This window comes from Neodiprion pinetum, chromosome 2 (assembly GCF_021155775.2).
Source record: "Neodiprion pinetum isolate iyNeoPine1 chromosome 2, iyNeoPine1.2, whole genome shotgun sequence".
NCBI lineage: Eukaryota > Metazoa > Arthropoda > Insecta > Hymenoptera > Diprionidae > Neodiprion > Neodiprion pinetum.
The window spans coordinates 27,428,010-27,716,367 of NC_060233.1; the positions used below are offsets into that span (position 1 = coordinate 27,428,010).

Here is a 288,358-nt window from a genome sequence, read left to right on the forward strand (position 1 = left end):
TTTTAAAAAAAAAAGTTTTCTTGCCTATTTCGATTCTTTATTTTTATAATTATGTTTTTCATTGGGTTTTCAAAAGACTAACGCGATACTGAATTCAAATTGCTGCTCGTTTCACCGAATTTGAAAATTTAACGTCGTTTGCGAGACATGGTTCGTCGAAATTTTGATTAATCCGATAAGAACTACGTATTTTGCTAATTTTTAAACAACACATCCGTATCTCTGAATTGGAATGAATTTTTCGCGCCTGTATCTCTGCCGGAAATCGACCAGAAATGCGAAACCGGAACAAATCTTTATAGTTTATTTGTCAAGCGTTTTTTCGCACATACTATTGTACCACATTCAGATAACAAAAAGTGTATAATTTGTAAATTGTAAAATACTCGTGCATACATTCTTTAAACCATATCATCACAACTGTACAGTTTACATTGTAAATATATGTTTGTCTATATCTACATTATATTGTCATTGGACACATTCTTAGAGCGTATAGAGTGTAATAAAAACTTGAATAATTATAACTACGCAACAATGTGAAAACTTGATAAAAGGGGAATTTCAATCGGTTGGAGTAGACCAATTTTTATCTCATTGCCAGTTTAAAAATTCATTGACATACGACTGCATCGCAGGTTTGCAATATTTTCGATAAATGTCATGGAGCGAGAAATTCCAGGATATTAATCGAATAAGCTGTACTTATTTATACCTCATCAAATTGTCAGGACAAGAAGTGTAAATATTAGGGTGACTCGAAAAAAACGGTTTTTTTTTTATCGTTTACCACCAGCTCAAACTCAAGTTTACGACCCCAAACAACACCATGCATCGTTTCTGACCCGGAAAGAAAATGCTAAGAGGTCGCAAAATTGAGTTTGAGCTAGTTGGAGAAAAAACGTTTTTTTCGAGTTACTATAGTAAATATATTTATTTCATGACTCGTCTTACTTAGAAACCTGCTGTCAGATGTTTCATAGATATAAAAAAGTTTAAAGGCACTTTGACGGATATTCCCGTATTACGTGAAAAGTGTATTTGTACACTTGATATGCCGTTTTCATGCAACTCCGCAATTACTTTACAGGGAAACAATATTGACCAACCGGAAATTCGGCAATCTCATACTCGTTTATTAACAGATCTCGGAATTCAGACACGATACACTTTAGTAATTACGCACGCATGACCCTCGTCACCTTAGCTCGTATGACTCTTTTTTTTTTTTTTAAATGAGATTTAACATTTCACAACCTTAGTTACAGCGACATATACGAATACGTACATGTACATTACATATTATATTATCTGCATCTGAGCTACTTTTGTTACTTGTTGCGTTAAAGGGTCCTATGCTGGTAATTACCATAATTTTCAAAACGGCCAGTAAAAAAGAATCCAATTCTATGTGATTTGCAAGTTCTCTTAAACCAACGTTCAATTTTTTTCCTTCACTCCTTCGCAATCAGAATTTTACACGAATTTGTGTAATTCAAAATTACGATTTTTACTCTTTCTCAAAGTCTCGCAAGATTTTTAAAAATTTAGTAAACAGTTTGAGAACGAAGTTTTTTTTTTCGTTTTTTTCCGAGAAAAAAAAACTCAACGCCTCCAGACATTTCAAATTTTTATGCTTCGGATTGGAGATTATTATTTATCATTAAAATATCGCAAAGTAACATGATATTCCCAATAAACATTACTCAGCTATACGATCCCTTAACTCCAACTTTGCAACAACACATCAATTACCATCGCGAACCTTCTGCAAACTTCGCTACGGGATAGATGCGTTTAGAATTATTGTTGCTGTGCACATTGTACTACACAATATTACAATATTTACAAAATACGAAAAAAAAAGAAAAAAAATAATAACAATAACATAACATCCATATATTTGTACAATGGAAAAATTGATTGTGTCATTATATGCATATCTACATTGTAGCACGTATTTTTTGTTAATATTATGATTATTGTATCATTATTGTTACTGTTACTGTTAATATTATTGTTATTATTATTATTGTTATCATTATTACTAACCCAATTGAGTATTTTAGGTAACAAAGAGTCACGGTTTGAGTCTCCGAAGGTGCAGGATCCAAAAGGTAAGTGTTATATTACAAAATGAAATACCTAAATACCTTATACTATTTGTATAATACCGTAAGCAGAATGAGATAAAATATAAGATAAATTAAAATAGACGGATTCCTCGTTTTTTCGCTTCTTGTTTTGTTTTTTTCTTACTTTCGTCCAAAGTATAATAATATATTGAACATAGTATAACAATTACCAGGTCCTCGTTCGTACTTTTGCAGAATGAACATTATACGCATAAATCTTTGTACGAAATACATACATGCGGATGGAACACTCTATTCTATGTACTCTGATTAACCCGTGGCATTGATTTCATTAATTTTCTCTGCTTTACAATAGATGAAATGGCACTTGTGCAAACGAGAGATTTTAGATACGAAATTTGTCAACGTCTTCACCAACTTTTTCCAACCGAATGGCTTTTGTACGACTTTGTACGACGATTGTCACCGATGTTTTTTTGGAAGACATAAAAATACGTCAGCTTGGCATGAGCAAATCCAAAATTTGAGCTTCTTTTTTATTTTCTATTATGATTCTTGACGTGATCTTTCATAATTATTTTGACAACAATGATGAATCGTTATTTCGAATTCATCATCCATCTATCAAATTATTGAAGTTTGACTTTGACCGAAAAAGGTACGAACGCCATATGAATGAGTATATCTTTCGACTTTTCCTACTTTTACTTGTCGCCACTTTCCGAGGTATTTGAGGTGAAAAGAAATTTAAATCTCACGTAAGTTTTGCACAACTTGAATGACAGAAAAATATCCTAATTTTTTCATTCTTTGATGCTGATTTCGGTCATTTCTTTACTATTGAAAATTAGTTGTAAGGAAAATATAGAAAATTAGCATAAATAGATATAAGTGGTCAAGTGAATTCCACTAGAGTGCCCAACGCATGTATATAGGTGCGTATATTTACGCATTTTATATGCTGTAGTATCGACGAACACGCATTTCCCTGTTTTCAGTATAGCAGCCTTAATTTGTAAGAACGTAACTTAACCGACCGTAACAACGTATCTTTCGTATATTAATTTTCTGTACTTTGCATTTTCTTTTTCATGTTTTGTGTACTCGTTTTCTTACAGCAATATATCATTTTAAACGCTGTACGATTTACCAAACTATATATCTACATTTTGAAGTTTTCTCATGATCTAGAGACAAAGAGAGCTAAAGAGAAGAGAGATATAGAAAGACGATTTTGCTATCTTTCGATTTCCTTAGTCATCAGATCTGATAAATATTTGAACAATGTCATCTAGTATTCAAAATTTCGAACTGTCAAGCATTGATTTGTAATTTCAGGGACAAATAGTACCCGACGAAAGTATACTCACTGTGAATTTTTAAATCCACCCGTTTTCCGGTACAATTAACGATATTCTTTTCTAAATTTCGTGTTTTAATGGAATTCTTTGGACCCCTTCGAGTTATTTGCAAAATTTCGTGTGTATCAATTTTTGTCCAAAAAAAATTTCAGCTTTTTAAAAAGAACATTATTTATGCCTGATATACTCTCATCGGGCACGACATATCCCTGGAGTTATAAATCAAACGTTAACCATGAGTTACAATCTCGTGTCACCATTCCAAGTTTCGGCTCATATATATTACATTTATCTTATATTATGTTACATGTAAATAATATAATATTGTATACGACATATATGTATACAGGTATTCCACTATAGTACAGTGAAGATATTTTTCTCTTTTTCTCTCCATAAAACACGAGTCACGATTATCTACGCTGAGTTCTTTTTTTGTTTTTTTTTTTTTTTGTTTTTTTACTATAACAGCAATATTACCTCTATTTGTCACATTTCAATAAAATTTCGAAAATTTTTTGCTTTGTATTTACTCTCTTATCTCTTCATCGCCTAGCCGTCTGAGCTCGAATCTACTCGTTTCCATTATACAGAATCTGCTATATATAGAACTATTTGATGTCATTGGAACACGAAACAATTTTTCCCCTTGGACGGGGTAATAAACAATGATAATGTACGCAGTCAATAAAGATCGTTATAAAAAAAAAAATTCCGATCAATGTCTTTTCCACTAAGCACAAAAATCTCGGGAAAATATAAACGTATACGTATATAGGTCATTCCATGCTAAATCGCCGAGTTTTGTTGTCCTTTCAAAACGCCCCCGGTTTTTTTTTTTCAATTGTAAAACATTTCTCCGACTTGAAGTACGTGAAAAGTGGGAGTTTTAAAAACTTCGGGTTTTTCAATTTCTAAATAAATGAACTTCTTAATTTATTTTTGGTATTAAAACTTTCTTCGCGATGCTTGAAAGCCTGTCAAATTTTTCTAGAATTTTCAAAAATTCAAATCGATGTGTTTTTTTTTTAAACCGTTTTCTCAACGTGCCAAAGATGCCGCGACAGATAAAGACCCGCATTTGCACGGGATGCAAGGAAAACTGCAGAAGACGTTGTTTTTTTTTTTAGAATCGTTCAATGGTTTGAAAAAATAAAATCCAAATCATCAACAGGTGTGAATATTCGGAACTCTAAGACAATCGTACGTGAAAATAAAAAACCAGTAGTCTTTTGACAGTGCTATTATCACCTGATGAAGTTTTATCCAAATTGAAGGTGACGTTCGAAACACGGCGATTTGGCACAAAATGCTTCATATATAAATCATCCAATTAAAAAGTAAAAAAAAAACTTCGTCGCCTTGAAAACTACGTTTCATAAAAAAGTTTCATGATTTTAAGGGGATATATTATGGCATCGTTGGCCAGCCAACAAATTTTTTTTTTTTTTTTTTTCTGAGAAAGAAGTAATTGGCGTTTCCCTTTTGTAAAAACTGTAACACACATCGGGAGAAGATCAAACTTTAATTTTTTTAACAATGTCTCAAAGACTGGAGTGACGGGATGACGCGTTTTAAGTTTTCTGATTCAAGGTAAACATGGAACAATAATCTTTTGCCCCTTTTAAAACCATAGAACTTTGATCTGTCTTGTTTTTGTAACCCGCTTATTTTTTGTGATACTCGACATGTTTGATTAAAATGGCACACCCTGTATATTTGTGTGTGCGCACGCCTGTATTTGTATGTGAATTAGCATATCAAGACTTATTCTCATATAGATTTTACCTCACCATTTACACCTCTTACTCTATTATAATATACCTATACACATACTTACATGTATAGATAGACTTAATACTAATTTTTAGTATAATTTTTTAGCGATTAATACATAATTACAGATTGTTGTATATATGTACAAACGTACAGTCCCCTCCACGAGACGGCATTGTCATTATTAGAGAAACGAAAATCAAAAATAACAAGGAATATCATGATATTAATCATAATATAAAATAATATAATATTAATCGTATCGAAGAAACCATAATTACCCAAAATAGAGTGTTGTAAAATAGTTGTTATTCTATATAGGATTTGTGTACCTATATTACGGTCGGAATATTGCCTAGGAATGTCTAAATTCGATTGTAAAAATATTGTATAATTATTTATGTATATTTGTATATTATAATAATTGGCAATAGCCGTTAAAAAGACGGAAAATAAGAACAAAAGAGAAAAAAAAAATAATTGTGGCCTAACTTATTGCTACAAATCACAAAGTGTCGTGTGACTTTAAATATAGCAACACATATTACCTATTATTGAAAAATAAAATCGAATATATTAAAATACTACATAATATTATACACGGGTCAAATTTTTTTTAAAGTGAGCTGTAACCCGCGCATAATCCACATACCAACGACTGTTTCATTTTATGTTTAAAAAATTTCATATCTACAATTAAAATGTTTCAAGAAAGTATTTACATTCGAATCAAAGCAAATTTAGGGACAAAAATTTGAACAAGTGAATTCAAACAGAGAACTTTCATCGAACTGTAAAAAAGTATAGCAGAGCCTATTGTGAAAACTAGGCTTCCATGCATTTGAAAGACAATTTTTCACCACAGAAACGAAACAAAATAATAATAATAATAACAATGACAAAAATTAAATAACATTTAACAGGTGATGGCGCGACATGAGTATTCTTTGTAACAATCAGAATTATATCAGAAAAAAGAAAGATTATTTTTTTTTCAAACTTTCTTCTTTAGCAAAATTTAGTCGCACCATATATACCGAAAAAAACTTATTTCAACAACCCAAATTATATTTGTCGATTGTAAATGAATATGTAGTAGCAATTTCAAAATAAAAGTTTAGCTGCATATCATTGAAATTGTATAAATAATACTAATACCGATAATAATATTAATAATGATAAAAACATACGGACGCAATGATAACTGATAAAGAGAGACAAGAAAAATTGTAGCGACGATAGTAATAATAATGACAATAATAATAGTCATATGGACTTTGTGTAAAATTTATAATTAATTTGGCGCATGGCTATTCCTGCGTCTCAAAAACGCTCTCCCATTAACAGGATGAACACGTGCCAATAAAATGAGAGAACTACCCAGAGCAAGTTTAACGGGTGCCTGTCGTCCTCCAGGTAGGCGAATAAAAACAGTCGCGACAGCGGCAACCCCGTCGTCTGTAGGTTCAACAGCGACAGGTCTGACGTCACTGTGAAAGTTCATCTGTTTACTACGCCGTCCTTTCCTAAGAGGAGAGCTGGGACTAAGACCGCTGCAGCCGTCCCTGTCATATAAAATAGTGGCGGAAGCAAACGGGCGTTTAGCCATGTGCAGCATCTCGACCACGTGTCGTCTCCGAGCGCGCCTGATATCTGCTGCCTGCTTTGTCTTCCAAGCAACTACACACGCTGCTAGGAAAAGGAAGAAACAGGAGAAAAATACCGAGAAAAATACAAAAAGGTCGATATGAAGCTGGTCCTGCCTGAAGAAAATCATGCCGTAAGCGGCTCTGCCGTTTATTTCTGGGCTCGGAGCGTCTATGGCACGAAGTGCTATATGGAATTTTGTCTGGCCAAGCTCGTGCCTGTCCTGTGGCAATGTGAGAACCAGTCTGTTCGTCAGGTTTCTTATCACTAGGAAAGTGTTACGCTGTTCTACCGTCACAAAGGTTGCCAGACCCTCTGCGTAACGTTCCATTACAATGTACTGAGCCGCTGAGTTCCAGTTACTTTCCGTTGTTGTTGTACCGTTCGACTGAGAAGACGAAGATTCTTGAGGGTGGAATTCAACCCTCCGCATCCTGTTGTAAGGGTGATTATCTAACCAGTCGTCGTGATAGTCATTGCGTACTTTGAACCGACTATCCAGCTCGACCTGAGCAAAAAAAAATTATCAAGCCTGTTATTTGATTGGTTTATTCCTGTTTCAACCATAATGTTCACTTATTTCACATGACAAGTGGGCCACAAGTGGCATATTATTTCCTTTGTAGCGCTTGTCATTTTGAAGCTTTCACAAAAAATTTAAACAAGTTTCTAATTTTTTTCGTTACAGTAAAAAAAGTAAATATCAATTGATTAATTATTATATGAATTGTTGATGTTGCTAATATAGAATGAATGTGAAACAATTATTTTTATTGTACTTCCTTGAATTTAGAAATTTTCTTTTATTTTTAAAAAGTATATTATTGGCGAACGGACAGCTTCTCCCCCACAGCCCTAAACCCGCGCCCACGCTCTGACTCCCGCCGACCTACATCCATAAACTTGTATGCGTTTTTTAGATTTTCTCTTTACTTTTTTTCAAGTCAGTAATGTTGGCCAAAGTTGAGTCGGAAATAGAGTCCTACACGTAAAACAGGAATAAAAGTCGATTGTTCCCTTAGGTGATTACTGCCTTCCCAACCCACCTGCGAGAATAATCTTTGACTTTGTTCCATTGTTACATAATATACTATTTATACGCACTTGTGTGAAGATAGGGCCGTACAATTTAATGGACTTGACCGGTCGTGATAGTTAATCTGGTTAATTAGTCAATGGCTTAACCAATTCACTGGTCAAAATCAGTTAACCATCTATGTTGGTCTAAAGATTTAATTGCCTGAAAATTGATCTATATGGACATCAATTAACCGGTTAACTGATCTAGGCATTGACTAATTAAACAGGTTAACTGCCTTGGCTGGTTAAACTGGTTAAACTACATCGCCTATTGAAACCTCAGATAACCAAAGTGATTCAATAAAATGATTCAAAGCCCCTGTGAGGCTGTGTAATAGTTTTATAGAATCCTCGTGATTTGCCTGTATGAATACTTTCGCGATACTTGGATATGTTTGTAAAAATCAGTATATGAATATATGAACTCAGAAAACTGCTTCAGTAACAAGATGAAGTAATAAATGTCGAAGTTTTGTGTTATTGACAGGTAGATATACTGAATGAATTATCTTACACTTGACTCAAATTTGATCAGAGTTGTAAAAAGCATTCATTGTCTCATAGTTGAACTTGATCTTAGAAATAAATCTTCTGTCAATATTATTTTGCAAGCGTTTAAACAACGTATAGTTTCAAGTTTTATCTTAAGTAACTACTGCAGATGACTGTACAGATGTTGTAAATTTTCGTACATAATTATTTGTTAGAAATAGTATTTTGAAAAATATCGACATTATACCAATTTCATATTTCGAAGTGTTGATCAAACTTCATGAGTCGATATTTTAAGTTATACTGTAATCTTGAAAACCTCCTAAGTCTATGCTCATTTTTCTGCGCTCATTTTTCATATTTCTAGATATGTTATGTCTGAATAAAACTTACGTCCTGATATCCCGTAGAGCTGTTCAAACTGACAACAAAAGAGTCGTCTCTGGGACTAAGAAAGAGGTCTAGTGCACCTTGAGTGACATCAACCATAACTCGGATATCAACATTCATGAACCTTGGCTGAACCATGTAGAATACAGTTTGTCCTGGGTTCAGCGGTTTGGGTTTGACTTTGCACTCATCTGAAATAATGGCAAAAAGTTTTAGCAGAAATGCTTGCCGCTTTTTTAATCGATTTTCAGTCATATTCATATATTATTATGTACTTCAATGTCACTATGTGGAGGAATATTTGAATTAACGGAGACATAACGTAATAAGAGGAGTACAAACAGTCGTACAAACCATGTGATCCTCCGGACATAAAAGCATGGTGCAAGTCAACAAGAATAATCATTTATGAAAATATATACCACCGCTAAATGTAATTCACTGATCCAACGATCACGCTTATCTTTCAAAACTTAGATTCAGAAATGTAGTCCGCAAAATTTCGAAAAGTCAGAGATATTTATTAATATTTCCATGATCGTTGATATTCAGTGAAAACAATACTGCATTAATTCGTGGTAGAAATCAATCGTTACATATTTTTTAAAAGTTGTAACAACCTGATATCATCACAAAAACACAACGCAGTCCAAAATATTTCTTTGATGCAAAATTCACGCTATGCAACTCACCTATTAATTTCGAATCGAAGCACATCTTGTTGTCGACAGTAACGGTCTTGTAACATTGGTGACCCATCGTCGGTGTTCCAGCATAATTTTCCCGACACTTACTGCACTGAACCATCCAGCAGGGGGTGGCTCCAGTATTAGCTGCTTTTATCGGACCACTCGCGCAGTTCTGCTCACTCTCTGTATTGTTGCCACAATTACATTTCTCACCTGTCACTGCATCGCACGTATCTCCATGACCGTGACACTCACAGCTATGGGAAAAAAAAGCAAAATTTTAGGAATCTTGTATGAATGAATCAAATAATTCCGTCTAGTTAATTCAAGTCTAGAAGAGAACGCCACAAAAATACAAAGATTTGGCTAGAATATACTTAAAAAGTGAATTTGAAAGAGAGTCATAGATTAAACAAGAGCTATACAATTAGTATGGTATTATACAATTGAGAGTCTAACAAACATAATATTTGTATAAATGAAACCATATTTGCTTCAACTTACGGTCTGCAAACGTCTCTAAGGTCTTCGGTACCCCTAAAATTCCCACTGATGCATTCCGCACACTTATCTCCTTTTGTGTTATTCTTGCACTCGACACATCTCGCATTAGCTATCGGTCCCTCAACTAATTTCTCCATCAACATTTCCGGAGACATTTTTTCTACCTCACTCGGATCCTGAATGAAAGGAAAACGCTATGTAACTCTACTAGTTTCATCAGAGAACAGAAATTTTCGAATGAGTAAATGCACGGCTGTGGACAAACATTACTTACGGTTACAATCATGCTTTCGTTGATACAGACGTGAGTATGCCCACTGCAGTAATCCAAGCAGGGTACACACTGCCCATTGTCCGCCGGATTGCCGACAAACAGTGGTAAGCATTTCTCGCACTGGGGACCCATTGTGTTGTTGTGGCACTCCAGACACACATCCAGTTTATCGGGTCCAGCACAGTTGCTGTGACCGTTGCACTGACACTGAATAGAACAGTTTGCACCCACATAGCCAAAATCGCAACGACAGACATCGGGCTCAATGCACGTGCCTCGGACACAACCTTGCGAACAAACAGGAACGCAGATACTCCTAAAAGAAAGTTACAAGAATGAAATGTGTGAGACTTTTTGGCAAATTAAGAAATTTACTTGTAGGTAATTTGATTGACGAAAAATAGTGTGTTTTTTAAATTATCAAGTAGTTCACAAACCTTCCAAACTCATTGACAGCTGTGGTGCTGCAAAGAAGACAAATAATAATAAATGTTATGATGTTCTCAAATTCACATGATTATAAACTCAGGGATAAAATTGAGAAAACATTAGGGTGGTCCTTATGTGGAGCTTGGAATTTTTTTTTTTTTTTTTTACGAAGTCCCTCAAAACTGTTTGAAATCATTAAAAAAAAATCTGTGTAAAATTTCAAGCCGCTACACCTATGGGAAAACATATAAAACTTTACACAGATTTTTTTTCAATAATATAGAACAGATTTGGGGGACATCATAAAGAAAAATTTTCCGACTCCCAAATAAGAATCACTTTAAAAACATGACTGAGTTTTGCAGGATGTACAATAAGTAAGCAAGTGAAAATTTCCTAGAGTTTCAAAAGAAAAGTTTTTCAATTTTCAGTCAAGTTTATCTTGAACCACATTTGCATAGTTGATGAAAAAGTCAACTGGGCACCAGCAAGTGTACGGAGAGAGTAAAATTCAGCGATTGAAAGGTGTTGATCCTAACAGGATTAGTACCAGATAATGATATTCCCGATTGTATAAATATACTTTAATTCAAACAAGTGAACTCGTACTTTTCAGACTTGTATCCAGAACCACAGATGCATTTGAATCCCTCTTCCATATCGACGCACTGTTCGCTTCGTGGTGAGCAGGTGTGATGACCATTGTTGCACTCGTTTTCTGGAGGGCAGCTCACATAGTGCCATGAAAATTTCGGAGGAATAACTATGGCTGGTATAGGCATTGTTGCATTGTCTTTTTCTTCAGTAGAATCAGATAGTTGCGGTACAGAAGCTGGTGTAGTAGCTACAAATGAATCACAAAATCAAAACAAGAAGAAAAATAAACCAAATCTCTTAATTTCAAATGCTATATCATGCCTGCCAGATGTTTTAAAAAAATTTCTTGACCCTCAAGTCAAAGATAAGTAAGTCCAATTTTTCTCAAAGGGGTATATACGAGTAAACGAGTGACAAAGTGGGTGAATATTGAGAATTCATACCTCGACAAGCAATTATTCTATTCAAAAGTATGTAGATCAAATTTCATTCACATATTTTTCGAATTAGAATCAATTCATAGGAAACATTGTTATTGAGAATAATGTCAATCATTTTGGACGGTGATCGCCATACTTTTGAACAGACCAAACCCCTGTGGAATTGAATAATTGATTTTGAGGATATAAACTCCCAAAATTCATCCACTTTTTCAACGTCTACTTGTTTTACACCCCTCTTAACCAGATCCAATTTGCAAACACTTATAAATCGTGGTATATCCATCACACGCGTGAGTGCATTGAAAAATTTCAAGATGTACAAGAAAATAATGTTTACGCACGTGTCTCCGGCGTTGCATATAACTGGTCGTATAACATCTCACAGGTTCCACCAGCTGGATGTTCCGCAGGGGCTTCAAGGGATCCCTCGGTACATATTCCTTGCCCTGTTATGTTTTGGGAATCAAGTGAGCACCATCCGCAGTGCGCATGTTTCAAACAGGTACTGCATTGCTTAAAAGTTTCACACGGCTCGGGACAGTGATCAGAATCTGCCCCTCGAAGCACCAAACCGCACACACCTCCAGCACAATAAAGAGGTTGATACGAAGGCGAGATGCACTAGGAGAAGGGAAAGAATTGTTCTCGCAAATTAGGTGTATAAAATAATAAATAGGTACCTATATCTTTTTTCAGAGTCTGCATCACAATGCAATATCCATTATCATATACTCGATTAATTATACGTGGATACAAAACTCGAATCATAATCACTATATCTTTACCTCGTTTAGCTGTGTTGACCATCGACATTCGCTCCATCCACCTTCAGCTCCTGTGCCCTTAAGACAGTTCTTACAATCCTTATGATCACTGCATCGGCTGTCACACTGATCCTGCGGAGTATTTTTCATTTTTATGCTGGATCTGTTGAATATATCTTCAGCGACGCAATTCCAGTCATACACAGGTTCTGCGGACACTTTGATGCCGAGCTCAACTGTGAAAGCAAATAAAATATGTCAATAGAAGGACGTTGAAGAAGTTTGTAAATCGAAGAACTCGAGATTTTTGAAACTGCTTACAAGTTTTTAATACTTGTCTGGTCCAGACACAGTTCCCAAGGCTTTTACACTTCTCACAATCACTAGCCGGACATTGCCTCTCTCCGCATTGATTGACATCGCTTACGGAGAGATTACACTTTTTCTGATCATTGCATTCCTTTTCTGCTGGTATGCACTTTCCATGTGGACAATTTTTACACCATTTACAGACAGGCTCATCTCCTTTGAAATAAGGCCACTGCGCCAAACACTCGGTACAAGTTTTAAAATTCGCACACGTCCTTGACGCCATCCAGTCCGCGTTACAGAATAATCCATTAGACCGCTGTGCCTGTGTGACGTTAACGTCGCACCTAAGAAGAAATAATAGAGATCGTTACTCTATTTCTAATCTATTTATCACATTTAACCATATGAAAAGGCATAAGAAAGCCCTTAAATCACATTCCATTTAATTATACTAACTTGTCTTCTTTATTGTCAAGATTTTCATTAGAGAAACAGTAAGTCGCATTTGTCCCTGATAGAGTGGTGACGGCGCAGAATGAGCATCCAAAATATTTTCGACAGGTTGGTTTATCTGTCCAAAGACTGCAAAGATCTTCAGGTATGTTTATCAGCGTTACGTGACTTTTAATTCCACCGTCAAATCCTCCTACGACGTAGATAGCGTTAGTTTCTGGGTCTGCATGCGTCATTGCGTGAGCATAAGCAGGAGGTGGTGGTGTTCCTATGATCTCCATGTCTGTAGTTATCAAGCGTATCCATAGATTGCACGAATATTTGTAGGCTATTAACGAATCTGTCGTATTACGTGGATACTGACGACCTCCAAAAATTACCATATACTCATCCGTTGTAACCGCAGAGTGAAGAAAACGAGCTTGTGGCTGAAAAGTTAGAAATACAGACATCACATACTTCGTTTTCAGATATCCCCAATTTAGTCAAGATTTTATAGTTCTTCATTAGAATTAGCTGTAAAATTCAGTGGCTCAATTTCTCACGATTCACCAATTCTCTGCAATGCAATTAATGAACTGTCTGTGAATAATAATTGCATATTCTACTGTTCGAAAGACATTATTCTGCAAGCGAAAATAAGAATTTTAATATACTGAAACAATCACGGAAAATGTTGCCCGCAAAATAAACTGTTATTTACTAATTGCAAAATCCCAGTAGAATTTTTGAGTATATCTTATTCCAAAACATTGTCAAGTTAGCATGGATATTCCTTGCTTATGGTAATGCAACATTTTTTGAGTTAATTTTGACATATTTTATGAAACTTAAAATTGGTATGAATTAGTTGCAAATATATAATAGTGGAATGAAACGTTTCATAATTTGAATTTGGCGGTGCATATTACTTGGAAATTTATAACTGTGTAATGGATAAAAATGGAAAAATTCTAAAAATCATATGAAATTCCCTGTAACTTCGCTATCTTCAAATTTTCTATGACCATTGAACACCACTATTTACAGTAAACGGTGAAGTTTCTCACCGTAAATAAAGTATTAAACAAATTATGGGTGGCTTACCAAGCTACTCCCATCAGTTAGTTCATCAATGAATGGAGGAAGCACAGACCAAACCCGTGTTTTGTAATTTAACGCGTAAAGTTTGTTGGAGATGAAGGTTCTGTTTATGGAATAGGTATATCCTCCGAACACGTAAAAACTCTCGGATCTTGCATGATAAACAGTCGAATGCCCGTAAACACCCAACGGACCATTTCCAGTAGTATTAATAGTGTCCCATGTCTCAGACTCCAAATTAAACTCCCAAACGGTCTCAAGATATCCATATTTCGGGCTAAATCCACCAACAAGTATCAGACTTTCCGATTCTCCATCTCTCCTAAGGGTCAAAGTGTGTCCAGCCAATGGAGGTGGTTCTTTTTTAGAAGCATCCTGAGAAATATGACTCCATCTCTGATTTTGCAGACTAAATTTCCAAAAGTCATCTAGCGTGTTGTTAGACAACCCTTGCACACCCTCCTCCTTCACCGAAAGACCACCATAGACGTAAATCTGCTGTCTACTGTGAACTATTTCTGCGGCATGGAAGTATCGTCCTTGAGGCATCGACGCCTCGGATGTTGACTCAACGGTAACCGGCATCCAAGTATTGTTTTTCGTATCAAACAGTCTGATATCATTGAGGGGTCCGTTACTGAGAGAATAGCCACCAAACATCCAAAGGCTTCCTCTGCGATCGGCGACGAGACTATGGCCAAATCTGGGCAAAGTTTTTCGAAGATGATCAAGATTGTCAGCAAGGTATTCCGAGTTAAATAACTCCGTAAAAACCAATTGGTTTTCCTTTATTTTAACCGAACAATCGCGACCCCCATATCCAGAGGTACAGGCACAATGACCGTAGCTCTTATCGCATATGCCTTGTTTCTTCAACGCAGTACAATTGTTTGGACAGAGTTCAATGTCGCAATTTATACCAACGAATCCAGTTTTGCACAAGCAGTTACCATTTCTGCACTCTCGATTGTCAGGGCAATTGTTACAAGTCATAACGACGTAGCTTGCGTTGAAACCTTCAACGTCGTCGAGCTGCTTATAGTGCACAGTTAGAAATCCTGATTTCGCTTCAACAGTCACAGGGTAGTTGGTACTCTCTGTGCAATAAACGCCAAGGAGTTGACTTTGGTGGCTAGTTGTGGTGGACACAAAATCAGGAAGACCATCATAAACGTATACACTGTTTTCCTGGCAGCTTATATCGATATCGTCATGAAGCGTAAATTGTATAACACTTTGTATACTTGGCGTCATTGTGTCAGGAGAAAGTCCGGATGCTGGGCTCACTATCCAGAGACATTCTCTGGTCGGTGGTCCTCCTTGTTGCGTTTCCAAAAGAGCTACCTGAGAATAGGATTGCACATTGCAATACAAAATATACAGTAACAATCTCAGTCAACAAGATTTTGTTACTAGGTTTTGTATTGTATGAAAATAATTGTTTTTCCCCAAGAATTATCAACTACCTTACAAAATCAAATCTAGAACGTTATATTAATAAATAATCGTACGGTTGCCAGGTAGTGATTTTTCATATAACGTTTTAAGTATACAGTAAAGTATAACGTCATTATTAAAGACAATAGACAGCGGGGTGTCTAAGAATCAATGGCATATCAAGTTCCCTGACATTTACCGGTTCTCCAAAAATTCTCTGATGCTAGACACCCTCAATTAAAATCTATAAAATTTCCCAGATTTTTTCAGTTTATTATAAAGTTAATTCTCATACCTGCGAGTGTCTGCTTCCCAGTCCCTGTCTTCCGGCAGTTTCACCACCTAGCATACCCCTGGCCATGCAGCCGTAATAGCACATTCCTCCGTTCCTCGGATCCCCATAGTACCCCATTTCACATAATTCACAATTATTTCCTTTGGTGTTATCCCTGCAGAAGCAAATCCCAGTCTGTCGGTCGCAAACGCCACTATCCTTATCGCCATGTTCGTTGCAATTGCACTTGCTACACCCCAAGCTTGTGGTAGCATTTCCAAAGCTCCCAGCCTTGCACTCTTCGCAGTATTTTCCAGTCGTCCAATTTTGGCACTCGTCGCAAACACCAGGACCCTGAACGCAAGTGGAATGATTATAGCATCCACAGTTGGTCCTACAGTCTGGTCCAGTCCATCCCAAATTACACTCGCACTTATAATCGGGTGCTTCACTGCAGTATCCGTTAACACATTTTTCGTAACAAGTTTTGGTGCAGTTTTCCCGTCCGTCTCCATTGAAGCCTCTCTTACACTGGCAACTGAAACTCCCATGGGTGTTTGTACAGGCGGCGTTAGGGTGACAATCGTGAAGGCCGAGATCGCACTCATCGACATCCGGGCATTGGGCGTAGGCCCATCCAGCGTCCTCGGGATTTAGAGTAGAGTTTTGTCTGGCATTAATGGCTGCGCTGCAATTTACATGGGGCTGATTGAAATCACCTTGAACACAGACTCCTGTGATAGGATTTTCCAAGCTGTAGCACCAGCCACAGCTCAGGGAATGAAGACAACTCGAGCAGTTTGCGTGTCGCCCGCAGCTCTTGCACTGATCAATACCAGTCAGTGTTGAACTCGACCTTGAAGTTATTCCCATCAAGCCGGCCTGGTCCATCCACTCTCTGCAGAGACCAAACTGATACTCAGATGTATAAACTGAGAATGAAAAACACTCTTGTGTGGCCTCGCACCAAACGCATCGTCCTCTTTCATCGAGGCATTGGGTACAACTGGACCTCTGCCTACACGGTACAGGGCAGCGATCAACGCTAGCGACAGCATTAGGTAGACGGCCAATTCTTGCGCATTTAGCTTCCTCGGTCCACCACTCGCACAGATTGCTTCCAACACACGATTCACATGAAATGTAATTAGAGCAATTGGCACAGGTTGAAGGTGTTATAGTGAGGTAGTGCCATTCGCTTATTGGCTGTCCATCGTCGTCCCACTCAACGTTAGCTGCGCAGTTTTCAGTCTCGTTCGATGATCTAGACATGCACTTGTTCGTTATTTCGCACCACCCACAAGACGAATCTGTTAGACAGTGAAGACAGTTATGGTACTGATGACAGGAGCCGTTTTGGAACGGTTCGAGGTATTCAAAGGTGAACACTTTTGGATTCTCGTTGCGTTTGTTGTGCGTTATTTCCATTTTACTGGCATAAGCATAGTTCGTCGTTACCATACGTCTTGACTCAAAGTCTAGGAGATAACGACCTGGTAGCAACATCGTTGGGTTTCCGTCTGGCCAGTTTGTGGGTATGCACTGAGATGCCTCGGCAGTCAGATTAGCAACTAAAGCCTTGAGGAATAGGGAAAAAACAAAGTGTTTTACTCACAAGTTAAGGTACGAATAAAGAAGTTGGTGAAATTTTTTTAAATGATCAGTAATGTAAAAAACTATTAAGTTGTGATATTTCTTAAGAAGTGGCTTTTGATGATAACTTCCAAAAAAAATGACTAATTTTAGTAGCTTCAATGAAAAATCTCAAACTACCTCACTTTAATTTTTGTAAATTCTTAAGATATTGACATTTGCAGAGCAAAAATTTGATAATCTTCATAACAAACTCACCAACTCTCGAGCGTCGTCGCTGTGCGATACGTGAAGAGTTGCACTATTATAGCTTACGCAAATCTTTAGATGTTCGGCGGTGCTTTCCCAGACAGATTGAGGTGGTCTGAGGAAGCCAAGCAGTCTAGCGATCATTTCTCCACCAAGACCAGACTCTGTTTTGGCCCCTTGCATTGACGGTACGTTAAAGTCGACGGTAGTCGCATTGACGATAGCTACAGAATCAGGCTGGCTAAAATTAACCGGTGGTTTATACTTGAGAAATGTTAGTCCAGGACGTCGATCCAGTTCTCTGCACTCCTCGACCTTCGCAATTTCCGTCCCCTTTGAACCCCACCATCCGGGTATCTGAGATGCTGTGTCTTCCCGCAGACCGCACACACCATAATTGTCGTCCTTGTGGTGGCATCTTGCGTTCTGAACGCACCATGTACACGTACCGAGATTCAATTTGTTCGAAACTGAAGTTCCACCCCTTGCGCTTGTTCCCCAACGACCACCTGGCTGTCCATGAATTAGACACGAATGACAATCTCCCAACGCTGGACAAATGCCGGGACATCTCGTCGTTTGTAAATTTGTGGTGCAGTTACTACCAACAGTTCGACCGTAGCAAGTCTGAAAATATTTCGTTAATTTTATTGTTAATTCACAATTAGAAAAGCTTCATATAGTCCTTATATAGTTCAGTGAGCTTGATATTCAAGGTACTCTAGCTATTTCTGTTTTTTTTTCTCAATTAATAAGATTTTGTGATTTTTCTCAATTGCACAATTTCCCTGATAGCTAGACGCCACAAAATCATTCGAACTTGAACATCAGCAGCTAGATTAAAGCATTTATGAAAAATTTCTTGCATAGCGGAAAATACGATCTTGAAACGATCAAATTTTGAAACCTCAATCAAAGATTTGTGGAGTAAAAGCAAACTTTTTCGGTCAATCTAAACACACAGCTCCCACACAACTGTATACTTGAACATAAAACATTATGACAACCAACCTCGTCAGCGGAGCACCAACCACATTCAGGATTAGCCGCGCAATCTGCAAGGCGTTTATGCCTTGAGCAAATTTGTTCTGGTTCAATATAATCGCCATCTCTGGGAGCCAGCATCGGTGGCAAAGTATAAGCAAGGAGGTCTGCGTTTACATTGCCATGATAACCGCCGACAAGGAGCAACGTATTTCCATTCCTCACATCCGCGGCATGAGCGAAGACTCCCTGTTGTTTGGGATATTGAGAGTGGGGAGATGAATCTGCTGCAATGGAATAGAAAAAAAATAGGAAAGGTTAAATAGTTCAGTTTGTATAAATACAGTTGAAGAAATTAATTGATTTGCACATCAATTTCCACTTACATTTATCGCTCTGTCCTAATATGTCGTGACTAACCCAAGCGTGACAGCCAAGATGGTAAAGGTACATCTGATTGCCGTAGCAAATTTCCTCCTTGTTATGCCTATGAGAGTATCCACCAAATACGACCAGGTAATTTCCTGAAGGTTTAAATCAACAATTACTGTTTTTGAAATGTTTTCTTCTTTGAATGGCTTCGTCAATTTTTAGTCACGAGAACCAGGATACAATAAGCCAGATCCAAATTATGATCAGTATAAACTCTATTGCTAGTGTTTTATTTACGCTATTTCGTATGCTACAAGATTCACGTTATGAATTACTAGAAGCCATTTTCCTTCAGATGAGAAAAATAAAATAAAAAATTAACGTTCGAGTCGAATAAGAATTTAGAAGAATAACGAATTTTTTGATACTCTATTATCAGTGTAATATTCCCTAAAAAAAAAAAAAAGATGATTCCAGTCCTGTTACCTCAATCAAATTGTTGAACATGACTAAATTGATAAACGATTACCTATGATAGTGCTTGTGTGGAAAGCACGTTCCCGTGGCACATACGTATCCCTCAGAGGAGCTCTTGGATAATGGATCTCCGACCAGACCTTTCTGTCAAGTTGAAAAACGAACATCCTGTCGGAAAGTTTGCTGAAACGAGCCACACTCGCGACAACGCCACCGTAGATCAGAAGAGAATTTGTGGGTTGATGGTAAACTGTACTATGTGCTACAACACGAACATCCAACTCCTTGCCACCCCTGGGACGCACTTCTCTCCACCTTTCCGATGCGGTCTCGTCAGCTAAAAATGTAGGAATAGACAAGTAGAATATTTATATTGTAAATTTAAGATATTGAATCTTGTAAAATCGTTGTTACTTTGATTGCAAGTTATAAATAACTATTGTTGAATTGATTTCATTCCAATTACTTACACAAATTTAGGCTAATTTTATAAAGATTCGATGAGAATTCTCCATCAATTGTACTTCCCCCGAATAAATATATCTCATCGTTGACTAGAGTTAAGGAATGTCTTGTCAATCGAGGAGGATAAAATGGTGAGTTTTTGGCACGCAGAGTCCAAGTTCGTTTTACTACATCGTAATGCCAAAGTTCATTAGAAAGTGAACCATCTTCAACTTTACCGCCATATATGACAAAGCCACCTGAGAATAAACAAGAAAACTTCATCAGTTCAATTCGTATTGCAAACCTTAATTCTTTGCTGCTTGAATTAAAAAGTGATTACAGTTAAAAAATATTCAATAAATTACCAACCTTCGTATCTGCAAGCAGCATGACCATATCTCGAAGTGGGTTTTGGTAGCTCGTCAAGATTCTGCGTCGTACAATCTTCTTTAACTATTGTAGATTCAGTCGTGAACTTGGGCTCAATAATTTCCTGAATGTAAGGATTTTCGTCCAATGGATTACTTGCGGATATTTTATCTTCCCAATTTGACATATCATCATCAGTCTTTGGGGCAGGCTCATCTGAGTCTTCGTCGAGTTCAGCAAATCTGGTATATCTTGTCAAATGCACAAATTTTGAAATAAGATCAACATATCATAAAAAACAAATAATCAACATGCAACCAAATTCAGATGAAAATCAGTCATATTGTTTTAAAATCGAATACCGTGGTCTCGGGCGCCGTGTGAGATGCTTTCGCCTCAGTTTTTCGTTCCTTTCATTTCTCTCTCGTCTCTCCCTGAGTTCCTTTTCCCTTGCCTCCTGCTCTTTCCTCTCTCGTTCTCGATGTTCAGGGGTATTTCTTAGCTCTCTCCATCCATGTTGACCAGCCTCAACAGTTGCTCTGTGCCTCAAACTAAATGTGCTGTTATCTTTGATACTATAGAGAAGATTTCTAAAAAACGATGTCGGACGTAGGCCGAATCGCTCTTCACCACCAGGGCCGGCTTTCTCTAGCTCGCTTGTTATCAGCATTGGATCAAGATAATCAGGCGACGATGCTCCTTCTGTTGAGCAAGCAAGGTGTGTTCTCGTTTACTAAAAATGATTATTACATTTTTCGGATCTCACACTAAGTTAAAGTGTAAAATTTTAAGACTGCATAAACGACTTTAGCGGGGCAGGGCACCAGAAGGGGGCTGGAGACAATTTATTCCACACACACACCCTCTATGATGTTTGGTAAAAAGATGCTGGTCAAAAAAAATATATAATCTCTCTTTTATTCTATGTTTGAATTGAATTGTGTATGATTGAGTTTACAGCACACTTACTAAGTTCAATAATGGATTTTAGAATTGAAACAACATGAATTACAAACAATGATTGGAAAAAATGTAAAGTAAGACATAAGAAGCACTGTTATGCGATCGTCATCACTGATATAAGTTTTTTAGCGGCAAGTTTCAAGAGGAGTTCCAACTCACCAAGGACCACTCCATATTCGTCCTCCCATTGGCTGTTAGAAAACCGATATACTTCCAAATTTCCAAGTATGTGATTCAGATCATACCCCCCAAAGACGTAAAGAGCATCCGTCTCATTGACATAAACAGCAGTATGAGCTGCACGAGGAGTCATACCGCCTTCAGAATGTGACAGCCAATGCCATCTGAAATACAGATAGCAAAACAACGGTAACCAGGGGCAAAGAAATATGAGTTTCTTTCATCGATTCAAAATCTTACTAAACTCAATGAAAACTATTCTTATTTAGACCTCCTTGCAAATATATCTTGTGACCGCATTGTTGGAAGATTCAATATTGAAAATTCCCAGATCTGAAGAAGTTTTCCTGTGCAAATATGTCATTTCTAAATTATTGCAGTAATTTTTATGAACGAAATGAAATTAGTTATGCATCACGAGATGAACATGGAGTTGGGGAAATAAAACAGAGACATTACGACATGAAGATAATAAAACATACCTATTGCCGACTGCATCTCTTCTGTCCAGTGAGCAGGATTGTCCTGAGTATCCACTGTGACAGAGGCATCTTCCTCTTTTGCATACACCACCTCCACATTTGTCTGGGCAGAGAGCTCTCGAACAGTCCTTACCTCCCCATTCGCTTTCACAAACGCATGTGTTCTGTAGGCACACTCCATGGCCTGTGCAATTGTTTGGGCAATTTGTGACTGAGAATTCTGCTTGAAATCCATTGAGCACATAGTTAGTGTCGCTGTACAATAATATCAGCATCTGCAATCGAAAGGTTTTTCCTAAAATTTAGTTAAATTCATTTACTTCATTATCAATCTGAGATTTCAGTTGCTTACAATTGATTGGTTTGTTCTAAAAAGGTATGTAAAACTTGTGCAGGATTAATTACTTTCAATGTGAAAAACTCACAGCAGAATTCATTTTTGAATGAATGTTTCAGAACTTAGTCTGTTCGGTTTACCATTAGAATACTAATCGGATGTTAAACATGTATGTATGTATAGTGCGATATAAAAACCAGTTCTAAGACTAAAAAAAAAATCTCATTTTATTTCGAAGATAATCGTATTAATAGCAGAGTGAATTTTTACTAAATTGGTTTGGTATCAAATGATTACTTGCAATGGTTTGCCCATGAAAAACAAAATAATAACAGAGAGAAAACATTTATTATTAAGAATAGGCCTCAGGCAACAGAGCAAAATTTTTCCATCCATTTTCCATAAGCTCAGTATCTAATTGTATTATATTTGATAAGTTTCTCAATACATTAGCACATCATTGTCTGAAGCGACTAAAGGAGGATCTGTTAACGCTGTAAGTTCATTAAAATTTCATTCCTGTTCGATGAGACTATAATAAAAACCGATTGAAAAATAACATTACGATATCAAAGATTACACAAAATTTTCATCTGTCAACTTGAGCTGATAAGGTAGTATCTAGTAAAGTAGTCTATAACAATAGTAGTAGAGTAGCTGACGCTTTTTGAGTCACAATTATTAGCAATGATTGCAGTCATTGGTAGCATTAGTGTTATCACTATTGAATTTAATTTGTAAAAACAATGAAAAGTGTTAGGACCAAATTACTAAATGTTTAAATGTAACAACACCAGGCGAATGCTTTCCTAAAGTGTGGCAATATGTTTTTAAAAAAATTGGATTTTCTACCTATATGTCTACTTGTAGGATTTAAAAAAAATGCAGTTTCTATTCTATAGCATTCATTTTTGAGATAAAATAGTGGCGCATGATCATCGTCTGCCATTATTTTCAGATGCACATTTCCAATAGTTACAAAGTAGTCGAAATATTGGGAAAGGTGTTAGTTCTGTAACTTCGTACTGTTTTTCATTCAAACAATCTCAAGATTTCATCATCAATTTCATTTTCCCACCTGTAGATAACTTCAGATATCCGATCGGATGATACGTAATCACAGTATTTATTACTATCGTAAATCTTTCATCGTAAACTTAATCAGAACCAAGGATCACATCAAGTTTGAATAACGGTAAATTTGCATAATTAATCTAGACGAGTTTCGCACAGTTATAATCAGATACATTTAGTGAAGTAACAGAATTTTCTACATTGCAATCAAATCATGCTAGTAACTTTGTGAAATGTTTGGTTTTGCCCATTAAACTTCAACGAGTCAGGTTTTTTAGTGAAAAATAGTTTTTTCTGCATTTCTTATTTAAAACTATTTCAATAGGTAATTTAGAACAAATTCATTCTGATAACAGTATAGATAATAGTACAATACGATAAAACAAAAACTAATAGCGAGCAAAACTACAACAGTACATAATTGGGAACAGAGTGAGAAGCAAGATAATTAAGCTGAACGCAAGTAGATAAGCAAGGATTAAAAAAATGCAAAAATACAGCAGAACAGAAGCAATGACGCTGAATCTTCACATCAAAACCACCTCATTGTCAGTGCGGAATAGGGAGGTGAAATATATCAATGTACAAATGAATATAGAAAGATGTAGCAAAGTGATGATGTTTTCGAATTGAGCGGATACAAAAGAATGTATATAACAAAGTATGTATTTTTGTTTCTTTGTTTCTTCACTCAAGACGACAGACAATTTTACAAAAACAAGTTGACGTGTTTATTTATCTTGTGATTGTCAGTTTTGAAATGATCAGTTTTTAAAAAACTGACTCATTGACGTGCGAAGAAAATTATAGTAGTACTAAACGAATGGTGATTAACTTACGTAGCCAGAGGATGAAGTGACGTTTTGAGGCCCAGTTTTGCCACTGAAGCTGCCTAGTAAGGGAGACCTAAATGAATCCCCGTCATAAACAAAGACGTAATCGTAACTGCATTCTGTTTCCATTGTTCTGAAGATGAGCGTAATAAACTGGCGACTGTTGTCAGCTGCATAATAAACAGAATTAAATTAAATATGAAATGCTTATCTGTTACACATCATTTTTATCATGGTTCACAGAATACTTGCTTGGGTTTAAAAAATCACTACCAATTTAGCATATCTAATTGTACAAGGATTTGAGTATAGATGTGTATGACAAAATCCACTATACTGAATGAAAATTGAATCCCTGATTTTTTCACTTTTTCTTGAAACCACATTAAATTTCATTCTTCTCAGTACATAATGAACATACTATACAACTTATGGAAAATATTCAAGAACTTCCACTCTGAAGTCTTCCAAAGATTCTGTGATAAGAATTATTTATTGCTACATCAGTAGAAACTAGAGGACCGGTGTGGCTAAACATTGAAGCATGAAACTTTTCTTTAAATATTAACAATATTTTTATCCCTACAAATATTTTTAGACATCTGCCGAGAGAAATATGATTTAATAATTTCATGATGAGAGAAACACAAGAAATTGAGCTATAGATGACACGTGACTTACAGCGACCTCTTACAAAAAAAAGTGACCCAAATTAGGTCTAGTGAGCTTAGTGGGCGGTCAATAATTAAGCAGCATTAGTAGAGAACAAAGAATGACTCTTCGCAAGAGGACATTGATTCTTTGAGAATGTTACAAATTCTGGATGTTTTTTTGATCAGAGATCCGTCAAAATTCCCAAAATTTCAGCAATTGACCTGTGTTCTTCAACTTCTTAAGTAGCGATTACACACTATTTTTCAGCATCTTTATTACCCTTGATCAACCACTCGCAGTGCGAATCCTGTGTGTAGTTGGAGCCTGTAGGACCATCGGTAATGATGCCCCACGAGTCTGTGAAGACTTTACGAGTTTTGTCGCACGGAACTTGCTTCTTACTCGCCTGGGGTGCTAAATTGATGCCTCGAAAGAGGCAACCCCATGTCGCCAGCCATATTCCGATAACCTTAGTCCACCACATCACGGCTCATAGGTGCAGATGTCGATAGTAAAGATAATGGGCATTGTAAACTGACCAGATCTCAATCGTCGCTTTCTTCCTGTCGGAGAGGATGCAAGAGATAAAAAATAGAGAATGAGAATAATAGTAATGTCGAGAAGTAAAGCATGGGAGGAAGGAAAGCAGAAGAAGCAGAAGGTGAGAGGTAAAAGTGTAACGTATGTATGAAAGGTGATTTTCACTTGAAGTAAAGTGTAGATCACTTCGTCTGACCGTGAATATACCGCAAGTTAGGCTAGTTTTATTCCGATTGTTGCGGCAAGTTATTGCGAACGAGTTGGGAGCGTGGAATACTTACGTACCTGTGTAATTTTGTTGATACGCAGAACGTATACATAGGCGATCGGGCGTAGAAGAGGGATAGCGATTCCTCGTCCAGTTACTGGCGCCAAGGTTAACAGGTATTTCTTCCCATCTCGAGCCAGCCAAGCAAGCGAGCGAGCGGTCGAGTTGGTTCTTGGTTAATTAATACCAGTACCGTGAAATGCAATCATTATCAAGGCTCGTGGCAAACAGCTTACTCGGTTGTTTTTGGGGGGATCGAACAAGAGCAGTTTTGCCTTGGTATTTTTCCCGCTCCGCCTTGTGTTTATTTCGAAAAATTGCTCAAACCACTAGTGGTTATGAAACTCAATCGGCGAAAGTCACGATCACTTAATTCGTCGTTTGGCTACAATTTGTAACTTGTAAATACACGCTGTATAGCCTCAAGCGATGTCTCACTCCTCTTTACACAACTGACATCCACTGACACCTTGAATGTTTTTACGGGCTCTCTCTCGATTCTCACTCAGTCAATTCTCGGAGTGGGAGCATCCCACTACTTCTGTTGCTGATCTGCTGCCCCGTGGTGTATTAGGTGTATACTTATACTGACCCACGGTCTTGCAATTTCAGACTGTGGCCGCAGCTTGTTGGGGCGCTGCTGCTAATTCACAGTCATAGACTTATAGAAATAGATAGTATTCTTTTGTCCATGCTGTGCACCAAGCTGAAGCCGTAATTAGAAAGAGTGAGCAACGGCTGGAGCTGGACTTCTCACTATAATCATGACTTGGAGGGGGAAACACATGACTTATATAAGTGTACCTCCCCAGTTGCCTCGCTGCTTTCTTCGCCAAGTGGCTGCTCCCCACTCTTTCGATGGTGCAGCAGAAAGGTCCGGCTTCAGCTGTCGCTCCTCTTTCTAATTGTGGTTTCAGCTCGATGTACAGACCGCGCAGTCTATCTCTATAGTCTATGGTCCGGGGGTAATTCTATTACCCTGCACTTACCGACTCGTCTTATTGGATTCCAATTAAAATTGATACGGCGTAACAGAATACTGCAATTTCTCCTGCGCCCTTAAGCTCCCTAATCAGAATACTAGTATTTAATATTCGAAATCCAGCGTAAAAAGTATGTTATTCTTCGTTACACGTTATTTGTTAAATATTTATTTCTATTTATTCATTGCAGTATCATATTTATTATTCATTTATTAAATTAGTATAAATATTATTTGTGAAATAGTTATTCGTTATATACATTATAGTATTATGAAATAGAATTAGATAGCTTATCTTTTACGCTGGATTTTATCGGTCGATGATGCCACAAATACGTTGACTGAGGATATAGGTATAGTCAACGCAAACGCTAACGCAAGTTTCAAAGTAACACCAAATTCAAATAGACCGCACTGTTGACACGCGATGAACATACATACATACGTTAACATAATTTCGTATGCTGCTGTGCTGCTGAATAGCTGTCAATTCGAATAAAATAAAGCAGTTGATATACAGTATATGTCGGCACAAGTGATGTTTTGCTACTACTGTGTCCTCTTATACTGAGTACTGATTGATACTGTATTTAGATGTCCGTACGAGATTTCCGTAGAAACGGTATACAGTGCTAGCATTAAAGAACCGTTGATATGATCATTAATATGAATGAAAAAGTGATTGCAAATAATTAATTATTCTGGAAAAAACTGAAAAAATTGTCAAAAATCCAGTATTGCATATGGAAATATTTGATTAAACCGCCCATGATAAACTGAAGTTTTCTTCTAATTTAAAAAAAATTTCTTTCCAAGCAAGCTTGAATAAATATGAAAGTCCACTCCAGCTCAAGGCTCACAAATTTTGATATCTGGCACATGATTTTTCAGAATTGTTTCAGATTTTTTCACTGTGTCGGTCGATATAAGTTTTCAAATATTGTAGTTAATTCAAATCGATTGGAAAAATTTTGAAAAAAGTTATTGCCTTCAAGAATGAAAACAATGATGTAAAAAATCACAAGCTAAATCAGAGGTCAGATATGACATAGAGTGTTCCATATGTATAAGGTTTTGCCTAGCAGAATAATAATCGAGGAATGCTTTGTCCGCAACTTATATAAATATTCAGTTATTTTCAAGATCGTTCTGTTCATTTCAAAAATGCTTGAATGCTCGCGAATACACTTCAGTTGGAACATGTCAAATTAAACATATTAAATTGAACCTTTTTCAAACATTTTTGTAATATTTTATGTTACGTGGATAAAATCACTGGTGCATTTTTTATACCATAAATTAGGATGAAATGTTTACGACGTTAATAATGCAAACGGTATGGAATAATATACAACTTATTGTAATAAAAGGAGTGAACGTGTGTATTTAAAAATATGTCTACACTAGTTTACCATTTTTTGTTTAACGATGCTTTTCTTTACTTAAAAGGTACAGGCAAGGATACCGGAATTTAATGAGGTATTCCGAACTGTAAGGAAACATTTATAGAAATACCGAAATCTAAACGTAGTAGGCATCACAGTATGTTCACATGATTAATTAATCGCTTATTTGGTTAAAAAAATTCCCATTTCCATTACTTGAATACGTATATTTTGTCCTTTTGCAATCCTACGGATACGCCATTAGGTGAGGAGCACCTGAAAATGAGCCACAAAGCAATGCCACGCTCAAAGCTACAAGGATTAATAAATATGAATCGTTATAGGATGAAAAGGATATGCGCTTTGTGTCGCGGCACCGCCGGTACAAATGAGAGCAAATTCCTCACTACATTTAAAATTCTTACGTGAAGCATAATTATATTACATCCTTGTGGTCAGTGAGCCAAGTGAGAGTATTTGTGGGCTATATGTCCCGAATCGAATAAAGAGTATGACGTTGCAAAAATAGCAACATCCGAATAAAATGAAAAAATAATAGTAAAATAAAACACTTTTACTGTTTCGTACAATTTAACGCTCCAAATAAGATACGATACTTTTGAGGATCGCTGACATCCCGTACTCGATAATTGTATGAATGTCGTGACCACTAAAAATTAATTCATATATCCGTAAAAGTTGCGTTAAAAAAAGTTGTTAGTGAAATTTTCGCGCGTCTTCAGAGGACGGCGTTCTAACTAAGCGTGATAAAAATGACCACGCGAATGTTTTTCCAAAACAGAAGCATCAAAGACAATCCGTCGCAGCATCATCATCGCTGCAATCATTCACAGTGATATTTTTTATTGGATAAACACTGTCTCCACCAATACTATTCTTAGCAAGCGAACCCAGTGAGGTGGCTGTTGACGCAGTCACTACTAAATTCCTAGTCTTCTCCAATTCCAGGAAATAACCCTGTAAGAAATTATAAGTAGGGATTAGCTTCACTTCAAATAGACCACGGCATAAGCTTTTGTTCACGTTTTTTCTTACCTTTTCAGTAGAGTTTGGTGCAGATGCTGGTGGTAGCTGAGGCGGACCACAAGTCTGACTACAATGGGCCAATGCAATCAGTGCCTTTTCACTTTCCCTGGCATCTACCAAAAAGATGCTCTCCTTGACTTCCTTTTGGTTGTATTCGTCGATCCTGTTACAGAGTTTCAAAATTTTTTCTTATAAAAAACGGTAATGAACAGATTTACGTGATTTAGCAAGTTTTTCCCCTCTTCGATTTTGAGTTACACAAAAGTTTTGACACTTCTAAGAATTTATAAAATTTTCTAGGAAATTTCATTCAGTACTTGTTACAAGATTTTTAATTTTTTTTTTTTTCTTTGCCATCATAACGTATTTCAATACCTTTCCAAAGTGACTGAACTTAGACCTCAAATTATGCGAATAATAACTATATAAAGGTGACAGAAAAGTGTTTTGATCACGTACTTGTCGTAAATAACAGCATGTAGACCAAGTTTTTTCAGATTCAGGATGGTGTCTTTATCATTATTGTCATCACCCCAGCAGAATATAATTAGGCCAGCATCTTTGACTAGTTTAACTTGTGAAGGATCCCTTAAAATATCTTCGGTGTGTACATTTATTCCAAGTATATCCGCCGCTAGTGCATGTTTCATTGCCATGGGTATTGTTTGACACCTGAGATCGTGGTACGTTGGGTATTTCAAAGTAATTCCTTGAGTAAGAAAAACTACAGGGTACTTGTTTTGCTTCAGTCTAATCATCATGCATATGTCTGGGTTAAAACTTGAGAAAACTATCTTTCTGTTTGCACCGTACTCCAAAACCACCTTGATTATTATGTCTAGGTACAGATTCAGGTCAAATGGATGATTTAGTTCGAATGTACCATCCTGTAATAAAAAATAACAATATCGAAATGAAGAATGCGTATAAGCATATTCCGCACAGATCAATATTTTTGTCAACGAAGTAATTGGTATTTTTTTATATTGGGTTATATAATCCAAATTTCTGCTTAGCGGCTTACCTTCAACTGCATGTTCCACTTAATTTCGACATTACATCCAACATGAGGTTCTAGCTCTTGAAAAACCGTTTTCAGGGTTGGGAAAGGTTGATGGTCCTCTAGATCCTCGTCGAAAAATCTTGGGTTCTTTTCCCTTCCTTCGGCAAGATGATAAACCTGAAATATTATACTCAACGTTCAATTTTCAAATCTATGTATATCTTCTAGTACAATTCTCTGGTCTACTCCTACCTTCAAGAGGTGCAACTGTTCCAAAGTGAGATCCTTGACAGGTATCTCAAGCATATCCATCGCTTCAATCTGCTTTTTACGTTTGAGAGATATGGACACATAAAAATCATGATATATTACTGGAATGAGGTCTTTTGATAGCTGAACGTCAAATTCGACCATGTCAGCACCATGATCAGCTGCAGTTTTCAAGGACGCAATGGTGTTTTCTCTGACATTTGCACAACTATAATACATTATTAAAGATTCGTCATTTTAAACAACAATTTGAAAAATATTCAAAGCAGAACGAACAGTTGACCATTTATTGTATACTCGGATACTTACTTTTTCATTTCAAACTTAAACGAAGTACCGAGTCCTCTGTGCCCGACGTCAAGACCTGACCACCTCTGCTCCCAGTGCTTCGCGTATGAAATACTCATATCCCATGGATAATCAGGTATTGGGTTTATGCGCACATACTCAATAGTTAACTGACCTTAAATACAAATAAAACCAACGTCTTTATTCTTCATTTTGAACTTTTTGTCTCTTTAAAATTATGTAATAAATTTTTTATCCTCGTTTTCACCCTTTGGAGAATAATTTTCTCAACTGACATTTTTATTATTGGCGAATAGAGTAAATAAATTTGCATAAATACATTACGAATTTCTTCCTCTTTCTTGGTAATATTTTGAAGTGCATTCCAATTCTCAGAGATTGCTACAAAATCTAATGTTCAGAGTGGCTCAGTTAGCATGGAAAGGTGCATGTTATAGGTAAATGAAATAGTTTGTGAACAAGTCAACAATAACAAACAATGAATCTCTCGGAATAATTACCTATAGGTCTATGCTTATTGCTGGTAATTGGTACAGTGAGCAGTCCAACACTGGCTTGAACGGTGCTAGGCAAGATGTAGCTGAAACCAATGTGATTTGGTGGCTCCCCAGGGAAAATCCTTGAACTGTATGCGTAATAGTCAACAAGGTATGCCTGAAATGAGAAAAATTAAACGTATGAGTAATGCACAAGTTTATTAACCGAAATCAACAATAAATACTGGTTCCGCAAATGTTCAACTCTCCTGTAGGGTGTATTGCTTATGACACGATACGTAAGAAGACATTTCACCTGCAGTCGGGTAATCTGACACGTGCTTTTCAATATTCAGAAAAAAAAATGAATAAAAAATACCACCATATAGTAAGACGTGCAAATATTATTAAACCATTATGATTGGAACAAAATACACCTCTTTTCTAAAATACGTGTACGTATTTCATAGTTTGTATATTATTTCGTACATAAATATGTATTCAGTGGGCAGATTATTACCGCTTTACTTGATAGTCGATGTTTGCAAAAATAGAAATAATAATAATAATAATAACAACAATAATGATAATGTTAATAATAGCATAACAGTAACAGTAGTAGCAGTAGATAATTATTACAGAACGGGCAAACTTGATATATATGCAATATCTGCAATATCTGCCTGCCGGCGAACAATCTGTCATCACTGAATTTAGAAAATTTTTAAGCGATGCGCAATGATATGATATATTCCAAGTTTCATTCTGGCCACACTTTACTGGGAGATAGAAGTTGCCACGTACGTTTGGTCCGAGTTGATCACACAGCTAAAAAAACCAATTTATAACACGCTACGCGATAAGGTATAGGAGTGACGGGGCTCTCACCATTTTTCACGCGCACAGATGATTATGAGATGCGACAGCATTGATATCGTAACATTTATGGGAGACTATGGAATAGCTGCAAGAAAAACTGGCCTCCTTAAATACTGAGAATAAAAAAAAAAAAAAAAGAAAATCAAAACTACCGATACAATTATTCCTGAACAAATTTCACGCAACATTGTCACCTCATACTATAAAATTTGCATTGATTAACGTATAAGGTCATCTGGATATATGAAAGATATCCAAGGAATGTACGTACATTTCGAAAGACGAGTAACGAAATGTTAAAAACACTAATAAGACTGAAATAAACAAATTCGAAAAATGAGTTTTCCAATAATCTGTGAGCAGCTTGAGGCACCGGGTGGGACGGGAGTGAAGGATCAACTAGGAAAACGACTATCAAGACCGTCATATCTCGACGTGATGTCACATGACACAGATGCATAGTAGCTGAGCATCAGACAGCATCTTATCATCGCTGGGACCAGTTCACAGCACTATTTGATCAAACAGAAGTTCGAGTTCTTCGTGTGCCGATGAGATAGTCGAAGAAATAGAGGTCATCATCATCGTCTGCCCACCAAGGCAAGAGCTGCACTTAACAAGTTTAATTATCTTTTATAAAGCAGAGTTCTTGATGTTATAACCGATACTTTCAATGAAGCCTGGAAGAAGGCTCAAATCTCAATAGCCTGCTGAAATTTCAGACAATATGGTCAATGGTGTGTGATATCTATATTAATTAATATCGGCGTGTGAATTGCCACCATGCTGCCGGTTATAGCTGCTCTGCAGGTGAAAATGTAGCTGGGAAATCGTATTGTGGTTTAAAATACCAAAGAAACAGCAATGTTTATACATAGTAAAATGGGATAAGCATGTATGATTCTTTGCCAAACCCAACGTACGCAGAGAAGCTAAGTATAACAAAGCATGGCTTATCATCCTGTTGTCAAAGAACTCTGTTATCAACCTTCGGACATGGCTAGTTACTTACAATTGTTTCAGGATATCTGACAGCTACATTGAAGACGATGAATTCCTCATCGCGGTAAGCATGACCAAATTGATCCTGGTACTTAAAGCACACGTCCTCATCGTTCAAAACCTGTAAGCAGAAAATACGACTTGTAAACAACGCAGTTTTTCATTTCGCAGAAGCACGTGCTTCATATTTTTCAGCATTTCAAGTCTTATGTTGCCAAGGCTTTACAGGTATCCTCACGTAAAACCTAAATTGGCAAAATATGCAAACGTGATTTTCACTGTCATATGTTGTATAAAATACCTACGCAAATTTCAGTGACGCTGGTTGGCGGCTGCTCGACGATATCTTGTGTGTCCATAGAGAGACTGTCCTCAACGCAATCTCCACCCAACTGCTGAAGCTCCAACGAATTGTGTTTCATTAGGTTCACTGGAGTCATCTGAAACAGAATATTGCCTTGTATATTCATACCTTTTCACGATAAGCAATAATATAATGGCCCTTATGAATATGAAAGACATTTCATAACCTGAGCACGTGATACTGAAACTCGAAATGACTCTTAAAATTTAATCATACTGCTCTGAGTAGTCAATGGTTGAGGTCAGATAAAGATTAAGTATTTACCTTTCATAAAAATTTGATACACTGCTTGAAAAGTATGGTGACCTTGGTAGTAAAAAATAAATAAATTGTGAAGCCTAGCTTGTACGTTGTACCTTGATGTAAACCTTCTTGTTGTGTAACCGTTCTTTCCATAATTTAAGAGGACTGTTGAAGATCTTGAACTGAATAACAGTTTCATCAGTGAGCCAGCCTCTTTCAACTTTGAAATATCCATTATTGAAGCCAAATTTGTCTGGAGTAATGTTCATGTCAGCAGAAAAGTTGCTCGGTGCTGTGAGAGAAAATACGATGCTAATTAGTCTTAATTAATTGTAAAGGAGGCTGGAAAGGATCTGATTTTGAGAATTCAAAAGTTTGTATTTTTAGAAAAACTATTCTTCACAAAGATGCATGGCCTCTGTTGATAAACATTACAAATTTAAATTTGATTAATCCAACAAGTCACTAAGCTGAAATTATTTTCGCATTATTGATATAATGCTAAAAACAACGACATAACAAGAGCCTCAAAAACAACCAAAGAAATCCCTCTCAAGTTCATTCAAATAAAAATCTTTGGTAGAGCCTCACCATTCTTTTTAATCAGTCTAGGAGTCATGTGGGTTTCCCATTTCCGTATGATCAAAGTTTTAGCAGAATTCTTAGTGCCGTTTGGCTGGCATACAACGGCTATGAAGTAACGAAACTCCACATCGACGTCAGTTGGCAGACAAATGGTTTGAGAATAGACAGGAGCTTCACTGTGAATCAATTTTTTTCTCATTAAATATTTAACTTGCTGTAACACATTTATGCACAGCTCTATTGCTCATTAAAGAGGGTGTATATTGAGGAATTAATAACATCCAACAAATTTCACTATAAAACTTGGCTACGTCTCAAAAATTTTGACTTTTACAAGTTTGAATTGTTGAAAAAAATCTTATTCGGAAAAAGAAAGTTTGTGTAGTAAGAGGTGTCCAATTGTAACAGTTTTTCCGAGCAATCATAGAGCTGAGTTCAAAAGATAGATTCGTTTTAAATAGCTACGTTGCACATAGAACTCACTCGTCTCCGTTGTCAAACATGCTTCCGGCGATGCTTTCACGCTCGTCTCCGTGTTCAATGTGGTAGGAACTGTTGTTTGTATCAAACATAGCAGCGTCACCAGCCGTTAACTCTCTGGGTAATTGAATGGCTTGATTATGATTCCAGGCACCCAGTTCCGGCAGATTACCAACGACATAGACCAATTCATTTTTCTCAAGGTTCGACACCTACGGAATCATGTTGGAAAATGTCATTTTCATAATCGAGTCCCATCCCATTTTCCCGTATTACTATACAGAAAAATTTCAGCACCTGCACCCTGAAGATCCAATCTCGCTTTGCACCCTTCATCGTGATTGTTTCAAAGTCTACAGCGTCAACCTCTCGTTCACTTTCCTCGGCGCTCCTCGGCCTCCAAAGACGCCTCAGCTCCCGATCTTCTTCGCTCTCTAAAAACCACATTCGCTGCATTTTAGTGCTACTGCCGTATTTCTTATCTTTTTTTTGTTTGTTTTCTTTAAATTAATTGTATTTTTGTCAAGTCATTCGAGGTTTGCTGCCAAATGCCAGTCTATTTTTCATGGTTAAACACGTACTCTGGTTTCTTTCATTTATTTTATTGTACTACCTTTTCTTTGTCATTCTTCAATTATCAGTAATAAAAATCTAAGTCACATATTCAGATGATTCACATATTCATGAAAGATTCTACGGTTTGCAGTTATGCAAGTCATTTTTGTCGATTGTATTACGAGGATAATCAACTTTTCAGAAAACTTTCCAATATTAAAATATAATGTAAAGACGTTCTCGGTGTAGACAGTCAATAATAAAGGGCACTTAATTTGAGTTGACGTTTCGACCCTAACTGGGGAGACCCTCCTTAGAAATCTGTATATGTTAAATAATTGGTCAGTGTGGTGAAAGAATAAATTACATTCAAGAGAGTCAAACAGAGAAACCTATAACAAATGAAAATATAACCATGTAGCGAGAAAGAAATACAAGACAAGTTCAGTATAACACAAAGGACACGGAAGCCGTGGAAATAAAAAAATTTTTGCTGAGCCGAGGCTTGAAGCATCTGTGCAACATATTTACATGAAATGAAAAATTGTAATACATCTACCCGAGAAAAATAAACATATTGACAAATGTAAAAGTAACAAAACACTTTTCATTTATCATCCGACAACTAAGAGTATTCTTCACAATACTTATCAGTTCCGTACACACAATTGTAATGTATATTCATATTAATAATGTTTTACAGTTCAAGACGTACTCTTTAATCGTTCCAACATAATTCTTAGTACCTTTCTTTTATTCTGTTATCGTTCAAATTCGAATACTTTAACAAGCCATTCAGGCATTCTTATGTAAATCTTTTACATCGTAATGCAAGCAGTTGGCTTGTTTTCCTTTTTTTCTGATATTTGAATCCTTGCATAAGCCATTCTACAGTTTTCATTTTGTGAAGTCAAATATTTGCACAAGTTTTCTCGTTTATTATTTTACAATGTATCCAGTTGCTTTTTCATTTCGATGACTCTCTGCATATTTTTAACTTGATCTCTAACGACTAGAGAGGCTTCTCGAGTTCTTCTTTTTTTAAGCCGTTGTTCATCAGCTGTTTCTAATTTTGAAATCTATACTTTTGTCTATTTTTCAGCATTGTTTGATAGGCATAAAATTGAGCAACTTTTGGATTGTACAGCGAGAATAAAAACAAAGTACATGCAAACTGATACCGTAAACTACGTACAGCTCTTGATGAAATTTTAATACAAATTAAAGAGGAATATCTACAATATTGCCATCAGCCATCACAGATATGTATTTTTATCATAGCAATGCCATAACAGATCAAATACAATTGACATCTGATGAGTAAAAAGTTTGTTCATCACTTTGGTGACAGTGATGAGAAATTTGATAAGTAAGCATAAATTTTTATTACGAAATCAAGGCAGTAATCTGTTACCATGATTCATTATCAACGGATACTGGATAGCAACACACGGACCGAAAACCATAATAGTGACGGAAAAGCACTAAAGTGAACAAAAGAGAACAAATAACGCAACGATCATGTGATTCGAGTCATGTGGCCAGAATCGAACATTTTCTCACACAAAAGTAACTGACTAAAATTTGCTAAATTAGAGAGAAGATGGGATATCGAACATCGAGCGAAATTCTGGTTCTGCAATATTATGCACAAAGAACAGCACTAGTGTCTAGAACGGTAGTTTAGTTCACCATTAAATTTCTGCGTGACGTTTCGGAGACAACAAAGGAAGGCTGACGGTGAAGATTACTCATCGAATAAAAATTGGGAAGCAATTATAAACAGCGTAAACTCACTTTTTCATACAAGAGATTGATGTCGTTTCAGTTCACCTTGATTATTTAGTCGAGATCCAAGACAGCGGGTTTTCGCGTTTTCTCGAACAAGCCATCGCTCTCAGCAAGAATCAGTCACCTTCAATCGCTTTCACACAATTCGAGCTCTCACTTCCGCTTTACAACGAGCCCACGGATGGTTTTAAAACCATGAAGGAATGAATCTACTGGCGAATTCTTTGACCAATTCATCAGCACACATTCACCTGCCTCGCGTACGCTGTGGCTATGTCCTGACTACCACAGTCAACTTACAGGACTGGCAACTGCCGCAATACTACCGCATTAGATAAATAGAACCATCGCTTTGGCCGCAGTTCATTCTAACAGAACGCACAGAGCGCGCTTCGATCGTTTCGAATGATTTGAAAATTCGGTTTTACAGAACAATTGGATCCTAGGAGTGAACGGATCTACAGGGTGTTTGGAAAAAAATAATTTCACCGCTCTACCGAGTCACTTTTCAACTTGATATCGACGGATGTCCGCTCGTATTTGAAGTGGAAGTTGAAAAAAAAAATATATATATATAATTGGGTGCGCCAAATCTTGCTCGTCGAGAGAAATGAACATCTGTGAGAAAATATGGATGGGAAACAACGCGTTCTCGTCGATTAAGACCTCCGAAAATGAAAAAATTCTATTAAACCATGGATCAAACGATTAAAGAATAAACATTTGACACGTTGACAATTAGTATTTAAAGTTGGATTTGAAACAAAAATCTTTTAACATTCGAAAAAAAATTATAAACTTTAGCAGCTAAACAATCAAATATGGTTTTATATGTGGTAAGGTGTTAAATTTTGAATATGACTTATAAAACCAGACACAAGATTGGTTATTGGAACGCTATACTCGTTGGATGCTATTCTTGAACAGAGGATTAAAATCAAATTTCCTAATTCGAGCAATCAGCGATTCCCATGCCACTAAATGGGGCTCACTACTAATATTGATGAACCAATATTTGTAGACCAGAATTTAAGCTTGATTTTCATGGCAACTTCCAATGGATGATCAACTTACACTCATGCACAGGAGATTATAACGAAAGAAAACACCCTGTAATTGCTTCCGGGCATGCATTCCAAATGACGGCAGTATATTAATTGCTTCATGGGTTTTGATTTTACCCTGCTTCGTTTTACCGTAAAAAGTCTCTGTGTAGTATACTATTAATTTTCGTTTTCAAATTTTTTTCAAAAATAAATATTGGTTCGCTTGTAACGAATGGAGCATTTTAAGGATTTCATACTTGAATAAATTGTTTACTCACGCCTAAAGACTGTAATAAAGTTTTTTAATTCAATGGAAATCTAACAATCTAACGTGCGTAAATATATGTTTCAAATTTCAAATGTTTAAGGTACATAAAAATTGTTTCTAACTTCTTTTCAATCAAATAATTTTAAAATAAAGTATGTCAACTGTAGAATTACTTAAATTATTTTGCAATGATTACGGGCCGTAAATCGTTCGAGACTCTGTAACTGAATGTGAGTACAAAAACAAAGAGCGTGAGCTCCGGAGCAGAGTTCTGTTTGAATTACACACATGTATGTACGTCAACGCATGACAATACATGTCAAAAGGTACAAGGTGTTGTACTTTTTCGTAAAGCTAAATAAAAGCCTGGGAATCATGCTTACAGAATTGCCATTAATTCTTAAAGTAATTACTGTTTTGATTTGAGCGGTGTATTTTCATTGACTTGATCGTGATCAACAGTATCTTACACACTATTATCGGAGTAAAGAAAATGAAAAATAAGCGTCAATAATTCTGTCGAGAATCGTTGTATCTTGCAGCTGCGTCATAAAAGTACGCACGGTTCAAGCGTAAAATGCATTAGATATCGTTTACTGTAATTGATCTATTTTTTCGGAATAAAGTAACCATTTTCCACATTCTCTGCTCATAATACTTGCAGCTTCGTGAAAAACATTATTGAGAAGTATGAAAAACAGTTTCCTTAACGTGGAGTACGAGAAAGAGATCACCTTTATGAATTATCCTACACAAAAATACAAATTTATTTCTTTCGGGTGACAAACACTTTTTGGCATGGCAAGCTAATACAGGCCCTGGCCTTTATCTTATCTCCGATATGCAATACATTCGTATCAGTTGTCTGTAATGTTATCATGTTACGCCCGAAGTAGATTGCACTGATCCAAAAAAGAACGGACAATTAAAAAAGTTAAGAGAAAAGGTAAACACTAATAACATCGTATGCTATCCTACTTCTTTGTTCTTTGTGAAGCTACCATTGAATGTTCGGATATATATCTAACACTACTTGTTAGTAATCGTCTTCAAAATGCAAGTAATAATTGATTTCGTACCGTATGTTTTTCGGTGATTTCAAACTCATATGTTTTTGTGTTTAACGCCTAATCGCGTACCACCCGCGTCACAAGCGTGAATAAAACTGCTCATTTTTCAGGCGCAATACTTGATTGAAATTAATACCCAAGGATCGGAAGTAAGGTCATTTGCCTGCGTACAGGCGTTCTTTTGCTGCGTGTCTATAAAAACTCTTTTGCACGAGATTGATACGAGACTATTCGGAAATGGAATCTTCAATAATGCGTGAACTGAAAAAGGTACGAGCCAAGAAATCGTGACGGAAAATTACTTTTCTTGCAGTAGGTCTGCGGTATATGCGACTCCAGACGCTGAATTTTACATCGACCTTGTGACACTCTTGCCTTGACTTTTCTACCTGATCGATGGTATCAACGGCCCTAACAACCAGAATATATATACCATTTTATTACCATTACAGTTCGAAGCATGGCTTCGCATGTGTATATGAACGTCGTACGATACAAGCGTTGTAACTCATTGCACGCAGGGTTACTCGTAGGTACCGGAAGATCAGTTATGGTCAACCTTTATATACCGTGAATCCATCAACGCGTGTACGACATACACAGGGTGCGCCATAAGCAGAAAAAAAAAAAAAAAAAAAAAAACGGGACCGATTTGAAACGTGAATAAAGTTCAAACGTGTCGATCGATTTTCGAAAACTATCTTCTTTCTCAAAAGTAGAAGAACGAATAAATTGTTTCGCATTTGAAAATCCGGAAAATCTTTATCGGTTGTTGAGATACACGCTCTTGAAAAAACAAGTGCTGAAAAATTTTCTGGGAGATTGAAAATAATTATTATCAAAGAATATTCGACTCAATTTCCATCTGAAATTGTGATTCGAAGAAATCGGCCAACGCGTTCAGATTTTATTCACGTTTCAAATAGGTCCCGTTTTTGCTGTCCCACCCTGTATAAAAGTGAAAGTCCAAGGACATTCTTAACAAAAATTAGCTTCAGTAGAAAAGGTCGGAAAATTTCTCAGACAATTTCGTCGTTTGTATTTCAAGTTTTCGCTGTACCTATGAAGAAGATTTCGAAAGACGCAATGACATTATTTTTTTTAAACATCATTTAAACGATTTTCAACTGAAATTCTTACGTACTGATTCTTCTAAGAGTATCCAAGGAAAATTTTACCGGGAATTCACACGGTTCCAAGTTGTTTATTTGTAGCAAATAACTCGCACTGGTTGTAATCGTCGTAGCAGGAATCACCAGCTAGTTATATAACACACACGTCAACAAATTAATTTTCATGCGCAGATAATCGCGGTCTTGCATGCCTAGTCACATATCGTATTTCAAATTATAATCAGTACCGTAGGTTCGAATTCAACTTGCCACGACTCGATGTCGTCGATTATTTTTGCTTTCAGCTTTCCTAAATCACTTTTTCCCATATCGTGAGGCGTAAGATAAATTTTTTCATAGTCACCACGTGTCTGAAATTTACGGTAAAAGCTTCAGATTTTGCAGTAGGAATGTTTCTTTAACGTCTAAATCTGTATCTTCATCACCAATATTATAAATAACTGTGCTAAGCAGCATAAAATCGCCGCTCCAAGGGTCTGCGCGAGTTTTCTACGCCCTTCCTTGTTGCGGGTCGATTAACTCCTGACACATTATTATCAACATTATGATTACAATCGACACGAGGGTTGCAGAAACGGAAGAGGAAGATGCCAATAAACTTTCAATGTATCGGGTGGTGTGAAAGAAACAAACGTTTTATTTTCGAATCTACACGATGAATATGCGTGAAATGAAACCGTGTACCTATAATAGTTCGCGGAGCTTTTCTGAAAATTAAACTTTTACCGCAGTGCCTGAATAAAAATCGAAAATGTCGTAAAGGTTAATCTATACATTCATTACCTCGTCGGCAATACATAGAGTGCATATAAAAGTTCAGACGTGTGCTGTAACGTATTTTCCCAGCAATATTCTTTGCCATAAAGTTTATGCCTGACACACAAGCGCACGTCGTACAGCCACGTTAAAGTATGCTGCACAAGTACGGTATATATGTATACATGCAAGACAAAGTGCATTATGCACAGAGAGACAGAGATGCGACGTAGTTTTTCATCTCTCGAATACCATCTGGGTTGTTTATAATTAAAATAACCACACACGCCGTTTCTGCACACATACCGCATATACGAATAGAAATCACCCTTGGCACACACCGCTGTGAAAGTTATACCTGTATATAATTTTTAACAAGGTCACCCTTTACTTACGCGCCGTTCTTCGTATATGCATATGTTACAGTTACAAATGAACATGTATAATATATTACGATACACGTATTTCGCAACTTGTAAATTCGGGTTAATGTTTACGGTGTTTACATTGCAGTCGTGGGACTAATAAATACGCCGAATAATTAATATGCAAGGCAGTTGAAGGAGAAAAAAAAAAAAGAATTGTTCTTCAAATTTGGTAATATTTTCATACAGAATCATACATGTATTATTACTAATATTATAAACGTAGCGAAATTCCGAAATCACATTTACTAAAAATGATTTTGATATAACGTTATTAATCGAATGTAAACAGAACGAAAATGAGAAAACAAGGAACGAAACGAATGTTGGTTACATAATTTTCTTCGAATTCAGTTGGCACGATCGATTGTACAACTTGGTAAGAATATAAATAATACTCAGAGGAAAACGTGCGTGTAATATTGTGAAGAATCGACGTCGTGGTGTGTATATATTATGCACTAATACGAACGATCGATCATTCTATAAGATAATCAAGAATACGGTATACGTAGAGGTAGGTCGTATATATACATATATCTCTGGGTTCGTCGAAGTAAACAAAGAACGATTTTTGAAAGTAGAAGAGGTGGAAAGGCGAAATGTATGTAAAATGGATACGTTTTACGTACCCTGGTGAAAATGATTTCTACGAAGTTTGTAACGTTGTTTCAGTGATGCGTATTTTGAAAAGGTTGTGAATTTGCAACTTTAGGATAACTTCAAATTTAGTAAACTGACATCGACAAATTCAGATTTTGAAAATTTAACTTCTCCGGGTATTCTAAAGGCGCAAAATAGTCATTTTTGCTACAACCTTTCGATACATTAACGCTACTAACTTCAGGCTCGTGAAATTGTAACATTTTGTTTTGTACGAAAAATTGTAAGTGCGCATAGTTTCTCATAAAAACTTGTGAATTTTCATGAAAATTTGTATTTTTTCAGTAAAGAATCTACGGGACGCTACAATTTTTTAGGAAAATCAACTAATCGTCGTGAAAAACAATGCATATTTACAATTTTGTACGAAACAATACGAAATGTTCAGATTTCTGTAAAAGTTTTGTAGAAGTAGAAATTTTCACCAGGATACGATCTTTTCTCGTTAATTACCCTGATTACGGTTCTTCGTTAATTACCGATCAGTCTTGAAATAGATTTCTATCCGAGCTGCATCAATGGGTTAAGAATATCAGAATGACGAAAAGTCGAGATGCACATTTAGTTAAATTGACTCGAGTATAATTTTTATCGTTGTATCAGAATTCCAATTTCGTTTAGAAAGGATCCCACGTCTTGATACTCGTGTAGATCGTAGATTACACTTATCATCAAAGTTCACGCCAATTCTAAATGCAACACGAAATTCGCTAACATATCTATTATATTCGTAATCAGGCAGAGATAATAAATGTGCACTCGAACAAAACTTGTAAATAAAATCTCCGTATGGGACTTGGTGATTAAAGTAACTTTCTTCGTCCATGAATTTATAGAGAATTTCTTCATCCTGCTTCCCGATATTTTTTAAAGCTCTATAGACTGATGATTTCGTAAATTGAGAATTCATCAACGAGTTCAACACTCGCGCTTCATAAATATCCTAGACCGCCCAGTAAAGGTAGGAAAATCGATTTTGCAGGCCGGTTTCTGAGTAATAGTCAAAAACTGTAAACCGGTTAAACTCAGTCGGTAAAAAAGGATCTTAGCGTCTCCTTAATAACACATTTTCAACGTAACTTGTAGCGATTAAAAAAAAAATAGCAATCAAACCTCAGAACAATACTTAAAAAAATTCAAATCCTTACCTCGTTTCAGGGTGTCATAAAACCATTGAATCGAGCAAAACAATCGCGCAAAATACGGTCGTCGGATCGCAAATAAACGAATAATTCACAACGGATTAAGGAACGAGGTAAGAATCGACGCGCGAAATAACGAAAGGGATCCTTCGTCGGAAATACTTTTGGCGGGAAATGAATTGAAAAATAAGGAATAAATAAATTGACACGGCAGTAACGCTTCGCCCAAGCGTCGGTAAGCGACTGATTGTAATTGGCCAACGGAGTGCTGAGGAGTACATAGCGCCTATAGGCAATTCCGTGAAAACTACGTTCGTGGCAGTTTGCGAACCTCGTGGTTTGCTCAGCGAGCACAAAGGATCTGCGACTCGGAATCAGCTGACTTTCAGCGTTGCGCAAAGTGTTTCGGTAATGAACGGACGATGAATGTGGAAGCGTAATAGTGAACCGACACGTGTCTCCACGATTTGAGAATCGCATCGTGCCACCGAGGACGGTGAACCGTTCTGACGAATTATTTTTGAGGAACGAAAACAAGTGAGGAAAAGAAAAACGAGAATAAAATAAAAAGTATGAATGTAGTGGTATTATATATGTTTCGCGGTTCTTGGCACTGAAAAAAAAAATAAAAAATTCATTAGTCACACACGCGATTCGCTCGTGTTTGCGTAACGCAGTTACATAATGAGCGTCGTTATTTTAAAACAGATTTATTTTACTTCTCGATTTCGTTTTCGTGTGTTTTTATTAAAAATTGTATTTTTCATAGCCTCACGAAATTCTTACTATCGCATCATCATTTTCTTATATACATATTTTTCTGTTTTACAATTCAACGGACACGTTCGGTATGATATATGATTCATATTTCAGTCCATCCACGTATGTAATCTCGATACCGTAAAGTCGTGATGAGGATTATCTTTGTAGAAAAAAAAAAAAAAAAAATTAGTATCTAATCAGCTGAATTGGTTCAACTACTGTACCTATCGAATCATGGACACGCAGAGCGTTATCATGTATACGCATTTTAAAGTACAGATGTTGTAGCGTTTTTATCGTGTTACTAAAGGCATTTTTCCCTATTGTGGATGGCGGTTCAGGCTCTACTGAACGTAAATTACGTTAGAATTAAGGTAGTTGGGCAGTAATTTTGGAAGTGTTTAATTCACATGAGTTTTAATTATATAATTTTTTGAGTAATTTTAAACAATCCTGTAAAGTTTGAAGATGATTCACCGTTTAGTTATTGAGTTTCTTGATTTTAAAGTTGAGCGATTTTATATTGTGCAGATACGGACTGGGATCGAAAATGATAATTTCGAGTTGGTTGTTTCGAAATAAAATGCTTAGGACAGGGAAAAAATATCGAATAAAGTGAAATGGATATTTAGAAATAATACATAAAATTTTCGTGAATTTTTTCCGTCATTTAATCATTAAAAATATAATCTAAAAAAAAAAATTTAATTGCCATTTTGGTTAAGTTATACATTTGGCAACGTCACAAGTTTGCACATTACGCGCGATTTTCAAATGATCTATCTTCTGCCGTTTAGATATGGTATTTTGATTATTTTTTTGTGAATCTCCCCTTGAATTGTGATCGATCTGAACACTCTGATTCACAAAAATAAAGGTTGTAGCGAGAAATTCCGATGAAACTCTTTTTGATAAAGCTATTCCTCAAAGAGAGAGAGAGAGAGAGAAAGCGTTACTTTTTATTGAAATATTTAAATTCAGAAATTTTCTCAATCAAAATTCTATTGATTTTATATGTGGACAGAATTATACGAGAGCTTTTGACTCTGACGACGTGAATCAGGATTTTATTGAATTTTCATTAACCTCGAATAACTGCCAAAGTCGATTGTTGCATGAAGTTTAATTTTCGCAACACTTGCGTTACCCAGTTGTACTTGCCGTACAGTCCTAAGCTATTACCATTTTTTACTAGAACTGAAAACCAGTTACGAGTACGAACCGAAAATTAATTTCAGGGGCTGTGACGAGTAAGTCTAGTAGGTGTTATTATTTTATTCAGTTGTGGTCGATCGTACCGTATTTTTGTAATAACTATTACGATAATTTAATATCGGTGCAAGCGGTGCAACTGATGCCAAGGCCTAGTTCAATTAAAAACATTACTTATACGAGACAAGCTGATGATGAAAAACGTTGCAATATTCAGAAAATTTAGCATTGAAATCTATAATAACACTGAATAGTTTGTATCATTACAACAACGCTTAAAACGCTGTAGTAACGAAATTCATTTCACTAACTCTAAAAAAATTAAATTTTTCCAGCATAAAATATAACAAACGAAATTTTTCTCTACGTGATAATTCAGTGCGCACAAGATTGAGCAATTTGTCGCCTTTCAAAAATCGAAATTACCACTTTCAATGGCACTCAATTCTCATATTATGCATTGTTATACACAATATGCATAATAATTGGCGCAGATCGGCGACGGAGTTGCGTGCATAACAAATTTACTGATAAGGATTTGAGTAGCTTCAGGAGCGTGTCAAGTAACACGATTTATTATCTGACTGCACGTTGTCGTCGAATGTGAAACTTGGCGATGCGCTTTAAAACCGTTTTGAACGTGCGCCGGCACTTCGTTGAAGTTGGTTTCGCTTATCGTTCAGGAAGTCACTTACTCGCTCTTGTACAGGGTGGTCGGTTTCAATCGCTCGAGAGCAATATCGTCACAAACGTAATGAGATGCGAGAAAAAGTTTCGATCAAAACTTGCAGACTTTCAATGAAAAAAGATGATGCTAATCCAAGTCGGCTTTTAGATTATACTGTTTTCAAATAGAGCACGACGAATATGTAATAAAAAATATTAAAATTAAAAAAGAGAAAACTCAAGTTTCACAGAATTTTGATTCAGGTTAGGTTGGGTTAGGTTAGGTTAGGTTAGGTTAGGTTAGGTTAGGTTAGAAATAATAATAATAATAATAATAATAAAAAAAAACAATATTTGAAAAAAGTAACCATTTTTTTTTCCATATGTTTCTTCACAATTCGTTGAAATCGCTGTCAATTACTGATGCCTAGGATACCTGTTTTTAAAAGTTTGTTTTATTTAAAATTATTCATCACCTGCAGGATCTCCAAAATTTCACAACCGAAAAGTCGACCCTACAAGTTTCGCGTGAAACGCTTTTTTATGGAGCGATTAAAAATGTACCGCCCTGTATATGAATGCGTATCAATTGGTCTTCTGGACGCGGGTTTGTTCAGCTGAGATTCAAGTTCGATCGACGATGACACGTGCCGAGATATTTTCCTTACTCGTGTCATTAGTGCAGATCTGCATCGAATCCGCGTTAACGATTGTTTATTATAATTCTGCGGCCACTTCTAGACGCAATTATTCACCGAGGAGATAACGACTCCCTGACACTCAATGTTATCATTCGTAATAGTAAACAAACACTCGGTCAGTCTGTATGAGATTCATTGTTAGTAATCTTTTGTTTGTAAATCAACCGTTCAATATTAATATATTCAATATTATTGTGAGGTTATTAACAATCTGCGCATACTGCGTGTACTGTCAGAACTATAATGCAACAATCACAATCAAACAAGTTTCTAAATCTTTATTACGTGTTTTCTGAAAAGCTTTGGTAGTCATTTGTGGAAACTTCTTTTCATTTTGTATCTCGATTTATACAAGCAATAATTATAATATGGTTCATGGTCTCAGCTTATTTTTAGCAATAATTCCCGTGTTAAGCACAGTTAACCTTTTTGTACAATTAGTGCAGAATCCGCGATTATACGTATAATCATAATGTTATAATACGATAAGAAATATCGTGCGGTGTTTATGAAAACAGTAAATACAGAAATATACATTACATGTAACAAAGCGAGCCGCGATCATTCGAATGAACGACTGCCTTTATTTGAAACTTAGAAACACACATGTGAGGTTTATATACATATTAATTACAATGCAGCCTAATAAATCTATAAATAAATCTGTAAACGACAATAATTAATTCGGGATGTTATTCTTGTATAAAATATATCTAGGTACCGTATCATGAGGAGTTTATGTCTGAAAATTATGAAAACTGTCGTGATCGGGTTTTCAGTCAAATATATGATACATCTGAAGGATTTTTTATTTGTAAAATGGAACTTGATATGGTAACATTTGTAACTGCAACGCAGAAAATTGTTAGAATTAAAGTATTTTCGTTTTCAAGTCCGGATTCTGGTAATGCGGATATGACAAAAAAAAAATAATGGTGTATAACTATGTGAAAATGGATAAAGACAACGATTATAATACTAAGAAAATCGACTTGCTAGTACACCCGCATTACAAAACAGGTAGTAAATTAGTCAATCAAATGATTCTACGGTACTGTAATATGCTATGTAAGGACAGGTAGCTCGATATGGATTGGGCAAGTTTTGCACGTGTACACTTCCACTGATACCATCTACGATGATGATATCAGCTGATCAAACTTATAATTACGTGCCAGGGGATATCATGTGGCCTGGATTGCCAGTAATCCACATGACGTTATGAAGTGGGCTTGCGTAAAAAACTTAACGTTACCTTAATTATCGTAAACTCGTATCGCTGTAATATAAAATTTTTACAATACATTGTTATCTGAGGTCTTGTGAACCGTGGACCCACTTAGTTCCTGGAATCGAAGTCAAGAGAAATAAAATCTCTCTAACGTTATCAGAAAAATAGAATACATTGAAATCTAACCTGTTAGCTTGACTTGCATTTCGAGTAAGTTTAATGAAAATTAAAGCATGAAAGAATGAAGTACGCCGTGCAAGCTATTGGGTTGTTCGTTTATCACGATGATACGAACGGCCGTGAAAAATAGGATGAAAAACAACTTTTGTAACTAAATATGACGGAGTGTATTATTTGTGTTATACATTTCGCCGTCGGATGGCGTGTCCGTTAACATGAAATGGCTTGTCAACCAGACTTGTTAAATCAACTTACTTCAATATTTTAGATAGCGATGCTGATGTTACTTGAATAAACTGAATAACGTAAAAACGATTGGAATCAAGTCGCAAGCACATGCGTACAGCTTTCTAGTATACTTCAAAGCAATAGCAGCAATGCGATTGCTATATTCAGGTACATTTTTTATTCAAAGGTCTGAAGGCACTTTACTTTGCACAAGTATGTCGAAAGGCTTCCAACGCTCTTCGATACGTTCAACACGTGAAACTTGAAAAGTAGAACTGGATGGGTATACATGACCTAACTTCGCTTAATCTAAACCTGACCTTAATTTTTTCCCGATGAACTTATCTGACTCCTTACACATATCCACGCAAGTCATCGATAAATTACGAGAACATCGATTTCGTTTGCTATTCAGCGTAATCGCGTAGTCTTTCTGCCAATCGCCTTTTTTCCGCATAATGTATCAGTTCATGACAACTGTTTCAATTCCTGTGCATGTGGAACAAATATTTGAATTGCCATTAAATTTTGGTGGAATCCAATTGGTCTCCTCCCTTTCAATTCGTTATCCCGAAGACCGAGTGCAAAGCATCGTTCTTTACTTACTTCTACTTGACATTAATACCTAGTTTTCGGTCAATTAGAATTTTTTTAAATCAAGTTGACGAGTTTCGAAAGGAGAAAAGATATAAATACACTTTAAAATAATATCTGTCATTGAGAAATTCAAATCTTGAGTCTAACGGAAGTTGCTTGAGATGTTTCTAAGGCGTTGCTAGTGCAGTTTCCACATTGAACCAAACATAAACACAGTTGCGACAGCTGAATGATCAAAATCTGAACTCAAGTTTGGTTCTCAGTTTATGCGTTATCGAATCTTACTCGCTTATGATTCATTCTCAGGATATAACTTGTAATAAAACATTCACGCAACGAATAGAAAATTGAATGTCCATAATTTCACCGCGGTTTTTCCGAAACAATCACCATTATACAATTCACAAAACTGGTAGTTGTATATTCTTAAACTAGATTTGATTTACACGAAAGAATAATTTATTCGATGACGATCCGACTTCGTAATATTACTCCACTTTTTCTTTCCCAACAAGCACTTTCCTAAAACAAGGTGCGGTGTCTGAGAACCACCTCATCACCGGCATCTACATAACCCGAATAATCCGTCTTCCTGAAATTCAACGAGCCTCAGGTGTTCATCCGCGATGCGATCCAACACCTCGATGTCAAAGTGCCACCTCTAATTTCCCCTCACAGCTCGGTCGTGGCGACGCCCCAGTACTGCTGCATTCTAGTGGTATCTTGTTCGAGTGAGTCGAGTCCGCTACGTTCCTGGATAACAGCGAAGTCGTACTCCAGATTGTAGGGCATGAGCCTCTGGAGGCTGCCGAAGTAGGCAGCGTTTGGACCACCGGTCAGGAACCTTCTACCACTTCCAAACCTGACCGGCGTCCTGGGCAGTCCAGGATTGAAGGTCCTCGCGCTGCCGAATCGCTTAGAGAGGAAGGGCAGGTTCCCAGTCAAATGTGGTGTCGACCTTGACTGACCTCGACGCAGCGGCGACCGCGTCAGGGTGTCCAGCTCCTTGTCGAAGAGTAACTGGGTGTTCTGTTCCAGCATGTACTCCCAGCAACGGAACTGTTCCTCACTTAGAGCACCCGAACGTTCCGAAAGCGCGTCATCCGCCTCTGGCGAGCCGGTTCCACCCGACTTCCGGTTCTCGCCGTCCTGCCTGGTTCGCGAGACCCGCGTGGGTCCGCCGCTTCCGGTGACCCAACCACGACCCGATGGCTGCCTTGACTTGAAGGTGCTGTCGCTTGCCTGATCCGATTGACCGCTGGGTGAACTCCGGTCGTCGCCGTGTGCGGTACCACCGTCGCTTTCCGAGGTTCTGGAGGGTTTCCCTCCCCGCCCAGCCGGCTCCTGGGACTTGCTCGTTCTACTGTAACCGGAAATAAGGTTTAGGTTGAGAAGAGAGCGATGGTTCCGCACCGACGTACGCGTTGTAGGCACAGTTCGGGGCTTCTGGTGTCGACGGCATGTACAAATCTCTGCAGACATTTTCGTCCCGGTTTTTTTTTTTTTTAGAGAAAGGTAATGTAAAGGTAAAGGTAACTTTTTCCACGAAACGATTAGTCTAGTTTTGTTTAACTGGTTAGATTTCTGCACTGTACTCTTCGAAACTGCTGATAGTAGGATACAATGTTCAACTGCTTGTGTTTCCGATTAAATGTTTTTTTTTTATCATCATGATAATTGGGGTGCCTTGTTTCTAGCGAATAATCTCAGATTTTGATTAAATATTTTGACAATGTTCCGCAAAGTAGTTGTTGGAATCATTAAATTTTATTTACCAGGTATTCTCGAGAATGGGCAATACAGGGAAATTGAAAAGTCTTCATTCCTACACGTTCGATGCTACAGTAAATTATTTTATAATTGACCGAAAACGATGATTCGTAGAATCTGTAGCGACGGTATTACAAAGACCGAATTTGTTCTAAAAGTGTAAGAAATAAATAAAAAGACCGATCTCAGTGTGCGATTCAGTCATGTAGATTTGCACCATGTAGAATTGGATGGTGCGGGACTAAACCGTAGAGCACATACCATGCGATTTGAATAGTGCATGGCTCGATCATGTATAGTTCGAATTATGTGTCGAGCAATGTCGCGTAGGATTAAACGTGTAGGAATGTGGCGTCCCCGATAAATTCGACAGTTCCGTTCGCCTGTCCATAGGCAACCCGCATAACTTTTAGTTTTGCATGGATGCATAACATAGGGAGGTGAATGCGCCTAATTCCAGGCAATTTAAGTAATTTAAGGTGATCGTCATGCATTTGTTATTGATAGTAACATATTAACTAGCCTATGAATGGGCGGACTTAAACCTTATACTGCTATTTTTTGTACTGTATATTTATGGAACGATATACATTTATGACCTGGTATAATGCAATTACGTTAGGATGGATAGGAATTCTTGACTGAGATAGTGTCGGTTGTTTTTCATTTTCTATTGCATCTGAGGTGAATTTATAGATTTTCACGAGAACTGAAATGCCGTATCCTATTTGTAATTCTCGTTTTATTGTCTTCTCTGTTATTATTTGATTTCTCCTGTGAAATTAAACTCACCAGGAGCCTGTGCGCAAGGCACTTATTAAATATAAATATGAATTTTTTATATTTCTAATTGAAAAATGTGCGACTTCGTCGTACGTGTCAAGCAGCTATAATTTTGTGTTCAAAGAATAGACGTGTACTACTTCAAAAAGAAATGAGACAAAGTCTGCGATTAATGTTCTTTTGACACTTGGTTGATTCTTTGGTATTTCAAAATATTTATACCTATGTCTGAGGTGTCCAGGCCATTCCGACGTGATCATGATTTTCATCGTTCTTAATTTAATTCTCTGCTATTAGCATGCTGTAGGGTGCCATAAAAACACGATTTGCAAACTCTTAGATGTCTGTTGAAAATGGACTTTTTAGTAATCGTACGATTTGTAAAATCATAGTAAGCTAAAATCGAGTTTGATAAAACTTACGCGGCTGATATGTTTTTGAAAAAATGAAAAAGATGAGCTTACAGATATTTTGTGAGACACCAGAACATCAATTTAAGAGAAACGAAGTTTGGTTCGAAAAGTTGGAAGGGTAAGAAAAAGCTCAATAGACGAAAAAAAATCTCTCGTGTAGGGAGTCGTGGTCATGATTTAAATTCCGATGGAGGATTTCGAATTTTGCGAATTTTTTCTTACCTTTTTCTGATTTACTCTAATTTAATAATCAACGCAATTTTTTTTATAACTTTGATAGCTAACGTATGTCTGTTAGGACAGAACAAAAAATTTTTCAAATTATTGTCTTCCGTACACGCTGTAAAGTTATCACAAAATCCTGAAACTTTAGCGGACAGAAGAATTTTGTTATGGAACTCCGTTATCAGGTTCCCATCTCTCTAAATTTCCTTAGAGTAAAAACTGCGCAACTCGCATGATGGAGTGAATGTTCACTCTTCAAGAGTGAACTTAAACGCTTGGAGTGAATGAAATCGTTCTAAATTTCACTCGAGTTGGAGTTACGCAGTTTTCACTCTCACTTAGTGATTTTTCACTCCAAGATATTAAAAGAGTACGTAGATCGTAGGTTCATCGTAAAGAATACTATTCATCAAAGCTTATATCCGTAAACGTTGTATTAATTATATACGTAAGAAGGTTAATCAAATCAACGATTAACCGAATATCAACAGCTTTTTCAGTTCATTCAATGAAATGATATAAGGATGCGGGTCAAAGTTCCAACTGATCAAAACCTCAAACTGTGAAAAGTCCCAATAGTTAAAACACTGAACAGTTAAATTTCCGTACGATTAAAATTCATTATCATTAATTGACTTTCACGTACGAAGTAAAAACTTCACGGCATATTTAAAGGCTGGTAACATTTGCAGTTTCAACTATTCGGAATCTTGACCATTCGGTGTAATCGTCTGCCTGAGCTTTGACCATTCGACCGAAACTTTTGAACTGAAAAAACCCTCTATATTCGGTCAATCATTGATGTGATCGACCTTTTCCTCCGAGGAAAGAACTCTTACGAACGTGATTACTGTAACATTTTTTAGATATAAGCTATCATGGAAGACATAAATGACTGTTATGTTGATTGGGTTTGAAAAAATAAACCTTGATCTAGGTATTCATGGTCTCGGACAAAAAATCCTTCAGGTAGAGTTTCAGCACTTCAGAATGCAATTTCTCAGCATAGAGCAAGTACTGATTTCGAAAATGAATTTTTTCGCTCCGATCTTATGCCCGTCTTCTCTCCAAGCTCAAAATTTTCGTCTTTTCACGGAGAATTTCATTCAACCCCGTTATTAAAAAAGAAAAATAATAATAACAATTTGAAACCTTGCAAATTGTGTTTTTTAAAACCATTTGTGTGAAAAGGTGCCCAAAGTTGTAATGGATCATATTATGCACATTTTTGAATAACTCTGATATTTCTCGATAGAATTGGCTGCAAATTGATGCACTCACGTTTTGAGAGTCACTGAATCCAATTTTGAAAATAGAAATGAAATATTCAATATGAGGGATTCAAAATGGTGGCTTAAAATACAGGTAATTACGACTAGGCCTCAACACCCTTGTACCAAAAAGTCAAGAAGTGGAATAAGTCTGTCGAAACCTGTTACTCGGGAGTTTTTATATTATTATTGAAAAAAAAATCATAATGAAACTGAAAAATCATCCCGACTCACCCGTATTTTCACTCTCCGGGGGTGGCAGATTCAAAAAATAACTTTCGCAATGTAATCGGAGACCCCAAAAACCCCAGAGGTACAAATATCGAATTTGAATGTAACAAAAAAATTCATAATAAAACTGAAAATTTACCCCAACTCACCCTTATTTTCACCCTAAGGGGGTTGCAAATTCAAAAAATAAGTTCCGGAATTGCATCAGGGACCAAAAAAAAACCCCGGGTACTAATTTTGGTGTAATTTAGTCGGTTGTATGTGGCTGCCGGTTTTGGCACGAAAACCGGTTGAAATGTTTTACGATATATTGACAGAAAAACCGAATTCAAATTTATCAGGGTGATGGCCAAGAATAAATAATCTGGATCAGAATTTGAAAATACACGTATCTACTCCACATATAGACAGTCAAGTGTCTACTCGGCAAGAGGAGAATAATCGTAAGCTTCACCTGTTCACAATATTCTTCAGCACCCCATTGAGATAATATCCATTATTCACATGGCAGCAGCAGGGTGCGGGTGACTTGTGGAGGGCAGGGGGTTGGCAGCAGGCGCAAATGCAGCCGCCACCCTCGTTCTGGTTCCTGGTTTTCCCAACAGCGTGCCTGAGTTCCCTCATGAGCTGGTCAATGTCACCTGTCCCAGGTCCGGTCAGCCGAAGTACAATGACGCTGAGATTTTCCTCGGCGCCGTAGGCTTGGGCCAAGTCCTGAAGTCGCTTTGCCGCGAGAACGGGACTGGCTTCAGCCCTGGCCTCGCGGACGGCTTCCTGGACGCTGAGCACCTCCCAGAGTCTGCGGTTACCAACGATGACGAACTCGTCGTCGTCCTCGAGGAGGACCTCCTCCGTTACCGGGTCGGGAACTACCAGGGGAAACATCGCCGCGTTTCCAAGCTGGTTTCCAGCCTGGCTCTTCTTTGCCGGTGCCAGAACCAGCGGTCCCGCAGCCCTGCAGAGGACCGCCTTCGCATCACCGGAAGTTCCGATCTTCAGAGCGTACCTCCTCGAGGTCCGCGGGTAGCCGGGGGTCGATGGAATCCTCGTGAGGTGAACCAGCGTCGCGTCCACACCGTATTTTTGTCCCTTTTCTTTAAGCTCGCGGTGGGCAGAGAGCAACGTGTACTTGAGGTAGTCCTTCGACGTCTCTTTAATGGTTCGCTCCTCCAGAAGTAGCCTTGGGATCATCTCCTGCAAGCACACAGGCGCCTCCTGGTTCGATCCTCCGTCGAATACTCCAAAGAGACCCTCCACGTTGCAAAACGCTGGCATTCTGATTTGGGATACGAATAATCTGCGGAAGGATGGTGGTTAGAACTTACTTTATTTACGATGATCGAGCGGAGTTTTGGGTCTAATTTTGGTTAGAGTGAATTCATGAAATTTGATATTATCTTCAAAGAAATACTTCGTAACGTAACTCTTTCATCGTTTCATTCAAGTGCGTTTCTAAACGACGACTGACAGAGGAAATAATCATTTCCAAAAATGTTTGGGGAAATTGAGTTTTAAAATTCATATCCTTTCATGGATGTAAAAATATTTGGAATAGTTTGAAAATGCCACGGGATTTGAGAGAATTTTATATGTTTTCACCAAATTGTAAGCATAATTTAGAATATTATATTACAGGGAATTTTTGGACCGTCACAAAATGTCGTATGAATTTCACGGATTTGATCAAATTTCATGATATATAAGACGTCAAAGAATCGATAAGCAAGATGTTGAAAGATTAATTTAGAACATAATCAAGTTTTATCGTGAGTTTAGAAAACTTGACAGGCTTTAATAGAGTTTCGGAAAATTTCAAAGAAGTTTGACACACTCGATAGTGCTTGTAGGAATTTTGTAAAATTTCGTGAATCACTCCGTAGTTTTAGGGTTTCAAAACTTTTCAACGGGTTTCAAGTCCGGACACTAAGAATTCAATGAAGTTCCCCAAAATATCATAAAAACCCTAGCAAAAGTTTGAATTTAAAATTCGTTGATTCCTCTTGAGAATCCGATTAAAAATAGTTCAAATTTCGATGGGCGATTGATGAAATCTATTTCGACCATTCGAGTGTTGGTTCGAGTCAATGGGTGCCACAGTTACATCTCTATTGAAAAACCCATCCTCAAAGAGTAAATAACGGGTGAAATAAACTCACTTTTCGCGCCCTCCAGCTGTCTCAGAAAATCCAAGTCGCCAGGGTTGTTCCAAATTTCGTTCAGCGGTGACCATTTCCTGGTGATGGGGGTGAGAGGGTAGGCTGGATCGATTCTGACCAGAAACGTCCACCAGGGACAACGGTCTTTGAGAACGATATACTTGAAATTGTCTCGGGTCGACGTGCAGCCTGGAGTTACAGGATATGTCCAAAAACTGAAGCTGAGGTGGGACGAGGCTTTCCAAGTTGATACGGTCCAGCTGATTGTGAGCCAGATCCAACACCTGCCATTGAATGGAACGAATTGTTTTGTTCTTGATAAAAAGTTGTAAAGTAGTGTAATTTAGCAAGCGGTTCGCATTCTTACCCTGAGAGAATTGGTTTTGTTGAAGGTCGGGCAGGTTAAGAGCCGGTTTGAATGCACCCTGAGGACTCGTAGATGTCGTAAAAGTGCGACATTGTCTGGTAGATATTGTAGACGGTTTCCTGACAGTACAAGTTCTTCGAGATCGGTCCAAGCTGCGATACAACTGTAACGTCAGTGAAAATGGAGAGGATTCCATTAGTAACGACTAGGCAGAAACTCTTGGATACGTGAGTAATTATCGATTAGCGAAGAATCGAGCGAGTCGGGGTCAGAAGTAAAAAACAAAATTGTGACAGCGTAACAATCAGAACTGCGATTTCGAAGAAAGAAGTGGACCCTTATCCGGTAGAAGAATAAGTGTGATACAAGTTTGCCTACCTTTCCGGCATGGTGTCCAAGCTATTGTACGCAGCGTGAAGCACCCTTAGAGCTGGAAGCCTGGCGAGAGAATCCAAGGCTGTGTCTGTCAGACAATTACCGGTGACGTAGAGCTTCTCGAGACAATGGGTACCTTGTCCGGTCTTGGCCGAGTCTTCGACACTCGGCAATTCGGTCAAGCGATTGTTGGACAGGTTCAGAACCTTCAACCTGATAATCAGCTCGTAAGATAAATGGACTCAAATCATACCCGGATGGAGTGATTAGTGCGCTGTGCTGGCAGATTAGAAAATATTCACTCTCATCTCTCGACCCTGTAGTGAACGTACCGTGACATGGAGTTTTGTGTAATGTACCCCACCACAAAGACGCGTAACATAGTGTATGTGCCACTGTTCCTAGAGATGTAACAGTATGATCTTGTGCAAGGAACTGTGAATCGAGCGTTTTACGAGGGTGATAAGAGAGCGTTCTAACGTGAACGTCGCCGTGTATTCATGTGGTCATCACAGTGACCGAACGCTCTTACGTCACGGCAAGATTTACCGCTGTGATGTGGCACAGTGCACCGGGGTTACATCACATTTATTATATACATACCCCATTGTGAATTGACTCGGGATTTTTATCTACGTTATTTTTATTCGCATTATCCGATTTCCCCACGCAATACACCGAGCATTAAAAAAAAAAACACCTCACCTTGTCGTATTGTGGAAGAAATTCTCGGGCAGGGCTGTCAGGGTATTTCCCTGTAGCGTCAGATGCGCTAAGTTCAGAGGCCTCCTGGGGGGTGGCAGGGCTTGGAGCCTGTTGTGGGGCAGGTGAAGGACTTCCAGACGAGAGGGCTGGGACAACAGTCGATCCGGAAGAGCAGTCAAAGCATTGTTGGAAGCGAATAACGCTCGCAACAACGGAACCTCCGGTGTCCAGTCCGGCAGGCTATCCAACGAGTTACTGAAACACGGATTGCAATAAATTCGGCGCTTTAAAACCAACCAAGATCTCTTCACCTTGATTAAACTGGCCATACTTACTATGAAATATCCAGATGCTCGAGATTCGTTGGCACTGGTTCCACGGTCAGTTTTGTCAGTTCTGAAAACGTCACGTAATGCGTGACAAGCGTCTTTATAACATCAATATTATGAAGGTCAGAAGAGATAATTGCTCACTGTTATTTCCGGCGATTAGGGAGATGAGGTTCCTTCCGCAGAGGGTCAATTCCCTCAGTATATTCCGGGCGCATCGGACGCTTCTAAGTCCCTGGAGTGCGCTGATGTCCAAAGTCTCGATGTTGTTTTCACTCACGTCCAAGTGGGTCAGATTCTGAAAATCATCAATTGCAGTCATACGCGGGCGGTTTTCATCATCGAAAAGATCCGCAAAAACATTTCAAAATCATTCTCACTCCGTAATTTCCGAGGATGATGCTTCCCTTCAGCTGATTGTTCCTAAGATTGACTTTGTTCAGATTGTTCCGGTTGTTTTTCTCGTCTTTGAAATATTTGCTACCTTGATGATCGCCGCGGTGCTGAACATCCTGAAAAAGGTCAGCGAACGGAACGCGTTTATTCGGATTCGTAAGAATCGTTTACGCTTGAAATACAGCTTCATTGCGAGAAGTTTACTCACAGAAACAGCGAGAGCCCGCATTCTGAGAAAAGATGGCAAAGCTTCGAGCGAGTTACCAACGACAGAGATAATTCTCAGGTACCTCAACTCGCTCAGCTCTGATGGCAGTTCCCTCAGTCCATTTCGATCCAGAGTAAGCTCCTCGAGGCTACCAATGAAATTGAATAACGTGACCACGTGGACAATTCAATGCGAAGCACACGTCATGGCAACGTTTATCCGTGAACCGTATCCCTGAACGGGAACGATGAACAGTCTTTAAATCCCCATAATCATTCACTTTCCCGTAATGTTTAGGTGTACCTTAGCTCGCGTTTCCTTTTGGAAAGCAGACGTCTTGTGATATATAAACCATATATATATATACTTATCGCGGTGAATGATTCCCCGGCAATTGCGTCACGGATTTACTCGAGTCTTGCGTCGATGCTCAAGCATGGTATATATATAAGTAAATATATAAATCAGCGCCAAGAGCGTATCGGAAATGATTTTCTTAACAACCAATTACAATATTGTGGAACTAACGTTGCGCAAAAAGTATCGATAGTATTAAGCTGGACGAACGAAATACGGAAATGCGATTACGGGACTTGGAAGCTTCGCCTCTTCGAGAGACAATAGGGGTGTCCTCTATACGTTCGAATTCGCTAGATGCGGCTGCGGTAAGCCCAATTAAGACAATTCGGTACCATTAGTATGCTAACTAGTCAATACGTGTAACCTACATACCTACGTGCGTTGCGGTTCACTTTAACCACGCCGCAGCTCACCCGAGTCGAAACTCGGGTAATGCTCATGTTAACAATTAACGCCCCGCTATCCTGTCTGATCATTATGGGCGGCTGATACATTCACGTATCCTTCAACCCCGAACTGACGATTATCATGACAAAATTCATGCGACTAGCTAGCCAGATATTATTGTAATTGGAAAATTTCAGTATTTAATCACTGATTCGATTTCAGGTGTGATGCACCGTCTTTAGTCACTGATCAATTTGTGCCCATAATTTCAATATTCGTGTTAAAGAAACATGCACATTACCAGTTTCGTAAGTGAAACGACTAGTTATTGTTATCAATAAAATGCAGTGAAAAAAGTGGAATCAATTACCCTGTAAAATGAAGATGCTAAAACATTAAACCAGGAATATAGTTTTCCGAATTAAAAAATTCTGATCCTATTATTTAAAATCCTACATTTTCCTGTTTCGATGGTTTTACGTATTTCAATTCTCGCTACTCGATAAAACGAGTTTACGATAAATTGCTGGACTTGGCTACGCAGACTTCGTAGGAATTAAACTTCTGCTGATGCGTCTTACAATAATTTTAATTGGAAATCGATTGACGGCTACAAATTTTGGTTTCCATCTGCTGAGTAATAAATCCTTTACTTTTATTCAAATTGCTCAGACTTCGATGAAAATTCTATAATGTTGATTATATAGGTCGGACAATTCGAAAAATCTAGAATTTTCGCGTCGCAGCGTATTTTAATTCGAAAGATCTCAAGTTTCTGATAACCTAAACACAGGAATATTATTCACAATTTAAAAAATTTTAACCTCGTAGTACTAATTTCATTGGTAATAAATTTTTACATTCAGATCTCTCAGTTCCAAATTTCCAGTTCCGCAATCACCAATTTCGGTCGAGGTATAAAATAATACCAAAAGCCGAAAATTTTCGATTAGATTTATGTTCTCGGGTTACCGCATTCGGAAAACTTGGAAACGAATCCCCCAAGTTGGGGATCCCAGATATACCGTTGGTTTAAGTTCTTCAAACCGCAAAGTTGCGATTCCGGTAAGCCAAACGCGAAATATACGACCTCAGCAAAAGTTTTGCTAGCACGAAAAGAAGAGATAAAAAAAAGTAGAGAATTTCACCTCTCGACAGTTTACGTTCACGGCTAGATTCCTCGATTAAAAACTATATCCACCACACGTTCTGCCGCACATTTGACTCGCGATCTTGCACACACAATTCAACAGCACTCCTCGATACAATTACTCGTTCAACTGACCGATGACCAAGGATCGCAATAAGCCGCGCAATGGATCACGAGCAAGCCGAGAACTGACTGACAACGACTGGTCGATGGATGGCGGACCAGGATCCAAAGAGCAAGTAAAAGGCTTGTTCGCTGCTCGAAGAAGGCACGGGCCTTACTCCCGGGGCAGGACTATCAACCGGAACGTTCTCGACGCATCGCCGCAGAGGCGTGGAGAAGCCTCGAAGAACACAATAACAACCTGCGTAGCTATACGGTCATAAGAAACCCAGGGAGCAGAACTGCACCGTTTATTATTAAACCTCGGTGTCTTTGCAACGATAATTTTTACCCTGTTGAAACAAGTGTTTGTACAACGCGAGCATGTTTCAATCCTATTTTCCGTACGCAAAGTACCAGTTTCTGCGACGGTAGAGTGAGTCTGCGAATGCGCATGCGCGTATGACAGAAAAGACCACTTTTCACTCCTAGGACTTGAAAGTGGTCGTTTCTGTACCGCGCGCATGCGCTGTCGCGAACACATCTGACATTACTTACGCGACCCTAACCTCAATTTTGTGTTTCGTAAAGAAACGCGTAACATACCCTTGTTGTGTAAAGAATCGTGTGCAACAAGAAAGCAACGGTTTTTTCGCCTCACGTATTTGCAATATTCGTCTTCGGCTCACCTACGATTCGTATTGCAAGCTTACGCTCGGCCCTAAAAGACCGAATTCGCTTTCTTGTTACACAATATGCTGTTATTCGAAGATTCGACCAGGCACTACACCGAGAGAAATTTTTAGTTTTTCGTAATTCCAACAATATTCAAACAGTTTTTTAACGATACCTGTTTTACTGAATTTTCCTAGTTACTGTAAAGAATAAAATTTTTCTCAGTGTAGTTTTTGACTCTTTGAGAGCTCAACTCGGTAACATTGATCTATACAAATATACATATAAATAACGAAGAATCGTTCAAAATTTAAATCCTATTGCAAGGAACAAAGAGAAAACATCTCAATCTTGAATGAAAATTCATACACTGGATAAGTGAGAGGGTTCAATTAGAAAAGAACTGATTAATCTTGTAATATAATAAAACTATGTAATTCCAATCAGTGATCAATTATATCGTAGGTGAAAACCTATTATTGTGAATTGATCCCTGACTTGTTTTTGGGGGCTAATAAAAATATTTTGGAGAATGAAAAGACGAAATTTCGTCAGCAAAGCTGTGAAACACGAAAGCTCGTGCCTCATCTGAGTTAGGGCTTGCATGCTAGAATTGCTCAACGTTGTGCGAGCTGGATAGAGAGTTTCTTAGCACAGGTGATGGGAGTTCGTGAGACCGTAGTTCCTTCAAGTTTACCTTACTGTTTCACTCTCGCCATTTTGGTCTTCGGGCACAAGTACGTATGGGATTATAGTTCAAGCCCTGCATGTGTTTTCTGTAGGTTCTACAATTCGCGGACTTTGATCATGTATAGGAGCAAATATTTTCTTGCTAATTATGCTCTATTGGTCAAAGTTCTCCGTATCTTGCGGAGTCGCAGTAACGTTTAAACTTTGAGCATTAATAAGATATTCCGTACGAAGGCGGTTATGGAACGCAGAATAACTTATATGGGATGAACGATGAATTATGAATTATGAATTACTGGAAGGTCGTTTACACGAATTACACTGATGGATAGTTTTCGTTGTTTTTTTTTCCGTCTTTGGGCAAGTTTCATTGCAATTTTAAGTGAGACCATCAGCAGCAAATACATTAAAACAAATTCTTGGTAAACAAATAAGTAACGATACGAACAATTAATTAAAATCATCTTCCACCATCAAATTAATTGAAGCTTTGATTAAAACCTTTCTTTAAATTGACTAAAGCTGTCTTTGAAAGAAAAGTATAATTTACGGGAAATGGTCGTCGAGTTATTTGAAAAAGGTAAAATCATATTAATCCCGAAGTGCAATAAGCGAATGAAAATACAGAAAGTATTTATTTAGCGAGGGGACATTTACTCAAAGAAATCATAAATTCACAGCTGGAAATTGAATTATGAATGAAAATATCTACGATGACTGAAATATTCTCGAAAATAGCAAGGAATAAATCCAATTAACTGAAATCATTGGGAACTATTGTAATTCACTTGGAATCACACGATAGCGTTGAAGATGTCAAACAACGTATTAGCGTTAAAAATCGTGGAAATCATCAAATCGTACGCCTTTTGTCATAATAAGCGCCATACTGCTCTTAAGTCATTGAAATTCTATTCGATTCAACGTAATTCATATACTTTTATTGCTATAAAGTTTTTCAATCCGTTTCCATTGTTTCCCAATGATTTTCCATCGTTCTCAGTAATTTCCAGTGATTATCAGTAATTTGTTTCGATTTCCTACGATTCTATCAAATCCGGAAATTACTGAAAATCGTCTGGAACGCTAAAAAATCGTTGGAAATCAATGAAAATTACACGATAAGATAAAAATCAGTACAAATCACTGAAAATCAATGTTAAAGAGTCCAAATCATTATTTTGATTTCCAAACGAACAAGTCCTCGTTATTCAAAGATATGTTTTTCAACAGCGATGCGATGCGCCAGAGTAACCAAAATGCAAAGGCAATTTCCACTTCCGAGCTTGCGGCTCGAGAAGTGCGGTAACGGATGTACAGTCTGGAACACAATAACGTACGGTGCATAATTCCTAGATGCAGCATCAGGTGAGAATAGGAATTTCGACATTGCAATGTCAACCTGATGCATTGAGATGCATTTGGCTCAGAATGCAGTTAAATTTTTTCACCACAAGCGATGGTCGACAGCCTCCTGGCACGCTTCTGGATAAGGTATAGGCATGAATCTCTGCAAAATAAGACGCTCAGGTGTTGCAGAAAGATAGAAAGATAAACGCTGCAGAGCTAACGAACATCTTGGCGCAAAACGTTGACTTCTAGTAACGTAACGTCGATCCCAAGGCTAGTGTCAACGTCAACAATCTACCATACCTGAGCCAGGCTCACCTGCTCTCAGACCTCTGCTACACACATTACTTTATCTTAAAACGTTTCTGACATTTACTGAAATCATATATAATACGTTTTCCTTGTATGCGTGTGCGTGTGTGTGTTCATGTGTCGTACACAAGCTTGACGCAGGTCATAACTGAACATGACGTGAACAGTGTCTTTGTTACGATCCGTCGTCATGCCGGCACTCAGCAATGATAGCGACGTTAGACATGCCCTTTGCTCGAGGCAGCAAATATGAACGTCTGATGTGTTCTCTGCATGCTGTAATGTGAAGCGATGCTTGCGACACAATGTTATGTGATTTTGCACAAACATTATGAAACCTCTGTCATCTTGGTGAAAACTGTAGTCACTTCTCTTATTCTGTGACCATAGCAACCAAACTATTCCAAATACCTTATCTCGGGATATTACAATAACTACAATGTGTGACCCGCCTTCACCCGAAAGCTTGATCGAAGGCTCCAAGACGTCCGACAACCAGTAATTCACATGCTGGAAGCAGAAGTGATGGACGTGGCCGGCTGCACATGCGTTGTCTGGAGACGGTTCAAGCTTTGCAGCGGTCTCAGGGTCGACATCCAAATGGCAGGGACAGGAGGCGTATCGTTGGTCGTTACACTTGTTCAAATGAAGGTACGTCTCCACGAAAGTGACGAGCTTTTCCACGTCCACGAAGGTTTCCGTGCCTGGAGGTAACAATCAACCAAACACCGGCAACAAAGTGTTTACGTTGATGCGAATCCGCTCTTCATCTATCCCGGTGCGTTCGAAATTTTATTCTACTTCCAGATGCTTGCCATTTATAAATTCAATGCGCAACCGGTGAGTAGACTTCTTCCACAATTCATGCGGAGTCGATGCGTCTTCGTCATGGTTAGGCCCCAAGCCTCGTATGGAGCTTGCAGAATCTTCGGACTCCGTGAAGTTACCGAGGTAGATTATTAGGTCGACAGGTAACACCTCCTTTTTCAGAAAATACGGCAGCTCCCATGGGCCCGCTGATTTTATGTGTTCTTCTGGATTCACTGCGATTTTAGTCTCAGGAGTGAGAATCTCTGCTATCGGCTGTAGCTTTTACTCTGAAGACCGGGAAGACAGGAGACGCGCTTATACATATACTCCATTACCAGCGCGATGCTGACGCAAACAAATGAAGTAGTTACATTACGCCGTATCGGGCGCTCAGTTTTGTAAACTGATTTTCGGGGTCGTGGGCTATTATTATTCCTCAACCACATTCGCTGTGCAACTGATTAAAAGGCGAAGTATACTCCACGATATGAACAAACGTTACTAAACGATCCGAATATGGGTACATGAACGACCCTGACAATTACATTTTCCTATTAAAAGAGGCATTCTATTGCTACCGAAATTGCCAACGTTAATGACCCTTACGTACTTCACACGATACCAAGGACGGTGCATTGTCAACGAGTTCATGAGCGTTGGTTGTCATAGCGAACTGGAGCACCTCATCATGCTGTTTTACAAAAATGCACACTACCGTCACCCGAGCACGGCTGCCAAGCAACGGCAGGCAAGCTGGGTGCCGTGAATTCTGGTGAGCAGGTTCAAAATAATCAAAATATTTCAAACTCTTTATTAGAAAATACAATGCGCAGAAAAAGTCTGAGAACCATGAGGATAATACTTATCATTATACATATTCCATATCTTTTCCTCGAACAGATATGACGCCCGAGCGTTAAACATTTCATCATCGGCTAATGGAAACAACAGGATAATTTCTACGACATGATATAAACAGAAACAAGGAAAATTAAATAAGTTGCTAACCCAACCCATCGTGATATTGGGTATCGCGCGCATGCATTCATGTCACGTACGTATGAGCGTATTATCTTTACGCGTGGCGTGACAACTGAGCCTCTAAGATTTTTTCCGCCAACAAGTCATTCGCTTCGAAGTCTTGGACCGTTGCTATCGGCTATTAATCAGTCAACAAGCGTCATCATCATAAGCTATATTCCACAGAACGATGTGTCGAAATTCAGAGCACTCTCCAGCGGAGTGGCGTGGCTACCACTTTGAAAATACGGAATACGGCTAGGCGACAATTTCTATAAACACCTGTTAGTCGTGCCGAACGCTCATAAAAAATTGAACGTACGTATACGCGTTGGCAATAAGTACGCGATATTACACGTGAGGGAGGGCTTGCACGTAAATTAAAGATGATGATTATTACCATTATTAGTATTTGTTTGTTTGGCCTTATTGTGTATTGCTATTTGTTCCGAAAATATAATTATCATGCAATACTTCTTGGTATCATTGACATGGAATAAGCTGACGCGACACTGCGTCCAGTAGGCATCCCAACTCACGTATATACCTGTATGAGCTTAGGTCTCGATCGGTCCGCTAGCAGGCTGCATGTGCATTGAATGTGCATCGGACCGACGTGCAGATATAGGCGTTACGCTGCAACTCGTGCAGCAGCTACTGCACTCTGATGGGTCGAGGAGTGCACTCTGATGACGGCTTAGGAGTTAACATCGATGCATGATAGAGTTGTGTCTCCTGATATCAAAAATACCACCCCCCGCTACCCCCGAGCCCTAATTCTGAAGTTATAGCCCGTACGTTTTGGTGTAACTGACCGTATGTACCTACCTACTTTCTTTCCTATTTCTCTACCAACTACCGTACATAACGAAAGTAATTCCTTGCTGCAGCAGGCGTGCATTCTTGGCCGTGCAGCGGATTGCGCTGAATTGTTTTTGATCGTTGAAAACGGGCTTGTTACCATTCTCGGTGTAAATTTCTCTGCGAATTTTCGGTATAAATCCATGCTGCAATGTATCGGCCGACATTTATACACGCGTGTGCATGGCTAACATCCTCCGATACGACGTGCTATGTACTGCTGGGAATACATAGGTGCATTTATGTATCGCTTGGACTGCCATGCATACCGCGAGAACATAACTGGGGTCGCGTTCGTTATCGGCCCGATGCTGCTGAATACATCGAATGCTTTGAACCGAAACACGTACTGGTGAATTTGAATTTCAGAATTCTATCAGCCAGCAGGAAATGCGGAAACATTTTTCACCAATTAGCCATGAACATCCGCTGCACAGCTTTATCCGTGAAAAATAAAAGCTCCAGGCATGGCCGAAATTTGGCTAAACGGAACTCTGCATTACGGGCTCGCCGATCGTCAATTGTTTTTTTCTCGGTACAGATTTCGGGATTTAAACAAATTATGGTAAATTTTAGAGGGTTAAAAAACAATGCTTCAAGGGTGTTTAATGTTTTAGGAACAGGATTTGAGAACCTTGAATTATATCCATTCCGAAAGTGAACGGATTTGAAAACGTTTTTATGTCATTTCAACTGAGCGTAGTTCGAGAAGCGTTAACGGTGTAATTTGTGTACAAAAGGAAATTTCTGGTAATAAAAACAAAAAATAAAAAAAAAAAAAAATGTGCACTGTGTGTATGGGGCATTCCATGCTAACTTGACCTACCGCCAACCCTCATCATCTCTGATATTGCTTGAGCTTTAATATAGCATTTCGGGGGTCGGAAAAGTAACTCCTGAGTTATTTAATTTTTTTTTTTTTTTTTTTTTACCACTGGTTGAAGAGTTGTTTTATTTTTGCACTAATTTATATCCGAACATCCGTCAGTCGTACGAAAAAATCTTCGAGACGACGTGAAATGGAAAGAAAACTTTGTGCCGATTTTTTTTTACGGCGACTTGATGCATTTTTTGTTGCAAAAACAGTCTAAGATCGCGATTTTCATGCTGCTGATGTTTGATGCCACCTTCAATGTTCGTGAAAATTTCAACATAATTTCCTTATGAAAATACGAAACTTTTGATATCTTGCCGAAGATGGAGAGATCTTTGATTAAAAATGTACTATGAAATAAAAGTCAAGGTAACGAACAATATGATTGAACAAACAAATGAATAATTAATTTGATTATAATAATTTCACTTGTCAGATATAACTCAATTCCGCAGACATTTAGATCAGATAGATAATCCCATATTGTTCATTTCCTTGACATTCGTTTGATTGTAGCTTCTGAATCAAACATCTCTCCATCTTCGGCAAGCTCTCAAGAGTTTTTTTTATTTTCATAAGGAATTTATGGTGAAAATTTCATGAAAATTAAAGGTGGCCAACACCGTGAAAATCGCGGGCTTAGACTGTTTGTACGAATGAAAAAAAGATGCATCAAGTCGCCAAAAAAATAGGAAAAATATTTCCATCGATTTCACGTCATCGCGAAGATTTTTTTGGCAAATGATTTCTTCGTACGACCGGACGGATATAAATTAATGTCAAAATAAGACGACTTTTTAACCAGTGGTCAAAAGAGTTTAAAAATAAATTAGTCGTTACTTTTTCGACCCCCGACAATACTATATCAAAGTTGGCATGGAACGTACTTCATTGCCTTGTTATATACTTCAAATTTGCCTTAGATTCTGTTAAGAACATGATCTTGAAATATGGCTTGGCGTTAATTTTTTTCACGAACTCAGTTTGATCTGTTATCCAAATTGTTTGTATAATTCTTGAAATTTCTTCGACTTGTTCGCGTCACGATCTCTTTCTTTTCCGTTTCAAATTACTGATTCTATTTATACTTGCAGTATAGCATATTTTCAGTAGATGTCGATTAAATTAAGATAGAGCGACACACGCACGTTTATCTCACGTTGCGTATCGTCTTGTTTCGCCAACGAACTTGTAACGCTAAAATTTATTCACGTTCCGTACTCTGAACTGTGCGGCTTACAAAGTTCACAATTAAAAAGTATAATGCACGACGATGTGCTAAAAATAAAATGATATTCGTAAAAATACGCAGTGATATTAATCGCAACCCGAAACGCCGTCGTATGAACATTGTCGCCCAAAAAAAAAAAAAAAAAATACCAAATACCCAACACCCGAGATTAGGTAGGCAGGCATATAATACAAGCTACCTGAAATATGGGATCGATAAAAAAATTTCTTTCTCAACTTACTTTACGAGGCGGTTGATGTCGGGAGGAATCTCGGCGATGAGGTTGTCGGATAGATCGAGGGTTGTCAGCCCGTTCAATTCCAGGAGTTCCCTCGGGAAGCACTTCAGGTTGTTCCTTTGCAGGTGTACCACGGATAGCCGTGGAAACCTTTATCGAAAAATCCGAACAGCGGGAGATAAGTCAAAACGTTTATATTCCATCCTCACACATCACTTGCGCGCTTAAATTTATGCCACATACAACATGAACAACAGTGAAGAAAGAAGAAAAAAAAAAAAAAGAAGTTGGCTGGAATCGTATCAAATTTTACAATCGCGTCAATGTTACTGCGCGCAAAGATCTTTCTCAGATTGCTTTTTACACAGAGATGTCGATGATTTTTCAAATTATGCACAGCTTGCGTCTCACGGCAGCGACACGGACCGTTAATTGGGATAATAATCGGGAAAGCAATTAGTTTTTAGGCCTTCTTTACTCCAAGAGCATTTCGCGTGACGCTATAGCCTCTTATCTGTTTCAGAAAATCTATATCATTATAATAAATAGGATATTAAATATGCGTATATTTCACCACCGTTACGGGGATGCTGGCGTTCCAGTTTTCACGACTGAACTGCAGGCTAAGCAGAATGCAGGCGTCGTTCACCAATACTTGATATAACCACTTTACGTAACGGGGCTTCGACTGCTGCGAGGCAATTTATTCTCATCGATTTTTCCATTTTCTCTATTTTTCTTCTTACTAGACGTTCTCGATATTGTCCTTTAGATTACCTACCAGTCGGACTTGTTCATAGAATTACGATTTTCCATAGAATCTTGAATTTATGTTATCGGTAATGGCATATTCCGAAGTTGCAGTTTATTCGCTTTCTTTACTCATATATTTACGGAAAAGTATTTTATCATTCTCGAATCGAGGATACCGGAGCTTTTCTATGCTATACACCGACGTGCATTTTTCAATTCCATTTCACATTAACAATGTCACAAGAATTGCCCGGTTAAAAAAATTGGCCTGCAGCATCGTCGATAATTTCCAAGTTTCAAAAATGTATGTTATTTGTGTATAATAAATATTTCTCCCGATAAAAATAACTCTGACGGTGATTGCCTACAACTTATGACTCTGTACCATGTGTTTAGTTACAGTTTTCAACGTGTTTATTAATTTCAAATTAATTACATTCGAATTTTGTTTATTTATTTTTTACTGTATAGCTTGTTCAGTCTATTAATAACACGTTAAACCCGAATGACAAAAACATTAATAAGTTTCGATTATAAATTGAAGTGCTGTAATTTGGCAAGTTTATAAAATTCGCTTTGGGCACAGCTAGTGGAAGATTTTCGGACAAATGCGTAAAAAGAAACTAAGCGTTGATTCTACAACAACCAACGAATGAAACTTTATCCTACGATTGCTACGCGCGTTGTAAGAAAACGATTTCCCTATGCATACGTGGTGCGTACTTTAACCGAAAATTAATTACCTCTGCAATATTGCCAAATTGCTGTCCGGGTTCCCAAGCTGATTCTGTCCAAGGATCAGTTCCTCGATCGCTGGAAAGGCGATGGTGCTGTCCGGTATCCTGGACAGGCCGCCTTTACTGAGGTCGAGTAAACGGGGACACGAGGGATGCTGAGTGGCCTGAAAAACAAAGGAGCCACGCTTTTTATTTCCAGATTCTTTGCTCACGAGGGAGAAAGACGGATCGAGATCTCGAAAGGTTTCGTTTTCACGTGCTCAGATTTTTCTCATCGTCAGCGCAATAATGAATCACCTCAATCTCAAGTGAATCCGTTTCCAGAGTGTCCTGCTTGTCGGGGTCACGTTCCTCCATAATGGCTACCAAGTTCCCGATGTGCACCATGCCTCAGCTTCCGAATTGCATCCGGGTGCCAAGTTCTCGCTAACTAATTAATCGGCGTGTTAAGGTGAATCCGCGAATGCTGCAGCGGTAGCTGCGATGAGCTGAGGGTACAACAACAACTCTCTATCACGCGCAATGCACATTAACGCAATTACCCGTTACCCATGCTTCCTTCGATCGTTTCCGCGGAACGAAGCTCCAAGGCAAACGTGGGTAAAAAGTAAACAAAGGCCCTGATCAGCCGTAGTAAGGAGTGCGAAGAAATATTCAAAGTCGACCCAGTTAACGGACAGCCACTCGAGTTATTGGAAACTTGCAGCAATTTCCAAAGCAGCAAAGCACCTCGTCTTCTGTACCTATGCCTGTACTGTACCTACATCATCCGCACGCTGTAACCATTCGGTGGTAATTCACGTCAGCCGATATGCTAAGTTTGCTAACTAACGGAATTAGTTACACTGGAAGGTTATCGGCTATTAATTTTCTCGGAACCTGCGGAACCGTACCTTGTAAATATATGTTCCCGTGTAAACAGGACGTTATACACGTTGACACACACTTGTCTCTCATCGTGACAAAACTTCATACGCTAACCATCAACTGTGTATTAATTTTAGTAACCATAGGTCAAAAGTCGTATTGGTATCCAATTTTTACTTCCAATTGGACACGGCATTAAGATACCTGAGCATCGGTCAAGCTTAAAGTTACTAGGATCTCCAATTCGCAAGGAATTTGACAGTCAGATTAGGAAACCGGGTTGTGCACCCCGGGCTTATCAGTACTTTCCGAAGTCCTACCATACAACTCTAGACTCTCTTCTCTATGGATCGAGTCTTTCTTCTTTGTTCTTCTACGAAGAAATCTCTGGGGCAGTCTGATAGAGAGCCCAGATAACGACACGTGCACGCACTAGACCCGGTCTAGAGATCCCGGATGAAACATTAACCCACCACTCCTACAGGTGTGTGTCGACTGGTCTTCTACCCAACTTCCGCACGTTACGACGCTCGATTCAGAGCCATGATGGCGCGGGACAATTCCATGCCGAATCGATAAGCTTTCTCTGATGTTTGCAGTACTTTTTCCCCAAACTCACAGTTATAATGACAACTTTCGGGGGGTCAGAAAAGTGGTTATCGCCACGAGGCGTTCGAAGTACTTTTTGTAGCTTTCTTTCGCATGTCACTCAGAGTTTAAATGAGATGGAACGATTTTGAAAGTGCTTCATTGAGGGTTTCATTGGTACTATGGTTACAGAACATTTCGACAGTGATCAGTAGAGCGAAAGACTTAATGTGGGAATGCGATCGGTATTTGATATGTGAATCGACTTTCTCCTCTTGAGTGTATTAGGAAAATATCTAGATTATAGATTTCCGGATCTTGATTCGGTGGAGAGCGATTCGGAGCAGTGTATATCGTTGGGTAACATCTACTGCTTCACGTCACGCTGGATGGTTGGGCGCGTGCGGTTCATGTATGTGCCAATCGACGATGCAATGTAAGTTCATGCATCGACTATGCTGTGTGCAAAAATATGCACTGTTCGAGGTGCGTATGCGGGAAGTTCGTTTTGGCAACAAGTGGAAAGCTTGTGTAATTATCGACGGATAAGAAAATAATAATAATTCTCCCTGTTTATACGGCAAAGTCACCTTTTCTGGACGGTTTTCGACCTTGGCAATTGTAATCAGATCAAAGTTTGACGCGTCAATTTTTATGAAGAGCGAGTCAATTTGCTAAATATAAACAACTAACTTGTTTATTTCGATTGTGGCGACAACTGTGTCAATTTGTACGTTGGGTTTCGTATAACTTGAACCATGAGCTAAGCACTTGAAGAATTTAGTCAAGCAATCACAAAGTGGATGAATCATTATCATTCTCCAATTTGTCAAAGTCAACACGTTCTGCATGTCCCATTTGGGAAAAAATGAGACCGTTTGAGAAAATTGGAATAGTAAACTTTAATTATGGTGCTTGGAAATAGTGACTGTTACCTCTATGATGCCCCCATCCACACTATAGATATCAGAACTGTGTTCTACTTGGGATCGTCACTGCTATGCGCACGATTCTATATCCTTTAACGGCTCGATCAGAAATGAAAGTAAATAGAGTATGTAGGTACCTTTCCGAAGGCTTTCGCGAATATTATGCCTTTGGTAGAATACACATTGCTGGAAACTAACTACTGCGCAGCAGTCAGTTGAGGTAGCCGTATTGACACAGGTATGGGAATGACTGCGTCCAACTTATTTCACAAGGTGATATGCACTGCATACTCAAGTAAAACGAGGCTGAAGCTAGCAGCCAGAATTAGCAGCGAAACATCCCAATGTTCGTTCGAATGAGGTGGTGAAGTCCGAAAATGAAAGTTTTTTGTGAAATACCTTGAACCCTCAATACTTTTATATAGAATTACGAGGATAAAACTGCACTGCATTTTTCTATTTCAAAAAAGTTTAACACATTTGGCTGCTCGCTTCAGCTTGATCTCAAGTTACCGTGTGGCTTGTGTTTGTTTTTCTAATCGTCAGTTCAACCACGCTTGTCAGGATCTACCAGCAATACTGTACCAAAGTCCTCAATGAAGGAATGAAAAACTGCGTGTCTGATACGATACCGTTTTCTACATATCAAGCCTCTGAATGTATTCTCAAGCTTTCCTGTCGAATATATGACACTGAACTCTGACACCCGAATGAACAACGAACATCTATCATCGACAATGATGAAATGGATACACCCAACGAATGAACACAATAGTACCATGAAGTATTTGCTACTGGATCGTGCGTGATTTGTTGGCGTCTTTATATACACTCTCGAAAAAGGCTGCTCAGGTATTCTATGCGAGGCTCTACACTTCATCGATTTGAGGACTAGGTTATGTGACAGAACCGTCATGCGTCAAACCCGAGGTTAAATAGTCATTTTCGTGTGTGCATTGCGCGGAAATTGATTTTCTTAGTTCTTTGGTTCTTTGATAGAAAAATTAACGGTCCAAGGACTGTCAATGACATCTTTTGGTGAACCGAGGTCTAGGAAATACACGATCGACTATTCTGGTAACTGACACGTATTTAAAAAATATCTGTACGGTAGCTCAAACCTCCTACGATTCCGTTCGACAACCATGTTACAAAAATCACAAATCAGGTACGTCACTCAAGTTTGCACTCGTCACATTGCCACAATCATTTGCACTGCTTTCCGTCTGTACCCACAATTTTACCTTGTGTTTGTTTTAGCTATTTAGCCAACAATTAATTTCGTGGATTCGTATAAACATGTTTAGATGTTTAGATGTCATGGACATCTACTCTCGAATGGTTTTCCTGGGATAATAATTTTAGACCAAACTTTGCATTATAAATCAGTAGTTTGGCAGTAGTAGCAGTTTCACTCCTGTTTGTCTTCTTTCTTGCCAAAAATTATATTCCAACGTAACAAAGGACTCAAGAAGAACAAAGTTCCGCCAAGATTTTAATTCAAATGCAAAGTAACCGCTGTAAGTTAACGGGGTTCCAGATTATCCGCCACTTTTCACACACTGTGTCGCTGTTTCATACCGGTGATTCAACATTCTTCACTCTGTATAATTCATTCCACTCGAATCTGCGACTACAACCATAAGTCGACCACCAGCTTCAAGTCTGGGCGATGAACTCTGGACTCAATCAGCCGATACGTCGACGATGGTTCCACTACAGAGAACCGCCTTCCAATCAAATTACGAATGGCACTGATCAAGGTCAATTCTAACTCTGCCCGGTCTGAAGTCACTGTGGATAACTTGGAATATATTTCACCAGAGTAGAAACACACGAACTTTTACGAAAAGTACTCATTTCGCAGTTGGTTGAATACTTGGGTTGAATCTGATTCGAGTACCACAGATAGCCGGCATTGTCGTTCGGGCGAACAGAGCGAGTCGATTCGCTGGCCTCGCTCTTACTTTCGTTTCGATACCGCATGCTGGCCGCCGAGTGCGATTCGCGACACACTCTTCATCGAAAGATCGGATCTGCGCCGGGTTTCGAATTCTCAAGTGCCGCAGAAGCTTTGGCGAAGAGGAGATGTCGCGAGGGCTTCGGGAACGAATCGTTGACTGAAAAGTCAGGATTGTCGCGTGTGTTCAGAGACCCGCGTTGGCCGGAAGACACGCTCCGTGGATTCCGTTCCCCAGATAACCGTCTTATACCGCACTACCTTCCTCCTTCCAGCTCGCCTTTCTCGCCTGGTTTAATCGCCTGCAGGTTCTCATTGTCGAAGAGCGAAAGTGATCGATCCGAGGACCGAGTCGAATCGATGCTGCACACCTCGAGAGTTTCTCGCCGCGATTAGCGAAGGCTGAACTTAACCGCGAGCCATAGAGCTCAGGGTGAACGTCGACAACTGGTGCAAGGTACGCGTTTTGGAATTGTCGAATCTCCTGGTGCTCGAGTGGGAAAATTTAGATATTCCACGAGAAATCCCTCGCGTGCTTAGTTTGACCGAAAGAATTATGAATGCAGAACCGGTAACTGTAAACACGGCTTGTTGACTCCACAGGCATATTAGGACAAAGTTTAAATAATGAATTGACCGAATCACTGAACGAGGAATACCGTAAGTTTGCATCGCATTATCTTGCAGTTCGGCTTCGTTGCCAACTCTGCGATATCATCTGCCGTTAGCTAAGCTCACCTGATATAGCGATACATCCTGCAAGCGAATTAACTCCGATTATTCGATCGTTGCGGTTTCGTTGGGAAATTGTTTTCATGGACAGGTTTTTGCAACGTTTTTTCCAATACGATCGGTCGATTTTCAGATTAAACTTGCAATTCTGATTTATATCGTAATACGTGATACTGTAAGGATCATGGATTTTAGATTCACAATTGTGAATTTACTGTCTCAGGACGCAATATGGGAGAAGATAAGAAAGTTGGCGCGAATCGATCTCCAAGAGTTACAATCAAACTTGAGGTCGTGAAATATACACATATTTTAGACAGTTTCAGACAGCCTATTTTTCAGCCTTTTGCATTCAATCGCAACGAACGAATTCAAAGAAAAGTTGGATCCCAAAGAATTTTACTAAGTTCACCTTGTCCGTAATGAATTCAAAGTATAAAACAAAGGTTTATAAAGCTGACAAAAGCATCAGGCCTTCAGGGTGGAATAATTTTTAAAGTTTGTTGTTTTTTCGCCTCTTCTCTTTTATCGGCACTCTACGACAGTCTTCTCTAAAAGCCGTTTTTTTCATACATCATCCAAGACGTTGAACTTTATCTTCGAAGCAAATCTTGCAGGCTGGTTACAGAGTCGGAAAAGTGGATGAATTTTATAAATTTCAACAAAAATTCGCGTATACAGGTGTAACGCAGGGGGAAAATTCCACTTCCGAGGATGATAAAATTCCGGGTGAATTTGTCCCTCGTGTCACGGAAATATATCCTTGTAAATAAGATTTAATTAAAGCCGGAGTGGCAAAAGCGTCGAGGCGCTCTATTCTCCTACCGTAAACCTCCCCTTACGAAACCCATCCCAGGCCAATACGGGGGACAATATTATCTCTCGGCTTTCTGTTTCTCTAGCGCCTTTTTTTCTTATTCCCGAGTGTGTTAGTGAGTCTGACGGGCAGTCAGCGAGTGGAAACATGTTGCAAATCTTACGCGGAATTCTGCGAGCCTCGAGGAGAGAGGCGCAAAGCTTGTAGCTCAAGCTGCTCCGGAAGAAAGGGGATGACAAAAAGTAAATTAACTCGGGACGGCGCGGCAGCGAAATGCCGAATCATTTCTGTCCGTGAAAGCCCGGGAAATTCGAAACGGATGCGAAGCTTAATTTCGTGGCACACGTTGCGTGCCTCGTCTCGCGTGGCCTGGCAAAACTGAGTGATGATTGTTCTGGTTCGCATCAGATTCAGCTGACCACCCCGTGAGTCGCGTCCTTGAATTTTCTCCGAGGTTGGAATACGGAGGGTAGAGTATGGCAGGGAGAACTATCTCATATCGGGTTTCAACCGAAAAAGTGTCCACCAAAAAGCGACGAATAGTGGTTCGACAAGTCACCGAAATGACGCTAATACACTCAGAGAAATTTTTAGTTTCGGTTACCTCTCTCAACTATTTTCATTTTTTACCACAATCTAAAAATATAGTTCCAGGTGGAAAACGAAAATTAGTTTTGTAGCTGTTGCCGGAAAGTCTAGTATCCGTTACTATTCTTTCTCGTTGCGATCACTGTTACTAGATTTTCTTGCAACTGTTGCGAAAATTTCATGCTTGTGCAAGAATAAATTGACTTTAAAGCCTTATTTAACTAAAAAAGTTGAGTAAACCGAAGAAACTGATTTTGCGTCGCAATTACCAAAAAAGGATCGACGATAGCGCTAAATGGTTAGGCGTACCTCGTTTTTCCTAATTCCAACAGTATTCAAACAGTTTTTTTTAACGATACCTGTTTTACTGAATTTTTCTAGTTACTGTAACAAATGAAATTTTTCTCAGTGTAAGCAATCAGGGTTTAATCTGAATTTGGCGGTTATAGATGAAATGAAGCATGTCTGTAATTAAATGTGAAACTTTTGTTAGCTCGAGGTGATATCGTTGCAATCACTTGATAGAGCAGATCAGTTTGTACTTCCGTTATTCTGACTGTTTCTTCAAATTCAAAGAGCATATCTGTTCGTACTTCGGTTATTCGGACCGTTTCTTCATAACCTTTTTGCAGATAGTCGGCGCTTGTAATACGACAGTTCTCAATCCTGTTCGATTCTATAAAAAGTATTTATTTCCGAACAATTTAGGGTATACCTGGGTCTCCCTCTCTTTCTGTTGCGAGCCTCCCCTTCAATCAAGTGTACATGTAGCGATATTTCCAAAATAGATTAGGTTCGTAAATGAATGGAGAATTGTTGGACCAGAAAGAAATAGGATCTAGGTTTCATAAATCGCAGGCTGATAAATAATAAATATCAAATCTCATTCAATACAAAAGGAAATTGAGGATTTAATTATATGATCTTTTAATTTATTAGAGCCCCGGATTCTGTAATATTAAATATCTCACAATTCTGTAATTTTACCTGTGTTTCTTTGATCAAATAAACGGAGATTACATAGAAACTCCAAAGGTTGTTACCTCTAACCCAGTTCTATCATTGCAAGTATTTCTCGTATTCCATGTCGAGGAATAAGAAATTTGAATTACGCGCGGGGAAATAATTTCAAACTGCCTGAGATTCGTCTCTGCTCTCCGGTTGAAATATCTATTGCTTTTCGCAATTAGCGTCCAACCATAAAAGAAGAATAAAATCTAACCGAAGCGTCTCAAGGATATGCCTATGAAACGCGAAGAGTTAATCTTTTTTGCAGTATATTCTTAGGAGCCTATCATTTTTACAATAATTTCTGTAGATATCTTAACGATAATCAACGAGCTTAACGTAATCCTCCACATGTAAAATATTTCAGATGGTTTTGAATAATTAATTTTCACTTCTACGAAATATGCAAGTTGCGATCAGGATTCTGACGTGATTTCACTGACACTGTATAAGATTTTGTAACACGGTTCGCAATGAATTTCAAGAGATTGATAAAAAACTCAAATTAAAATGTAACAATTTCGTTAAAATGTTTCATCTGTTTTACCGATATTATATGAATTCAATGACACTCTTCCATGCCATGAGGAATTTTCAAGGAATGGAGAAAGAACATTACGATAGTAATCCAGAATTTGTTGCTTATTTCTGGTACCCCACGATTGGGGTAAATTCTTCGCAAGTCTACTGCGATTTTACTGTTTGTCTTACAACATGATCGAGATTGGCATAAAATTTCAAAAAAAAAAGTATCGTGTATCAGCTTAGGTATGCGTCAGATTTCGCAAGAGCAAAGACATCCTGGTCTACCATTATATTTTTAACAACGTGCTCGAGGGAATCACTCCCGTCGTTTTCTACGATATAAAACCAAGATTTTACGCTGATTGCTTAACCGCATTTACAAGAAACCGAGAAATAAAGTTAAAGCTATTTTAGAATTCTGATCGCGTGCCGCTGAGGACCGGATGGTTAAAGAATGAATTGTTCGGTGGACGGTCTGAATCAAAAGTCAGGAAGGGAGAAAAAACCGTCTCCGAAATCCGCACGAATGTTATTTAAACCAGTGACAGTGAATATGAATAAAAACGTCCTTTTTACGTAACAGAAATGAATATGAGTAAATATGTACAACGCAAGTTGAGATATCAAAAGTTTGAGACAACTTTTCGTAACTTGGAACATTCGAAAAAATTAAACTCTACTGTTTTTGATCCTAGTTTTGAATTTCTGGGCTCATTTTGTCCATTATAGAAACATAATTCTGAAATCAGTTCCGTGTTCAAGTATTCCTAAGCTTTGTTTTCTTTCCTCGCTCTCTGTCTTTCCTGCTTCGACAAACCGATCTTTTTTTTTTAAGCTGAAGGCTTTTTTAATCAATCTTCGTAAAGGAACGAACATATTTGCTGTTTCCTTGCACGAGTCTATTATTCGCAGTATCTTCACCCCGGGGTAATTTTGAAGGCGATAAGCGCGAGATTCAAGTGATTAAAGCAGCGGGGCATTATATAGTAGCTTCCTGGCGTTTCAACCCTTTGAATACCAGCCAGTGAAACGAAATTCCCGTCGTGTTACCCTCTTCCTTTTTCCACCGTGGATGAGAATAAGAGACGAGTCAAAGGCGAGTTCGCGTCGTCGTTTAAGAAATTGGCAAGCCCGTTCAATCAGTCGGAGGTACGAAAGCTAATCAGCGGAATCCAATTTGCCTCGTCGCGTAGCGTCGCCTTCTTCGCTCTCCCCGAGGCCGTATAACACAAACCCTGCCTTTATCTCCTCACCCCCGCATCGCCCCGCCGAAATATCCTTATCCCATTCTCGTTCCCATACCCCGCGGATCTCAGACCGGGAATCAAATATTCCGGGAAATAGTTTCAGACGAGAGGCCCTCCGGCTTGGCTTCGGGTGGCTCACGCGTTTTCCCCATTTACGGTTTATACATCCCGGAAAAAAAGCGTCATGCAAGCTCGGCCTGCCGGTGTTTCGAAAAGAAGTGAAATACGGACAGAAGTTCATGCTGGGGAATTTTCTTCGGGACAAAATACATCCACAGCCGAGGGGGTTAATCACTCATCGATTTATTGTACACCTGAATTCAAGATTACAAACATTTCAGAAATTTCAAAAGAGTTCGAGGGATTTCAAATGATTTCGCATGACTTTAGAATATTTCAGAAGATTACAAGAGACTTGGTGGGATTTTAAAAGATATCAAAAGATTTCAAAGATTACACAAGATTACAAAGATTTCACAAGATTTCATAGATTACACAAGATTTCAATGATTACAGAAGGTTTCAAAGAATACAGAAGATTTCAAGGATTACACAAGATTTCAAAAATTACACAAAATTTCAAAGATTACACAAGATTTCAAAGATTACACAAAATTTCAAAGATTACACAAGGTTTCAATGATTACAGAAGATTTCAAGATATTTCACAAGATTTCCGGAAAAGTGTACACCAGATTTCACGAGTGATTAACCCATGGTCTATTATAGCCTTTGGTAGAATGTGCAACTTGTGTATGGTGTATACGAGTATTTTGGATGCGGCGAGACATAAGGATAGGTAAACAGATGAAAATGGGTGAGGAGAGAAAGATAAGATTATGCTATTTACGCACATCCTCTCTCATCACTCGTTGAAGCGAGTTTGAGAAGGAAGGTGTAACGATAATTGAATTATTGCGATAACCAGAACAAGCCGCAAAAATTGAACAATTTTACTAATGCTGCGGAAATATTGCCTACTATACTTTACAGTGCAATGCTATGTCGACTTGAAACTCGAAAAATGGGGGAAAAGTTTTTTCGAATTTGTTTGAACCGAACGAATTTTACTTCAATATGAATCCAGTTATAGATCGTTTACTATAAACGCGTAAACAAGTTTCGTTTCATTCGATTGAAATTTAATAACCCTGAAAATCATTTTTTTTTTTTTTAATAAAAAGAAGCAAATAAGTGAAAAAAAAACGAAGGATTTAATCGAAAATTGCAATCGGCTCGAGTGTCTTCGTTATTTGAGATAAGAAACAAAATGCGTAAGCTCTGAAAGCTTGATATTACTGACGCTTCGTATCGTCCGACGCTAGGATTTGAGTTGCTTAAACTCACCGGGATTCCGCAACTTTCCGGGCAGATTAGGCAAGAGTTTTACGCGAATCGGTGATCCTCGTTGCAAAGTTGACTCCCTATGTTATAATCATACGCTTTAGGCTACGAGAATTATACTGAAATTTGCCATTTTTCGACAGACTTACTTTTCGACACGTTTCAGCTTTGTTCGATTCGAGAAATGGAATCGTTCTAATAGAGAAATCGACGAATTGTAACGAAAATTTGGTACCGAACTTTTTGTCCTTGAATAAAATTTTTCGTTTTATAAGCTTAAAACGAGACGAATTCAAAAATTTTGTGTCAAAGTGGTTGGTTTTATCCGCTCTGCAAATAATCTCTAATATCACTCTGTACCGTGACGGAGTATTCAGAGTGATGAAATAATTCTTCCAACATCCTAAGTTGCACTTAAGATTAACTCGAATACGGAATTTCGAGAGTAGCTTTCTTCTTACCATCAAGATATCGGATATCGCAGTTTGACGTGTGCGTTTACTTTGCAGTAAAATACGCCCGGTCTGATTCACATGGCAGGTAAATATTTCATCGGATATTATTGCTTTTCATAAGCGGAACAATGCTTTGATTCTTTTTGTGTATAATAATTGAAATCATTCGCAGTTTCGAAGGAGAAAATACTACCGGAATTTGGGACGATTATTGTTGGAAGTTCTCACGTATCGACAATCAGAAAATTTAATTTCTGCAAGTCTTACGAAGATTGAAAATTCTCTCAAATCGTTTTGTTCTTACTCACACAGCGGAACAGCATGACTTACATATTTCTATAATCGACATCAACAGGATTCGGAATATTCTGTTCGCTCTGATCGGAGTATCCTTCAGTTATTCCGTGACAACATTTCGATATCCGTTTCTAAACTGAATAATCCAATTTTGCAAAACATTTATTCAGACACACTTCAATAATTGTGCCTCGTTGAAACGTTGTACATTCGCTCCACGGTCAGAACTCGCAATTTTATACTCGTTTGATCTAAGCGGATATTTCATTATCAATATCTCTGCTGAACACGCAACTAATTATACTTTCATATGAATACCGCCTGAATCGAAAAAAATTTTTCCTACTGATAGTGTCGGGGACTTAGATTTGATAGCCTTACCAGTGCCTGATAATGATGCGGAATTTCGTCAGCACGCATCTTTCGGAACTGGATGCAAAACGCCCATTCATCGTCGTTTGTAGAAAAAAAACAAGCTTATAGAGTCACGCGCGTTTGATTGGAATGTTGGAAAAATGAGTAACCGTTAATGTCGCAGCAAAACGTGATGTCACATTTGTCATACGACATATTGTCAAATTTTCAGGTGTTAGATTCCTAAAATCGCCAAATACACTTCTCAAACATCAACTGTACGATGATTAATTTTTTTTTACAGTATCATTCATCATGATTTGAAAAAATGTAAAACAAGGTTGAAAATCAATTGACCGCAATCTTCCACGTAACTTGAAATGCTAATCTTTTGACAGAATATTTCTTTTGACCCAAGCAACCATTTTATGATCTGCCACGGTGTAAAATCACAAATTATTTGTTTCTGAAACATCCTAATGCAAATGTGTAGAACAGAGAGTCGAAAATTTTTACAAAACATGAAAATATTCGTTACACGTGAATGAATACGTGTCTAATTTGAATACATACGATACTTCGCGACCCACTAAAGCGCGTTTTAATCGACCAGATGTTACTCAATAGTCACTCAACTGCTGCAGGAAAAAATTGTCACGAAAAATAATCTCGCGTCTCCGTCGAGTATCAGGCGAGAAACGCGTGATGTAATGATTCATGCGAAGGCAAATAAAGGGCTTTGCAAACATGATGCGCTACCATTCTTGTGCGATACGCGGGCAACCATAGAACACCAGTACCAACGGCATACACCGTATCGGTTTTACCCTTGTGATCGAAGATGGCGCCGATGATCGCTTATACGCTGCCCGCGATGCAGCTCGTGTGTAATTTAGTCATCCCGCAAGCTCCCGACCTAACGCGTAATAATTCAGATGCGAAAACTCAAAACGCACCTGTTGTAAACGACTCACTGATTCTGGAGCTTGACGCAAGTACAACTTCGATTCCACCTGTGACTGCATCATTGCCGAAGATCGAAGCGAAGACTCTTCCGGACGGCTATAAAAGCTTCCCCGAAATTGGAGCAGCCTTCAAGTTGCATGAGGAATTAGCGACGTTTCCAGCGGCTAACAAAAAGTGCATCGAGGAGGGTGGAACCTTGGCGGTGACTGATTCTTGGACCAAGTACGACATTGTTTTGCAACTCCTACCGCCGTTCTTAGATTATCGCGTAGGCATCACTCGCATGTACGAAAGCGAGGATTGGGTTGACATCAGGACAGGTAAGCTTAGACTTTCAACGGCCGTTGATTCTTTGAAACGAAAAAAGACTGATGAAATGTAATTTAGGATCGCCGCTGTCAACCATACCTTGGAGACGAGGTGAACCCTCAGGAAGATACATGTGTTTAGACATTACGAGAAGTTTCCGTGGACTGTGGAATTTCAATTGTTCGGAAGAGATGGGCTTTGTGTGCGAGATTCAAGTTCCTCAGAGCGACGAGTGAGGAGTCCGTAAATCGGCTGTCGTGACCACTGATCGGATTCGGGCAAAACCGAGGGGTTCATCACTGACATTGTAATCTGGTGTGCACAGGCTGCTGAAATCCTATACATCCTTTGTAATCTTTGTCATCTCGGTAATTTTTAGTTCCGGTTACCGCTCAGTCCTCAACTATTTTCATTTTCAACCACAATCGAAAAATATAGTTCCAGGTAGAAAATGAAAATTAGTTTTCTAGCTGTTACCGGAAAGTCTAGTATCCGTTACTATTCTTTCTCATTACGATCGCTGTAACTATATATTCTTGTAACTGTTACGAAAATTTAATGCTTGTGCATCAATAAATTGACGTTAAAGCCTTGTTTAACCAAAAATGTAGAGTGAACCGAACAAACTGATTTTGCGTTGCAACAACCAAAAAAGGATCGACCATAGCGCAAAATGGTTGCGCGTACCTCATTTTTCATAATTCCAACAATACTCAAACAGTTTCTTAACGATACCTGTTTTACTGAATTTTTCTAGTTATTATATCAAATGAAATTTTTCCCAGTGTAATTCTTGCAATTTTTGATATTTTTTGTACCTACTCCTTGAAATCTCGGTGAACATTTTCGATCCTTTGTAACATTGCTGTGATCTTCGCAATATTTCTGTAATTCCTGCAATAATTCCAGTCGATTCGTAATCAATTTTCGATTTTTGTGACTGTAATCAGTGTACGCGGGCAAGGCTGGTCATATAGTACTAACCATAAAATATTTCTCTACTGTTATTGTCAAATAAAAATTGGTATCTGAACCGAAAAGTTTCCTCAAGAATTAAGCTGTAACACGTTATTAAAATACGTACCAATTCCACTACGATTCACTTTTCACGGTAAAATGGCAAGTATGATATTTTCTCATTCTACTTAAGTTAATCAGAATTGATATTCAGGTTCGATCACCAGACTCGATTGATCTCTACGATGTACCGACACCTCAGACATTTCGAAATTCAAATTATTATTAGCCCCTCAGTTTTGTCGCTGAGTGACCGTGAAAATGGGTTCACGGACTAAAAATCGGACATTTTGGCTAACTTGATGTGACAATAGCCGATCAGTGACTATCTCGGGATGATCATTTTTCACGTGCTATAGTTTTTTCGAGATGCGTAATGGGTATGAATTCTTGATTTTTTTTTTATGGAATTTTTTTAAATAATTCACTTCGGAAGAAAAGAAGTTGCTAGAATTAGGAAAAATTCACGATAGAATCTTTCTTTAATTTCGTCTCCACATATCATACACAATTACGTGAATGTTTTGTTGCTGTGAGCGGAATTATTCAAGCAATAAAATCATGGATAGTGTTATTGTTAATGAAATGGATCTTCGGAGTAACGGAAATTAACACGCTCCCGTGTTTTGAGCATCTTCGAAACTCACTCTCCTCTATTTCGATTTCAACTTTGATTCGCGTAGTAATGTCCGATAAAAAAAAACCCTCGTCGACGACCGAAGACTTTGAAGATTACTCTTGGCCGAGTTGCTATTTTTCGCTGTTTCCAAGGATTGGTAATATCACAATTTTCACGCTTGAAATTTCGGGATCATAAATGGAAGAATTCAAGGGAAGAAAAGTTCCGTGTGGTTACTCTTCTCAGGATAGGTAATCTTCCCCGCGCAAATGAGGAAAACGCATTATTCAATCAATAGAGTTCATCGAATTTCTCAATAGTTCGAACATCTGTCGGCTACAATGGGATTTTTCCTAAACAGACCAACATTTTGATCTCAGCATCATTCTACATTCGTTTCTACAATCGTTTCGCTTCAAAACTCTATCCGTTCGTTAAACAGATAGCATTCGCAGAGTCTGGCATGTGTATAACAGTACAATTTAACCGAATATTTTGAAACGAATTTGTAATTATATGTGATTATAGTCTCTTATCACCGGGGAATGTTACTATCTTCGTAATAATGTTTTGTTCGAGTCCGGCAGTTCTTAGAATTACCGACAGATGAACCCCCGAATCAGAAGTCTCCTCGTATTTTACATTTTGTGATCATAAATTTTATCTGAGAATTATGAAAATTTTACGATACAAATCAGTGCCGGAATTATGAGGATCGAAAAGTGATCTTGCGCTTCGTTTCATCTCCAATGAAAAATTCAGCAAAATGCCGAACTGTTTGTCTTCCATTTTTACTTTCAGACTACGAAAAAGTTACATTCGAAACTTTTCTTTGCAAGTCTAGAACTCTCTTCATTTTTTTGCTAATATCGAGAGATATTAGATTTACGAAAATTTCACAACAGATCATATTTTTTATGGCGATAAGTTTCCTTTAAAATAACCACAGCAATTTCTATTCACGATATGTAGTTTTAAAGTAATAAACAGTTTCCATAAAAAAAAAGAATTAAAATGGATACGTTTTTTTTTTTTTTTTTTTTTTGTATATATGTTGATTACTTTTGGGGGGGAGAGCGCAAAAAATTCAGACATGATCAAAATAATTAACCACTTTAGTGCACGCGATACAATCCAGTAATTTTGCCATATGGTCTTCACACGTCATCTGAACACAGAAATTTTAGAGTTTAAAATCAAGAGTATCTTTACTCGGCTGCTCAAGCTTGGAAGCGAATTCTTAAATATTCAGAACGACGACCAAAAAATGAATAAGTAAATAAATAAAATAAAAACAGCCGGACCAGCAAATTCTAAAGTGTTGGAACCAACAAGACTTTCACTGCGATAGTAAAATTTTTGCAATACAGTCAAGTGGGCTTTCAATGTAGCAGACCTGTTAAATTTACCTACCGTCTGTATACTCAAGCCAAAATTTGCTGCTCCAGCGTGTTGTTTTATTTCGCATTTGTGACGAATAAACTTTATATCTCGATCGAACGTAGAAAATATATTTCTCTCAAACCACTCAATCGCGTTGTATCAAGTCAACATTTCTCAGTATTCGGGCACGTCATTCTTGTTCTTTGTAGATAAATGATTTCCTCTCCCTTCCAGCGCTTTGAATGAGACGTATATGAGAGATAAAATGACTGGCTCGAAGCCACGTAAAGTGCGTCGAAACATCGTGACCTGCCATTGTTGTGCGGCTAGTCACGAAGCACCGTCGACCACATCACATTCTTACCGATAGTGAATTAGCTACCGTATTAATCGAAAATGGCACCGATGATCGCCTACATAATGCTGCCTGCAATGCAGCTCGTGTGTAATGTAGTAATTCCGGATATCGATTCGAGAGTCGCGCTGGGTGTGTTGAAAAATGGAAACGTATCCATCGTCGACTGTTCTCCGATCGTGCAGCATGACGCCGATCCGAATTCAAATCCAAACGAGTCTGTATTACCGCCGTACATCGAAATGCCGATGACGACTCTCCCGGATGGCTACGAAAGCTTCCCCGAAGTTGGAGCAGCTTTCAAGTATCACAGCGATGAAGCTGTGACGTGGCAAGCGGCCACAAAGAAGTGCATCGAGGAGGGTGGAAGCTTGGCTGCGATTGATTCCTGGCACAAATTCGATATCCTGAAGCTACTCGTAACGCCCCCAAGTCACATCCACGTGGGATTCACTCGCATGTACGAAAGCAAGGATTGGGTCGACGTCAGGACAGGTGAGCTCGGACTTTTAACGGCCTTTGGCTTCTTTTTTCAAACACGGACAGTCCGATAATACGCGATATTCTCGACCCTTCGTGACTCAGGATCACCCTCGCCAACCGTACCATGGGCGATAGACGAACCTTGGGGCGATTACTACTGCGTCAGAATGCATCCAACGACGCTCGGATTGTTGAGCGACACTTGTTCAGCTCGACGGCATTACGTTTGCGAGATTGAAATTCCTCGGGGTAACAACTGAAGAGGTCGTCGGGGTTGTGAACGAGACAAACGCCGATCACGTTATACCAAGACTCCGAATGTGATGTCACGGTATTTTTTAATTATGAGCATTCAATAAAAATCCGCATTCGAATCGCAAAAGCTTTCAAGTCAGTTAACCGATTCCCGATCACCCGAGTAGCGACGCTGTTCAAAAACCATTTCAAATTTCTTTTTTCACCGAATTTCATCACGACGGTGTATTTCAGGATCGACTTAATCAGCTTGACATCTGTCTGAGACATTCATGATATACGACGGTTTGGTTACGGTCAAAGTAAGGTAAAATCCACCATCAAATCCTTCGTATTATTTTCTACACATATTTAACTGACTTTTATAAACGTTTTATTGTTGTGGTCGGAATTATTCGAGTAATCGTACAGAGGTTTTGTTCGACTATCGCGCTTCGGAGAAACGGAAATGGTGATTTTGCACGCCATTCCGTATATAACGAGTTTTGGTCGACACTATCACGTGACGTAAATTTCAATATTTGAACCAATTAGACAGGCCTGCGAAATATAACTTTAAATTTCTCCGTAAGACAACAATGCTTTTTTTTCTAGGTATTTAGGTATGTTGAATTAAAATATAGGGCGAGTTTTTCTTTTCAAAGCGCGTCGAGATTTCTTTTTAAGCAAGATATGCATATTTCCAGATTTCCGAACAACTTTTATGAAAAATCGAAGTACAATGAATTTATAACCGAACGTTTAGTTATCAAATGAACAGCATTAGTTTCAGAAAAAGACTTGAGGTGGAAGGCCACTGTGACGGCTGGAAAAATAACAGCTTTTAAAGAATTTTTTTCACGGGGATAACTTATTAACAAAGGGATCTAATCCTTGGTATTTTATTCAGTCTATATTAAATTTGTTTTATACAAATTTTTAGCAAAAAATATGCAAAATCAACAAAGATGTAGGCTTCGATTTAACAAACTAATAAAAAAATGTCCCCTCCATCGTGGTACTGATATGTGGACAAAGAATTATCTGAAAATATAAAACAAAATTTTATCAACATCTACGCAAGTGTAGCAATCGTTGTTGGTGGCTGTATTCACCTTTTTTTTTACATTCGATCACGGCTTGAAAAAAAAGGGTTATGACAAAAAAAATGTTAATCTCTCGCTATTCTATAAATAATAATTAAAAAATGTAAAGAAAAACGGCACCGTACGACGATAGCTACATTTGTGTAGATTTGATAAAATTTTGTTATTCATTCTCAGATAACCTTTCACCGAGATATCGATGCCACGATGGAGGGGAAATTTTTCGTTAGTCAAAGTCCATATATTTGCTAATTATAAATATTCTCCAATGATAATTTGTATAAAACGAGTTTGATATACAATTAATAAAATACCAGCAATCCAGTCCCCTTATTAATTGATTATCCCTGTGAAAATTCTTCAAAATCGGTTATTTCTTCGTCTGTCACGGAACTACCGTCTGTTTTTCCAGAAACAACTCAAGACAATCGATACACGTATCTCTGAACATTCGTAAAATTACCGTAAACAATTAGTGAAGGTAGATGAATATTTAAATATCAAAAATATCAACGCTACCCTTACGCATAATCAACACAGAATTGGAAGTTGAGTCGAGTAGTGCTAAGAAAACAGAAGGAAAATATTTTTTTCCGAAAATTTACGTGATAAATAGATATTTAAATGTTTCTTTCATCGAATATCTACCGAAATTATGACTCGTTTTTGTCAAGGAAAAACCATCGCAGGCCTGTGTTATTAACGAACTGTTGCATTGTCGTTACAGCTGTGATAAATACTATCTCTGATTTTACCCCGGTGTGGATATTTTTGAGAAACTTAGGCAGCTCCTATTTACTTTTTACCGAAGACGTCAAATTCGCGCAACATTCTTCCGTAAGTCGAGAATTATCTGTTATTCCGACCGACTTCAAACTTCACCCTCCCCTACTTCAATACGCTTCGGATGTGCGGGACATAATTATCGTTTATAATTAAGAGGATGAGATTAAATATCTTTAGCAAACTCGTTCTGGGTTCGTACAATCCCGTCTTACTACTTTCTCCCACGCTCCTGAGGCCAGATATCAGGCCGCAAGGCTACATAAATAGCGTTCAAAGCTGATAAAATTGCATCAGTGAGTCTGGAAAGCTACAGTTGGAAGCAAAGATGGCACCGCTGATCTCTTATACGCTGCCTGCGATACAGCTCGTGTGGATTCTTGTCGTCCCGGGAGCTTTAGCCGCGAATATCGCCAATTTGGATTCAAGTCTTGCGGTGCAGTCGGAAAATCCGAACTTGTCCAACGCGGAAAACTTGGCTGTCTCGGGGCTAAACGTAACTCCGACTTCAAATCCAGCTGTGACTGAATCGTCGCCGAAGGTCGGAACCGAGACTCTACCGGTCGGTTATACGAGCTCTCCTCAAATCGGAGCAGCTTTCAAGTATCATCGTGATGAAAAGGTGACGTGGCGAAATGCTGCGCAGAAATGCGTCGAGGAGGGCGGAAACTTGGTGGTGACTGATTCCTGGCGCAAGTTCGACGTCGTTCAGTCACTCTTATCACCCGGCGATAAGATCCACGTAGGAATTCGCGAGGACGTATCCGGGAATTGGGTGGACGTCAGGACAGGTAAGTTAACGACGGAACTTTCAATGGCCTCTGATAATTTTCAAACACAGAGTCGGATAATGTATAACGTCTTCGACCATTGGTTATTTAGGATCACCCGTCCCGACTGTACCTTGGCAATCGGTTCAACCTGCCGGTCGAGGCTACTACTGTGCCGCAATGTTCAAAAATGTTCGAGGACTGGACAATCATTGGTGCCAAGGAATCGAATATTTCGTATGCGAGATTGGGATTTGAGTAAAAATTGCTGAGCGCGTAGACTCGCGAATATAACCATTAATTAGCTGATAACGGAATCCTAGATGCGTGTTACTGCGATATATTTTGTCATTTTACTCGTCGAGTAATAAAAAGTTGGTGTTTCAATTGGAAAGGTTTTCAACCACAAGTCGATCGATTTACTTTCCGTCATATTAATCAGAAATTCCGTCATCTCGAAAATCTTCCGAGACTACGGTTTCCAGTTAAGGAATTTTCAAGAAATTTTCCGACGGGATAACACACGTGCGCATTGCGATCACATGTTGCACGTTGTTCCAAAAAGTACTTGCAAATGTCGAAATGCCTGGTGAAATTTGACTCTTCTAAAAGATACTACGGCGAATTATAAAACAAATCCCAAATGTCTGGGATATGCGACGAACACCCCATATTACAAACACATTCCATCAACGGTTTGGTATTTCTATAGAAATCTCAGTTGAAAAATTTGCGAACTCTGTTCTGTTCTGTTCTGAAAATTTCCTGTGACAATCTACCGAATTCACGATCTCACTTCAAAATGCTTCAAACCCTAAAAAAAAAAATGATCCGACAGTCGAACAAATTTAGATACTGAAGTCTGACGTAATAACGATTCGCGTGTGATTGAAAAGCTTAAAACTTTCTCAATTTGTCGAAAACCTTTCCAAAATCTCATAGAATGTTTATAAATTCCACGTGGAATTTTATTCGTCCGTTTTCGCTCAAGGGCAAATACAAATCTATCCCGTTCTGTTTTCTTCCTCCATTCGTTTTTCATCGGCAATTCCGCCAATTGCAGGTGAACGATCAGCCGCAGCGGAATTCAGATCAGAGAATAATCATGTAAATAATTTTAAGACATCAAGATTCCTCAAATTTCAGAACTCCTGTAATCAGTGCTTACCGCTTGTGCAAAACTCATCGATTGGACTTTTCTATCGAATATTAGCTGTCGAATTCTCATCATTTCCAGCTATCGTGGGTAAACAAATCTGGCCCAGCTTGCGTTTTGTTCGGAAAAAGTTTGATCAAGTGTTTTCCAAGCTGTTGCCCAAACTCTGTGGATACCGGATTTCATTTCGAAAAAAATCAGATTCTTCTTATACACAAAACAAACATTTCGTCATTTTTCCGACGAAAGAAATTAGCAAAAATTTCGAGGTATTAATATTCATCGGAAAAAACGACTTGACGTGTCTTTTGTCGACGGCAAAGCCTGGAGAGTTCTAAGATCGTCAATCATATCTGAGTAAGTACGCCTGTTCAATCTTTACACGCGACGATTTTGAATCAATACCTGTAATAATGCTGAATCACCGTTACACGTTACGAGCTTCGCCTATTCAAAGTGAACGTATCCTTGACCAAGCAATAAAAAGTCATGCGTCCCTAATTCTCCCATCCCTCGATCTCCGTAACTTTCTATGGTGTAAGGTACACGGTAAGGGATTTGTATATGAAAGCTGCGAGAAAAATCGCGAATACCGCAACCAATTCTGGAAGTTTTGCGGGCTGCACTTACCGGGTGTAATTATTCCGGCTGATATCCTGCAGGCTCACTTTTACTCTCTCAGTCCCTTTGAGAGTTTGTCCCGAGCTAGGAGCGCGGTTTATTTGGAGTCAAGAGGCAGGCGACGAGACGCGGATTCTTTCCCTTTCATCTTGGAAATTGGCAGCTAAATATTAACCCCGTAATTTTGGTCGCCCGGACATTGGACTCGCCTGTTTCACTGAGAGAAATTTCTATTTTCATGCGTTAGCACGATCGAAAAATATAGTTCTGGATACGAAATGAAAATTAGTTTTCTAGTTGTTACCGTAAAGTCTAGTATCCGTTACTATTCTTTCTCACTATTGTCACTGTTGCTATATTTTTTCTTGTAACTGTTGCGAAAATTTACTGCTTGTGCAACGATAAATTGACGTTAAAGCCTTGTTCAACTAAAAAAGTAGAGTCAACCTCAGAAACTGATTTTGCGTTGCAATAAAGAAAAAAGGATCTACTGTAGCGCAAAATGGTTAGGCGTCCCTCGTTTTTCGCAATTCCAACAATATTCAAAGAGATTTTTCAACGATACATGTTTTACTAAATTTTTCTAGTCACCGTAACAAACGAAATTTTCCTCATTGTAGATGCCTTATTCGCGCGTTCAGATTTCTTGTATACCTGCAGTTAATGAGGCACTCCGCAAGCGTGATACACTCACGGAGTGCGGTGCGAGCTACGTTTGTTCGATTAATCATGTGCAAACAATACGTCAAGCTCTGTTTGCCAGCCTGGGTAGCTTTACACGATTCTTGGCAGGACGTCAAGCTCGCTTTGGCTCTCCGAACTCTCGACTCCAGCATGCTTGCCGGCATGGGGCTTTGGTCGAAATCGATTCGTTTTATCGAGTTCCAATCGTCTCACCGAAAATCAGCATTGACCATTCGGCGAAACGTTGGGTAGATGTGAAAGTTCACAGAGATTGGTGACATTCAGTCTTTGATAGTGACTTTAATGGATTTCGAGTCACGCAACTAACTGTATATTCATAAATATGAGGGTGTTTGAGAGAAAAATAATTTGTTTAAGTTTGAAGAGAGGTTGTGGCAAAATATGAGCGTTACAAGTCGCGTGGATAATCACGATCCGTTGATTTTTCACTTTTATACATCATTTTAAATTCATCAAGAATGGTGGATAAATTTTTGTTTTTATTGCTTACATCGATCATAATATCAATTTACGTCACTAAGAAATTTTGCTCAGTGCACTAAAGAATAACTTGGTCTTAAAAGATGATCACGTTACAAATGGATCCGGGTTTCTTAAAGTTCTCAAAGTCGACTAATTCCGATCCTTTTCTATCGCAAATAGAGAATCTCGTCACTGCGGATCGAAGGATGTCAGGATCGCCGTTTCTGACGCTCGTTTCCTGCCAAAATATCCGATTCCAGCCCGGAAATCACCGGCAAACGACCCGGACGCCAGGGACGAAACAATCGGAGACAAATTTCTTATCCCTCTGCAGGATTGCTCAACGTGCTTTGTGAACGAAGCCTGAAGATCCCGCTCAGCTCAAGACCAACTTCATTCATCTCGATTCATCTCACGTAAATCGTTGCGCTTCTCACACCTTTGCGGAAAATTGTACATTTGCTTAGGTGTTATGAGAGCCGGGTTGAGTTCTGTATCCGGTTTGCGATTTAAACTGGACAGTTAGGTTTGTTTGTCGTTATGTTTCATCCCGTGTCCTCAGATTCAATTTGAAAAAAAAAGTTTTTCTCTTCTCTACACGCCTGATATTTTTCTGTATCAAAACATTTGAAAGGCGGTAGTTTTGGAAAATCTAAACGAGCAGTTTCTTACAGTCTAAATGAATATACTTTTCAACGGATTTTTGCTGATTTTAGAACCGTCTTCGAAATACCCGAAAAGCTTGTCAAAATTTCTTGGTATTTTGGTATTGCGGTTCAGTTTAGTCTATATTCTCGACAGCGATTTCAAAACGTTGAGCTTCACTTTTCCGGAGGTAAATATTTATGGTCAAGTATTATTTCATAGCTTGGTAGTTTTCAATTCTCAATTTTTAAATTCTATGGTTTTCAATAGTTATTTCAGCCTTTATGTTTCCTCAATCGGTGTTTAGTTCTGAGTACCAAAATCTTAGATTTTAGTTTTCACAACTTTGATCTATATCCAGACTCTCAATCTTGCGTTATTTCGAGTTATCAGTTCGCGTAGCTTGCGGCAACGATGGTTTTGTAGATTTTGAATACGAATTGTCAACACCAGCATCCAGTTATCATTCCGAGTTATCGCTTCCAATTTTAAGCTGCACATTTCTCTTATTTACTCCTTAAATAACATTTTGCTACCAATACGTTTTTGCTCTCAATAAATGTAGTTCGCCATAACTCATTGTCAGAGTCAGTCCTTTGTAGTTTTCTCCCGCATTTTCTACCACAACCACATTCCAAATAAGTGACAAGCTTCGGTTGTATCAGTTTTGTTTATAACGCCATCGCATCAATTCTGCAAGGCTTTTCAGAATTTTTATTCATCTTTGGCTTTTCGATAATTTTCATTTGTGACAAGTTTTTCTTATATCGTAACTGTCTGTCGGCACATTTCCAATCTCCCTTGTCACCTGGTAATTTCGACTACTTAATTACACAACTCAATCGTCACTTTTGATTCGTTACATCAGTTACACAGACTTTCGCAATCCTACAATTCTCGAACTTCTCTTTCCGCCAGGTAATCACGCGACGCTAAATCATCCCACCGAAAAGCTTTGACTCGGAAATTTTCTCACGAAAAGCTTTACGATACGTACACCGTGCATGTAAATTTCGTGTCAAATATCCTGCTCTCCTTGCCAGGACTCTGACAATGGCACTCGTTGACCTCGCAATTTCATTTTGCTTCGTTTGCATCCGGCGCATCCTGCAGGATGTTGAAGCTTTGACATTCTGAAAGGAACCGACAGACACGGCATCTGCGTCCCGAGACAGGGGTGGGTGGGTTTCACCGCCACTACGAACCACGACAGTAAAATCTAGGTTTATGATTTAGGTAGACGCGTTGCTAAATATTCAAGAGACTAGCCGGTGCCGCTTTGTTTCGCAATACAATAAACCGACAGTGCCTTCATTATTAAGACCCCGTTTTGAATTATTAAGGCGGGACGATATACGCGCCATCCTTTGTGTTATATTCGCCCCGCGTTATACTTACTTGGTAAATTGTCTCGTTTCCAGTTGTTTTCTCACTGATCTTCTGCTCTCGTGGATAATAAGTCCCGCATAATTCATCTCATACGGTATCGAACAGCTAGGCGAGACTCGGAATGAAACAGGTTCGTCTGTCGGTTTTTTTTTTTTTTTCTTATTAATTACCGAACCCTGGGTAACTGACAATTTCTGAAAATCCCTAACTGATGCTGTTCAAATGCATCATGTTTCAGAGAAATTTTGAGAAATCTATGAATCATCGATCTGCAGTATTTGGATAGATTTCAACGTAACACTTTGCCATGTAATATTCCATTATTATTATCTAACACGATATTGAGCGAGAATGAGTGACGTGGAACAAAGTAAGACTGTCCGTGGATACACTGAGAGAAATTTTTAGTCCCGGTTACCGCTCAGTCCTTAACTATTTTCATTCTTTACTACAATCGAAAAATATAGTTTTAGGTAGAAAATGAAAATTAGTTTTCTAGCTGTTACCGGAAAGTCTGGTATCCGTTACTATTCCTTCTCATTACGATCGCTGTCGCTACATATTCTTGCAACTGTTGCGAAAATTTAATGCCTGTGCAACAATAAATTGACGTAAAAGCCTTGTTTAACCAAAAAAGTAGAGTAAACCTCACAAATTGATTTCGCGTTACAATTACCAAAACAGGATCAACAATAGCGGAAAATGGTTACGCGTACCTCGTTTTTCGTAATTCAAATAATATTCAAACAGTTTTTTCAACGATACCTGCTTTACTGAATTTTTCTAGTTACTGTAACAAATGAAATTTTTCTCAGTGTACCATTACCAAAGAAACATACACGTGGACGAGTATGAAGTTAGGAAAAAACGTTACTTCGCACCTTTAGGAATGTATGAAATTTAGAAAACTACGACAAGCAAAACAACCTCTTATTTTGAAAAGCCAATACTTTGAAAGTAATTCTAAAATTGGGCATTCATGATTTGTTCACCTGACGATTCGTCGCGTTAACGTTAGTAACCTCGGCCTCGTTCGCGTGGTGAGTTTAAGGACGGTAAATATCCGCCAGTTCTCGCTGAATTTTTAACAGTCGTCTGAATATTCCATACGAAGCTCCGTCTACAGCCCCTTCCAGGAAAGTTCATCTTCTCGGTCCCGTTCATAGATGATTCACAAATTTCGCTCGCGAATGCCGACGATTATCTATCTTTCGGAGTGTGTGTATAACCTACAACCTATGCGACTTTCTCCTGCGCACTGAGAAAAGTTTCATTTGTTACAGTAACTAGGAAAAATTCAGTAAAGCAGGTATCGTTAAAAAAAACTGTTTGAATATTGTTGGGATTACGAAAAACGAGGTACGCGTTACCATTTTGCGCTATTGTCGATACTTTTTTGGTAATTGCAACGCAAAATCAGTTTCTGAGGTTTACTCTACTTTTTTAGTTAAACAAGGCTTTAACGTCAATTTATTGTTGAACAAGCATTAAATTTTCGCAACAGTTGCAAGAAAATCTAGTAACAGTGATCGTAATGAGAAAGAATAGTAACGGGTAATAGACTTTTCGGTGACAGCTAGAAAACTAATTTTCATTTTCTACCTGGTACAAAATTTTTCGATTGTGGTAAAAAATGAAAATAGTTAAGGAGTGAGCCGTAACTTGGCGCGAGCATTTTTGCTGCCTTTCATCCCCCTTTCTTCCGCTTTTTATTTTTCTTTTCCTTCCTTCAGTCTTTCGCTTTTATTCCCTCAGCTTCGCCACCCGGAAAAGCTCACCGAGTGGATTGAGTTAGCCAAGTTAAACAACCGAACGCACTGCCGAGGCATAGGGTTATAGGAAATCGAGGGTCTGCAATAATTAAAGGACAAATAGCTTTTATCGATTCGTTGTTTTTCGTTTTTTCTATTCTGATATTTCATTCCCGAGAACGTAGTGACAGCATCAAAAAAAAAGAAACGCCTAATTTTCAACTCGGTGAACATGTTTTATCACTTACAGGTTATCTTTTGTTTTCTTTGAGAAACTATTTCATCGTTTCGGATAAACTTCGGCGCAGTAATCAGTTCACCGATCTGAAAACATTTTTTGGCCACAAAATAGTGGCTAAAGAAAATTTTGAAAAACTCGCCTAGTTTTGCATTAATGTTTAAAGAAGTTGATGCATAATTGGTTTCTATCAGTTTACGGCTTCTTCAATTTTTCAGAATCTCAATCCATTTATGGGAATAAGTCGAGATATTTACAAATAAATAATGCTAGTCGTATTATTGATAAAAAGTTTAGCTGTCGGACTAAAAGATTAAATAACCGTGTGAAAGAGTCGATCTATTCTGTAACAAAAAGTCTAGAATCTTCGTTACTTACTTCCGATTCAACATTTGGCGAATCTCCAACTGTTGCAAAGTAAAATTATTATAAAAAAAAAGAAAATAAAAATCGTCAGTTCACCTGCGAGAGACGTACGAGTTTGAAATTGGCAGAATAAAACGCAACGCTTTTCAGGATTTGCGAAGGATTACAAACAGCGTTTTTTCAACTTTCAATTCGTCACGTAAACAACGTTTTACGCGTCAAACGTTGTCGGCGTACTTCTCAAGTCTGGCTGGTCATCGACTCACCTTATACGTCGAAAGTTTGCTTTCAATATCGATTCTAGAACGACGGATGTGTTCGAAGTACGGTTTTTATGGTCAATTGGCAAATGGCACGCAATTGCTGAGACTGCAGATATCTTGGCACAAGATTCTTGTGTAACTTGAATTGAAAAAAAACTATTTCATTCAACTTGCAACGGAAAAAGCTGATGCAGGACTGTATAAAATCCCAGAGTATAAATCGACAGTCTAGCTTTCGGATAAACACCGAGGGTCAGTATTGGAAGGTTTTAAACCGAAAATTTTCACGGTATAAATCGACAGAAGTATTCAAAATGAACGTAGTCAACCATTCTGATTGATAAGGAGCAATGCAGAGAATAATTGAAAATCATAGAAAAAATTGATAACAACTTGGAGAGATCTCGAGACATGACAAAAAATAACTAATTATGAAATTATAAACTAAAATAATTATAAACTAATTTATAACGATATGTAGAAATCAACAATTTAATTCGGAAAAATTTAACATCCTATCAACAAAGAATTATTTTTGCGCAAGTTGTTTTGGGGTAAAATTAAAGGGTAGTTTTCCACGATTTCAGCCAAACAAGAGCTAAAATGCCCTTAGATAAATCACGGTGTTGAAAATAGCTATACATGGATGAACAAAAACAAGACGAAGTAGTGAAAAAAAAAAAAAAAATGAAACCTATAAAAAGAGAAAAGAAAAACCCACGGCGGAAAATATCCGGACAAAAAATAATTGGTAATAAAATTCCACCACCCTCCGCTCGGTTCGCGTAAAATACATATTTATAGCGGATAGTGATTGTGCGATCGCGAGCTTTTGGGGGAAACTGTTTACAGCCCGTGTCGGGTCGCGATTTATTTATGTAGTTATCAGAACAGCTCGGTGTAGGCTTTTGTCATCATTCGCGGTAATAAAAGCCGGTTATATTCTGATTCGGTCGTTACACGTTTTCAAACGCGTAAAACACTCGCGATTTTACCCCGCATGCATTGCAGATTATGATTACCCAGTCATTATTTTGCGGACATGAAATAACGTGGCTTTATTCAATAGAGTGTCAATTATGGTTCGTACGTTGAGATATCGGAGTCGCTAATTGGGAAATTGCGGAAAAAGACTAATTGTTACCAAAGAGTTCGTTAATTTTGAAAATTACTATAAAGATGGTATTAATTAGCGAAAGTATACCTACCATATTTTGCGATTGCGAAATTTACCTTATATCACATCGGTTTTGAATTTGAAAAACATATCGTTTATTGTGTAAAGAGGAATAAACAATCGTACGGGATGTCAACGAACCATGAAGAATACATCACTTATCCGTAGAAGCAAATGTTCAAATCAATCCAATTGTATATCTAATTTTAATTTTAATGAAATCATGCGAATGTAAAGTGTTGTAAACTTCAGGCTTTGTGATGCCGAATAGACACACTGAGAAAAATTTCTTTTCTTACAGTCACTAGAAAAATTCAGTAAAACGTGTATCGTTAAAAAACCTGTTTGAATATTGTTGGAATTACGAAAAACGAGGTACGCGTAACCATTTTTCGCTATTGTTGATCCTTTTTTGGTAATTGTAACGCGAAATCAGTTTGTTCGGTTAACTCTACTTTTTTAGTTAAACAAGGCTTTAACGTCAATTTATTGTTGCACAAGCAACAGTTACAAGAAAATCTAGCAACAGTGATCGTAATGAGAAAGAATAGTAACGAATACTAGAGTTTCCGGTAACAGCTAGAAAACTAATTTTCATTTTCTACCTGGAACTATATTTTTCGATTGTGGTAAAAAATAAAAATAGTCAAGGACTGAGCGGTAACCGGAACTAAAAATTTCCCTCAGTGCATTCCGAAATTTTTCTGAAATACCTGTTTTTTTCTTACTTACTGTTAGAGGCCAGGAAACGCGAATATTCTTCGAAAGTTTATAGAGTCGTTCACAACGAAAAGCAATACCTACCTTTCTTACATCACATCAGGCAATAGGAAGTAAAAAAATTCCGATCAAAAACAGGGATCAAAAAAATGGTTTACCTGCTTGAGCCAACCTCGCCAAAGGTCTCTGTCCCACGGATGATGGAAGCCAAGGTAGAGATGCCGCGTCTCGGGATGGTGAGGAGACTCTCGAGGACGAGGTCCTTGTCGGGGTGCTGTGATCCTCGGGTATCCCGTCACTCGAAGGACGAGCCTGCCCAGCCGCGATGGAGCACAGCAGACGGCGCTTCCGTTTCCTCCGAGTTCCATCCATTCCGGCGACGAGTCTGGCGACGCTGAAACGTTCGAGTGTAATATAAAATGTAACAGCGTTTTGCAAACTTTTCGAATAAAGGAAATCTCTCTTTAATCGTCATTCGTTTACACATCGATCGTTACACCTTTCAAAACTCTTATTATTTTGATTAATTGCAAACTCGTTTCCCCTCAAAAGTTAGAAGCTATATAAACTGAAATTTTCTCAAGATCGAATCATTTTTTTTTTTAATGCATTCATTTCATGCGTTTCTTTCTCACGTTTCCTCAATTTTAAGGAGTTTGGATTTCAATTTCTAATCGTTTCTCGAAACAACATCGGAAGAGTGTTCAAAAGATAGATGTGACGAAACAAACAGAGGGTAAAAAATTCTACAATCTAGACTTTTATTAGGTTCCAAAACTCATCTAAGGAAAAAAAATTTCAATTTTATGTACTATAACAGCTTTGAAAAGGCTGCCACTTAATTACGGTTTGAATATTTATAAGTTTGCCAGTATACTTTCCGGTTTACTGAATATGCATGTCAGGTTAGGGAGAGCAGAGATTAAGTTGAGTATACTGGTTAAAAGGAAAGTCTTAATTTATGCAAAATATGACATTTTTGGTAAATATATTTTTAGTTGGTCTTTATATTTGTTCGAAAAAAATTAAAAACAGAGTAAGAAAATTCGGTGTGAAGAGATTAGGCTAAAAAAAAAGGAATCAGAAGCTGTAGCGTTTCCTCGGAATGAAAAAAACAGCGATTGAAGCGTTACGTCTTTATGGTTTCAATGCTGACGTTAAAAACAGGACTGTAAGATTAATCGAGCACTTGAGTCCGCTCTCTCGCTTCGCCTATATCCTGTATCTATATACCTTATAAAACAAAAACATATGGGGCATTCCACCCTGAATCGATCAGGGTCTAACCACGAACCTCTTGGATTTGGTCGGCGATTTTTTATATTGTTGTTTCGACCATGCAAAGTACTCAGATTTATTTCACGTTTCTCCGAGTAATATTCCTTTACCTACGATTTTTGAAGATTGTTACCAATCAAGTTGAAAAATAATTAAATAGCTTCGGAAAATACTGAAGGACTTTTCAAAAATCTTAGGTCATGTATAAAAATGTTCAAGTACCAGTTCCCAATAGGCGGATTGTGCGTTCTAATTTTCTCACAATTTTCTTTCTCTAAAACTCTGAACAAAGAGTAGAATCAAAAGCCGGTCCATTCTGAATCTATGCTTAAGAATTTTTACATATGGCGATTTTTAGAATTTTTTAAAATATCTTCAAGTTGCGTTCAAAGACACGGAAGTTTTTCAAAATCATAAGCAAAACGAATTTAATCGAAAAAAAGTCTGAAAAATATATTTAAGTACTTTGTGGTTACAAAAAAAAAAATCCAGAATCTCGAACCAAATTCATGAGGTTGAGGGTCAGACTCTGGTCAATTTGGCGTGGAATGTCCCATATATAAGGATCCACCGAGTTTCGGCAAAATGCTTTTGGGGACAAGGCGCTCTGCGGCGAGATGAAAACTTTATAAACGTCAAAAGTTTTTCACCCCGTGTTCGGTGGGGAAAAAGGCGGGAATACCTACGCAGAGAAACGGTAAGCGGGCTTAGGAGAAACTTTTTGTGGGCATTGGCTTATTGGACCCAGTCCGATTCACCCCGCAAACTTCATGAGGGATGCTAGTTACACATCCTTGGTATATTTACCAACGTGTTCACCAATCTTCAACGCGGAATTCAGTTCAAAACTCAGTTTAAACTTCGGTTTAAACAGTTATCGCTGATTCGATTGACTCTGTATGTTCCGCAAGAATGGTGGAAGAAAAGTTTATCGGAAAAAGAACGTAACTTAATACGTCAATTTTTAAGTTTATTTTTTCACTGTCTGAGATTTGATATAAATTTCTACCAAGTCAAATAAGGCAACGTGATTTTGACCTTCGGTTGATAAGATTGTTGGTAAGACAGTGCAGTTTTGACCTTCGGTCGGTACAGCAGGGATCGATAGCGGTGACATCACCGCTGAAAAGGGTTTAAGTCCGGGCAGGATGTCGGTAAGGGTCGGTAGTAGGAATCTGTATTTACAACCAGCCTTGTATTGCTACTGTCAAATTGTTTTATACGATTTTTATCCTTGGCTGATGAAATGTAATTGAAAATTCCCAGAAATTGTCGATTTTGCAATTTTGCATCTACAGACGAGCGTAAAGATACGCAATCAATTTGAAATGCCTAATTGATTTTGAATACACACGTGATTGCATTACCAATATTGAATCAAATTTCAACAACATAATAGTTGTTGAATTGTTAAATTATCAAATAAAATTTCAGAAAAGTCCAATAAATCTCTCAATGAAATTTTAAAGACTGTTTCAGCACAATCACGTCATGATATTATCAAATCAATTTCATTTCATATCATCAGGTCCAACGATTACCGAATAATTTTAAATGTATTATGAACTGAAGGTCAAATTTCAAAGTGATCCTGATTGCGCCACGTCTTCGAATTTGAATCCACCAGGATTACCGAGTATAAGTTATACGTTTCGAAAAGATCAGTTGAAGCAAAATCAGGTAAGCTTGATCGTTGTGAGTTGTAAAGATATTGCAATTTTCACACAAGAAACACAATTGATAACAATTCCAGTTAAAAATCCAGCTACCAATTGTTCAAAATAATTATTTCTACCATTCCTTTGATGATGAATATAAATAGTAAACTTGACGTATCAAACGTGATTGAAATCCATTTCAAAATCTAACAAAGAGGTAATGAGATGAGGAAAAGTTCAACATTCGAAGACAAGATTTTCATTAATTGTTTACCAGCTTTAAAACCCTCACTCGACAAAGTTCGCTCGGGGTCCGATGCCTAGTGTAGCTGGTTTTTTGTGCTCTTGCGTTCGCTACGCTCGCTTACTCGTTGTCAGTGTTTTACCAGATGATACGAGATTTACCAAATACCTCACACCCTTGATGCTTGAGGATTGTTCAATGGGTAATAAATGTTAGTCAGCTCGTCCGTGAAGTCGAGTTTTATCGAGTAGCGGACCCCGAGTGCAGTAACTACGAAGCGCTAGTCCTGGAGGTCAAAATCCACAAGCTGAAGGACTTGGACAGGCAAAACTACGGAGCTCTCGTCCTGGAAGTCGAGTTTCACCAGGTAGCGGACCCGGAGCGCAGGATCCAGGAGGTAGAGAACCCGGTACTCGAAATCTGCGGAGCGCGATTCTCATACGTCCGCTTTACTGCGCGGTTGTTTCCAGACTGAGGAATTCGGCTAGCTGATTACTGTAGATCGACGACGTCAAGAGGAAAAAAATTTTGGGTGACGTCACTTTCCGAACATCCGAACATCCAAAATTTCGTTTCGAACCTTAATACTATGCACGATATGACGATTTCAGTCTTACCGTGTAAATCTGCTCGTTGTGGGTGAAAAAAATAGATCGACATACGACAGAACTAACAGGATACGAAGGTGTCATCGATCAAAAGATTACAACGATTTTATTACACGCCCACTTCCCGTGCAACAAGACCTCGTCATTTTCCACCACGCACGTGTATCCGGGCCATTGATATTCCAAAATAGTCTCTTAGCTGCGGCCTGGAGGGTTTCGTTGAGGCTCCGTCGCAAATCCGCGGAACTTTCGTACCTTATACCCGCCCACACCAAAACTCTTATAGCCCGGCACCTCGAACCCCTGCAGTGGCTCTGACTACGCGAACTGTATTATCTTTTTACGCGGAAAGTTTTGCGAAAATATTTGAATACGGCCCCGCGCTGCTCTCGAGTGTCTCAATTTAATCCCGAATTTATTCCCTTCAACCGAGAAAGAATACCAATTTATATCCCACCGCTATATCACCCCGGAAACCCGAGAACGCGCATTCCGTCTCCGTTCTCAACCTCTTTCCTCGGAGCCTTTTTTTACCTCTTCTTTTGTTTTTTTTTGGTTTTAGTCGTTGTCAATTAATTTATGATTTTAAATTTAATTTATGATCGCTTGATTTTTCTAATTTTTTTCTGTTTTTTTTTAAATATTGAATCAAACGTTTTTGCAATTGTTTTCCATCCTTTAACTCGCAGAAACGGCAATATGTGAGGCATGGTTTAAATTTCGAATTTGAAAAAATCGGAAAGTGCCAATTTTCGAATGTTCCGGTGGCGAAACCTAAAGTAAAGAAATCATACTTTGACGAAATATAAAAGTTTCAAGTGGTCCGCAACCCGATGCTCAAAGTTACGAAAAGGCGATACTCCGACAAGTCAAAGTTCCGAAAGTGCGAAAGTGAGAAGATTTGAAAATCTCATACATTGCAACTTTGAATGATCGAAGATTTTCAATTCTGTGAATTTCTGGTTTGGTGAAATTTCACCACTTTAGTGTTTCTTTGTTTTGGATTTTCGATATTTTTACGTTCGGAATCCTGGTCATTCTGATTTTTGGATTTTCTGATTTTTCACACCCACTCGTTGAGTAAACTACGCTTTGTGATTATATTTTAATTTTAGGAATCTGACTCCACCGAAACCTTGCTTTTCGGAACTTTCCTCTATCGTAACTTGTATATTTTTGTAATCACGTATTTCGGAAGTTTGAGTGAACTTTGTTGTTTCGCAAAAGTTTGATTTCTTTACTTCAAGTTTCACCACCAAATAGTTCGGAATTAAGCGCTTTCGGAAATTCAACCTCCCCCCCCCCCCCCCCCCCCCCCCTCCCCCCGATATGTCGACATTATTTATGATGTATTATTACGCACATATACGAATAATGGTTGGATATGCTTATATTAAATATCCAGCCTTAATTTATACATCTAATACGTATTATACCGTGTATACATTACTCGAGGGAGTTTGATGGAGCTTGGGATCAAATATCGCGGACAAAAGCCACCTTGTTTTGTCAGACGACCGTTTGCTCCTTTTGTCCCTTTGTTATTCACGGAGATTTACAATTTCAATCTCGCCACGCAATTTCAATCTCGTCGCTCTCTTTCCTCAGGCATCAGTCCAGAAACCCTTCGATAACTACTTATATACAATGACAATAGAAATTGCATACGCTTTGATTCGAGCGAAATTTATCCGCGAGATTCACACAGCCCCGACAATTTTTTCATCATTGGATCAAAGCAACAAAGAATTGAGAGCAAGAAAATCTGTTGTTTCATTCCATAAAATTTTACAAACCTTTTGTATACCGATGAAGTTGAAAGAATTTAGTTTTCAAATGCGTGTTCAAGACACTTTACAATTTTTCGAATTTTGTCCTGTGGAACAATAAAACTATCGAATAACAAAGAGTCATATTGATTTTTATAATTAATTTAATTATTGAGTATTGTTTGGTTCGGTAACTTCAAATTCAATTGGTCAATGTTTCTCCCCGTAATTTACTTCGCGAAGTCGAACATTTCAGGATCGTATTTCGTCAATTATATTCTTCGTCAATTATTTCAAACACGGAATCACCTGAGAATGATTTTTGCAACTGTTGTGTGTATATTGTAGACGGGATTTTCTTTCCTAGAAAGTTTACATTCATTTTCTAGGAATATTTTATCATCCAGCCGGTTACGGATCGAAGATTCAATTTGTACTCGATATTTGAAAGATGAATAAAAATCGCACAACCCACACACTGAGACTGAAAAATAAAATAGAACAAAACGGTAAAAAGAATTTCGCGAATGAAACAAAGTGTCTTGAGTTTATAATACAGGAGTAAGAATAAAAAATTTTCACATAGCGCTTCACTCGACGAAGTTTCTTTTATTTTACGATTGCGCGACGATACTTCTCATCGATCCATATGTGAAAAGAAAGGAAAAAAAATAACACTGAAATAAACTTTCTCTTTCTCTTCCAAAGTACAAGCATCGTAAAAATAAATGTTACGAAACCGGATATTTGATAGGTATGTTTGTAGCCAGATGATTCTGCGTCTTCGAGATTAGCGTTCCATTCGATCCGCATGATACGTTTAATTTTCTCGAATCAAATAAATTGAAGACGAGAAGTAAATAAAAAAAGATTCGACACAATTCAAAAAAACTGAGAACCAATCACTTTTCGAGGTGATTAACAGTGATAATATTCAGCGATCCGAAAAATTCTTGCGTATAACTAAATCTTTATGAAAAACAAAAAAAAATCAAATACACGTGACTTTTAATATTTATATTAAGGGGCCATTTACTCGTTGAAATCACAAACTCGTTTTTGATTATTACAATTGCTCGAAAATCGCTTGAAATTGTTCGAAATCGTTTGTCATTTCAATGAGAGAAATTTTTAGTTCCGTTCGTTGTGTATAGATAGGTCGGAAAAAAAATGGCAAGAAATTTTAAACCACTTGACACCTAATTCATGACGTACGGTCAAGCGTAAGCCAGGAGAGCTAGGAAAAGATCCCGGATAATCCCGAGACACGGACAAATGACACGGATTACTTCCGCTCGACTGACAAGTCGCACCAGGACCTCGACCATCCTTCTCAACTACCAACTGTCCCCGCATACTGGCTACAAAAATCACAAGCACGGATTACGGATTTTTTTTTAAGCCAATGTTCAACGTGCTAAATTACCAGGCTCAAGAAAGCAGGGACGACGATGACGATAATTAAAAGAATGAAATAAAGGTTGAAAAGAATCGGGGAAAGAGAATAAATAATTAACTTGTCATGCAAGAAACGTATTCAAGCATCGGATCGAAAATTGTGCATTCACGGATGAGATTGGAAATCCATTAACTTGGACATGATATCAGTGATGTTAATTCATTGATGTTACTGTCAAGTGATTTCCAAGTTTTTTTTTAGACAGAATCACAGGAAACAACAAAAAATCATTGGGAATCAGTGGAAATTACTTTGGGGAACATCGGTATCACAGGATAGAGAAGAGAAGTTAATGGCTTAAAACCATTTGGCTTTTACTCGACGTCGAGTCCACGATTCTGTGTTATTACAAAGAATTTTTCAGTCAAGTGCTTTGATTTACAATTTTATGTCGCCCTGTCTATGAATTTTTAAGTTCCTTGAGCGAGTGGCGTCGCAAATAAATTGTTTACGAAAAAATCAAGTCAAGAATGAAGTCGAGGTATCGTCCATTAGCAAAATTGACTTCGTCGATTGAAAATCGTCGATTCCACGATGTTTGCAGAGTTTTTCTGGTGCGATTGAATCGATCTAACTTGTACCATCAAATATGCCAATTCAATTCATCTAATCGAACTTCATCTTGTTCCGAAAGCTCTAGGAAAAATCGTCTTTAACTCAGGCCGCGAGTCGTGCATCTGATAATAAGGAAGAAAGCTTACCTGGATACAAGAAGAGTCGAGATCCGATGACGGCCAGGGGTCGCCTCTTCCACTGGGGAAAAACTAATCCCTTGAGAACGAGGACGTTGCCACATTGGCTGTAGCCGTTGAGTTCTGGGAGCGGAGCCGCAGGACCTGAAATTAATTTGATTTAAAATAACCGAGGAAAGCTTGGATTAGATTTAATAAAAAAAAGGGGGATAAATGAGGAGCGAGAAGCGGCTCATAAAACTGGCCGAAATAACAGCGACAATTTTTCACTCTTAAACCTATTATTACACGTTTGTTTTCATTTTTATCTCTATAGCTCTTCGTTCATCATCACCAACGTTATTTAATTTCTCAACGTTTATTATAATTTGAAAACCTACGCCGGGGTGAAAAAGTTAAAAGGATTTATACATCGATTATATAGAGCCTTGACAAATAATTTATTCTGTTTCAAAGATTCGTATTCGCTGTTTTCGAAAGCTTTGCATTTTTCCAAAACCTATTTTTTTTTTTTAATTACTCAAATCGTTACGTTTTCTTTTTTTTTTTGAAAATTTCACCATTACCTGGAAGACTGTCTAATTATTTCGTTTGATTTTGGTTCATTTTTCGTTTCGAGAAATCCTTCTTTTTTTTTCATCGTTTCAGAAAGAGTTGGGTCAGCCTAAAATTTACAAGACAGGCAGAGAATTTTTTTTCGCTATAGTTTTCAGTTCACAGGTTTGGACAAAAAAAAATTTCTGCAAATATAAGGAAAAAGTATCGACAATTCGATATTTCACCAGGCCTGTAACTTGCCAAATTACATCTTGCAAGATTATTTTTGGATAAATCCTCGGTCATTCCATAAATTACGAATTGGTACCCGAGATTTTTAACATTAATACAGTCAACGCGACTATAAGCGATTCAAACGAAACGTATTACGATAGATTTCTCGTTCGAATAATGATATTTATATTCCGTGCTGATATTGGTACCGCAATCGACGCCGTCAATATCAATTATTCGCGTATATTACATAAAGAAGTAAATGTTAAAATACCCGAACTACACTGAAGCAGGATCTAGTTATCAGCTGTACGCGAAATTGCAACGTTCATGCGAATTTTGCATATAATACGATCATTCAGGCGTGTATCATACGTCAGTTTACATATAATAAACATACGTGTATGTATGTGGTAAAATGAGTAAACAGAGTACTGTATCTACACGTGTATATACATATACGCTTAATTTCGAGGGACATTTCATTTCTGATAATATTTTTTTCCGCAGGATGGATAAATATGCATAGTCTGGGAATAGCGAGGTGAAGCGATTCATCGGCGATTTCGCAGGCCTAAAAACACCGTAGAAAAATACATTTTTTACTCTACGCAGAGAGGCTCAAAGCGGTAATTTTAAAGCGGATGTGAAATTGAAAAAGAAAAAAACGGAAAATGATATTGGAAAAAATTCATACACGCAATGAACACGAATAAAATAGGGCAAAATAGACCGATGGGTATAAATAAATGACGAAAAAAAAAAAAAGACCTCTTTAGATCCGGCAGAATTTTGTTCGACGAATGACGCGGGAAAAATTACCGTGAATAAAAAAAAAAAAAAATTTTGCGAGAGCGAATAAAAGGTATAAATAAATGTATAAAAATCCCGGGGAGAGCGAAATGCAATTTTTTTTTTTCCTTCCTCTTATTCGATTTATCCCGTAATATGTAACAGTGAGAAATGACCGAGAATAAGCAGAGCCGACACCTCGTTCAGAGAAATAAATAGAAGTAATAGCAGTAGGTGAACGGGCCGAGGTTGTGGACCAAGTTTTGAGCTCGTTTATAAACGTAGATTATACCTGGTTGTGGTACGAGCTCAGTGGCGTATCGGTCAGGCGCTATTCTCGCGAAAAATTTTGATGAAAATTCATCGAAGATGAATATAGTCTGTCTTGTTTTACGTTGTAAAGTGCAAAGTACACGTCGAAGGTGTATTAGAATGTTTTAGAACAGGAAAATGTATTTGTTTTTGGCTAACAACTGTCTGAAAATTGATATTTTTTTTTCAACTGAGAATCCTACACTTCTGTCTCATTTGAATAACGCGTAAAAAATTTAAGTTATATCAGTTTCTTCGCGGAATTTTAAAAAATAATCGTATTTTTATGGATACCTTTTAATTGGAAATAAGTTTCAGGTTTTGAAAGCTTGAATGCAATGTAATTTTCTTTGCAATCGGGAATATTGTCTGGTGCTCGTTAATTTGAGTACACACGGAATAGATACAACAATTTTTGGAATGTTTTGTACAATGGAAAAACCATTATTGTTAGAATCAACGGAAGAGAGGATAGAGTTATACTTCATTTCAATATGCTTGTTGAGTAAATACTGCCGATAATCGTTCTTATGTAAAAACATTGTTCATTGGTTTATAGTCTGTAAATTAGTTCAAAGTTAATTTAAAGTTATTTCTAAATTTGTGATTGGTAGAAAATAAATTCAAGTTTAATAAACAACCGCGCTTTTTTCACGGAATTGTTGTGGAAAGGGAGGAGAAGGTATTCGGTAAAAGATGTTGTAGAAATTGAAACGTTTTATGAATAATAAATAACGTTATTAACGAATTTCATATCGCTGGTATCATCAAGTGCACTGGAAAAGTTTATTTGAATTCATTATTCAGTTTAAGTCGTTCAATCTTTGTTGTAAAAGTTCATCAGAGAGATTCTGACAACTTTAGTTCATCTAAAAGAAAAAGTCTTCCAGAGAACTAAAGACCAGGATTTAATCAGCTGGAGATTTGAGGAATTCACAAAAAATTAAAAGGAAACATCTTAAACAAATCACCAATTTATCTTACGATAAATTAATAAGACTTCTCGTAACGAGCCAAATAAATAAATAATCGTAATAAGATAAAGTGGAAGACAAAAATTCGGGAGACAAACTTCCATCACAAGTTTAAATATCGTTGTGACAAAGTTTATTTGGTTACTGATCAATTCCAATATCTTGGTTGTCATGAATGTTCAATGCATCTGGAAAGCTTATTTTACATTCGGATTCTACTTCACAAGCGAATTATAATGAAGGGTGGACGTGATTAAAGACTCAAAATATAAAAAAATTAAAAAATTATTGCGAAGTCCTCGCTCAAGCAGAAAAACGAATATTGTCCTAATTTGAAACAGCCTAATGAACATATAACAAGTAAATAATGCACGACGTAAACGAACTTGTGCAAATTTTCTTCTCTCGTGTTTTCTTTTCCTTAATTTTTGCCGCCGTATTATTTTAACCCCCTTTGAGATAAAAGGTAGTTCCGTTTGACCAAAAAGCGGATAACTCGCCTGTTTCCCACGAAAGAGGGAGAAGAAACGACCTGAATGATTGCAAGGGGTGAACCGTTCTTCCCCTTTGCTGAGGATAATTATACGCTTGCTATTTTTAGTCCTTTTCTTTTCACACCGTGTTCGTTTCACTTTTTTTATTACTTAAAGTGACACGTACTAAGTCATTCGTCCCAAAATGAGAACGACGGCGATACAACCTTTTCTGCTGATTATTTATCTTTTGTCTGAACATTACGTGCTTATTTAAACACCAAGTGAAACGAATCAGGGATACGTAGAATGAGGAAAATGGAAAAATCTATGACAACTTTAGCAAAACACGATTACTGAGTTGCGTATTAATTCAGTCCATGGACTTTGATGGATACTCGAGAATTGATTTTTTTCTCCGACGAAATTTTGCAATCCACAAACATATTTCGACTCTCGATGAATACATTTTAGAACCTGGTTGAAAATATGGAAACTACTGGTAGTTAAGAAAATCCTATTTGAAGAATCATTCGAAGATTATAATTATGGGACAAAGATATTGCGAGATATTCCATTCGAGGGCAACGAATTTCACGTAACAGTTGACAATTTTGACAAAAATCGATGATCAAGTGGCCAAAAATTTGAAAAAAAATTTTTAAAACACTTACCATTCTATGAAACAGGTAAAATGTAACCATATAGCACTCATTTACACTGATATTTGCTCTCACAATGATCGTTCGAAAGCCTTAGCAATTGCCAAAGCTTAATTATGTGGATAAAGAAATGTTGAACATATAGAGGATAAGTTACTAGCTTGAGATTGTATTATGCAAATTTTATCACGTCTTCCTTCTCTCAAGTATTCGACAAGACTGACGAACTGAGCCGCTGAACAAGAATCAGTTATCCATTCGTAACAGTCACTCTGACACATAAGAGCGCAATGTAAACATAAATAATCTAGGTTCGAAATATCATCCTTGTATACAATAAAGATTAGTTTTTGTACATACACCTTTATATATACATGTATATATATGGGGTATTCCATGTCAAATTTACTCTATATATATATATAGTATTCCATGTCAAATTTACTCTATATATATATAGTATATATATATATAGAGTAAATTTGACATGGAATGCCCCATATATATATATTGATTTTTATTTTTAGATTTTTAAAAACGACCGTTTTCGAAATGGGTTTGAACAATATTCAAAAAAAAAGGTTAGCGAAAAAAATTTGAAAAAATTCAGTAGTGCCTTTTTTAGATGGTAGAATCGTACAAAAAATCGCGGAACGAATCAAAAATGGTGAGGAAAAAAAGGGGTAAATTTTACATGGAATGCCCCATATATATATATGTATATAAGAAACCAAGAGAAGATTGCCGATTTCATTCGCTTGATAAATCGCGCGGTGAAAATACATTGAATACACTCTCTGCTGAGTGTAAATTTTCATGTCGTCCCTGGCGTCGGTCACGTCGTAATCCTGAATTATCGAATGGGTTAAACGGAGTGCAGAAGCGGGTAAATCGTAGAATGCGGATTATTAGGGGGATGTAAGCTGCACGGAGAAATTATATGGAATTGTTGCACCCAGTTTGAAACACGCGGACACGAGCACACGGATATTTTCGCCTGATATACGTGCAAAATCGCGTCAGGTGAAAATGCAATTAAACAAGGGTGGCATCCCGGAGTCGGTGGGACACCCAGAGAGAAGAAGAACTTCTCGGGTTCCGCAGCGACGCGGACAACTTTTATAATTAGCGGAAAGCCTGCAGCACTATTTCTCCAAACTTCTCGATCCCGTGCCGCTCTATATTTCAGCGACCGACTACCCTTCCTACCGTTCCGCTTTTACGCTAATAAAAACAGCTTTGTCACCCACCAATGGCTCAGCTTCAAGGGTGGATTCGAATAATTCAAGTTAATGTAGCGATTCACGCTCGCCGAAGCGAAATTCGCGCGTTTTATGCAATTCGCTTTTAATCTAACGGAAGAACGATACACGGCAATATTACTTCGGTTAAGTTTTGTAAAAGGTACTTCAAAAGTGGTACCTAGGTACGGGTATTGTTTAAGAAATGTACCCAGATACAGGTTCAGGTGTTCAAAATTTATCCGTACACTGAGAAAAATTTCATTTCAAAAACCTAATGCGTCCCTCTTTTTCTGCAGTTTTTAGTAAAATCTGCTCTGTTATACCCTTCGTGCTTAAGAGTGATGTAAAGAAGTCATACACTCATATACAACACTGCAATTAGTCGTCCGATGCGTGTTATTAGCTTTCAATACTATTTTACTCAAGAAAAAGTAAACGTTCAAACATGTTATCAGATCATTTATTTCTCGTTTGAGTCAATATTTACTCTTCAGCGTTGAACGCAAGTTCCGCTGGAAAATTTTTACGCAAGTAAAGGACTCTACATTCATATCTTTCAGGTACTCCTAAAATGTTCCCAGGTATAAAAAAGGTACTTTAACCAGGTACTTCGTAACTATGTTTCTGTTGTTTTTCATTGATGAAATTGAAACTGGCGATGTTGGAAAATTGAAGAAGCAGAAAAAAAGAAATGATACCAACGTGCATGACCTACAATTGCCGGTAGGTGTACGAGCGCTCGAATAATCCATAATCCTGCACTCGACGTGCGATTATTTGGACAGGTATGCGTATAACATCGGAGGTGTGATACGTTCGCGGAAGCGTAATATGCAACGGATTAATTCACGCCGCGTTTTCGCTAAAAGGTATAAAATTAATGGACTAGGGGAGATTCCATTTCATGAAGATTAACAAACAGGATAAGACGCCTGCGAGCAGGGATCAGACGGGCAACGCTCGTTAAAATGCAACGCAAGTCAGAGTGAACTTCATTCGTTCTAAATTTGATCTCGTTTGCGGGAAAATTTTTTAATAACATCTGCAGATGAAAATGTTATTCTCATGATTACATCGAATTGCGGTTACAATATGTACCTAGTGACGTTATGTTGTGTAGTATGAAAAATAGCAAACAATATCAATTACAAGATAATGATGTTGGTAATGATATGCGTATGCGGCTGATATTAATAATAATAATAATGATGTTAACTTAAGCCTTCGCTGCTTAGGTCTAAATTCAGTTATTATACCCGTTTCTTTTATTGTCAGTATTTCGTAATTGATTAAGAGGGAAAGAATTATTTCAGGGCTTGCAGATTTCCGCGTAGAAGACTCTCTCGTAATATTGTTGAATTTGAAATTCCAATAAAAAACCTGTCAGCATCACTAGAATCGATTTAATAATTTTGAACATGCTTGTTGAATGAAACCTTGAAATCAACTTATTGTGGCGCCAAGATCAAAGTGTTGTAATAGTTAGTGATAATAAAATATAATAAAGGACAGTAACACATACTAGATTTTTCGTTTACAGTTTCGAAACTCATGTTCATTCTCTATAAGGAGAACTGTACTTTTCGGCTATGGTAAAATAATAAAAACAGTCGAGGACTGTGCACTGATAAAAATTTCATTTGTTATAGTAACTAGAAGAATTCAGTAAAACAGGTATCGTTGAAAAAACTGTTTAAGTATTGTTGGAATTAGGAAAAACGAGCTACTCGTAACCATTTTGCGCTATTGTCGATCCTTTTTCGGTAATTGCAACGAAAAATCAGTTTCTTCGGTTTACTCTACTTTTTTAGTTAGACGAAGCTTTTACGTCAATTTATTGTTGCACAAGCGTTAAATTTTCGCAGCATTTACAAGAAAATATAGTAACAGTGATCGTAATGAGAAAGAATAGTAACGGATACCAGACTTTCCGGTAACGGTTAAAAAACTAATTTTCATTTTGTACCTAGAACTATATTTTTCGATTGTGATAAAAAATGAAAATATTTAAGGACTGATCGGTAACCGTAACTAAAAATTTCTCTCAGTGTGTAGCGTAGTAACTAAAAAAAAAAAGATGAAATTTTTTCGGCGCACCGTTTTATATCACTTATATATATGTACGAATCGTTGTTCACCCCTTGGTCAAATTTTCTTTTTATCGGTGCTATGTTTGGAAAAAGACGCGGCATCATAAACTTGGGGGTAAGTGCGAGGGGTGAAGTTGTGTCAGCCGGTGCCGCAGCCCATCTTTGGAGTCGTGTTTACCGAGGCGGACTCAAGTTATTTAATATGAGAGTAATCGAGCGTGATGCTGGTGATTCGATCCGCGTGTCTCACGCGTCATTGAGCTCACGTTCTCGATACCGAGGACGTCTTCAGTACACTTGGGCACCTGCCTTTCCTTAATTTTCCCCTGTCACGGAACCGTCACGTAAAAATGGACTGATAATTGCTGGTCCCGGAAAGAACTCATGCATTGCTCCAAGAAATATTGAAAACGGAATATTGATGATGGTTGAACAGCCAGTAAAATGGTCTTTAACAACTTGTGTTATAACATTGTCAAATGGTTGATCACTCGTCAGATTTAACAATCACACGACTTCAAAAGATCCTACACGATTGCAACGATTTCAAAGAATCTGAGTGATTTCATTCGATCTCAGAGGATTTCAGATATTTCATGTAATTTTATTCCGAGATTTCACTATCAGATGATTTTACAGATTCTAGAAGATCTCATAGGATTTCAGGGATTTCGGAAGGTTTCAAAGTTTTTAAAGATTTCAAATGATTTCACAGAAATATGCAAGGTTTTAATGGTTTCCAGGATCTCAGAAGAATTCATAGGATTTTAGAGATGCGTGTGATTTCATAGACTTCATGGATTACAGATGTTTTCACAGTATTTCGTAAAATTTCACAGGGTTTCCAAGGATCTCATTTGACTTCAAGGATCTTATGCGATTTCACAGTGTCCGAAGACTTCAAATGCTTTCACAAGACTTCACAGGATTTCGTAAGGTTTTAAAGAACACCAAAGGATTTTAGAAGATTTCATAATATTTCAGAGACGTCGTACGATTTCAGACGGTTCTGTAAGATTTCATGGGATTTCAATTTCTCTGAAGAGGCTCAGAAATTTAAAAAATTTTCAAAAGATTGCATGAGTGATGTAAATTACATATTTCAAGGATGTTTGACCCTCGGGCGTGATTAATTCTTCAAATATTGATGACGGCCTATCGATATTGCTTTGAAGTATATCTGTCAAGATCTGTTCCACCAATGATCTATAAATGTACCAGCACTTGGAAAGAATATTGTTTCCGTTTGAATTTCGGCACTCTGATGTGAAAGACAAAGATGTCTGGAGCGTATTTGCTCATCAGCTTGGCTAGAGCGATAAAATTTTTTCTCTTTGTTTGAAAAGCAGAAAGCCACTGGGAGGATATTGAGCTCACAATTAGAGTAGACTGCAAGTCTTGGGATCTGTGGTTAAATGAGAACTGAGCACTAAGCACCAAGTTTGGATTGGAACTGTTTGCTAGCTCGGTTTGCTGGCAAGTTTCAATGTCTCACATGACAAAGGACAGTGTTTTCGAGGTGGAATTAGTGTCAGGATTTGGTAAATTTGCTCGGATTGATAGCTTCGGATTTGAAAGTTAGACGTGGATAGGAATTCCTAATCGTTTCTAATGCTGGTTAAAGCTCTGAATAACATCGTGTGTTAACAATGTATGATTTGACTGTGGGAAATGAGGGGCTGTTTGTTTAAGAGAATCGAGTATCCAATCGGTCGAATAAGTCGGTACGAAATCAGCAGAGAACCGACGTTGAGGATCGTTGACAATTACGTTAAAGCATTTGAAATCGATTGGAAATCATTTGGAATCGGAATGAGTCTTGGGACTTCAAACAGGGAATCAATTCAAACAGCTGTGAAGACCATTGAAAAACGCAGCCAAATAACTTGCAATCAGTTTTCGTGAAATAACAATCAGTTTAATTTTGTGCTCGACACTTGAATAACCGGCCAGCACTTGGTCATGTAATTGAGTTTAGAATTTAACATCTAGAGCCGTAATTGATCAATTCAGAAAAATATGCCTCCATTCAACACTTCGCGTAATGCTTGTTTACGTGAAGAGTCCATGTAAGGGTTAACCAGAAGGGTCCATCAGAAATTTCAAATTCTCTTCACTCATAAGGTTGATTGCGCTCAATCAAATTATTTTTCTAGTTACTACAACAAACGAAATTTTTCTCAGTGTAATGGATTCGCTGGATACGGATCTTGAAATCAGTTGTGAAAGGTGCCGAATATCACTGGTTTTCGAAAAAGGTAATTAACATTTTTTATCCTGTATCCCCACTGTTTTTTCAACCGTTTCTTAATTGATATAAATATTCACAATCGATACGAAAATTTATCTTCAATGCATTGTACTGTACATTAAAACTCGTCAATCACTTCATCGTTTTTCTTTTATCTCGTACAACTCATTTTGCAAGCTCGCTGAACCTTCTCCTGAAGCTTCCGTCGCTCTTCAGCTGTAAATTTAATGCAATTCGCCTAAACGCTTCCCATCAGGTTTCTATGTGCCTGTGCATTCACTCTCCGAACCCTTGCTATCCGAGTATGTACTTTTAACGCGTTTCAGAAGCTCAAATATGTTCAGCGCTATTCCATTCCACTCCATTCTGCTGTGGACGAACAAATATTTAAGCAGCTCATTAAGACTCGTTTTCACGATGAAACCTCAACTCGTCTATATCAACTCGCTAAAACTGTTTCCAACTAATTTACACAACGTCCAAAACTCGGACAGTCGACGTTTCATTGGAGAATTCTGTTTTATGCAGGTTTTTATGCATTCGAGCTTTTGGTCTCCTCTAGAAATCGAGAGAGGAATAAATATACAAATAATCCTTTATACCGACGGCACCGAGACGTAAGAGCGAATCGATGTCAGCAAACGGCTAGCCCTATTTACTGTCGGTGATATTTGCACGGCTGAAGTAAGCTCACCGAAACGGAAATACTGAAAACCGAGACTTGAGACTGACCTGGTCAGCCCCTCGGGCTGACTTAAGAGTTGTCAAAACCACTGAAATTACGATCATGCCTTATACCTGTTACAATTTTCCGCTTAATTTATTCGAGGCATTTCACGTGGATAATTTGAAATCGGTAGATTTATGTATTATATTATGCGATTTAGGAGAGCAGAATACGTGGATTACATAAATTTGCAAAAATACGCCTGTTCAATTTCGGTTGATCTGCAGTTGGCGATTTTTCACAATTTTTTCTAGAAACAAGGTATTTTTTAATTATAATTTAGTTGATTCATCATCAGTCTCCAAATTATCGTAAATCTCGGTTCTACACAGCATAGATAGAAGAGGTTTAAGGTCATGTGGCAGTCCTACCCTTATCGACCGAGCAAACTCTCCCTTTCCACATCGAATAAACAAATGAACGGAAAGGGTTCCAATTTTGACAGTGCATCACTCTTTAATTACGGAATTCAGGAAATTTCCTCGTATTCCGAAAATTGTAGAAAAAATGTGTGGCTTTTGACACGTGTTACTATTTCCAGATTTCCGAATCTTTTATTTACGAAATTATTTTAACTCCTAATTTTCGTTTTTCGTTTAGCGACCTCAATCATGAAAACAGCCTCACGATGTCTTCTCTTATTCCTCGTTCTTTCCAGAATTGCGGAAAGTATCTCAACTATTTACTTTTTGGCTCCTGAAATGCAGGAAAGGTGGAAATAGTAACACGTGATAAACAACCGTACATTTTTTAAACAATTTTTGAAAACGATCAACTTTCTTGAATTCTTCTACGAAAAAGCGATGCACCGTCAAACTTTGAACCCATTCCGTTCGTTTGTTCATTCAATATAGGAAGAAAGAGGGTTAGTTTGCTCGGTCGGTAAGGGTAGGACTGCTGCATGACCTTAAATGGAAAAATTGTCTGGTCGATGACATTTCAATACTAGTTTATGCACATCCGTATTTAGGGAAATATCTGAGCTACCGAAATAATCGCATCTAAAGATGGTTCTAACATTCAATCAAATGAAGTAACATTTGAAAAACGCATGGCTAATGTTTTTGGATGTACTGACAACATCACGTCTCATAGAATGAGGAAAATCGTTGAGGTACACTTCGGGAAGTTTCCATGTCAGTTGCTTGCCTGACCTAACGATAAGCTCGGAGTTAAATCCAGCAGCGTTTGCGTAGTTATAAGGGAAAGATTTGACCGAGCAGGCGTTCAGGAGTGTCCGTGATTACGTCGGATCCGAGGCGGAGTGAGGAACACGTATGCCAGAAGGCCGTTAGCCACATGGCAGTACGCAGGGAGACTTGCGGTGAGTCGTACATGGAGTCCTCCACCTTTTCCACTAGAACATTAACCCAGAAATATGAAACCCACGCCAGAGCTCAAGAGCTTAAAAGCAGACGACAAAATGAGCCCGAAATAATCTTCGCAGTTACATGCGGGACCTCTACAGCCTTACAGTTTCAAACCACTCATCTCTGTGATCCGCCGAAAACAAGAGAGGGACCACGTAGGGTTGAAAATTTTGGAAGACTTCATTGAAGAATCCCGCAGAATTCTCATAGGAATTGGCTCGAATCGGTCGAATTGGCTGGATTTTCAGTATCTTATAGTACATATCCTTTTGATGAAAAGTTCTAATGGACATAAATCCCAAAAATCAGTAGTTTCCAAGATACAGGCTTGGGAAGCAAGATGTCTATATTTTTTGATATCTATGGATTTCGTGATTTCCATGAATTGTAAAACCTCGAGGGGACTTGAAATCAAACAAATCATTCAAAAAACTGCATGGTCGATTCTTAAAGATAGGCAGGAAGTTGTGATTGATTCCATCAATGCATTGATTACATCCGTGAACTCGCTGGTTTACTGGAAGGAAGTGCAACGTCAGATTTCGCGTGAAGAACGAGATCCTCCTACTCTTGCAATAATCGAATTGTACTGTTTTCGCACTGCGAATCAGCTTTGTAATTTTTGAGTGTCATATTTGATTTCAAGTCCCCCTTGAAGCTTTGTCATTCGTAAAAATCGCGTAATCCATAGTTATCAATAAATCCGTACACTCCACTTTCGAAACCTATTTCTTGGAAATCACTGACTTTTGGGACTCGTGTCCATGAGAACTTTTGATCGCGAGGATATTTACTATAATGCACTAAAAATCCAGCCAATTCGACAGAGAGCCAATTTCCATAACGATTCTGCGGAGTCCTTTCCACAGACTTCACGACGCTTCGTGAGATGGCGAAAATAATGAGAAGATTGGAAAAGAGTTGCATGCACTAGATTTCGGTGATGGCTATTCGGCCGAGTCAGCTCAACGGTGTTCCTCTTCTATCTTAACTTTCGGTTTTTTCTTCTCCCTCCTCTCTTTTCGATCAATTTTTACGGAGGGTCGATCCGAGCGTCGAGACGTGTCATCGATGAAGAATTTCATCGTCCACCTCACGCCGGCTTGCTGCGAGGTCGGAAGTCGTGTTCTGGTGGTTTGGCGCAGGTTCTTTTCATGGCCGTGCAGAGGGTATGAGACTCATTCAGCCAGGATAAGCGAAGTGATGGTTGAGCGAGAGAGGCGATCGAATGAAGAGGTTTTTTTCCTTCCACTTGTCATAATCTCTTACCGAGATCTCGCCCTACCCTCCAGACTATTGGTCGTCGTTTCGAAGTTTGTCAACCGCCAGTCGCGGGTCGATATTTCAAACCCGTGTTATAGTCAAGGTCACCTTCGTATCGCCTCATAAGGATACCGTGACCATAAGTCAGCGTTATTGGAAACTGAAATTACTTAGAAAATTATTCTCTACCTGATGGGTTTCAGTGATTTGATTGGTCTGTGCTTTGAAAATTTAACTCCTGAAATCTGACTACATGTTTCCATCAAGTTTTAATGCCAAGTAGTATTTTTCTGCTGTACCAATAGAAAATTCCGTAGTCGGATTAACTCCAAATTTGAATCTTCATATCAGAAGAATGGCTAACAGATGACCAAGGTAGATTGTCAACTTGGATACAATTTTTGAAAGATGAATTTCACTCAATAACTCTCAAAAATAATAGATGTTTGTGGATAAGTTTTGGGAGTAATTTCAAAATCCTAACATATCGGGACCATTGGTTCAAGATTTTGAAATCTCATCTTCAAAACTTCAGTGTCAGTTCCGAGTAAGCTGATATCCAACTTTAACCAATAAAGTTCTTACGAATTTGGTTACGTGTATTTTAATTAGAACGAGCGACATCAACAAAGGATCGGGCCAACTGGAATTGATTATAATGAGTGTCGTAGAAGCGGACATAGTCCATCGATTATCTGATCCCAATAGCCATGATCTTTAAGCCTTGGATATCGAATACTCGGATAAGATTCTATGAAAGGCATGAAAGGCGTTAAAAGTGAAGAGAGTCTCGATAAGATTTTGATGAGTAGGTGTATGCATTTCTACTGGCTAACAGCGATGCCTGCAGGCTTTGCCTCGATTCTATTCATCGAGAAGGATGGCTTTTGCTGACAAGTGACACAATCGACGCAAAGCCGGGGCAAAATAATGAGGAGAGGATATATCGCTGATCGAAGATGTGAAGAAAATGGCCGAGTGCCGCGGGCAGACAACGAATATTCAATGATAACTACAGACCAAAGCCCGCGATCGATCGAGCCTAGTGGCATTCAATGTGCGAGGTCATAATGAACTCTTTGCGAGAGGGTGCGTAATTGTAGACATGACGATTGTTTATACTATGTTTGGGATGGCAACGCGGACTCGAATTCGGTGATGTTGTCGAGTCTGACATGACAATTAAGGGACTGCGTTGAAACAAAGCTCGCGAACCGGAACCCCAAATCACTGACGTTAATGCTGGAAGTTTTGGGAACGTGGAACTCTCGTTCAGAATTTTGCTGTCGATCAAACTTTAACGGTTCTAGGTATAGGCAAACGTCTTTCGGCGAATAAAGACCAAACGGCATTGTTATTTTTAATTTCCTGTGAATTGAGAATCAGAGCTGCTAAACCTGTTAGTTTAAGTTTATATATAATGAACGAAAAACATTTGAATTCAAGAATATATCAATTTAAAAGGTTCTTAACAATGGTTTATTGATCTTTGAAATATGTAGTTTTGAATGAGGATATTGATTTTACTTCCTACAGGCGGATACATATATTTAAAATCGTCGGATATCTACTTTAAAGACTGCAATCGGAGAGATTGTTTGAGGAATCTTTTTTATTGCAGATATTGAACAAAAATGAATATATTCACTTTTCGTATGTCCTAGAATAAAAATTCAAATCCTAGTTCAAACTTTCTTTCAAGCTTCTATTTTTACTTTTTATTGACGAATGATATTTGCGTTTACTTAAGGTGGCCATTGGGATTGAGAGCAGAGATGCGATTTCGAATTGTGTTAACTCAGTATCGACTCTTTGAAATGCCTCAAACAAATATTGAAAACAAATGAGAAGTGAAATCGTAACGTATAGTTCAAGGCTTAGGTTTAATCTTCTCATACCAGGTTTGACCGGTTCAAACAAACCTGAAGACCAAAAACGGACCAAAAAGCAGCCCAACCAAATATTTGAAAAACCGAGACCCTCGTCCAACATTCAAAACGAGCCCAAAGCATTTGTTCCGTTTATATTCACCTCCAGCCAATCATTTTTCGAGTAGTAAATATAACCGTTCTACATTTTATCCGTACAAGAAACGCTTCGTGAGATTTCAAATTAACAATGATAAAAAAACCAAGCAACTCGTCTCGCGGAGTACAAAGGCTAGACGGCAAGCGCACAAGTACCTACTGGCGGTAAAGCAATTGCCAGATCAAACAATTTGCATTCGCCAGTAACACTTGACCGAGACAAATAACATCGGGTTGCAGTATAGAAGTGGACGTTTCACATCCTTGACCGCACTGCAGCGTATAGCTAGCGATTTCCCATTGTGAAATAGTATCGAGCCAACAGTGTCGTATAGGGTGAGCTTCAGAGGACAGAGAATTTCCGTTCATACCGCCGGAAATGTGAAATTGTGAAAATGTTGACGTCACGAGATGAGTTGGCAAGGCGAATCCTCGGCTGTTTCTTGACCATCAAGAATTCTACTTGACTTTGAAGTTTACTTGTACATACGAATACTGATTTTCAGACTATCCATTGTTCGCCTTATGCGCCACTAACAACAAGACGATGCAGTCTCGTTTCGTCGTACACATTTCGCCGTCTTTTAAAGTGAATTGCATTCTCGGTATGCGTCCGCTAGATCCCCTGTTCGAATATCAAACAGCGTTATATTACATGCTCTCTCGATTCAAAGCTTCTCCTACACACAGGCACACACAGGGAAAATACACATACACAGTTACTTCCTGTATACCTTTCGTTATTCTGAACCAAATGCCTGCAGGAGCTGGTAGCGCGAAACGACGTAAAACCTGCCAAGTCTTGGAAGAAATTCTCCGAGGAATACCCTGATCACCATTACTGTTATTTTCCTGACGTGCCAGTATTGCGAAAACGCGTCCTTCCGCCTCGCGAAAGATGTCAGCCAACGTCAGGAGAGAAAAATTTGAATATCGCGGAGTTTCCCATACTTCGCTTTTATCAGGCGATAGTGGAAGCTCATATTTCATCCAGACTGTACACGCCGTTTTCCTGCTGGACAATAATTGATGTCTTGATATTACATTGCTGAAAGAATAATGCAGAGACCGGCATTTCGGAATATTGCACTAAAATTTCCATACCCACTCATGGAGCAGATCGAAATTTCCAATGATCAAGATTTTGGTTCACCGTGACGTAAAGTATCTTATGTTCAAACGATCGCGATCAAAATTCCGTATGACTCTAGTGATTTATGAAAAAATAGTCCGTGCAGGATCAAAATGAGAGCATAAAAAACTTTGATAATCATAGCCATATTCGTCTCTAACGGTATAAGAATTTATGCGCCATTATACGCCCTTTTACCACCAAATCCGCTGTTTTGATGCATACGCCGTGTACCGTTAGACACGCGATAAGGAGTACTGTTCGTTCAAAGTCTTGAACATTCAAGGTGCGATTCATTCCAACGGATATTGGCTCTCAGCCATTCCTTAAACCGTATAATCTGAAATTTAAAAAATACGAAGAGACTGTATGCGTACATTGGATTAACTTTCATTTCGATGAAAAGCGTGTATATACAGCGAGTAGATATTACATCAGGTGCACTATGGCAATAGATATATATATATGGCAATAGATGAAGTATGGGCACACACGTAGCATCGTGGAACCGGAAATAGGAAGTGCATTGTTTGGTGGTCCACTGTCAGCCGAGCGGCTTTCTCTCTTGCGCAAAGTAACGCATCGCTTGTGATCGATGCACAATATTATACCGAGACAGGTATTTGTTCCGGCTTAAATTTGTCAGGATGCACATTGGCTCCAAGCAACGATCAGCGGGAATCTTCCATTATTTCACGGTCGCATGATTTCCTCCTACGCCAATCATCCCCACTCGTATTATATTACGATGGATAAGGAATTTCATGGTTATATTTGATGGGTGCGGCTTCCACACGATTCAGAATAAATTGCAATCTAGGGTTTTTCTTCCTACTAAATCTGGTAAGTATTTATCGATCTTGAAATATTAAACCGTAGCAATCTTTAGACTCGTATTAAAATTTATCCACGAGCAGAGTAGGCAGGTTTGATTTCGCGAATCGGGTTGTCCTTGCACGTCGTAAAAGGGGAAGACCCTCGATTTAACGTGGTTTTTGATATTCAATCCAATGGGCCGTGCTCGCTGAGATATCATGGTTTGAAATTTTTTAATTTTCGGGCGGGCTTTGCTCGGGTTTAGAAAAGGGCCTTTTTTTGGATTTCGGTCTTCTCCGAAATTCTTGCACTTTTTCACTAAAAAACAACTCAAGAGAAAGGGCGGGACTGGAAAAAAATTTTGAATACTGCGCAACGACGTTGAAATTTCGAAAAAAGCTATTTTAGGGGATTTCAAAATCAAGGTAAATCCTGAAATCCTTCGGTGGCTATGTTCTGTACGACGAAACAAAAGTTTTTTCAATACCTGAGATGCGTGCGATTTTTTTAGTACCGATAAATCTATGTTGACATTCGTAAAAATTAATTTTTCTAACTTTCAAATATTAAAATATTTCACTGTTCTTTATTTCTCTTGTTGCTTTATAGTGAACAAGAACTCATACGAAACTGGAGGAAATTGACCCAATATTAAATACTGTCTCATGAAATTATTATTAAAAAAAAAGAGAAATATTTAAATATTTGAAAGTTAAAGAAATTAGTTTTTTCGAATTTCAACATAGATTTTTCAGTAGTAAAACAAAAAATCACACGCATCATAAGTTTAAAAAAAACTTTTGTTACATCTTACAAAACATAACTACCGAAGAATTTAAGGATATCTCAATTTTGAAATTCCCGAACACGGCCTTTTTTCGAAATTTCAATGTCTTCGAGGCAGTAGTAAAATATTTTCAGCCGAGCCCTTTCGCTTGAGCTATTTTTTAATGAAAAATGCAAGAATCTCGGAGAAGAGCGAATCTAAAAAGGGCCCTTTTCTGAACCACCCTGCTCCATATACTCCAAGCGTGAGCCTAAACCCGTCCGAAAATCCAAAAATTTCAAACCCTGATATCTCAGTAACCAAGGTCCGTTGGATTTAGAATCAAAAACCGCGTTAAATCGGGAGTTGTCACCTTGAACAGGAACAGCAAGTTTTTATAATATTAATTTTGAGTAGCCACGTCGACACTTTCGTTAATTTATTCCAATTCATAAAGAATGTTTAAACCCGAGTTACGCGAGTATGCAGGCAAAAGGAGTTTAATTACGTAAAATGCGAAGTTACGTGGATGCTGAGTATTTGCTGGAGCGTTATAACAATATCAATAATGATAATTGAGCAGTTTCAGCATAAAACTCCGAGCCACGTGTATCGGAGTATCGGTCTGCGATCGCGTATCACGCGTAGCTAATTCTCGCGAAGCAAGCTTAAGCTTTGTTTCGAATTCAGGTGGATAAAATCGCGTCGAAGCGTAAATTAAATCCACCCCTTCGGCATTCAATTCCCCTGCCTGTTCCTCGCCTGTATCCTCGATTGGTAAATCCATTCGATTTTAACGTTCAGGACATTCCAGCCCACTCAGGGGGTTCACACAGCACGCGATCAGATAAACCGATATCAAAACCGAACGGTTTTCCCGCAGAATCGCTCCGTATTATTCGTTACATCGTCCAACTACCGGGCACTCAATTATCCGTTAATTTCGCTCTTGGTTTCAACAAACGATCGCGAACAATATTCAGAATGTTCACCATGAATCATAAGTTCCTGGAGGGGAGCAATTTTTGCGAGCAATAAAGGTTGAATTATAGAATCACAATTTGAACGAAAAATTTCGAGGTCGTTGAATATGGGATGGCAAATAATTCGGGAGACATTCTCAAAAGCTAGGGAATTTTTGTAGCTTATATATCTAAATAAGTATTCGTTCGTTTAATATAAACCTGCTTTAGAAACAGTTCAAGACCTTTTCCGGATTACAATTTTAGTAGGTAGAAGAAAATCGAGACCGAATCAAAGCTTTCAGAATAAAGCTGTTTCACAATGAACTAAATTTCTATCGATATTATAATGAAAAAACGAAAGTAATACTATCAATTAAAGTGAAGAAAGTTCAGATGTAAAGTTTTCCATGTACATCAAAATCATATAAGTTGTTCAAATTCGATGTATCAATGCTTAATACGGTTGTGAATTGATCGATATCTACAGCATAAGTTCATTTATTGCAAAGCTACGATCGCTTTTCCTACACAAGTTTTTGCAATAAACTGAAAATCAGTAAAAATCGCCTACCAACAGGATCAGCTATTGCTCTGAGATTTCCGACATTCCTGCATCTTTGGGCACTTAAAATTCGTGTGGATGAAAATTTACTTCGATTTCAAGAAATGTTATTCTTATCCAATTCATTTCGGTTGTCTCCAGTTTTTTCACTCCGATTCGTTTCGCTTCACACTCTATGCACCCGTGATGGATCGTTGCAAAAGCTTCCCACCGAAAAGCAACTCGAATTTCTCTCATGGAACATAATTACGTACTTGGATGTTTCCCGGGAATAATGTCGTCATCACACACTTATTACCATTTTCGGAAGCCCTCGGGCTTTTCGTGGCGTCGAAGATTCTCTTACGCGAGGCGAGAAGACGGCCAGCATTAGGCGACAGCTCTCCCTATTCACCCTTGGAACAAATATCCTCGAATGGCACCATCTGTTTCCCAGCTTACCCGTATTTTAGCCCGCGGCGAGGTAAGATTACTCGAACAACTGAATTCATATTCATTTACTCACCGACGTGGAAGGCGACCAGATGCCTCAGCTCCGGGTCCACGCCTAGGCGAGCTCGCCTCGACGCTTCCAAGTATCCCAGTCTTTGGAGAAACGAGTCTTGGAGTTCGAGGGGCCGCTCGCTTGGTGCTAGTCGTCTTCCTGGTTCCCCACCGTACTGCAAATTCAACCCTCAAGATTATTCACGAGGTAATATTGGACTCGGACGCTTCGGGGAAACGGATCCATGAGGGCGAGATATGACAGGAGAATTTCAGACTTGAATCGATTCGACTTGGGTGGAGGTGGAAATGTAGAAGGATCAGAGAATTTCAGACTCCACGTGATTCGACTTGGATAGGGGTGAAAATGTAGAACGATCAAAGAATTTCAGACTTCACTAGACTTGACTTGCATAGGGGTGAAAATGTAGAATTATCAAAGAATTTCAGACCTCACTCGGCTTGACTTGGACAGGGGTGAAAATGTAGAACGATCAGAGAACTTCAGACAGACACTTGATTTGACTTGGGTAGGAGTGGAAATATAGATCGTTCGACAAATTTCAGAATCTACTCGATTCGATTTGGGTGGGGGTGAAAATGTATAAAGATTAAAAAATTTCAGTCTTGACTCGATTCGACCTTGGTGGGGGTGGAAATGTAGAATTATCATGGAATGTCAGATTCGACTCGATTTGACTTGGATGGGGGTGGAAATGTAAAAAGATCACAGAGTAGAAAGGTCACAAGATCAAAATTTGAATAAAGTGAAAGTCTGTTCAATCCAATTTGAAAATGTATATATTCAAAATGTAGAAAAATAAAAATGTAGAAAAGTAGAGGGGCTACTGCGTACGAATTGACGACTGAAAAACTGGGTAAATTTTGAGAACTTATATCTTGACAAGCAATTATTCAGTTTGTTTGGACTTTTTTCTTTTTACAAGTATATAGAACGAGCTTCTTTCACATATTCTTGGATTAGTATCAGTTAGTACACAGTGTCACTATCGACCACAACGTTAACCATTTCCCTATGCGACGTATTTGGCGGTGCCGATAATATCTCAAAAACGACTAAACTAATTTACTTTAAATTTTTAAACAATTTTTTGGTCATTTTATCACCTTTGACGCGATGTAACTTATTTTTTTTAATTGAGTTGACAAATCGCAAACTTTGGACGCACAATTGAATTGAAAAAACGTTGAGAAAAAAAATTTGGATAGTGGCAAAGAGGAGAAATTATCGAAAATACTGTTTTCAAATTGGACGCAGATCGGTTGAGATGCTTCTGAGATATTTATTTCAAATAACAATACTTTCTATTGATCGATTATACTGAAAAAATATGTTAATGAAGCTTGATCTACATAGCCTTGCATAAAATAAACCCAAAAACCTGAAACAGCTTTTCGCGTTTTGACAATTGGGTAATAAGACCCTTCTATTGCCTGATTCTTCTACATTTTCATCCCCAGTAATTTCAGCATTATCTGATTTGTTTATCGAAATTATGACGTAACTAAGTTTTGGAGAATTCAATTTTTAGGTGTTGATCGCTATGCTTTATTCGAATTGAGTTCACATTTCTGACATTGAAAGTGATCGATTTAAAGTCATAGATGGATAGAGATATACCGAAAATCGGAATAATTTAGTCTTTTCAGAAATTAGTTTTTAGATTCTTTTCGAATCAGTAGTGTTTACTTCAGGGTCGAAATCATGAAATCACGAATTCCAAAACGTACGTGTCTCGCCGCGAAATTTTACAATTCAAAGCGGAATATTTGCAAAACGACAACGGAGTTCGAAAAATTTGAATTCAGTATCTTTAAATTTTGCTCTCTCTTAGTCCTTGCAATGATCTTTAAATAGGGTTTTCTTGTATGAGAAATTATTTCAATACGCTACGACAACTTGTCCAAAATGGTTTAAAAATAACGCTGGGCCACGCATAATACAGTTGTGATATGAAAGGGCTGTTCAGGCGTCCAACGATGATATTCACGTATGTTTTTAAAGGATTCTAAGTCAGCCATTGTATTTGCTAAAAGCGAGCATCAGAGCTTGGGAAATTCGCAATATTTATCCAGATTTCCTCATATTTAGCAAGGTCCAATGGATTGTTTTCACAGTAGAAATGCGATGAATATAATTTGCAATTTTAAAGACGAATCCTGATAATTTTCGCTAAGCATAACAGTTGACTCGGTTAATTTAGCCGGTTAATAAATCAAGTAAGTATGAATATTTACGTACGTAATATTCACAGTAATGATTAAATTAGATACAAATTATTATTCTAAATACATTTCGCTGCGACTTGCGGAAGGAAAATCTCGTACCATCCGGTATTATTCAAACATCCTCGTCGAGGATGTGACCCCAAATTTTTAACCTCGACATTTTTTCTCACCTATCACCTTTTCCCGGAGTTACGACAATGAGCTCTCGAAACTTTCCATCTCGAGCGATCCTCGAGGAATTGTGGTGAACGTCGAAGGTATAGTCGAGTCGCAAAGGGATCGAAGGACTCTTAGGAGAATGAACTGACTCTTGTGCGCACTGTCACCTTTCCTCTCTTTCCTTTTCCTTTTTTCTTTCTTTCATTCTATTGCGATCAGGTTATCGTTATATTGCCAATTTTCATTCTCCGCAATTACAATTCACTATCTTCCGTCATTTTTTATACTCTTGGCAGTTTTAATAACCATGGAAAGGGGATATGATTAGTGGGTACTTGTTTAAAAAAATTTCGAACCCTTACGGCTGATACACTTTTCTAGCTTTTAATGAGATAAATTATGTTGTTCTGGTATTTCCCGATTTGGAAATTAGCGTCTTATGAATGGAAGAAAATGAAATGGAGAAGGTAGTGGAAAACTATTTTCTGACTTTGCGAGAGGTCAAACCGGTAAAATGAATGCCTGATTTATGCAATATAGACTTCAATTTCACGGTAACAAATTTAAGGACTAAGAAATTTTTAGAGAACAATTCGTTTCAATTTTATTGAATAACCTCACACATTCAGTGAAAACTTTTCTCTTTTTGGAAAAAATCAATTTGTACAATATTTCATCGTGGGACTAAAATACTTTGTTGTAAGTAACGAAATTATCCAAAAATGAATGTTGCAATATCCAAAAAAATTCAATTCAATAAAATGTACTTATAAAAATGAAATCTCGATTTCAATTGAATCATTTTCATGAAATAAATACGTTCTTCATGGTGCAATCGAAATATTAATCGGTCATTACGACCAAATTTTTTGGAAATGGAAATATTTCAGGTTTTCTTTTCTTCGTACCGTAATCCGCGAGTAGCGAAAGTTTCGGAAAATTATTTAGGACAACCGAAATATCAGCTGAGACTGCCTCGCAGCAATTTGTCGGACCAAAGAGGAAAGCGCAAAAAACGTTGAAACTGTACCTAAAATAATCAGTATCACGTCAAATTTCTGCAAACTTCCGTTCAACACTTCTGCTGTATATTCTGTTGATCAGATAAATTAAAATTTTGTAATTTTATCGACATCACTATCAAGATTTTGAGCCACGTTTTATCAGTGACAATAACCAATCTACTTTTACAGATGTACGGCTGAAAAATGCAGATCAACAGTAAGTTACGTGGTAAATGTAATGTCTGAAAAATGCTGTTCGAGATTATCTGCAATGATAAAAATCTTCTGTAAACGCATTTTCAGCTTATCAATTACAGAAATGTAATGTACACCGATTTTCAGAAGGATCATTCAGCTGTCGTATTATAATGGTTCCAATTTCGTCGTTGATTACGGTTCGATTGCCGAAGTCCCGAACGTGAGACAAGTGCTTGTTGAACGAACCAAAAGCACCACTGAGCACAATCCAGCTTGGACGTGCCTAATTGGAACTGCTTCACATCGACGACTACGCTTCGGTGAGCTGATGTGTTTCTCGAGATTACTCTAATAACTAAGCGGCAAAAGCACTGTTAATATTAAAAATTACCGCCAGCTTGAAAATTAATTACACCAGCCACAAAATTGAAAACGTCAATATCCAACGAAACTAGGATCGACAAAAATGTACATAATTATGTGAAATTGTATACAAAAAGCTGTGAAACTCATAAAATGTTGGATATGGTCTGTGTTGTGATTTCCGAGTTATTTGAAGATGGTTTGTAAAATAAAGGTACTTTTTTATAGTTTATTTATTAACTAGAGACACAATACGTGGAAATTGTCCGTGTTGTTTACATTTTCTGAACCACGCCAACCAGAATTACTGTATTCCATTATATTCTTTAATTGAGTCTAACCTACAAAACCCCATGAAATTTGAGTGTACGAAAAAATATAGAGCAAATGATCTAGACAGTGAAAACTGTGGAACCCGTGACCTGGACATTTAAAACTATGGAATTAATAACTTTGACTTCAAAAACTAGAAAAAGCGAATGACTCGGCATCAATAACTTTGTTACGATGATATTCCGCAGATCGAAAACTACAAAGGTGATGACACAGACACTGAAAAGTTTGAAAATGATGAGCGGGACATCGATACCATTGAATTGGATGACCTGGACTTCGAGTACTGCCAATAAAATGACCTGAATGCAAGGAACTTTGAAGCAGTTAACCCGGAAATAGACTGTCGTTTTCTGAGTTCTTAATGAACATTAACCACAATTGACAACTAGTATCTGATACCAAGTGACTGTAAGAATTACACAGTCATCATTGACACTGCTAGCCGACATTTTTCATCGATTCGATCTTATAAATGTCACACCATTTGCTTGGAACTTCGAACTGTGCTCAGAATCAATTGGGTTCGAGTCAAGGTCTCGTCGGCTTCAATTATAGAGTTTAAGTTTGCGTATCCTTCTTAGGCACGACGCGACGGCTCGCAAACGGAGAGTCTCATACCCTTACCTTCGCTGTATAAACAAGGTCTCAACGAGAGAAAATTTTGAAACCACAATGGAAAAATCCACTACAAAATAATTTACAAGTCATTTCAAAAACGGGTGCATGCGTGTGTATCTTTGTGTGTATGAACACGATACCAAAGAAATCACTTCACCGATTTTGCCAATATATGGATAAAAAATTGTCTCCATCTGCACTACGATCAAGTATCTTTTGCAGACCTTCTTCACATCCGTTTTCAAAATGGCAAACGTTCGAACTATTAGAAAATTCGGAAGTTCCACATTCTTCCAGATAATTTGTCGGACTTTAAAATTCAATTTGGTGCTATTGAAATACATTTTCAAACATTTTTCCATAACTTCCAATCTTTTAGACTGATGTACGAGTTTTTTTTTTATACGGGTAGGATTCCACACTGAGAAACATTTCATTTGTTACAGTAAGTAGAATAATTCAGTAAAACAGGTATCGTAAAAAAAATGTTGGAATTACGTAAAACGAGGTACGCGTAACCATTTTCCGCTATTGTCGATCCTTTTTTGGTAATTGCGACGCAAAATCAGTTTGTTCGGTTGACTCTACTTCTTCAGTTGAATAAGGCTTTAACATCGATTTATTGTTGCACAAGCGTTAAATTTTCGCAACAGTTACAAGAAAATATAGTAACAGTGATCGTAATGAGAAAGAATAGTAACAGCTGCAAAACTAGTTTTCATTTTCTACCTGGAACTATATTTTTCGATTATGGTAAAAAATGAAAATAGTTAAGGACTGACCGGTAACCGGAACTAAAAATTTCTCTCAGAGCATCCGTACAAACCATTGATCCTATTTTGCCAAAATCAGGATCAAAAATTAAGCCAAAAAATGATAAACGAGAATATTGCGTGCCTTTTATTATTACGGCAACAGTCTGACAGTGATTTGAAATGCATGTAATGTCAAGCGAAGGGAGTCCCTGAGGTTACCCGCAGGACGGATGTTTCATCTTAAGGCAGCGAGTGGTGTCCGCGCAATAAACATTCGGCCCTTTAGTACGCTGCTCCCTCAAACCTCCAGCGTATCGTAGGCTTCTCCATTGCCCGAGAATACCGAAGCTTGACGGCCAGAGCGAGACGATCCCCCTTATTGGTTCACCGCGGCTTTCCTGCAGAACTGAAGAGGGGCAGCCCAAGGGTGCATTTGTAAAACGGTTCAACACCCCTTGACTGGGGGGGTAAGAATTTACTGCTGAAAGCTCAGGCATGTACAGCAAAATACTGTTGAAATTTTCACTCGCTGGCTTCGTGGAAAAACTCGTGCAATAATTTACAAATATCACAAATTTTTTATGAGAATATGCATTCGTGTGCGCAAGCTTATAGAAGTTTTGAAGATTGGAGTCACGTTTGTGGAAAGAAATTCGCTTGCCACAGAGGCAAATTCGAACCAAATTGTAGATGTATGAACTTGAAACTGAAGTGAAAGATGGTGAAATGTTCTTAACGGTGAATTTCACTACGTGATAACAACAATTTCCTTTTATGTTAAATTGTAAAGAGTGAAGTCTTTCAACGTCAAAATAGCGTGATGCCTTTTTCTTCCATATACAGTGCTACCTGGGATAACACTTGCATTATTAATAAGCAACGAGACGGATATCGGCTAAGGGCTTTAGCACGTAAGCCGTCAAATAGATGCGGTAAATGTTCCTAGCGAAAAGGCTTCATCGTAAAATATTCAACGCAGATCCGACAACACGCTGGTGGAAAAGCCGTAGAAGTTGTGCAGCTAGAACATTATCAACTCCTGGATATCTGGATATTTTGGGTTGCGAACAAAGTCTCGTTCGTAATTCGATGTCAGTGCGCTTTTGCAGGATGGGCGTCATGGGTTGTAAACCTAACACCAAAACGATCTCCCTGCGAAATTGTGCTAGATTTTTTTACAGTTAAATTGGCCACTCGTCTAATTAGTCGAGTAAAAATGATCATTATTACCAGCAGTTCAGCGCAGCGGAGTTGCACGAAAATCAATACCTTGCACAGGTAGCTCTACGTTATACGAGTCGAGTGGCGGTTGACGTGGAACGCTGAAACGGGCAACTTGTACAGGTACTCAAATTCACGTTCCTGGATTTGAACACGGCTTCCTCTTTACGAGACAGTGTCGCATTTGGCGCCTATCGGATGCGTTGTGTTTGATCAGGTTTTTTCGATCACGTTCTTTTCGTTGTTTCCTCCATCAGGTTATACAGCATTGTTTCTAGAAACGTGAGTAGTGAGAACCTATACCTTATTTCGTGATTAACTGCTCTTCGACGTTGTACATAAAAAGTGTAAAAAAATGTGCCATAGTCTAAGCCAGTTGTTTGAATATTTTTCTGTTCTTTTTATTTTCTATGAATAAGTTATCACCAATCGAATTTTATCCGGTTGAAAGGCTGCTTCAATGTTCATCACGTCCAATGAAAGGATTCCATGCAAAGTAAAAGTGGGAGATTGAGCGAGATATCAGGATTTTTCACGTTCTACTTTTTCTTAAAATTCCATACGCCCGGCGATTCTCAATTTTAATCCACCAAAGTGACAAATGTACAGTAACGTGAAGTGAAAGTCTGAGAAGTCTAACCGCCTAAACATCCATGCCCCAAGTACTATGATTCCATTAATAGATTCAACTAATTTCCACAGAGTTTTTTGTCTGCTTGTTTGGTGGATCAACTGAGTTGCGGCCAGATGCTAGCTGTAAAAATTCACAAGCGTCTCGATTTGATGTCACGCTGAGAATTTGAGGTAGCCAAAATATGGTGTGTCTCCATTCAAGTCGACATAACTTTGGTAACGCTTGGGCTTGCCGCCAGGAGGACATGAAAATATGAAAGAACTAACCGATTAAGAAATTTATTCATAGCCGAGATTTTTAATCCACTAATCAATGTCTGCAAGCTCGTACGGCACGAAAGCGGATGTGAATTGATACATACCATCCAGGCGGTAGCGGAAGAAGTTTTTAATATTAAGTCTTCCCCAGAACGAGAAGTGATTAGCTTTAAATTCCGTTTAGGTGAGGGTAACCGAACGATAGACGTTAGCACAGCAGCCACCGCCACTGGTCTGTCGGTTTCGGTACCAGAGCTATAAATAAACGATTAAACCAGTTTGCTTGGGCTGGAGATTTAGTCGGGATTAGTAGTAAGCTGCCCCCTTGACTGGTTCCCCTTGACCCCCGCACGCGTCTGTACATAGAGTAATTAAATGTTAACGGTCCGGCAATTAGGAGCGATACATTTGGTACGCCCCTGCCTCTCGACTGCTACGAGTAAACGCACACCCACAGAGCATAAGGCTTACATACCACATTACGGGATCAATCTAACGCCATTTGACTGCCGTCCAACACCATTTAGCTTTAGTTCCAAAGTGGTCCAGATGCCTTCTCTCGTAGAAGAACGAAAAAAAAAAAAAACCGAAGCCGAGATAAGATCCCGGTTAGCAGATTTTATCCGCCGTAGCGCCGTAGTCGGTGGCAGGTTCGATACAGCAAAAGAATGGACTGGAACTTCCGACTCTCAGTTTTTCATCATCGAGAAAAGTTTTCCTGCTCTTTGGCCACGTCTATTTACTGTCACTTTGATTTTCAGGTTTGATGCGGGTGGCGGTGGTGCGCATTCTGTGACTTTTCACATCTCGTATCCCATAGCTATCACCATTTTGGTCAGTTCACGAGAAGCAACGAACGAACCAAAATTTTTACAGTTCTAATTGGATATCGATTTATGGTGATGATACCGGAAGACGAATAAAATGGAATCTGATTCAGAAGAAAGCGACGAAGGTTTTCTTGAAAGTACGATCACTTTATTTCGCCAGATTTTGTACAAATTCAAAATTCAATCATCACGGATAATACAAGAATGACACGTTTGCGAGTTGGAGTCAGGTGAATTCATTTCAATATAACCGTCAAAATTTGGCCTCGACATCAACTAAGTTGCATCGTTTGCTTGTTCGCTCGTAAATTAATTGCAACATCAACATCGGCAGGGTTCGGTTAACCCCGGGTGAACTCGGTCGAACCCGGGCTGGTCTCCCGGGAAGCAAAGATTCGAGGATTCGGTAAAAAAGCTCCATTAGATTTGTCTCTGGAGAAACTCGTAGGAGTTCACCGGATGTCGCTTGAAATAATTCCCAAACTTCGGGCGTATATCTTCTCCGAAAAGTTTTACTACGAGGTTGAGATCCCTTGCTTTCCTTTTCGATCACCTCCCATCACCCCCCCCCCCCCCCCCTTCTCGCGCAGTTTGCTCTTTTCCTTTTGCCTCCTGCAACCGCACGAAATCTCTCTCTCCACCCGCCACCACCACCTCTACGTTCAAGTATAGGTGCACCCTTTCCGTGGAAAAATCAGCAACGATAAACAAGCAAAAACCCTACTATGTCTTACCGCAATCCAAGGATTTCCAGAGGCTATCTTTAATCCATTACGCGGAATTCACTTTCTTAATAAAGTGATCGGAGGAACAGAACCTTATGAACCTTGTGAACCTTAATCGATTATCATATTTTCAGGGCTTGAAAAACAGTGCTGGAGCAATTTGGGTGCAAAAAAATGTCCTGACTCTTGCTAATTTTGCAGTAGCAAGGTTTCTTAGGAGCAGGTATCCGTGATTTCCCACCAACCCAAGTAACCGACTGCCGATGAGTCAACTATCTCGCTGGTCATCGCCGTCTGGAAACCAATATCGCCTCTCTGGCTTCTGCTCGACCACGAGCAGGTGCAGCTGGGCCCCAACTACAGAGAAGCTAGAGTCTAATACGTATTTCGTTACGGTTGCACCGGAAGCAGCAGGTGCAGCTGCCGCACACCGCTTGTTCAACGTCTGGAAATGATATTGAAACGGCTCCAAGGATGGCAAAGTTTATTAAAATTTTCTCAAATAACTGTTGAGGGTAGTTTTCCCGTTCCCCAACCTTTTTCCACAATCATCCAGACGGTAAATGACCTCTTTGCTGGCAGTATTTTTCCGCAAGTTGAGTGCTACGATCAAAGCAATACTGGCTGTTGACTATTGACATGTGCGCCTAGTGCTGAAAGAAAGGCTCCCGCCTGGGGAAATGAGCGTGTTTATGAGCAGGATCGAGGCGCTAAAAGTGCTCTTCAAAGATAAAGCTAATCTCTTGAATATTCAAGACGTTCCCACTCATTGACCCGGATCTGCACCTCTTATCAGATATTCAAATTCAAAGTTAACAGCTTTCTATGGCTATATAGCCGCGATTCCTTGGAAGGATCAAAAGATCGTTAGGATGAAGGGGAGAAGGAAAGAAGAGGAAAAGATGAGTTTGTCGAATCGCTAGGAGAGGTGGACTCCTTCAGGACAAACTGCAACATGTAACTCTCAACATAAACAGTAAATGGTGGTTAAACTGTGGAAGAGTTTGAGATCGGAGGTCATCCCGTACTTCGAAACCCTAATCCTGTTTGAATCACTCCCGGAACGCTACGTCGCATTTCAATGAACCAGGTAATGTGAAAACGGAAACGTCGAAGGCTTGAAATTCAAGATTCGAGATACGTAGACATTCCTAGAAAACCCGATCATTAGGATTCTTTCCAGGAAAGAAAATTGCATCCATGCTCGAGATAAAATCGAATGCTTAAGTGGTACCGACAAGTCAGATAGCATCCACGACCAACAAAATGAGCTAAAAAAAAAAAAAAAAATACCACGACAAAATAACCCCGATAAAAACGACCTGGAATAGAATAATCGTGATATAAATGACTTGGTGAAAAATAACCGCTACACATATACCCTACAAAAAGGATGAAAATGATAATGGAAATACTGTAATAATTATTAGTGAATTACGTATTTTAAATTGTGTTCATTATGTTTATTTGATAATTGAATTATTGTTACCATCGTTATTATTATCATTAGATTATTACGGTCTTATCAAAACTATCGATACCACTGCACACGAAAAATGTCAACACAATATGATAATACACAATACTTTGGGCTGCGACAGTCATCTTCCATGTTTTTCGTACGGGATGGTGTATTGTGGTTGGATACCGACAGAATAACGAATTGTTTGCAATGCGTGAATCCCACATTCCATTCTCTACTCATTAAGGTTCCTATCAGTGTGGTTAATTAGTTGGAGGTTATTTTGAAATAGATTATTTTAACTCCGGTTACTTTAACTCCAGTTATTTTAATTAGGGTTCTGTCGTTTCCAGGATATATTATCGCAGGTTATTTTGTTGCGGGTTATTTTCTGCAAGTGGTACTGACGGTTTACCAGATAGCATTGATGCATAATCAATACAGATATTTGGGACATTTCAAATACAGAAATAAACAGCTAGTTGAATTTACTGCCCTGTTGAGTGAGTGCGCTTGTAACAAACGGCTAGGTTGTAAGAATTATTGCAATGCCAATGCTGGCGGATACTGCTGTTCAATAAAGCTACCAGCACTGAAAATGTAGTAAATGTCTAACGGAAAATCATCTGTCACGTGTAAAACTCCATGGTGGAATAAGTTGAACCAGTAATTTCTCTCCCTACCGGAAACCCGGAAGCTCGAGATAAAACAGTCTTTTTACAAAATCAATTTCATCAGATACTGGCAATGCATGCCGACTGTTTAAATGCCTCCAATTGGGTATTACAGTAGAAGAGAACCGAATAAGAGAACTGTGACTGAGGAAACCATGATAACTATCATCAGTTGGCTTATTTAGCAAGGATTGTAGAAAATTTTTAAGCCAGGTTATTTACCTTGAGAATGTGGCTGGTCTGTAGAAAAGTGATAAAATCATTGTTTCAGAAAATTCGGGTTTTCGTTGTCATCTCCATTATGGAACCATTGTTCAAGCTGGTAGCCTAGGCTTGGTACATAGAAGTTAATCTCGACAGGCGAAAACTTTCAACGTTACGGAGCAACTAATCCATTCCCATTGCTTAAACGAAATTGGTTGGCACGGAGAATTCCGTGATTTTAAGAAAAGCTGCTTTTCCTGAGTGCTTTCGGTCAAAGAGCCGGTCATCTGAGCTTGCTGGCTGCTGAATCAAGAATATCAGGAATAATAACGTGGTGATAATGATAGCCTGCGACTTCATGCGGTTGGTAATATCGATTTGTCAAATGGATGTCGGAGCGTTAAAAGTTTCCTAAGTATTATCCAAGGTCTAGATATCGATAAGAGCCTTTGTTATTTTTACGCGAAAAAGACTTTGGCCCTTCCACAAGGGCGAGCAGGTTTACCAAATCTTTGTTCGGACCCGGCTGCTCGCTGCGTGTGAATCGAAAGGGAGGACAAGAGGGGGGGAGGGAAATCAATAGGCGGAAATTTTTCCCCGACCTCTTGGCAGGAGATTTGCGATATCGTTCTACCTGGAGATAATTGGAAAAATACCGGCTGCAGCTCTAGCGATGATATTGACAGGCTCCGACTGTACATCACTTGATTCTGGCGAACATGCGGTGGCTGCTCCGAACGGAAAATGGGATCCTCAAATTTATTTCTCATCTCGTTCCCGGGATCACAGGAAACAACTGGGGCAAAACCCGGGCTTCTCATCACAAAATATTCTCTTTAAAGCTCAAAGGAGTTGATTAAAAAAATCTCCCGAGCTTAGGTGAAGGGTGGTACTGATTACTGGAGAATATCACCCTTGAATCTCTTTCCGAAAGAGGAAACACGAGCCAGAGCTTTACTGTAACTTGTAATTACCGATAATTGATACTAAGTCCACCGTCATCGGCACTAAACTGCTGATTTGTTCGGTTTGAAGACAGCGGTAATTCTCTTTTCTCTCTCTCTCTGTCTTTAGAACCTTGAATTCGCAGCTGGAATACGGAGTGAAGAAATATTGCTCTTGATTTAAAGTATAACGTTTAAATTATCATTCCACGTTTTTCCATTCATTTTCTTCATTCCAGTTTTCGGGGACAAAGGAGCGAATAAATTTACGTTGAAAAATCTGAACGACGGAGGTCTGCATTGTCTGTTAAATTGAATATGAAGAATGAAAATTTCTTTTTCGAGAAACGGCGAATTTCCTGTTTTACCAGAGTGTATGTATACCCGCTGAAACTCGCACCAGATGACAAGCAAAGATCCGGGGTGGTAAAGACCGCGCGGGATGCATACGCTCCGGGAAATGACTTGCGGAGAATTCTGAGGAATTTTAACGAGCGGTGTGAGGCCGCTGGTGCGGCTAGAAAATACGCGAAACGTGCGGTGACTGGTAATTGATTACTGGTCTGCGATTCCACCGCACGTAATCAGCGACGTACATCGTATACTTATTTCTTCAAGAGGAGCAGTGGAGCTATTTTCAGAAGATCCAACGGTGTCCAAAATCGATTCATTGTTTAATCACAGTTCATTTCAGATCAACATCAAATTTTTTTCAAAACAAAATGGTGGCCAAAGGACATTTTCAAGACAATCACTCGATTTGCCCTTTTGGTGCCTTGTAAGTTAAATGCGCAAACTTCAGGTCGAACTCAGCCTGATAACGTCACTGGCGGTTCTTAAAGTCCATGCGTAGAATTAGGTTATTTTCTAATCCCCAAATTTATGAGTCGTCGCGAGGAAGCTTTTCGCACGAAATAATCCTTACGGCACACATTTTTTTCCTAGAATTCTTTTTGATGAGAAACGAATTTTGATTGCGAAACAAGTTGATTTTGGACCACTGATGTCTTTTGAAAAAATCAGTACTGGTCCCCTTAAAGTGCCGCGCCAACGCGAATGGTCGCGGATATAATAAGGCTTTTCGCTAATTTGCCAAACAGATGCTCGTTAGACAAGCGGGAATCTTCGTAACGAGATCAGGAATCTGGATGTCGAGTCGCGTCGAGATTTGCGAGGTTGGTAATCAAAAGCAAACGCTCGAGACATGAACAAAACAATGTAGAAATTTCAACTACGCGGTACAATATGCAACTACCCCAGAGTTGACGTCGTATCGGACCTATGAAATCCTGGAAAACCTTATGAATTCCAAGCTAACACCGGAAAAAAAAATTCAGAGGGTGGAGACGAAACTTTTTACATACGAATTCCTGCAGGATAGGGGCAGGACTTCGTGCTCGATTCTACCTCTGAATCTCTGAACGTTGAGTGGAGTTGTGTGAAAGTTACGTGAAATCGTTTGAAACTGTTTTCAGCCATTTTTCACTCCGTGAAGCAACGTCAAGTCAGTTAAAGTCTTTTTAAGTCACGCTGAGATTTATCTCATTTTTCGTACAACAAGAACGATTTCGAAGTTAATGAATCAGTAGTGTGCTTGTCATTTCCAAAAAAGAATTCGCTTACTTGAAAGTATAATGTGCGATCCAAGGCATTGTCATCACGTACTTGAAATAAGATGGCTTGTTTTGTAATCCTCCCCGGAATAGCTTTAATTTCTACATGACCTAGCTGTAGATTTGCAAATATCAAGATTCCAGACGTGGAAGGGATAACGTGATAAAGAAAACGGAGGCGACTCACCTGCACGAAAAGGGACAGGTCCTCCCCAAGGAGCATGTCCCTGCAAACGTCCTTGGCCGTTGTTTCCAAGGTCAGGTAAACCAGGCTACTCTCGATTCCGGTGTGAACTCTCACCCATCCGCTGCCCCCGCAAACGTCGCCACCGACACCCGAGTCCCAAGAGGAATTGAAGGGCTCGACGTGGCAGCAGCTGGAGTCGAAACTCCCGTTCTTCATTTTCGTCGATGGAGAAGAGCCACTCTCAATGGAATCCGAGCTGAAACTCTCGGTCTTCCCAGTTGAAGATTGGCTTTCCGTCACCGAGACTTGCGGCGTGTCTGTTTCAACGTCGAATTTGCTGATCGTGCGGTTCAAGTCGTCGAGGATCCTCTTTTCCAGGATAGTCTCACCATCATCTGGTCTCTCAGATATCCTTCGAATATGATCCGACATCCCGGATGAAACGTTCTCACTTTTGGTTAGCACAGGCACGCATTTTGGTTCGTGTAGCTCACCCTGACGGGCATCTTTCAAAGCAGATTCTGTGGAAAGAACAGGATTCACTTTCGGGACTGTGATCATCTTTTTCTTGTCTTTTTCCTCTTCCAAGCAAAACCTCGACCCATTGTCTTTAGAGAGCTTTTTTCTCTCAGTGTGGCTCGACACGGTGGAGTGTGGTTTTCGCGTAACCTTGAAGCTGGGCTCACAGACTTCGGGTAGATTTTGGGGTTGGTAAAAATTCGCTCTAGGAGCCATGCTGAAGTTCTCATTAACGTCACGCAACGTCTTCGGGTTTGAAGGTTGTTTCTTGGGCGGAACTGGTGCCCTTCCCTTCTTGCGATTTGTTTCGGGCTTGTCCAGCTTCGAGACGAGACGCTCGCAATAATCGCGAGAAAATGTAAACTTGCCCGTGTCAGATTTCTGTCGTTGAAAGTCCTGTGTATCTCGTGTGGGGTCAATGGTCTTCTGCCTCGTTTTAGTCACCTGAGAGTAGGCGATCAACTCTTTGGAAACTGTGCTCAAGTTTTCGGCCGGCTTTCGGCCGCTGACCTCTGAATCCCTCCTCAAACCTCTCAAGGCTTCCTTCGAGTCCTTCGAGCTCTTCGAATGCGACCTTTTCGACTTTTGCTGGAACTTTTCGTAGTTAGCAAGAATCCTTTGATTCAGTTCGTGTATCAGCTCCAACCTTTTCGATATCGAGTCGTTTGCCTTTTCGATTTTATCCTTGCTCACTTTTGATCTGCTCTTCGTCCCCGTCGTCTTTTCTCCATCCCTCGACGACCTCTGCATGGTCTTAGAGGACGAGCCTGCAGTTTCACTCTCTCGATTCCTCTGCACCTTCGTTTTCCCTGGGACTTTTCCGGACTCCTTCGGCACTCCGATCTCGTACTTCGAGTCGCTCTTTATCACGTTTTCCTGAATGACCCTGGAGTCCTTGCAGGCAGTACGGTTAACGTACCACTGCGATGAGTTCTTTCCTTCTCCTCTGAGCTCGGCCAACCTTGCAGAGTCCTTAGCGAGCTCAAAACCAGCCCTAAGATCGATCCTGGGACTGGATCCGCTACTGAGACTGATTTTTTCATTGAAATCCCATTCCTGGGACAGTCGACCACGATCCAGACTCTTTTTATCCGTGGTCCTCACGCTCATAATCGGGCAAAGTCCCAGTTTTTGATTCAGATCACGCTCTCCCAGTTCCCTTATATTCTTCGGCACCAACCCTCGCGTTGATGAGAGTCTCCTCGATCGTCGCAGTTTCGGGGACGCCTGTTGCGTCAGCGCCATCTCTTCCGTTGGCTTGAAGACGACCATGGCGTCACCTGGGGAGAGTTGAAAATGATTAGAAATTGCTGAATGTGTTGTAAGAACCGATTCCCAAATCGATCGTGCAAAATGACCAGATATATCGAGCGACAGGCTATGCAAATCTTTCATTTTCCTCGTCTTATTCTGAGGTAAGCTTTGCAGCTGGGGGCTTGGAGGGTTCCAAATTGACGTGGGAATTGTTACGGATAAGGTATACAACAGATTTATGGTGATCGAGGAGCGCGATTACCATTCCGATGGCGTAGGCGTGACGTAATACCTTCCTAGTGCGTCGCCTGTCGTCCTTGAGAATCCGGCGTCAGGTTGAAATTTATTTTCGATCAAAAACATCTACAGCCTTTTCATATCACCGCCGCCTGCTTGATACAATAAAGCCCCCCGTCTACCGCAATAAAAATTCCCAGCAACTGAGGTTGAAGAGCGGTTAGGAGAAGAGTTCATCGGAGAGGTTAAGTGGCGCCAGCGCGCAGGCGCATGCGCGATTGATGTTGATTTCACATTTCGTCCGGCGCTCGCTTCGCCCTCGACCAATCAGAGCCCTCGACAAGCGTCTAGAGTCTCGTAAATCGTCCAGATATAATATTATGTCCCAGATGGATAAACCGAAGGAAAAGACCAAGTGGATATTTCATGGTACGCGTATACGCACGGCGGGCTGACAAATGTAGCTATGCTTGACACACGGAAAGACGAGTGGCCGCGTATTTCGTTGAGGAAAAGGGAAGAACCGCGGAACACCACCGCCTCCAACGGGCATAAATTCACCGAATATGGCGATAAATTCATACCCTATGGAATGATAAATAAACGGCACGCGCGCACCCATTCACCCCTGTTTCGCTGACGGGATTTCTTCTGAAAGCTCTCGGGCTTGCGAATTTTCATGCCCACTTCGTTGTATAACTGTTGTGTGCATTGTGTGTGCCTGATGAAGGACCGTAACGACAGAGAATTAAAAAAAAAAAAAGGTGAAGTAATTGCAAGAATAAAATTAGCCAGACGTTAAAAACGGTTAATGGGGAAGAATTGTAATACCAATTTTTCGCTCTGGCAGTACGAATTGAAAAAATGAATTTGCTAAAACTCCGGTCATCTATATACCTGTTTTTAAAAGTCCTCATGGCAACTACTCCACTTATCAACCAAAACTATTTTCTAACTAATTTGAATATTGTTGCATTCGATAAAAAATATTAACGATCGTACAAATTTTTCTATTCACGCTTGAAAAGTCAGTTAATCTATTTTTGAGCATATTTGCGGTAGAATTTTCTTTGCGATGTCCTAATTTTTCGTGAAATCTGTCCTCTGGAGCGTGCACAGGTTTAAGCCAATTAAAATTGTCGAGTATTGTATGAATTTTTTTTTACACATAATTTTGCTAGCATAATTACTGTGTAAACAAAACATCCCACACAAAATCTTGCGAGCAAAGACTGTCTGAAAACATCACAATTAGTTTTTTTTTCAACTCGTCTAGACACTAAGTGCTGTAGGTATATCGCATGTCTAACGATACAGGGACGTATGTGCCAAAAATTAAAATTTGGCGGTAAAAGGGTGTACAGTTTATTGTTTGTCATATTCGCTACAAAACTACTCAAGACGCACATCTACACAAATATTGGTTAAAAAAATAAACAAAAGTAAAAGGCCTTATGTTTCGTGGATACACCTTTTCAGCAAAAAAATATACTTCTATTCATCATATTTACAAATAGTATAAGATCGCATATGCCATTTTTGTGCTTTTTTCGTAAAGATTGTAAAAAATTTTGATTTGAAAGATCTGTCGATTTCGGGAAGAACGGTTAAAGTTTTTTATTTTGTCAGAAAATAATATCGGACGTAACGGTATAAGGTCGTAGGCGGGCACATGCGACCTTACACCATTACTGAACGTGACGGTTTTCGTTTGTTCCACTTTAATTGACCCATTTTTCAATCTAAACGTTTTTGAATGTATCCTCATGTTTCTAGCATAAATACAAAGGAGAAAAATACGCCCTTTTACCCTTACGCGTGGTAAAAGGTCGTATAATAGCGCACACGTCCATATACCGTTAGACATCGTCATCCAACTTCATCAAAGACTATTTTAAACTCGTAGACAAGTTTTTCGTTCTTATCTTTGTTTTCATCGAACATCAAACTATTTCTTACGGGTACATATACGCCCTGATAATTACGCATCTTATGGAAACGATCTATGTAGTCAAGGTGCATGGTAATGTGTGGGCTGCATCCACACCGCGACGGAAACTCGCGTATGTGTAATACATGTTTATTTATACGCGGCTTTGACCGTCGAACGATCTACGGCGCGTGACCAAATCCCCCTAGCCACATAGCCAGTCACGTATCCTGTGTCGGGCGAAGGTACAAGTACGTTTCGTTGTACAACGTACGCGGCGCGATGGATTCTACACGTGAAACACGTACAAGTCCGAAACCCGGAGTGTAAATTCTTTTCATCGGTAGAATCGAGCGAAATGAAAGATTGACAGATCGCAGCTTTCACCCGCAGAAGCTTTTCAGACACAACGAATAATCATTTCAATGCAATAACTGAGACGAACGGAGAGAAAATCGAGCCGGTTCACGTCACGAGTACCAATCTCGTTAAATTTCTTCCGTACAATGATTTCATGCATCTGCGATACAGCCAATTATCCCGCATGTTCCGTGAATCGGTGCTCGTGTTTACGAGCGGAAAAATAATTGGGTGATGCACAGCTACACGGGTTATGCGTTGCGAAAAATCGTAAATGTGCGTACCAACGCAATATCCCATTCGGGTAAATCGTTCAAGCGTGTGTTAAAGGGCAGACCCGACTGTCACTTTTTTCCCTCTTTCATTTCTACAGATAATATCATTTTAATTGCCTCCAATCTCTGTCTTTTTTTTTTTAAGAATGAAACTAGACACGACTGCGCGATCAATTCGAAGTCCACCCGTGACAATGGATCCTCAAAATGACGAAGTTCGTCCCGAAAGTAACAGTGACGCGATAATGAAACTAACGCTGTGTCAGCAACAGCCCTGATCGCGACGATGTGTCGACGATATTCCGCACCGATTCTCTCCGAAAATTGATGATTAACGAGATGGAATTATAGATCAGGGACTCGGATTGTTGATTATGGGATCGTAAATCTCTATAAATGACAATGTATAGCTGCTGCTGACGTCACCATACGGCGATAGTAACACATGAAACTACAGTTGGCAATATATTTCCGCTGCAAGGGTAACAACAACTTCAACAACTGATTTAAAATTAAAATCAAATTGAAACGATAGAATCATTTTGTGACACTTACGACACATGTCAAGGATTCAACTTGTCAATGAGTCCAAGATCTGGTAACATTCTTACATTCATTGTAGTTAATGGACAGATTTGAAAGGGATTCGGAATTTCTGCAAATCAGACTGAAGATCTTGAAATCAATTTCACGTGTCGTGCCGACAACAATTAGGAAGAAAAAAGAGTCAAAAAAATAAAAATAAAAATATAGCAAGATGACAAGTTAGATAAAACATTTAGTACTGAGAAAAGTGATGCTAGTACGGGAGCGGAGCTATCGGACTTTATTTAACGTTTGGATGAGCAAGGCTTACCTCATACGAGAGGAGAACAATAGTTGATATTATACGCTGGACGGCAAGCCCTGCATTATCCTAAATTCAAGCCTGACATGTGCCCACCCACAATAGCCATGGCGTACAACTTTTACTGCGTCGTAATACGAGCGTTCACATACGTTCGCCACTTTGTTTCTCGGTAATGTTTTCGTTTTCTTCTCCTTACGTAACGAAATCTCTCTCTCTCTCTCTCTTTCTCTCTCTTTCTCTCTCTCTATCTCTCGCTATCCACGTGTCACCGAGAACGGGATGAAAACAGGGGAACAATGGTGGAAGAAAAGACCAGTAAAAAATGAGAATATGCACATCGGTCTCACCTTTCACAGTCTGCGACTGAAACCGTTGTCTGTAAGGGCGTTTTGGCGATGAAGTGAGACGTCATCAAGGATCAGACGTCGGCGCGAAATTGGCGCCAACGGAGAACATCCCACAGGAGAAAACGACGTGACATAGGAGAGGAGAGTCGGCGATGATTTCGGATAAAACCGTGTACCAAGTTGGAGAAAAACGCACGTTTATATGTTACCCACAGAGCATGACACCGCACTGTGAACACCACACGCACCTCACGCATCACAATCACCGACTGACACTACCGGCAGCATGCTGTCTTCTTTCGGATCCTCGCTGCTCACCTGTTGGCTGTTGGCTGTTGGCTGTTGGCTGTTGGCCCAGGCATCAGGATTCTCAGGTGCGCTCAGGTGCGCCCAGGTGCCCCTGATCGAAAACGCAGCCCGTGCCCTTCCCGTTCCTTCACATCGCCGTTGTGAAAACCTTTGGAAGTTGCACAGACCGATCATGATTTCGAGTCAATTTTTGGCTGGGACTTTTCTACGCAGATCGGGCTCATTGTAAAGCGTTTTTCGACCACTGGTTATCGAATGGATGATGGAGGAATATTCAGATTTTGGTTACCATCGATCAAGTCTTGAAATTTGTTGCATATGTTAGGGAAACTATTCCAGAAAAACAAATTTTCAACGAAATATCAGCACAGGAACAATTTGTTATTTATGTATGCATTTGAAAACCTTTCAGAGATATTGTTTGGTGGTAGAGAAAGTTCGATAATTTTAATCCCAGAAAGTTCGCGAAAGGGTTTGAGAATGCGTGGAGATCGAAATAAAGAGAGAGATTCGCTTTGATGATTCGCTTTATTCCGCGTTTAGAACAATACTGAGGATACAGCTGATGCTAGAGACCTGAGAAGATTAGAACATAAGAAAAGTGAACATAGAGACGATAGAAACAGAGAGAGAGAGAGAGAGAGAGACAGATATAGCAACAAGAGTGACAACGAGACTTTAAATTTTCAAACAGATGACACACAAATTAGAGACACAGATATCGGACATACACTGAGAGAAATTTTTATTCCCGGTTACCGCTCAGTCCTTAACTATTTTCATTTTTTACCACAATCAAAAAATATACTTCTAGGTAGAAGATGAAACTTAGTTTTCTAACTGTTACCAGAAAGTCTAGTATCTGTTACTATTTTTATAAAAAAGGATCGACGATAGCGCGAAATGGTTACGAGCACCTCGTTTTTCGGAATTCCAACAATATTCAAACAGTTTTTTTAACGATACCTGTTTTACTCAATTTTTCTAGTTACTGTAACTAACGAAGTTTTTTCAGTGTACCATATATGAGGCATTCGTTGAAACAGGTATATTTGTTTTGTATTTCATTAATCAACCTTGTTCAAATGATATTAAACTTAACATACCTATAATTTCGTCCGGTCTTATCGTCTGGATACTTTTGCTTACTCATCAGAAACCCATGAAGTTTCTCATTGGGATTACCAACGTGGTGTATGGATTGTTTTTACCAGTCCAGTATTCGTCGACTACACTTCATGGATGCTGTCAGACTACTTTGCATTGTAATAAAAAAAAATATGAATCGAAGAAATCTTTTATCTGCTTGTTTTGACTCATTATTCCGTAGCTTGAATACCAGTCACTACGCCAGCTTTATGCTTCTATTTTCTGACGATATTATACAAATGGGAAAAGTTTTTCAAATCTTTTTATGCACTCGTTCAACCTCTCGATTTAATTCGTCTTTCGAATCAGCGTTATATGGAAAGTCGGGATTTTTGTGACGTCGATAGATTCTCGAAGTTGGCTTTTACAATCGAAGTAAAAGCAGTTGTTGTAATGCAAGGGATTAACCGGTGATTGGATTCCGGATCGTTTATTCTCCAACTGGTTAGAAAAGACCCTTTCATCAAATGAGTTTCGAACTTTTCGATCCCTCAAAAATAGCCCCGCACGCCCGCTTCCTTTTTCTGCGAAGATATGATCAGACCGATAAATCTGAATTGCTTATAGCTCAATTTTCTCCTTACCGGTGACTATCGACTTTCCAGAGCTCATAGAGTTCAGTCCAGTTTCTTATCATCGATCCGAGACCAAAAGCTTCAGCGATGAAATCAAAGCTATAAACGTGATTTAAAATCGAATCGAGAAATGCGAGAGCCAAGGTCTCGCAAACGCCGATTTTTGCGTGATTGTTTTCTAAAAGATTGGCCATTCCCACGACGTTCTTTCCAGGAACTCCAATTTTTTACATTCACTCCGATCCCTGCACTTCACGGTTGAAAATATGGCAGGTTTAGAGAAGCGCTTGAAAAGGGGCAGCGGAAGATGACACGAGGAGGATGTAGGATCGGATTCACGAGACGGTCGACACTCCTCTCATCCCTGTTTACGAGGAATAAAGGTAGGGATCGGCTCAATGCGCGTGTAGTCCATTCGAATGAGGGTATAACACCTCGTAAAATGAGTAGCAAAATTCTAATTTCCCTAACCGTGCAGTGCGATGAGAAAAGGCGGCCTGCGGTCTCTGGACGAGAATTGATAGTCTCTCGTCTCCGCGTCGTCACCCGTAACTATTTGGCTTTCATTAACCCGGATAAAACGGCAAGTGAATGCCCGAGAAATTACCTTTCCTCAAAGCTTTTGTAACGCCATTATATGAAAGGAAATTCGTCACGGATACCGTGCCCCGCTTTTCATCGCTCAAGGTGATTCTCACAGTCAAAGAAAGAGGGGGAGTCAACTGTAAATGGTGTGGAGGTAATCGATAACGAGAAGCAAAAGGCAGGGAATGAGGCTCGGAAGCATTGTCGACATGTTGCATGTTTCCAACAATCTCTGTGTTCGATCCACGAAATCTTTGACAACCTATTATTCAAACTTTTGCTCTAAATGCACTTTAACGTCAAGATATCGAGTCGATTTTATATTTTCGAATAAAATTTGCAGTGCGCAGCTTTCGTAGAGAGGTAAAACTTGTGCAGTCAACGGATATTGACCGCACAATTTGAATTTTGCATACGGAGGTAAATTGCAGTAGTAAATAGTACTGATTTGATTGTGAGCGGTTTTCTCGCAATCAACATCACTGCTTGTATATGATATTTTTATACACGAATGCACACGGAAAGCAAAAGGAACAGTTGGAATTTCTAGAATCTTTCTGTAAGGTAGCTTTTATTCAAGCGTATAAAAGTGGATGCACGGTATATATTGCTCGTGACCCTCTAAAGAGTTGGGTGAAATAACTTTTCGAGTTCCAACCCAGGTTTCAGGGCTTTCAGACTGCAGAGAACAAAAAATGGTAAGCAGCAAAGGTATTCGCTTGAGTAATTTGAATTAGGACGAATGAAAATTTTAGAAAAGTGGTGGAATCACGAAAATTACCATCAGAACATTCCGAAGGATCAGTGAGCCAAGAGCTGTGAAGAAAGAGAGAAACGAATGTTCGAAAATGGATTGATTTCCGCCACTCCCATGGCGTCCCATAATTCCCATGGCACTTCGCAGATATCGCGATGGGAAACAGGCGCAAACGAATAAGATTATCTTTGAGGCGGGAACACGCAATGGGAGTAATACCAATTTCGCGAATGGCATTAAGGGAGGATCTTGGACGTTACCAACTCCCAAGCGAAATTCGGGGAAACGCGCCGACTTCCGGCTATGCCGAAATTCGCAATCTTCGCGACAAGAGAGGCGCCTGAAGGACAAATCCTCTTCGGCGAACGGCAGAATAATGACCGTTCAGCTCGAGCTCACGTGCTTGTGCGTCAGCCACTTTCCCACGTTCAGTTTGCCGCCTCCCGTTCCCCGTTCGCCGGAAGTCCCCCACCTCCAGCTGACTACCTGTCCGTCTCTGGCATGGGACACACACGAGCAAGTGATAATGCGATTCGTGAGGCTCCGCTCCGCGCCCTTTAGACAGTTGCAAACGACCGGTACAAGTGGGCACAGACATCCGATACCTTTCGGAAACGCTTTGAACGAGGAGACGAAAGGCTCTTAAAGAAAGATTCACGCCCTCTGCGAATCCCCGTTTCTTTCCGCGGTTAGAATTTCGGGTCAAACGCGTTCGCCGTTTTCAATCTCAACCGCTGGTCCTGCTGGTCTTGGGACTCGGATCGGGGCGTTCAAGAGCTCATGAAACTCGTCACGAGATCATCGGAATTTTCGGAGGGGATGACGGGGATGCTGGTTGAACACATTTGGCGCGATGCATCTCAGCTGGTAATTAAGAGGGTGAAGCTGATTAAACTGGGCGAGGCGAAATGTTTGGCCGGAGTTGAACGCCTCGCAAAGTTCTCTTCCATTACCTACGATTGATACAATCAACGTCCTCGTAGATCCTCAAAGACCTCTGACCTATATGTGTCCACTTTGCTTCTGAACAGGTAGTAGCTTCAGAGTTTCGTATGAACACGAGTCTTTACTCGCACTCGTCTGCGATTTAGGATTGAGATTAGGCCAGACTTTCATCATCCCCGGAATATCCGGCTCGGAGGAATCCGACGACACATTTTGATGTAGAGGATGTACAAACTACGAATAAAGATGTAAGCAGGTATTGAACGAACGCAGGATTACTTTTTGAAAATCCGAACAACATTCATTTTGTTGTAACATTGTACTTCATGTTTATGAATGCCACAGCCAAAGTGTAATCATTAGTTGTAAAGAAGCCTGCGCCTTTGCTCATATCAGAAATATTTTTTCATCCGTCTGGTAAACCGACTCCTTCGGGAAATAATTCATGGCCATGTATTTTCCCCATTTGTCAGAGTTTAGTCCTACCAGTCCTCAGGGACTTTACCAAGGACGACCCATCTTTACGCAGGAGATATTTTCTGTCGTTTGATTGTCCGCAATATCGAGATGGAACAAACATTTACTTCGTAACCCCTTGAAAGGCTTTATTCATTCCAGTTTTAATTAACAATACAGTACCTCTTACAATGTTTATTTCTCATACCATATTCTTCAAGATACGGGTGACATTCGTGCATAGCTCCAAAGAAATTGTCAGACAGTCGGTTTTGTGGATATTGTTCGAAGTAATACATACGTTGCGCAATGTAGGTTGAACTAAACCAGAGCTCGAGTGCTTCAACTTCTCAACTTTGGACGATCGTACAGTTGGCTGTTGTTTCTTGTGGGTGCCCACTCTTTGCTCTCCGGTACATTGTTTAGTTCCAGTACGGGACAAGAAGTTTATTAAACAAAGGATGTCACTTCCAAAATGGTTGTTTCATGGTAGATGCATATCGCTGGCCAAACAATTCGAAGGATTGTGTAAAACCTTCTCAAACATCTTCAAAGTGTTGACATCTCCTCGGAATATCCAAGAGTCGCAATACTAGATTCTGAATGACAAACCACGAAGTGTACATCGATCGTTGCCATGATGACCAATTTACCATTCATCAAGTATCTTGATTCAGGGATACTAGCAAGAAATACTCGCCCTTCGCAATGAAGTTTAAAGCGTAGAAAAAAAGACTCCGATTTGCACCGGAAAAGAAATAACCGATCACTTGAGAGACGGGCCAAGTTTCCCGTTTAATTAAATCTACTTCTCCCAGTCTGATTTCCAAGGGTGAAGTACGGACCACTGGCGTCTGAGGGTAGAAGTAACCTTTCGAGTTCTTCCTTTGCTTCGGGAAGTGATCCGCAAAGTCTGGTTACAGAACTCGATTCAGGGGGTGCCGTAGAATTTCAACGTAGTAGGAAAATTCTGAAACGAATGGAAGGGAGAATGAAAAACGAGGAAATTATTAATCGAGGAATCCTTTGTCTCCGATTCGCCCTTTTCTTAGCTCGACCTCCTTCGGAGGCTCGGAAAATGCTTCATAATTACCTGCCTCTGTACGTCCGCAAAGTCCCGGTCTCGGGGATACCTCCTTCCGCTCCCCTTTTTTCCCCCTCACCAGTCATAGTCTTTCATTTTATTAGACCCTTCTTCACTCGCCCCGCCGTCCGGTGCACCTCTTAAGAAAATCAGAATGGTTAATTGGGTCGTTATGCGAGCCAACGAACAAAAAGAGCGCCCACTCCTTGCCCCCCTCTTTTCGTCCTGTTCCTGCACGTGAATCTGGCCGAATTACCTCACCGTATCCTCCTCGACGGCGTCTCTGCCCTCCTTCTGCGGATACCCCGACCCTTTTCTTACCACTTCCCGGATGAGCCGACCAATTTACGCTTCCGTGCAGCGGATCATGAGGCCCTCAGGGTGGGGCGAAGATACCTAGCTCCAAACTTCCTACTGACCGCACGATTTTCACCATCGAGATTATTCCAGGCTTGTGGTAATTACCTTTTCGGATACGTCGGATACGAAGGTAAATTTTTCTTTACAAAGCCATCGCGAGTTGTCCAACAGTGGAAATAATACAAACGTTAGTAAAGTAAGTGAATTTCCAAGAGTTACGAAACTGTGAAAAAAAAAAAAAAAAATGGGAAGTAAGAGCGAAATACTGAAATCGCCCTGAAGTTATGATCTGGAGCCAAGCACGCGAAGTAACAGATTTTCCATTTTTTTCCCACCCTCTCTTTATTATTCAGTTGAATCGAGGGGTGCAGGCAACGTTGAGTTGTCGAATAAATAGACGCTTTCTTCAGAAGGTCGGATACCATTTGGAAGTATAATAAAAGTATCTAGCTTGAACTTTCAGAATTTTTTCTCTGTATACTTTTTGATCTCGCCGCGATGAAAAACGCGGAAAAGTTTCGTGTGCCTTCGAAATTTTAAGACTTTCGCACGTGGAACACTTTTTTCTGAATTGTTTACGCTTTAGGGTGGTGAACGTTAGAATGTTTCTGCTGGAACATGAATTATTAATTCAAGTAACATTCATTTGATCAAAATTATTAAAAGAAAAATTAAATAATTGACTAATTACCTTCTCTGTTCTTGACGTGTAACGTGTTAATAAAATCCTCGTGCTTCTCCCGTTCCTTCAGATTATTTTCTGCAACAGTCTCGAATTTATTTACTTACTTTTCTTCATATCAGGCACCCAGTCGGTGAAAGAAAGACGGAAGATGAAACGGGGGAGTCTATTCCCGAGCTTAAAAATATTCTTGTGCGTCTCTCGAACGTCAGGTTGGGTTCTACGCATACGTCTTATCCAGGAATACAATGTACGGCAATAAACTCGAATGTATGTATATTCTCAGCCGTCACTGTTGAATGGGAAAGGCAGACCGCATTGCGGTGCGTAGAACGCGGCGCTGAACGCTGTGTGCATAACAAAAGCCTTCCTTCTCGAGATTGACCCCCCGAGCTCGAGTTTTACGTGAACATATATCCGTACTCATGTATGGGATATTCCTTCTATGGTTAAACCCACATTCCGCCGGTGGATATGAGCAATTTGACTCCCTGACATCGTATCGTAAATGAAAATCTCTGCCATAACGTAACGCTTCGATGTTTCGTCGAAATTTTGAAGTAAAAAAAAAAAAAAAAAAAAAAGGTCAGGTTTTACCCAAGAATTGAATTATTCTGATCCAGATTTTCTACATCATTCCTTGGTAATTAGACGCTATTAATACCGTTAATATATCAGGCTCGACTGCCGAGTAAGCGGTCTTGAAATTAGTGAAGTGAACAGAATAAAATTAGTTTCACTTGAATCTATGCTTCGACATTTGCTAGATATCGATAAAGAAAATCAGAAGGAATTCAAACTTTCAAGTTTAAAATACCGAGATCGACAATTACGGTGGTAGTTAATAATTCGAAAAAAAAAAAACGTTTCATCGCGTGTCAGAATGAGAATGACGTGAGAAAGCACGGAATGCCCTATGTAAAAATTTTCGTTGTTACATCAGGGAGAGGCTGTTTTATAAAGATGTATCAGAAGGGGCATGAGCGTTATTGGTGAAGCCTGGAATTGGGGGGATGGGTGTTTTATCTCCCACAAGTTACATTTTCATCCTGCATATTTCTTTTAATCTCAGTACGTAGCTTTTCCTCGTTTATGTATCGTACGTCACTCGTGTTCCCTTTATCCACATCCTCATATCAGTCCTCCTGATACCAACGTCCTCCTCTTCGGCAACGATCTTTTGAACCTCCGACAATAAGGAATGCCGGGTGACTGGTAGATATCGTTATTATTAAATTCCATCGCGAAAAATTTCGAGCAAACGGCGGAAAAATCCTGCGGGAAGATCCGTCGTACCGACGTATTTCTACCACCCGCTCCGTAGACACCAGATGCTCACCGATTATCCGGGATAATTAAGGTAATTCATGCGACGTAGGCGCATAAATTGGGCATCGGGGACTCCCTGGGATAATTGATGGCGTCGTGGGATATCTTCCGAGGTTCCGGCCGTCAGGGATCAGCGACAGAAAGATCAGTGTGTGTCCTTACCCGGATGGGCCGAGTCGCCGATCCATCTCCCTGTTCAACGGATTGGCCGAACAGATTCTCTTTTTACTGTCCTTACACGTCGTCCGAATACGGAGGAATCTTTCCCTCGAGCATTAAGGGGGTGCGATAGTCACTCTTCACCGACCGCACTGAGAGAAATTTTTAGTTCCTGAATAGACTGAATTTTTCTAGTCACTATGAGAAATGAAATTTTTCCCATTGCGAGCAAAATGTCACTCAACTCGACTATTATCAGAGTCTTCCCTCATCTTCGCCGACCGCCTCTTGCTTCTACCTGCTAACTCTTCCACATTCCTTACAGTAACGTTACAGTCTCTATCTTGTCCTCCTATTTCCACCCAGCCTCACGCCACTCGTTATCGCCCTTAATCCGCTAATTCTATTCCCCACTATTCTAGATTCGCGCAACTTTCCTGCACTCGAACTCCTTGTCCCAAGTCACTTCTATTCCATCCTACATCAAATATACATTATTTCCAACGTTCTTATAATCCACTTCAATTCCACCTTCCAACTTCAGTTTCAGTTTCACTCTAAATATTCATTTCACCTACTCCTAGTCCGCTTCGCCTAGTTACACAATTACAACTCTTCCAAGTTCTAATAATGTATTTGTACATTTGATCATAAATCTTCCTTATGTTAATTCTTACTCCTTTCTCCGTTTCTTGACTCGGGAACAGCGGCGTTTTACTCGATCGGCAAAGACTTACTGGATAGCATCCTCTTAAGGCTGAAGGATGAGATAGAAACTGCAGAAAGGAAGAAAATCACTTGGTTTTTTAATTCAAAGGAGTGCGAAACGACGAATAACCGATGTTGACACGTGTCAAGGTCTTCCATTAATGAACCGCGATCGTATTTGACCTCTCCTTAATATCTGGGAGAAGTTTTTCAGGGTCAGAGATCTTGGCTCAACCGTGATCGGTTATAGGAATTACGTTCGACTGAACCTTGGTCAATTACTACATAATCGTTCTTTGTGCAATTGGGTCGTAACGTAATTTTGCGAGGCGCGGTATGTTGCGAAACTGGATTATGGTCAACGTCCGAAAAGACCTCTGTGGCTGAGTGGACCACGTGCCGAATTTCGAACTATCTATAATAAGATCAAAGAAGATTCGATTGCCAAAGCAGAGAAAAAAAATTTTTTTTTCTACTACTTGTAACACAGCGATTTACAGCAATGGATCCATGATTTCCAATCTGGAATTTAATTCATACGGAATTTTGACAAAACGCAGGAAAAAAAACTGATGCGAATGAGATAATTCAAATGATTTAAGGGCTTGTTTTTTCCCTGAGTAATCCGCGGGTCACCCCATTGGGACTTTTAATACTTCTCGATAACTATAAGAAACATGAAAACGCGTATTTTCGAAGATAAGAATTTCCATATCTCTGAAACTCTGTAAGATGTAAGAAAGATTCCAACTGTCAACTTGCGGTGAAATTAATCATCCGTTCAGCGGTTGAAAAGAAATCCTTGAAAACTCCCGCTCAAGGTTACCGCAGCCAGACTTTTTCCAATTGATTATAAAAACTAGAAGCATGTTTACCAGACTTGAAAATAACTGGTACATTCCGAAGGAGTCGTTGAAATTGACGTACCCATAATTACTTCGGCAAAACCGTTGTCTAAGAAATTGGAACATTTGTTTGTACTCCCGTTGCTTGGCGTTCGTTCTTTGAACTTTCTCAAAAACCGCCTGGAAAAAAAAAAAAAAAAAATCCTAAAGTGTCTGGAATCTGGGCTGAGACGAATGGCAGGGACACTGATGTTGATTTCAGGAGCAGCCGACGCACGTCGAGTTGCCGAAACAAACTCATTGTGAGGCTGAAGGTGGGCGAAGCATTCCTCTCTCCGTCTCTCTCTCCTCAGTTTTTCCCAATTTTTTTTCTCTCCACCCTGGCTTCCATTCTCCTCTTTTCCTCTTTTCCTCGGTCTTTCCAGAGGCAGCGCGGCGAGGCTCGTTTATCTTTAACAGAACCCTGTCAATCCCGGGTATTTCCCGTCCTCGGTGGAAAGCGCGGACCGAGCTTTGGAGAACGGGAAAAGGCGAGTGTGGGCTGGGCGGAAAAACAACAATCGAAACTCCGAAACGGCGCAGAAAGCCCGGCTGGGCTGCTTTTCAGACGCCCTGTTCGGTTCCAAGGAATTCCGGAGATTCTACAGCGTCCCGTTGCAGACGAACTGTGAGCATTCCACGCTGCATTTTTCGCAAGCTCTATTGCGTCGGTGGGTGGAAAATTCCACCCTTATCCTCAGATATTTTCCCCAACGAATTTTCACGCCGTATCGACACTCGCTGATAATTGACTTCGGATGCCGCAGGTCGCGATCGCTGAGATCCTGTGGGATTCTTTTTTTCCTTACCTCCAATTTGACCACTCTAGTGAAACAAGGACGGCAACTCGGAGTTTTAGAATTACTCGAAATCGTGAATAATTTGAAATTTTTTTTATTGAATTCGAATTTTTCATGTAACTAAAATATTTTTCGTCATTCGAATTTCCGTTATAGGTACTGTACTGATCCTCTCGACCAATGATGAAACGAAAATGAAAACCTGTTTGCGCTGCTTTGGTACGCTTAGCGTGAAATGGTGTTCGGTCATTTTTAAGGATCGTAAATCCTTGAACATATGAATAATTTGAATAATTCCAACTATTTGAAACATTTCAATACTGCAGTATTCGATTCGATTTGCGATAAACGTAAACAGTTCCTTCTAAGTTGTATCACAGTCTAAAATCCCCATCTAAAGTGTTTCGTTGAGTAAGACTTTGTAAGCGTGTGAAAGAGTAGAGAATATGAAACGCATATATTTTCATGCCGACTGAATGTCTCAAAATATCCTCTCAAAAGAGTTGATTATAAAAATTTTTCAGCACGTACGATGAGTTAAAATATAAAATGTATCATTCAAAATTTATCAACTACTTTCTTATTCGAAAATTGACCTTAATCTCTATTTTTCATTATAATCACAAATTCAATAAGAGATACTTCGGATAATATATTATTATTCCGTGCCCTTGTACGTAGATTGAAAAAAAGCTAGATATCAAATTGTAAAAAAAAATTTAACATCTTAAACAAAACATAGATCGCGGTCTCTTTTTGATAGTAAATATTTGGCAATATTTTGATGCTTCGTTGTTAATTTGTCAATTTTGGACGACACGATTCCGCACAAAACCTCTTCACAAAACCGTGGTAACCATAATCTTGGTTTTCTTCAACTTCACTTTCGACCTATTCAATGCCAGATTTGAACACCTATCTAACGAATATCCCGTCAATTAATTTGCCCTCGCGTTTCCATTCGAGGAATTTCAGAACTGCGTGTTATTCTAATGAAACAAACCGTCGACGAAACCGCACAGAGAAATCAACGGTTGAGTTTAGCCCCAAACAAAACCGGTTAATTATTATCAATGTTCGGCACGGCGGCGAAGCGAAGCGAAACGGGGGGCAGGAAACGGGGTACAACATATGGAAGATCGGAGATCGAAACGGCCGCTAACGGACCCCATACGAAGAAATCGGAAAGTCAATTCCCATAACGAAACGACATAAGGTGGCGCGCTTGAACTGGAACTTCGATGTTCCGCTAAGCGTGACGATGTTGACTCGACGTGGTTAAAAAGGCAACGTAGCCTTTTGTATCAACTGAACAATCTTCTTCGAATATGTTGCGGAATTTTGCTTCTTGATTCGTTCATTTTTCCGAATACCGTGAAAGCTTGAAGTTTGATTTTGTTAATTTGGTGGGTAAAAATTTGGTCGATAATTTTTTGATCAATATTTAAATGATTAGATCTACAGATTTACGAGAATGATTGACCAGAAATCCGTACTTTTTCGTAATTTTGTTACGAGATCATTGTATATTGCCTAATCGATGATTTGTTATATTTCTAAGCGGTGAAAATCTTTTTGGGTATATGAAAATAGAAAATATTGAAATTATGAACAATGACACATGTTTATCGTAATCAATATCGGTGCAATGTTGCAAAGTAAAATATTTAACGATATTAACATGGTAAAAAAAAATGAATTTCAGCCTTGATATCAAACCTTTTATTCATAATGCAGGTATTTTCTATTTTTTCATTTTGAAGTTGATCTTCATATTTTACAAAAATAACGATTTAATGAACATTTGATTAACGTTCTTAAATTTTTGTGTACAACAGATGTTTGGTTACTAATAATTTTCACCGCTTGTTGTCGTTGAAATTTGTGACGAAATAAGAAAAGCTTTTTGACATTCATCAACATCGGTAGATCAACCATTGAAATACGGTTTTCAGTACTTTTACGAGAACTAAATTTAACGTCTCGATAAATCCTTTTCTTCCTCGGCTGTTTTATGTAAATAAAAGATTCTTTTTCTTTTTAACGCTGAATCCTTTTGTTCCTTTCACAGTTTAAATGTAAAGTTTTTTCCTCTCCGAAATCCTTCTGTCAACTTCCCTTGTTTAAATTAAACGTGTTTTGCTCGTTAATCCAAATCTGTTAACTTTTTGCTTTGAAATTCAAGGTGTGGATTTGCGGTATCTGTACCAACTCAGAGAAGGAAAAAAGTTCTTTCGTAATTGTTATTCTGGAGGTGAAGTGATGAAATTAACTAAAAGAAGGTAAAAATAAGACCAAGTTAATAAAACCAGTCTTAATATCAACCACGCTTTTGATATTGCTCATCACTCAACAATCGACATTAGTTCGAAAAAAGTGTTTCGCACACGTTGGTATATTTTTCGTTCAAAAGCCGTACAAGAAAAACCGATAATGAGATGAAAATTCACGCTAACTGTAAAGATTGGAATAAAAAATTTATTCACAATTATTTCTGTGATTAAATTTTATAACCAAATGTTCGAAAAATCTCTCTAAACGTTACATCATGGTAGTGAGAAAGCTTGCTTCGTTCGTTTGAAATAAAAAAAGGGCAAAAAAAAAAAGAACTGAAAAACTTCCAACTTTCTTTCGATTATCCCTCGTCACTGTTCATCATCAGGTACGAGTTTCATGACCTTCTCACGGTTGAAATTATTTCGAATAAGACGCATCAGTGTTTAAAGCGTATAGGAATGCCATCGCTGTACATTTTGCTCCATTTCTAAGGCGATGTGGGAAGCTTTGCGGTGACTGAAATTACCCGCAAGATCTTTGCGAGATGTGGGCGTAATTTAAACGTACACGGAGCTAGCTTTGCTTCGAAAGTTGCAACCTGACGCAAAAACGATGACTGAGCCGCGCCCCGCTCGTTAGTATTAAAATTATAAACGCAATTAAAATCTGCCGCTCAAGTTTTGCTCGCTACGCAAGAAAAAAGAAAAAAAAAAAAAACAGCAACGAGCACCAAACTTAACGAGTTCGCAATTTCTAACCTAGTTCCGCACACTAGAAGGAGCGAGAGGCGAAATGGAAAACGTGCGAATAAATTATGAGGCGAATCGTTGACTCCTGAGAAACACCCGCAGTGGTGTTAGCTTTTTACGTACGGATAGATAACACATGTCTGCAACCAAAAAACCGCACACCCTTTAATATCCTTTCTTATAGATTTTGACTCACTGAATCCAGGAAAAATAATCAAGAAATTCTTTCGCGTCAGGTTTTTTCTTGAACTAGTGTTTGTAGTTATATTTAGAGTGAAAATATCGTTTGAATCGAATTCTGGTATCCTATTCTTGATTATAAAAATTCTATGCAAAAGTGATCTCTTACTTTCATTGAATACAAAGAAAAGGGTGGCAGGGCAGGTGCATTTCATGAAAAAATTGTTTGTTTAATTTTGTGAGAAATATTGTTCAGTTCATTGTAATGAAATTGTCGTTTTTTTCATTGTTGTTATGCTTTTTTCATGCAAACGCGTTGAATATTGCAAAAATACTGTACGTGATGGAGGCAAATGAAAGGCATTTTTAGATTTACAGCACACTGGAAAATTTAATATCTACTAAAAATGTTACATGCAGCTGAGATAAAAAAATTTTGTTACGACCTGTGTAATTGATGAAGAAAAAGTCTATGGGATGAATCTGCCCTTACCGAATTTCGTAGCGCCGATTTATTTGAAAGTTCCTGGTCCGAAAAAAAATTTTTTGCAAAATTACAGCCTTCTACGTCGATTCCGAGGGGTCTTTGTGCTGAAAAAACGTTTTTGTTCGACTTTTGCAGTATTTAAATACCAAGAGGTGACAGAAGAATTTGAAAAAAATTTCAAAAAATTAAAAACATCTCGACATCTCATTCATCGACATATTTTTTACAATTTCGATTGCTAAACTCTATTTTGATCCGTCGAATATTTCTCTAACAAAAAAAATTATTTCGTAATGTATACATTTTTCTCCTGTTATGAAACAAATTCACATGATTCTACTTTTCATTCTCTAAAATTCGAAAAAAAAGAGTTTCAAAATTCCAACTGCGCAGCGCTAAAAAAATCTTCGTTGAAGATCTATAAGTAAATCATTCTTTGGGTTTGATTAATGAGTGCTTATGGCTTGAGTAGTTGTAAGATATAACAAACAGATGTAAACAATAGGATTTTATCGCTGATTTTGGATATGTTCGAATTTACGATGTGATTTAAATACTAAAAACGGATTAAATGGAATTTACCTATATGAAGCTCTGGAGATACTTTTAGGGTATATCGGGGCTGCCTAAGCAAGCATTTTGACGTAAGACATCCATGGTTGGAAGCTCATCCTAACGGCTGTGGAGAGCTTTGAAGGATTTGGCACCGCGAGCTTGTTCGCAGTGTAATGAATGAGATGTGATCACTTTCGACCCAACGTTTCATCCAGCCGTAAACAACAGTGCAAGGTTCTTGTCTGAAGTCAACAAAGCGAAAAGCTTTGAAAAAACCGATAAGCAATCCGATAAATAAGAAAACAATTATTCGTAGTTCGGAATGTAGAGAATTTCACGTCTTTAAAAGGATCTTTCACTGTCGTTGCTCAAAGTGTCCGCCACCTTGAAGAACGCACCATATACAGATATTTATGGAAGGCACTCCATGGAACGTCTGGTCATTTCCTCCGGTATTCTAGCGACCTCGTTTCGAACCACGTTACTGGCAGCCACAATTTTTACCACCAAGTCCATCTTCGTAGCTATGGATCCACCGCTTTCGGGGTACGCAAGATCCTTCATTCTGCCCCAGAAATAAAAATACAAGGGATTATCTAGCAGATGTTTCGCAGGAGTATAAGATGCATAATGTACGAATCTGGACGTCGTGTATAGGTATTCACACATACACGTGTAGCGTTGGTCACGCGTGAGGCTGCGAGGACTGACGAAACAACGCCGAAATTATAGGAGTGACGACTTAAAAATTAATAAGCAATGATTAAAACACCATTGGACAGACCTCATCGAGTGTAATAAAAGTGTTTTCGATTGTGAGCAAAAATTTGAAATCAAACGAATGTGAAGCAGGCGCAAAGTTGGAGGTTCGCCTGCTCGTGAGGTGTCAGTGAAAACAGCAGCTTTGCGCCAGCCTTTGGAAATATATTTCTTTCGTCGATATTCATCATACTGCATATACACTGGTCTGCAAAAATAAATAACTTTTGATTCTCCTTATTATTATTGTATTGAAGAGTTCTCGGACAAGTATCGATACGACTTTGCGAAGCCTCGCGTTGATCAGCATTACGTGGAAGGTTCTGGATCAGCACGGGCTTCGAAGACGAACGAATTCTTGGAACTTAGGCTGACAAACGGTTATTGGAATCGTTGGATAAGTCGAGAGGTCCGCCTCGATCGGCAAGCGTTGAACTTTGCAGGGTTGATCATCGCGAAGAAGGTTTGACATCTGCCATCTGCACCGTCGGCATCGAGTTGTATGATTAGCCGCGCAAGTTCTATCATCAAGATATTGGTTGACTCGTCATTAGGGTGAGCCGAAAAAACTAACCTATCGAATCTATGATCTTGAAAGGACCTACTTACTGAGAAAATAATTCTCCCGTTTGGAAAAATTTTTAGCTTAATTTTAAAGGGTGTCGCTTGTCATTTGAAATTTCCCATTATAACCCGCAAAAAAACTTTCTTTTTTTTTTTCATTAAAAATGATGTAACTTTTGAAGCGTTTGGGATGAAAAAAAAATTCGTAAAGCCTCGCAAAATTTTTCACCCATAGAACAGGACATCTGCAATTTTATTATCCCATAAAGTTTGTTACGGAGCTCGTTCTCGATGAGATGTGATCGTACATCAATTTTACGTGTAACAAAGTTATCAAATAGAAATAAAATATACTTTGAGCTAAGTGAAAACAGAAATCACGTTTTAGTAAAAAATTGTTAACATATCGTTGACGATAACTTCATCGAAAAATGGATTTAACAATTTTTTCATACGCGTTAAACAAGCTTCGTTTAAAGAAAATCATTGTACGGATTTTACGAAATCACACATTGGCTGATAACACCGGCCCACAAAAAAGAAAGTGGTCTGTGCATTTGAACACACCCACCTACCTTTATGTATTTTAAGGACGTGAGGTCCGTTTGGTCCGTACACCCTCAAAATTTTGAGAAAAGTTCAAAAAACCGGAAAAAATGAAAAAAAAACTGCAGTCTCGGTGATAAAAAAAATTTCTAAATATAAATCATATAAGTTTTACATGCGGTTCGATCCGCTGAGTATAAATCTGAAGTTTATTTTGCCTGTAGGCCCTTAAAAATATAAATAAATTGCAAAAAATCCCTAAAAATTGCTATAAATTGTATTTGTAATAATAAAAAAATTGATCAAGCATGATTAAATTTATTTCTCACATATTGCGATGCACTAAATCCAAATAAAAAATCTGTTAATGTGAATCAGTCAGAAATTTACCAAAAATCGTTCAAAAAAGCATAGAAAGATATGGTAAGGAACGAGCTTTATTATTTTATGGGCCGGTGTAATTTTTTCAAATCTGAAAGATGGCCAGCCTCAAACATGCATTGAACTTTCACAGTTTCAACCCTTTTAGCTCTCGCATTATACGGTTCAACAGCTGAGGTGTGGCGGTAATTTTCACACCCTGATATTTCGAACCCCAAGCGACGTGATTCACGCGTAATAATTTGGTTATTCCGATCGTCGCGAGTTGAAAACGCGGAAGTCATTAGACACTCGGAGTGCGATACATAATAAATCGAAGCGGGAACTCGACGTGAAGGGGAGAATAGAAAGTGAAAAATTTCGCGAATATATTCGCAGTCGGTATACCGTGTAGCGAAAAAAACTGAAGAGGGCATCCCATTAGGGAACGTAAATCGAATAAATTCCGAGTCTAGTGCTGCCCGTGCGAATTTTTAAGCCTCTCCCTCAATCATTTCCGGTCCTTCGGGACGGAGTTCGAAAATTACACGTGGAGTGAAGCGTGAACTTGAATTCTTCTCGCAGAATAATAACGAAGTCACAGTAATTGTTGTCTTCGTTGCTTACGAGATGTTTGTTGAGTAAAAAAAAAAAAAAAAAAAAAATAGTAGAATATATCAACGATTGTTAGACTCGAAGGGGTGAATAAAGTTGAATTTTTTTATTTCAAACAATTCCGTTTATATGTAATTTATCCTGTAAAATTTTCATCCCAAACTGAGTGACTGATTAAAAAAAAAAAAAATCTGTACTTTCATCTATCGTATCACAAATTTTTTTTAGCCAAATCGATGCCTTACAAAAGAATGAGGAAAGGATTTCCGTACAAATTTTTAAATCGGTCACGTGACGCAACGCTGAACATACTTCAAGACGAAAGTTTTTTGGCACCAATGTTGAGTCGTTCGTAGAACTTTTTTCTCGTTCCTTGATTTACTTCCGGTGGATAATTGGGCGGTAAAATTTGAAGGCGAAGGTGGAGGTACCTGAAATTAAAGTCCAGACTAGACGAAACGGGCGTTTGAAAACACATTCGAAACGTCAAGTATATATACGGTGCATCCGGATCTCTGGTAGGAAGGAACTCGACCTAATTTTACGCCCCCGTAAATCTAACTTCCCGGCAGCGTCTTTATAGTCTCCGTTGATAATTCACGCAATAGGAGTTCTGGAAACGAACGGGGAAAACATCCCTTAAAACTGCGACCCTCTTCGTACCTTTCCGCGTCTTGATGTGCCCGCGTCTGCACTCCGACGTAATTAAAAAGACAGAGAATAACGAGACCGGTGGTGAGCAGACACCGAGTGCCTCGGAACCTAATGGACCTTAAATGGATCGTAAAATTTGCGGGTGTGCTACGAGGCCCAGAAACTCTGGCTATAATGCCCGGGATATTTACCCTCGGCGTTTCCAACCTGGCCGAATTAACTCCGATGCGATCCGAATCTTGTCACCCGCGACTCGCCGGGATGTTAATTTATTCAATTATTCATTCACTAACTCATTACGCCGCTAATTTGTTTATCAAATATTAAATCACGCCCCGAATCATCTCGCGAATCGGAATCGAAAACCGGAGTGAGAGTAACGCACGCAAATGCGATATCCAGACTAGCTGATTGATGAAAAAAGGGTCAAAATTTTTCAACCCTTTGAAGCATGTATTTTTCCTTGCGGTTAAATTCCTTGAAATGAGGCGAGACAAGGGTTCGCGATTTCGAAAATGGGGTCGGATTTGAAAAGTTTTCAAAATCAAAATGAGAGATCTAATATGAGCGAATCGGATCAATTTTTATATTTTCAGTCCCGCATATTGGATGTGGTAGTTTGAATTTTGACGTTTCGACGTCGGGTTCGCTCTTAGCGACACCAAAAACTCAAGATTATCAAGTTTCAATTTTCTGGTCCCTTTAACCTTCCCACAATTATATTTATTCTGTGAAAAACAGACATTTTCAACACTTTTGTTTATTTATACCGCTCACTGTATTCGCGGAATCATCATAAATATCAACATTGACGTCTTGAAAGCCCAGTTATGAAGGAAAAGAACAGCGATATGTCAAAAATTGAACATAAATCTTGAATAACCGATTCAAAATAGGTGTCCCATATACGAGACGCCGTGCAGCAAAGGGTTAAAAAGACACAAATTTTTAGTCCTCAATTGCTCAGTTGAGTCCGTTAGATATTCGACTGGAGAAGATGAGGACAAATTATTCTGCGAAAAAAATGTCGAAGTAGACAACGATGTAAAAGAATTGAAATGGATGGACATCCAAAAATAGTTTGAACAATCAAAAGAAACGTTTTGGATCGAATTATATCGAAATAAGTAACAGGGAATTATAAAAAATTAAAACCGAGCGATCGTTTACCGAATTCTAGGAATATTCGTGTAAAATTCTGATAATAAAGGTTTTGTTTGGAGCTTGGGATACTTCCATTTTGTAACCGGAAATCTGAAAATGTACAGAAAAAAAAAAATCGTATCGTATCTCCATCGAATAGTTGTTTTTTTTTTCTAAATTTCATTCGAATCGATTTGGCCGTTTGTTCAAAATTCGGTACAAGCGTAACCGGAAGTAAAAAAGGTTTCAGAAGTATCGTGACACATCTGTATCGAATACTTAACGAACATTAAAATTTCAAACAAATCAGTCAAGCCATTACTTTGTATCTTGAAATCAGAAAATAATTATTCAACAGCTGAAAAACTCGCCAGCCGACAACCGGACGCAGTAAAAAGACGAAAAGATTGATAAATCATTTCCGCCCAATGCTTAAAGTTTTCGTTCAATTCTCATCCGAATCGATGAAGCCGTTGTTTTTTTTTTTTTTTTTTTTGAATTTTCTGATTTTTTTCGCAGTAACGTTTCTCGCGATGAAAAATGCTTCGCGATCAATGATCATCGCTAATAAGATCAATAATCGAAGGGACAAATTGTTTCCTTCTTGTTTTAAATATATTTTTACAGACCAGTGTTATGCTCACGGATTATTACCTGGAAGAAATGTAGGGGGAAAGGAATAGAAGGACGAATAAAAGTGGCGCTTGAGTTTGCTAATGGATTACTGATCGCAAGCAGAAAGTTACCTGCACCGGTGCTGTCACACTTTATTGCTTTTATTGCTGTGTACGACGCTGTGTACATAAAATATTTACTCCGGCTCTTGAGGATAGAATCGAGCCCTTGGAAAAGGACCGTGTAGCTTCGCTGCAGAGGGCTCCTGGTTCCGCGTGCTACTTTCAATCTACAGGAACAACATTGACGAGCTCGGAGAACAACCTTTTCCGCAACTGGCGTAGGTAATACTTTGGTGTAATTAACTCCTTGTTGGATCCTGATGTTGAAAGTGGAAATTACTAGAACATAGAAATTGAAAGAGAATTCCTAGCGGGTGATAACGTTGATGTTAGAAATACGACTGCGCAGAAATTTTATTTTTCAATTTCCCGAGTCGACCACCATGACAATTTACAGGACTGAGGTTTTACATTGAATTATATCGCTTTTCCAATGGTATAAAGTCGTAACCGCTCTCTCACGATCTTTTGCTGTTGAAAAAGGTAAAGGGGCGTGTGATTTTTTTTTTTTTATTTTTTTTTTTGGTGAAAGCTGGGCTTAAAACATGAAAATATGGCCAGAAACCGTGAAATTGAATAAGTTTAATTAAGAGAAAAAGACCGTATGTACGACTCTTGATACGACTTTCTGCACTGAGAGAAATTTTTAGTTCCGGTTACCGCTCAGTCCTTAACTACTTTCATTTTTTACCACAATCGAAAAATATAGTTCTGGGTAGAAAATGAAAAATAGTTTTTTAGCTGTTACCGGAAAGTCTAGTATCCGTTACTATTCTTTTTCATTTCGATCACTGTTACTATATTTTCTTGCAACTGTAGCGAAAATTTAATGCTTGTGCAACAATAATTTGACGTTAAAGCCTTATTGAACTAAAAAAGTAGAGTAAACCTCAGAAACTGATTTTGCGTTGCGATTAGCAAAAAAGTATCGACGATAGCGCAAAATGGTTACGCGTACCTCGTTTTTCGTAATACCAACAATATTCAAACAGTTTTTTTTTAACGATACCTGTTTTACTGAATTTTTCTAGTTACTATAGCAATTAAAATTTGTCCCAGTGTGCAACTGATTCAACTATGAAAACCTATTTTGACTAATTGCATGAGGTTGTGTCTGCCGAAATTTTCTATTTTACATTTCTGGGGTCGTCGTGTATGATGGCAGATACTACCTGTTGATCCTAATGAAAATGAAAAACATGATCTACTATGGTAATTGCATAAGGTCGTAACGGCAAATAATTATTATTGTTATTCCCATCATTGCGATTTGGATATACTTTGGTAGGTTCCATTTTTTAATCGTTCCAGTAGTTTTCAGAGCGTTAGCCAAGAAGAGAAAAAAAAAATTGGTGCTCGCGACCTTCTGTTTTTATCTTCGAGATTTTTTTGTGGTTTCTGAATTTTCGCAGATTTCGATTTGGATGTCTACGCGTTTCAATGGTTTTAGAGCGATTGCACGATAGAAACGAAAAAATTGCGATTAGGACCTGCTTTTTGGATCTTTTATTTCACGTACTTTTTAATGAAAAAAGTTTTTATTTGCCGCACATACGATCATTGGCCTTTATATTTTTAAGCAATTGATTTCAATTGAATCATACGTTTCGATCATTTTCAGAGCGAATGGTAGAAAAATAAAAAAAATAGAAACGCGATATGTATTAATCATAAAATTCCATTTTCTTTTTTTCGTTTTAACCAATTTCCGAATGAATACATTCACATTATACGTCCGACGGAGTCTTGAAAGTGTCTGAAAGTTAAAGAATTGATTTTTGCAACAACGCCTGCAAAAATTCTGAATCGAGTTTTTGTTGGAATTACAGCTATCGTAAGGATCGTAAGGATGTCCAGAGAATTTCAAGAAACTGGCAAATGAATCTACATAATTGCCTACTTGATTACCTATTACACTTATCTACAATATTGAAAAACTGACCTGAAATCCTTCAATAATTGTATGAGAATGTTTTGAAAAAAAAAACCTTCCAATTCAAATAGGATCACAAAAACAATTCCTTTTCCAGATTAATAATTCATCCGTGATATGTAACCAATTTGGAATTTGGTAATCCATTTGAAATACCTACTATTCGCATCGTACTACAATGAAATCAGGATAACAATATCAATTTTCATTTCCATATCAGATACCAATCGACTAACATTAAATATTTTTAAGTTTACATGCGTGCACGACGGCATTTTAATTAAGCGTTTGATTAACAATCCCTTAGATTTTTAAAACTGTTGCTTATTTTTCCATTCGTTGTCCTGGGTTTATTCTTGGTGGCGAGAAAATGGTTGGAAATTGGCTACCGCAAAGCGTAACGTGTTTTCATTAGATTTCACATCGAATCGAATTCCTCCCCCCCTCCTCCCCTTCCTTCCTTCCTTCCTTCCTTCCTTTCTTCCTTCATCCAGGCAGTTCGCGGGCCCCGAGGGTGACCTCCACTTCGCCCTCGACGACCTCACTCCTTATAGACTTCAGGACATCGCCCGACCAACCTGAGCGTAAAACCTTTAATAAACTTATTGTTAACCCTCGAGGGATAGTCGAGAGACAGAGAATTTCCCGAATATGCTAGAGGAATTCATCCCCGCCACCCCAACTTTTGTCGATTAAGGCGTCAGCTGTATAAGCACTGCAGAGTCTGGAAAGCCTAAACGCTGTCGCAATTATCGTTGCCGTTTCCTTTCCTATTGCCTCGTAAAGTCACCGGTCCGTTATACATACAAGCAGTTGAGTCGCCAATACACCGACTGAATCATCTAACAATAAACAACGTTGACCGTTGTATGATCAATTTCGTTCTTGGCAATAATCTCGGATAAATTCATCTCGTCATTTATCTGGCAGACCTAATGTGAGTCAAGTTTATCTCTCGTATTCACGTATAGATCAATCTGCTGTTCAGCTTCATTTTTTCACACGGCATAAAGATACAAGATTCTTATGAAATTTTATGAAAGTAAATTATTCGATGGAAACGTTTTGATAAAAAAAAATTTTTCACACTATGTTACACTTAACATGAGAAGAAGGATTGTTTAGATCATATAAATACGTTTTTGCTAGTATGGAAAAATTAATTATTCTGTGGTTCGAACTGAAATTTATGTGATCTCACCAAACGTTCACTTGGTTAAAAAAAATTATTTCGTAGCCTCGATAAAAAATTATTTCCAAATCCCAAAGCTATCTTCTGCTGGAGCAATAATAAGTATTTTTTCTCAGCGTACTGCAAGTCTTCAATTTTTATCGTTACTAAATAACGTAATAATTACTTAACTACGTAAATATCTACTTTTTGTTATTATACAGTCCTTGATGATTTTCATCGGTCGCCGTAGCCGTTAAACATTCCTGCCCAGACAAAATATAGTATTTGTTACTATATTCTTCAATATCTTTGTCACTCGAATCATATTTTCTTGTAACTATTTTCGAAGGTTCAATTGTCATACGGTAACAAATTGTATTTTAGGCATTAATGCATGAATTTACAACCATTTGAATACATGCACGAATCTTGGCGGATGTCTGAGTCCCATGCCTGTGTGTGCGCGCGACGTATGTAATATCAGATGAAAATGGGCGAGCGCCGAGCGAGATAATGAAATTTCGAGGATGAGAATGGGCCTCTACAAACGATCACAAACTTACGAAGAGGGTTGGGGGAATGGCCGACGAAGCTTTGTTGAGAATTTACGTGAAAGCTTTTATCGAGGTAGAAGAGCGAGGTAAAAGCTATGCGTCTGTCCCTCAAGCGGAAAAAAGAAGTGGATAACAACACATAAATACATAACACGTGTGTGTAAACTCTGCAGAGAAACGTTACATCGTGTTCTCGGTCATTACGCTCGTGAATCGAGCAGTCCGTGAAACCCTTACAACTTTTCGATTTAAGTCATGTCTGACAAAAATTTGGTGACAGCGGTGGGACGAGGGACGTTACGAATGCCGTCAGCCCGAAGTACAATGTGAGAATGTTCACGGTGCAAGGATATCTGAGCGCGAATGTGCTTTCTTTCTTCACGAAATTACACGTGGAGCAAAGCTGCGCAGCTCAATGGGATTTGCTTAAGTGGATGGAGCCGTGTCGACTCAAGACACTTCCTAGTGACTACTGTCTCAGTGCTCAGGACTCGGTCGTTATCTTCAGCCTGATTTTCCCCTCTGGCAAATGATCGTTGTTACCGAAATCTGGTCGGATGTTGAACAAAATTTCGTATGAAAATGAGCTGCTTTGAGTTTCGTTTGTGTTTGCTAAAGCTAATCGAGAGCAATTTTCTCACAGTGATTTAAAAAAAAAAAACATATCTGAGTTTGTTCCGATGTAGAGCAGTGTGAATAATCAATTGACTACAGACTGTGACTATTTTCTTGTTATTTTGTATTAATCGAATCCCCGTTGTAATGTTTTTTTTTTTTTTCTTCGATTAACAAATTCATCGAAACAATTTCGTTCCTGCAATTAATTTATTTTAATCGTTCCTTCTCTAAGCTATTGGCCTTTTTCATCACTCGGTTAATCGAAGTGTATAAATCGCACAGTTTTCGTACCGCGGGCTCCAATTTTTGCACTTTTTACTCTGCACCCCTCCCAAGAAAAAAAAAAAAAACATAAAAATGAATGCATGAAGTTATCCTCTCGAACGACAATTTGAGAATGGAAATATCAGATATTCCATTTGTTTTTCTGTCTGACAATGAGATACAAGCGGCGCGGCGAGACAGAAGTAGGGAGTAATAAGATCAAAAGACGTTCAGGCGATCGGATGGATCGGTACTTAGGAAAATGGCATAGGCGTTTCCGGGCGCAAACGCTCCTGTCTTCCATCAATTTCATCCCAAGATCCCCAAGTCATTACGTCGGGCATCCAAAGCTCACTTCCGGGGTCAAGATTCCAGCCCCCTGAGAGAGGATCGCCCTTTGAGAGGAGCCGTAGCGATGATTTTGATTCCAAGGAAGGTACCCGAGGTTTACCCTATCGGTTATTTTGTAGTACATCAAAAGACATGAAGGACCTTATTTCTCACAAGCTAAAATTGCCGTTTCAAGAATCAAAAAACACCAAAAGGTTTAAGGTTGAGCCCTGAGGCTCATTTTGTCAAGATCTCTTGATAATGACGTAAGATTTTCTAATCAAACCAATTACACATTATTCACTATCACTTCGCCTATTTTTTGAGCGTAAACTCTAGGGGTAGTTTTTGCTTCTCAAACTGCGGAACTGAAACGTAGGAAAAAATACGGTTCGAATGTTTTTTCATATACGACCAACGTATCACAGAATTAAGAAAATCGGCGAGGTTCACCTTGGGTACTTTCCTTGCGAGTTCGATCTTGGTTGCGGAAAGTCGAACTCTGAATTTTTAATCTCATTTATTCATTCTATGCTTTCCCCCTTTTTTTTTTTTTTTTTTTTTTTTTTTCTTACGCGAAGCACAAAGTGCCTAATCGACATCTCCGTCGGGGGGCGAAGCGGCGATGCGATTCTCCCGTATCTTACAGCTAGTTGGTTTTTATTGGCCACCGTTCGACCCTCTTTAAACTCCGGCCGGTTCTTCGGGAAGGAAATGGGACGCGAACTTTGGGGCGCGAAGACACGTTCAGGGGCCATTTTTTCCCGCCTTATTGTCGGAACGACCCCTCGGTCTGGTGCTTGATATTTTTAATCTTGACACCCTGAGCGACCTACGCGAAAGTCCCAAGTGACGAAAAGTGATACTGAATCCTCGAAGGGTCGGAAGCTCGCGACTAATGGACACCGGTAATCGTTGCGTCGGTGGAAGGAAAAACAAAAAGAAAAAGAGGAGCGAAAAAGATAAGAAAAGTCACGGGCGAAAAATTGCGGCGCGATTTTTTATTGTTCGGTGACATAATTTCACCTTTGAAGAAAATTTCCGAGTCTCGTCTTTCAATTCCGTTTTGTAAATCACGATAAGTGTATTCACCGTGTGGAAAACCATGGTGAGCATAGAAAATAAATGATCATTTGTATTATGGTTATACATGATCTGATCAAATATTAATTATGGTCACAACTGATTTACAGGCACGATCGATTGAAATAAGATTTGGGAATAATGTCAACGATGGGATGAAGAATTCGTTCGAACGTCCATCGCATTTCGGTTAAAAGATAATGGCAGTCCAGAATTATAAATATTCGTAATTCTCATGAGGATTCTGCAGAATTTTCAACGAATTTTTCCTAGAATATGTACACAATTCTACGTTCTTGGAAACAATCTAAACAATAAGAAAAATTTTAATTCCGTTCGTTTGAGATCAAAATTGCAACCTCCAAAGTACTGTGGGACATAATTAATAACTCGATCAATTACGGTTCAAATAACTTGAGAAAATTACCAGATGCAGTTCAAATTATCAGTAGAAGAACCTCAGAGTTTGGAAAATTTCCACCCAGTTTAACCCTGTTGAAAAAATTTCAAAAAGCTACTTACTTTTCGGGCTCTCAGGATAGGTTCCACTCTACGTTACGAACATATGAGTCGTCCAATTTTCCGGAGCATCGATGTAACTTTCCGTGTGAACATTCGTTATTTTGGAAGGGAGGCAAGTTTCGCCACTTTTTTGTTTCTCCCAACAAAGTGCGGTTTTTGAGGTTGTTAATTTTTTTCGTTATTTTTCAGAGCATCGCGTGATACACGTGATTCGCAAGAGCGGCAGCAGATTAACACAGGCTTTACCGAGGCATCTGAAGAGGCAGCCAGAGGTCTTCTTCGGTTGGTTTTAATTATAAAAGGATTTCCCCAGAGGGTGGTATGCGAGGCTCACCGCGAAGCTACCCGGCTCTCACATTTCAGATTTTGCAAGTTTAAAAAATCCGCAAACTTTCCTCGTCGGTCTCTTCCAGTCGGAACAGAATTTCGAAAAAACCATGACAAATCAATTTCAAAAGCCAAGAAAAGCGGCAGAAGGAGAAAACAGTCCGTGCTTGTGAACTGCTAATCCTTTAAATATACTCGATAATATTGATAATTTTGTATAAATTAAACTTTGAGCTCGAATAACTTTTGAACCAGTGGACTTGGCAAAAAATCGTAGGAGACCTTTTTTATAGAGCGTCAAATTTCCTACAAAAATATGTAACTTCTCATTCTTGTAGGTCAATTCGTCACCAACCCACACAATTTAAAAAAACAACACATATTTTTTACATGTCATTTCCATAAGAAACTTTGGCGGGAAAGCGGACTATCTTAGAGTTAATATTAATAGCTGAAATTTTTAGAGCATGTTTTTTAATCGATTTTGAAGCGTTTGAGCCCCTGGAAGCATACAAATTCGAAATCACCCCTGTTAAGGGACACCCTAATATACATGTATTTGTCTTCGGAGAAGCGGATTACTTTGTCGAAAAGCGGGAAAAGTTGATTAGTGAAGTTCTGTTGATAAAAATTTTCAAAATTATTTCCATTCGTTGACGGTAGATGAAGTTAATGTATAGAATATTTACGGAGCTTGATTTTTTGGAATGTTATAAGTGTAAATTTATAGATTATATCAATTTTATTGGGATTTTGAGAAGAACTGTATGAAAAATAATAGAATGAGAAAGAAGATGTGGACGTATTAGGCAGCGGTAATCCACTTCTGATCAAATTCATTGTGTACTATTTTACTATACTGTACTAGTGAAAATTCCTCAAGAGATGAAATAAGAACAACTTACAAAATTATCAAAAACATCGTATCTTCGTGACATATTTTAACTTTTGTTCTTAATTTTTTTCACCGATTGTCACACATGGAAAGTTTTTATTTCCACGACTTCGTTTCGTCTTCAGAATTCAGAAGAACCGAACCTGCACCAGCGGTATATACCTAATCTTCGACCTTGGTAGAAAGATATCATCATGTTTATTTTCATAGTTTTTGAAAGGAGAGAAATGGAAGGGCCGGAAAGTAGTGAACAGTTCAACAGAAAAACGTCGACTTGAACGCAAGATCTCGATGGACAGATAAGAGCGTAAGTTCAATGGTACGAGAGAAAAATAAGAATCTTCTTGGATCACAGACAACTTAAGTATGCATTCCTGTAGAGAAGTAATGACTTCAATACCGAATTATACATCTGTGGAGAAGCTTAAATTAAATTCAATAAGTCAATAAAAAAACTGTTTCATACCTTATTGAGGACATGATTACCCCGATATAAAATCCGATACTCGAATATGGTTGCTTTACTATTAGCGTGTTCAACGGCAAGCCAAAAATCCTTTTCTAGCGCGAATAAAACCACCGGAGTGATTTCAAGCATGGTATTCATGTTTTTCTATTAACGTAGTAATCAAAAAATGCACAAAACATGAGAATTGCGTCGTTGAAGAACTTGTATCAGACCGTTGATCACTAATGATTGACAATAGTTATTTGGTTTGATTACGAGTCACTTGTTGCTTATGGTTGATTATAAGAATTCAATTTTCTGGAACGTCATTGGGAATTGAAGGAATTCAATCACTCGTTAGAATCAATCACTCGACGTGATTCTCTCATCAGAAACTGTTCATTGGACAAGAGAAACAAGAAACCAATAAAATACAAAGGACAATGAACTGACTTTGAATTTGCTACCAAGCAATTAGTGAACTTACCGTGGACATTCATATCCGGTGTCTTGCAGCGGACAGACCAAGAACACGAAGAGTCTACAGCATGCTAGGATGCACATATCGAGTTGAAAGCTTTGAATAGAGAATGCCGTCTGTTTGGTAGCCGAGAGAAGTTAGAATAATTCTGGTTTCGTAGCGATTATCGCTTTGTTTTTGAGTATTGTTCAATTGAGGATTGAGAATTGGACATTTAAGAATTTTGAGTATTGAGTTTATTTCTGAGTAGCTAGCTGAAAGCTCGATCGATTAAGGAATAGCGTAGGATATGACAAGTTTTTGTTATTTTGATTATGAATTGTATGGGGCGATTTTTGAATGACGTTGTTTTTTTTTTCTTTTTTTCTTTTCGTCGTATCGCTGCTTAACAGAATATATTAATTTATTTCACCTATGTTAAATAGCGTGTTTTTTTCGAGTGTCTCTCACTCTCTTTTAAAAATTATCCCTTCCCTCTTCACGGTACTGAGCTACCGAGTATATTAGCCAAGGTTTAGCGACGATAAAGATTTCGAGGCGTGTCGATCACGCCAGGCGTCCAAAAAAATCTTGCGATGTGTTTTCTAGAGTTCTGTATGAGTAATCGTCGCGGGTACCAATTTCGTTGTAATCACGGTAAGTTCTCGGTCACGGCTGCAGAGTATTAAAATATTTTGAAGGTTTTCGAATGTTTTCCACTGTTCCATTTTTCTCCACTATTCAATTCCTGTTTCATATACTACTAAAAAAGCGTCAAATCAAGATAGAACGTGCACGCAGCATAGTGAGAGAGACAGAGAAGCGTTTATTTATTCGCCCTGGGACAAGTCCCCTCAGGCGGCATATGTATAATCAAGAAAGGAAACAGAAAAATTAATAAATACGAAAACAACTAAATTAATTAATTACTACAAAATAAAATAAAAATAAAACACAATAACATTGATAGAAAATAAATAAAATAAATCAATAAATAGATAAATAGATATGTAAATATATAAAAATAAATAAATAAATAGAGAGAGAGAGAGAGAGAGAGAGAGCAGTGCCGCTACTTACCTAGCGCGCAGCGTGAACACGCAGCGTATCAGCTAAATAAGTGCGATAAGTGCGAATGGAACGTGCGCGCGCAGAGCCATGGTGTGTTGGGAAAAGTATTGTACTGTAGATTAGTGCATTATTGTAGAGGCGAGCTAATGGAGGGGAAAGTGAACGATGACGATTTTTCTCTGTGTTTGTTCCCCGGCGGCCGAGCATGTGTGTAGAAAATTCGATTGAAAAAAAAAAATTAGCAATTCTTGATGAAAAACTATGCATATTTACAACTTTGGAAATTAAGTCATTACAGGGTACATACTATTTAACGCTTCGTATGTAAGCCTAGGTCTTTCATGTCCGGGCCAAAACGGTTTCGGTTGATAATTTTCTGAAAAGGGCAAGAGGATCGCTGCTACCCCCCCCACCTAAAAAAATTTATTCAGGTGGAGGAACCGAGCTCCGAGCAGTGCTGCCAAACTTACGATAAGGACCTTATTTTTACGGTCATTTTGCCTCCTGTACGAAGATACGGACCAGTTGCTCGACCGTACGTTCAATGTACGGTCCTGGAAATATTGCGGAAATTTTGGTAATTTTTTTTGGCTAGCTTCTGATATTGCAAAAGAATCAAGTACGGAAGTATAAAGAAACTGTCGCAGTAATCTACGTTTCTTGTTATAATTTTTTAATTATTCATTCAAAAATGAAGAGAATAATGGTTTCTTCAAGTCTCCGGCAACTACTTCGTAAATGAACAATTCACAATCTCTATAGTTAGATTCAAATATTGTGGTATGTAAAAATGTCAATAATTTGATTGAAACCTGTCTGGTACTCGAGAAATGAAACGAAATCGCAGTAATTGTACGACCATGAAATATGAAGAACGAAAATATACTCCGTGAAATCTGTGTACGGTCCTGAGATTTCAAAATACGGTTCATTTGTGTTTTGAGTACGATTCCGTTGTCACCAGAGAGTTGGTAACGCCTCCGGGGTCAAAGATCCCAGAACCGTCTGAACAGTTGCTGAGAGCAGGTCCATTCAGGAGCGGATACGAAAAAGACCCAGGTTTGCAACCGGTGTATACGAAACACTCGGGTGAGCGAAAATTTTTTTGTTGCTTTTGCCGTGTTTTTGCATCAGGGAACCTAAAATTGTATATATTTTTCTTGAATGTTAGCGCAAAATGAAGCAGCCGACAGCGAGCTGAACAAGCGACAATCAAAATACTTTTGTTCAATCATGTCAAATTTAGTTTTCTACATAAGAATTGAAGAATAGAAGTTTTGAATTATTACGCTTGCAGAATGGCCGATAAATGAAGTGTTTTCTTGAAGCGAAACTTCAAGCGAAACTCTTGACGGAGAGGAAACCGAGATAATTCGTAAGCGTAAACTTACGATTCAGATCAAGTTCGAACAACACAAGCTAAGACATAAACAATTTGAGAAAAGGTTTTATAATTGTACCGTTCAGATTCCTGGATTTTTTCTGTTTTCCAATTCTAATATTTTTACGCTCTTGTATTGTTCACCGTAGTTGGATTTTATTTAATATTTGATATTATCGTTGCAACCATTGTGCATTATTGATTTTGTTGAGGCCTTTTTCTCCGTTAAAAGTAATTACACCTGAAGGTTTCTACGGTGTTCCGATTGATATTTGTTAAGAAAGTGATGGTTCTCGGCAAAATATTAATGAGATAGCAGTGCATGTTTTGATAATGTACGGTATAATGTGATTTATTGATAAACTTGGAATTGATTGTTACTATCTCTCTATATCTAGAAAAAGATCTTGTACGCATCAAGTTAGCTGTTTATAGCCGCTACGTTCCGTGGTCTTCAATGTCTAGATCCTGCGGTCCGGGTCGCCGGGATGATTACTATAACAAAATAATATTTGAGTGTGTATCTAGAGACTCGGTTCAAGATCGAGTGAAATATAAAAAAGGGGAGGCGTTCGGAGAGGGACTGAATTTATTCTACTTTATTTATTCCTACTTTGGTAGAATTGCCGAGAGGGACATATCGGAAATTATGGAGCTTTTAGGAAATTTTGTAGCCCGATTTCAGTCGCTACCCTGATATGAGCATCTTTGACGAAGGCTGGACATCGTCTTTGCTCAACATGAAAATTGGTGATTACGAGAAATGGTTGAAGAAATCTCTGATTGGTTGAATAAATTTTTTTGACCGTAGCTTCGAACAGTCTCTGTAAATAAGGTGATGCGTAAAAATACACAAATCAAAAATGGATCATATTGAGAGTCAACTTCAGATTGAAAATTTCATCTTTCGGTTTGACAAACATATTGCAGTAAATTTGGGTTTCTGAGAAATGTACAACGTTGATAAGTTCGGTAAACGGACACTTCGGTTTACCAAATTTCTTCTTTCATACATAAAAGTCTTTTTCTGGAAAATATTGAACAAGCATGCTTCCGTTTACTGTTCAGTTGAGCTGAAATTCGAATATCGTACAGATGTCTGCATGTGCTGAGACTGTTGTACTGAAATTATATTGCCTGATCTACGAGGAGAATTAGATACAAAGTGTTTAAAAATCTTGTAATCTATCGATTTTCAGTTATTTCAGCTATCGCAATTTTTTTTTCAACACATTTTATTGTTAAATGATGATCAGGAATTTTCTTTTCAGCTCTAAGAGTTCGATACGATGACATCGTGGCAGCAGCAGTCACCAGGAACTGGATACCATCCAGAACAAGAAGGTTTTATCCCCAAAAAATTTTCCTTTCTCCATGAAATTAGCAGTCTATATTTTCTAATGAACTGCAACTAATTAACTGCAGTACCAAAAACTGTACCGCGTATGAAAGTAATATGAGTTCAAAGTCTTTTTCCCACCTGTCTTATCACCATCGTGACTTCCCGTTTGCCTACAAGGAAAATACCGATATGCTGCCGGAAGTACCGGCTACTTAGTAACCCATTTAGTATTTTCTTTTTTATACGTGATATCTTATTCCAAACAACGTTATTTATCTCTTGTATCGTTGTCGATGTTTTTTGAGGGTATAAAAAAGTCTGCTGTATTACAGAACAAATTATAAGCATATTATTTACGTTAAAATACATGTCGAAAAACCCACAAGTACCTAAATTAGCTTGACTCTGGATGCGTGATTGTAACTAACGTAACGTGTTTAATTCCGTACCGCAAGTGCATTGGTTTGACGTTGATAATTTTTATATAACTTTATATGTTATTGAAAATACTTCACTAAGCACAGATAATAGTTCACATTTCTATTGTCCAACATTTTATGCCGACGTTCTTCTGGAATGGAATTATCCTCATGCAAAATCAGCCATATCACTTATAAATTTTAAAATACTTTACAATACATACTTTGTAAACTCAACACGCTTTGTTCGGTATTAAGGAAACAGCTGAAAAATTCTCTAAGTGAAGAAAACTTTGATAAATACTGAAAATTCCCTTAAAAATACTCAGATATTCAATGTTTCAAAATATTCTCCATTATTCGTTGTAATCAGTCTTTCTAAAAACTTGTAAAATTCAGTGAACACATTTGTGAAAACGAGATTGATTTTCGTCAAATTTTTGTTGTTTCGACAAACAAATTCCAAAAAACCATTGACATTAAACATAACATATGCAGTTTTTGTCTAATTCTATGTATGACGTGACTGATTCTGTAATGAATTGAAATTTTTGCGAGGTTCACAGTTTAATTTTAAATATCTATGGACAAATTAACGGACTTGAAATTTAAATCTCTCATCCCTCTGACTCGTTCGAATTCTATGTGTGTTTCACACAATAACCGAATTCCATTTCTTTCGCGAATAACAAAGTGCAAAAGGGTCTGTTAATAATATTGATGCGATTAGCTGATGATACATTTAATTCTAGAGCCGAATATGAGACGTCCGCCGGTAATCATAGGATATCCTGCTAATTATGTACACCCACCACCATCGCAAGGAGGCTATAATCCAGGATATCCACCCGCGTTTCCAGGAGGAAACCCATCAGGTATACTTAATAGTAATCAGTCTCCCACTCAAGTTAGTATAGACAACTATTTCCTGGAACCTTAGTAATTTAACTTCTAATTTGAAGCTCCCGATTTCATGATACCAATAAATCCACTGCAGGTCAAGTGCCACCAAATCTTGGGACACCGTATATTCCACCACTCCAGCAGGCCCCTGTATACATTATAAATATTGCCGAAGATCAAACGGAGGATGAATTCAAACGATTTGATTTCAGTGAAAAATCTGTAAGACGTGGTTTCATCAGGTTCGTCGAATAATTCTCAATTGCCAATTTCACATCACCTTTACATCATACCACAGTTAAATGAGTATAATAAGCATGAAAATTGAAAATCACTATCTGCTGTTCAACTTTTCATCGTGATCAATGTTAACTTTTACGAAGCGATGACTGCATGGATTTTGTTTTTTTTTTTTGGTTTCTTTCAGAAAAGTATACGGAATATTGATGCTCCAGCTTCTCGTCACCGTTGGATTAATCTGTCTGTTTCTTTACTACTGTCCTCTTAAGAAATTTGTCTCCTATAATTCAGATATAGTCATGAAAGTGTTCCTTATGATTATTGTTGCAATAATTATGTTATTAATTGCAATGAGTTGCTTTCCGACCTTGAGGCGCCGGGCTCCGATCAACTACATATTGCTATTTTTGACCACTGCCCTTTTGGGAATAATTGTGGCCAGTGCGGCAACCTTATTTGACTCTGAGGAGGTAAGTTAATAGCAGGCCTGACAATAACTTGGTGGAAAAATCCGTTTTCAAAACTAATTGTTCGTACTCCGTACCTCGACAGCTTTTCAAACAGTGCTAACATCTGAGCCGAACATTTTTCCTTTCCACCCTACACAAACTGTCACACTTCATTTTCGTGATTTTCAAAAGCAGCTTTCCAAATATCTTAATTTAATTTGAATAATTCTCGATACTCGGATGAATTATCATTTTATTTGTTGCAAGGTCGCTTCATTCGTTGCAGTAAAAATTTTATTCTATGCAAGTGTTTTTCCAAATGATTACAGGTATTGATAGCAGCCGGTATAACAACAGTCGTGTGTTTTGCCGTGACAGTCTTTGCTTTCCAAACAAAATGGGAGTTCACCGTGTGCAACGGAATCCTTTTCGTTTTCTTAATAGTTCTGTTACAATTTGGGATAGTGATAGCCTGCACGAACTTCGAAACCCTCAACGTAGCTTACGCCTCATTGGGCGCGCTTATTTACTCTGTGTATCTTGTTTTTGACACACAAATGATGATTGGTGGCAAACTAGGTTACAAGATTTCCCCCGAGGAATATGTTTTCGCTGCTCTGAACCTGTATCTCGACGTGATTAACATCTTTCTTTACATTCTACGTATCATAAGCTGTTCTGGTTCTTAGTTTAAAATGACATGATTTATAATATATGCGAATTCGAATTCCGACTCGAAGGAAGCTATCAATATTTTGATAATACATTGCATGTTAATGATGCTGGATGCAGATAACAAAGATTATTGACTCTCTTAAATATACGCTAACAGTTTCCTTAGCAAACCTAGGAAACCGGGATCGATTGAAATAAATAATACATACGTATACTCTGGCGATCCTTATTGTTTTACTTGTTTGTCATCGCTCTAACACGAAGATACTCTTGAAAAATAAATGCTGATTTATGTATGTATTTACATTCGGACAGCGAGAAAGAGGCGCTCATTGTGCGGTCGCAATAACTTATCTCCTATATGATGAATTTATTGAGCTGTGATTCAATTTATCGTTAATGCTTAATGTCTTGCTTAATTTCGTTCGGCCCTTTTTCAAGCAGTCACCTTAATTTCCTCGCACCTTCTTTCCTTTTGAACTAGGAAGCGATTGGAGAATTTTCTTTTCGTTTCATAGACGATTATTTATTATTACCTCTTTTTCGTTCAAAATTGAATACGTTATTCAGGCGTGAAAATAATTTTTCTATTTTTTCACTAGCTTCTCCTGGATTTAGGTTTTAATGTATGGGGTATTCCACGTCAAAGCGAACGGTCGGTTTCCCTGACCCATTTTAATCTGATTGTCCTTTCACACGGTCAAAGTACACATTGAAACGATGAACTTTGAATTTTTTCACGACAACTCATCCAATAAATTAATTTCAACAACGTTTTGATTTTTCGTGCCTACGTAGCTTAAAACCTGAACGATGTATGAAAAAAGTTCGTTGACTAAAAATTTAGGTTCTCTTGTGAACTTCTCGAGAGCATTTTTTCGGATTTTTGATACCCCGTTTCGGTGTAGTTTTGATTCAAAATGCGCTCAAATTATTCCTAACTGAAAAGTACCCTAATCGAATCGGCTACAATTTATACACAGCGTGCCTTCTTCAATGCGAAAAGTTGTCTGAAAACTTCATACTGGGCGGTGCAGTGGTTCGGAAGATATATCGACAAATATTCACACAGTGGCGAGAATTCGGTTCAAACTTCGCGGCGCGGCAAGCTATTTTCTTACCCTGCGCGTGGCGCTGCTGCGCACTGGAGGGCGATCTTCAATTGTTACGCGTTTTGTTTACAACCTCAGTCGGCGACTTTTTCTGGAGAAGTATACTTTATTTATCATTTATCGCGATTCCTGACATGATATGTGAGTTCCGTACTGCCGGACAACACTTTTGAAGCATATTCGTCCAAGGTAAGAATTCAACTATGTGTCGCGTATCGTGATACCGATTGTATAACTTTCACCGTTCCGCCGCCACATTACAGTACGTATGGATGAGAAATTTCCCAGATCCATGGACACTGCTACTTGTAACTTTTGAACTACTTTTCCGCCTACTACGAAACTTATAGACAATCTTTGGTATTGAAAAAGACGTGCTGTGTAAAAATTTCGGACAACCCGATTAGGGTACTATTTTGATACAGAAGATTTACGAAGATTGTTCACGAAAACTATTCTTCAACGGGGCACGAAAAATCGCATAAAATTATTTTTAGTTATTTCATACGAATGTGCGAAACTTTTGCCTAGGAACTTTTTCCATATGTAATCTGAATTTCAAGCTATGTTGACTTGAAAAAATGATAGATCGTCAAAAGCTGATTTTTCGACTAGCTGTGGTAAAAATATGCTTGGTCAGGAAAATTTGAAAAAATTCAGATTTGATGCTTTCAATACAAACTTCAAGCGGGTAAAAGGGCGCAAACTTTAAAAGTGGTCAGCGAAAACATCTCGTTTTTTCGTTCGATTCGACGTGAAATCCACCATATGTAATGTAAAGTTTGCGGTTTTTCCTAAAGCCACTGGCTCGTGGAAGTTTGTTCGTGTGAGTAATTCTTGATTTGAACGAATTTGAATTGATAAAAAATGAAACGTACTCCTCATTTTATAGCGTAACGAAGGCAGCTTCTCACCCTGTCTATTTGAACAACATAATGCGAGCCATTCGCATTGCGAAACAGTGAAATCGCCGCCATCTTATAAAGCCAACGACACCTGTGACGTCATATTCGTAAGTTGTCAAGTATTTTCACCATGACAACGTTGCCAACCGCGTTTCGTTTGCGTTTATTACTAAAATTGAATGAATTTATGAATTCATTGATGAAATCGTGCACAACTTTGACAAACGGTTTTCATTTTCTAATCTCCCGCGCATAAAGTAGGCTGTGGTCCTCCAAAATGACTGCCGTAGCATGCAAAGAACAGGCGGTCCTTTATCCAGTGTAGTTGTATATCATATCAGCGATCTTAGCCCTTCAAGATAAAAAAATTTACGTGGCTGCTGCGCCAACCGTTATTATTGTAAAAACAGATTTTCTCCACACGTCAACTCGAGTGTATGTATTCTTTTGAATATGCGATTCGGTCCTGTATTTTCTGTGTTTCACGTGGTTTCACTGCATTTGCCTCATTAATCGGAGGACGTCTTGTATTTTAAAATAACACAAAAGCAACAACAGGGATAAATAACTACTTCAAGTTTCACGGACACGGGCAAGGTGAATCAAGGTCCGTAGATAGACGAGTTGGTAGAGAAAAGTCTTAGCACGAGAAATTTTCCGTATATACAAAATTTGGCAACTACAATTCCAGACTATAATATAAGATCTACACACTATACACAAATTGGAACAAAAATGGCGACCATGCGAAGAGCTTCCCTTGCCTACTCATCTATCTACGGATCTTGGGTTCTACTACCGTCAGTAGCCGCATTGTCACAGATTTGGTCAGTAGAAACATCAAAGCTGCACTCTATCACTTGGTAGATAAATCACTGGGTGATAGAGTGCCGAGCCTGTCGTGCCCAAGCCGTAGTCTACGAGTTTTTATAGCTATAGACTGGGGCGTGAGCCGTGGTTGTCTATCAGATTCTGGATCCTCGGACAAATGTTATCGGACACGGATGACTCAGTGCCCCCCATGGATTCATCTGTTTCGTCATTGCTGTAACTATTCGAGTCTATTCGAGCTTCTAAAAGGCAATCAAATTTTTTTTAGATTTTTCCTGCCCCCCCGGGTGCACCTAGAGTTCCTTAAATGATGATATTTTAATAACTGTTGCGAGATTTTTTAAAATAATGAAAAAGCTCACATAAATTCAAAGCAGACATTGAAGCATAAAAACTTTTCCTTTAACGTCGTGCAAAACTGCCATTCTATTGATCATAATTCTGTCCAAATGTTCAGTTTCTTTGGATGGCTTTGCCGTATCATTTCATGCGAATAATGGTAACAGTAATAATGCGTTACCTTGGATATAATTCAATGTATAAAATATTCCGATGTTGATTGTTCTTATTATTAAAATTCGTCACTTCCCCAACACTCTACTCTCTAGGGTGAAAATTCGTCTGGGTGAGTAAGTACGATAATGGCATTCCGTTCTTATTTTTCTTTGGCGTATATACGATTCGCTAAAATATCCCTCAAGCGCGGATTCCTCGTTGTACAAATATATCCTAAGTCTACCGAACCGAAAATGTTTCTTTTTTTTTTTTAATTTCTTATTCCGTCTACTTTCTCCACTCTACACACAGAGCCTGCTGATTGATGGGTAGAATCTTTCATCGCGACTGATTCCGTTGTTGCGGGGAAGGAAATCAATCATGCGTGATCGTATAATCGTGCCGACTGACTCTCGCAGGGCTTACAGCTTTACGTAAGTTTCTCCTCTCTTCTTCTCATTCTACTTTTCACTTCCTCTCATCTTCGAATTTCAAATCTTTCAACACCTCTAAGCGATCCTGCGTATCGGTGAGGCTGAAAGTTCCGAAGTAGTACGACTGCAAGTAGTAAGAAAATTAGACAGGTGTAGAAATCTAGAAGGATCAGAAAATGATAGGTTCATTATATCGAGTTTCAAAAAACGTAACGATCCGTTTTAGAATTTCGAACTGTAGAATTCTGGCGGTTCCATATTTCGGCCATTCGCACTTTGATCTTTCTACATTTTGAAATTCTGTGAGATAAAGTTTTTGTGTCTTTGAAAAATTGATACCGTGACTCTCATATTTTCTGATTTTCCAACAGATTTTACTTCCATTAAAAAAATCAAGGATGGTGGTAAAAAGGAAATCCCGACACACTTCCATTTCTTTCATTTTGTTTATTAAGACGATGTTGTTTAACACGTATAGACAATACTTGAAATTATATGTACTGCATGTTAATATAGATACCTTATCGGGTACATTCATACGTGTACGGTCACGGACCGATTCGTTATAGCACTAAGAAATAACTATACATTCATATCGCTATATATCTTTTCATTTCTACCACACAGAATAGGGTCAACTGTTTTCCGCTGAATTGGTGGTGCAGTTTAGTAAAAAATTGGTCCAAGCAAAGTATAACAACTATCAAACACAAGCTTAGAAAGTTTAACCGAAATTTATCAAGTTCAATTTGAACGAAGTCATGTCCAGTTGATAAAAAAGATATCTATAACATAAATTGCGAACAATTTTTCTCGTCAGTTGACTTACGAAGAATTCATTATCCAACGAAACGAGCAAGAATTCATCGTAATTGGTCAGACTTCATAGGTTATACAACAGGATTCCAAAACAGACCAAGACTTCTGTCATTTATTGAAAAAACGACACTATTCTAATACGGCTATAACGATAAATAAATCTCAGCTGTTGCTAAGAGAAAAAAAAAATTTTATCGCAAATATGTACACGATATTTTCGTCGTCAAAACGAAAGATTTTTTTCATTGGGCTGAAAAATTGCGTAGGTATCCGAAAGAGTAATTTCCACTTGACTTCATCTGTGTGTTCCGAATTTTCGAAAGTCAACTCATGCGTGATCCCCTAATTAAATGCGTGGGTACGTTTCGCCAGTCCTCAGTTACACGGCCTCGTCTGGATTAAAAAGCGGCTGCTTTATGCCTAGGGAATTTTTCTTTTACCTTTTACGAAAGTGCGTATACTTAACAGTTTACAGCTTGCGTCGCATTACGGCTCGTTACTAGCTAACTGCTCGTATTCTCGGTGTTAGACTCGAACGATTTGCGCGAGTAAGAACGGGAACTGCGTGCGGAAATTTTTTCTCCAGCCAACTCCTTGACCTATTAAATTTGCCAGTTATTAAACGCGTCGCGAGTCGTCCCAACAGCTCGAGAATTCTAAGCACGATAAACGGCAAGAGAATGATCATTTTACACGTGGATTATTACCATGGGTTTATCATATATGTATGTACACAACATTCACGGATTCACTTACATGTTCGCATCATCACCGGGTCTCTTGCCTCTCTTTTTTGATTTGCAATTTTTTGCAAAAAAAAAAAAGAAAAGAAAAGAAAAAAAAACAAACTTTGACACCTGGTAATATGCAAAAATTCTAAACAATATCGACAAGTTTTTCAACCACTTATGTGCGATTATACGCGCGTACGTATCACAAGTTGACATATACGTACAGTTATTATATTTTATAATACACGCGTACGATTCAATACGAGACAGTGTATACATAGAATATAAATATAATACATATGATTATTGAATATAATCGTAGCCCTGATGAAAATTATTCCGTCAAAATCGAATTTGATCAGGAATTATTCTGAAATCTCGAAAGAATTTTCAAAATATTATTCCGACTAAACGCAAGGGTGATTAAACGCTGAAATCCAATTTTAATGTTTAGATTATATGTACAGAATTTTCCATCAGAATTTGTTCCTTTTTTTTTTTTATACATGTGAAATGACATAAATATTACTTTGATTTTTTCGTGGCATATATTTTATTTTTCCATCGAAGCCGGTTGTGAAAAAACTTTCACCGAATCGAGTGCAATTGAAAACACACACGTTACACGCATTCAAACAGTAAACCGCAGTCGTTCCCATAAATTCTAAAACACTCGATGAGTAGTTTCTTTTTTCCTCATATACGTATAATAAAGAGACTTGGTAGAGTCTCGTGCCAAGTGCATCATTCAAGGAGATTGGTTGGGTAAAGTCGTTCCTTTTTATTGATTTTATTACTAGGTATTTGTGCATTCATTATTCGTAAAATTATTGTATTCTCAAGCTACGATGATCTGGCTAGAATTACAAAAATTGTACTAAATTTTTAACGAAAACTTGGATACGTATGATCTATTCAAAATCATTTCAAAACATAAAAAAATCTAGGAAATCCGTTGTATTTCAGTCATTTTATTCGTAAGATATTTTTGCGCGAAGTCCCTGTCACGGATTTTCTTTGTTTTTACTTGTCAATTAAATATTACCCTTTGTTAGTTACAATCGATATTGATGCGATATTGTAAAATTAAATACCGAATAACGTATCCACGATAAAAAAAAAATTGCGACCGCACGTATGCAGAAAACAATATTGTTAAACAAAATGAGCTATCGTCATAGAGTGAAGTCGAACGAATTTGCGATATTACCAACGATTTTGAGGCGATTCAAAATGAAGCATCGATATCTAGGCCTTTGTTAATAATTTTATTATTTTCTAACATTCTATTTTCAAATTAATCTTCGCACCCTAAGAATATAGTAAATTGACAAACAGTCAACGTACGACCGTCCCGTAATACGATAAATAAAATGTGTCGATTTTTCGCCAACCAAACTCTTCGACATGACCGTATTCAGGTAAGCAAAGGGGCGGAGCGAAGGAGAGGACAAGGGAGAAAGGGAGAGACAGAGAGAGAGAGAGAGAGAGAGAGAGAGAGAGAGAGAAAGAGAGCTGGCGAAAGAGGCGAAGGAGCCAAGATCCGGATCCTCCGAAAATGAATCCTGCAGCTGTGCCGCGTCCTTTTTCTCGTACCTTTTCACCTCTTTATCACACCGCATCTTTTCATATTTTCCGTTCCCCTTCTTTCATCACATTCAATTTTCTCATTCTTCTTTTCATTCGTTACCCTAATATTCGCCCACTGCAAGATACATCGTATATTTATTTAGGTATGTACAATTCGAGGACCGTCAGGCTGGTTCGCCATCCTCATCGCCCAGCCGTACAAGAAGCTCGCGTCACGCCGATAATTCGCTCACACTATCTTGTCGCGACATTTGCAAGTGGCTCGGCAAAATTGACGTCTTTCGTAGCCCTGCTGCGTGTCGCTTTCGCAAAGCCAGTTCGGCCACGTCTCGTTCAACTGCCGACAATTCGCCCAGAGGTCGGCCCAAGGACACGCGTTCTTGCAGAGCTTTCCCAGACGGCAGTGATCCTTGCAAGCACTGCACGACGGCCCCTCGACGTAAGGCGTGCCGAGTCGCTCGGGATGATTTCCTCTGCGCAACAAACAATTTTTTTTTCGTCAAGTCAATTTCTCCCACGTTCTGTTACAACATTTTTACACCTGCAAAAAGAAACTTTGGCCAATAGTTGTACAGCTTCCGAACGATCATTCCGAGAGCAAAGTTATATCGGACTTTTTACTTTCTCGTACGATTATTTATTCAAGGTATTTTTTATTTTTTTTTTTCATACCGATCATGCAAACATTGATTTATAACAAATTAGTCCCTAATTTAGCGAGCCGTAAGTTTTAAACCGTGATTTTTAGAGCAATTTCTGTGGAACTGTTTTCTATTGATCGATATTCGGTTACCTATTAACACCATTGTAATTTTTTTTTTTTTTTCTTCACTCTGAAAACTGTCGTGAAATCTTGAGAAGAATTTTAACGAATTCTCTGTTTTTGGAGAAATTTGCAATACTGAATTCTGTATCTGTATTAGATTAGTGGGTGGAGCTGCAGTGATTTTGCAGGTGTAGAAATCTTGATGGTAGTATTCATCTTTTTCCAACACGATCGATGGCGATTGTTAAATAAAGAGGGAGGAACGCAACTACAATGAATAAAGGAAAATTGGGAGAAATTTGGATCTGGGAGATTGATTCATTGATTAGAGACCGTGAATCGATTGATGTGAATACATACTGTTTATAGAAATTATCACTTTGAATGGAATCGGTTTATCAGTATTTGATCAAACGTGGGAGTTTTCCGTGGGATTAATCGACGATTTTGATTGATTTCTTTTTCGATTAATCGATTAATGGCCGGTTTCGCTTGATCCGAATAACGATTAATCGAAAAACTCGAATAATCGATTAATTCAAACGGTTTAGTAAATTTGCGAACTAAATTACCCAGAATCGATAGAGACTCGGTAAATTTAGAAAAAAAGGTTAACGAATCGGGAAACCTTACTCTCATTTCAAACACGCAACGACGAGTATAATTAGCAAACTATCAGCAATAATTAGTACGTAATACATCAGTTACAAACAATCTTGAGTAATAATGAAATTAAATTCTTGAGAGATTAATATTTCATGAAACAACACCAATTTCATGTCGAAAGAAATAACAATTCAATCTGAGATGTGAAATGAAATTTTTTGATGGAATAGAATCTGATGTACTAAATACTGGTTCTATATTTTTAATTGAAAATTAAATCCAAACAAAACCGACACCACGAGCTTTGAAAATTATTAGTAAGTAACTGTTGAAAAATATTCAGTAGTTAAAACGAGTGTTATGAAAGTGTAAGAGAGCGCGAAGTGAGAAGATACGATTTCCAAAAATGTTCGTTTTCGGTCAACTTCGAGAGTTTATTCCTTATTATTTCTCATTTCATTGAATCGCCAAAAATGTAGTTGGTACGTCTGAATATAGTAGATACGTAAAAAATGACAATGGAAAACGGTAGGAAAAAGAAGAAAAACAAGCGTACTCAAATTACGGCTAATATGAGTTTTTCAGTCATAATTTATTCGCCCGGGGGACGATTTTGGATAACCTTGATCCACGTTCGAGGGGAGTCATCAAAGCACTTAGTTACGCGCTAGGAATGCGTAACAGCGCTGCGGAATGTTCAAGAAGCGTTCCAGCAATGCCGCTAATTTCCCTCGATTCGAAGGGGTTAACCGCTTTCCAAACTCCCGCACACCGGTTGTTTACAACATTTACAGGAATTTTATCCGATTTCAAAGGAGCTTATAACTGTTGTGGAATTCGGTGGAAACGTTGAATCTGGATTGTGGTCAACTGTAGTCGGGATTTCGCGAATTAAATCGCCGTCTTTTTTCGTTTTACTGGAGTTTTAAGGGAGGTTAATTAACTGGAAATTAATTCTTTGCATTAATTCTACTTCGAGATAATCCGATGTTAAGAATTTTTTAAATTGTTATATTCGTAAGCTGAAAAGATCTCTTGAAACGAAAAAAAAAGAATAAAATAAAAATAAAAATACTGGATCTACGAACAACCGAGATATCGATGATTTATTTCGAATCGCTTCTAATAGTTCGAAATTTAGTAGATTCTCGCGATTTTACTCTGCAGTGGTTCATTTTATTCAAATTCTTATTTTCTGAATATTTAATGATATGGATTCTTCTGTCAGCAGTCGATTTAACATTGTTAATTATTGAACATGGTCAATATTGGGAAAATTTATTAAAACTAAGTATCTCATGATACCTATAACGTAAAAAAAAAAAAAATCATTACATGAAATTGTAAGAAATAGTCTTCTGAATAAAATGAACTACTGTAGAATGAAATTGAAGAAATCTTCCAGATTTTAAACCGTTTTGAAGCATTTTGAAACAAAGCATCGATATTTGAGCCATCATTTATAATTGCAGTACCTTTTATTTATTATTTTGTTAAATTACTTATTATTAAAAAAAAAATAATTACACAGCTCACGAATATAACAATTTGATGAATATTCGATGTATTACTATTTCGTAATGAAATTAATAAAAAATATCGATTTGTGATTTTTGGTGATTTTTTCGAAGAGCTATTCTCGATGTGATTGTAATCTGGATTACAACTACGCGTCACTTTTTAATTTTTTTGAATGACTTCTAAAAATTTCTATGCGATTTTATAGATTTCGGTGATTATATTTTGTTGGATTGCTAACATTGACTACGAATAAAAAAAAAATACGATCTAACGAAAGATCAGACATTGTTGTAAATTTTGTAAAACGACAAACTCGATTGTTCTTCTTGTGATAGCTAAATTCACAGGAATTGAAAAAAAATTAATCATTGTAGCACGAAAGGAATTTACGGACTTGTGCGATTAAAAAATTAGTTCAAAAATCGAGAGCCAAGAAAATTGAAAATCTTATTTCATTCTTGCCAAAGACATCGCCAAACACTGAGAGAAATTTTTAGTTCCGGTTACCGCTCAGTCCTTGACTATTTTCATTTTCAAAATGGTTGCGCTTACCTCGTTCTTCCTAATTCCAACAATATTCAAACAGTTTTTTTAACGATACATTTTTTACTGAATTTTTCTAGTTACGGTAAGAAATGAAATTTTTCACAATGAATATTCCGCAGCTTGAATAATAACTCGGTTACAAAATTTCGCGGACACAAATAGGGTATAAAAATTCTTCGACCTCGACGAATTCCAATCACGGAATTGAATAAATTTAGCATGGTGCAGCTCAGATGTGACATCGATTCCCGAAAGTGGTTAACTCCCCACTTTCACGATACATTGGATCCTGATTCCATTTCGCAATTATATAACCAATCCCTGCGCTGGCGCAGGATAATATGAAAGGGGGAAACGAGATGGGGCGAAACTCACGCCGGACAGTAGTTGCAGACGTAGCTGAAATAGGGTCGTCCACCGGGCCCCGTTTTTCCGGTACATTTGGCCCACCCGCAGCCCACTCGATGAGTCGGTGCCCAGACCATCTGGGTGTAGTGGCCTATCTGGCTGAGGTCGTTCTGGGCCTCGGTGCCGTATTTGAACAGCTGCTTCTCCAGGTACCACGTCTTGATCGCGAAGAACCTACGGAAACGAAACCAATGGAGGATATTTCGTCTCGGTTAAAATTTCAAGTCGAGCTTTTGGTGATTCGATGACCGAGTCTTCACGGACCAAAATTTCTTTCAAGATCTTGCGAAGGGTGTGCGAAATTTTTCGGAGGACACGCGAGACGATCTTAAGGACGAATGGAATCACGGCCCGGATTCTGAGTGAGGAAACTTGAGAAAACCCATTTAAAAAATCTACAACGATGTAATTATCGGCGTTAACGGCGGTGAACACGATTAGAACAACCTGTTTATTATCTGATCGTAATCGGTCCCAAAAGATTTGATTCTTTCTCTTTTCCTGAGGACTGATTAAAAATGTGTGCCCCGTTAGTCGCTGGGACTGAAAAATATTCACTGTGACAAATCTGCGGGATAAACTTCCCAGAGCATCTAAATGATTATCGTATAAAAAACATGACCATTCATGAGGTAGTGAATTTGTTTACGAAATTTTTAATGAGTTTGCACGCAAAGAGTTATCACTTTTTTTCATTTACTTAGAAAATTGTTTTCGTATTTTAAAAAGAAATTTTATCAGCAGCAGTGTTTACCTTTATAGTGTAACAGGCAAAAATACAGATTAACTCAAAGTATTTTGATGGTAATTAGATATTGTACCTATAATGAGTAGTACGAAATAATTAGAAAGAATTCGTTCGACTAACAATAATACAATTTTTAGTAAACCCCAAAAAGTCTCTATTATTTCGACGGATAAATGACAAGTTAGGATTAGGCAAGATTTAAAAATATATTTGCCATAGTCACTCATCGAAGGTGTGATAAAGTTAATTGGTGAGAAAAGAAGTGAAAAACTCGGTGACAGATTTCAAGAAATGCGTATAAATTCGAACAATGCAGCATAAAATAAGAGTGGAGTACCTCATTTGATTGACAATAATTGGATCTTAGAGTGAATTATCGATTTTCAATATCTCGTTTAAATTTCGTCGTTTTATTTGTTTACTTTTTTTGTTACACCTCTTGCGATCCCTTGATATTGATTAGGAAATACAAAGCGACATGGAGAAAGAAATATACAGAAGTGAGAAACGGACGACAGAAGAGCCATAATTGCGAGGGCGTTGTTGATTGTTATAATCAATATATTACCGTTATTATTATCATTGTCGTTGTCATTATTGCTAGTTTAATTAGCACGTACTCGGGCGATTAATCTTCTCCACCCTTTCTGCAAGCCTGTACCGACGACCTGCGTAAACGGGTTTGTTTTTCTTTTTGAGAATAAAAAATTACCAACACGTTGTTCGCGTCTCCGAAGACCTAATTATCTGATATTAATAATTCTCCGATTAATTAAAGTGTTACGAATTTACGTGAGCTGCTGCCGCATCACTGATACCTCGAGGTATCGAAACTTTGCTAAAGTATAAACAGCCTCTTTGATTCTGGAAGATTGTAATTAAGGAAAATATTGACTTGCAGTGTTGACAAAATAATACGATCATCCTGCTAATTAATAGTTGTATTTACCGGAATTTAAAATGGATACGATACGTGACTCAACTTTGTTTTTAGTAAATGTAACACGAGGAAAGTAGAATGTGCTTTTTCAAATTAAACCATGAGATAAAGGATTTCCAGTCTTCGTCTCGTTTTCGAGATTTACTGTAAACGTAATGTCTGAATTTCAACTTGATTTCTCTAATGGAAGCGCAAACTTGAAATTTTTATTTCAACAATTTTATTTAGTAATCATACGAATACCAGATTATGAATCCATTTTTAATACAGAGATTAAGTACTGTTGAACTTAATTGGGAAGGATATTTCTACTCGTCGTTATTTTATATTATAAAATACAAATGATCGTGAATTTTGCCATCCGTTTTATGAAAACAGACGACACTTTGGTCACTTATGACAATTTGATAAATGATGACACTGATAAATTTTTTTTCACCATTGTTGGTATATTTCGTAACAGATCATTAGTTGCAAGTCCAGAAATATTTTTAAAAATATTTTCGAAGGAAACCAAACTGTGAAGCGGTAGAAAATGAAAGGATCGTAACATTGAGTTTCTAAAAACGCAAAGATCTGTTTGTCGTAGTGTTTGAAAATTTTGAAAGTCAAAGCATAGAAACCGGAGTGGAAAAAGAAGGTCTAAATGTGTGTAAGAATCCAAAATATAGACTCGTGAAAATTCTGATGAAATTCTCTGTATTCTATATTTGTACGTTTCGACTTCTTGCATTATAAAATTCTATTAAACCTTTTTTCGCGATGTTGCAAAATCGGTATTGTAATCTTGTTACTTTCTAATCTTCCTTCATTTCCACCAACACTATATACGAGTTCACGTTTGGCTTCACATACTTGGCTACGTTTTAACCTTCTAAATATCGAAATTCTGTTAAATTAAATTCTTGGCTCTTTGAAAATTCGATATTTTTGCCCTTTCGTAATACGGCTACTCCACTCCCTGACCCTTGCCCATTTTATTCCAAGGAGCGAAGGCTTCGCGTCCTCTTTCATAAATCCCAAATTAAACGTAGTCGGGCGGATCAGCCTGAGAGACTAGGACGAGGAATGACAAGGTCTTCGTACAGCCCCCGTCAACAGGTGGCTTTGCCCGGGGATTTGGAACAACAATACGACGAATTATCCCCCTCTGTATCTACCTGACAAATCGCGGTTTATATAGCACATAACCAAGCCAGGATCACAAGCTAGTCCTTACACTCTCGGTTCAGAATTTGCAGGACTTCGTCGCGTGCTTAAAAGACCCTGGAATTACATCAGCTCTAATATTATTTTCTGGATTTCCCGGACTCTTTGCGGGAAAAACAAAACCCGCAAAGTACATTTGGAAACGGGCTGGTAGACACTTTTCACTCAACTTGAAAGGTTTTCAGCGGAAGAATCTAGAAATCTGATATACCGGACAAAATTCTCGGTGCTGATTCGATTTTCATACAATTTACGTAACATTGTTTTTTACCATGTCAGGATTTTTCAGAATTTATTGCCGATTATGTGACTCTTGCACTTGAACCTTGCGATCTTTTAAATACTGATCATCCGATTTCACTACGTAGAATCAAACTCTAGACGAAGCAAAAAGTTTGACTCTCTAATTGTCTGTAATCCATCTTTAGTGTTTAGTTGAATTTTTTACAGGAACTTAAAAAATTATCAACTCATAAGAAATGAAGGAACGTTTTGATTCCTTCTCATCTCATACTATGTACAAAAAATTTGTAAATACTCAGTAATCCAATCGTCACATTTATTTTTACAAACTACATCACGATCATCTGTACTTGAAATGTTGAAATTCGATGAAGTTAGGCAAAAATTTGAGCTTTATAGAATTGTTGACTCCTACAATCTCTTGTGAAAATTGAAAATTGGATCAAACTGAAGGATAGAAAGAAAATGTTTATGAAAATCAAAATTTTTCTCACGGAAATATTCAAATGATTTGCGATTAATTATTTCCATTTTCTAAACGGTGTTTGCCAAACTTTTTTCAATACAGAATATTATGTTAAACCAATAATAAATATTAAATCGACGTAGGAGGTTAAAATTTTAAAGTTAAATATTTTCGAACAATCTTGAACAACTTGTGTCGATTACACGATGAAAATTCCTCCGAACCGAAATTAAGAATTCACCCTGAAAGGGACACGTGCTACGAATATGGTATAGAATTCCCGGGTAGTGGGACTAAATAATACGAAAATGAAAACCCAAGCAGAAACAGTTCACGACAAAAGTAACACATTTGAAATTTAATTCAACTTACTTCGATATAGTAATTCAATGTTTTGTCAATTTTTTTCATGGGTTATTAATGACAGGTTATTTTTGTATGGGTTATTTTTGTCACGATTCATTTTTGCCTTCGGTTATTTTTACTAGCGTCGTTATTAACCGCAAGTTATTTTTGTTTGGGTTGTTTATGACAGGTTATTTTTGTATAGGTTATGGTCGTCATGGGTTATCTTCGTATCGATTATTTTTATATGGGTTATGTTTGTCATGGGTTATTTTTTCCTTGGGTTATCAATGGTTTCGGTTGTTTGCAACAACTTATCCTTGTAAGGGTTATCGTTACGGTAGTCATTAAAGGTCGGTCACCGAATTTTTCCGACATCTCCGCAGCTTGATTCCTAAGCATTCCATTAGCGGACAATACTCGTGCACCTTACCATGGGACTTGCGCAGTCGAGATGAAGATGTTTTGTCCACAGGTACCGAAAGCGTCGATGTGAAGCCCGGTTGCGTTGTCATGGGTCAGGGCTAGGCAGCTTTCAGCCCATCGTTGAGCAGCCCTCGCGGCTCCCCTGTGCCATTTCTGCAACAAAGAGAACAAAGGAATAGGAAGTGAAAAAAAATTGCTCGTCATTTTTTCCCGATATTATAGTTCATTATTTTCTTATCTCTATTATAATTTATCATATTATCATCGCGCTCACCGCGATCCAACACGCCATGCGCCAGTTAATTATACGTAACGAGGCTTTCCCAGGAGACGAGAGATTCCATGGGAGCCTAAAAATATCTATAAACGATTCCTATCGAAGTTCTAGAGCTTTCGAAACTCTGAACGCGTTCAAATACTCGACATTGCGTTCTTCTATGGGGATTCCATGGGAATTCGATCATCGTTATCGGAATCCCACGGGATTTAAAGAACTTTTCATGGAATCCCCTGGAATTTTTATAAATTTACATACATATTTTGTAGAAAGTTCAACGGGTATTAGAAATTTGATGAGATCTTTGTTCGTTGTCGCGTTGATAATAATCAAGAAAAAAAATAAAATTTCCACCTGATTCATGCATGACCGTAAATTTAGGGGGGAAAAAAAAAAACCTCTCGAAAAAAGACGTTACGAAACCTACAACATATGCGAAAAGATAATTCATGCGCGAGCTGACTCGCCGGTTTTTAATGGGATATATCGAGTTGGGAATTTTGTCGGAGGGAAAAGCACCGCGTATTATACGCAAAGAAACGCGCACACTTCGGTATCATGTGCGCGAAATTTTCCGGTTGAGCCGAAGGGAATTTCGCGGTATTATATATGGCGAGTGAGCAGCTCAGTCGTTCGTATGGGGCTTCGATTCACCCCGTTGCCCACGGCCATCAAAGACCTTCGAAGGGCAGTTTACCAGAGTCCTGAGCCGCGAACGGGCAAGCCGAAGCCCGCGGAATGATCGCTGGGGATTTTAGAGAGATTTAAAACGAGTATAAACGATTTTCAAAACTTTTTTCAACCATTCCCCCGGCTTTAAAAGTCCTTTGGCTGAATTATTTCAACGAAATGCCGCAAAAGTTTCGGAGACACGGATCAAGCAGAATTAGATATTATACGGAAACAAAGGAAGAGAAAATTGTGATAATGGTTTTTAATTGAAGAATGACGTTTGTCGAAAATTTGTCGAAAAAATGGTTTTTATTGAAAATTTTCAACCGCAAATATTCCCTTTAGAATTTTCACCTCCGTTAAATTGCTGCGCGTTTATTATCAATATTTACCAACCACGTGGATGTTTAAGAGAATGTTTTATTCGAAGCAGCCTACTTTTTTCTCACGCACACGAGTCGTAAGGGTTCCCGGGCATTAAAATGAACGACCGACCCCGGCGCACCGATTTATTCGCGAATATTTTACGGAAATATATCGTATCGTATTCCGCGTACGTGCAAGTATACTCGCATAAAGTACAAACATTCAGGCGCATAGTGCATGGTAACGATGTTACCGGGTTGTCGATATCAAAAACATTTTTATGTGCCTTATATACGGTAACAATGAAAAGCGGCAAATTTTTTTCTCATTTTTATTTCGACCCGAAACTGTTTCAAATTTTTTTACAAATGATTTAGGCCTGTTGAAAATTTCCGAAACTTACTTTGGATACATATTATAATTCAATTTTTATTCAAAAAAATTTGATACGCAATTTCCCCTTGGTTAAAAGCAACAATTTCTTCGCTTACCCCTGAAAAATTTGTTTTAAATAGCAGAAAGTGAATCCTGACAGAAAGATATCTGTTGTTGAAGACGATTTCAAAGATTGTCGCTTTTGGAATTCGAAGTTTTCCCATTCGAATAACACGGGAAAAATGTCACGTTTTTTCTAAATTGTTAGCACTCGGCCGAATTCAATGAGACAGACTTGACTCTGAAAGCACTTTGTAGAAATTTAAATTCTCTAGAAAAGTGTCCGCCGAGCGAAACCCGAAGCTCAAACAGTTCAAAAGTTACAGACCTCGACTCGAAAGTCAAACCCATCTTCAAATTCCTTAGTCACTGAAGTATCGAGTTCGAAATCGAAATTAAAACCACACTTTTGTAGAGAATTTAATTCGCTGTATGAAACATTTTCAAGGTTGAAGTCTGTTTAATTAAGTGCAGTTATGTGGTAAAAATTTTTGAAAAGCCGACATCTTGCACGTGTCATTCGAATAGAAAAATTTCGAGAGCGAGCTTTTACGATTAGATTTTGAAAATCATTTTCCTAGAGAATTTCTTCTTTCTTAATTTTAACCAGTCTTTCAGTTATGAGCGAAAAACGAACTCTGCTTTGAGACGAAAGTCATACGATAAAACCCGCGTATATTCATGTTTTCATAAATTTCACGCGACGGAACGAACGATCAATTTCGAATTCGATGAAAGACGTTTTTCACTCCACGCCTTAAGCTGGACATCGGATTTTCAAAGTCCAATAAAATAGTTCGCTTGACGGAAGATTGTACTCAGAGACCATGAACCCGTAACGGATAACTGTGTTATAACATGAATGATAACAGCTTGGGTAATAAAGTATGAATAAAAGATGAAAGCAAGTAGGTAACGTCGGCCAAAGACAACAGTTTATACAAATGGTTTCCGCACGCGTTCCGAGTGCTGAGTGCTTTTCCCTCTCTCGTGCGTGGGTTACAATATGTGTACAATAAGGTAGGCGAACAATGAGTCTATTTGAAAAGAACTAAAAGCATGCATTACTAATTACGGTGATTCGTTAAAGCTCCTAATCGACCACCACTTCGGACTTACCATGGCGAGCATGTTCGCCGCCGTTGGAGTTACGTGGGTCCTGAAAAAGTTGTGGTAGAGGACTATCTTCTTCTGAACTTTCTTCGTCGATGGTATGAGAACTTTCGTTGGTATTCTGTCCCCGTATAACTTTGGCCCTGCACAACGAAGAATACGAAGTCAAAAAACAAAACAACTTGGTAAACTGATACATAAGTGGACTATTCACAAACTTCACTCTTCGGCGATTAAGCAATTGCAAGAATTTCATCGATAATTACGAATTGAAAACTACTTTTTCATCGATGGACGGCTGTGTCGAAAGACATTCATCGTTAAATCGGCCGCAAAAAACATTTTATCCCGAAGAAGAATCGTTATTTGTACTGAAATGAAATTTACGGTAAGAATACGAAAACCGTAAAAAGAAAAGTTTGGAAGCTTTTGCCTCTTTGATTCCATTTTACGTCAATAATCGCGAAAACTTTGAATCCAATCGGCTACTTGTCATTTTTCAAAGCACTTAGCGATCCATTTCAAAGACAATTTTCACCAGAGTGTGCAACGTATCGAGTTTCGGTCATGTTAATCTTGCTCCAAACTCAGCGAGAATTCGTGGCGAGGCTGTACGGGTAATGTGCACACCGAGACAATCCGGTAATGAAACTGTTACACCGGAGTTCGAAGATTAATCACCACCGAGTCTAGTTGGCTGGTAGTGTTGTTAGTGGGTTAGTTAGGGATACTGTACATGGCTTACTACGGTCCGTCCTCCACGGCGTAGCGGCTGGAAGGGTGGCCGCTACCGCAATCCACATCCATATCCACCTCATGCTTCCGGACGTATCCTTTCCCGAGCGATCACCTGGAATTCTGAAAAACAAAAGAAACACCTCTTAGTTTCAAAATTGGAGTGTCCGATTTATTCGATTGTTCCTAAAATATGGGATAGGACACGAACGACTGGCGGATGGTGGAGCATCTCCGATCATCCAAGCACACCAAGATTTCACGCTTCGTGTTCAAATCTGGGAATATCAATTTTTACACATTCCCTGTGAAAATTGGAAAAATTCCCAGAACTTGTAGCTTCTGAGTTACAGAGGTTTGAACTTGACCGATAAGATACTAGCACGTCATTTTCAAGGAGGTGGTTCGCAGTTCCCTCATTCATCAACTTCCAACATCCATAACACGATAGTATCGGTGCAGCAGAATTTTCATAATAGCAGTTTAGTCTCAGACTCTCTTAAATTTCATGATATTCACCACTTTGTACGAATAGATCGTCAAATTGTTTATAACAGGGCTGTTGGACTACGGAATTGAAACGACCCGGTCATGTACTGTCCAATATTTTTTAGTTTACCTAAGTTTAACTAGACCGAAATAATGCAGCGAGAGCAAGACTTGCAGTCAAAATATTAGGAAAGTGTTGCAGTGAACAGTTGAGTTGTTAGTTAGTGCGAAGAACAGCCAATCAACGAAAAGAACAGGATCTGATTTCGAGGTAAGAAAGGTTACGAACAGAGAGGACTTTCTTACGAAGGTTTCATTGGTATGCAGGTCACATAACCCTACCCAATTGATACTTCTTCTACAGTTCTGAAATTGTTTGAAATTTTTTAGGAATATCTTGTCATTGATATTACATTGTCAATCACAGGCGCGAATTTTGAAAAGAAACAGAGAGTAAAAATTGCGAATTTGATTCGCGCTCCAACGGTTTTCGTTTGTAAAAAATTTATATCGAGATATGAATGTTTGAAGTTTCATTACTTTTGTTTAATTCGACACGCTTTCCTTCGCAAAGCTAGCTATGCGAACAAAAATGACTGGATTAGTATAGGTATACAGAGTGAATTCAGAACGACCGCATGGTCCGTCGTTTGCTAAATTTTAAGGTAAGGTAACACCGAATTTTTCGTTTCTGAAATGACTAAAAAACGTGTGATCAAAAAGTACTTCCAACCAGATTTAAAGTTTGGTAGAAAATTTCTAGCGCTTCGCTGTAAAAATTTCATACGCATACACTTTCGTCACAGTGGATTGAAATTTTTTTTCAGAGCATACATTACCGCAGTTTAAACCTTGTTTAACGGAATTTTTGATCACATCTTTTTTAGTCATTTCGAGAACGAAAAACTCGCTATTCTCACAATTTTACCGGAGTTCCCTCTTAACGCGCATGCGCTAAAATTTGAGGACTACTGTTTACCAGGATCACCAACTGTCTCTAACCTCAAAAATTTCGACAATTGTGGATTGAGCACACATGCCACTGACAACTGTCAAAATTTTTGAGGTTAGATACATCGCAACGAACTGTAATCTAGATTTAAGACGTACCGTGCAGTTGTCAGAAATTCGCTCTGCATAATCACCAAAATTCATGCTAAGATTCCTCGGCTAAACATCCTTATTGCCTATTGGTCAGCTTCGCAGCTCTGTAACTCGGAAACCACGAGAGAAACGTTTTCGCTGAGAAATCACAGTCTCAGTTTTTCCTGTGGAATATTTATTCCATCTTGATCACTTACGAGACTCGCACGACAATGAATCATATCGCACATCACACGTGCACTGATATATCGCTCGCGTGATATTTATTGCAAAACCGAACGTATTCCCAGTCGGTTTCGAAGGCGATACACCGTCCTTAAAAGCGCATCAGGAAATTGAGAAAAAAAAGTCTGCGATAAGGCCTGAGAGGTATTTCCGGGGCTAGAAACGGGCTGCGAGGGCAAGGGCACAGATGGAGCTATGGTAATGATGTAAATCCTTTCGGGGGCGTCGATAGCTAGTCGATACCACACCAAACTCGGGGGTCCCAACCCATCGGACACGCGTTTCTTGCTCGGCCTCCCCGCACCTTCGATATCCCGCATATATCAAGCTTTTTCCAATATTCCCTTACGACCGACCAAATCGCGGTGCTCGACTAACGCGAGGCTCGTTCTTGTAATAATGGGACCGCGATAGCCGATAGGCCCATCCTGCGAAGATGTTATATATAAGGTAAACGAAAAGCGAAAGCTACAGCGTTCGAAATACCCGTTGTGGTGAGTACCCTTTATACAACCGCGAAGGGATTGCGTACGACATTCGTACCCTGATCCTTGAATTGTTTTATAATTCTTATTATTATTATTATTATTATTTCTGTTGTTAATTCCGTTTCGAAGGTTTACAACTGATTCGTTAACCTAAACAATTGAGTTTTTTTGGTAAACCACCGAAATCTTTAACTCGAACTACTGATAAAAGTAGTGGAAAAATGGAAAATAAACTTTGGAAGTTTGTTTATTCTTGCGATACTGTGCGTAAAATTCGGTTTTTAGGCACTGGCTGCACGATATGGATGGACCTATTTCAAGCGTTTACAGAGAGTCTGGAACAATTTTTGGATTTTTCGGAATTTTGTACAATCAAGTGTGTGGATACGAATAGACGGCTGAAGAAGTAACTGTTTTTACGAATTCATATTTAGACAGCCGATCACTCATTCGATTAGAGTTTCTTTGTAAGAAAAACAAAGAAATCGAGCTGCGTTAACGTCTTTTTTTTAATATCGGAATCAAGTAACAGAAAACATTGCTATAATTGACAATAACGTCATGCGTCTTACTCGGTAACATATTTCACATCGCCCTAGGTATTCGAAAAGCGGTTCAAACGAATTCACTCCAAATGTGGAAACAGTATTTTCGAATAGTCGGCGCTTTCTTCCATGATCCAAATTTTTTCTCCTACCAAGCGTTGGTCATTTGAAGATGTAATCCGATTTTTGTCACAAGTTTACGACTTTTTTCAACTGAGTAAGACGTACAAAGGATGCCAATTAAAAAAAAAAAACAAGTCGTGGGAAAGAGGTTTAACCATATAACAATACTTTCTCCAAATCTGAAGTAAATCGGTTTGCGTCATTCTTGAGATTACATGAACACCGCAAAACATGTCACAGAGTGAAATAGTTGACGTTATTAGCAATAAGAATGCTTTCGGTTACTTTGTTTGGCATAAAAAAAAAGTTGTGGGAACGAAGCTCGATTTAAATGCATTTGAATTTTTCATTGGACAATTCAGTCACGTCGGCAGTGCAGATTCATCCTGCAGTACCATCGCTGACCGGTCGCTAACGGCTGAATCTGCATTACCAACGTAGCCGAATCGTTCAAAAAATTAGCCGTCTCATAATTACTGACCGCTAGTTGGACGTTAGGTTGGCAACAATTCGCTGCGCATTCGCTCTTGTCTATGTTGACACATGCGCACTCGGTCGTCCAGTTTCACCAAATATTCTGGGAACATTTACGTCTCGAATCGTCGTGAGATTTGCAAAATTCGATAAACTTTTGGTCATCGTTCCAAAGATGATATCATCAAGTCCAAACTGCATATTTCAAAAATGATGAAATCCGCTAGCCGTAATTGAGTCTTAACGAAGTTGGCAATGAGCTGAAAAACTGGCGAATCGATTCGATTACGGATATTGTCGAAACGTCTAGCTCAATCCATTCCACTATCGCATCGAATCAATGGGTTAAATTTTTCCGGAACAAGAGATGCTCGATTCCCGTTCGCCCGTTCAATAATACAGCTATAAACTAAAAGAGCGAAAGCCAGTCGCGCTATTTGTCACGAAGGGTCGTGCTCCGGCTATCAAAGAAGGGGCGACGCTGTGTTCTTCGGTTGAAAAAAAATTCCTCGAAGACGATTCCAACTTCGGTAGTACAACAATAAACCAGGCGAGTGAGAAAATAGTCGCTCCAGTCGAGGGGATCTGTCTTCAATGGGGAATTGAAAAGGGTTGAACGATTTCAACGGCCAAGATTCAAAGGGTGGCTCTCGGCGGCTGTCGCACCCGGGGATATTCGATTGTCGGATATGACGTAGGGCGTCGGGGGTTTCGGAAAAGGGACAGATAGCTGCCTATGCGAGATTGCTAAGATAACGGGGCGGCATTAGGGGAGGGTATTGGCCGGTTAGCCCCATTGTTATTGGAGGCGAATGTCCGCACCTTTCCTCCGAATTATATCACGGACCACGGACTGATCCCACGCTATACGGAGAACCCATATCCCCTATCGGCGAATCTGAACCACCCACGGCTTCCCTTATTCTCAATTTCCAGCAAGCTTACTTCATTTCCGGATTAGGTATTGCCTGATATTGCCCTGCAAGAGTTGCGGAAAATTGTACCCGTCACGTGATTTAGGCCTCGTTTCACATGCCGGGTAATTCGGGGCGTCCTGTGGTACCTAAATTTGAACTTTGACAAGTTTGAAGTTGAGTTTTTATTTTTTTAGATTGGGTGGTCAGTTTTCGAAAATGGTTTTATTGCGATCCGTTCGAAGTATTGAGGGATTCGAAAACGATGCCCGAATTTGAATTGTGAGTCGAATGAAAGATTTTTCAGAAATTTAGTGTCTGAAGTTGAATTCAGGTTTTCGTTCGAATTGTTATTTTGATGAAACTGTGAAGAGCCATCTGAAAACGGTTGAAATTCGATTTTGATGTTTAATCAAATTTATCAAGAATATTGATTCTTCCTGATTTTAGTTTTCGTAATTCTGTCAAGTTCTTTTCAAAACGCAAATAATCAACGTCACCGAAGTCTAAATTTGAATAAAAATTTTTATTTCAATCGCGAAGAAGAATTTTCCCGACAATTCAGGCTCCAAGTTTGATTTCAAATCTATACGCGAGGCATAATTTCCTACATTAAAATTCTATCAAGTAAGAATTTGTTGAAAAACAAGACTATCGCCTCAAGCGCCACCTAATTCCGAAATATTGCTACAATTTCGGTAAATTTCAAAGAGATGAAAAAGATTAAAAATCAACGCTACATCAGATATCTTCGAATTATTTACCATTACTCCCAATTATGTCAAATAATTATCAGATTACTCACCAGTACCCCGCTCTGTTTCTAAAGTAATTAACTCCATCAGATTTTCCCTAATAAATAAACTCCAACCCTTCAACCTTATCCCCGGTCTGAGCTGACGAGAAGGTTGTAAAAGAAATTGTTTCGCTCGGAGGCGAGATAAGGCCTCGGGGTTCCTCTTCCTCGTTTTGCTTCGTCTTCGGCAATCTAATTCTATAAACCGAGAAGCTTGCAGAACATCCGGCTCAGAGCGGAAAAGGTGAGTTGACGACGCGGAGGGTTTTTGATTCCCATTAATCCACCGAAGTGGGTACTCGACCCACAGAACGGTGTCCGGGCTACTGGTACAGCGGCAATAAAGTCTGAAGTATGCTACTTCCACGGGGGTTTCATTAATCACCCGGCTGTCCGCACGCCTCGCCGTTCACCCCCGGTAAATATTTTATTTCCCCGAGTTTGAAACGGAGGGGGGGGGGGGGGGGGGGTTCAGACGCCGTCCGCCTTGGCCATTCACCGTTCACCGTTTTCTCCCGCTCCATGGGTATACCGAGAATCAAACTAAATTATCCGGAGCGGTTATACGGGGGTAATAATAAATTACCGTGCCCTAATCGCGCAGCGAGTGGCAGGCAAGTGCGGGGCACGATTTTCTTGTATCTCAAAATCAGTGGAAAAAGAAACTTTTCAGACTATCGCGCAAATGCTGAACGAACCGACTTTCACTCTCGTGCCTGAGGAAACTGGGTCTCTCTCCTTGAAGCCCCCTTCGTCTACTGATAATATTGTACGTATTTCAGAGACGGGGAAAGGAGTAAAAAGTTATTGTTGTATCCGTAATTACGACGACGTGATAAATTGCCGACCTACGCCAAACTGATCGGACACGCTACCGCCTAATTATACGTTATAGGTATAACTTAGCGAGGATAATATTTGACACATTTTTTCACTGTATTAGTATCGGATGATTGTTTCAAATTAGAATGATTTTACCATTTTTTACCGAAACAGTCAGGTCTGAAGATTGAGTTTTTGCCGTAGAAAAAAAATCCTTCCAAAGTATAAACGTGTAAAAAATGTACTGCTTTTTCAGTTTCGTTGGAGAATTTTTTCAAATCATCGTGAGTGCGGTTTTGCATGGATCAAACTGTGAGGACGATCGAATTATCTTCAAGAATGATGACAGCTTTTTTCTGCTTTGAACCGAGAAAGCAGAAACTAGAAAAATGAAGACTTTTTGTACCTTTCGTTCAAAATGGCGGACTTCAGTCGATCTTCCGCGATCTACGAAACGAGGTATATGTTATTGTTTTTATCAAAGTAAAGTCAATCAGAAATATTGCGCAAAGAAACTGGAGTGAGTATACTTTTCTACAAGTTATTTAAATAGTGGAAACAATCGTTCAGGTATTGTTTTGGAAGAAAGAGAAAGTGAAAAAAATTGCCCTTGTCCGAAACAATTTAATGCTTTCTCCTTTTCTCTTTTTAATTCACGATGTGACCGAAGTTCTGAACGCACGTTCAAACGAAAATTCAAGGAACCAATACCGTCGGAACTTTTTCAGAAATACTTTTTTACCAATTGAATTGCAAATGTATCAATCTGTGCTACTTTTGAAGAAAACTTTTACGCACAGTGAAAAGGTGGTGCGAAATAATCACTTCAGTATATATAAGCTTGTTTATACTTTCGTTGAAATGAACGTTCAAAACTTTGAGCACATAATTTGCGAGGATATTTACCAATCTTCTAATAATATTCCAAAGCTCTCAGCCAAATTATGAATCAAAAATATATAGATTTGACGTGTATTAGTGTCAAATAAGTCGAATATTTTTTTCATCCGCATTCTTAATGGTCGGAATAATGTGTTCTTCAATTTTTGCGGCTCTCAAAGTTTCCCACCAATTTCCATTACAAAGAATTCTTCGTAATGGTAAAACTGAACGTAAAAAGCATCCTTATTGACGGTGTATAATTTCCGTGTGCTTTTCAATCGTTCGATTCGAATCAATGGTACTCGAGAAATATGCAGATCCGAATGGACGCTGTTCGTTTATCCCATGCGTGAATTGATGCGTTGATTACTGCCTGGAAAATTGGCGAATCTGTTGCGAAGGGCGCCTTTACAGACTGCGCGCCTACACGACTGCCTCGGTGAACATTTTTTCCCGGTGAAATTCTGTGAAACAAGCTCGTCAAAAGAGATAAACTAAAAACGAAAAGCTTGTGAAGAGATCCAGGTCGGTGAAAAAAATGTTATTATCATCATATTAGAAGGGTTCTGTATGAGATATTCCAGATATTCAAGGTTCACGTGTAAGAAATATCCGTTTTCCTGGTAATCGAAACTAATTGGTAAGAATAATGTTGTCCTTTTTCGAAACTTTTAGATACTCGTTAAAAAGCGCACGTAAAATTCTTCAGAAATCTGAAGAAGAACTGTCAGTTTTACTCTTCAAAGCTGTTGCTGTGTTTCCAGCAAAAAATTTGGTATTTAAAAAGTTTATTAGATTTAAATCCGATAACCATAAATTGTAATTTTTTCAAGCATGAAGTCGTAAAATTGCACAGCAGAACTATGAAATGACAAACAAATCTATGAGAAGTCGTTCACTGAGAAAGATTTAGGGTATTTTCTTTTCTTTTGCGATTCCTCTTTTTCTTATGCACAGTAAAAAAAAAAAAGTAAGATTCGATATGTATTATTGATTGTAAGGAATTTAAAAAAATGATTCGATGGAAATTCGTTAAATTCATAATCACACATATCAAAATGATGTAACTTAAAGTGACTACGACTCAAACGACTTGACACAAATTCAAACAGTTTTCACTGGCTTCAAGCGGGATTTAAAGACTTCTTGTAAAAATCAATACTGAACAATTTGAAGACGATTTTCAAGGAGTTGACTGTTCAGAATCGGTGTATAAATTATTTACAATGGTTTGCTGAATTCCGGAAAGTCGCAAAGGTGCGAATCGGCGATTTTTCCTAAACGCGCATCGTTACAGGAACGTGAATTGATTCGACGCCGGGCCATCAAACATTCAATTACGTAAATGCGACGGATGAAAAACTCGAGGGCGAAGAAAATTCGGCTCCCGAATCGTTACCACAGTTAAATGCATCAGGGAACCGTCGAAACAGAGTCCAGTCAATAAGATCCATTAATCATTTTCGTCGGTCTGAAGGCGTTCGATTCTCCGTTTCATGCTCGGGCGATCGGTGAAACGTCGAAGAAACACGGGACAATGATTCGACAAAATTTCTGCCTGCCTTTATTTCCTGTTCGGGCAAATTTCGAATCGCCATCTATCAAAGACTTTGGAGGGCAGCCGTCCAGCCAAACGTACGTTGTCCAAATATTTTTTTTTTTTTTTTTTGTTTAGTTCTCCGTATCATCCCGAAAGAATTTCGTAACTTCCTGGGGCGGGTAGCTTTGATCGATGTTTTTAATTTGCGACGTGAATAGCGGCAACTCGGCCTCTGCTGCAAATAGACACGAGCTTTTTGGCGGACGGAATCCCCGCAAAACCGCGGCTACTATATTCCCAACCCCAGGGGTACAGGAGCCGATGTTGCCAGGGAATATTTCCCTGGAGAGAAAATTTCCCAAAATGTGCGGTCAATTTCTTTTTCAATAAACAATTTTTTTCGTTTTCTTCATTATTTCACATGCTTTATTATTTTTCGGATTCTTTTTTCATTCTTTTTTTTTTCTTTTCTTTTCTTTGGTTTTTTTGGCCCGGAGATTTTTCATCGCTCCGCTCACCCGCTCAGTTTTACTTTGTTTATACGAATGTTTTTGGGTAAAACGATGTAAAGCTCGTATACAGAGAGAAAAATTTGTAGTTTTGATTATTGTACAAGTATTTGACTGTTTTCATTTTTTTTTGATAGCCGGATGATATCTTTCTGGATAAAAAATGAAAAGGAGTTACTGTTATTGATTTTAAGGGATCTTTTAACCGAAACAAAGTAGTCGACCAAATAAACGGTCTCAATCTTGCAATAACCAGAAAATGTTGTACCCATTGACAACTATGATCACACTATAGAGTTTCGTGTAACGCATTTACTTATAATTTCAACAACACTCAAACTCTCACTGTAACGATATCCTTTTTAGTAGAATTTTTCAGTAAATATGACAGTTGAAATGTTTCTCAGACTGTGATATTATTTGTCAATTAAATTTTCTTGCGTACTTTGCACAATCAATAACTTCCTCGATGTAAATCAATTTCACCTCACTTTCATCATTTATCTCATCTTAATATATTCAAACAGCGTATTCCTTATCCATAATATATTTTTTTCTAATTTATGGAACGAACAAAAAATATTTGGCAGAGATCCAACATCTGTTCAATGTCAGTATTTCATTTTGTTATTGCATATCGAATTGTCCTAGAGCTGAAACTCTAATTTTTTTGTTGCTCGACGAGAAAATCATAGTTCGGACGTTTTCACATTTTATCTAAATTAAGAATGTGTTTTATTTCGTAGTTATAAATTCACGATAAAATTCATAGCTCAGTATTCATAATTTTGTGTTATGAAGCAGGAGAATCCCCGAAAAAAAAAAAAAAAAATTACGAATACTTTTCTATTCTAGTTACTTTCGTAAGTTATCTTCTTTATGTAGAAATCTCCTTTGAAATCTCTTGCTTCTAAAAATTTTGTTCCGAATTTTTAATGTCGAAAACAACGAGATTCTTTTACCGTTTATCTAACGAACCACGAGATGACGTATTTCAATTAATGTTGGAATCAAAAGTATAAGTAACGAAAAATCTCGTGTCCTGTCTGCATCTTGTGAATTCGGTTACTCCTTTAAAAAAAGTAGTGTGAAAAAATTAAAAATAAAAAGTATAAATCCGCCAAATGAAACACTTATCGCAAATGAATAAAAAGTATCAAACTCATCGGGTGGAAAATCGATTTTATAGTTCAAACACGTAACGTACACATTTCCATTTCATTTCTTTCTGTAATGGAAAATATTGTGAGAATGCTGTGTACAGTGATGAAATTTTTTTTTTCTACAAAAGTAGCGAGAGAATTCCGTGGAATCGGTCCTCGGCAATTTTTCAGTCTGCATGAAACCGTTCCGATATATACTGCATAATAAGCCAGTAAAAAACTCAGACTGCCTGCAGCAGCGTCTCGACTCTCGGGTAGGTACATCACGTCTGCAAATACGTGCATGAAATTTTCCTCCTTTCACCCCCCCCCCCCCCCCCCCCCCCACTTTTTTTCCTCATCGAGTACGAACAGTGCGTCTGTGAGTCACAGAAAATTACGAGACGTCGAGAGAAAAATGAAACACGGCAAACGTACATCTTTACGTATATTATACAAGACTCTCCAATATTCCATGACAAGTGTGAATAGTATACCAAAATGTTTATTTCCCAAAGTTTTTTTTTTTTTTCTTGTTTTTTTATGCAATTTTTTACGATCTACCTCAAAACGGGTTTCAAATCACGGAAAGATCAGACTTTTGACACGAAAAAGACATTGGCACGGATTTTTTTATCGATGACAGGAAGTTTCGATTCAAAAAGGTGAAATTGTTTAACGCGTTTTGCGTAATCGATAAGAACTACGAGCGTAGAAACTAAAAAGTCTTCGTATACACTGTATTATACTGTGAAAATATAGTGGACTCGAAATTTTTACTGTAAAAAGATAGATAAAAATTTAGTGGATAAACCTAAAGCCTACAAATGTATTGAAAATTTTATTTTAACATAACCATGCTGAATAGTTTTTGGGCGTATCTACATATAATTGTTGGAATGTTTTCACGGAGGTTGGGATTGAGATAAAGAAACGACTATGAATACCATTGGCATCATGTGACGCTGGAAAAATCAGGCATGCATGAGCTTTTGTCGTACGTTTATTTACCCAACATTCTCTCTCAACTCAACCGGCCATCCAGGGAAGCTTTTATTTTTTCCTCCTCTCTTATCCATGTTTCGGAATTGAGGTGACGCAATCTGCGATTCGCCTCGCATTTTGGACATTCACATATAATTGAAAATCGAAAAATCGAACGTCGAAATAAATTAACGCACGAAACGTAAATATCTGAGAAATATATCGAGGAAGTAAGAAATATCTAGCAAGAACTATACGTGCAGTAGAAAAGTTCTGCCAATCGAATAAAATTGTAACCGATATGGAGTCGAGCCGAAATTCCCCGAACACATTTCCACCCACTACACAGTTTGTACAGATCTGTGAAAATCAATGCATACGCAAGAGGTGTTTCATTTTTTCCCCTCTCGTTTACGTTTTTTCATCAACTTTTATGTTCTAGGATAGAAAAGCTTTCCCCGAAATGTCGACATTCCCTGTTTTCCTTTCTGAATTCATTTTCGGCTTCCTCCTCTTCCCTTTATCTTTTTTCGCCTATATTTTTAACACCTTTGTAGCCAGCAGCTGCGCCTCATCGCCACCTCGGCATGCATATGACCGTGGTTGTAGCTACAGTGTTGAGCCGTTTCCCTGCGGTCACTTTTGTAACCTGAAAAATTCAGTTTTCGCTGTACCTGCTATACATATACGTATAAGATAAAGCTCTGTGCAACCGAACCTGAAAAGTTCAGACGGGTTTTTATCTTTCGTACACATCTATGTTTCTGTTCGAAGTGAAAAACTAAAAAATACCGGTAAAGTTTCACTCGACGAAATGGAATACTAATGTGAGTAAATATTACTTGCTTTTATTCTGGCTGGGGTGAAAAAAATGTTTTCAAATTTATTCCACCTTGAGTCAATTTTTAATTTTTCGTTTGAGTAACTCGTGCTTTTCAAAATTAAAACAAAGTCGTAGCTTTGAATGTTTTCTTTATTCTTGCTGAAAAGTTTTTAACACATAAATTTTAATGTTCGTAACTCGTGCAAAGTTTTCTTCCACTTATTGTACATATATTTGCGTGGAATTTTTCATGCGCATAATAAGCTACATCGGTTAATCTACATTTTTCGTTATTTTACAAACCTCGAAAATAGAAACGAGTTTTGTTACTGAAATCAGAAAATCTAGAATGTGTTGCTGTTCTTTTTACGATGCTCACTGTCAACTGGATTTCGTTGTAAATATCGCGATAAGTTGATGCTGGTGCAACGATAACTTGATGCTAAAGCTCCGTTAAACCTAAACAAATTAAAGAAACTAAACAAACGGATTAATTGTTGCGTTAGCCAGAAAATTAGCTACCAATGTCTGTACATATAATCGCGCTATAACAGCTACTTCACTGAGAAAAGAGTCTTGTTATGATAAATTAATATATTTCATTGACTATCTTCAGGAACCATTTTTTAGCCGTTTAAAAACTTACTAACGTGTAACAAATATGTGTGCTGTTATAATTACAATCTAAATTTTGTAGTATTTGAAGCAAATACAATATTAATTTCTCACTAAAATACCTCTGTTATTGGAAATACATTCTAAAATTGTGGCAGATAAAGCGAGAGTTGATTCAAATTTTTTTTTCTCTTACCACAAAATTAGCATTAATTGTAAGAAATTTCACACCGCGTCATCCCGCATGAAGATTTATCAACAGTTAGCAAATCTTGTCTGAGGATTCGAAGCTCGTAAGCTCACCAATCGCACGTTCCTAGCACGTTCTTTACATTTTGCACGCAGTTCGTAGGCCGAGCGGTTGATTTATAATAAAAACCAATCCGACAGTGCGACAATAACGTTACGGAACTGATATTACAATCTTCGGACTTATCCGAGCTTCTTCCAGCGTTTAATTGTCAGTGCGGTGTGTTTTTGTTCATAATCTCCTGATCTGGATACGCGAAGTTACGTTTGAAGTTAGGTGCGTGCGATGTAAGATTTATTTCCTACTCGCACGGGGAGATTCGGACGTTCGTATCACCGATTCCATTCAAACGCACGCTACGTGATCTTCGTGCCCCAAGAACGACGTGAGCTTTTCGACCGTTCCAGAGTGACTCGGTTTGGAAAAAGTGACAGCGGCTATATCCGTAGTACGGTAACGAGGCAACGAGTATGTACTTTGACGTCACTAAATAGAGTTTTCAATAAAGTAGACGATTGATTAACTGTTAGTAAATCCTCGTTCGGTACCAATATTCAAGTAGTTGAACATTGTGTTCGATTGTTTTATATAACAGGATATTGTTTCCAGAGAAACAGATGACTTATTAACTATTAACAAATCTTCAAGTCACTCAAAAAAGTATTAACAAATCCGCGATTTATTATCTATAACTGAATATTTATTTCGTCACATTCAAGTATACGATTTGTTAACAGTAAATGAATCCTGTTCACTGTAACAATTCTCTTTCCTCGGTGTTGTAAGACATTGCCGTCTAATTTCAACAATATCGACGTTATTGTAACAATACCCATTTCATTGGAAGTTTATTGTGCCTGTCACGAGTGAAATGTTTCCCGGTACGAAGGTTCTATAACCGAATGAGAAAAGTCGATGATATTCTGGGAGCAGTGACAGGGTCTATTTCTTACTATTATTCAGGATTACGAACTAATTCCCCAGCGGCCACCAAAAGCTTATTGATTTCCGTCCGAGGTACTTGCGAGGGGAATATTTTAGGTTGAATTTCGGAGGGAGTGGAATTAGGCGAGCTTCACGAAGCTGATCGCCTTAGCTCGCAGAAGGAGCGTATAATGGAATTCAGTTTAATTCGTAAATGAATCTAATTAGATTAAAGGGTGTAGCTCGTTAATTAATTAACCGATCGGATTGGCCGGCTTGAAGAGGATCGACCCGGAATGCCAGTGAATTCATTCCTATTCAAATTCGAATCTAGATGTTCGCCTGTTAACTCATCCACCTGCCCTGAAAAGCTTCTTCCGTTGGATCGATTCGACGACCGCATTTGAGGATTCGTTCTCATGTTCTATGAAAATAAAAATAAAATATTCTAACAAAGAGTTGTAACGAAATTGAGATCGACTAACAAGAGTCGAATTTTGGTCGGAATAAAACTCTCTCATTAAAAATCAAATAAAGACGGTTAAGTTGTTTGAAAACTTGAGAAAAATTATATTATATTACCCTACTTTCTTTTTTGTTCTGAAATCGTATTTATTACAATTTTCATGAATTGCGGCTCACTTTGTTTGAGAATGAACTCTGTGCATAACTTTCCGCAACAAAGTTTTAGTATACCTACAAACCTCCCAACACGTTAATAATAAAGCACGATTCCATTAATTATAGTCAATAATTATATTGCATTCTCCGTTTTTTTGATTAATTGAGAGAAGCGGAAGAAATAATTTGGAATTGGAAAATTTGTAGAGAATTCTTGAAAAAAAAAAAGACAAGAAACATTTAAAGTTCTTCAAAATTGAACTAAGATATAGAAGAAAATAACTTGAATTATTATTAATTAACCTTGTAATAACCAGTTTTTTTTTTTTTTGGATGAAGAGTTGCGTTGTTGTTTTACTATTGAATATAAAATTCCAATTTACAGACACTTGCGTTACAATTTTTTTTTACGTAACGCGAGATGTTTTACGCGTTCTTTTAAGCATGTTTTCCGTTTGCAAAAAAACCCGTTTCTCTGACGATGAAGTATGAGTCTGCCAATGCGCATGCGTGGAGTATAAAAAAGACTCTTTTCACTCCAAGGATTTGAAAATGGTATTTTCTGTACCGCGCGCATGCGCACAAATCCGACATCACGCGACCGTAAGTTCAATTTTGTGCTTCGTGAAAAAGCACGAAACATACTCTTGTCATATAAAGAATCGTTTGCAACAAGAAGGCAACGGCTTTTTCGTCTCGCATGTTTGCAATATTCGTCTTCGGCTCACCTACGACGCATATTGCAAATTTACGCTCGGCCCGAAAAGACCGAGTTTACCTCTTCGTTATACAATATACTATTTCTTTATCTTCTGTATCGTGTTGCACCAGTTTTTATTTATACTTTTTATTTATACCGCCCAGTGTATCCCGAATAAAGTGAGAAGGTTCACGACTGGCTTCATGAGCAGTAAGGTATGGGGGTCAAGTGAAGGGAAACTTTGCATGTATATCCATGCATAGCAGGGACAGTCCCGCACCTTGGAACAAGAATTTTACTCTCTATAAACATTTTCATACTCGCGAGAGACGAGCCGGTAGCCTCGGAGGTACTAAAATTGATCCCGAGGATTCTCTCAGGTTCTTTATGCTACCCATCCTCGGCAAAGGAAATGGTTTGCGGTAAAGAACAAAAGGGAGGAAAGACCGCAAAAATAATATACACACAAAATGAAAAGAATAAAAACATACCACCGAAGATGTAACAAAGAAAAGATTGAATAATGATATGATCTTTCTCATCCCTTGCATGGTTTCACTGCAATGCTTTATGCAGGCTATGCTAATTTTCTACCCGTTCCAAGACACGTTTTTATGCTATTCTTCGACGCAAGAACAATTTTTCTGTGAAATCGAGATTGAGATAGCCGAGAACACAATGTGTCGAAATTGCGATCGAATCAAAATGCATATTTCGCGAACGTCTGTTAAACCATAGTTGAAAGCTCTGTGATTTTCAATAGATTATATGGGACTTTGCACTGATTTCCTATTTGATGCCAGTTCGAAATTGAGTAACTGTAAAAACCTTTAGGGTTACTATTGTAGAGGTTCGTGAGTTGAACATCAATATTTCTTGTTACTTTCTTCACGAAAAGTATTAAAATAATTATGAACCGTAAGAGGTTTTAATAAAAATTTTACACTTCAAATCGCTTGAAAATGGTGAGAAATGTGCGAGATTCGTTCGATTTCACTCTACGGTGGTATTTTTTTGTAGTCAATTCAATACTATCGTTTGTTCACGAAAATTAATATCAGTGCAAACTTAATAAATTGAATATTTATAATGGAATCAACGTAATAAAAAGAAGTGTATTAGTGCGAATTGCGAGATTGGGCTTTTCAGTGAAATGAATAATCGCACAGTGAAATTGAAAGAACGTATTAGATTTTTTAAATGATTGTAAACCGATTTAAAATTAATAGTAAAAACCAACACTCTTGTTTCTAGTTTTAATACTTTTCCGTAATAGCATGCGAATAAATCAATTTCATAATTACTCAATATATTTGTATGTATAATAGAATAAATGAAACAGTATTAACTCTTCAAAATTTTGTCAAACAAAATTGGAAGTACAAGGCCTTACGCTAATACGCGTAATACAATTAGACCGACGTAAACAAGATTAACTCTACAAGGCAAGATGAATATCGCCTGAAACGAACTTTCGTTGTACAATGCAGAGGGGATGTGAAATTTCATCTACATGGTTGATTAATGAGCAGATTGATTTCATCAAGGGTATTTCAGCTCTTGAGTGTCGGCTCAGAAAACTAAACACTGAAGCGCGCCTACGCCAAGTTTTTCACCTGTTTAGACAGACTGGCCAACTGCGTCTGGTTTGATCGGGCAAAAAATGTCAATCCACGCAAGCTTTTCAAGGTTATGTTGACCCGAATGCTGACGTGTCACATATTGGTTGTTTCAAATTCTTAACGCAACATAACCTCAGAACTCCTGTTAATTTTGATAATTTTAATAGCCAGTGCTCGGTAGTAACTATAAACTTGGTCAACCTGACAAGCAGATGAAAAGCTTGGGGCGGATCAGTAGAAACTGCCAATGAGATCGCAGGATTCGACGCAGGCGCGTTCGAATTTTCAATTTCCTGAGACTGTCACGGTACGTGTCACGGAGACTAGAGTACAGGAGTCTGATCTCTATTGGGGAGCATACGAAAAAATCGTCCTTAGAATACGTGTTAATCCAACAAGTCATCGTTCCCGCGGTATTCTAAGGTTAGATTCGACGGTCATGGGTTATGTTAAGTTTATTGAGATTGAGTTTGTTTCGCGCTCGGCCGACTACGGCGCTGCAGGTTTCTCCGTGTTGCCAACGTAACTGTCTAGTGTAAAAAATTAGCCGTCTCAAGTTCATCGTCCCCAAGTGTACGTGTAAACGATTCCCGCAGGGTGTCATCCAGTCATCCAGGCTGCATGGGCCCAGGGGCCCAGTGGCGTAGAGTGCGGACGGGAGCCCGGGGTTCCGATAAACAAAGTCAAAACAGCCGGATTTCTACAGAACGTTGGAAAACGAAGCAATATTCAGGGCTCGAGCCGTTCGTGTTTCCTCTTCCCGGTTGCCCGGCTGGCCGAGTTCGCCCCAGGGGAACCGTAAATTTATCGCCGCAAGCAGCCAGCTTAAATTTCTGGCTCCCGTCGGCTCCGAGCTGTTACCCCTCTGCTCGCTCTCCACGCGCGGACGTGTCAGACCCGTGAAGAAGTACTGTGCGTGGGTTAGCAGCCAGCGTGACAGCTACAACGTAGTATGTACGTTGGGATATACACGCCGATGTACGTGTTAACTACGGGCCACCTTTACATCGCCCCGTAAGCTCCGTTCGGCAAGAGACGACAAATTGATTTTGTTTCGGATGCGAATTCCCGGAGGTCAAAATTCGGCTTCATCCTAATCATGTTCGTCTCGAATCTCGTTGCTCCCGCAACTCCTGGGTCAGATGATCGGATCGTTCAAACTTTTGAGCGATAAAAAATTTCAACTTGTTTCAATTGGGTAATGAAAATTCCAAATTTCGAATACCTGTAATTTGAATACATTACGGTGTGTACTCGGATATGAAAGTCCTCCAATTTTCCGTCGGTAGAAAAAATGAAGTTTAATGTGTTTTTATGGTGAAAAAAAGTCCGATGTTTTCGAACGTGAAATTTATTCTCAGAGGCATTTTGAGTATATATCCTAAAATTCGAGTTGATAGAAAATTGGACGACAATCAATCGGTACAAATAGTCCAGAGATACGGAAAATATTTATGATCGGTGTTGCATTTACAGGCGTGGAAATGTCGAAGTGTCGGTAAGAATCTGCCTCATAGTAGATTTTATATTCATAAAGATCGGACGTTGTTACATCAAAAATGGCAAAGGTTCAATTTGAGAATATGATCAAATTGATCAACGTGTTTCTATTCTAAACGATAAAGCCTGTAGACCTAAGAATTGAAAGATCTTTGTAATTTAGTGTACACTATAACAACTTAAAATTGTAGCCGGATCGAAATTTTTATTGTACCTACGTACATTGGTCCATTTAATGTGAGTATTCCACAATCAATAAGGATCGTTACAAATTTCAATCCATCGAAAATTCGCACTGGTTGAACTAAGTTGATACTGACCCTTGCGGAACTTCAACTATTCGCGATTTCGATTCTTCGGTAATACGATTTTTATCCTTCTTCAAATTTGAAAACGTCCCAATTTCGATCCGCTTAATTGTTATTACGATCGGTGATAAAATGATCAATCTGAATTCAAACCATTTAGAATTTGAACTCAAGTTCATTGATTTCAGGTTGTTACAAGTAGTAAAGGAAGCCGTTATATCCTCCTTGGAGAAAAAGAAGCCAGAGGGTGGTTGGTATTCTGAAAGGTATCGTCCACCGAGTGAATCACGCTGTGATTGCAAGGGTAGAAGGGTGGGTCTGCAAATTTTTTTTTAAACCAAATCAATCAAATTTGCAAAAAGTTGTGCCAACTCGTTGGAAAATCTTCGTGCCCGCTCAGGTTCAATTTTAAGGGGACCGTACAAGGCTCATTGTCAGTAATTTTTGAAATGTAGGCAAAATTCGTTCACTCGTTTTCGAGATACATGTTACATATTCATGATATAAGTCGCGAAAGATCCGATAAAAGCATTGAGAGGTTAATTGCTAGACGATAATAGAAATGTTTGAGTTTCAACGTTTTCGCCGATTTCGTCAGATTTCAGTGATTTTTTTTGTCGCCTTGGGAGATTCGAGATATAATATGATACAGCCATGAAAGGACCTGAGGATCAAAAAGACGAAAACAATCCAGTTTAGAAGAAGATTTTATAAAACTTTACAGATTTCATGGATATTTAAACAGTCATGTATTATATTATACCTTCCTACAAGCGGACTTGGATAGCGATTACAACGTCGTAAAAGGAAAAGACCTTCGCGCTCATGGAGAATGCATTATTTATATAACCTACGCCCTATAAGAAAACGTAGGCTTCAAGTTTTTCGGTAATCACATGTAAATCGACGCCTCTCTGCGCGCCTGCGAAGATATTCACCATCTAAAAACGCTAAAAAATGGAATATCGTTATACCTTCGCACTGGATTCCTTCGTGTAGAGTTTTAATCAGTTCTTAATTCCCACGCAACATCTGTAATTCAAGAAATACGTTTCAATTAACACACTGGAACGTTAGGAAAACTCGATCGATCAAATGAAACCAATGTCTAACGATAAGCTGAAATCCCGATAGTTGGAACCTTTCTCGCCACTCGAAACTTTCGGCTCGGACTTTTTTTCGCTGTATAATCTATAACAAGAAATTATTCTTCGCAGCGTTGATGAACTTGCTTTGATTTCTTATATTTTTTACCTACAGTTATTAGTCCCACCGAATTCAGAGTCTTGAGACCAAAAAACGCGAATTTGAGCAATTAAAAGCGTCCTGCATTCATTTATTTCTGAAGTATCAAACTCGGATTTTGATTAAATACTTCTTGTTTTGTCGTCAATAACCACGATTCCAGTAACAATTTTCACTGACGATTAGCCTCTTTATTTGAAATTTTACTAGAATTTGAAAAAATAGCCTTTGGTTAGTAAAGAATAATAAAAACTTACTGTTAACATCGCACTAAAAGTGTATTCAAAACTACTTGTGTTAAAGCAGTGAAAAAACCTCTTACCCTACACGAATACACTACAAAAATGTTCCGCAACTTCGAATCAAGTTGCCCATAAATCTTTAGAAATGTTACTTGACGCGGACGATTTACTGCTGACGAGAATATTTTTGCGATTATCACAAATAGGTTATTAATCATTGATCAATTCGTTGGATTGATTTCGCTGACGAAATCATAGCTAGTGTTTGGTTGGAAATGACTTCAAAGCAAGTATCAAATTTTCCCTTCGAATTCTGTGTTGAAAAACGAAAATGTTAAGACCGAGACGAAGCTGAGCAAGCTTTAGGCTTAGAAGATACAGGCGAAACAAGTCATTGAAAAGTGAGAATAATTGAATTTCATATAAATTTAGAGAATAAAAATACATATTTATTTAGATTTTTCTCCCTTTTGCGCTTTTGGTTCAGAAGCTACAGGTGGAACAAATTGCAAAGTGGCAAAAAACCGTATAAAATACAGTATATTTTAAATTTATATTTAATCCGATTCTTCTCACTGTTTAATTATATACCTGTTTCATTCACAGCTTCTGAACCAAAAGCTTGCCCACTTGGTCTGAAAATTTTCATTTTTCAACAAAAAAATTTATGAATAGAATTTAAAGTCAACCGATTAGGGCTATTAATTGGAAAATTGCGTTTTCGTGTTTTTGGGAGCAGTAAAAACAAACGCGCGGTTCAAAAAATCTAAAACTCAGAGAGAGATGATTTTTTTGTACGCTCTGCGCCATACTTAAAAATAAACAAAGTCGGTTCGGGATGGAACGCCTCATGTTACATACTTGAATGGCTGAGGCGAGCATATTTTGCGTATGCTAACGATTCTTAGGACCTGGCGAAAACGCAGAGAAACATCTGATCCTTCTTCGCATGAGATAGATCGTCGAGAGTCAACCGGGGAGAGTGATACTCGAAAATCCCGGTAACGTAACACTCAAAATGATGGGGCGATACAGACACGCGTTAGGGGATGACAAGTCGGGGTTGACAATGTCTATCCTCTTAGAGCCAACTACGTCCTCCCTTGGAAAGGTCACGACGAAGGGCGCGTAAGGTAGTCCAGGGTTAACTGAAACGTCTATCCCTATGTTAATTTAACCCTTGACAAGGGCAACGGGGACGTCTCGCTCGGCGAAGAGAAAGAAGGGGAAAGAAGAGGAGAAAATTAATGGAAATCGCCGAGTTTGAAACGCTACTAATAGCAAAGAGGCAGAACGGACGAGCGACGCATTTTTTACTTTTCTGCGACGTGATTAAGAACGGCTCAGAATTCCACGAGACCTTGTGTGACCGATGCTCGGCTTTAATTCAAATATTTATTCAACCACTGGAGCGGGTGATCAGTTTGTAATTTTCATTAAAAGCTGAATCAGCTGTTCGAAAAGAATACCGCTACTTTTCTTCTACGCGGTAGTGCATTTTTTTCTAAATAATCACCGTTTACTTCGCTTTCAAAGGAGAAAATTACGGTGGATTAACGATGGATCGCCATTTTTATTCGACATCGTAATTCTTGATTCGTATTGATTTATCTTCGGAAATATGAGCGAAAAGAGTTTTGAAAGTCTCGATGCACCGACTTCCATTGCTACCAACTACCAATCCGGTGATTCACGGTATGAACTAAAAGCTCGATAATTCGTCGAGCGTGAAACTGCATATGTGAAAGAAACTAGAAACTGGGGTGATTTATCGAAGTTCTCATTCTGGTATTGATCACCGCCACGTTAGTTAGGAAATAGAGTGCGTTTCGTTGGAATTTTCCATCGGACGTAATCTATAAGCTAATTTGATACAATTTCGTGACGGGAAATTACGGGCCCTAATTACGTGGTTGGTGAAACTGTAGAATCCTAGTCGTATAATTCCACCGCAAGAAACTTCTTATCTGATGATTTACGACGCGATAAACTGGAATTCTAGTAATTTCCAGCATAAGAAACCACGAATATTATAATCCGAAATGCAGAAAGCTAGAAATGCAGTTGCTCACGCGGGATTAAATGGAAATCGGATATTCGGGACAGCCAAATTACTATGAATTTAGATTTTGGGGTGAAATGATGACTTCGTGAAACGAAGACCATGAATTCCGACGAAGATCTGTCAAAAATTCTGACAATAACGAAATTTTTAATAACGCTGAAAGCTGCCGTTGTTTGGTTCAATTCTTCATCTAAATTTCTGCCCAATCGGTAACATTTCCAAGATAGAATAGGAAAGAAAAGACAAAAACCCTCGATGTGCGTTATCCAAAAATGACGTTGTTTCCGTGGTAACAAATCTGCTGTATAAAGTTTATGCCGATAATAATGTGCGAAAATATAGACCGATACCGGTGGCGAGATTGATATGAGCTATAAGTACAAATTGCTGTTATAAGTCAATCGTTCGATCGATCAATCAATCTATCGCGAAACCCATCGGCAGTCGTCCATTCAGTCCTGATCGGTGTTTGTTCCCGGTGGATATAACGGCCGATGGGTGGCATTAAACGGCGAGCTGGAATCGAGGAGATGACAAACACCGGTCCCCGGAAGGATATTAATATTATCTCCCCGAGGCTGGAAGAGGACAAGAAGATAAAGCGGAAGCTCGTCTCTGTCGCGCCTTGTAAAGCTCGGGGGCGAAAAGCGCGAGCGCCCGAGATCGAGAGCCAAACTTGACAGCTTCAAAGCTGGATTAAAACCCTGCTAAGTTTATTGAGGGGTAATATTGATCCGCGGATTTCACGAGCCCCGGAATCAGGATTAGCGAACCGGTCCCGATATCGACCACGCTCAGACGTCAACGTGGTCTGCGGACAAAATTTACCCTCAAACTAGTCCGGTCCAACAGTTCTGAATCGAAAATATTCGGGATTTGGCTGCATCTTTGTAAGTCATTTTTGAGCTGCATAGCCGGCGTGTCGAGAAAACAGCAAAATTTTACTTGAAAAATGACTTGACCGTCCTGTAGAGCGGAAAATTCCGCACCGAATTATGTCCTCGTACGTCGGGAATGGAGTCAGATTAACAAATTGAGAAAAAAGGAATTCTACTTATCGACGACATGTGTGAAATTTTGGTGAAACGATTTCTTTTTCCGTAGTTTATCAATGCGATTCCGTTTCTTGAGGGAAAATATTTCTACGCAAAAATAAAGCCGTGTCCCAAATATTTTTAATTCAGAACTATTTTGACTGGACTGAAATGGATTGATAAGTTTGTAAGTTTCAGTCCGGATATGAGCTTAATAATTCAATATCCGTTTCACTTGTGGCTCTGAAAAATACGCAAGGTGAGAAAAGATCCGCAAAGAAGAAAATACTGTCAAGACATCGTTTTTTCTCTTTACAGAACTAATTTCACGATCGGATTATACCCGCGTCGAGATTGTACGAGAAACGCTAAAATGAAGCTTCGTGGATTGAGAAGAAAAAACATGATATCTGAACAGATAATAGTTCAAGCACAGTGATGTATGAGCTGATTTGGGCTAAAGTTTTGATTATTGTATCTGACTGATGATATTACGAAGAGGAAATTTCTCTGAAAAAAGCTGGAATTCAAGATTTGGGAAATGAAAATTGTTATTGAAAATGAGTTTAATTTTAACACACTAATTTCTCAGTTACAATTTGGGAAAAAGTTTGAAGACGGCAGATTAAAGTAAAAATACATTTTAACGTTCGTGATATAACTCTAGAAAATTTATCTAGTATTGTTTCGTTTTGTTAATTCCAAAATCTTGCTGTTGGTCAAATTTTTATGGATGACAGCTGGAATGTTTGTAAGTGGATTCTCGCTGAATCTAATGGAGATGAATTTTCATCAATTACAACTTGTAATTATTCTTATACTTACAACGTTTCTGTCATCAGGTAACCGAAGATGAAAGGAGTAAATTAGCTCCGTCGATTTGTGAAGATTTCATTAACTGACAAAGTTAACAGTATTTCAACAAAATCAAACAACCAGAGAGCTTTGAGCTTAATCAAAATTATGCAATAATTTTGTTGTCCTAAAATGATCAATACTTCGGCTCTATTCTTCAAAATTCGAGGGTTTCAAATTGTGTATTTACTTTGTTCATGCGATATTGTTCTGATTCAATTCAATGTGAATAACTCCGGTCACAACTTTCAAAGCGTAATTCGTGTGAATCAACATTATTTTACTTTGCAATAACTTTATACAGGTATTGTAATATTATGTATTATAATCCTCACACGAAGACCTTTTCAAAAATAAAAAAATATAAATAGTCAAATTTTAAAGAAGAACTTTGTTATAGGAAAGAAATCTTCTAAATAAAATGGCCCGTCGCGTCGTAGCTGAGTAAAAATAAAGTATCTATAAAAATTGTCTGCCAAATTCTCATCAACTTAGAAGGGATTACAAATGAAGCATCTAATTCCAAGCGATTCTTTAGCTTCCCAATATAATAATTCGATCATTATCCGCAATGTACGACTGTCTCGTTATCAAGTTAACCGAAAGCATCGGTTTCCGGTTAACTAACCTTCTAAAATAGCTTTTCGGGCTACAAAATACAGTCTCAATGATCGAATTTTGTGAGAAACGTTCTCCGAGGTCGCGAGAAAACTGCGAAACTTGACAGAGACACGGATACGCGTCAAGTTGACGAAGTACTCGATCGGTTGCACCTGTCGCTACGAGAGGCGGCGAATCTCCACCGCTAACTATTATCGGGGTCGTAATCCGGTCCGTTAATCAGGAACGAGCGTAAAAATTCACCTTCGAGGGTCGAATGGGGTGCGAGTTTTAGTATCTGCCCGGGGCCGACAAGACGGCCTTTCGCAGGGTTGAACCTCGTTATTCGGACGCCCTCGCGTCGGGTCGCGGGGTTCACTAGGTGCAGATATCGTTATAAGGTGAACCAGATGCCGAACGTAATCATATTACGCGCCGTAAAAAGACCCGAGCCTTGAACCCGAGCAGGGTCTTTCAAAACGACTCCAACTACCTCGACCATCGTCCTAGTCGTCGGCCAATCGTTCAAGCCGTACGTCTTCGACGGAGATCGGGCTAATTCCCCTGTAATTTCCCTCTCGTTCGATCCAGTAATTTCTTTAGCTTTGGTAAATTGTGAGGAATTTTTCACGGCATGATATTGTGAAGTTCAAATTCTTTTCACTGATCCGCCTTAATTGAGAAGTACTTGAGTAAAAGTAGATTTGTAAAACCGATCGGGTTTTAATTCTGTACGTATTAAGCTTTTCGTATTCGAAGTATGGTGAGGAGGAATGAATGGAAATTAAGAAATTGAGAGAACACCTTTTCAAATAACTCCAGCAACGTTATTTACGCCAATGTTAGTGAACGTCGATGAAACAACGTCTGTATTGTTTGGATGGAATCAATCGAAGCAAATTCGGATAATACATGCTACGATGCGAAGATTCAAAAAATTAAAGCTTAATCGTTACGGCGTTCAAAATGAAACCCTGATATTTTTCATACAATTTTGATGTTTGTGGGCTTATTTTTTTAACCATAGAAATCTCCGGAGAACACATTAATAGTAGATTATGTAACAACGGAATAGTCGACTTTTATTTCTGTGTTATAACATATGTAGGACTTTATTTCCCGCTCAACTCTGGCCACATTATTGACTTGAAAATAAATATACTTTTTTTTTTTAAATTAAATCAAATTTAAGAAAAAACTTGGAAATGCAATCAAAATAATTGTCTCTTTCTGTCTCTCCCTCTCTCTCTCTCGTTCTTTTTTCAAACTTTATGAAAATTTCGCTGTCACGCTGCAGCACAAGCATCAACTGTAGGCCGCACCGAAGAATCATATTATAGTAAATTGAATAGCGCGCGCTTTTCCCTACTTCCTGTTATACATTTTCGTCGCCCTCGCGAAATTAGTCCCACCAAATGCCACATACCGAGAGCTCAGATGTCACACATCAATGTCTAACATCTTCTATCGTATTTGCCGCAAATCTCATTCTTCCCGCAAAAGTTGAAAGGCAAAAATATGTCACTTTCTTCCCGCTTTTCAGGTAAAAAAAGTTCCCACTATGTTTGAGTCGGCAATAAATCTTTATTTAAAATTACTTATTTTTAGAGTACATAAAAATATAAGAAAGCAAAACGAGCCCAGAAGATAATAATTTAACTTTCTAATTATAAAACATTTTTTTCGAATCATTGATATTCATTTGTATTTACGCAGATAAAGATGTTGTTTCATTCGTTTTCATCGTCATTGACGTAAATAGTATCGATGAAGATATTTTAAACGATTTTTTCTCTTCTTTTAACTTTTCATTCAAACTGTTCAATCTTAGTCAACCTTCAGTGTTAAAAGAAACTCAAAAACCGCAGATTTATGAGATGAAAGTAAATTGTCAACCAATCTTGACGGATAACGGCTCCTTGGATATATGAACGTCATTTTTCTACACATTGCCTAACCAGATGTTGAATAATTTTCACATATCTTTCTTATACAGATATGTATTTGACTTTATTAATTATAAACTCGAATGATTTAGCGTGCATTTTGTTTCGATTAATTCAGTATCTCAGGGGTAGATCTAATAATGCAGCTGTCTTGTGGAAAACTCAATAACGAGTAAATTGAGTTTTAATCTATTGGAATTGGACAAAACTCCTCGTCTCTGGCTTTGAAGAAGTCACAGTTAGTTCGCAAGAAGAGCTTCGTAGGGTTTGCACTTGCTGCAAGAGACCAGAAGGTGGAAGGTAGGTGGGTGTGAGAATAAAAAAAAAAAAACACCCAACAGTTCAGCGTTCAAAGTTGATTGTGTGAAAAAAAAAAAAAAATCATCACGACTGCGAGAAAAATGAGGAAGAAAAAGCTCCGCTGTTGGGGTTCGGTAAATGTTTAAGTAGCGCTGCAGGGAAAAATTTTCTTTTTTTCAACAAGTGAGTAATAACTTCCTCGTCACGGGAAACTTTTCATTCGCATTTCTTTGAGGTAATAAAAATGAGAAAGCTTTTTGGTCTGAGCTTTGCGATCGTAGCGGATGTGGTGCCCGAGTACGTATATAAGCCTATGTATCGTTGCTCTTACATGTATATCTATACATGTAGAGAATTGTGTAGAAATGCGAAGGGCTGTTACGAAAGTGCAGCTTGCCTGCCGCGGTATTATCCGAGATTTATTTCGCGAGCGAAACACTTGAATTGCCCTTTAGAAAACAAAAAGGGGAACAAAAAAAAAAAAAAGAAAGAAAGAAACGAGGCAAAGGAGAGAAATAAACGAGAAACGAGGAAAGAACAAGCAGAAAGAGTCGCTCCAGCCCCGTTCGTAAAACAACCCCTGAAACTGTTGCAAATTTGAATTCATCGCGTGAAATAATGTATTCCAAGATCTGGTCCAAAAAGAAAAAGATCAGAAAAAGTTTTTCGGTTCGAGGACCGACTGAAACAGAAAAAAAATAAATGAATAACGAGGAAGGAAAAAACAAACGCGACGCAGATAAACAGAGAGAAAAGAAAAATCCGTTTTCAGAATCATAAAAACGTCCTTTCGAAAGACGTCGGCTGCCACTTGTGAATAGTTGAATACAGATCTGAATGTAAATGTGAATTCAAATGTAATTTCGTAACTGTCTGCACGTGAATTTTTCTTTTTATTCGAACGGTCACGTTGATAAGTGAAATCGATCGGACGCAGATTTTTTCAAAAACTGTTGCCACAAAAATGAAATTTTTTTCCACCACTACAGTCACCGGACATTCATCCATTTCATGAAAGATATGATTTAAATCGCTGTTTGCGAAGCACTCATTTTTTGAAATCTGAAAAAATTCAGTCAAAAATAACAACATTTTTTAGTCCCAATGAAAAACGGAGTTTTCCTTGTAGCACAAGATATGCGATTGTGAAAAGAAATTAAAATGACGAGAAGAAGTAAAATTGGAGTGAGTTTATGATGACAAAACGAGAAAAGAAGATCCGTATAATATGGGTAAAAAAATTACAAAGTATCGAGTATATTGCAATATCGAATATTCATCATTGATAAATACTTACAATTGTTTTTCAAACTGAATTTTTTTAGGCCGTAGAAAATGGTTGCTGCGAAAATAGTAAATCAAATCATCCAGGGAAGATTTCATCAGATGGGAAAGGTTGATAAATTTTTTTTTTTAAATAGAGTAATTTTTTCAAACCTTATTTTCACGTAAAAAATTTTGCAGTAAATCTGAAATGTCAGATCCGTATCTTGATAGTGCGTCCATGTAAAAAAAAATGCAAACCCAAGTTTCACACATCGACAATACAGCGAGCAAATGATCGTTGAACTTGAAACTCATCGCTCCCTAACTCCCGAGAAATGGGGTTGAAGTTCTTTGTGCGGCTGACTGTTTCCCGTAAGGAGAAAATGTTGGCAGAAACCGGGATGGTGATTCACGGTGGTTCTAACGGCGAGGCGAACACTTCGTTTCGGAGTTTACGGGTTCCTCATGGGTCGCTATCGTGGAGTTTGGAGGAGAGCTTATACGAGGAGAGCCAAGCTGCCCCCAGTGAAGAAGTGAGGGTGCCGCACAGGTGCGAAGAAAAATGAACGAGGCCTTTTCAATTCCCCACCCGTAAGAAACGCATTAGACTTAATCTCGGGCGGCTTACTCTAACGGAGAGGATGAAGGCTGGAGGTGGCTTAATATCCCTTTCAAAGGCGATCGACACTCGCCTCGAGGAAGTTGAACTCGATCTGCGAAACGCTCGAGGTCTCGGTGCCTGCGTCGAAACCCGCACTGCGCCAGGAAAAGAGAGATTTCAGAGACACTCGAAACCTTGTCACCCTCCAGGAATCTCACCTACATGCTGCAAGCACATATCAAGCCTCACACCATCTCAGCATCACAGTGTATTGTTCTAGCCGAAACAATAGCGACGTGAAACGATGTACGGCCAAGTGAGACGCGAGCTTTTCCAGAACACTTCATTGTTCAAGTTGAACGTCGAGTAAAACATGCATGAACAGCCCCGGGTTGGTCGTGTAGAGCGACGATTATTTTTGCTGCGTCATACACTCAAATGCTGAAACATTCTCCAGACGAGAAGGACAAGCTGTAAGCTGCTCAGTTATTTGGTGAAAGCAGACTCCCGCGGTTTTTTATGAAACTTGTGGAGTTGGTGTTGTTCTGAAAGGGGAAGGAAACCATAAATACTGTAGGCCATTTTTTACTCCTGAGAAACAAGAACTGAGTGAAAGCTGGTATCAGAACACCAACGCATTGGCATCAACAGTTTCCACCAACGGAGTTGAAATCTTAGAACTCGTTCTGACCTCTCAACCCTTCATTCCTTCCTAATCGTGATATGTCGACTCGAATTTGGGTCACCTTTGACCTTTCATCTCGACTCAAGGAAAGAAAATCTAAAGAATTATTCGAGGCCTGACCAGGAATGTTTCAACTGAGGGTTCCGAGTTTCTTTAGAAACTCGGGTACCGGCGCCGCGACTTTTGCGCAGTTTTGACGTTCAAATGAGGTGTTGTTCACTCGGGATATTCTTATCTAAGAAGGTCGCATACACGCAAAGAATACTTCGAAATCTTCTTGAGGTCCAAATGACGTCTAAGATTTCGAATCGGCTTTCGGATTAAAAAGAATTCTTCCAATCCAAGTCCAGGATCGTCAATCCACTGAAGATCAGCTTGTCCAAACCTTGGAATTATTGGTCTGTGTCCATTACAGTTCACATCAACTAACATCATTGAGAATATAACGACCTACTCCACATGGCGCTGTTTGTTTATAAAATATAAACATACACTATGGTGGCGTAGCAACACGTTGAAGCGAGATCTACTTGCCGCAGGCTTCCACAGTTGAGAGGTTAAAACACGTACCTCAAACTTGTTGTACACCATAACGTCTCAAAAAATGTCCGCCAACTGTGCTGAAGTTTAATTATCGAAACGGAAATAAAACTGTCTATGCTGTAGATGTTGTACGAATACGCACCGTTTTTCTTCTTTTTTTTCCGAGGTCTGCATATATTACCACTGAACCATAACTTCTGCAATAAAATAATTAATGTCTTGAAGAGTGTGAAAGAAGCAAACAGTACCAAGAGCTTTCATGAGCATGGTTTCTAACACTCAAGCTCATTGATTACAGAAATTAATTAATTCGCCGGTATCTGACGGCTTTGTTTAAACCCCTGGCAGTGGCTTGAGGATAAAGGAAAATCCTATCGTCGATAAGGAACGTCAGTTAATTCATAAAACGATAATGACCGACTGATTGAGTGACGTTAAACCGTGCTGAGCTCTGCGAAACCAAGACGAGGTTCGAAGCCGAGTTGAAAACGAGCTGAAATCTTGTCACAAGGAAATCCTGATGAGATTTGGGTTACGGATGAAGAGAAAAAGTCTTCCCGTGGCTAACGAGATCTTGAGGAAACAGCGAAGTTTTTCCCGTGCACTACGTGTGCCGGTGTACCTCCACATCACGCCGATGGTATCGCACTGCGCAACTGCACTGATGCTGGAACTGATCGTCCGGTGCGCTAAATCAAGTAAATTGGTTTACCACTCTTTGTGCAATCACAATCGAACGGCAGCAGTTCGCTGTCCAGTCTGAATTTTTATCGACGGACCTTCGCCACACGTACACGAGGTCACAGGCCGAGTTTTTTCCCTCCACACTTTTCCTTCTTTTGCCTGCGGACCAATCGCTCGTCCGTTTCTATGTTCACATACACGCACATCTGTACACGACATCCGGTGGTGCCCACAGCTGATCATAGACGCGAACCTCGACCGTGGCTACGTGCTTGAACTACGAAGTCGCCAATTCTCTCGAAATTCAACATCCGCTGGATGTCCTTTCCTGATGACGACGCAGCTGGCCAAGGACTCCGCAGCTGCACTTGAAAACCATCGTCGGCTGCAGAACTCGACGATGCCCCTGTTTTTTTTCCCGATATTATTAGGACTCGATTCAAGGACCACCGATCAGTTTTCGAAACAATTCTCTTTCTCGGTCCGCAGTGCGGGATTTGCGGTGAAAATATTCTCTCATGCGCGCAATCCCACCGCTGTCACCAAAAAAAAAAACAACACGATGCGCCCACGTCAAGCGAGATTGTACACAGGAAATATACGCATGCACCCGAGTGCGGGTCTCTTCTGTACACGAGTGAAATTTACTCCACAATATTAAACCGAACACCTGCTCCTGCAAATGTTTCATGCACCAGAATTTAGTAATCAATTCGCAGCCGTGTCTCCGTTGCTTTGCGTGCCGCTGGAGTGGAATGAAAACTGGTATGACATGTGATGATATGAAATTGCACGAAAGTCATCCTATTTACGTGGCGTAAAAATTGTAGTCGCAATTCGGCGGTAATAAATCGTTGAAACGACATCGACGGCTTCTGAATCTTAATTTCCGTCGGCTTACCCTTGACTCGATTCTTCAGGAGGGGTAGAAAATTGGTTAACGTATCGGCATAAATCAGGTCCGTAACGCAATCAATTCCAATCCCGCGATATCTCGTGTCTGAATTATTGTGTACATAAATTGTAAGTGTGGAAGCAGTGCGAGGAGATGTAACTTTTCTTTCAGTAATAGTTACGGACCGTCTTGATGATGCTTGTCGGTGTCAGTCAAGGGGCGTGCAAGCTAGTTCCAAATTACCCTGAACATGCAAATCCGAGGTCGCAGGCTTATCCATATTAATGTACCTAATTAGGGTGGTGGCTGCTTCTGTCTTAGCACCATTCGCAGCGATGGCGACGGCTGAGACAGAGGGCGAGGAAAAGATGGGAAGAAGAAGCGGCGCGAAAGCATCGTGATTGAGAACGACTTCTTTTTACACCCGTTGAGGTATTGAACGGATCATCTTTTATTCCCAGAGAGACGAATTTCGTATGAAAATTTTATGAGATCCCCCCTCTCGTCTCTCGCTCTCTCTCTCTCTCTCTCTCTCGCTCCCTCTCGTTCTATCGTTCACCAGTTTTGTTGCTAGGGAAAGGGAAGGTGCGTGGTTTTGCCGTTGTCGACTATCACCGTCAGTGCGGTTATCTTGGATTGTACGAGCGCAGAAACTTTTCTATTTTTGCACCTATTCGCGTGGCGCTTTAGTGAAACGAGGTTGACTCCAGTTCCTGTTTGTGCCCATCCTTAATGGTCAAATATTCACACAAGAACAGATAATAAAGCTTCTATTTCTGGAATAAACAGGTTTAATTAAACAACGGCCGACATTATCACGAACTGTTTGACGTGATTTCATGTAAAAATATGACTGGATAAAATTTTTTACCTGTTTGAAAATACTAATAGATGAAGTGAGGTATTACTAATATTTAACGTCATACCGAATTCTGAAACATAGTTACTACGCTTATGTCGATTGAAAATGTTTAAAAGAGAAAAGAAATGGAGATAAATATATAGGCCTATTACGTATAATACACAACTTACAGTAACGCTCGGAAGTGATATTGAATTGTTTGTAAGAGCTTTAAAGAGGTCGCGAACAGAGAGTATGCAAAGCTCAATTAATCTACAAAGTGCATTTTCCAATTTACACTAGCTTTTCAATTTCATTCATGGGTGATATTTTTTCAAAATCACTGTCTGTCGATCGCGATGAAAACATCCTTGTATAATTTCCTGCACAGCCATTTTATGCGCAGCTAGAGGATGTAGTATGTAATCAATTCCGTGAGAACATAAACAAACTCTCCGAAGGCTTGCAAATCAAGTTTCGCGCAAGCTGCTCGTTACAACTGTCACTCGACTGAGCTGCTACTAGAAACAAGTAACTGTTTAACAGTTGGTTGCTGAAGTTAGCACGGCCATAACTATACCTGGGTCTGGCATTTATCAAGACTCATTTGTCAACGTAGTTTCGTGAATTCCTTTAAATAATTAAGGCAATTTACCTTAATTATAATACAGCATTAGCGAAAATTACAACCTAACATGCAACATGCTCTGATAAAATACCCGCAGACACGCACATGTACCGGATACATCTACAGGGTGGTGATGAAAGTATCAATCAAAGTTTGAAAATGTCGGACAAACCTCGGGAGAAATGTCACACGGACCTATGTAAGAACGTCGGTTTTAGTTTTTTATATTAACAAATATATCGTCATTGTTGGATCATTACGGTGATTAACAATGAGAAAAAATTTCTCTCTGGGAAATTGAACTATCTATAATTTTTTAAATGACACTTTATGGTCGAACATTATGAAACTCGAATGAACGAGAATAATTGGGCTGAGCCATAAATTTTTGGCTAGATTTTCATAGGTTATAGTGATTGAACACTGAGTTGTGAAAATCCTCGAATTTTTTAGCCTTTCAGTCGTATCATTCACAAGATACACAGTGCTCGGTTTCGTGATGTTGTTGAAATGAACCTCTGTCCTCAAATTTTCAGCACTTTTTGTCGTTGAAAAGATAATATGACCTAATGTGTTTCCGGTGTCAAAAGCTTTAATCTTTTCAGATGTTATATCCACATCAAGGTAGATCTTCAAAAACTGCCAAAAAAAATATCTTCTTTTGAAATTTTCTGTTCTGCACATGAAATTGACATAAACATGATCTGTTTGCGTTGATAAGAAGACAACTTGTAGTATATCTTGAAATTTTCGGAGGGGGACGATTATGGGATCATAATTGAATCGATATGAATATTCCAAGGATGTAGAATATATTCAGAACATTTGTAAACCGATCTAGTTATGCTCCCATTTTCAATCTACTCTAAAAGTTTCGGAATATACTGTAGAACTTATACTTCTTGACCCAACAAGATAATTTATATAAAGGACCATGAATTTTGGAAGAGCGTATTTCTTTGGTACTTCCTGAGAATCGGCCTCAATAAATGTTTCTCGCTCTATCATAACAGACTATTCTACTCAAAAAATTAATCATCTAACATTTTATCCGAATGGCTGCAACTGCCACAAATTCGCGGGCAAAGGCTGAATTAAAAAACATGACGAAATTGACCGACGTGTTTTTCGCAAACGGTAGGACCTGAAAGCTTGAAATTTTCAAGATCATCATATCATGGCGTGCATTATGACACATCCAAATTGCATCTTAAAAATCTGATCAAAATTTGGCGAATCAGCTCGATTCCACGCGCATTGGATGTTGTAAATTCTTACTCCGCATAAAAATCATGAAATTGAGTAGAGAATTTGATCCCTTGGATATCGTAATAAGTCGAGTCTCTGAAGTGGGTGCTTCGTAAGTGTCAGTCCCACCCTCGATTCTCACGCTTTGAGCACGTGAAATACGTAATCTGCGAAGCGTGCTGTGCGGGGTAGGTATAACAGTCATTCATACGGGCAGGATCGAGAATGCAACTCGTATCTGCCGCAACGGAAGTCCCCTCTTCACACAAACGGAAGTCTGGAGCTTGCGGCCGCGGTTGAGAGAAATGTGTGGGTGATGCCGCATGATCTACGCCTGTATGTGCCTGGCAACTCCATTCGCAAAACTGTATCGTACGTCATAGAGCAGCAGAGCCCGGTTTCGTAGAACCGAAACTCAAACGACTTTCAAAAACTACGATTAAGTTTGCTCGGTCGCGTCTTATGATAAGCTGAACAAAGCTCCTGGAATTCAAGTCTGCGGAAGATATTCAGCCATTTGATTCGCGGAGGAAGAGGAAGACAGAGATATTAAAGAGAGAGAAGCTGTTGAATCACTTCACATTAACACAGGCATAATCCAGACCTTAAGGGATGGAACGCCACAGCTGGAGAACATAAAAACGGACAAATTTTTCATTTTTTTTATGACATAAATTGAATAATGGTTTTATTTTTAGTTCTTGCTTTTGCAATTTATCGATTCAACAACGTACAAAGACATATAGAATACAGATCAAGTGAGTAGCCTTGAAATCGATTTATCGAACTATACCAACCGATGACTTGCACTACTTAAAATATCGCAAGCGAAGTTCTGCTTGTTGGCCGAAATTTCGCTGATCAAAAAATCTGCGTTTACAAAAACATCACCTGGTTGAGGTAGTTTTATATAATTGTACTAGTGCGATATCGATTATCATAGATTCAAAGTCAAGGATTTTTCAAATTTCTAAGACATAGGTCAGGTTATGTTAGATTAGATTATCAGGAATTCGAACGCTGGGATTTTCAAAACTTCAAAGTCATAGTTCGAAAAAATCTAACACGAATTATGAAGGTTTTCAAGAAAGTATCAGATTAGAGGAAAAAAGTGTAATAAAAAATCCAGAAAAAAGAGGGTTCGTGATCGTTAACAAATTATTGAAAATCCCCTATTATATTTCAGGCACGTACGAAAGATGAATTATAGGGTTAATGGGGGCAAAGTGGAGCACTTAAGGAAAAATCATGATGACGGTTATGCGCTCGACATTTCCCGTCTTTGTTTAGTCATAATTAACAAAAGTATTCCACTTTATAAGCTGCGAAGATAAATAAAATCCCGCGACAAATTATTACAGGTATAAGTCGTCCTACGTTAATGAACTCGTACAAAAATATGAACACAGTTAGATTACAGTTTAAAAAAGTACACAAGAAATATAAACACGTTTTGGGGGACTTCAGATCAAATCCTCTCGCCCTCGAGCAGAAAAAGTAATATTTATTTGTTTTGCATCATGATCTGGCTTGATTCAACCCTGAATGAAAATCAAATTCAATTTAAGTAATTAAAAAATGTAAAATTGTCTTAAACTGGCTTTGTGATGTCTCTGCAAAACATTCGCAGGTACGTCTCACGTTTTCAATATGATTCCTTCGTCAACTATCTGCACCGTGGAAGTTAAAAATTATACTAATTCTTACCGAGAGCATTTTTTGCTAGTCCAATTCAGTGATTCGCGAGATTAAAAAGGGCACAGAAGATTGGCAACCATGAATCTTACAGAAGCGAAAAAATTCTCGAAGCTTTTCACCCTCTCCTTCTTATTATCACTGGTGAATAAATTGGTAATTTGAAAAAATGACCTTTCGGCGCATGCGTTATACGATGCAGAGAAGCAATTTGATCTGAAATCGGAATGAATGTGGAGGAGCGGAAGTGAGTAGACCCGGCTTCCTTATACCATGGAATATCAATGCGGCGTAGTGGCGCCGCATATTCGATGCTAAAATATTCCCCGTTTATACTCGCGGTATCCGATTTGAATAATACTTAGTGCCTTCTTAAAGAAGCGGCATGAGGCCAAAATAAATTTACGTTTAAAATGCCAAAATCGCGGGTCCCTGTGTACCTAGTCCCCAGTTATCAATACCTTTCCCCGGCGATCATCTCGCCGAACCGACGATCGTGTGCCGACGCATAAATGAATTTCGATCATCGCTTTTTTTCAATTCAAGTATTATAACTCACCCACCTCTTTTTATCTCCTTTAAACATGTACGGAATATTGCCAGGCGTGCCTTGAATTTTTTTCAAGGATTTCGACCAGCTCGGTTACGGTTAAAGTGATGAACCACTGTATACAAGTTAATGTATGATACAAGCTGAATTTCTAACGACTGCACGGTCCGTCGTCTGCTAAAATTTAACGCGCATGCGCTTTTTGCTAGGGCGACCAACCGTCGTGAAGTTAGGCGACAGTCTGCCGCAATGTACACTCGGGAAAAATGAATCTGAGATAACTAATTTTTTACGCTAGACAGTTATGTTGGCAACACGGAGAAATCTACAGCGCCATAGTCGGTCGAGCGCGAAACAAACTCAATCTCAACTGAACAAACTGAACGTAATCTGAAAAGTTGACAGCCGTCAGTGTTGAGAACAACTGTCAGCGACGACTGTGACAAAATTTTTGAGGCTAGGTTCGTGACGGTTGGTTGCCCTGGCAAACAGCGCATGCGCATTAAATTGTATCGGACGACTGACAATTCAGTCGGCAGCAATTCACTCTGTAAAATCAAAACTGAGGTAATGATAACAGTTATGACTTTGACTACGGAAACAGCGATAAAAATAGCGATTAGAGGTTCAATGTGACGACAGTGATACCGAACTGCGGAACTTTGGAAATTACTTTTCGTTCTTGAATAACGAGAAGAGCGATGTGTTCTCACGATGTCAGTGACCAGCTCAATCTTATACCCGCGTATAATTGAAACATTAAAATTCAGGAGAAGTCGTTGGAAAGGAGGATGGAGATGGGAACTTAGATGTTGGCTGCGGTATTTTACGGTTCCAGCGAATGAAAATCGCGAGGTTCTTCCGAGGCACTGCGGATTTTCTACAGCCATTCCTAACGCGGTGAAACTTTTTTTTATGTAACATGGATCATATAATAGGAGTGATTCGGATTTTTTTATACCCATTCAAGTATAAACAGTGGGTCGAGGATATCCGCAGCAAGCAGTTCGATTGATTGAGTACTTTCTGTTCCTTTACTTTGTTACATCATCGCTGAAGAAAGTCGATCTTCTCAAAGTTTCAGACCTAATCCGAAAGTAATTTTCAGTTGTGATTGGTAAAAAGTTCTTGCAACCATTTTCATTTCCTAACATAACCAGAAAATGCAGTTGTTAATACAAAATTAAAATAAGTGTCGTCGTTGTGACCACAAAATCTGTTACGTGTTGCTATTCTTTTTTTTTTTTTTATAAATTTCTTCCTGTTCATCCAAGGTTTTACTGTGACGTCACCCATTTAAGAAAAATTTCTATCCACCATAGCAAGACTCGCTCAAACTCTGACGCTCTGCTCACACTTGCGTTATCAATTAGTAACTCGGCAAACTACGCTGTACACCAGATAACCCGATTCTGTCTCACCGATGTGAGTTTTTCACCTTACGAATGCGAGCACGTAATTGACCGATAAGAACCTGAGAATATATGGCAAATAAAATTTGATAAAATCCGAATCCTCGTTGTAATATTTATTATCTGACTGTACATGAGGAGATCGCGATTACACTTGTGAATAAAATTCAATCTTGACAGACGGTAAACAATCATTTCGCGTGATTCGACGTGAATCTGGGAATGAATCATCTTCGAAATCTGACGTATACACTAAACGAAGAAAGGTTCAGGCATCGGTTTGAAAATTGTTATGTATTTGTTGAAGACTCTGTTAATACTGACGTCTTAAAAATTCACGTCAGGCCTATTTTGAAATCGTCTCAGCTCACTCAAAATCTTGCGCGATCATCTGCAATCTTATGAACTCTTAAGCACCTACACTTTAACATAACGATGGATTTCTACATCATGAGGACAGAAGTACCACGAGTTAAATAACGAGATCCGTGATCTATTTTCGAAAAATCGCACCCCTCAATCTGGACAGCGTGAAAAAAATAAAAAAAAAAAAAAAAAATTGCAAACACATTTGTCAGAAAAAAATATGTGAATAAAAAATAACATTAATAAAATAAGTGAACAAATGAAAAAAAGAAATTAAAATTTCTTAGGTCTATTTTCAAAAATGGTACCCCTCGGTCTGCACAACGCGAAGGTAAACAAAACCTGCAAACACATTTGCCAGGAAAAAAATATGTGAGTAAGAAAGAACAAAAATAAAATAAGTGAGCAAATGAAAAAACGAAAATGAGATTTTCTTGGTCTATTTTCAAAAATGTTACCACTCCGTCTGCACAACGTGAAGGAAAAAAAAACTTACACATTTGCCAGAAAAAAATATCTGCACATGAAAGAACAAAAATGAAATAAGTGAACAAATTTACCTTTCGGCGACCCTTGTTTGGGAAAACCCTACATGCAGGATGGGGAGGGGGAGGGGGGGGGGGGAGGAAGAGGAAGGAAAAACGCGTGCAAGCTGTAGAGAAGGACGCGAAGTGACAAGGTATGCGGGGGCGACTGTAGTTTGGGTAAGGTTAGGCGAGGTTGGGGGTTTATAACGTCAGGTCCGGACCACCCCTCGGGATTTAAGTCGAGAAACGACCTTGTAGCTGTTCCGCGCTGAGCTACCGCGGTACTACACGGGTTAAAATATCTGAAGCGTTAAAGGCGATTTTCTTTCAAACAGTTGTAAGCCCGGAGAGAAATAATGTTGAATAAAAGTTGTTCCTTGCCCACCAACGGAGGTTCGAAACCATCCTTCCGGGGGAAAGTGGGAAGGGAGGCTTTTTATCAGAGGAGTTTTAAGCCTCTCCCTGCGAAATACTGTTCGTTTAAAAAGCACCTGCGTATGGTTCTAATACGGGAAAATAAACAGGCGTTTTAGGAAAAGCTGTACTGCACCTGCCCTCGTCACGTATTTTCTTTCCCCTCGTGTATTCCAATTACAAAATACAAATGATGAATTTCTTATTATTCATGTTCTCGTCAGTTTTATTTCCATTCTTTTTCTCTTCAGGCGACTTGGAGAAAAAATAAAAATACCATTAGCACAGCCCGATCGCTTATGTCTCTCGTTTTGCGGCCGCTCACGCTGCAAATTTCATAACCTAAATTCTTGATGCTCGGGCTTTAATTGAAGGTGGAAACTAGCGGTAAACTATTCTTGCCGTTGCATATTTTGTTTAGAAACATCGCTTTATTACTGGTGAATATTAGAAATAAGTCTGTAACTGAAATAAAGTTTCATGTGAGCCTGCGTGGCAGCCATGTTGGTTTTTTTTATCACGTTTTCACGAGAGACGTCGCAGTATGTCTGGTTGCCTATGGGAATGGAGACACGTACGAGAAAATTACAGGGATTGAAAATTCTGTGAAATGTAGTTTAGGTTACGACTGTATCATGTTCCTATTTCCTATTCATCGCCCTAATGTGGATACTTTCCAACATCATCTTTTACAGACATTTATACAGCGTCAAAGAATAAAAAGGTCGTCACGAATAACCGAATATCACATTTTCAAAAAGCTCTCATAATAAAAGTAAGTGCAGAAGTCACTTTGGTTGATTCCAGATCCTGAAGCTAAACATTTTTTTGACAATAATTAATTGAGGTACCTGTAAAATGACCTCCATGTTTTCCATGAACTTATTAAAACGTTTTTCACTCTCATTTTTCTCTGTTAGAAGATAGAAATACGCTCGCAGCCATTTCAAGCTCAGAAATAAATTTCTCATTTCTACCTTCTGACGTATTTTAGGTGGATTGTATAATATAACGGTGAACTAGCTGCGTAAGTATGGTTAAAAACCTCCTCTGTGTTATATAAGCTAGTACAGTAATGCTCGGATACGTTCAATTCACGGTGTCAAAGACGTGCAAATTGTCCGCGAATTTCGAAGCGGAAAATTATTCTCTCCAAATAGTTCGACGATGTGTGCAACGAATAATTTTGTAGTCAGTGGCTTAAATCCTTGGGGCAGTTTCAAATATCCGAAGATCACCGGAAGCTTTTAAATTCTGGCTCAAAATAATAACCTCAAAATTGCTCATAGAACTCTTCGTGACAGGACTGAAACTACCGGGCGTAACAAACCTGGATAAACACCGCGTGTGCAAACATTTTCATGAAAACAGCGGGTACAAGCCGTGCTTTGTAGGTTGTTTGCGTTTAGTTTACACCTTTTTGCGAGGAGTCGTAACGAAAATAAGGGAGGCAGTGAAGTCGGGTGAAAATGAAATTTATTTTCCAGACGGCAAGTTATTGTGCACAGGAAATATAACAAGCAGCGGAGCAACAACGGATATACAACAAGAACAGCCGGAAGCGGGAGCTAATTGAATCAACACCCCCGCTTCCCGCTTAATGATGGCAGTAATTACGACAGTCTTCATCAGCCCAAACAAGAGACCAGTGATTATTATAATATCACCATTGAACGAACATCAAGCGGCCCGTTTTCATCGTTGTTTGGACGCATCGGGCGATTTTGATTCGGCATCCTTTGAGAAGTTAATAAATGAGTCCGATTTCGTTGTTGTTTGAAAAAAGTAAGCGAGACTCGCGATTTTCAACACCTAGTCAAGCTTGTTGATCATTGAAGTATTGTCATACCTCGAAACGAATTAAAGTCTAGTGCGAAATCAAACAAATATCTTTCGAAAATGACAGCAAATTTGTTCTTACCTCAAAAATCGTCGGTTATAAATTTTTCCCATCCTCATTGTTTGGAAAGGTTTTCACACGCTGAGAACATTTATTACTATTTCATTGAATCTATCGATTCATTGCGTATAGAATTTAGCCAAGTGTCTACGAATCAAAAATTATTTGCTGTGTTAATTGGAAGAGTTCAACATTAAAACCTGTATACTAGAAAATTCTTCATCAATTTATCCTATGGATTCTACACCTCGGTTATCAAAATTTTCTCACACTTTAAGCAATTCCGGCGTTAAAATTTCGAAAACTGAAAAAAAGAAACGAACAAAAAGTTTTTCACACCGCAATGATAACACAAATTCATATGAGAAAAGTTTTCGTGTCAGATGACAGAGAAATGTGAATAATTTCTAAGGAACTGAACCATTGCGAAATTCTACCGGACAGTGTTAAATTATTCACCATCACATTTCTCACCCTTTATCGACTTTGCTTTTTCTGTGTACATGATATATCTACTTTATCGACGCGGTTACGCGTTACGTGGTACAAATAGCATACATATATATATATATAGTAGTGAGAAAATTATGGGGAAACTGGACCCCGTAAACCATGTCAGTCCGATATAAACAGTTGTAATTGAGATATTTGCATCTGTAATATCTTGCAGTGCAGGCACGTAATTTTACCTGAAATACGGAATTTCCATCCACGTTATACGCATGACGTTCCCGTTTAAGTACGTATAAAATTATATGGGTGGGAATACGTTCGTCAAAATTGAATAGGTAGTATTTATAGACTAATTCAATATCATCACCACGTAATTTTCGTTTTGACGATGTAATTTATTTTCAAATTTGCCGCATATCTCAATTCATCTGATTCATCATTTTATACATTATTATAAACTCTTTAGAATAACACTTTTCACAGACAATTTCATGCGGTGAAAAAAGTTTATTTACAACCCATTTGATCGTTTGATATTCATGATTTGGTGCGTACGATTTATCATTATGTGATACACACAGAGTTTGGCCTGAGCAATGACGTAAGATAAAACAACCATCAACATTTTTTTAAGATTAATGCCGATAAAAAAGTCCTCGCAGCCTTGCAGGTATTAACCTCGTGTTTCGAATGAAGTTTTGAGGCGTTTAAAAATAAGGAGAAAAACAAATCGAAACCGTTTTTAATAAAGCGTACTTCTATTTGATGAAATAAAAAAATAAATAAATGTCTACACCCGTGGGATTCATTTTCAAACAGGGCAGTATTTTCGACATGGCTCTGACGTGGAAGACCTGCGCGTCTCAAGGTTCAAACTAGAAGGAATAAATTGTGTTTGGCTCGCAGTTGCTTTTTCGCGTCGAGACTTTACGGTCCACCGAGTGGTCCACCAATCAGGATTAGTTTACGACTATTCCCTTTTATCAAAGGTGGAATTTTCCGACGAGGATATTCGATCCCGACTTCCAAGGATCCTAAAAATTTCGACCCTTTGATAAATAATAAAATAACCTTACTCAACATTTCGTAATTTTGGTTGTTTTATCTTGTTTTCTGTAGGTTTCGGATGTTCCTGTGGCTTCACAGATAGAAACGTGACTGAAGAAACATTTTTTTTTTGTCGTGAAAGATATCGTATTTCATTCAACAAAAACGTGAACAATAAACTGGGTGACGAAGTGAAAGCAATACAACCAGTCGAATCAGTGAAACGTTTTTTTCATTTTCATTGCTGTGATATTTGTTGTCGTTCTTACTCGGTGGTCGGATAATACGGGCTTTCTTCCTCTCTGCGGAAAGATCTCGGTCCCTCGAGTACCTGCTTGCGGTACAGGATTTGGTAAACTGGAATAGAATTAGAATTCAATTTGACGCGACCGACCCGAAGGGCTTCAAGGAATTGTTTAACAATTCCCGGACATTTGCCGGCTGCGGCTTTGAAAACTCGCTTGCGGTTTCGTTGCAGAGCTCCAGAAGCGTCGGGGGCCTTTTCCAGTCCCTGGAAAACCACCAACGGCAACCCCAAAAGCTAGCCACTTCTGCGCGACAGACCCTTGCTAAAATTTTCCACCACCGCAGCCCTTCACTCCCGTCATGAAGGCACTTGCTGGTGACGAAATTCAACGATATTGGAAGGAAAAAACAAGTGAGGAAAAGTCAGACAGATAAAAAAAAAAAACGAATCGAATCACAGATTTTGAATTTGGCTTACTTGGGACTGTGAGATTAATCGAATAAAATATTACCTTGATTTAAATTGAATAATCGATGAAACGTTTTATTGGAACGGCTGTGTGATCTGAAAAACATTCGTCGAACGGGTCGATTAATTATTTGATCAAAAAAAAAAAAAACCATCATATAAAAGACGAGATTAATTGATTAATCTGAAACGCAGTCATTATACGGAAAGGGCTAAGCTGATTAATCGGAAGAACGATGAATATGTTTTCTCAAAAACACAATTGATCAAAGTCTACGATGAATCGATTAAACAAAAACACAATCACAACACAATCTGCGATTAACTGCACAGCTCTGATTTAGCTGAAATTATAGGATTTGATCATTTTTAGCTTTATGTTTGTGATGCACCGATTTTTAACGATTTTTATGTATATGGTTTGCGAGCCAGAGAAAATGAAAATGCGAATCTCAGAAGTCTTTCTAGAATTTGCAAAAGTTTTTTTTTTTAAACAGAACAGTTCTTTAAATCAATTTAAAAAAAATGTTTAAAATTAGATTTCAAATATTATAAATCTTCTCGCAGTTTGACTTTTAATGAGATTTTGACAGATTTCGGTTGTTGTATCTATCACTAACTAATTAATACCAGACTTGTTAAAAACAAAAAAAAAAAATAGAAATCTATGTTCACATAAATGTTAATACAGAGAAAGAAATGTTTAGTTATGATCGGAAAATATGAATATTTTCGTTGCGGTAGCTATAGATACAGACTTAAATTGAATTACGTGGGAGGTGTGTAAGAGTAACGGACCCTGTATTGTCAGTCAAAAGTTTCTTGGATTAGCCACTCGAGTCGGGCGCTACAATCGGGCAGAAACTAGGCGAAACTAGACTACCCCCAGGGTAGCGCGCTGTTTTTCAGATCTTCAGTCGAGCTCTAGAAATGGTGACGAACAGAAGTGCTCGAAACAGTTGGGTAGATATCGGTTTCCGAGCAACGGCGATACGAGGGCGGTGTCCGTCATTTTGAAGTTGAACACGAGTATGCGCCGATGCATATCAGAGACGCCTGGTTCTCTACGGCGTGGACACCGAGGTGTTCATGTCACCGCGTAGGGATCCCGGTGTCTGATCGCGAGCAGATTGCACGTATCGAATCGATCACTGTTCCGGATTGTTGTCGTCGTTGAAAGAAAGCATAAACGGCTCCCGCGGCTAAATATTGAGGAGTTTTTGGTTCGAGGTGGGTCTACATGCGCGTGCTGGAGCCCTTGACGCCATGATTGATAAGTCAGCGCCGGCGGCGTGGAGTTAAAAATGTCCACGTGACCGCGTTGGGACTCCGGCGTGAGGCGCGGAATGTACATGAGCTACGTTCCGGATTTCAGGTTCCTTGATCACGAATCAAGGCATTTCGATGCATTGCGGTGTGTTATGGTGATTGTGTGTGACACGTGTGTACGACAGATTGTAAATAATTATGAACTTCGGAATAAAAGAGTATTTGGACAAGATTGAAAGATATCTGTGGATGTAACCACGACTCTCTGTACAATGAACCCGTTGAGTCGGTGACGTGATAGTGTCTGGGACAGTACCGGTAATTTTAAGAACTATAATGAGTTTATTCGTTTCGACTAAAATTATTTAAAGGACAATAACGCAGTCAAAAAAACGTGAAATAATTATACTTCGTCCGTAAGGTTATGCGAAATTGAAAATTTTTGCAATATTGACGTGATTGTAGTCTGGATCACACTCATATATTTTGATAATAAATTGGAATTTTTTTTACGCTATTACACTTACAGCCGCCATTTTGCAATATTTTGCAATAAAGTTGGGGTGGCGTGGAAATTTCGAGTTTGGAAAGTTCCAAAAGCGCCAAATTCTGAATCTTTTTTTGGCAAAATATGAAGTAAAGACGTTGAAGTTTCACGAAACATCAAGTTTTTGAACGGCCTGAAATCTGACGCTCAAAGTTCCGACAAGTTGAAGTTTCGAGACTGCAAAAATGAAAAAAATTTTAAATCTGAAGCAACGAAATTCTGAACGATCCAAAATTTTCAGATCTGTGAATTTCTGGCTTGGTGAAATTTCACTACTTTGATCTTTCTTCGTTTCGGATTTTCGATATTTTTACGTTCGGAATCCTGGTTATTCTGATCTTCGATTTTTCTAATTCTTTACACCCACTCGTCGAGTAAATCACGCTGCGTAAATTTTCGTAATCTTGCATTTCGGAACTTTGCGCCATCGGATTTCCGACCATTCCAAGCTCTGTTGTTTCGCAAAAGTTTGATGCCTGTACTTCAAGTTTCGTCACAAAATAATTCGTAATTAAGCGTTTCTAGAACTTCAACCCGGCCCGATAAATTTTTTTTCGAAACGTCGTTCAAATTCTCTATAATCGACCGCAAAAACCCGAATCCTAAAACTCCCCGCCGATTTTTATCAATAAATTCTAGAAAACGAGGTCAAAAAACAAGCGGTCACACTAGAATCCCCCCCGTAATCGGTATCATTATTCATTACGCATGAACGTTCAACGATTATTACCCACAGGAAATTAATTTACGACCGCCCTGACACGAGCAGGTTGAACATATACCAGCCGGTCGGGGATCCCCGGCCGGCAATTCCGGCTTTCCCTATCCCCTGGGAACCCTGAGAGAGAAAGAGAGAGAGAGAGAGAGAGAGAGAGAGAGACAGGATCAGACCGCGACGTTTTCGGTACCTCGGGCAGCGTCACGCAGAAACAACGCCTTTACTTGTGCCTTGTGCCAACGTAGAATATAAACTCGGTATCTGTGTGCGTGCGCAACACACACGCGAAATAATACACGCGGTTAGAGAAGCACGACACGTGCTGCGCGTGCGACATTACGTAACGAAGATACATCGGCCCGTGAATGTATGAAATGTATGAAGCTGCTCCCAGTTTCATGGCTGGACCCCGATTTACATGGAACATGCATTGTTACAACCGTAATTCCGCGAGCGGGCGTGCATTTTTTCGTATTAGAATCCATAACATGAGATAAGAATGAGCGAAATCGACCGATTATTTTTCTTCACGATTAATCGAGTATCATCGATTTATTTCTCGAACTCTATCAATCGACAGATTCGATTATTTTTCTTGACAATCGATTTTTATTTATTACTCCCATGATGAACGACGCAATGCAATAACGATTTATGTGATTAAAGTATGAATTATTATCATTTTCTTGCTTACCGAGTACCCATTCGATGTAATAAGTGAAAGATAAATGAATGTTTTCACGTGAAATTGAAGAATATTTTTGCAAAGTAAGGATTTTTTTTCAGTCGAATAATTCGAGAGCCAGTGAATGAATGTTGAGAAAATTAGAAGAATCGTCATGTTTTTGTGAAAATCTTCAGAAATTTAGTTTTGACCGAACTTCCCAACAAGTGCTTTTTGCAAAAAAGTTAACTTTTGAGAAGAGGCTTAAAAATTTGACGAACATTACCTAAAACACTCGAATCACAGTTATAATTTTCACTTTTGGCTGAGTACATTCAGTTCAACTTTCTATCTTTCAAGTTGACAATTGTCCAATTCGAGAAATTCGATTTTCGGCACGTCTGACGGACGTCCTGCTCCGCCTCTATTTTGCAAGTACAACGTTACGTACGTAACTCGTCTTCGCGTATACACGGATACACGCATAAATTACGAATGCGTTTATAAATATAGAGGCACAGCAGCGTGGGCGAGTTGCGAAAAAATACAGAATAATAATGAAACAGCGAGTAGACAAAATAGACGGAATAAGAGAGAAAGGTAGACGTAGAGTATGAGAAAAGGTTTACCGTCCTCTCGAGGATCTCTTCTAAACACATTATGCATGAACAAGAGGCGAGTCATCGTTCGCGTTTCGCTACATTTTCTGCGGCAGAGACGGAATGAATTTTTTTTTTATTTTTTCACCCACTTTACGAACAGTCAAACAAGAATCTAACATTTTTTTTCCACATCACTCCGTTCAACTTCAGACTTGCGGTTGATACCTTCTTTTTTTTTTTCTTTTTTTTTTTTTTTTTCATTCCAATTTATTTCGGCCACGTGATAAGTGTTAGCGATTCTCTCAAGGAGATACAATCCGAGTAGAAACTATTTGGGACGTGGTATACAGGTTCGAATACTCTCGAGTCAAAAGAGATCAGGCGCCGTTGAGACAACAACCAGTGCGGAATGTTTTAAATTGAAGGCTATTTATTCACGTTGACACTCGAACGATTGAAACGACGAACTTGTTCCCTCGACAAAACTAGCTGCAGAATGTATTATATACAGTGCATCTCTGGCTCACTCGGCTGCACAATATCGACGGATTGATGGGAAAAGTAATTGAATTGCCATCGGCAGTGGCAACTGAGTTGTTATGCTCCGGTATTTTATTTTAATTTTAAGGGACTTGGGTGGCCGGAAATCGATCGGTTATTTTAGTCGTTTTTTTTTGTTTTTGGATACGATTCGTACGTTCGTGAATTAATTATGCTCATAAGCTACAGAGAAATATAAAAACGAAATATTCTTGAATTATAAATAAAAACTTGAAGATCAATGCTTAGAATCGCTTTAACAAGGTTAAAAATTTAACAGATTTAGAAGATTTTACTGTCAGATGACTGATTTTATACGAAAGAATATTTTATACAAATTAACTCAATAATTTACCTCAACTTTCAGCACGCGGCCGTAAAATCGACAGTTAATTCGAGGCGTAAATTTGTTTTAAGCAACTACGTAACGAACAAGTCATGGTGTTCGGTTTTGGTAAATAAAAAAAGTCTCAAGATCTTTTAAAAACTTTTTTCAAACGCTTTTGCAACTCAATGATTTATCGTTAAGCTTTTAAATATTAGGAAGCGTCATTTTCACCGTAAAAATAATGAGTACGTTATACGACGGTCGCAAAATCGCAAAAATTATCCGGATTTTCGAAAAATTCAATCGCCAAAATTTTTTTCCTCACACAAAGTTAAACGTGATGATAATATTCGTTGATATCGAACCTGGCATTTAGATTCCGAATTAGAAACATGAAAAAAACGAAAGCTTTAAAATTACGTGAGATGAAAAAAAAACATCAGGGGTACTCCAAGAATATCTTCTGTCAACATTTATGATATTGTGTTACAATTTAGCTCTTCACGAGGAGTAAGAGATGGATTTTTTCATAACTTTGGATCATCAGATACTGAATTTGGTGCTAGTAGCTACAGCAATGAATATCACTTGTGTTTCACAGATTGACGATTGCCAGATGTCACGACTTAATTGCCGATCGAGAGTAATTACAGCGTGAAATGCGACCGAAATAAATACAATGTCAATTGTGGGATGCTGGACTTGAAGATGATTGGAGGAATAACGCTGAGCACAACAACCACGAAGTGAAATTATTCACCTTCGACATCTCGCCTGCATTTTCCACTGACCAATACAGTAAATCCAGTGAATGAATAAGAAATTCATTTCGAAACTTGGCAAAGAAAAGTATAAAGCTGCAAAATTTAATTAGTTGTAACTTTGCTGTTGAATTATTTGAAGGGAAACACGTTAGTTTCAAAAACTACCGTATCATTGGTGAAAAGGAGTATCTGAAACGAAACAAATGGAATTTCAAAAATTATTTCCATTTAAACTTCTCGGTGTATCAGTGTAAAATTTTATTCACAAAACCGAACGTGATATGGAGACAAATTCATCGATCGTAAGAAAAGAAAAATCTTTAGTTATCTGGATCAATCTGAATATTGATCCGCATTCATAAAATCAGCGAGACGTGGGTATCGTTGAAATAACGGTTTATATATTGTCAGAGTGACAAGAAAATGTATAAATGGTAATAATTTATTTTCTGGTTGTTACAACGTTGGATTTCACTTCTTCTTTTTTTTCAGTCAACTATACATTCATTCGCTTAAATAAGGCCGTGAAATCAATTTATTGTAACATCGACGTGAAATTATCGCGACAATCGTGAAAAAAAATGTAGTTGGAGTAACCGTGATAAAAAAAGAACAGTACCTAAAACATTAAAAATTTTCTGGTCAAAGTTACAAAACTAAGTTTCACTTCATATCCAGGACTATATTTTTTGGGTTATAACCGTAAAGTAACCGCAGCTGGAAATTTCTCTCAGCGTGGCGTGTTTCAGGAGAAAATTTCGCACGAGACCTCGCTCTGTAAAAGTAAGAAAAAACAGCCCTCTTGATCCATCGGCAAGGTTTTGCTCGTAGCAAGGTATATATATATATATATATATATATATATAAGTGGAGATTCAAGGGGGACTCTGGCAGGGATCCAACACCCCTAGAATCACCCCTAGAAACATGTCTGGCCTAATTTTCTATAGATTTATGTATAAAATACCGAGCCAATTCCTGACGTTTGCCCCCTTTTAATATTTAGATGATATGTATGCCGCGTACGTATCCCGACGAATCTGTAACCAAAGCGTGTTTTTCGTACCGTAAATCTCTGAAACTCGGCCAAATTTCCTTACTCATTTCTCCATCGATATTCCGAGTTAAGATATCGCTAATTAATTCGATACCTGAATAAGAAAGGATTTAAAAAAAAAGGAATGCAACTAATTTAAGTAACTGCTATTGCAGTGCGGTTGAAAAACTTGCTTTCTTTCTCAAGCCAAGAGTCAAGTAGTATATACATATCCATGGGTCGTTACATAAAAATTTTACCAATGCTAATCAACCCTCACGAGTAGTTTTGATTTCTTCACTGACTTTTTCATTTAGTTTCTTAATATACCTACGATTAGTTTGGTTTCTTTTTCTCAAACATTCTTAAGCCAGTTTAATCTTGCGATACTGGGTTTTCAATATTCACCTACGATTTTCTTTCATCTAACTCTTATATTTTTTTGCAAAAATTTGTTAGCATCAAAACGGTCGTGTGAGGCTGATTATCGCAAAGTGGCTATGTTTTTTTTTTCATTTCTTTACGGATTTGAAAGCCCTTAAGCCGTTTTATCAAATTCATCCAGTCGCTGTTTGATTCATTTCTATATCAACTTGAGCAAAGTCTGACCGTAATCATTCAAACTTTGCTTTGTATCGTTTCATATGATTTGCATAGTTATACTTAAAAATATGTCGAATTTACTTGACAAATATCTTAATTGAAAAACCTAATTTTCATACACTTCGAAACTCAAAATCGCAACGTGTCAATATTCAAAACTTTTCCTACTTCTCATGACTTGGAACGATTACGGAAATATCCGTTATTAGAGAATTCGTTAAGTTGAGAAATGGAGAGGTATAAAAAAATTTGAGAGATTGAAAGAACATCGAGTAACCTAAAATCAGAGGGACCCTGTTTTTCCATTAGATTATCAGTTTCCCTTGTATTATTGCACTCGCAAATTTGGGTTAATCTGCGAGTAGAATATCGAGCAGCGAATAGGACTGAAAATTAATTTAAAAGAGAGTGTGAGAGAAAGAGGCGAAAGGGAATCACCACGAGTCGTCTGTCAATCAGGAACGTAATTATAAAAGCCAATTAAAAGTTCGGAGTTAAATGATAATCCGGCAGGCCGTGAGTATAAAAGTCGTAAAAAGTACCTCGGAAGCGCCGGTTTCCAGCTAGAAAACTAATTTTCATTTTCTACCCAGAACTATGATTTTCGATTGTGGTAAAAAATGAAAATATTTAAGGACCGAGCGGTAACCGAGACTAAAAATTTCTCTCAGTGTACAATATTTAAAATTTCTAGGTCAATCAGACATCTGCTTGCGTCGCTGCTGAATGATTCGACGAGATTTTGTTTCCTTTGTAGGTACGCAACTCTGATCGAAACGTGATACTTTGGCGAGTATGTCGGAAACGTGTAGCATTATACCGGTACAACATCCACTGCAGGGAAGCGGGAAATATTCGCATGCGAAAACAACCCTCGGCTGTGTTTCCAGTCGTACGCAGTTCATTTCGTACATATTTGCGCAAGGTATTCAACGGACCCGAACGGAAATTTACCACGTTCGAAAAAAACGGTGCATAGCAAAACAAACGAAATTGAAAAAATACTTGAACGGAAAATGTACCGCAAAATTGAATGAAGGAAAAAGAAAGAACAAACAAACTCGATTCATGGAAATACGTGGAAATTTCTCACTCCCGTTGTTTGTTTCTAGAATTTCACACAAATTGGAAATTTCACGGGAAATTTCGATTTTCAAAGAAACGTAATTGGCACGGAGGTTTTTCAATCATTTTTTCAAAGATTCCTTATCTTGTATTCCCGTGAACGTGAAATAGATTTCGATGACAGATTAAACACAATTAAGATCTAACCATCAAGGAAGAAGACGTTTTTATATGGAAGACAATAAACGCAATTTTCATAAACGAGATAAATTTTGGTGTATAATTTTGTAGTTTCTTTCTGCTTAAAATTCGGCAAATATAATTCACTCATCGTCTGAAAAACTTGATCGAATCGAATTTACTCGTCAGATTCATTTTATTTGTAACGACGTTTCGCGAAACACCGATTTTGTAAAATTGCCGTTGACGAGTCTCCGATTGGTAAAAAATCAATCACGCCAATTACAGAGCTGAATTTCATTCAATCGAGTGAAATAGGATAGAGCATAAAACTAAATTGTCGCGATTGGAAATGGACATTTAATTTCTATCACAGTTCTCACTCTACTCCGATTCTATTTTGTGATTTGAAAAATCGCAGGTTTCTTGTTAGAATGTTTGACAGGCTTCCAAAATCGTGCACAAGCTTCACAGATAATATGATTCGATTGAACCTTCGTGAGAATTGTTTGTAATTATCGTGTTTCGCCGGATCCACATCCGAGGCCAAAAAATTCGCTCCATACGACGCGTAATACATTTGCCTTGATAAATATTCATCGCTTTTACTTCTGATGTCCTGATTCAAATTTCCCCAAGATTAAAGAATCACGAAACGCGCTGCGTTTCTCCTGATTTCTTTTTCGTTTTTACAATCCAGCTTTTACAGCGGCGTCGTTCCGCTGCTGGTATATATATATATATATACTTTTTTCCCGCAAAATGGAAGGAAAAATGTATAAATCTAGAATCCAATTACCTGTGACGAGATTTCGCATGCAGTTTTGTAAGGCAAATGCCAAGCGATTCTCCCCGAAAAAAATTTCAAAAGTACAATTTGGCTGTTTTCTGTTGAGTACGGAAAGCTTGCAAGAAAAAAGACCCGTGAGATTATTTACTCAACCGTTAATAATAACTCCTCCTGGTTTTCGTTATATTATATTATATTTCTGATCTGTAGAATATAACTTATCGTAATGATGTAATTGGTGCAAAATACCGATGAATCATAGTCACTTTTATTTTTATATATTCCCAATATAAAACTCAGCGTAATTTATGTGATATAATTCATCGTGCGCCAGTTTTCAATTGCAATGTAATACTAGCTGATTTAACAACCGCAGGTGAAAACGATGTATCGTTATTTATTTATTACTTCATGCAGCTGTGTATTATAAAATTAAACAACCGTGAATTCGTAAACAAACCTGATTTCATCCAATTTTTTTTTTTTTAAATAAAATCGATCTTAGAACTTACATGGAATTCGAAAAAAAAAAGTTAGAGAATCGGAAAGTAAAATTTTTCGTAAAGAATTCAATATTTCTTTACGAGGACCGTTCAAATAATCATACAAATAAATTCCCTCAAAACAAAAAAAAAAAAAAAAAATTGCGGAGGACATTTCGAAGATACCGAATATTTATCTACAAAATTATTTAATTCCTTTCGATTTGAAATTTTTACCATCATCCTACGTGTTAAAAAAAAAAAAAGATCTAACTCAGCTCTAAAAATATTCAAAGATTTCAAATTAAATATGTTAAAATTTGAATTTTTTTTTTACAGATTTTAACCACGACAGCTCTTTTATAATTTTTCAAATCAAAGTTGGACGTTTCGCAAGAGTTTTCTACTGTTTTTCTCTCTCTCTCTCTCTCTCTAACCTTTTTCGTCTGGCAACACGACAAATAATCTGCGGAGAAATTTTATTTCCCGTAATTGAATATCACTAACTCTATCTGCGCTTTCAGTATAATAATTAAATAGACGCAGCGTATCTACGTCACCACCCATCATACCGACATTGTCTAGGCAAATTTGAAAGTTCGTTAATTATATAATATCAGTCGCCGACGAGCCTGCAGCGTCGTTATCCTGTTTGGTCTATCGTTAAGGGCTGAAGCAAACTAAATTTATACGTATAATATTACACGTACAATATCTCAGAGGTTTGCACGAACACTAGCGCTCGAATAGTATTTTGCCGATAAGAAATTCTTTATTATTTTGACCCATCGTCATTCGAATATTTCTTTATGTTCTGGCGAACAAGAGTTGACTTTCTATAATTACGTAGAACATCGAATTTCCTTCAATAAAAAATAGCATCGATTTTTGCGTAATTTATATTTCTTTGCAAATAACCCGATTACTATCTATGTCAAAATACTTCTCAGCGCTACTGTACCTATGCACAAAGGGGTATAATATTATCATCCCTCGTATAAATCGTCGATAATTAAGCTAGATTCGACGATAATATTTAGGGAAGCCTGTTAATTAAGTCGCGAAACAGCTCGGGAAGCGGAAACTCTTTAACGATAATCACTGGGCTTAAAACAAAATGCTTACACAATTTCACCCCCGCAACGTTTATATAAAAGCCGATGTGCAGATGTGCCTAACGCATTTAGCATAATTGCAACGTTTACACATGCAATTTATGTACATTAATACTTATATACTTATCACCTGTGTGTATAATACAATGTAATTACCGGTCAATTTCTTTGTTTTATTTACGACCTTTTTTATTATTATTATCATTATTGTTGTTATTATTTTATACGTGTGGAAAATTCCTTGCCAACTTGACTTACGTTTGGCTCTGATTCCGATACACGTTTTTATTTATAAATATTTCTCTCATCCGCAGCAGATTCGTTTTGTGTAATCGTTATTTGTTTATAAATTTTGAACGATTCAAAGAAACGCCGCTTCGAAATATTCTGCGAAAGAATAATAAGCGTAGAATATTCTTTGCTAATTAGTGACGGTCATTATTGAACCACTTTTAGAATTGGAATAAATTGATTATATTATAATGTTTATTTGCTTAAACTCAAGACACTTTATTGAGTGTAACGTCTTTCAACTGTCTGTTATCGTAACTTGACACCAAGTTTTCGATACATTTTTCACAATTTTTAACAAGGAAATTCGAAAGGTTAAGAAAATGTGAGAAATTGAAAAAAGGTGAATAAATTGATAAAATTTTTTTTACTTCGTTACTGTTATTATCTATCTTTCTTCATTACTTGGGTAATTATACTGCAGCTTGCGTGCAAGTTCTTCTGTACTTGCATTAAAAGTTACCTACTGAAATTTCAGTCAAATTGCAGACGCGTAATGAGAGCTCGTTTGATTCAGTACGGTCGTGTATTAGCGTGTTCCCAATTTTTAACAAGGGAAAAGCACGGCTGTTTCATGAAATAATTATCCTCTGGAAAATAAAACAAACAAAATTGCTCAATAGTGGTTAAAAATGCTATAAAACGGAGAATATAAATCTAGGAAAAATTAAACGCGTGATTATTATCGCTTGAAATAAAAATTTCGTTTAGCCCCTGAATTATTTAAGAATTGAAATATTTTGGATGTGAAACGAATTCACAGATCTTTTAAAATAGCTTTACGGTGTGTGTAGAAATAAATGCACAAATCCCATTGTTTCAAAGAAGAAAGCGAGATAGAAAAAAAAAAACCTACAACGTGATAGACAGTTGAATTTTTTTTTCTCCTGATACACGGGGTGTAAAATTATTCTCTGTTTCTTCAGACGAGAATCCCAATTTTTCTGCCTTCTCTGTTCTGGATCGAGCAGAATTTTATACGAGATTGGGATTGAACTTGATGTGTTTCTTTCACCCGAGAAGTGACCCCTGAGTTGTGAGCCTAAAAAATATACAGGGTCATAACTCGCGTTCCATTCGGTGAAAGGGGTGCAGTCGAGGAGTTTGAACCCGTTCCAAATTTATCTCAATTTCCTTTGGGAATCTTTATTGCTTCGAGAATATAGGAAGAGGAGAAACAAGAGTTTTTACTCAAGGTTTAGAAGAGAGAAATACTTCGAAAACTGTAAACATGAAGCAATCCAACAACTTTCGGTAAGATTTTCAGGTTCTAAATTTTTAGTTGGATTTGTTAAGGTTACAGAATAAACTCCGTACTTTTCAAATTTCGACCTGCACCGATAAATGTATTTCAAATTTGGAGAGTTCAGACTTTTTTCAGAATTAAATACACACAGGAAGTGCTAAAAATTAGAAGATAAACGTTCGATTCGAAAACGCAACAAAACTGATAAAGAAATTGGACGATGACACCAAAGCTTCATGACACTAAAGCGACGTGAATAATCTGAAAAAGCAGATGTCGAAATTAGATAGTAGAAAAAAGATTGACGAGAATAAAGAAGGTTAAAAGAAAAAAAATTACGGGAATATGGAGACAGAGTTGAGAGATAACGAAATTTGAAAACTCACCCTTGCAGACTATTTCGGAAAATTATTCCCGATAAAATTTCATTAACCGGGACTTCCTGGATCACAAAACCCGACGGCTGTATCTCTCACTAAACTGTTTTACGATTAGTACCAAATATCTATTTCTCCGAAAATTTTCCACCACCTGTGTCCGGTTCGATCATATTCAGTTGATCGTGGAATATCAAAATTATTTATACCCGCAGTTGCAGGAATATATTGAGTCGAAATTCGAGCTTGTTGCTATTTCAGTATATTCACGGTTCGTTTATTTCTCCTTCCCCTCGTTTGCACTCTTCTACTTGAATAATTTCCCTTATTTCCTGCCTCGCGTGCTCTTGTATTTATATTCTATCGTTCTCACTATATTATTCACCTCCTTCTGTTCTTTATCTTCTATCTTTCTTTATTTATCTAAAAGTCCTTACACCGGTAAATTTTTCATCAACTCTTCCAGCTCGCTTCCTCGCTTTTCCCTCTAACAGGGAGATAAAGCGAAAAATTTCAAAGCTTGTTTCGACGAGGTTTCATTGCTCGAATCCGTACCACAAACTTTCACTCGACGACGATATTTTTCACAAAAGAAAAAAAAACAAAAAAAACAAAAAAAAACTCGAATTTCAATCACAAACCACGCTGCAATTATCCAGTTAAATAATTATCCGGGGTTTAATTTTTAACGAAGTCAAAAAGTCACAGGGAAGAAACAAATTTCAATCACCGATTTAATACGTGAAAGCTTCTCTCACTTTCGGTACGTTGATTGGCACAGTTTCGGTTAGTCTTGAAAACAATCCGCTCTCTTTTCTTCTGATTCACTTTGAAATCCTTTTCGATAATTCGCATAAATCTCAGTGCGGCAAATTACAGTTAACATGAAATATTTCCAACAAATATTTCCTCCAGCTCAATCAATAATTTCTCCGAACGTTTACTCGTTCTATATTTTTGCTATCCATTTTCTCTCGTGTCGATGGCGATGAGCTGTGTATAAAAAATCCCACGTTCCCCTCACATTTTCCCCTGTTTCCGTTCTCGACTTATTCCTCTTCCTCTAATTCTTCCTTTCTCTATTATCACACCTCGGAACTCTACGATCCGTACTCACGTCATTCTCCGCTTCGTCTAGCACCGTGATACATTTTTCGTACACTGCGAAAATTCTCTCGCACGTGAGTCGGTGTCGGACGAACAGAAAAAAAATAAAAGAAAATACTAAGCACACAGAATCGACGCTCCGATATCCAGAATTCGAAATTCAAATTCTCCCGCCGCACTTTCTCCTCACCTTGAACGATTTTATCCGCCTCACGCGATATTCTGACGCTGCGAATTTGAAGAAAATTCGCGATATCGTATTTTTCCTTGGTTATAATCGTACGATAATTTTATTCCTTCAACCGCTCGACGACTTTTCTCCCTTTTTTTTATTTTCTCTCGACAATATTATCGAATTATCGTTACTTCTTTCCTCTCCCACAGCCTCGATGGCAAAAACTGGAGTGTGCAAAATAGCAGCCGAACCGATCCGATCCGTGCTGTTCGGCGCCGCAACGCGTCTGGCAGGCCGATGAACGGAGAGCAAGTGGTTCAATTTCGCGGGACGCGGACGGGCGTCGCGACGCCTTTTGCGCCGTCGCCGTAGACGAGGCTCTGGCTACATTCAGCCTTGTCTACTGACATAGAAATGAGCAAACATACAGGGAATTATTTATGCATGTGCTCTAGCCACGGCTGGAGACGCGTGCGTGTACAAAGTGAGAGAACGTACGAGACAAAGTAAAAAACGAATGAATGACGTGAGGAAAAATTGATGTATTCGGGTTACTTGCGAAAATGAGAAACGACGACGCGGACATTCTTGCTTGTGTTAAGTTACTCGGGAATGAAAATTTAAACGGTTCTCAATCGAATTAAGTCGAACCGATGGAGCAATTAATTTCATTTAAATTTTACACTTTCATGCATAATTCAGATACGGTTGGACTGATTTTCTACAAAATGGAAACGGTTTTGAGTCAAATTAAGTCAAACCGATGAAGCATACTTCATTTATATTGGTTTATACGTTTGTGAATTTTTACATATCTTGATTCACAGATGCTGGACCGATTTTTTCTCAAAATCTAGTCACTTCTTAGTTGATAATGAGAACAGCTAAAAATTGACCGAAGGTAGTCGAGGATTATTTCGTGCACTTGAATACATGGCCAAGATATGGTGAGAAGTCAACTTTTCATTTCTGAGGTGGTTAAAATAAGTTTCAGTATCGGGTCCTCAATGAATACAGTTTACAGGTTAATGAGAATCGGTTTATTGGTACATAAAGGTCGATAACAGCGATCAATGATCGTAAGGATCCTTAAGCCTGCTAGATATTGCACAGCTACCAGAGGTGAAAAGAGCGCATCACAATTTCTTCAAATGAGGATAAATCGTCGATCGTAGATCGTACTCGACCCATTTTCTCACCTTCTTCCTTCCATTTCGCTCTAGCACTGGGGGTGATTTTCTCATGCGCCAAGGCTTTGCCAGCAGATTCAATTTTGAGATGATAAACTTGTGGTTTAGCAATAAATCTATCGTTGTTACCGAAAATCCAAGTCAGATGATCCACGGTGAATTCGTTCGCGAATAAAATGAGCTTTCGTCAAGTTTTCGGTGAAAAATTGTAAAACAATATTGTATTTACGGATTTTGTTACTATAAAAACATTGTCTTTGCAAAGTTGATAATTAGGGGTTTCAATTTTTTACTTCTCTCGCATGGTGTTTTTAAATTAAACTTACAGGTATGACCGGAACAACTTCAGAGACACTTTGCAAGGCTTAATTTAATCACGTTTTTGTTCCAATGGTTTTTCGACTTGAATTATCGTCCCACACATTCCTGAATTATTTCCAGCCCACAAATTTTGAACTAATAGTGAAAAAGAAAAAAAAATCTCTCACGTACTTCTTTTAACGTGAAATTTCGAAAAACTTGAAAGTAAATGAAGTGACGAGAATTTCAAATTTTTTTGTCGCCTTCTTCCTTTCATTCTGTCCGTTCTATTTTCTCTCACTTTAGGTGTATATTTGCGCAAAGCTAAGCACTCTTTCGGCCAAGCTCAAGTTGGCCTTGCAAGCTAACCGTTAGCTAAGTACGAATACAGCGGACTCGAGCCGTCGCGCCTTTGGAGAGCTTATGGAAATAGAGAGGTGAGGTTAGAGTTTAGAGTTTAGACAGGGCGAAACAGGGAGTTGAGTTCCAATTCATAATTCGGGCCGGAAGCCGTCTGTTTTGTACAGTTTACAACCGTTTAGCTCGGACTCTTGACTATGCAGTCTGTATTTAACGCCTTCGTTGGTTAGAAACGGTACATTATGTCACAAGGGAATAAAGTCGACTTTTATTCCCGTGTTACATATCGGACTTTATTTCCGACTCAACTCTGGCCGCGATATTTATTTGAAAATTGGGAGTTTTAGATTCGCCTCATATTTCCCGCAAACGCGTTTTAGAGGAAAATATTCCACTTTCGTCCCGGTTTTGAGGTCGAAAAAGTTAACTTTATGGTTGAATCGGGGATAAATAGAATTATCACTATCCCCAATTTTTTCAGACAGAAGTTTAAGACTTATTTTCTTCACTTCAAGTATTTGCAAGAAACGAAAAAAATCGGTGGGCATAATTTTCCGGAAATGTCCGCACATAAATTCGAATTATATGAATCTCGCCTGCATTTTGTTTCTTGTAAGTTATCGTTTCGTCGGAAAATTAAAATCAAGGTGTAGTCAATGAAATTGGTGAAAAAATTTTGATTTCGGGTGATTTAAGAATCAGGTGTTTCAAAATTATACGTAATATTTTACACATATTTTTTTCAGATTAAACTAACTCGAGATTTTTTTGAAAAATTACACTATTATTGAAACTCTCGCTCAGGAAAAAATGTTCGATCATTGCGATAAAGCTTCCGTGTTGAAAAGAGAAATTAGAATAATGTTTTTCAAAGTTGACCCGATTTTTGAACCGATTCAATTACTTCTTAAATGTTGATTCCAACAAAACAACATTGTCTTCGATGACATCTGTTCGTCTCGTTAATTTTACGATTCTTCAAGACACCGAGTTCGTTTTTACACATAAAGTTTTTATATCCTGATCCACGGATCATTTGATATTCCGCAGAGCTCGAACCTAATGTCGTGTGCAACGCGTGTTTACTCAAGATTGTAACACGTCATTTTATTTGGCGTACAACGCGCGCATAATTAGCGGTCATAAACGCGCGACGAGATTCAAGGGAATCGAATGTGTCGACGTAAGAGATACTCGTAGACCGGATCTGATGTATATCTAGTGTAGCACCTATAAAGCGTTTGTCACAGAGGCGATAAGATAGCGGTTACCCAATTAACGCACCTCGCACATATCTAATTACGATCAACGTCTTCGTTAGAATTACCATTCCGCTGTACCGTATTGTGTAATTTAGTCTGAAGGCATAATTAAAGAGGAAAGGGAAAGAGGAGAGAAGAAGTAAAAAGTAGAAAAAGTTAGAATAAGAAATGCGAAGAAATTGAAGCGGAATCGAATCCTTGGTTTAAATTAACAATCCTGAATTTATGCACGAATGAATATTAGTATTATTATTGCTATTCAATTGGATTCCAGTCCCTGTAATATTCGAGAAAATTATCAAAGCGGTATCTATAGAAATGTTACTTGCGTTATACAGAATACAATTCACTCGACGGCAAATCGTCCTACAAATTCAAACCAGTCTTCCGGTACAAACAACACAAAGCGGTTGGCTTCTGGTGATGAATGAAATGTTTTTGAACACCGTATATAGTGTACAATATTCATACAAGTGTATATATATATGTGTGTACTCTACAAAGTACACATCACTTCGCTTATGGGTTGAGCTATTGTATGTCCAAGCAAGTAATTATTAAAACTCATTCGTCGTTCCGCTTTACGTTGAAATTTTTTCATTCGCATTTTCTCGTTATTCTTGATACTTTTCATTGTCCGTGCGCAAGGTGAATTTTATTTCTTCGGATTTCCCTACGAGCGAAAATATCTGCGAGGAAAACAATTTATTGCATTATTATACGTATAAAAACATGATTATTATTATTATTATTATTATTATGGCAAAAATGTAAAAAAAATATTGATATAGATAACCGAAATCCTAACTTGGACAAAGACAATTCCAACAGAAACCCGAATATAATTGAATCGTTGAATGCGTTGTTGAAAGAATTGCGCACAATTGTTTACAATTGGATGTGTGCTACGGGCGAGTTTCCAATTTTAGGAATTCGTATCAGATGTTTGCTTTTCTTCTCGGCATTACGTGTGTTTTGTTGACAGCCCTCCTGATGCGCTGTATTTGTATTTCGATGATTAATTACACAAGAGCTACAACCCACCGATACATTATCAATAAATAAAAGATTCTCCCCGATGCAAATTTGATTTGTTTTATTTTTGTTCTCACGAACAACAGTAGGTGATTAGTTGTAAGTGAAAGGGTGATGTTATAATACTGTAGCAAACATTGCGTGGTAAACAAAATTTACCCACAGCGTGGAAAGTATTTATTTTATTTATTTATTTATTTTTTTTTTTGCGTCTGTCAAACAATTTGCGCAGTCAAGGTAAAATTTTCAAGAAAGACAATCTTTTTATACGTGAAAACTTTTTCCCATACAAATACAAAAAATTATATCCAAACATGCTGCGTTAAAAACATTAATTTATTTATTTCTTTTTGTTTTTTTTTTTTTTTTTATTTCAACCATGTAAGATTCGAGTAATTTTTTAATTATACGCGATTCGCTTTACCGGATTTTTTTCTAGGTATTACATATCTAGTGACTTTATTCCCAGAAATTTGTGAAATGTGACTCAACTTTTCATTGCAGTAACAAATTTTTGTAACATTTTATTTTCCATGAAAAAATAATTGCTGTTACAATGCTCATAGAAAATTTTTCGATTCAGCGCAATGATTCCTACAACGATAATAAATATTTTCGCAAAGAATAATCAAATTCTTTCCAGACATTCCGAAATAATTTTACATAATTTTCGTATGCTTGGGCATTCACAAAATCGCATAATCTTATCGGTAATTTAAACGTTACTTTTCGAATAGTTGATAAATTTTATTGAAATATCAATTTCATTAACGGTTACAAAGTTTTCAAGCCAATTTAAACCCCGGGTATATACTCTCGCGTATTTATCGGAAATTCGATTTTCGCCGAGGCTTTTGCCTATGAGTTTCTTGTTTACGGTATAAGTGATTTTCCTTTCACCCCCTCGCAATTTACGGAGAGGGAGTGACAATTTTGCGAAATACGAAGGGTCGACGTGCAGATACATCTACACGTATATTCCTACTAATATTATAAATGCGAAAGTGTGTTTGTCGGTTTGTCCTTTGACGCAGCAACGGAGCAACGGATCGACGTCATTTTTTTTCATAGAGACAACTCAAGAGCCGGAGGCTGACATAGGCTATATAAGTTATTGAAAATGGGTTTCGTTAGTTGAAAAAGTGTTAAAAATATGATAAATATGTTGTCTTTTGATATGGAATTCCCGTGGAAATTTTTAACGTCACCGCGAAATGGCGGGTATAGCGTGGCCTACCTTACCATCCGAGCCGTTTCAACCTGAGTTAGCTAGATGGCGTTGTCGGCGAGTCAGCGCCATCTTAGTGGTACGTTCACCAGATGGCGTTTATCTCTCGCGATTGAATTGGAAACATATTCGAAGACGACTCGGTTGAATCGGTAATAATTAATCGATTGTTTTGTGTATGTTTGAAACAGTGCATCGAAGAACAAAATTTCCTAAATTTCAGTACGTGGTCCTGATAACGGAGGAGTTTATATTTCATCCAAATTTTATCTACGTCAGGTAAGAATATTCATTTATCTTTCATTTATTACGGCAAATCGATACTTGGTCAGACGTTGATAATAATTGATACTGTATTGCGTCGTTCGTGTGAGTGAAGAAGAAAAATCGATATTGCGGTAACATAACCAAAAATAATCGATGTAACATAAAAACGATTATTTTTTACTATTCTTACCAAGTACATGTGTACGAGCGTATGCAGATACACAAATTGCGATGTGGTAATATGCGTCGTATTTTCACACAATTTCGACCATACCCTCGATAATAATAAGCGTCAATCAATACGGCTCAACGTATATGTAATATACAATATAGATACGTATATTATGTACACAGGATATGTATAACAAAAGGCCGGGCGACGGTCCGACGTTCCGCAGACACGCGAGCAAAAGAACCGCGGAAGAACCGTAAATCATCGTTAATCGGTACCCTGATATTGTACACCTTCTATACATCGACTAATAACCGCGTGTCAGCGGCGTCGGTCGCATGAAAGGAGAGGAAAAAATAGGTGAAAAGAGAATATCTCACCTGTGTAAGACAGGCAACTGTCGTTTCGTTTCTTATTGTACGATTATTGGTTTTGTTACTTTTTTACGACATCCAAATCGTCCGAATTATCGTATTTTAATTCATTAATACGCCTTCTGAAATATTAATAAAATTTAAGTAACTAACGTTGAAAGTAGTTGGATAGGAGTGAAATTTTTTTGCGTTGTTGGGTCGACGGTGACACGAAACATCGAATTTTGATTAACATACCCAATTTCTCAAGACGATATTATTCCATTCGAGTTATTGAACTTCGTTTTTATCCTGATTTAAATTCCTCGATTCTTTGGCTTCGATTAAAATTAATTTGTTCTCGTATCTTGAGCTATTTTTGCATGATTTATCGGCGCGTTCTCTGATCGTAGTGTGATCCGTTGTATTGCGACTGAGCTCCTTCGATTATAATCGAGGATGAGAATTATCGATGATTGGCGAAAAGAAGATGAGAAAATTAGGGCAATGTTTAGATTTGTTCAAGGTCAGGTATAAACTATTAGTCGATGATTGAAGAGGAGAATTAAATAAGACATTAAATAATTAAATGCCCTTTCCTCGAGAAAAAAAAAAAAAAGAAATCACTCTCTTCACATAATATTTGCCTTGGCACGTACACGCTTTCTGAGGCTGTTTTTCTGCTTTTCTGCTTGCTTTTTTTTTTATTGCATTCACAGCCTTATTTAATTCTCCCCTTAATTTTTGCACAAGCTATTCGACAGAAGATTTGAATGCCAATATATCGTAGATTTACGTAGAATCTCAGGCTGCTCAACAACGATGAAAATTCAATTACGTGAAATAACGCTGAGTAATTTTAAATCAAATTTCACAAATTCCGTAGATATCAGTGAAATAAGGTCCGGTTTGTTTTATATCAATTTATCTTGGAATTCTTATGTTAAATTACGTCACGGGCTTCAGATTTTTCGACAAAATTTTATTACTATTAAGTATATTGCGAAGAGAAAAGCAAGAAAATTATGAAACATTCCTTCCGTTTCGTTCCAAACATATATTCGCAAGTTTCAAAAGAGTCGACAACTTTGGCGATATGAAAAATTATCAGATAATTGTGCACAAGGTAATGAGTCTGAAATTTTTTATTGCGAACGGCTTTAAATTTCTCACATGAATTCTCTTTGAATTGCATCCTGCTGAAAGTTTTGTGAGCTTTCATCTTACCTCTGAAAAATTAAAGAAAATACGGAAAACAAAAACTACTAAACTCTGAAGCCAAAACTGCTTATTTCAGTAGTTAACTTCCAGCACTATTTTTCTAATACAACAGACTTTTCAAATTCCACGATTTTTGTGAACGTTATTGCCTGGGAATTAAAATTCACGGTGTGATATAAATAGTGCAATATAAAAAAGACACTGAATTAAAACGAACGGTGAAAACAAATGAGACAAAATACAGTTGACGAACAATGTTTGTAAAAGTAATCACTCTGATGGATAGAAAGAGTTATAAATCAACCGTTGGAATCCTAGCAGCGTTGCGTTTATTTTCCCACGCAATTCTTTTTTCGCCGAAACGAGGCTATTATACAGATAAAGTTCAATAGATTGTTTCTAGGAATCGCAGGGTAAGATTTAGTGTAACGGCACTGATTATAATATACGAAATGAGAACCGTGGATAAAAAAAATGAATATGCCTCGACTTTATTGCTATTTTCTCTAATAATTTGTTTGTCATGCAAACTTCCTCTCGCATGGATTCCGGAAATTTGACGAATCTACACCGAGAAAATTGTTTGTTTCAAAAAAATAAATTCTACGTTAACACGAACCTATTGGATACTTTATTTATCGTGAGCAAGCAAGTTTTATTTGACCGGATTCGAGTTCACTCACGGCTCGAATGAAATTTCCCGACAAAAAATGAATGTTGTAACAGTTTAACATTACGGTAATGTTTTTGTTGGGATAATATCGTCTGAATTTGAAGTTACTTTTGAAAAACTCGACCTTCTTATGAAATTATTTAAAGGTTATCTGTATTCTTAAATTCTATTCAGTGGGGGGAAAAAATTAGCAACAAAAGCAACCAATCTTTGGGCAATAAATTTCCGCCAGCCTGACGGCTAGTTTCAAATAACGTGATTTTTCACACCAAGTAGTTATTGTTCAGTTTAAGAAAAGGTGATAATTTATACGGACGATGAAATGTTTAGTAAACACTTCCCAAATGCCAAGATCTGAAAATATTGCACCTTATTACAAACATAATTCAGCTGAAAGCTCATTTCTCAGTGACACGTTAACCGCGGGGGATTTAGCGATTTTGCAAAACGGAAGGACGCAGCTTTTCGCCCCGCCGCGTTATTATACATTCAAACCACCGAAGTCACATCCTCGGTACATTTTCCGCACACGATTTTATCCAATATATTAAAGCAGTGAGTATTAATTATGAGTGTAATTTATTACTCTCGAAATCGAGAAAAAAAAGACAAAATTATCTGCGATCCACGATTTTTGCGCTTGTCGTTGCTGCGATTCATTTTTGTATCAACATTGCGAGCGTTATACAGATTGCAATTAAATCTACAGTACGCGTGACAAGGTTCATACTTTGAGAATTTTGTCAACGTTTTGAGTTCATCATTTTTCGCGATCCTCTTAATTCTCTGCATTCTTGCAGAATTTCAACCTGATTACGTGTAGTTTTAGTAGATTCTTAATATTTTATACAACAGATCGAAAAGTGTCGCAACTTAGTGCTACTTTATTTTAAAGTGGTATCCACACCTGGAAACGATAAAACAAAACATTTTTGAAAAAAAAATTTCAAGGAAACTATTGGAATTATCGGATCGAGGTTTTTACTGGTTAAAAATATAAACTTTTAAGAAAATTTTCAATTTCATTTCTGTCTAAGAATGTTGCAAATTCACAGAGTTATTGAATCGTCGACAAAGTGTCGTAAAAAATTTTTCTACAGCGTTACCAGGTAGCGTTTCGTCAAAAATTATTTAAAACACAAAAATCAAACAGGGTATTAAAATGGATACTATTATCTTGTCTTTGTATAATAGTCGATTAGAAAAATATCAGGTTTTGACAAAACGGTGGTCGCTTGAACCGAAGAAGCAGATTTTCAAGAAAACACTCGTTCATATTTTTGATAGTGAAAAAAACGACTAAAGATTTTTTTTTTCAAATTCTATGACAAGTACTAGATAATTACGTGTACAACAACCACAGGAAATTTCGAGCTAATCCGTTCAGTGGTTTCCGAGATATTTTTGGTACCAGTTTGAAAAATGGAGTTTTGAGAAAAACGCGTTTGAAAATGTTTCGATATAATTTGAACGACTGCGGCGCCACTGTGCATCGTTTTTGAGACTACCTTCCAAATTAGTTGGTCAAAGCTTTCGGTACTGTTCTGTGTATAACCACGAACACAGCGCTCCAGTAAAGTGTCCTTGCTAAGACCTTCGTACGTCGGTTTGATGACCTTCGAAATCGATTCCGGTAATGCCAAATAATCGTGACGAAAATTACGCAGTTCCCCTTTCGCTCTTGATTTACCGTCAGGGTTGGTGTCTGTGAAACTGTAATAGTATAAAGTTGTTCGTATCGCTTTCTTCGTATTATCCTTGGAATCACTTGAGGAGAGTACAATTTCGAAATTTTTAGGTGAGTTGAAAAATTAACGACGGAGCCAGGAATCGAACCTGGTATCTAGAGATGCTTTGCCGGAGACTTACTCCACTAGACCACCTAGCCGCCCTGACTACACTGTCATTAATTTCTCTCATCACCTGTATTTCGAAATTGTTTTTGTTTTCGTGTGCCATTGAATTTGTTTACATTTGAAATTCGTCGCAGAGACACATTTTAGACTTGTGTGTGAAGCTTGTTGGTATGTACACACATATGCTGTAAGTGGCTATTAATGTGAAATTAAAATTCACTTTAGCCATTTACTTTTGAACGGCTGCGCGTTCATTTTGGCGATATGAGCTACGCATATCATATTTTAGCGAGAAAAATTTGCTTGAGGAGAGTACAATTTCGAAATTTTTATGGAATCACTTGGAATCACTGTGTTTTCGAATAGCTGAGCCACAGCAGACGCTCAGCTTGACTATCATTTTTACAGTCAATTTTTTTCTGCCGCCGATACGTGAATTTTTTTTCATGCATTCTCGAAAACGGCTTCCCATGCGCTTTTGCACGGACAAACCCAAACGCTCTTTTTTATAATATTTAAGTCTCGCCGTACGGTTGCGCGTTAATTAATCCTACATACGTTTCAGAATCACCATCCTCAAAGCAATCAGTGTATTTCCCCGAGTGCCTTTCAATGGATCTTAAAAACGGTTCCTTCCTAGCGTCGACTCCCATCTTGCCTGCGAATCCTTCGTGATTCGCCAGGCAATTTCCTTCGAGTTCAAGTTTTCGTTCATTGTATTGCTCGGTATTGGTGCGATTACTACAGTATTTACGTGCAGAGCTAAAAATGGACCTCACAATAATGTCTGAAACTGTTTTCGAGAAGTGGCATCTCAAAGCCAAAATGGATCCGAGCACAATAAGATCGAAAGGACGGTCAGGCCGTGCTTCCTGAGAGGCTCGTCTCGCTGCTGTGCGACCCAACGCGGCAGGACGCGGCATGACGCGGCAGGACGCGGCAGGACGCGGCGCGGCACCTGTTCAACGAACGGTTGTACTCTTTGGGCTATAACTTTGTAATTTTTTGAAATTTTTACCTGAAATTTTCACCATACATTCTTAACATATCAAACTTGAAGTAAATGTAAAAGATACGCTGCCTGTGTTCGAAGAATTTAAATTTGCTAAACCAAGAGAACCGTTTTTAAGCTATGGACAAAAAATTCGATTAGGTCTAAGAAACAATGAGTTGTTTTGTGAATTGAATAATCGGATGAAATTATTTTTCTTTACACTCGATTACAACTCGTGCAATTAATGGAACAAACTGGATAATTTCAAGTAAACTTTATAAATTAGAATCAAATATAGCTAAATAGTTGGTCAAAGAAGAGATATTTATTTCTGTTGAGGATTATTTCTGATGTAATAAAATCGTTGATTTTGGTTCGAGATTGTATTCGCTTCATATGAAAGTATAAATTTTTTTACGTATTTTAAGCTCATTTGAACGCTGTTGAAAATTTTCCTTTTTCTCACACCTTTGATAAATTAACCTTAACAGTTTAAGTCCAGCATAACATTTTCGAGATAGCTTAAAATTGGAGCCGTTTGTTAACTTTTCACGAAAATCAGACCAGCAGTTTTTAAGACAATCGACAAGAAACTAACAAACAAAGGCACTTTTTTCAACATAGCTTTGTACAAACGTAGATTTCCAAGAAGACTGGCGTCTGCCGAGTTGAAAGAGGATTAAAATTAACAAATTCTCGCCATCTGCAGAGAATTGCCGGCAACCCTTTCACTCGTATCCCCGTGTAAAGAGGCAAGGTCACACAAGACTTTGGCAACTTTGTCCCTGTTTGCAGACAGTACAAAGATCATGTCATACTCCTACCGTTACCGACTGAGCAAACTCACTCTTTGTCTTCCTATACCAAATAAACAAACCAACTGAAAAGGTTGAAATTTCGGCGGTGCATCATATACACATACACCGATACACCGCTCAAATTTGAACCCTTTCCATTCGTGTTTTCATTCAATATAACCAAAAAAAAAAGGCTCGGGTTGCTCGGTCGGTAAATGTAGGCGTACTACGTGGCCTTAATCCGCTCTCTCAATCTGACCTGCGGACCCCGAGATGCTGCAGTCTGCATACTCTCGACGCCTTTCACACGCGAAATCTATCCATGAATCTTCAGGAACCATTCAGCACGAAACCTGCTTTACTCTCTGCTCCGGCTGTCCAATATTTTCGACGACTAATGTGCGTGGGCGGTTATACTTCGTGTCACGTCATACTGTGGTGTCAACTTTCCATTTTTTACATCACTGTTTCGTATTAGGGAAAATACTCGCTGAGAAATTGAAAATTTACAAAGGGGTTACGATGCCTCGGTTGAAAAATGATTTTTCTCACGTGATAACCTGTTGAAAAACATCTTTTTGACAGGTAAAAAAATTATTCCTCGTCGCTTATACAGACAGTGCGAGGCTGGGAAGATATGTGACTGAATAGAAACTGCCAATTTTTATACGAACCCATAGACAAACGATCCCATCACTACCAACGCGTACAAGTTTTTTCGCTTTTTTCATCTACCCAAAAATCTTCCATTCGTAACAAATAACGATTGATTTATTACGCTCGTACAGAAATTTTCCGATAGATTTATATTGAGATGTCGGAATAATTGTAGCTTGATGTTGAACACACTTTTTTGATAACGATAAAAAATTAATATCGGCGCTGCTAATTCAACAACAATTGCAGTTGTCTTGGCGTTTCGATATTGTTATAAAAAAAAATGAATCTCTAATTTGAGATACACGCCAATTATCATAGTAAGTAGCCTGTTCAATCGTAACGTTAACTTCTCAAGTATCTCAAAACATTCTCATTATATAAAGTAACCTTCGTCGACCAGAATTATTCAACACCAATTTTATTTCGCATTGTAATTCTTTCGCCCAATACTTCCCGTAATCATTGTACCAAGCGAAAATGCGAGAACTCGAAAAGTTCGCCAAAACATATTCCAACTCAACTCGCCAATCATGCGAAGCGTGGAAATTCGAGCATCTGCCTTAGAATCAATATGAAAGAAGTATATATATGATTTAAGTTTGCTCATCACTGGTCAATTATCACAGTCAAAACCTCAGGCTGCCATTATCTTTATGCTTTCGTGAACGTAGACCATCGTGATGTACGGTAGATTTGAATCACTGCAAAAATCTTCGAGAAAACTCAGATAGCACAAAATTTTAACATACATAAGTTGAAATGACATTCGGCAGTTATCCTAAGAATTTAGACGATCTTGAAGTTCCTTTTCGGCAGTTTGCAGAATTCTACGTGAAAATTTTTCATTCTTCACCACTCGTGGTTGAAAAATGTCAAAAATCACGACGTGACGCTGCTATGATAATTCAGCGATCACCGAGATTTAGAATGGGGAGGTAAAAATATAGAAAGATCTAAATATTGAAGGGCCACAATATCGAACTTTTAAAGAAGCAAATACTCGATTTATACAATTCAAAAATGTTGACAGTAGGAATATGAGAATAAAAGAATAGAATGAACATAGAATGCCGAACTGTAGAATCGTTAGAACTTCTCTCGATAATATAGAATCGTATACAGATTCTCAATGTTGTCATTCTATGTTTCTGTATTTCAAGTTTCTATATTAACAATTTTCTATACCGAGACTTTCCAGATTTAAAAATTTTATGAACATGATTTTTACGCATCTATAAAAATTCGATATTCTGGTCCTTCCGTCAATCGACAATTCTAGTTTTTTAATTAGACGTAAAATAATTCTAGCGTATAATCAGGTTGGCGATAAACGTTCAACGGTTCCATTCGTTTGTAATTATACATATCATAATTGTAACGCCGTGAGTACCGTGTGTATTTTCCTCCAGCCCGATAACCAGACAACTTTGTCCATAAATTCGAAACTTAATCAGGCTTAGACTTTCCTTATTTGCATAGTTATATTATTATGAATATATTTTGCCAAACAAATTGCTTAGTATAATTCGGAACGTGGGCTTATACATAATACGCAGTGTGCATTGTCAGCTTGGTATTTGACTGCCGGTAACTTTTTCAATTTTCTTTGAAACATTTTGCATTACTCTCGTTTTGATTCATTTCGTTTATCTCTTTTTCAATTTTTACACGTCGATAATATTTGTGTTCCATGCAATCATAACATTGTTATTTTTATGAATAATCCAACGTTAGAATGGAGATCATGATTCAGCTAGAAATGAGATTATCACGTTATTGAAATTAACAAAACGAATATTCGATAATTAAATAACGATTAAAAATATAATATCTCAGAAAATACAAAATTAGAAAAAGCTAGCATTATAAACAAAAAGTTTAATATCGATGCATAAAAGCAGCGATCGGTGAAAAATGGGTAAAGGATACGAATAAACGATATATTATGTGAATAAGGAAAAGAACTTGAATATAAATGTTATTAAATAAATTTGAACGAAACGAACACATAAACAGGACTCGACACGAAACGAATGAAACAATTGTAAAATATACAGACTTGTTCGCTTTTTTGTGACGATTCGTGTTGGAAATGGGGAGAAGAGACGGAGAGAGAGACGAGTTTGGGTCGAGAAGGTTTAGTAGATCTACGTAGTTCGATAATATAAGACGTGTCATAACAGGGAGTTGAAGCGTCAATCCTGGCCATGTAGAAATTTTAACTGAATATCGTACAGAGAATACAAGGACTTGACTCGCAATCTTTTTTATTCATTTTCAAGCATCGTCACCGTCTTTTACACATATTTATATTGTATATGACTAAAAAAAAACCTCTCTCGTCTTAATTTCATTTTACGGACAATTTTCTCCTCACTCGTCGTTTCATCTTTTTATTCCTACATATGTGTGTTATTTGTTATTCCTTACGTGTGTTTCTTTTAAACTATCAGGCTAAGTTTGTCAGACCTGCGACGAGTAGTGTCCCTTTTATATTGTAACAATAAAATAACGAATTTAAGAAAGGGTGGAGGGATGAAAGAAAAAAATACAAGTCCCCAAAATTAGAGGTGAAAGGATTCAATTTCTCTTGGTGTCTGATTTTGTGAGTTTCTGTCTTTTTCTGATTTTATTGCGTAGATTGTAGAAGAAACTAAAATCGTTACAGTTATATACTATAGTGTACAATTTTGATTCTCGTTTTTTAAAATTCTCTCGAGACTTACTCCGTATTAAATAATTGTCAAGTATATGAAATAGGCGTAAAATTTTTTGACTTATAGATTGCCGCTAGTTATTTTGTAGAATTATTCTGAGATTGCAAGAAAAAGGCAAACCTTGACACGCGTACAAAACATCTGAAAATGGTTGAAAAATTGTTTCTCTACTAAAATAATATATTATTTTAACTCTCAAGTGAACGGGTTGGTAAATCTACTTATACGTATAAAAATTGTCGAAAATCGTCACTCACCGCGAATCGCCGGATCGCCAAAGAGATGAACCTCGCGGAAAACTGATTTCTCGTTTTTACCAGCGGCGGAGCAATACACGTCGAAATTCGAATCGGGGGGCGAGGATCAGGACGCGGGCGATTAAGTATCCTCGAGATATCGCGGACTCTGCGTCTTGCGGATGTAACGACAAGAACAGCTCGCGCGTTAACTAATCGAGAAGCCCGCAACTATCCGCTCGTTGTTTTATAGCTTGGCTGCGTTTTCCTCGCGCGGCGCGGCGCCGTGGAGGGATATCGAAGAAGTCCTTGGCCGTCAAGGATTACTCACTTCCTGCACCGTAGATCGCTATCCGCTTCTTATATCCAGAGGCCGGCTTTACCTTTAATGACTCAATGCGTCCTTATACGGCGATACGCGATCGCCTCGGGCTTCGCTGGACCAACGTATCCGAATTCCACGCATCGCCACGTGCCCCTCTAATCACACGGCTCTGATTACTCGTGATCTGGTTGACCGATCAAGATCGATCGATCAGAGTGCGCCAATCGCGCTCTGCACGCCTCGCGACTTGTTTCGTTTTTCCTTGCTCTCTGTATAATCGCTTTTCGTCACCCCAATTTTTAGATTTCACTATTTGAAACGACCTCTCTTGACGCTGCTGAGCAGTAGTTTTGTTGCCCTTGATATTCGAATGGTCTTAGAAAGATTTGATGTCAACGACCCCAGAATTAAGCGTAGTTTTTCAAACTTGCCTCTGGTTACTTATTTAGCGACATTTCCACATGTGTCCCAAAAAAGCGATATTATTTACGTACACTGAGAGAGAAATTTTTAGTTCCGGTTACCGCTCGGTCCTTAACTATTTTCATTTTTTACCACAATCGAAAAATATAGTTCTAGGTACGAAATGAAAATTAGTTTTATAGCTGTTACCGGAAAGTCTAGTATCCGTTACTATTCTTTCTCATCACGATCACTGTTGCTACATTTTCTTGCAACTGTTGCGAAAATTTAATGCTTGTGCAACAATAAATTGATTTCAAAGCCTTGTTCAACTAAAAAATTAGAGTAAACCAAACAAACTGATTTTGCGTCGCAATTACCAAAAAAGGATCGACGATAGCGCAAAATAGTATTTCTAGTTACCGTAACAAATGAAATTTTTTTCAGTATAAAATATTTAATTTCTTTTTTATATCCAAGGTTTCTCAAAAAAATACTATCAAGCGCTTGAGGTATACTTAATTTATTGAGACAAAAGTGAACAAAGTATAGAAAATTTAATACTTTTCAGAAAGTTCTCTTGCAAGATTTTTGTCAACTATATCTTCTCAAAGTCCAGCAATAATCCGTCATCATGTGATTATCCCGCCGATCCTGATATCGTTCCTCCGTCACTTTCGGATCCTCGTGAAAGCGTTAACATCTACCTTCCGTCTTTATTTTCTAAAACCTTCGGAAATCACCCCCCCCCCCCCCCCCCCCCTCCCAATTTTTTATTAGTAAATTGTACATTCTCAAACACCAAAATTCACGAAAAAAATCTGGGAAGCAAGAAATTTCTTCTCTTTTCGTTGAGCTCTTTAATTAGTAAAAACCAGTTTTACTTCTCCCATGACGTGAATTTCCCCCACGAATTTTTACGATCTCTGAAGGTGAACCGACAGTAAAGTTTGCGAGCGCTCTACATTTTTCAAACAAACATAACTTACAAAAGATAATTATCTACAGATAGTGAACGAATTCCTCGAAGAGTATTTAATAATTCGATAACATTTAATACAGAAAGAAAAAAGCAACGTCGTTCTTGGAAACTTTTGTGAACTATTGATGAACGGAATAACTAATTAATTAAAATTTTCTTCTTGCGTGATCTTTTTTTTTTAGGGCTTTGGTATATAAACTGGAGTAGTAATCGAAATGAAAAAATTGACATACTATACTTTTGGAATAACTGGGCATGAAATTGAAAATTTTTTAACCGACGAAAGAGAAAGTTCAAGTTTTCTAATTCAATTTTCGATCGTCTCTCAGGTTCTTCGAAGCTTGGACCATTTTTATTTCGATCAAAGATTTGACGATTTATTGAGTTGATGACATAAAACTATACGAAATTATTATGTACGATTATGGATTGCAGGAAACTAATATACTATGCAAAAAAAAATTACGTGTTCCAACAAATTCGATAAAACAAAATGTGGCACAAAATCGTCTTTTATTCACATCACCAGAAGTGATTCAGCCGTAATAAATTTATTGCTGAAATACCAAATTTTTCAAGTGTGTAATATATTCTGAGAATATAAGATCCCTGGAATATTTATACAAATTTACTTACAATTCCACTTCAATGTCGCTCTAAAATTTTTTGGATATTCTGAAAAATGTGCGCGTTCTTGCGCGACAAAAAAAACAAAAAACAAACAATCCGTTCTCATACCATTTACATATACAAACCTGAAAATATCGAAAACATATGTATATTTTATTCGCAGTACCTGAGGATCTTTCAAATGTCTTTCACATTCCTAAAGATCGGACTTTTTAACACATAAATTACATGAGGTGATATTTTATTTTCCGACGACAGAAAATGCTAAAAATTCAAAGACAATAATTTAGAAATGTGACAAAACCGATGAGCGTATTTCCGAAGGTATGAAAATTTGAGTATTTTAAGATCACAGCATGGATTATAATATCATATTAAAATTAGATATCTCTCAAAATAGTGAACTTAAATATCCGGCAGAAATTTGGTGGAACCCCTCATATATACTCAGCAAAGTCCCATGAATTCTCGAGTCATCTGCAACATCGAACGTTAAAATTTCACCCCATCTATTAAGTAGTTCAATATAAAGTCTCATGCAAGCACCTCGATACCAACAACACGTCCTGTTTTCCCGCAGACTAGTTGCCTTCATAGCCTCCGTGCAAAGTGGACGAATATCGCCTCATCGAGATTGAACTTTCCCCGTCCCTGCGTTGCAAGCTCCGACGCGGTGTAAAGCCCAATTAAAAAGCAACGAGTCCAGGAACGGCCAAGGTCGTCCGGCACAACGGGGTGTTGAATTCCCGAAGAAATAGTCGTGTTTTCGCAAAACCCAGGCCAGGACCATCCGTGGGTTGCCGGTATCCGGTCTGACGATGAGTGGGCGTTGATATTGAATTACGGCGTAGACTCGTGAGGATGTTTGAGGGATCGAGGACGCGGTTGTTGAGGGAACAAGGCGGCGGCCGTTGTCTTAACTGAACATAACTTGATTGAAAGTTTGTTAAGTGAGCCTTTGGAGCCCGGTAACCGTTCCTGGAAACTGTCCGCGGAACGTAAGGAACCCCCGAACCATCCGCTAGGACTCCCCTCTTATCGAGGGACGTTCCTCAAACTTCCGGTCATCGTTGGACCTTTGATTGCGGCCATCATTCTTCTCTGCCCCGCGACGCAAACATCAAATCCAACCCTGGACGAACCCACTTCTCGCACCCTCTTCCAAATTGCTTTCCAAGTGTTCCTCTGTTCCCATCGAAATTGCCAGAATTATCGGCGGTTATGATTACAGTTCGCCACAAGGCGCGGGTGAAATCCTTTCTCTCAAATGGTTCACCCCTAATAATAATTAAATCATTTTTATTTACGGGGCGTAAAGGATCGTTATCCAAGGTATGTTAATCAGAGGTCGGACATTGACTGCGAATTCGCACAGCGTACGATTCTTACGAGCTTTTTTCTGACTCCTCTGTCTCACAGTGTCTTATACAAGAATATGGACCCTTCACGTGCAAAAATACTCTCACGGTCTATGACGATGTGGCATGAAAAGGAGCCGAGTCATTCTGACGGAATTCTATAACCATGCTGTTCAGTGTTTTCCTAGTAAGCTGTCGTTCTCCTGCAATTTTGGAAAATAAGCGACGTCTGGCAGCGGTTGAAGTACAGGGGATCCATACTAGTTTACGACGAAAATTCTGTAAGTAATTGAATCCCGAAGAAACTCCATACCATGAATATTAATTCTGAATTCTTGGTCGGGATTGATATTTGCCAGACGAATATACCTTCTCGCAGTTATATGTTTCTTGAAAAAAAAAATTTACTAACGCCGTCTGTCTCATGTTTGTAATATTTTATAATCTGAATCGCGAACGTAAATCAGTTTCCCAAACATCGCTAATTTAGTAAAGTTAAATCGTTGCTAGCGAGGAATCTGAAAAGCGATACTGAAAATAACAGTCTCCTATCCTTGTACCAAGTGAATTACCTTCTCGTTCAGGATAGTTCTGAAAACTGGATGGCGAGAAACATTCCAACCATATTACATTTCAGGTTTCAAACAAACCAAAGGAACGATTCATCCATGCTGTCGTGTCTTATCAACGACGGATATTTTATAAAATTCTGACAAGCGGATCGAGAAGAATGACAAGTCGATTAAAGAAATGAACACCGTATCCTCATTCGATGAGTGGTCACACGTTGCGTCAACAGATGCCACGTTGGGGGAAAAAATTGCCCTTCTCAACTTCTCGCAGCAGTGTAAAAGGTATTTTCGTCGTTGACAGACTCGGCAATCAATCAGACGACCGAGTATTTACATTAACTTTTGTCAAATCGTCATCCGTCACGCCGCTCTAACACAATAATCCAACTTAATTACCAAAGTACTCTGAGGCGTCGCTCCCTCAGGCGCAGGTGCGAGGACCAACTTCCAGTCTCCATATCCATCAGGATAGGCACTCGCCTATACGCGAACCAATGCCAACATGCAGACGCTGTATATCCATGTATACCGACGTCTTACCGTCTTTCGATAATATGCTGATCCCGTTTACAAGCCAGGACAATCCTGCAAAGGATTCGAGGGATGTAGAGGAGTCCCGTACCATTATACACCAGCTGATACTCGCGTCGGGTCTTCGCCGTACCCTCATCCCTCTCACTCTCCGTCGTGTTCAGGCCTTGAGTCGACTCCCACAAGTCGGTTGAAAACCTTCATCCAGCCTATCGTCTCCGTTTTAGGGGACGCACTGGTTGCTTGGGACACGTTGTACTCCGTGTAGGTAGAAGGATGAACAGGATCGTCAACAACGTTACCGTTCCTGCACGCTGGGTTGAACGATAATTGCGTACCGTTCCTCTAGTAACGGTTGAGACATTGATCCTTTGGTTCTAGTCCAACTCGCACTGAGACCATTAACGTCATCTCGAGCAGAGCTGAGTTGGTATTGGATTAGATCGGATCATACGGAAGTTAGGACGGTTGAACTTTTCAAACGCGGAGACAAAAGAGAAAGAGAGTTACTATAGGGACGCGAGATGAGAGGATATTGCGGATAATAAAATAAAAGGCGATGAAACGGATGGTGAGAAAGGGAAGGTCGTAATTCCTCATGCAAATGAAAGTTTCTAAGGATATTAAGTCCGTAACCTGCTTTTAGAAATTCTCGGAAACTTGTACTGGGAAGCGATGTCTGTATGCTGTTTTGTTCGAAGAACGAGACGCTTTGAGGAAGCTTTCGTCTTCATCGAATTAATCAAACCCCGGCTCTTTCTTTGACTTGCCAAGTTTCGCGTGTAGATGTACAGGTTGAGTCGGTACAATCTCCCAGAGTAGGACTAGACAATTCTAATCTCGTAGTAAGCACTTACTCACCCTGTATAGTATAGGCAAGAAGAGTGTCTCATTACACAGTCCATGCAAGAAATAGCCCGAAGGGATGTTGTACGCGGATCAAAGAGTATAGTTGAAACAGTATCACCTATTATATCCCACCATTTTGAATCTATAACGAATTTATGCCGATGGGTTGAGACACTTCGAAGGAGTATAACATTAAAGAGGATTGGTCTCTATGAGCCAAAAATTGGGTACTCAAACCGACACCACTCGGATTCAACAGTGGCTTGTCTTGTTTCTTGTTCAATTTAACGTTCCTAGTTGCTGGTTGACACTTGCATACCTTAATTACTTCAGTTTTGTGGCTGAATCATCAATGTCCATCGGATAAAATTGACCAGAACGGAAAATTTGAAGCGTCGGATTTCCACTGGGGATGATTTTACCGTGCTTGGACAGTAATGATGTCAGAATTATACGCGATAATTGGGTTCGTCGATTATAGTCATGACAGATATTACTGTTGAAATTTCATGACACGCGAGAAGCTTGCTTTCTAGTCAGTCAATATCGTAAAAAGTCGCAAGTCAGCCTGAGGAAATCGTTATCAATTGATTACGAAGAGTGAGGTTATTTAAAAAAATTCCTGACAATTCTAGACGTTGTCGAAAAGAATATCATAGCAGAAGATTACAAGTCAAGACAAAGGTTGGAAAAGGAATTACATTTCGGAATTTGAACTGACGATCAAGTCTGGATGTTAATAATTTGAAAGAAAGTACGTTGCCGTGTCAATTTCTTTAATAACAAAAAGACACGTAATGCAAATTCATTTTAGTTCTTCACAGCTCATTTTTTTCTGAAATTAATTTTTGACCGATCATCTCCGTAGATTTGTTTCAATTTTTATTTCACAATGTGAAAAAACGTTGCGTGCAAAGTTATTGCAGATTTTAATTATAAACTTATGATTTATTTAAAGAAAATTTTTACGTTCATTTGATACATCTTGCAAACAATTCTCCAATCAGAATAAATAACCACTGATCCATAAACATAAATAAGAATTACGACTCTGATATTAAAACATGGACCATCAATGCAATCTTTCACAAGCAATATTGTGAGAATTTTTTAATCAAAATTTAACACAATCCTCATCAGTTTCGCTTTTCAAATCACAGTTGTACACTTTTTTTTTCGTTTTTATGCTAATTTTCTTTACCAGACCAAGTACCGCACATCTTTTATAATTGTATCAACAGCATATCGATACGACTATTTGGATAGCATCGCGTTACTAATTTCCAAAAGAGTTAAGAAACTTATCAGGTCCTTTATATTGAATTATGCAAATGTTGTTTACTGATAAATAATTACCGTTCAAAGTTTATCAGGGAAGATCTTTTGCTGCTATAATATTAAAGGAAGTTACGCTCTCGACGTAACGAATCATGGAACTCAAATTAGCCCTGTATAACCTGCAGGTAGGGTAAAATTGCCCAAACTTCCAAACTCCTGCCACCTTTCTCACTTCCATTTCCTACCACCGCAGCGCTGAGCTCAAAGGAACGTTTCTTCCCGCGGTTTTTCGCCATCTGTTTACCCCGTCAGGTTCCATTTTCCTTCTCCCCCCTCTAACTTCGTTCTTAAAAGCAAGGCCGCAAAGTTGAAACCGAAGTAATTAACTAGCACAAAAATTGAGCGAATGAAACGAGTCCGGGATTAGGTTGAGTTTATCGTTTCGCAGAACTGCGACACGGGCTATGCGTCTTTCCGATTACCAATCGATAGTCCACCCCCAAGGTCCTGGATACCAGACAGTATCTTTATCTCACCGTTTCTTTCAAGCCGTGTTTTCGTTCGCTCGTTCAGGGGATGACTGAAGGTCCCAATTCCTGACACCCGGCGATTTCTCTCCCTCGAATCGCCCTTACAGGCACAGATCGGTGCAATTAACTTTAAAAGGCGGCGCCACCTGCGCCGGTAGTTGTCGAAACGACGGTGACCTTGAGTCGAATGGACATCGAGTCGTGGCGTAACGGCATCAAAGGTGAAAAGGCTGTTTCGAGGGTCAGGGATGATCGTTGGATTTAATCAAAGATTGAACGTTCGAGTCTTCTGGACTGGAGCGCGTCGCAATCTCGTATCGCATTTTATTTCCCGTCAAGTTTTCCCGCGCTAATCATCAGCTCGAAACGACGCTTTCCATCCCGCTTCGAGCAGGAAGTTTTAATGAGTGTGGAATTAGATATCCGGCCGACTACCGCCCTCATCCTCCACTGCACTCTTCGGACTCGGGAGTAGACGATTTGAAACTTGCAGACTGCAGCTTGCAAGCACGAACGGAGTTCTGGGCCTCGGAGTGCCTCGTGATACCTCCGCATTCTGAACCTCGGCTCAAACGCGGTGTAACGAACAACCAAAGCTTACGCCAAAGGCGTTTCAACCCTCGGCAATTTTCCCCCCTCGCGAAATCATGGACGAGATGATTTCGATGCAAATATGCAATGCATACGCGCTGGTTCTACTTGGCGAATCTATTCAAAATCTAATTGGGGTTCGGGCCGTTGTTCTCTCGATCAATCAGCTAAATTTCATTCCAACTATGAATTGGCCCTGCCTTTGAACCATTGAATCGGGCTTATAGGCAATCACACCTTGCCCGTTTACTCGCGCGATTCGGTCAGTTTCGATTTTCAACATTTTACCCACACGAAACTTTTTTTCATTGATCGGCGAGTGGCGTAAGCATCATTGTGTTGAAACTGAAACTTCATTTCGGAGAAAACTTTGAGTGATTCGACTTCTTTTCATTTCATGGCTAGAATTTAGAAAAAAAAAATTCAATCGAGCTGCGATACTCTTTAGCGAATTGTAGCGAGTTATCGATTTTATTGAAACTAATTGTAAGTTTGTACTTGAACCTGGACTCTGATAGAACATGTGGTATTATTTGCTCTCTATTCAACTCTGTAAATAATTCACTCTCATAAGCGACACAGAGACTTGCGGATTAGGTGTATTTTCCAAATGTATAACTCTTCGATATTCTCTTTGACCTGAAGGTTGAAAAAATATTACACAACAATCCCGCCGTGCTAGACATACATGTGATATATAATTCTAAGGAAACTGCTAATTAACAATTTAGATGGTAAATATGTTCATTCTTGACAAAGCCAAAGAATTTTTACCATCAATTCGGCGTTGAAAAAACCTGAACATCAGAATGCTTCGACAAATTCCATAATTAAACCATTTATTATTGTTCATGTACAAAACCCGTTGACAGAAAAACTGAAATTCGTTATAAAAGGCCCTAAAAAGTTGGGAAATTTTTAGTCTCTACTATCATACGCTGAAACTCTGCAAGTCTAACAACTTGCCGTTCGTTTCTATACCTTGGACACCAAGAAACCTTACCGTTATATCAACAAAGCATCTCCCTACAATTACTTCACCCGACATAAATCCACCGAGAAAAAACTCAACCCAATCCAGTGATGATCGCAAGCCTCCATAGCTCAGGGGTTAGAGCACTGGTCTTGTAAACCAGGGGTCGAGAGTTCAAATCTCTCTGGAGGCAGGTGAATTTTTTTCAACCAAAAACCGTCGGAATGAACTATTCGAATAGCAAATTCGTACCGTAGAGGGTTTCCGGAGGATCACGTGTACGAGGATCGACAGGATCTGAGCCTCTTTCGTCTTTTTTTTTTTTTTTCCTCCCCTTCCCCTTCCCGCCATCCTCCGCTGATTCCATTCGGGGTCCGGCTTCGCTTCCTGATCCAAATTGATCCGATAATCAAACTCGCAACTAATTTTCCCCGCAGCTAGCTGGACTGAGTCGCCGCTTACGGGTCGGCTGTCAAATTAGATTGTCGACCCGCTTCGCGTTCCTGTCGCTCCCGCGCTACCAGTCGTGCGGTTTCCCACCGACCATTCCCCGCGAATTTCCCTCAAATTGTTTTACCCAAACTTGGAGAGTTTAAGCGCCATTAAACAAGTCCGTAACGCGTCGCTCACCCCTCGCCTGGATACCATTGCCTAATAAAACTGTACCAATTTTATCCGAATGTGGGGTTCTTCGCCTGGTTTACTACCTTCAATTCTAGATCCGCACTATTACACGGATCGCTCAGTGCCAACTCCACGCGATATCCAACCGAATCAAATCGTCCATTTCGGCAAAGAAATTCACGCACATCAACATCATTTTTTTTTCATTTTTTATAGACTAAGAAAATTGACAGGTTCAGAATTACACGCAATCCCTGATATATATTTTGATTTTGTGCATTGATTAGGCAACTTTTTTCACGTCATTGTCCAAAATTTATCGCTACTTGTCAAAACTTTGTCATCACGTTTCGACAACTAAGTTTCTTGCTGGTATAATAATTCATCAGCCGATTTGAAACTCTTTGTCACAGTTTGCAACGGGTTTATTTTGCGCGCCATTTTCGTGACGTCACTAATCAGTACACCTAACCTAACCTCGAATCGCTGTTCCAACCTAAGAAACGCCGAATGGCGCGCACATTCGAAACACATTTTACAACTCTCGTAACTTTCCATAGCTATTCTCAATAAACTTCACACCGCATAGGTTAATTTTAGTAGGTATAATATGTGACTGGAAATTTTTTTGTCTTACTTTAATTACTGGTGAGGCAAATTTCATCGACAACCTAAATTAATCTAAATCTAATTGTTACATCGATCTGTCTACACTTCTGATGTAAACGTGCGACGGGTCTGTGTAATAGGAAACGGTAACTTCGTATCAATTTTTGTAAACATTTGGATTTGTTGAGAAATGGAGAAAACGAGGCGATGGAATTGCGGATGATTCACATCACGCTTAGAGAAGAGAAGAGAAGAGAAGAGATTACCTCCTGGATTGTAACAAGGCACGAGGCTGAATATAGCAACGATTAGCTTTGGTTCCTTACATAGGTAAACTTCGAATCTTAGTCTGCAGGGCCTCCTCAATATACATTTGTGATTACTCGCTCGTGAAATACGATGCTAATTGAAGTTACGCGAGATATTGCAGCTGAAACGAGACACGTCGAGTCTGTTTAGACGTCTTAGAACCCGAAACGTGGATCTATCGTACAACGGGAGTTTTCTGTGGAACTTCCCACTCAACGCGAACTCTGTAGCGATAGTCACTGAGCTGAAAATAATCGATGCATCGATTAATCGAGTCGAAAAAAATAATCATAACACAACTCGATTGAATGGGTAAAAATTACTCGATTGATCTGTTGTTTCGTATTTTTTTTTTAAACGGTGCATATGAAACCAAAATTTCTTAAATTTCAGTACGTAGTCTTGATAGGGAAAAAGTTTTTTGATTATTTATAGTTTCGTTCGAAATATTTTTCAATTTCAGGTGAAAACGTTCGTTTATCTTTCACTTATTACGTCAAATAGGAGCAGTATAATGATAATAATTCATTTTTCATCACAAATTTATATTGCATTGCGTCGTTCATAATTGTAGTAAAAAAAAAAAAAAAAAAAAAAAAAACAGATTTTCAGGTAAAATAATCGAGTTTGAAAAACAATCGACTATACTCGATTAATCGGGGAAAGATAATCGATTTAATAGAAGATCCATTAGTTTTTCATTCTTAGCAAAAAGATAGGCAACGTAATATGTACGTTTTGAATACGCAGCAACAGAAAATGAAACGTGTGTGTACATATTACAAAGTTTCACGTCAATTCAATTTAATTCAAATTAGCTTTTCCACGTCCCGTATTTTTGGTATTGAATCTGTTTACGTTCATTGTATTATTTATCACACAATATTAATAACAATTGGGACGAATGTGATTTTGAAACAATGACATCTTGACATTGTTGGAATTTTGCTCCATAAATTTCTTGTTATATCTCTTCGCAAGATAATATCTTTGCTCAAGTTTCTGAATTGAGATTCCGCAAAGAAGAAATCCCAGAGATATTCTCCGTGAACTTTCGAGTCTCTCTGACATGGGTTGCACATTTCTGCCTCGAGGAACTTTCTGATTTCTTACTATTTCTCAACGTCATTTCCTTTTTCTTTGAAAATTCATCTGTGCAGGTTTTACCGCCAGTTTCTTGTACAGTTCGGTGTTTTACAGTGAGTTTCCTTGTGTTGGAAAAATTTCGAATCCTTCACTGTAGTAGATTTTTACGATTATTTTCTTCGGTAGAGAAAAATATTTCATCGACTCTATTGAATTTTTTTAATTTATTTAACAGACGATAGACGCACGATAATATTTATTGACCTCAAAAATTTGCAGGAAAAAAAAAAATAGAAACATGTGATCGATTAATATTTAAACTATCCGAAAAGTTGTAAAATTTATGACAGAAAAATTGACGTTCATTAATGAAAGTCAAATTCCATATTTATAGGCTTTGCGAAAATTTTAAAGGAAATTTACACAAAGTCAAAACGTCTTTTCATTGAAAAAATCTGAGAAACAGCTTCGATTTATACTCTTACCTAGAAAGGCTGACCAATTGTGGAAACTATTGAAAACTTTCCGCCGTAGAACAGAAGCCCGCAAATGACAGATATCGAATTCAGTGGGTACGGAAAAGCCGTCTGCAAGGTATTGTCGAAACGGGGGCGGATTCAACGAAGCCGCAACCCGCGGATCCGATAGTTTGAAACAAAAGAGAACCGCGAAGTTATGGATATACGGCGACGAAGAGAAGTCGAAAGTGGGAAGTCAAAGTTCAGGGCGCTGCGTTGCAAAGGGCGGGAAGGTTAGAAGGTCAGTTGAAAGAGCGGGCCGGAAACCCGGGGCGCAGATGTCGTGATTGGACCATTGTTCGACAAATTGCTTCGTTGAAATTAATTTGAAATCAATTTCCGGAACGGCGATCGCCTTCCCCTTCCCTCTCGCCCTTCGTCGCGCAATAATTTACATACCAGGCATGCCGTTAACGTAAAACGTTCGCAGGATGATATTAAATAAATATATAACGCGAGCCCAAATAATTGTGAAATTTAATTTTCGCATTTATACGATGTCCAACTTGTCGGAAAGTTTTTTCAAGTGAAAATTTCAAGATTTAGTTATACACACAGGTACAATGAGAAAAATTGCATTTGTTACAGTAACTGGAAAAATTCAGAAAACAGGTATCGTTAAAAAACACTGTTTAAATATTGTTGAAATTGCGAAAAACGAGGTACGCGTAAACATTCTGCGCTATCGTCTATCCTTTTTTGGCTATTGCAACGCAAAATCAGTTTTTGAGGTTCACTCTACTTTTTTAGTTAAATAAGGCTTTAACGTCGATTTATTGTTACACGAGCATTAAATTTTCGCAACAGCTGCAAGAAAATGTAGCAACAGGATTCGTAATGAGAAAGAATAGTAACGGATAAGAGACTTTCCGGTAACAGCTAGAAAACTAATTTTCATTTTCTACCTGGAACTATATTTTTCGATTGTGGTAAAAAATGAAAATATTTAAGGACCGAGCGGTAACCGGAAATAAAAATTTCTCTCGGTGTATCGTATGAAAATCCTCTAATTTTCAAACACAGTTTTGAACTTTTGTCTTCGAATTTTCAGCACTTTCTGTCACCCGAGAAGAAATACGACTCGATACACTTTTGCGTAAGAGAGTTCGCCCATTGCGAATATCAGATCGAATTTCATGTACTGTCGGAAAACACGCTTTTTCGAGTTTTAAGTCCTGTATATGCGAAGGGTATAAAAATACATTGTTCACATTTTCTTGTGTAGAGAAATAAACATTTTGGTGTATGACCTGAAGTTTTTATAAAGGGATGGAGATGAGATTATAATTAAATCGAGATTCTTCGGTTTTATGATTTCAACGCCTTTATCGGACTTTATGGGCAAATTTCGTTTATGTCCCTCATGAAATTGCTGCAAAGCCCATTTTGAAAAATGGGTATCAAAAACAACCACTCAACTGTTTTCAAGAATATTCAAAACATTTCAGGTTTAAAATGACAAAATTTTAATAAAATCTCAAGCATAAGTTGTAAACTCGAAATGAATTTTCAACTCAATATAGTGTGAATGGTTCACGAACTTAAAAAAATCAATACTCTTGAGTTTTTCATGCTGATTCACAAATTTTTTTTCGTTTCGGATTTGTCCGAAGGCTAGCTATAACCTTATACATTAAAAAGGATGATTTTTTATTTTAAAACCTGAAAATAAAACATTTTTACACCATCACATGTTCTCCATAAAACGCTTAAACTTCCAACTTGACCATTTTCTGTTAAAAAAAAACGAACTATTTTTCCTGCGATACTTAATCGCATTGAGAAAAAGTTCGAGATGTGATCATAAAGTAAAAGTATCAGTATACGTTTACAAATTTTTACCGTACATTGTCAAATTTGATTACCCGAGCTTTCGACACTGAATCGTATTACAAATTAATGTTACAGCAGAGTTATCGTAAAATTTGGATCATTGACCATTTTTCAGTCGGTATATCGTAGAAAGAAGTTACTTGTGCGATATTTTTCGCAATTGTTGTGAAAGTTTACGAAAGTGTTATTATACGTAAGCTGTAAATGAGGTTATCACACAAATTTTTCGAACAAGCAAAATATTAATGTCCAATCGACAAGTGCGCGTATTTGAAAACTTGTTGCCCTGTAACGCGAAATACCGATAAGCTTTTTTATGGTATTTTTTTATTTTTTTTTTATTTTTATTTCCTATTATATACCTAGCACCTTTTTTACGATGATACCGTATCGGAGTTTGTTTCATGGAAACATGAAACCGCAGCTATGGGGATAACGATATTCTCATGGTGTGAGTTTTACGCGGTTGATATTTTACAAAGAAGGAAAAAGAAAACGTTGTTTTTTCTCCTTATTTCAGCCTCGATAGGCATTTCATGAAAAATGATACGCATCTCAACGTGACGTTGAATTTCCAAAAACGAACTCTTCCCGATTTCACGATCAAAATACCATTTGCCGGTAAAAATAATGATATTATTACTTAAGCTTTTCTTGGTAAAGAGAAGTTTCCAAATGCTGATTGACATTTTTCGGGCGAATAAACAATTCTCTAATCAATACTAATAACGAAGTATTTCTAGCATCACGCGATGTGTAGTACAAAACGA

General features: G+C 38.3%; 7 protein-coding genes and 2 non-coding genes across 21 annotated transcripts; 5 read left to right on the forward strand and 4 right to left on the reverse strand.

Moving 5' to 3' along the window:
- Positions 1–1,115: 1,115 nt before the first annotated feature.
- Positions 1,116–26,516, reverse strand: Megf8 (multiple EGF like domains 8). 3 transcript variants are annotated; one of them, XM_069133288.1, is made up of 25 exons: positions 25,941–26,516; positions 25,395–25,678; positions 24,468–24,631; positions 22,218–22,492; positions 21,715–21,899; positions 20,955–21,294; positions 20,593–20,843; positions 20,247–20,480; positions 19,829–20,113; positions 19,314–19,451; positions 18,955–19,214; positions 18,010–18,570; positions 16,123–17,679; positions 14,394–15,734; positions 13,311–13,735; positions 12,864–13,198; positions 12,564–12,778; positions 12,120–12,399; positions 11,348–11,582; positions 10,747–10,773; positions 10,310–10,625; positions 10,036–10,211; positions 9,535–9,788; positions 8,846–9,033; positions 1,116–7,388 (listed from the first exon to the last, which is right to left on the reverse strand). In XM_069133288.1, the coding sequence occupies exons 2-25, from the start codon at positions 25,597–25,599 to the stop codon at positions 6,528–6,530; spliced, it is 9,108 nt and encodes a 3,035-aa protein (XP_068989389.1). In that variant the 5' UTR covers positions 25,600–25,678; positions 25,941–26,516; the 3' UTR covers positions 1,116–6,527. The 3 variants fall into 3 exon arrangements, with proteins under 3 accessions (XP_068989389.1, XP_046465840.1, XP_046465841.1); XM_046609884.2 differs by having other exon boundaries at positions 17,953–18,570; XM_046609885.2 differs by lacking the exon at positions 10,747–10,773 and having other exon boundaries at positions 17,953–18,570.
- Positions 26,517–27,100: 584 nt separating this feature from the next.
- LOC124211480 (glycerophosphocholine phosphodiesterase GPCPD1) lies at positions 27,101–44,047 on the reverse strand. 4 transcript variants are annotated; one of them, XM_046610570.2, is made up of 14 exons: positions 43,804–44,047; positions 35,246–35,382; positions 34,952–35,160; positions 34,475–34,644; positions 33,997–34,175; positions 33,582–33,716; positions 33,287–33,397; positions 31,420–31,573; positions 30,920–31,073; positions 30,593–30,818; positions 30,362–30,517; positions 29,797–30,224; positions 29,347–29,500; positions 27,101–29,268 (listed from the first exon to the last, which is right to left on the reverse strand). In XM_046610570.2, exons 2-14 carry the CDS (start codon positions 35,282–35,284, stop codon positions 29,098–29,100), a joined length of 2,286 nt encoding a protein of 761 aa, XP_046466526.1. In that variant the 5' UTR covers positions 35,285–35,382; positions 43,804–44,047; the 3' UTR covers positions 27,101–29,097. The 4 variants fall into 4 exon arrangements, with proteins under 4 accessions (XP_046466526.1, XP_046466527.1, XP_046466525.1 ...); XM_046610571.2 differs by lacking the exon at positions 43,804–44,047 and adding an exon at positions 37,337–37,618; XM_046610569.2 differs by lacking the exon at positions 43,804–44,047 and adding an exon at positions 37,301–37,618.
- On the forward strand, positions 36,846–36,919 carry LOC124213485 (small nucleolar RNA SNORD127). Its single transcript, XR_006881891.1, has one exon. It is a non-coding gene; the product is annotated as a small nucleolar RNA SNORD127 (small nucleolar RNA).
- A 3,354-nt stretch (positions 44,048–47,401) lies between the features above and the next one.
- On the reverse strand, positions 47,402–147,239 carry Phlpp (PH domain leucine-rich repeat protein phosphatase). Its single transcript, XM_046610454.2, has 17 exons — positions 146,977–147,239; positions 141,205–143,003; positions 126,793–126,946; positions 107,100–107,234; positions 99,541–99,776; positions 70,160–70,317; positions 68,667–68,813; positions 58,604–58,751; positions 58,380–58,511; positions 58,144–58,297; positions 58,006–58,066; positions 57,671–57,925; positions 56,969–57,178; positions 56,591–56,753; positions 56,224–56,507; positions 54,522–55,364; positions 47,402–50,737 (listed from the first exon to the last, which is right to left on the reverse strand). Exons 2-17 carry the CDS (start codon positions 142,993–142,995, stop codon positions 50,047–50,049), a joined length of 5,562 nt encoding a protein of 1,853 aa, XP_046466410.1. The 5' UTR covers positions 142,996–143,003; positions 146,977–147,239; the 3' UTR covers positions 47,402–50,046.
- On the forward strand, positions 82,643–83,597 carry LOC124211415 (tetranectin-like protein). Its single transcript, XM_046610457.2, has 2 exons — positions 82,643–83,150; positions 83,218–83,597. The coding sequence occupies exons 1-2, from the start codon at positions 82,706–82,708 to the stop codon at positions 83,373–83,375; spliced, it is 603 nt and encodes a 200-aa protein (XP_046466413.1). The 5' UTR covers positions 82,643–82,705; the 3' UTR covers positions 83,376–83,597.
- Positions 86,454–90,283, forward strand: LOC124211414 (uncharacterized). Its single transcript, XM_046610455.2, has 3 exons — positions 86,454–87,008; positions 87,099–89,910; positions 90,002–90,283. Exons 1-2 carry the CDS (start codon positions 86,555–86,557, stop codon positions 87,254–87,256), a joined length of 612 nt encoding a protein of 203 aa, XP_046466411.1. The 5' UTR covers positions 86,454–86,554; the 3' UTR covers positions 87,257–89,910; positions 90,002–90,283.
- A 33,726-nt stretch (positions 147,240–180,965) lies between the features above and the next one.
- On the forward strand, positions 180,966–182,616 carry LOC124212281 (protein lifeguard 1-like). Its single transcript, XM_046612171.2, has 4 exons — positions 180,966–181,080; positions 181,203–181,350; positions 181,536–181,818; positions 182,127–182,616. Exons 1-4 carry the CDS (start codon positions 180,966–180,968, stop codon positions 182,484–182,486), a joined length of 906 nt encoding a protein of 301 aa, XP_046468127.1. The 3' UTR covers positions 182,487–182,616.
- Positions 182,617–186,676: 4,060 nt separating this feature from the next.
- On the reverse strand, positions 186,677–273,778 carry LOC124211741 (cysteine-rich venom protein DIS1). 8 transcript variants are annotated; one of them, XM_046611098.2, is made up of 7 exons: positions 273,610–273,777; positions 220,586–220,643; positions 201,213–201,334; positions 200,483–200,619; positions 197,621–197,766; positions 193,204–193,410; positions 186,677–189,862 (listed from the first exon to the last, which is right to left on the reverse strand). In XM_046611098.2, exons 3-7 carry the CDS (start codon positions 201,292–201,294, stop codon positions 189,619–189,621), a joined length of 816 nt encoding a protein of 271 aa, XP_046467054.1. In that variant the 5' UTR covers positions 201,295–201,334; positions 220,586–220,643; positions 273,610–273,777; the 3' UTR covers positions 186,677–189,618. The 8 variants fall into 8 exon arrangements, with proteins under 8 accessions (XP_046467054.1, XP_046467053.1, XP_046467058.1 ...); XM_046611097.2 differs by lacking the exon at positions 273,610–273,777 and adding an exon at positions 256,995–258,571; XM_046611102.2 differs by lacking the exon at positions 273,610–273,777 and adding an exon at positions 256,995–258,570 and having other exon boundaries at positions 201,222–201,334.
- An 8,951-nt stretch (positions 273,779–282,729) lies between these two features.
- Positions 282,730–282,802, forward strand: TRNAT-UGU (transfer RNA threonine (anticodon UGU)). Its single transcript has one exon. It is a non-coding gene; the product is annotated as a tRNA-Thr (tRNA).
- The last annotated feature ends 5,556 nt before the right edge of the window (positions 282,803–288,358 follow it).

Bases quoted from the DNA above. Each gene is read 5' to 3' on its own strand.
- Megf8 (XM_046609884.2), bottom strand. From the start codon at position 25,599: ATGTGGTGGACTAAGGTTATCGGAATATGGCTGGCGACATGGGGTTGC. The intron at 24,632-25,394 runs GTAATAAAGATG...TTTATTATGCAG, and splicing joins CTGCGAGTGGTTGATCAAGG to CTGACAACAGTCGCCAGTTT. The intron at 21,295-21,714 runs GTGAGTTGGAAC...CTTGCTCAACAG, and splicing joins CGAATATGGAGTGGTCCTTG to AAGGAGCATCGTCGCCTGAT.
- LOC124211480 (XM_046610568.2), bottom strand. From the start codon at position 35,404: ATGCAGCGAATGTGGTTTTTAGAGAGCGAAGAAGATCGGGAGCTGAGG. The intron at 34,176-34,474 runs GTGAGGCTCTAC...TTTCTCTCACAG, and splicing joins TAGACTGATTAAAAAGAATG to CACCGAGCAACTTTTCTGCT. The intron at 30,225-30,361 runs GTAAGCCGCTAA...TTTTTATTACAG, and splicing joins AGTGGAACATGCAGTTGAAG to GATGGTACATTCGAACTAAA.
- LOC124211415 (XM_046610457.2), top strand. From the start codon at position 82,706: ATGGCGCCGATGATCGCTTATACGCTGCCCGCGATGCAGCTCGTGTGT. The intron at 83,151-83,217 runs GTAAGCTTAGAC...AATGTAATTTAG, and splicing joins TTGGGTTGACATCAGGACAG to GATCGCCGCTGTCAACCATA.
- LOC124211414 (XM_046610455.2), top strand. From the start codon at position 86,555: ATGGCACCGATGATCGCCTACATAATGCTGCCTGCAATGCAGCTCGTG. The intron at 87,009-87,098 runs GTGAGCTCGGAC...TTCGTGACTCAG, and splicing joins TTGGGTCGACGTCAGGACAG to GATCACCCTCGCCAACCGTA.
- Phlpp (XM_046610454.2), bottom strand. From the start codon at position 142,995: ATGGTCGTCTTCAAGCCAACGGAAGAGATGGCGCTGACGCAACAGGCG. The intron at 99,777-107,099 runs GTAAGCTTTCTT...CGAACGTTTCAG, and splicing joins TCGACTCTTCTTGTATCCAG to CGTCGCCAGACTCGTCGCCG. The intron at 57,926-58,005 runs GTAAGTATGGCC...TCCGTGTTTCAG, and splicing joins GAGCATCTGGATATTTCATA to TAACTCGTTGGATAGCCTGC.
- LOC124212281 (XM_046612171.2), top strand. From the start codon at position 180,966: ATGAGACGTCCGCCGGTAATCATAGGATATCCTGCTAATTATGTACAC. The intron at 181,351-181,535 runs GTTCGTCGAATA...GGTTTCTTTCAG, and splicing joins GTAAGACGTGGTTTCATCAG to AAAAGTATACGGAATATTGA. The intron at 181,819-182,126 runs GTAAGTTAATAG...AAATGATTACAG, and splicing joins CCTTATTTGACTCTGAGGAG to GTATTGATAGCAGCCGGTAT.
- LOC124211741 (XM_046611099.2), bottom strand. From the start codon at position 201,294: ATGAGGTGGATATGGATGTGGATTGCGGTAGCGGCCACCCTTCCAGCC. The intron at 200,620-201,212 runs GTACAGTATCCC...TTCGTTGTGCAG, and splicing joins GACGGACCGTAGTAAGCCAT to GGCCAAAGTTATACGGGGAC. The intron at 197,767-200,482 runs GTAAGTCCGAAG...TCTTTGTTGCAG, and splicing joins CGGCGAACATGCTCGCCATG to AAATGGCACAGGGGAGCCGC.